A 243,793-nucleotide genomic window follows, 5' to 3' on the forward strand; every position below is an offset into this window, starting at 1 on the left:
AAGCATACAGGAGCGCTAGGAAGCGCATAGGTAGAAGAGAACTGCGTGAAGGTACCCAAAAGAGTGCATTTAGAGAACTGTGGCATCTACAGAGAACTGAACCTATACATTTGAATTGCAACAAAGAGAAAACTTGCCTATTTACAACCTTGCGGATAAGAAAAGCGTTACTTATGGTCTTGTGATAAATACTTGCCTGCATGTATATATTTTACATAAAGAAGACGTATTTTTATATAACCACAGCCTGGTCTCCATTTGTGGAGGGATTGGTATTTTTACTGTGTGTGTTACTACAAATGCTTAACTAACAACGCCTGGAGAATAGCCTTGACTGCTCACGCCACGCACCTAGAGGGTGAGCAAGGGTAATTCTAAGGGGTCATCCTTCGCCCTGACTTAGAGGAGAGGGCCCCTGCTTGTCACAAGTGAAAACTTGCGCCAACCAGAGACTCCCAATTCTAACATGGTGGATGTGGTGGTGGGGTGGTGGTGGTGGATGTGGTGCTGTATGTGGTGGTGGATGTGGTGGTGGTGGATGTGGTAGATGTGGTGGTGGTGGTGGCAGATGTGGTGGTGGTGGATGTGGTGGTGGTGGTGGTGGATGTGGTGGTGGTGGATGTGGTGGTGAATGTGGTGGTGGATGTGGTGGTGGTGGTGGTGGATATGGTGGTGAATGTGGTGGTGGATGTGGTGGTGGATGTGGTGGATGTGTTGGTGGTGGATGTGGTGGTGATGGTGGATGTGGTAGTGGTGGTGGATGTGGTGGTGATGGTGGATGTGGTGGTATATGTGGTGGTGGTGGATGAGGTGGTGGATGTGGTCGGTGATGGATGTGGTGGTGGTGGATGTGGATGTGGTGGTGGATGTGGTGGTGTTGGATCTGGTGGTGGATGAAGTGGTGGATGTGGTGGTGGTGGTGGATGTGGTGGTGATGGTGGATGTGGTAGTGTTGGTGGATGTGGTGGTGGTGGATGTGGTGGTGGTGGTGGTGGATGTGGTGGTGCTGGAGGATGTGGTGGTGGTGGTGGATGTGGTGGTGGAATTGGTGGTGGATGTGGTGGTGGAAGTAATGGTGGATGTGGTGGTAGTGGATGTGGTGGTGGTGGTGGTAGAGGATATGGTGGTGGATGTGGTGGTGATGGAAGATGTGGTGGTGGATGTGGTGGTGTTGGATGTGGTGGTGGATGAAGTGGTGGATGATGTGGTGCTGGTGGATGTGGTTGTGGATGTGGATGTGGTGGTGGTGGGTTTGGTGGATGTGGTGGTGGATATGGTGGTGGATATGGTGGTGATGGTGGATGTGGTGATGTTGGATGTGGTGGTGGATGAAGTGGTGGTGGATGTGGTGGTGGTGGTGACAGTGGATGTGGTGGTGGATGTGGTGGTGGGGTGGTGGATTGTGGTGGTGGTGGATGTGGTGGTGGTAGATGTGGTGGTGGATGTGGTGGTAGATGTGGTGGTGGTGGATGTGGTGTTGGATGAAATGGTTGTGGTGGATGTGGTGGTGGTGGATGTGGTGGTGGTGGATGTGGTAGTGGATATGGTGGTGATGGTGGATGTGGTGGTGGGGGTGGATGTGGTGGCGGTGGATGTGGAAGATGTGGTGATGGTGGGGGATGTGGTGGTGGTGGATGTGGTGGTGCATATGGTGGTGGATGTGGTGGTGGTGGTGGATATGGTGGTGAATGTGGTGGTGGATGTGGTGGTGGTGGTGGATGTGTTGGTGGTGGATGTGGTGGTGATAGTGGATGTGGTAGTGGTGGTGGATGTGATGGTGATGGTGGATGTGGTGGTGGACATGGTGGTGGTGGATGAGGTGGTGGATGTAGTGGTGGATGTGGTGGTGGTGGATGTGGATGTGGTGGTGGATGTGGTGGTGTTGGATCTGGTGGTGGCTAAAGTGGTGGATGTGGTGGTGGTGGAAATGGTGGTGGTGGATGTGGTGGTGGTGGTGCATGTGGTGGATGTGGTGGATGTGGTGGTGGATGTGGTGGTGGGGTGGTGGATTGTGGTGGTGGTGGATGTGGTGGTGGTAGATGTGGTGGTGGTGGTGGATGTGGTGGTAGATGTGGTGGTGGTGGATGTGGTGTTGGATGAAATGGTTGTGGTGGATGTGGTGGTGGTGGATGTGGTAGTGGATATGGTGGTGATGGTGGATGTGGTGGTGGGGGTTGTGGTGGTGGATGTGGTGGTGGTGGATGTGGTGGCGGTGGATGTGGAAGATATGGTGATGGTGGTGGATATGGTGGTGGTGGATGTGGTGGTGCATATGGTGGCGGATGTGGTGGTGGTGGTCGATATGGTGGTGAATGTGGTGGTGGATGTGGTGGTGGTGGTGGATGTGGTGGATGTGTTGGTGGTGGATGTGGTGGTGATAGTGGATGTGGTAGTGGTGGTGGATGTGGTGGTGATGGTGGATGTGGTGGTGGACGTGGTGGTGGTGGATGAGGTGATGGATGTAGTGGTGGATGTGGTGGCGGTGGTGGATGTGGATGTGGTGGTGGATGTGGTGGTGTTGGATCTGGTAGTGGATAAAGTGGTGGATGTGGTGGTAGTGGAAGTGGTGGTGGTGGATGTGGTGGTGGATGTGGTGGTGGTGGATGTGGTGGTGGATATGGTGGTGATGGTGGATGTGGTGATGTTGGATGTGGTGGTGGATGAAGTGGTGGTGGATGTGGTGGTGGTGGTGACAGTGGATGTGGTGGTGGATGTGATGGTGGGGTGGTGGATTGTGGTGGTGGTGGATGTGGTGGTGGTAGATGTGGTGGTGGATGTGGTGGTAGATGTGGTGGTGGTGGATGTGGTGTTGGATGAAATGGTTGTGGTGGATGTGGTGGTGGTGGATGTGGTGGTGGTGGATGTGGTAGTGGATATGGTGGTGATGGTGGATGTGGTGGTGGGGGTGGATGTGGTGGTGGTGGATGTGGAAGATGTGGTGATGGTGGGGGATGTGGTGGTGGTGGATGTGGTGGTGCATATGGTGGCGGATGTGGTGGTGGTGGTGGATATGGTGGTGAATGTGGTGGTGGATGTGGTGGTGGTGGTGGATGTGGTGGATGTGTTGGTGGTGGATGTGGTGGTGATAGTGGATGTGGTAGTGGTGGTGGATGTGATGGTGATGGTGGATGTGGTGGTGGACGTGGTGGTGGTGGATGAGGTGGTGGATGTAGTGGTGGATGTGGTGGTGGTGGATGTGGATGTGGTGGTGGATGTGGTGGTGTTGGATCTGGTGGTGGCTAAAGTGGTGGATGTGGTGGTGGTGGAAGTGGTGGTGGTGGATGTGGTGGTGGTGGTGGATGTGGTGGATGTGGTGGTGGATGTGGTGGTGGGGTGGTGGATTGTGGTGGTGGTGGATGTGGTGGTGGTAGATGTGGTGGTGGTGGTGGATGTGGTGGTAGATGTGGTGGTGGTGGATGTGGTGTTGGATGAAATGTTTGTGGTGCATGTGGTGGTGGTGGATGTGGTGGTGGTGGATGTGGTAGTGGATATGGTGGTGATGGTGGATGTGGTGGTGGGGGTTGTGGTGGTGGATGTGGTGGTGGTGGATGTGGTGGCGGTGGATGTGGAAGATGTGGTGATGGTGGTGGATATGGTGGTGGTGGATGTGGTGGTGCATATGGTGGCGGATGTGGTGGTGGTGGTGGATATGGTGGTGAATGTGGTGGTGGATGTGGTGGTGGTGGTGGATGTGGTGGATGTGTTGGTGGTGGATGTGGTGGTGATAGTGGATGTGGTAGTGGTGGTGGATGTGGTGGTGATGGTGGATGTGGTGGTGGTGGATGAGGTGGTGGATGTAGTGGTGGATGTGGTGGCGGTGGTGGATGTGGATGTGGTGGTGGATGTGGTGGTGTTGGATCTGGTAGTGGATAAAGTGGTGGATGTGGTGGTGGTGGAAGTGGTGGTGGTGGATGTGGTGGTGGATGTGGTGGTGGATGTGGTGGTGGTGGATGTGGTGGTGGTGGATGTGGTGGTGGTGGATGTGGTGGTGATGGAGGATGTGGTGGTGGTGGAGGATGTGGTGGTGGTGGATGTGGTGGAGGATGTGGATGTGGTGGTGGGTATGGATGTGGTGGTGATGGTAGATGTGGTGGTGGATGTGGTGGTGTTGGATGTGGTGGTGGTGGATGATGTGGTGGTGGTGGATGTGGTGGTGGTGGATGTGTTGGTGGAAGTGGATGTGGTGGTGGTGGGTGTGGTGGCTGTGGTGGTGGATGTGGTGGTTATGGTGGATGTGGTGATGTTGAATGTGGTGGTGGATGAAGTGGTGGTGGATATGGTGGTGGTGGAAGTGGTGGTGGATGTGGTGGTGGTGGATGTGGTGGTGATGGTGGATGTGGTGGTGGGGATGGTGGATTGTGGTGGTGGTGGATGTGGTGGTGGTAGATGTGGTGGTGGATGTGGAGGTGGATGTGGTGGTAGATGTGGTGGTGGTGGATGTGTTGGTGGTGGTGGAAGTGGTGGTGGATGTGGTGGTGGTGGATGTGGTGGTGGATGTGGTGGATGTGGTAGTGGTGATGGTGGATGGTGGATGTGGTGGTGGGGGTGGTGGTGGATGGATGTGGTGGTAGATGTGGTGGTGGTGGTGGATGTGGCGGTGGTGGATGTGGATGTGGTAGATGTGGTGGTGGTGGTGGATGTGTTGGTAGATGTGGTGGTGGTGGATGTGGTGGTGGTGGATGTAGTGGTGAATGTGGTGGTGGATGTGGTGGTGAATGTGGTGGTGATGGTGGATGTGGTGGTGGTGGATGTGGTGGTGATGGTGGATGTGACGGTGGTGGATGTGGTGGTGGTGGATGTGGTGGTGATGGTGGATGTGGTGGTGGTGGTGAATGTGATGGTGGTGGATGTGGATGTGGTGGTAATGGTGGATGTGGTAGTGGTGGTGCGTGTGGTGGTGGATGTGGTGGTGATGGTGGATGTGGTGGTAGTGGATGTGGTGGATGTGGTGGTGGATGTGGTGGTGGTGGATGTGGTGGTGATGGTGGATGTGGTGGTGTTGGAAGTGGTGGTGGATGTGGTGGTGGTAGAAGTGGTGGTGGTGGTGGATGTGGGCTTCCGGAAAGACGAACGCGGAAGAGAAACGCCTTGCGAACACGCGACATTTTCGCTATGGCGATGGAACTTATCATGGCTCCTAAAAGTCCTTATTAAAACGTGTACTATTGAGTAACAAATGGATTTGAAGCACAATAAGTATATGGACTAATCTTCGCATCTACAACTCTAGAGGCTTTAAGGACTAATGGTTAAAAGACCGACTTTTAATTATTGATTTATATGAATATACGCCACTCACCATACCAATTCTCTTTGCCTTGAAAAAGCCCGCGGAGGGGGAAACGCGCGTCGGCTGTGACGATGTGGCAAGAAAGAAATCAATAAATAAGAATACTGACTATGAATGGACTCTGTACTATTTGAACATTTTTGTGGACTTGAAGAATATTGAAATTATCAAGTGATCTGATTTGAAAGTCAATTGGATAAAAGCAACGAGTAGGGATGTGCACTGGTATAATTTCTTCTATATATATGGTTCATGAAATTCTACCACACTTCTAGTGGGTAGAACATCGTGGCTAAAATTGCTTAAGGGTGAATAAGCATGTTATCAGTTGAGCACTCCTAAAGTGGGGATCTAATTGTTACTGTATACACCAATAAGAAGGGAAACATTCAATATTGATGTGCTGATTGTAGTAGCAAATTCACCCTGTGTTCTTTTGTGGTGGATGTGGTGGTCGGATGTGGTGGTGGTGGATGTGGTGATGATGGTGGATGTGGTGGTGTTGGTGGATGTGGTGGATGAGGTGGTGGTGGTGGATGAGGTGGTGGGTGTGATGGATGTGGTGGTGGTGATGGAGGATATGGTGGTGATGGTGGATGTGGTGGTGGTAGTGGATGTGGTGGTGGTGGTGGTGGATGTGGTGGTGGAAGTGGTGGTTTATGTGGTGGAGGATTTGGTGGTGGATGTGGTGGATGTTAATGTGGTGGTGATGGTAGATGTAGTGCTGGATGTGGTGGTGTTGGATGAGGTGGTGATTGAAGTGGTGGTGGTGGATGTGGTGGTGGTGGATGTGGTGGTGGTGGGTGTGGTGGATGTGGTGGTGATGGTGGATGTGGTGGTGTTGGATGTGGTGGTGGGTGAAGTGGTGGTGGTGGATCTGGTGGTGGATGCGGTGGTGATGGTGGATGTGGTGGATGAAGTGATGATTGTGGTGGTGGTGGAAGTGGTGGTGGTGGTGCATGTGGTGGTGGATGTGGTGGTGGTGGATGTGGTGGTGGATGTGGTGGTGGTGGATGTGGTGTTGGATGAAGTGGTTGATGTGGTGGTGGTGGATGTGGTGGTGGTGGTGGTGGTGGATGTGGTGGTGGTGGATGTGGTAGTGGATATGGTGGTGATGGTGTGTTAGACCTGGCACCTTGGTGTGAGTTCCCTTCCACTTTTTGCTGATGTGCCTCAGATGTTTTTGCTGGTGTCCGCTGCTCAGGGCACTGCGCCACGGCCAATCCATGCCGCTGTGCAAGTGCTCCCTATGTAAAGTGTAACTGTGATTGATGTTCCTGATTGGTTCATTCGATTTACTGTCAGTCCCCAGTAAAGTGCACCAGGAGTGCCAGGGCTTGTAAATGCCAATGCTGCTAGTGGGCCTGCAGCGCTGGTTGCGCCACCCACAGAAGCAGCCTTTTAAAATGTGTCTAGGGTCTGCCATTGCATAACCTGCGTGCAGTCTGGTACTGTCATGCTGGCTGGGCAAGTGCACACACTTGCCAGCCCCTAAACCTTCCCTTTATTTCATATTAGTCACCCCTATGGTAGGCCCAAGGGCAGGGTGCATTGTAGGTATAAGGTAGGGCATGCCATTATGTGTGTGGCATGTCCTAATAGTGAATTACAGCCACATTCGTTTTTAACTATTGTAAGGCTACCTGTTCTCTTAGGCCAAGATGGGCTGCTGGAATTATTACACTCTATAATCCCAGCAGGCTCAGGGAACATGGTAGAAAGTCAAGTTTAGTATGCCTGAGAATAATAAAATACTTCTTTTAGTAAAGTTTATTTTAATATCCTGTGTTTGCAAATGCTACTTTTAGAAAGCTAGCATTTGCTTGCCTAACCATTTCAGCCCGCCTCTGCTAGAATGTGTATCTGACTGTCTGGGATATGTGAGTGACAGGGCTGGGGGATGACAGGTGGTGAATGCAAGGATTACACCTTGGTGGGAGGTGGGAGTGCCCCTGGACTCTGAATAGGGCTGTGCTCTGCCACCACAATGCTGGCTCCACCCCCCTGGAGAGCGACTGATGACTCAGCCGACACCTGGCCCAGGAAGGGCGAAGCACTGTCAACAATGTACTCCTGGCTGCCCCTGTCCACACAATGCTGGCTCCACCTCCTGTGGAGCGTCTGATGTGCCTGCCCCTCACACTGAAAGAAGAAACCAGAGTACACCCACAAAGTGCTCAGAGACTGAAAGAAGTTATGCAAGGGCCCCCCTGGCCTGCAAGAACAAAGAAAATGCTGTATAAAAGTAGGAGCCCTGCTCCTTGTAAATCAGAATCCTGTTTCCCACAAAGAACCTCTGCCCAACTAGAAGGAGAAGAAGACGCTGGAAGGACTGGCATGCTGCTTGCCTTGCTGAGGAAGGAGAAGAAAAGACTTGCTGAAAAGACTTTGCTGCTTTGTGCTAGAAACTTTCTCCAAGGGCTTGACTGAGCTTTTCCCCTGACCTGAGCCACAGGACCATCTGGCTCAACCTGCTCTCTGCTCGTCTGCCGGTAATTACGAGGACTTCTGCCCCACCGGAGCCGTGACCCTGGTGCCCCCATCCCCTCCTTGAGGCCGTGACCAACTGTGTTTCCCCGTCCCCGCCGAGGTAGAGCCCCGCTCCGTCGAGCCACTCTCCCCGCTGAGGGAAATCGCTGTGTCACCTCACCTTGGGAGGCTCACTGCCGTGACCTTTGGTGCCCCTCAGCCCCCCTTCGAGGCCGTGATCGAACTGTGCTTCCCCGTCCCTGCCGAGGGAGAGCCCCGCTCCGTCGAGCCGCTCTCCCCCCGCTGAGGGAGGTCGCTGCATCACCTCGCCATCGGAGGCTCGCTGGTGTGCCCCCCCACGCTCCCGCCTGACGTCCTCACCGGACCCTACAGACCCAGAGGACAGACCGCCGAGCCCGGACGCCTCGGGCGCCAGCCTCGCTCTGACCGAGAGCCGCTGGGCGCCTCGCATCTGCCTTCACGGAAGACCGACGCCGAGACATCTTCACCGGGCTCTGGGACCGCCACGTTCTTATTTCCCCGCACCCGCCTTCACAAAGAATCTCTGAGGTACTGTAACCCAACCGCGGTACGAGCCGCCCTTCCAGTAAGGCTCGCACCGCTCTGTGTCCTGCTGCAGCCCTCCGTGAGCCCCGCAGCGTGCGCCTCGAGCCGTGGTACAAGCCGCCCTTCCAACGAGGCTCGCACCGCTCCTTGTCACCTGGGTCTCTGGTAGCTCCATAGCCTGTGCTCCCTCCCATGCAAGTCGCACAAAGCGGTACGACTCGTACTCCCTGCCAGACCCGGCCGTGCCATAATGCGCCTCACGCGAGAAGCGTGAGCTTTGGCAGGTCGGGCCCGTATCTCAAGCCGGAAGCATACAGGAGCGCTAGGAAGCGCATAGGTAGAAGAGAACTGCGTGAAGGTACCCAAAAGAGTGCATTTAGAGAACTGTGGCATCTACAGAGAACTGAACCTATACATTTGAATTGCAACAAAGAGAAAACTTGCCTATTTACAACCTTGCGGATAAGAAAAGCGTTACTTATGGTCTTGTGATAAATACTTGCCTGCATGTATATATTTTATATAAAGAAGACGTATTTTTATATAACCACAGCCTGGTCTCCATTTGTGGGGGGATTGGTATTTTTACTGTGTGTGTTATTACAAATGCTTAACTAACAACGCCTGGAGAATAGCCTTGACTGCTCACGCCACGCACCTAGAGGGTGAGCAAGGGTAATTCTAAGGGGTCATCCTTCGCCCTGACTTAGAGGAGAGGGCCCCTGCTTGTCACAAGTGAAAACTTGCGCCAACCAGAGACTCCCAATTCTAACATGGTGGATGTGGTGGTGGGGTGGTGGTGGTGGATGTGGTGCTGTATGTGGTGGTGGATGTGGTGGTGGTGGATGTGGTAGATGTGGTGGTGGTGGTGGCAGATGTGGTGGTGGTGGATGTCGTGGTGGTGGTGGTGGATGTGGTGGTGGTGGATGTGGTGGTGAATGTGGTGGTGGATGTGGTGGTGGTGGTGGTGGATATGGTGGTGAATGTGGTGGTGGATGTGGTGGTGGTGGTGGATGTGGTGGATGTGTTGGTGGTGGATGTGGTGGTGATGGTGGATGTGGTAGTGGTGGTGGATGTGGTGGTGATGGTGGATGTGGTGGTATATGTGGTGGTGGTGGATGAGGTGGTGGATGTGGTGGTGATGGATGTGGTGGTGGTGGATGTGGATGTGGTAGTGGATGAGGTGGTGTTGGATCTGGTGGTGGATGAAGTGGTGGATGTGGTGGTGGTGGAAGTGGTAGTGGTGGATGTGGTGGTATTGGTGGATGTGGTGGTGATGGTGGATGTGGTAGTGTTGGTGGATGTGGTGGTGGTGGATGTGGTGGTGGTGGTGGATGTGGTGGTGCTGGAGGATGTGGTGGTGGTGGTGGATGTGGTGGTGGAATTGGTGGTGGATGTGGTGGTGGAAGTAATGGTGGATGTGGTGGTAGTGGATGTGGTGGTGGTGGTGGTAGAGGATGTGGTGGTGGATGTGGTGGTGATGGAAGATGTGGTGGTGGATGTGGTGGTGTTGGATGTGGTGGTGGATGAAGTGGTGGATGATGTGGTGCTGGTGGATGTGGTTGTGGATGTGGATGTGGTGGTGGTGGGTTTGGTGGATGTGGTGGTGGATATGGTGGTGGATATGGTGGTGATGGTGGATGTGGTGATGTTGGATGTGGTGGTGGATGAAGTGGTGGTGGATGTGGTGGTGGTGGTGACAGTGGATGTGGTGGTGGATGTGTTGGTGGGGTGGTGGATTGTGGTGGTGGTGGATGTGGTGGTGGTAGATGTGGTGGTGGATGTGGTGGTAGATGTGGTGGTGGTGGATGTGGTGTTGGATGAAATGGTTGTGGTGGATGTGGTGGTGGTGGATGTGGTGGTGGTGGATGTGGTAGTGGATATGGTGGTGATGGTGGATGTGGTGGTGGGGGTGGATGTGGTGGCGGTGGATGTGGAAGATGTGGTGATGGTGGGGGATGTGGTGGTGGTGGATGTGGTGGTGCATATGGTGGCGGATGTGGTGGTGGTGGTGGATATGGTGGTGAATGTGGTGGTGGATGTGGTGGTGGTGGTGGATGTGGTGGATGTGTTGGTGGTGGATGTGGTGGTGATAGTGGATGTGGTAGTGGTGGTGGATGTGATGGTGATGGTGGATGTGGTGGTGGACTTGGTGGTGGTGGATGAGGTGGTGGATGTAGTGGTGGATGTGGTGGTGGTGGATGTGGATGTGGTGGTGGATGTGGTGGTGTTGGATCTAGTGGTGGCTAAAGTGGTAGATGTGGTGGTGGTGGAAGTGGTGGTGGTGGATGTGGTGGTGGATGTGGTGGATGTGGTGGATGTGGTGGTGGATGTGGTGGTGGGGTGGTGGATTGTGGTGGTGGTGGATGTGGTGGTGGTAGATGTGGTGGTGGTGGTGGATGTGGTGGTAGATGTGGTGGTGGTGGATGTGGTGTTGGATGAAATGGTTGTGGTGGATGTGGTGGTGGTGGATGTGGTGGTGGTGGATGTGGTAGTGGATATGGTGGTGATGGTGGATGTGGTGGTGGGGGTTGTGGTGGTGGATGTGGTGGTGGTGGATGTGGTGGCGGTGGATGTGGAAGATGTGGTGATGGTGGTGGATATGGTGGTGGTGGATGTGGTGGTGCATATGGTGGCGGATGTGGTGGTAGTGGTGGATATGGTGGTGAATGTGGTGGTGGAGGTGGTGGTGGTGGTGGATGTGGTGGATGTGTTGGTGGTGGATGTGGTGGTGATAGTGGATGTGGTAGTGGTGGTGGATGTGGTGGTGATGGTGGATGTGGTGGTGGACGTGGTGGTGGTGGATGAGGTGGTGGATGTAGTGGTGGATGTGGTGGTGGTGGTGGATGTGGATGTAGTGGTGGATGTGGTGGTGTTGGATCTGGTAGTGGATAAAGTGGTGGATGTGGTGGTGGTGGAAGTGCTGGTGGTGGATGTGGTGGTGGATGTGGTGGTGGATGTGGTGGTGGTGGATGTGGTGGTGGTGGATGTGGTGGTGGTGGATGTGGTTGTGATGGAGGATGTGGTGGTGGTGGAGGATGTGGTGGTGGTGGATGTGGTGGAGGATGTGGATGTGGTGGTGGGTATGGATGTGGTGGTGATGGTAGATGTGGTGGTGGATGTGGTGGTGTTGGATGTGGTGGTGGTGGATGATGTGGTGGTGGTGGATGTGGTGGTGGTGGATGTGTTGGTGGAAGTGGATGTGGTTGTGGTGGGTGTGGTGGCTGTGGTGGTGGATGTGGTGGTTATGGTGGATGTGGTGATGTTGAATGTGGTGGTGGATGAAGTGGTGGTGGATGTGGTGGTGGTGGAAGTGGTGGTGGATGTGGTGGTGGTGGATGTGGTGGTGATGGTGGATGTGGTGGTGGGGATGGTGGATTGTGGTGGTGGTGGATGTGGTGGTGGTAGATGTGGTGGTGGATGTGGAGGTGGATGTGGTGGTAGATGTGGTGGTGGTGGATGTGTTGGTGGTGGTGGAAGTGGTGGTGGATGTGGTGGTGGTGGATGTGGTGGTGATGGTGGATGTGGTGGTGGGGATGGTGGATTGTGGTGGTGGTGGATGTGGTGGTGGATGTGGTGGGGGTGGATGTGGTGGTGGATGTGGTGGATGTGGTAGTGGTGATGGTGGATGGTGGATGGATGTGGTGGTAGATGTGGTGGTGGTGGTGGATGTGGCGGTGGTGGATGTGGATGTGGTAGATGTGGTGGTGGTGGTGGATGTGTTGGTAGATGTGGTGGTGGTGGATGTGGTCGTGGTGGATGTAGTGGTGAATGTGGTGGTGGATGTGGTGGTGAATGTGGTGGTGATGGTGGATGTGGTGGTGGTGGATGTGGTGGTGATGGTGGATGTGACGGTGGTGGATGTGGTGGTGGTGGATGTGGTGGTGATGGTGGATGTGGTGGTGGTGGTGAATGTGATGGTGGTGGATGTGGATGTGGTGGTAATGGTGGATGTGGTAGTGGTGGTGCGTGTGGTGGTGGATGTGGTGGTGATGGTGGATGTGGTGGTAGTGGATGTGGTGGATGTGGTGGTGGATGTGGATGTGGTGGTGGTGGATGTGGTGGTGATGGTGGATGTGGTGGTGTTGGAAGTGGTGGTGGATGTGGTGGTGGTAGAAGTGGTGGTGGTGGTGGATGTGGGCTTCCGGAAAGACGAACGCGGAAGAGAAACGCCTTGCGAACACGTGACATTTTCGCTATGGCGATGGAACTTATCATGGCTCCTAAAAGTCCTTATTAAAACGTGTACTATTGAGTAACAAATGGATTTGAAGCACAATAAGTATATGGACTAATCTTCACATCTACAACTCTAGAGGCTTTAAGGACTAATGGTTAAAAGACCGACTTTTAATTGTTGATTTATATGAATATACGCCACTCACCATACCAATTCTCTTTGCCTTGAAAAAGCCCGCGGAGGGGGAAACGCGCGTCGGCTGTGACGATGTGGCAAGAAAGAAATCAATAAATAAGAATACTGACTATGAATGGACTCTGTACTATTTGAACATTTTTGTGGACTTGAAGAATATTGAAATTATCAAGTGATCTGATTTGAAAGTCAATTGGATAAAAGCAACGAGTAGGGATGTGCACTGGTATAATTTCTTCTATATATATGGTTCATGAAATTCTACCACACTTCTAGTGGGTAGAACATCGTGGCTAAAATTGCTTAAGGGTGAATAAGCATGTTATCAGTTGAGCACTCCTAAAGTGGGGATCTAATTGTTACTGTATACACCAATAAGAAGGGAAACATTCAATATTGATGTGCTGATCGTAGTAGCAAATTCACCCTGTGTTCTTTTGTGGTGGATGTGTTGGTCGGATGTGGTGGTGGTGGATGTGGTGATGATGGTGGATGTGGTGGTGTTGGTGGATGTGGTGGATGAGGTGGTGGTGGTGGATGAGGTGGTGGGTGTGATGGATGTGGTGGTGGTGATGGAGGATATGGTGGTGATGGTGGATGTGGTGGTGGTAGTGGATGTGGTGGTGGTGGATGTGGTGGTGGAAGTGGTGGTTGATGTGGTGGAGGATTTGGTGGTGGATGTGGTGGATGTTAATGTGGTGGTGATGGTAGATGTAGTGGTGGATGTGGTGGTGTTGGATGAGGTGGTGATTGAAGTGGTGGTGGTGGATGTGGTGGTGGTGGATGTGGTGGTGGTGGGTGTGGTGGATGTGGTGGTGATGGTGGATGTGGTGGTGTTGGATGTGGTGGTGGATGAAGTGGTGGTGGTGGATCTGGTGGTGGATGCGGTGGTGATGGTGGATGTGGTGGATGAAGTGATGATTGTGGTGGTGGTGGTGGAAGTGGTGGTGGTGGTGCATGTGGTGGTGGATGTGGTGGTGGTGGATGTGGTGGTGGATGTGGTGGTGGTGGATGTGGTGTTGGATGAAGTGGTTGATGTGGTGGTGGTGGATGTGGTGGTGGTGGTGGTGGTGGATGTGGTGGTGGTGGATGTGGTAGTGGATATGGTGGTGATGGTGTGTTAGACCTGGCACCTTGGTGTGAGTTTCCCTTCCACTTTTTGCTGATGTGCCTCAGATGTTTTTGCTGGTGTCCGCTGCTCAGGGCACTGCGCCACGGCCAATCCATGCCGCTGTGCAAGTGCTCCCTATGTAAAGTGTAACTGTGATTGATGTTCCTGATTGGTTCATTGGATTTACTGTCAGTCCCCAGTAAAGTGCACCAGGAGTGCCAGGGCTTGTAAATGCCAATGCTGCTAGTGGGCCTGCAGCGCTGGTTGCGCCACCCACAGAAGCAGCCTTTTAAAATGTGTCTAGGGTCTGCCATTGCATAACCTGCGTGCAGTCTGGTACTGTCATGCTGGCTGGGCAAGTGCACACACTTGCCAGCCCCTAAACCTTCCCTTTATTTCATATTAGTCACCCCTATGGTAGGCCCAAGGGCAGGGTGCATTGTAAGTATAAGGTAGGGCATGCCCTGATGTGTGTGGCATGTCCTAATAGTGAATTACAGCCACATTCGTTTTTAACTATTGTAAGGCTACCTGTTCTCTTAGGCCAAGATGGGCTGCTGGAATTATTACACTCTATAATCCCAGCAGGCTCAGGGAACATGGTAGAAAGTCAAGTTTAGTATGCCTGAGAATAATAAAATACTTCTTTTAGTAAAGTTTATTTTAATATCCTGTGTTTGCAAATGCTACTTTTAGAAAGCTAGCATTTGCTTGCCTAACCATTTCAGCCCGCCTCTGCTAGTATGTGTATCTGACTGTCTGGGATATGTGAGTGACAGGGCTGGGGGATGACAGGTGGTGAATGCAAGGATTACACCTTGGTGGGAGGTGGGAGTGCCCCTGGACTCTGAATAGGGCTGTCCTCTGCCACCACAATGCTGGCTCCACCCCCCTGGGGAGCGACTGATGACTCAGTCGACACCTGGCCCAGGAAGGGCGAAGCACTGTCAACAATGTACTCCTGGCTGCCCCTGTCCACACAATGCTGGCTCCACCTCCTGTGGAGCGTCTGATGTGCCTGCCCCTCACACTGAAAGAAGAAACCAGAGTACACCCACAAAGTGCTCAGAGACTGAAAGAAGTTATGCAAGGGCCCCCCTGGCCTGCAAGAACAAAGAAAATGCTGTATAAAAGTAGGAGCCCTGCTCCTTGTAAATCAGAATCCTGTTTCCCACAAAGAACCTCTGCCCAACTAGAAGGAGAAGAAGACGCTGGAAGGACTGGCATGCTGCTTGCCTTGCTGAGGAAGGAGAAGAAAAGACTTGCTGAAAAGACTTTGCTGCTTTGTGCTAGAAACTTTCTCCAAGGGCTTGACTGAGCTTTCCCCCTGACCTGAGCCACAGGACCATCTGGCTCAACCTGCTCTCTGCTCGTCTGCCGGTAATTACGAGGACTTCTGCCCCACCGGAGCCGTGACCCTGGTGCCCCCATCCCCTCCTTGAGGCCGTGACCAACTGTGTTTCCCCGTCCCCGCCGAGGAAGAGCCCCGCTCCGTCGAGCCACTCTCCCCGCTGAGGGAAATCGCTGTGTCACCTCACCTTGGGAGGCTCGCTGCCGTGACCTTTGGTGCCCCTCAGCCCCTCCTCGAGGCCGTGATCGAACTGTGCTTCCCCGTCCCTGCCGAGGGAGAGCCCCGCTCCGTCGAGCCGCTCTCCCCCCGCTGAGGGAGGTCGCTGCATCACCTCGCCATCGGAGGCTCGCTGGTGTGCCCCCCCACGCTCCCGCCTGACGTCCTCACCGGACCCTACAGACCCAGAGGACAGACCGCCGAGCCCGGACGCCTCGGGCGCCAGCCTCGCTCTAACCGAGAGCCGCTGGGCGCCTCGCATCTGCCTTCGCGGAAAACCGACGCCGAGACATCTTCACCGGGCTCTGGGACCGCCACGTTCTTATTTCCCCGCACCCGCCTTCACAAAGAATCTCTGAGGTACTGTAACCCAACCGCGGTACGAGCCGCCCTTCCAGTAAGGCTCGCACCGCTCTGTGTCCTGCTGCAGCCCTCCGTGAGCCCCGCAGCGTGCGCCTCGAGCCGTGGTACAAGCCGCCCTTCCAACGAGGCTCGCACCGCTCCTTGTCACCTGGGTCTCTGGTAGCTCCATAGCCTGCGCTCCCTCCCATGCAAGTCGCACAAAGCGGTACGACTCGTACTCCCTGCCAGACCCGGCCGTGCCGTAATGCGCCTCACGCGAGAAGCGTGAGCTTTGGCAGGTCGGGCCCATTATCTCAAGCCAGAAGCATACAGGAGCGGTAGGAAGCGCATAGGTAGAAGAGAACTGCGTGAAGGTACCCAAAAGAGTGCATTTAGAGAACTGTGGCATCTACAGAGAACTGAACCTATACATTTGAATTGCAACAAAGAGAAAACTTGCCTATTTACAACCTTGCGGATAAGAAAAGCGTTACTTATGGTCTTGTGATAAATACTTGCCTGCATGTATATATTTTACATAAAGAAGACGTATTTTTATATAACCACAGCCTGGTCTCCATTTGTGGGGGGATTGGTATTTTTACTGTGTGTGTTATTACAAATGCTTAACTAACAACGCCTGGAGAATAGCCTTGACTGCTCACGCCACGCACCTAGAGGGTGAGCAAGGGTAATTCTAAGGGGTCATCCTTCGCCCTGACTTAGAGGAGAGGGCCCCTGCTTGTCACAAGTGAAAACTTGCGCCAACCAGAGACTCCCAATTCTAACATGGTGGATGTGGTGGTGGGGTGGTGGTGGTGGTGGATGTGGTGCTGTATGTGGTGGTGGATGTGGTGGTGGTGGATGTGGTAGATGTGGTGGTGGTGGTGGCAGATGTGGTGGTGGTGGATGTCGTGGTGGTGGATGTGGTGGTGGTGGATGTGGTGGTGAATGTGGTGGTGGATGTGGTGGTGGTGGTGGTGGATATGGTGGTGAATGTGGTGGTGGATGTGGTGGTGGATGTGGTGGATGTGTTGGTGGTGGATGTCGTGGTGATGGTGGATGTGGTAGTGGTGGTGGATGTGGTGGTGATGGTGGATGTGGTGGTATATGTGGTGGTGGTGGATGAGGTGGTGGATGTGGTGGTGATGGATGTGGTGGTGGTGGATGTGGATGTGGTGGTGGATGTGGTGGTGTTGGATCTGGTGGTGGATGAAGTGGTGGATGTGGTGGTGGTGGAAGTGGTGGTGGTGGATGTGGTGGTGATGGTGGATGTGGTAGTGATGGTGGATGTGGTGGTGGTGGATGTGGTGGTGGTGGTGGTGGATGTGGTGGTGCTGGAGGATGTGGTGGTGGTGGTGGATGTGGTGATGGAATTGGTGGTGGATGTGGTGGTGGAAGTAATGGTGGATGTGGTGGTAGTGGATGTGGTGGTGGTGGTGGTAGAGGATGTGGTGGTGGATGTGGTGGTGATGGAAGATGTGGTGGTGGATGTGGTGGTGTTGGATGTGGTGGTGGATGAAGTGGTGGATGATGTGGTGCTGGTGGATGTGGTTGTGGATGTGGATGTGGTGGTGGTGGGTTTGGTGGATGTGGTGGTGGATATGGTGGTGGATATGGTGGTGATGGTGGATGTGGTGATGTTGGATGTGGTGGTGGATGAAGTGGTGGTGGATGTGGTGGTGGTGGTGACAGTGGATGTGGTGGTGGATGTGGTGGTGGGGTGGTGGATTGTGGTGGTGGTGGATGTGGTGGTGGTAGATGTGGTGGTGGATGTGGTGGTAGATGTGGTGGTGGTGGATGTGGTGTTGGATGAAATGGTTGTGGTGGATGTGGTGGTGGTGGATGTGGTGGTGGTGGATGTGGTAGTGGATATGGTGGTGATGGTGGATGTGGTGGTGGGGGTGGATGTGGTGGTGGTGGATGTGGAAGATGTGGTGATGGTGGGGGATGTGGTGGTGGTGGATGTGGTGGTGCATATGGTGGCGGATGTGGTGGTGGATATGGTGGTGAATGTGGTGGTGGATGTGGTGGTGGTGGTGGATGTGGTGGATGTGTTGGTGGTGGATGTGGTGGTGATAGTGGATGTGGTAGTGGTGGTGGATGTGATGGTGATAGTGGATGTGGTGGTGGACGTGGTGGTGGTGGATGAGGTGGTGGATGTAGTGGTGGATGTGGTGGTGGTGGATGTGGATGTGGTGGTGGATGTGGTGGTGTTGGATCTGGTGGTGGCTAAAGTGGTGGATGTGGTGGTGGTGGAAGTGGTGGTGGTGGATGTGGTGGTGATGGTGGATGTGGTAGTGTTGCTGGATGTGGTGGTGGTGGATGTGGTGGTGGTGGTGGTGGATGTGGTGGTGCTGGAGGATGTGGTGGTGGTGGTGGATGTGGTGGTGGAATTGGTGGTGGATATGGTGGTGGAAGTAATGGTGGATGTGGTGGTAGTGGATGTGGTGGTGGTGGTGGTAGAGGATGTGGTGGTGGATGTGGTGGTGATGGAAGATGTGGTGGTGGATGTGGTGGTGTTGGATGTGGTGGTGGATGAAGTGGTGGATGATGTGGTGCTGGTGGATGTGGTTGTGGATGTGGATGTGGTGGTGGTGGGTTTGGTGGATGTGGTGTTGGATATGGTGGTGGATATGGTGGTGATGGTGGATGTGGTGATGTTGGATGTGGTGGTGGATGAAGTGGTGGTGGATGTGGTGGTGGTGGTGACAGTGGATGTGGTGGTGGATGTGGTGGTGGGGTGGTGGATTGTGGTGGTGGTGGATGTGGTGGTGGTAGATGTGGTGGTGGATGTGGTGGTAGATGTGGTGGTGGTGGATGTGGTGTTGGATGAAATGGTTGTGGTGGATGTGGTGGTGGTGGATGTGGTGGTGGTGGATGTGGTAGTGGATATGGTGGTGATGGTGGATGTGGTGGTGGGGGTGGATGTGGTGGCGGTGGATGTGGAAGATGTGGTGATGGTGGGGGATGTGGTGGTGGTGGATGTGGTGGTGCATATGGTGGCGGATGTGGTGGTGGTGGTGGATATGGTGGTGAATATGGTGGTGGATGTGGTGGTGGTGGTGGATGTGGTGGATGTGTTGGTGGTGGATGTGGTGGTGATAGTGGATGTGGTAGTGGTGGTGGATGTGATGGTGATGGTGGATGTGGTGGTGGACGTGGTGGTGGTGGATGAGGTGGTGGATGTAGTGGTGGATGTGGTGGTGGTGGATGTGGATGTGGTGGTGGATGTGGTGGTGTTGGATCTGGTGGTGGCTAAAGTGGTGGATGTGGTGGTGGTGGAAGTGGTGGTGGTGGATGTGGTGGTGGTGGTGCATGTGGTGGATGTGGTGGATGTGGTGGTGGATGTGGTGGTGGGGTGGTGGATTGTGGTGGTGGTGGATGTGGTGGTGGTAGATGTGGTGGTGGTGGTGGATGTGGTGGTAGATGTGGTGGTGGTGGATGTGGTGTTGGATGAAATGGTTGTGGTGGATGTGGTGGTGGTGGATGTGGTGGTGGTGGATGTGGTAGTGGATATGGTGGTGATGGTGGATGTGGTGGTGGGGGTTGTGGTGGTGGATGTGGTGGTGGTGGATGTGGTGGCGGTGGATGTGGAAGATGTGGTGATGGTGGTGGATATGGTGGTGGTGGATGTGGTGGTGCATATGGTGGCGGATGTGGTGGTGGTGGTGGATATGGTGGTGAATGTGGTGGTGGATGTGGTGGTGGTGGTGGATGTGGTGGATGTGTTGGTGGTGGATGTGGTGGTGATAGTGGATGTGGTAGTGGTGGTGGATGTGGTGGTGATGGTGGATGTGGTGGTGGACGTGGTGGTGGTGGATGAGGTGGTGGATGTAGTGGTGGATGTGGTGGCGGTGGTGGATGTGGATGTGGTGGTGGATGTGGTGGTGTTGGATCTGGTAGGGGATAAAGTGGTGGATGTGGTGGTGGTGGAAGTGGTGGTGGTGGATGTGGTGGTGGATGTGGTGGTGGTGGATGTGGTGGTGGTGGATGTGGTGGTGGTGGATGTGGTGGTGGTGGATGTGGTGGTGATGGAGGATGTGGTGGTGGTGGAGGATGTGGTGGTGGTGGATGTGGTGGAGGATGTGGATGTGGTGGTGGGTATGGATGTGGTGGTGATGGTAGATGTGGTGGTGGATGTGGTGGTGTTGGATGTGGTGGTGGTGGATGATGTGGTGGTGGTGGATGTGGTGGTGGTGGATGTGTTGGTGGAAGTGGATGTGGTGGTGGTGGGTGTGGTGGCTGTGGTGGAGGATGTGGTGGTTATGGTGGATGTGGTGATGTTGAATGTGGTGGTGGATGAAGTGGTGGTGGATGTGGTGGTGGAAGTGGTGGTGGATGTGGTGGTGGTGGATGTGGTGGTGGGGATGGTGGATTGTGGTGGTGGTGGATGTTGTGGTGGTAGATGTGGTGGTGGATGTGGAGGTGGATGTGGTGGTAGATGTGGTGGTGGTGGATGTGTTGGTGGTGGTGGAAGTGGTGGTGGATGTGGTGGTGGTGGATGTGGTGGTGATGGTGGATGTGGTGGTGGGGATGGTGGATTGTGGTGGTGGTGGATGTTGTGGTGGATGTGGTGGTGGTGGATGTGGTGGTGGATGTGGTGGATGTGGTAGTGGTGATGGTGGATGGTGGATGTGGTGGTGGGGGTGGTGGTGGATGGATGTGGTGGTAGATGTGGTGGTGGTGGTGGATGTGGCGGTGGTGGATGTGGATGTGGTAGATGTGGTGGTGGTGGTGGATGTGTTGGTAGATGTGGTGGTGGTGGATGTGGTGGTGGTGGATGTAGTGGTGAATGTGGTGGTGGATGTGGTGGTGAATGTGGTGGTGATGGTGGATGTGGTGGTGGTGGATGTGGTGGTGATGGTGGATGTGACGGTGGTGGATGTGGTGGTGGTGGATGTGGTGGTGATGGTGGATGTGGTGGTGGTGGTGAATGTGATGGTGGTGGATGTGGATGTGGTGGTAATGGTGGATGTGGTAGTGGTGGTGCGTGTGGTGGTGGATGTGGTGGTGATGGTGGATGTGGTGGTAGTGGATGTGGTGGATGTGGTGGTGGATGTGGATGTGGTGGTGGTGGATGTGGTGGTGATGGTGGATGTGGTGGTGTTGGAAGTGGTGGTGGATGTGGTGGTGGTAGAAGTGGTGGTGGTGGTGGGTGTGGGCTTCCGGAAAGACGAACGCGGAAGAGAAACGCCTTGCGAACACGCAACATTTTCGCTATGGCGATGGAACTTATCATGGCTCCTAAAAGTCCTTATTAAAACGTGTACTATTGAGTAACAAATGGATTTGAAGCACAATAAGTATATGGACTAATCTTCGCATCTACAACTCTAGAGGCTTTAAGGACTAATGGTTAAAAGACCGACTTTTAATTATTGATTTATATGAATATACGCCACTCACCATACCAATTCTCTTTGCCTTGAAAAAGCCCGCGGAGGGGGAAACGCGCGTCGGCTGTGACGATGTGGCAAGAAAGAAATCAATAAATAAGAATACTGACTATGAATGGACTCTGTACTATTTGTCTATTGGTGTTGGATGGATGCACAGCTCAAAAGTTATTTGATATTTGAACCAAATTTGGGGAGGGTTCTGGTGCACCAAAAGGGTGGCGTCGAGGGTCCCACGACGTCAATACAATGCTGAGATAGTGAGACTAGAACAATCTAGAATCATCCCCCGTGGGCACTCGTTAAATCGTCTTCTGAATGAGGAAGACTTCCAGTTTGAGGTTTTTCTCAAATGTTCATTTTATTTCATGATTGACATTTAAAGTCTTTTTTGATTATTTTTGCAAACAATTTGATAATATCAGGCAATGTCCATTTCAAAATCACCAATGCATTTCGGGCATTAGATTCATGCCCTTCATCAGGGAGACGACACTACAAAAGATATATGATGAGTGACTGTTAATATATGATTAAAAACGGGTAAACAAACAGTTAAAGCAACATGGTTAACTCATTAGCATTAGGCTAAAAATGTAATGTACTAGTCAGTTGTTAAATTGGTTGGACTTCGTTGTACCAAAGACAGGTTATTGCAACAGAAAACATTCAAATAAAGAACAGTGTGTCAGTGTCACTTACATGCCTTTCCAAATCAGAGGTTCGAAGTCTAGAAGGAAAGTAAAGGGACTGGTTTACTATTAGTGCGGTCTGCGCGGTCTAAAAGCGTTATTAGAGGGATGGTCAGTGAGAAAAACGTTGGGATAAGACTAACCTGAATAGTTAGATTCCGGGTGTAAATAATCCAGTGCTCACTTCGGTAAATGCGGCACGAAGAAGACGCGCTTCCCTATTCAAACAGAGAGTTATCTGGTCATGTGGGTAGTCACATGACAAAAAGGATAGAAAAAAGACTAAACGTAGTTGGGTGGTTCCACTCGCTAAAGCGAAGGTAGATATCCATCTGCAGCTAGATGCCCACTCCAAAAGGTAAAACAATTTAGCACGAACTCATGTTTACCAGTTGGCAATATAATCTGGAGTATGCTTGAATGAGAGAATTGAACTTGCATGTTACCTGTAATTAATTGCTCCTATGATCATTTATTGTGCCTATTGCGTTGGTATATTTCACACAGGACACTCATCACACTCATCCCTAACTAACATTAGGCTTAAGGTCTAACACTCGTTGATACCATCCACCACTACGGTGGCGCAACAGACTAATCTCTCAACCTCACACTCCCCACATGCAACACACAGTGGATCGAGTCCTTTGATTTTAATTTCATTTTTTTATTTTTTTATTTTTTTTGCGTAGCATACTCCAGATTATATTGCCAACTGGTAAACATGAGTTCGTGCTAAATTGTTTTACCTTTTGGAGTGGGCATCTAGCTGCAGATGGATATCTACCTTCGCTTTAGCGAGTGGAACCACCCAACTACGTTTAGTCTTTTTTCTATCCTTTTTGTCATGTGACTACCCACATGACCAGATAACTCTCTGTTTGAATAGGGAAGCGCGTCTTCTTCGTGCCGCATTTACCGAAGTGAGCACTGGATTATTTACACCCGGAATCTAACTATTCAGGTTAGTCTTATCCCAACGTTTTTCTCACTGACCATCCCTCTAATAACGCTTTTAGACCGCGCAGACCGCACTAATAGTAAACCAGTCCCTTTACTTTCCTTCTAGACTTCGAACCTCTGATTTGGAAAGGCATGTAAGTGACACTGACACACTGTTCTTTATTTGAATGTTTTCTGTTGCAATAACCTGTCTTTGGTACAACGAAGTCCAACCAATTTAACAACTGACTAGTACATTACATTTTTAGCCTAATGCTAATGAGTTAACCATGTTGCTTTAACTGTTTGTTTACCCGTTTTTAATCATATATTAACAGTCACTCATCATATATCTTTTGTAGTGTCGTCTCCCTGATGAAGGGCATGAATCTAATGCCCGAAATGCATTGGTGATTTTGAAATGGACATTGCCTGATATTATCAAATTGTTTGCAAAAATAATCAAAAAAGACTTTAAATGTCAATCATGAAATAAAATGAACATTTGAGAAAAACCTCAAACTGGAAGTCTTCCTCATTCAGAAGACGATTTAACGAGTGCCCACGGGGGATGATTCTAGATTGTTCTAGTCTCACTATCTCAGCTCTGTACTATTTGAACATTTTTGTGGACTTGAAGAATATTGAAATTATCAAGTGATCTGATTTGAAAGTCAATTGGATAAAAGCAACGAGTAGGGATGTGCACTGGTATAATTTCTTCTATATATATGGTTCATGAAATTCTACCACACTTCTAGTGGGTAGAACATCGTGGCTAAAATTGCTTAAGGGTGAATAAGCATGTTATCAGTTGAGCACTCCTAAAGTGGGGATCTAATTGTTACTGTATACACCAATAAGAAGGGAAACATTCAATATTGATGTGCTGATCGTAGTAGCAAATTCACCCTGTGTTCTTTTGTGGTGGATGTGGTGGTCGGATGTGGTGGTGGTGGATGTGGTGATGATGGTGGATGTGGTGGTGTTGGTGGATGTGGTGGATGAGGTGGTGGTGGTGGATGAGGTGGTGGGTGTGATGGATGTGGTGGTGGTGATGGAGGATATGGTGGTGATGGTGGATGTGGTGGTGGTAGTGGATGTGGTGGTGGTGGTGGTGGATGTGGTGGTGGAAGTGGTGGTTGATGTGGTGGAGGATTTGGTGGTGGATGTGGTGGATGTTAATGTGGTGGTGATGGTAGATGTAGTGGTGGATGTGGTGGTGTTGGATGAGGTGGTGATTGAAGTGGTGGTGGTGGATGTGGTGGTGGTGGATGTGGTGGTGGTGGGTGTGGTGGATGTGGTGGTGATGGTGGATGTGGTGGTGTTGGATGTGGTGGTGGATGAAGTGGTGGTGGTGGATCTGGTGGTGGATGCGGTGGTGATGGTGGATGTGGTGGATGAAGTGATGATTGTGGTGGTGGTGGAAGTGGTGGTGGTGGTGCATGTGGTGGTGGATGTGGTGGTGGTGGATGTGGTGGTGGATGTGGTGGTGGTGGATGTGGTGTTGGATGAAGTGGTTGATGTGGTGGTGGTGGATGTGGTGGTGGTGGTGGTGGTGGATGTGGTGGTGGTGGATGTGGTAGTGGATATGGTGGTGATGGTGTGTTAGACCTGGCACCTTGGTGTGAGTTTCCCTTCCACTTTTTGCTGATGTGCCTCAGATGTTTTTGCTGGTGTCCGCTGCTCAGGGCACTGCGCCACGGCCAATCCATGCCGCTGTGCAAGTGCTCCCTATGTAAAGTGTAACTGTGATTGATGTTCCTGATTGGTTCATTGGATTTACTGTCAGTCCCCAGTAAAGTGCACCAGGAGTGCCAGGGCTTGTAAATGCCAATGCTGCTAGTGGGCCTGCAGCGCTGGTTGCGCCACCCACAGAAGCAGCCTTTTAAAATGTGTCTAGGGTCTGCCATTGCATAACCTGTGTGCAGTCTGGTACTGTCATGCTGGCTGGGCAAGTGCCCACACTTGCCAGCCCCTAAACCTTCCCTTTATTTCATATTAGTCACCCCTATGGTAGGCCCAAGGGCAGGGTGCATTGTAAGTATAAGGTAGGGCATGCCCTGATGTGTGTGGCATGTCCTAATAGTGAATTACAGCCACATTCGTTTTTAACTATTGTAAGGCTACCTGTTCTCTTAGGCCAAGATGGGCTGCTGGAATTATTACACTCTATAATCCCAGCAGGCTCAGGGAACATGGTAGAAAGTCAAGTTTAGTATGCCTGAGAATAATAAAATACTTCTTTTAGTAAAGTTTATTTTAATATCCTGTGTTTGCAAATGCTACTTTTAGAAAGCTAGCATTTGCTTGCCTAACCATTTCAGCCCGCCTCTGCTAGTATGTGTATCTGACTGTCTGGGATATGTGAGTGACAGGGCTGGGGGATGACAGGTGGTGAATGCAAGGATTACACCTTGGTGGGAGGTGGGAGTGCCCCTGGACTCTGAATAGGGCTGTGCTCTGCCACCACAATGCTGGCTCCACCCCCCTGGGGAGCGACTGATGACTCAGCCGACACCTGGCCCAGGAAGGGCGAAGCACTGTCAACAAGGTACTCCTGGCTGCCCCTGTCCACACAATGCTGGCTCCACCTCCTGTGGAGCGTCTGATGTGCCTGCCCCTCACACTGAAAGAAGAAACCAGAGTACACCCACAAAGTGCTCAGAGACTGAAAGAAGTTATGCAAGGGCCCCCCTGGCCTGCAAGAACAAAGAAAATGCTGTATAAAAGTAGGAGCCCTGCTCCTTGTAAATCAGAATCCTGTTTCCCACAAAGAACCTCTGCCCAACTAGAAGGAGAAGAAGACGCTGGAAGGACTGGCATGCTGCTTGCCTTGCTGAGGAAGGAGAAGAAAAGACTTGCTGAAAAAAAATATAACCACAGCCTGGTCTCCATTTGTGGGGGGATTGGTATTTTTACTGTGTGTGTTATTACAAATGCTTAACTAACAACGCCTGGAGAATAGCCTTGACTGCTCACGCCACGCACCTAGAGGGTGAGCAAGGGTAATTCTAAGGGGTCATCCTTCGCCCTGACTTAGAGGAGAGGGCCCCTGCTAGTCACAAGTGAAAACTTGCGCCAACCAGAGACTCCCAATTCTAACATGGTGGATGTGGTGGTGGGGTGGTGGTGGTGGATGTGGTGCTGTATGTGGTGGTGGATGTGGTGGTGGTGGATGTGGTAGATGTGGTGGTGGTGGTGGCAGATGTGGTGGTGGTGGATGTCGTGGTGGTGGATGTGGTGGTGGTGGATGTGGTGGTGAATGTGGTGGTGGATGTGGTGGTGGTGGTGGTGGATATGGTGGTGAATGTGGTGGTGGATGTGGTGGTGGATGTGGTGGATGTGTTGGTGGTGGATGTGGTGGTGATGGTGGATGTGGTAGTGGTGGTGGATGTGGTGGTGATGGTGGATGTGGTGGTATATGTGGTGGTGGTGGATGAGGTGGTGGATGTGGTGGTGATGGATGTGGTGGTGGTGGATGTGGATGTGGTGGTGGATGTGGTGGTGTTGGATCTGGTGGTGGATGAAGTGGTGGATGTGGTGGTGGTGGAAGTGGTGGTGGTGGATGTGGTGGTGATGGTGGATGTGGTAGTGATGGTGGATGTGGTGGTGGTGGATGTGGTGGTGGTGGTGGTGGATGTGGTGGTGCTGGAGGATGTGGTGGTGGTGGTGGATGTGGTGGTGGAATTGGTGGTGGATGTGGTGGTGGAAGTAATGGTGGATGTGGTGGTAGTGGATGTGGTGGTGGTGGTGGTGGTAGAGGATGTGGTGGTGGATGTGGTGGTGATGGAAGATGTGGTGGTGGATGTGGTGGTGTTGGATGTGGTGGTGGATGAAGTGGTGGATGATGTGGTGCTGGTGGATGTGGTTGTGGATGTGGATGTGGTGGTGGTGGGTTTGGTGGATGTGGTGGTGGATATGGTGGTGGATATGGTGGTGATGGTGGATGTGGTGATGTTGGATGTGGTGGTGGATGAAGTGGTGGTGGATGTGGTGGTGGTGGTGACAGTGGATGTGGTGGTGGATGTGGTGGTGGGGTGGTGGATTGTGGTGGTGGTGGATGTGGTGGTGGTAGATGTGGTGGTGGATGTGGTGGTAGATGTGGTGGTGGTGGATGTGGTGTTGGATGAAATGGTTGTGGTGGATGTGGTGGTGGTGGATGTGGTGGTGGTGGATGTGGTAGTGGATATGGTGGTGATGGTGGATGTGGTGGTGGGGGTGGATGTGGTGGCGGTGGATGTGGATGTGGAAGATGTGGTGATGGTGGGGGATGTGGTGGTGGTGGATGTGGTGGTGCATATGGTGGCGGATGTGGTCGTGGTGGTGGATATGGTGGTGAATGTGGTGGTGGATGTGGTGGTGGTGGTGGATGTGGTGGATGTGTTGGTGGTGGATGTGGTGGTGATAGTGGATGTGGTAGTGGTGGTGGATGTGATGGTGATGGTGGATGTGGTGGTGGACGTGGTGGTGGTGGATGAGGTGGTGGATGTAGTGGTGGATGTGGTGGTGGTGGATGTGGATGTGGTGGTGGATGTGGTGGTGTTGGATCTGGTGGTGGCTAAAGTGGTGGATGTGGTGGTGGTGGAAGTGGTGGTGGTGGATGTGGTAGTGATGGTGGATGTGGTAGTGTTGGTGGATGTGGTGGTGGTGGATGTGGTGGTGGTGGTGGTGGATGTGGTGGTGCTGGAGGATGTGGTGGTGGTGGTGGATGTGGTGGTGGAATTGGTGGTGGATGTGGTGGTGGAAGTAATGGTGGATGTGGTGGTAGTGGATGTGGTGGTGGTGGTGGTAGAGGATGTGGTGGTGGATGTGGTGGTGATGGAAGATGTGGTGGTGGATGTGGTGGTGTTGGATGTGGTGGTGGATGAAGTGGTGGATGATGTGGTGCTGGTGGATATGGTTGTGGATGTGGATGTGGTGGTGGTGGGTTTGGTGGATGTGGTGGTGGATATGGTGGTGGATATGGTGGTGATGGTGGATGTGGTGATGTTGGATGTGGTGGTGGATGAAGTGGTGGTGGATGTGGTGGTGGTGGTGACAGTGGATGTGGTGGTGGATGTGGTGGTGGGGTGGTGGATTGTGGTGGTGGTGGATGTGGTGGTGGTAGATGTGGTGGTGGATGTGGTGGTAGATGTGGTGGTGGTGGATGTGGTGTTGGATGAAATGGTTGTGGTGGATGTGGTGGTGGTGGATGTGGTGGTGGTGGATGTGGTAGTGGATATGGTGGTGATGGTGGATGTGGTGGTGGGGGTGGATGTGGTGGCGGTGGATGTGGAAGATGTGGTGATGGTGGGGGATGTGGTGGTGGTGGATGTGGTGGTGCATATGGTGGCGGATGTGGTGGTGGTGGATATGGTGGTGAATGTGGTGGTGGATGTGGTGGTGGTGGTGGATGTGGTGGATGTGTTGGTGGTGGATGTGGTGGTGATAGTGGATGTGGTAGTGGTGGTGGATGTGATGGTGATGGTGGATGTGGTGGTGGACGTGGTGGTGGTGGATGAGGTGGTGGATGTAGTGGTGGATGTGGTGGTGGTGGATGTGGTGGTGGATGTGGTGGTGTTGGATCTGGTGGTGGCTAAAGTGGTGGATGTGGTGGTGGTGGAAGTGGTGGTGGTGGATGTGGTGGTGGTGGTGCATGTGGTGGATGTGGTGGATGTGGTGGTGGATGTGGTGGTGGGGTGGTGGATTGTGGTGGTGGTGGATGTGGTGGTGGTAGATGTGGTGGTGGTGGTGGATGTGGTGGTAGATGTGGTGGTGGTGGATGTGGTGTTGGATGAAATGGTTGTGGTGGATGTGGTGGTGGTGGATGTGGTGGTGGTGGATGTGGTAGTGGATATGGTGGTGATGGTGGATGTGGTGGTGGGGGTTGTGGTGGTGGATGTGGTGGTGGTGGATGTGGTGGCGGTGGATGTGGAAGATGTGGTGATGGTGGTGGATATGGTGGTGGTGGATGTGGTGGTGCATATGGTGGCGGATGTGGTGGTGGTGGTGGATATGGTGGTGAATGTGGTGGTGGATGTGGTGGTGGTGGTGGATGTGGTGGATGTGTTGGTGGTGGATGTGGTGGTGATAGTGGATGTGGTAGTGGTGGTGGATGTGGTGGTGATGGTGGATGTGGTGGTGGACGTGGTGGTGGTGGATGAGGTGGTGGATGTAGTGGTGGATGTGGTGGCGGTGGTGGATGTGGATGTGGTGGTGTTGGATCTGGTAGGGGATAAAGTGGTGGATGTGGTGGTGGTGGAAGTGGTGGTGGTGGATGTGGTGGTGGATGTGGTGGTGGTGGATGTGGTGGTGGTGGATGTGGTGGTGGTGGATGTGGTGGTGGTGGATGTGGTGGTGATGGAGGATGTGGTGGTGGTGGAGGATGTGGTGGTGGTGGATGTGGTGGAGGATGTGGATGTGGTGGTGGGTATGGATGTGGTGGTGATGGTAGATGGTAGATGTGGTGGTGGATGTGGTGGTGTTGGATGTGGTGGTGGTGGATGATGTGGTGGTGGTGGATGTGGTGGTGGTGGATGTGTTGGTGGAAGTGGATGTGGTGGTGGTGGGTGTGGTGGCTGTGGTGGTGGATGTGGTGGTTATGGTGGATGTGGTGATGTTGAATGTGGTGGTGGATGAAGTGGTGGTGGATGTGGTGGTGGTGGAAGTGGTGGTGGATGTGGTGGTGGTGGATGTGGTGGTGGGGATGGTGGATTGTGGTGGTGGTGGTGGTGGTAGATGTGGTGGTGGATGTGGAGGTGGATGTGGTGGTAGATGTGGTGGTGGTGGATGTGTTGGTGGTGGTGGAAGTGGTGGTGGATGTGGTGGTGGTGGATGTGGTGGTGATGGTGGATGTGGTGGTGGGGATGGTGGATTGTGGTGGTGGTGGATGTGGTGGTGGATGTGGTGGTGGTGGATGTGGTGGTGGATGTGGTGGATGTGGTAGTGGTGATGGTGGATGGTGGATGTGGTGGTGGGGGTGGTGGTGGATGGATGTGGTGGTAGATGTGGTGGTGGATGTGGCGGTGGTGGATGTGGATGTGGTAGATGTGGTGGTGGTGGTGGATGTGTTGGTAGATGTGGTGGTGGTGGATGTGGTGGTGGTGGATGTAGTGGTGAATGTGGTGGTGGATGTGGTGGTGAATGTGGTGGTGATGGTGGATGTGGTGGTGGTGGATGTGGTGGTGATGGTGGATGTGATGGTGGTGGATGTGGTGGTGGTGGATGTGGTGGTGATGGTGGATGTGGTGGTGGTGGTGAATGTGATGGTGGTGGATGTGGATGTGGTGGTAATGGTGGATGTGGTAGTGGTGGTGCGTGTGGTGGTGGATGTGGTGGTGATGGTGGATGTGGTGGTAGTGGATGTGGTGGATGTGGTGGTGGATGTGGATGTGGTGGTGGTGGATGTGGTGGTGATGGTGGATGTGGTGGTGTTGGAAGTGGTGGTGGATGTGGTGGTGGTAGAAGTGGTGGTGGTGGTGGATGTGGGCTTCCGGAAAGACGAACGCGGAAGAGAAACGCCTTGCGAACACGCGACATTTTCGCTATGGCGATGGAACTTATCATGGCTCCTAAAAGTCCTTATTAAAACGTGTACTATTGAGTAACAAATGGATTTGAAGCACAATAAGTATATGGACTAATCTTCGCATCTACAACTCTAGAGGCTTTAAGGACTAATGATTAAAAGACCGACTTTTAATTATTGATTTATATGAATATACGCCACTCACCATACCAATTCTCTTTGCCTTGAAAAAGCCCGCGGAGGGGGAAACGCGCGTCGGCTGTGACGATGTGGCAAGAAAGAAATCAATAAATAAGAATACTGACTATGAATGGACTCTGTACTATTTGAACATTTTTGTGGACTTGAAGAATATTGAAATTATCAAGTGATCTGATTTGAAAGTCAATTGGATAAAAGCAACGAGTAGGGATGTGCACTGGTATAATTTCTTCTATATATATGGTTCATGAAATTCTACCACACTTCTAGTGGGTAGAACATCGTGGCTAAAATTGCTTAAGGGTGAATAAGCATGTTATCAGTTGAGCACTCCTAAAGTGGGGATCTAATTGTTACTGTATACACCAATAAGAAGGGAAACATTCAATATTGATGTGCTGATCGTAGTAGCAAATTCACCCTGTGTTCTTTTGTGGTGGATGTGGTGGTCGGATGTGGTGGTGGTGGATGTGGTGATGATGGTGGATGTGGTGGTGTTGGTGGATGTGGTGGATGAGGTGGTGGTGGTGGATGAGGTGGTGGGTGTGATGGATGTGGTGGTGGTGATGGAGGATATGGTGGTGATGGTGGATGTGGTGGTGGTAGTGGATGTGGTGGTGGTGGTGGTGGATGTGGTGGTGGAAGTGGTGGTTGATGTGGTGGAGGATTTGGTGGTGGATGTGGTGGATGTTAATGTGGTGGTGATGGTAGATGTAGTGGTGGATGTGATGGTGTTGGATGAGGTGGTGATTGAAGTGGTGGTGGTGGATGTGGTGGTGGTGGATGTGGTGGTGGTGGGTGTGGTGGATGTGGTGGTGATGGTGGATGTGGTGGTGTTGGATGTGGTGGTGGATGAAGTGGTGGTGGTGGATCTGGTGGTGGATGCGGTGGTGATGGTGGATGTGGTGGATGAAGTGATGATTGTGGTGGTGGTGGAAGTGGTGGTGGTGGTGCATGTGGTGGTGGATGTGGTGGTGGTGGATGTGGTGGTGGATGTGGTGGTGGTGGATGTGGTGTTGGATGAAGTGGTTGATGTGCCGGTGGTGGATGTGGTGGTGGTGGTGGTGGTGGATGTGGTGGTGGTGGATGTGGTAGTGGATATGGTGGTGATGGTGTGTTAGACCTGGCACCTTGGTGTGAGTTTCCCTTCCACTTTTTGCTGATGTGCCTCAGATGTTTTTGCTGGTGTCCGCTGCTCAGGGCACTGCGCCACGGCCAATCCATGCCGCTGTGCAAGTGCTCCCTATGTAAAGTGTAACTGTGATTGATGTTCCTGATTGGTTCATTGGATTTACTGTCAGTCCCCAGTAAAGTGCACCAGGAGTGCCAGGGCTTGTAAATGCCAATGCTGCTAGTGGGCCTGCAGCGCTGGTTGCGCCACCCACAGAAGAAGCCTTTTAAAATGTGTCTAGGGTCTGCCATTGCATAACCTGCGTGCAGTCTGGTACTGTCATGCTGGCTGGGCAAGTGCACACACTTGCCAGCCCCTAAACCTTCCCTTTATTTCATATTAGTCACCCCTATGGTAGGCCCAAGGGCAGGGTGCATTGTAAGTATAAGGTAGGGCATGCCCTGATGTGTGTGGCATGTCCTAATAGTGAATTACAGCCACATTCGTTTTTAACTATTGTAAGGCTACCTGTTCTCTTAGGCCAAGATGGGCTGCTGGAATTATTACACTCTATAATCCCAGCAGGCTCAGGGAACATGGTAGAAAGTCAAGTTTAGTATGCCTGAGAATAATAAAATACTTCTTTTAGTAAAGTTTATTTTAATATCCTGTGTTTGCAAATGCTACTTTTAGAAAGCTAGCATTTGCTTGCCTAACCATTTCAGCCCGCCTCTGCTAGTATGTGTATCTGACTGTCTGGGATATGTGAGTGACAGGGCTGGGGGATGACAGGTGGTGAATGCAAGGATTACACCTTGGTGGGAGGTGGGAGTGCCCCTGGACTCTGAATAGGGCTGTGCTCTGCCACCACAATGCTGGCTCCACCCCCCTGGGGAGCGACTGATGACTCAGCCGACACCTGGCCCAGGAAGGGCGAAGCACTGTCAACAAGGTACTCCTGGCTGCCCCTGTCCACACAATGCTGGCTCCACCTCCTGTGGAGCGTCTGATGTGCCTGCCCCTCACACTGAAAGAAGAAACCAGAGTACACCCACAAAGTGCTCAGAGACTGAAAGAAGTTATGCAAGGGCCCCCCTGGCCTGCAAGAACAAAGAAAATGCTGTATAAAAGTAGGAGCCCTGCTCCTTGTAAATCAGAATCCTGTTTCCCACAAAGAACCTCTGCCCAACTAGAAGGAGAAGAAGACGCTGGAAGGACTGGCATGCTGCTTGCCTTGCTGAGGAAGGAGAAGAAAAGACTTGCTGAAAAGACTTTGCTGCTTTGTGCTAGAAACTTTCTCCAAGGGCTTGACTGAGCTTTCCCCCTGACCTGAGCCACAGGACCATCTGGCTCAACCTGCTCTCTGCTCGTCTGCCGGTAATTACGAGGACTTCTGCCCCACCGGAGCCGTGACCCTGGTGCCCCCATCCCCTCCTTGAGGCCGTGACCAACTGTGTTTCCCCGTCCCCGCCGAGGAAGAGCCCCGCTCCGTCGAGCCACTCTCCCCGCTGAGGGAAATCGCTGTGTCACCTCACCTTGGGAGGCTCGCTGCCGTGACCTTTGGTGCCCCTCAGCCCCTCCTCGAGGCCGTGATCGAACTGTGCTTCCCCGTCCCTGCCGAGGGAGAGCCCCGCTCCGTCGAGCCGCTCTCCCCCCGCTGAGGGAGGTCGCTGCATCACCTCGCCATCGGAGGCTCGCTGGTGTGCCCCCCCACGCTCCCGCCTGACGTCCTCACCGGACCCTACAGACCCAGAGGACAGACCGCCGAGCCCGGACGCCTCGGGCGCCAGCCTCGCTCTGACCGAGAGCCGCTGGGCGCCTCGCATCTGCCTTCGCGGAAGACCGACGCCGAGACATCTTCACCGGGGTCTGGGACCGCCACGTTCTTATTTCCCCGCACCCGCCTTCACAAAGAATCTCTGAGGTACTGTAACCCAACCGCGGTACGAGCCGCCCTTCCAGTAAGGCTCGCACCGCTCTGTGTCCTGCTGCAGCCCTCCGTGAGCCCCGCAGCGTGCACCTCGAGCTGTGGTACAAGCCGCCCTTCCAACGAGGCTCGCACCGCTCCTTGTCACCTGGGTCTCTGGTAGCTCCATAGCCTGCGCTCCCTCCCATGCAAGTCGCACAAAGCGGTACGACTCGTACTCCCTGCCAGACCCGGCCGTGCCGTAATGCGCCTCACGCGAGAAGCGTGAGCTTTGGCAGGTCGGGCCCGTATCTCAAGCCGGAAGCATACAGGAGCGCTAGGAAGCGCATAGGTAGAAGAGAACTGCGTGAAGGTACCCAAAAGAGTGCATTTAGAGAACTGTGGCATCTACAGAGAACTGAACCTATACATTTGAATTGCAACAAAGAGAAAACTTGCCTATTTACAACCTTGCGGATAAGAAAAGCGTTACTTATGGTCTTGTGATAAATACTTGCCTGCATGTATATATTTTACATAAAGAAGACGTATTTTTATATAACCTCAGCCTGGTCTCCATTTGTGGGGGGATTGGTATTTTTACTGTGTGTGTTACTACAAATGCTTAACTAACAACGCCTGGAGAATAGCCTTGACTGCTCACGCCACGCACCTAGAGGGTGAGCAAGGGTAATTCTAAGGGGTCATCCTTCGCCCTGACTTAGAGGAGAGGGCCCCTGCTTGTCACAAGTGAAAACTTGCGCCAACCAGAGACTCCCAATTCTAACATGGTGGATGTGGTGGTGGGGTGGTGGTGGTGGATGTGGTGCTGTATGTGGTGGTGGATGTGGTGGTGGTGGATGTGGTAGATGTGGTGGTGGTGGTGGCAGATGTGGTGGTGGTGGATGTCGTGGTGGTGGATGTGGTGGTGGTGGATGTGGTGGTGAATGTGGTGGTGGATGTGGTGGTGGTGGTGGTGGATATGGTGGTGAATGTGGTGGTGGATGTGGTGGTGGATGTGGTGGATGTGTTGGTGGTGGATGTGGTGGTGATGGTGGATGTGGTAGTGGTGGTGGATGTGGTGGTGATGGTGGATGTGGTGGTATATGTGGTGGTGGTGGATGAGGTGGTGGATGTGGTGGTGATGGATGTGGTGGTGGTGGATGTGGATGTGGTGGTGGATGTGGTGGTGTTGGATCTGGTGGTGGATGAAGTGGTGGATGTGGTGGTGGTGGAAGTGGTGGTGGTGGATGTGGTGGTGGTGGATGTGGTGGTGAATGTGGTGGTGGATGTGGTGGTGGTGGTGGTGGATATGGTGGTGAATGTGGTGGTGGATGTGGTGGTGGATGTGGTGGATGTGTTGGTGGTGGATGTGGTGGTGATGGTGGATGTGGTAGTGGTGGTGGATGTGGTGGTGATGGTGGATGTGGTGGTATATGTGGTGGTGGTGGATGAGGTGGTGGATGTGGTGGTGATGGATGTGGTGGTGGTGGATGTGGATGTGGTGGTGGATGTGGTGGTGTTGGATCTGGTGGTGGATGAAGTGGTGGATGTGGTGGTGGTGGTGGATGTGGTGGTGATGGTGGATGTGGTAGTGTTGGTGGATGTGGTGGTGGTGGATGTGGTGGTGGTGGTGGTGGATGTGGTGGTGCTGGAGGATGTGGTGGTGGTGGTGGATGTGGTGGTGGAATTGGTGGTGGATGTGGTGGTGGAAGTAATGGTGGATGTGGTGGTAGTGGATGTGGTGGTGGTGGTGGTGGTGGTAGAGGATGTGGTGGTGGATGTGGTGGTGATGGAAGATGTGGTGGTGGATGTGGTGGTGTTGGATGTGGTGGTGGATGAAGTGGTGGATGATGTGGTGCTGGTGGATGTGGTTGTGGATGTGGATGTGGTGGTGGTGGGTTTGGTGGATGTGGTGGTGGATGTGGTGGTGGATATGGTGGTGGATGTGGTGGTGATAGTGGATGTGGTAGTGGTGGTGGATGTGGTGGTGATGGTGGATGTGGTGGTGGACGTGGTGGTGGTGCATGAGGTGGTGGATGTAGTGGTGGATGTGGTGGCGGTGGTGGATGTGGATGTGGTGGTGGATGTGGTTGTGTTGGATCTGGTAGTGGATAAAGTGGTGGATGTGGTGGTAGTGGAAGTGGTGGTGGTGGATGTGGTGGTGGATGTGGTGGTGGTGGATGTGGTGGTGGATATGGTGGTGATGGTGGATGTGGTGATGTTGGATGCGGTGGTGGATGAAGTGGTGGTGGATGTGGTGGTGGTGGTGACAGTGGATGTGGTGGTGGATGTGGTGGTGGGGTGGTGGATTGTGGTGGTGGTGGATGTGGTGGTGGTAGATGTGGTGGTGGATGTGGTGGTAGATGTGGTGGTGGTGGATGTGGTGTTGGATGAAATGGTTGTGGTGGATGTGGTGGTGGTGGATGTGGTGGTGGTGGATGTGGTAGTGGATATGGTGGTGATGGTGGATGTGGTGGTGGGGGTGGATGTGGTGGTGGTGGATGTGGAAGATGTGGTGATGGTGGGGGATGTGGTGGTGGTGGATGTGGTGGTGCATATGGTGGCGGATGTGGTGGTGGTGGTGGAAATGGTGGTGAATGTGGTGGTGGATGTGGTGGTGGTGGTGGATGTGGTGGATGTGTTGGTGGTGGATGTGGTGGTGATAGTGGATGTGGTAGTGGTGGTGGATGTGATGGTGATGGTGGATGTGGTGGTGGACGTGGTGATGGTGGATGAGGTGGTGGATGTAGTGGTGGATGTGGTGGTGGTGGATGTGGATGTGGTGGTGGATGTGGTGGTGTTGGATCTGGTGGTGGCTAAAGTGGTGGATGTGGTGGTGGTGGAAGTGGTGGTGGTGGATGTGGTGGTGGTGGTACATGTGGTGGATGTGGTGGATGTGGTGGTGGATGTGGTGGTGGGGTGGTGGATTGTGGTGGTGGTGGATGTGGTGGTGGTAGATGTGGTGGTGGTGGTGGATGTGGTGGTAGATGTGGTGGTGGTGGATGTGGTGTTGGATGAAATGGTTGTGGTGGATGTGGTGGTGGTGGATGTGGTGGTGGTGGATGTGGTAGTGGATATGGTGGTGATGGTGGATGTGGTGGTGGGGGTTGTGGTGGTGGATGTGGTGGTGGTGGATGTGGTGGCGGTGGATGTGGAAGATGTGGTGATGGTGGTGGATGTGGTGGTGCATATGGTGGCGGATGTGGTGGTGGTGGTGGATATGGTGGTGAATGTGGTGGTGGTGGTGGATGTGGTGGATGTGTTGGTGGTGGATGTGGTGGTGATAATGGATGTGGTAGTGGTGGTGGATGTGGTGGTGATGGTGGATGTGGTGGTGGACGTGGTGGTGGTGGATGAGGTGGTGGATGTAGTGGTGGATGTGGTGGCGGTGGTGGATGTGGATGTGGTGGTGGATGTGGTGGTGTTGGATCTGGTAGTGGATAAAGTGGTGGATGTGGTGGTGGTGGAAGTGGTGGTGGTGGATGTGGTGGTGGATGTGGTGGTGGTGGATGTGGTGGTGGTGGATGTGGTGGTGGTGGATGTGGTGGTGATGGAGGATGTGGTGGTGGTGAAGGATGTGGTGGTGGTGGATGTGGTGGAGGATGTGGATGTGGTGGTGGGTATGGATGTGGTGGTGATGGTAGATGTGGTGGTGGATGTGGTGGTGTTGGATGTGGTGGTGGTGGATGATGTGGTGGTGGTGGATGTGGTGGTGGTGGATGTGTTGGTGGAAGTGGATGTGGTGGTGGTGGGTGTGGTGGCTGTGGTGGTGGATGTGGTGGTTATGGTGGATGTGGTGATGTTGAATGTGGTGGTGGATGAAGTGGTGGTGGATGTGGTGGTGGTGGAAGTGGTGGTGGATGTGGTGGTGGTGGATGTGGTGGTGATGGTGGATGTGGTGGTGGGGATGGTGGATTGTGGTGGTGGTGGATGTGGTGGTGGTAGATGTGGTGGTGGATGTGGAGGTGGATGTGGTGGTAGATGTGGTGGTGGTGGATGTGTTGGTGGTGGTGGAAGTGGTGGTGGATGTGGTGGTGGTGGATGTGGTGGTGATGGTGGATGTGGTGGTGGGGATGGTGGATTGTGGTGGTGGTGGATGTGGTGGTGGATGTGGTGGTGGTGGATGTGGTGGTGGATGTGGTGGATGTGGTAGTGGTGATGGTGGATGGTGGATGTGGTGGTGGGGGTGGTGGTGGATGGATGTGGTGTTAGATGTGGTGGTGGTGGTGGATGTGGCGGTGGTGGATGTGGATGTGGTAGATGTGATGGTGGTGGTGGATGTGTTGGTAGATGTGGTGGTAGTGGATGTGGTGGTGGTGGATGTAGTGGTGAATGTGGTGGTGGATATGGTGGTGAATGTGGTGGTGATGGTGGATGTGGTGGTGGTGGATGTGGTGGTGATGGTGGATGTGACGGTGGTGGATGTGGTGGTGGTGGATGTGGTGGTGATGGTGGATGTGGTGGTGGTGGTGAATGTGATGGTGGTGGATGTGGATGTGGTGGTAATGGTGGATGTGGTAGTGGTGGTGCGTGTGGTGGTGGATGTGGTGGTGATGGTGGATGTGGTGGTAGTGGATGTGGTGGATGTGGTGGTGGATGTGGATGTGGTGGTGGTGGATGTGGTGGTGATGGTGGATGTGGTGGTGTTGGAAGTGGTGGTGGATGTGGTGGTGGTAGAAGTGGTGGTGGTGGTGGATGTGGGCTTCCGGAAAGACGAGCGCGGAAGAGAAACGCCTTGCGAACACGCGACATTTTTGCTATGGCGATGGAACTTATCATGGCTCCTAAAAGTCCTTATTAAAACGTGTACTATTGAGTAACAAATGGATTTGAAGCACAATAAGTATATGGACTAATCTTCGCATCTACAACTCTAGAGGCTTTAAGGACTAATGGTTAAAAGACCGACTTTTAATTATTGATTTATATGAATATACGCCACTCACCATACCAATTCTCTTTGCCTTGAAAAAGCCCGCGGAGGGGGAAACGCGCGTCGGCTGTGACGATGTGGCAAGAAAGAAATCAATAAATAAGAATACTGACTATGAATGGACTCTGTACTATTTGAACATTTTTGTGGACTTGAAGAATATTGAAATTATCAAGTGATCTGATTTGAAAGTCAATTGGATAAAAGCAACGAGTAGGGATGTGCACTGGTATAATTTCTTCTATATATATGGTTCATGAAATTCTACCACACTTCTAGTGGGTAGAACATCGTGGCTAAAATTGCTTAAGGGTGAATACGCATGTTATCAGTTGAGCACTCCTAAAGTGGGGATCTAATTGTTACTGTATACACCAATAAGAAGGGAAACATTCAATATTGATGTGCTGATCGTAGTAGCAAATTCACCCTGTGTTCTTTTGTGGTGGATGTGGTGGTCGGATGTGGTGGTGGTGGATGTGGTGATGATGGTGGATGTGGTGGTGTTGGTGGATGTGGTGGATGAGGTGGTGGTGGTGGTGGATGAGGTGGTGGGTGTGATGGATGTGGTGGTGGTGAGGGAGGATATGGTGGTGATGGTGGATGTGGTGGTGGTAGTGGATGTGGTGGTGGTGGTGGTGGATGTGGTGGTGGAAGTGGTGGTTGATGTGGTGGAGGATTTGGTGGTGGATGTGGTGGATGTTAATGTGGTGGTGATGGTAGATGTAGTGGTGGATGTGGTGGTGTTGGATGAGGTGGTGATTGAAGTGGTGGTGGTGGATGTGGTGGTGGTGGATGTGGTGGTGGTGGGTGTGGTGGATGTGGTGGTGATGGTGGATGTGGTGGTGTTGGATGTGGTGGTGGATGAAGTGGTGGTGGTGGATCTGGTGGTGGATGCGGTGGTGATGGTGGATGTGGTGGATGAAGTGATGATTGTGGTGGTGGTGGAAGTGGTGGTGGTGGTGCATGTGGTGGTGGATGTGGTGGTGGTGGATGTGGTGGTGGATGTGGTGGTGGTGGATGTGGTGTTGGATGAAGTGGTTGATGTGGTGGTGGTGGATGTGGTGGTGGTGGTGGTGGTGGATGTGGTAGTGGATATGGTGGTGATGGTGTGTTAGACCTGGCACCTTGGTGTGAGTTTCCCTTCCACTTTTTGCTGATGTGCCTCAGATGTTTTTGCTGGTGTCCGCTGCTCAGGGCACTGCGCCACGGCCAATCCATGCCGCTGTGCAAGTGCTCCCTATGTAAAGTGTAACTGTGATTGATGTTCCTGATTGGTTCATTGGATTTACTGTCAGTCCCCAGTAAAGTGCACCAGGAGTGCCAGGGCTTGTAAATGCCAATGCTGCTAGTGGGCCTGCAGCGCTGGTTGCGCCACCCACAGAAGAAGCCTTTTAAAATGTGTCTAGGGTCTGCCATTGCATAACCTGCGTGCAGTCTGGTACTGTCATGCTGGCTGGGCAAGTGCACACACTTGCCAGCCCCTAAACCTTCCCTTTATTTCATATTAGTCACCCCTATGGTAGGCCCAAGGGCAGGGTGCATTGTAAGTATAAGGTAGGGCATGCCCTGATGTGTGTGGCATGTCCTAATAGTGAATTACAGCCACATTCGTTTTTAACTATTGTAAGGCTACCTGTTCTCTTAGGCCAAGATGGGCTGCTGGAATTATTACACTCTATAATCCCAGCAGGCTCAGGGAACATGGTAGAAAGTCAAGTTTAGTATGCCTGAGAATAATAAAATACTTCTTTTAGTAAAGTTTATTTTAATATCCTGTGTTTGCAAATGCTACTTTTAGAAAGCTAGCATTTGCTTGCCTAACCATTTCAGCCCGCCTCTGCTAGTATGTGTATCTGACTGTCTGGGATATGTGAGTGACAGGGCTGGGGGATGACAGGTGGTGAATGCAAGGATTACACCTTGGTGGGAGGTGGGAGTGCCCCTGGACTCTGAATAGGGCTGTGCTCTGCCACCACAGTGATGATGGTGGATGTGGTGGTGTTGGTGGATGTGGTGGATGAGGTGGTGGTGGTGGATGAGGTGGTGGGTGTGATGGATGTGGGGGTGGTGATGGAGGATATGGTGGTGATGGTGGATGTGGTGGTGGTAGTGGATGTGGTGGTGGTGGTGGTGGATGTGGTGGTGGAAGTGGTGGTTGATGTGGTGGAGGATTTGGTGGTGGATGTGGTGGATGTTAATGTGGTGGTGATGGTAGATGTAGTGGTGGATGTGGTGGTGTTGGATGAGGTGGTGATTGAAGTGGTGGAGGTGGATGTGGTGGTGGTGGATGTGGTGGTGGTGGGTGTGGTGGATGTGGTGGTGATGGTGGATGTGGTGGTGTTGGATGTGGTGGTGGATGAAGTGGTGGTGGTGGATCTGGTGGTGGATGCAGTGGTGATGGTGGATGTGGTGGATGAAGTGATGATTGTGGTGGTGGTGGAAGTGGTGGTGGTGGTGCATGTGGTGGTGGATGTGGTGGTGGTGGATGTGGTGGTGGATGTGGTGGTGATGGTGGATGTGGTGGTGTTGGTGGATGTGGTGGTGGGGGATGTGGTGGTGGGTGTGATGGATGTGGTGGTGGTGATGTGGTGGTGATGGAGGATGTGGTGGTGATGGTGGATGTGGTGGTGGATGTGGTGGTGGTGGTGGAAGTGGTAGTGGATGTGGTGGTGGAAGTGGTGGTTGATGTGGTGGTGGAGGATGTGGATGTGGTGGATGTGAATGTGTTGCTGATGGTAGATGGTAGATGTAGTGGTGGATGTAGTAGTGTTGTATGTGGTAGTATATGAAGTGGTGGTGGTGGAAGTGGTGGTGGTGGATGATGTGGTGGTGGTGGATGTGGTGGTGGATGTGGACGTGGTGGGTGTGGTGGATGTGGTGGATGAAGTGGATATGGTGGTAGATGTGGTGGTGGTGGATGTGGTGGTGGATGTGGTGATGATGGATGTGGTGGTGGATTGTGGTGGTGGTGGATGCGGTGATGGTAGATGTGGTGGACGTGGTGGTAGATGTAGTGGTGGTGGTGGATGTGGTGGTGTTGGATGTGGTGGTGCATGTGGTGGATTTGAATGTGATGTTGGATGTGGTGGTGGATGTGGTGGTGATGGTGGATGTGGTGGTGGTGGATGTGGTGGTGGATGTGGTGGTGGATGTGGTGGTGGTGGATGTGGTGGTGATGGTGGATGTGGTGGTGTTGGATGTGGTGGTGGATGAAGTGGTGGTGGTGGATCTGGTGGTGGATGCAGTGGTGATGGTGGATGTGGTGGATGAAGTGATGATTGTGGTGGTGGTGGAAGTGGTGGTGGTGGTGCATGTGGTGGTGGATGTGGTGGTGGTGGATGTGGTGGTGGATGTGGTGGTGATGGTGGATGTGGTGGTGTTGGTGGATGTGGTGGTGGGGGATGTGGTGGTGGGTGTGATGGATGTGGTGGTGGTGATGTGGTGGTGATGGAGGATGTGGTGGTGATGGTGGATGTGGTGGTGGATGTGGTGGTGGTGGTGGAAGTGGTAGTGGATGTGGTGGTGGAAGTGGTGGTTGATGTGGTGGTGGAGGATGTGGATGTGGTGGATGTGAATGTGTTGGTGATGGTAGATGGTAGATGTAGTGGTGGATGTAGTAGTGTTGTATGTGGTAGTATATGAAGTGGTGGTGGTGGAAGTGGTGGTGGTGGATGATGTGGTGGATGTGGACGTGGTGGGTGTGGTGGATGTGGTGGATAAGGTGGATATGGTGGTAGATGTGGTGGTGGTGGATGTGGTGGTGGATGTGGTGATGATGGATGTGGTGGTGGATTGTGGTGGTGGTGGATGTGGTGATGGTAGATGTGGTGGACGTGGTGGTAGATGTAGTGGTGGTGGTGGATGTGGTGGTGTTGGATGTGGTGGTGCATGTGGTGGATTTGAATGTGATGTTGGATGTGGTGGTGGATGTGGTGGTGATGGTGGATGTGGTGGTGGTGGATGTGGTGGTGGATGTGGTGGTGGCTGTGGTGGTGGTGGATATGGTGGTGATGGATGTGGTAGATGTGGTGGTGGTGAATGTGGTGGTGGTGGATGTGGTGGTGGTGGAAGTAGTGGTGAATGTAGTGGTGGATGTGGTGGTGGTGGTGGATGTGGTGGTGAATGTGGTGGTGGTGGTGGATGTGACGGTGGTGGATGTGGTGGTAGTGGAAGTGGTGGTGATGGTGGATATGGTGGTGGTGGTGAATGTGGTGGTGGTGGATGTGGATGTGGTGGTGATGGTGGATGTGGTAGTGGTGGTGCATGTGGTGGTGGATGTGGTGGTGATGGTGGATGTGGTGGTAGTGGATGTGGTGGATGTGGTGGATGTGGTGGTGGATGTGGTGGTGGTGGATGTGGTGGTGATGGTGGATGTGGTGGTGTTGGATGTGATGGTGGATGTGGTGATGATGGTGGATGTGGTGGTGTTGGTGGATGTGGTGGTGGTGGATGTGGTGGTCGGTGTGATGGATGTGGTGGTGGTGATGGAGGATATGGTGGTGATGGTGGATGTGGTGGTGGTGGTGGATGTGGTGGTGGTGGTGGATGTGGTGGTGGAAGTGGTGGTTGATGTGGTGGTGGAGGATTTTGTGGTGGATGTGGTGGATGTTAATGTGGTGGTGATGGTAGATGTAGTGGTGGATGTGGTGGTGTTGGATGTGGTGGTGATTGAAGTGGTGGTGGTGGATGTGGTGGTGGTGGATGTGGTGGTGTATGTGGTGGTGGTGGGTGTGGTGGATGTGTGGTGGTGTTGGATGTGGTGGTGTTGGATGTGGTGGTGGATTTGGTGGTGGATGTGGTGGTGGTGGATGTGGTGGTGATGGTGGATGTGGTGGATGAAGTGATGATTGTGGTGGTGGTGGAAGTGGTGGTGGTGGATGTGGTGGTGGTGGATGTGGTGGTGATGGTGGATGTGGTGGTGTTGGTGGATGTGGTGGTGGTGGATGTGGTGGTGGGTGTGATGGATGTGGTAGTGGTGATGGAGGATGTGGTGGTGATGGTGGATGTGGTGGTGGATGTGGTGGTGGTGGTGGAAGTGGTAGTGGATGTGGTGGTGGTGGATGTGGTGGATGTGGTGGTGGTGGATGATGTGGTGGTGGTGGATGTGGTGGTGGATGTGGTGGGTGTGGTGGATGTGGTGGTGATGGTGGATGTGGTGGTGGATTGTGGTGGTGGTGGATGTGGTGGTGGATATGGTGGTAGATGTGGTGGTGGTGGATGTGGTGGAGGATGTGGTGGTGATGGATGTGGTGGTGGATGTGGTGGTGGTGGATATAGTGGTGGTAGATGTGGTGGTGATGGTGGATGTGGTGGTGATGGTGGATGTGGTGGTGAATGTGGTGGTGGATGTGGTGGTGGTGGATGTGGTGGTGGATGTGGTGTTGGTGGATGTGGTGGTGAATGTGGTGGTGGATGTGGTGTTGGTGGATATGGTGGTGGAATGTGGTGGTGGTGGATGTGGTGATGGTAGATGTGGTGGTGGATGTGGTGGTAGATGTGGTGGTGGTGGATGTGGTGGTGGTGGATGTGGTGGTGAATGTGGTGGTGGATATGGTGGTGTTGGTGGATGTGGTGGTGGTAGATGTGGTGGTGGCTGTGGTGGTGGTGGATGTGGTGGTGATGGATGTGGTGGTGGATGTGGTGGTGGTGGATATAGTGGTGGTAGATGTGGTGGTGATGGTGGATGTGGTGGTGATGGTGGATGTGGTGGTGAATGTGGTGGTAGATGTGGTGGTGGTGGATGTGGTGGTGGATGTGGTGTTGGTGGATGTGGTGGTGGATGTGGTGGTGGATGTGGTGTTGGTGGATGTGGTGGTGATGGTGGATGTAGTTTTGGTGGTGGATGTGGTGGTGGTGGATGTGGTGGTGGATGTGGTGGTGGGTGTGGTGGATGTGGTGGTGGTGGTGGATGTGGTGGTGGTGGATGTGGTGGCGGTGGATGGTGGTGGTGGATGAAGTGGTGGTGGTTGATGTGGTGGTGGATGTGGTGGAAATGGTGGTGGTGGTGGTGGATGTGGTGGTGGATGTGGTGGTGGGTGTGATGGATTTGGTGGTGGTGGCGATGTTGTGGTGGATGTGGTGGTGATGGAGGATGTGGTGGTGATGGTGGATGTGGTGGTGTTGGTGGTGGATGTGGTGGTGGTGGATGTGGTGGTGGTGGATGTGGTGGTGGTGGATGTGGTGATAGATGTCATAGTGGATGTGGTGGTGGATGTGGTGGTGGTGGGTGTGGTGGATGTGGTGGTGTTGGATGTGGTGGTGGATGTGGTGGTGGTGGAAATGGTGGTGGTGGATGTGGTGGTGGATGATGTGGTGATGGTGATTGTGGTGGTGGATGTGGTCGTGGATGTGGTGGTGATGGAGGATGTAGTGGTGACGGTGGATGTGGTGGTGTTGGTGGTGGATGTGGTGGTGGTGGATGTGGTGGTGGTGGATGTGGTGGTGGTGGCTGTGGTGGTGGATGTGGTGGATGTGGTAGTGGTGATGGTGGATGTGGTGGTGGGGGTGGTGGTGGATGGATGTGGTGGTAGATGTGGTGGTGGTGGTGGATGTGGCGGTGGTGGATGTGGATGTGGTAGATGTGGTGGTGGATGTGTTGGTAGATGTGGTGGTGGTGGATGTGGTGGTGGTGGATATAGTGGTGAATGTGGTGGTGGATGAGGTGGTGAATGTGGTGGTGATGGTGGATGTGGTGGTGGTGGATGTGGTGGTGATGGTGGATGTGACGGTGGTGGATGTGGTGGTGATGGTGTATGTGGTGGTGGTGGTGAATGTGATGGTGGTGGATGTGGTGGTGATGGTGGATGTGGTAGTGGTGGTGCATGTGGTGGTGGATGTGGTGGTGATGGTGGATGTGGTGGTAGTGGATGTGGTGGATGTGGTGGTGGAGGTGGATGTGGTGGTGGTGGATGTGGTGGTGATGGTGGATGTGGTGGTGTTGGAAGTGGTGGTGGATGTGGTGGTGGTAGAAGTGGTGGTGGTGGTGGATGTGGTGGTCGGATGTGGTGGTGGTGGATGTGGTGATGATGGTGGATGTGGTGGTGGTGGATGAGGTGGTGGGTGTGATGGATGTGGTGGTGGTGATGGAGGATATGGTGGTGATGGTGGATGTGGTGGTGGTAGTGGATGTGGTGGTGGTGGATGTGGTGGTGGAAGTGGTGGTTGATGTGTTGGAGGATTTGGTGGTGGATGTGGTGGATGTTAATGTGGTGTTGATGGTAGATGTAGTGGTGGATGTGGTGGTGTTGGATGTGGTGGTGATTGAAGTGGTGGTGGTGGATGTGGTGGTGGTGGATGTGGTGGTGGTGGGTGTGGTGGATGTGGTGGTGATGGTGGATGTGGTGGTGTTGGATGTGGTGGTGGATGAAGTGGTGGTGGTGGATCTGGTGGTGGATGTGGTGGTGGTGGTGGATGTGGTGGTGATGGTGGATGTGGTGGATGAAGTGATGATTGTGGTGGTGGTGGTGGTGCATGTGGTGGTGGATGTGGTGGTGGTGGATGTGGTGGTGGATGTGGTGGTGATGGTGGATGTGGTGGTGTTGGTGGATGTGGTGGTGGGGGATGTGGTGGTGGGTGTGATGGATGTGGTGGTGATGATGTGGTGGTGATGGAGGATGTGGTGGTGACGGTGGATGTGGTGGTGGATGTGGTGGTGGTGATGGAAGTGTTAGTGGATGTGGTGGTGGAAGTGGTGGTTGATGTGGTGGTGGAGGATGTGGATGTGGTGGATGTGAATGTGTTGGTGATGGTAGATGGTAGATGTAGTGGTGGATGTAGTGGTGTTGTATGTGGTAGTATATGAAGTGGTGGTGGTGGAAGTGGTGGTGGATGATGTGGTGGTGGTGGATGTGGTGGTGGATGTGGATGTGGTGGGTGTGGTGGATGTGGTGGATGAAGTGGTGGTGGTGGATATGGTGGTAGATGTGGTGGTGGTGGATGTGGTGGTGGATGTGGTGATGATGGATGTGGTGGTGGATTGTGGTGGTGGTGGATGTGGTGATGGTAGATGTGGTGGACGTGGTGGTAGATGTGGTGGTGGTGGTGGATGTGGTGGTGTTGGATGTGGTGGTGGATGTGGTGGTGAATGTGGAGTTGGATGTGGTGGTGGATGTGGTGGTTTTGGTGGATGTGGTGGTGGTGGATGTGGTGGTGGTGGATGTGGTGGTGGATGTGGTGGTGGCTGTGGTGGTGGTGGATATGGCGGTGATGGATGTGGTGGTGGATGGGGTGGTGGTGGATGTGGTGGTGGTGGATGTGGTGGTGATGGTGGATGTGGTGGTAGATGTGGTGGTGGATGTGGTGGTGGCGGATGTGGTAGATGTGGTGGTGGTGAATGTGATGGTGAATGTGGTGGTGAATGTGGTGGTGGTGGATGTGGTGGTGGTGGAAGTAGTGGTGAATATAGTGGTGGATGTGGTGGTGGTGGTGGATGTGGTGGTGAATGTGGTGGTGGTGGTGGATGTGATGGTGGTGGATGTGGTGGTGGTGGATGTGGTGGTGATGGTGGATATGGTGGTGGTGGTGAATGTGGTGGTGGTGGATGTGGATGTAGTGGTGATGGTGGATATGGTAGTGGTGGTGCATGTGGTGGTGGATGTGGTGGTGATGGTGGATGTGGTGGTAGTGGATGTGGTGGTGGGTGTGATGGATGTGGTGGTGGTGATGGAGGATATTGTGGTGATGGTGGATGTGGTGGTGGTAGTGGATGTGGTGGTGGTGGATGTGGTGGTGGAAGTGGTGGTTGATGTGTTGGAGGATTTGGTGGTGGATGTGGTGGATGTTAATGTGGTGTTGATGGTAGATGTAGTGGTGGATGTGGTGGTGTTGGATGTGGTGGTGATTGAAGTGGTGGTGGTGGATGTGGTGGTGGTGGATGTGGTGGTGGTGGGTGTGGTGGATGTGGTGGTGATGGTGGATGTGGTGGTGTTGGATGTGGTGGTGGATGAAGTGGTGGTGGTGGATCTGGTGGTGGATGTGGTGGTGGTGGTGGATGTGGTGGTGATGGTGGATGTGGTGGATGAAGTGATGATTGTGGTGGTGGTGGAAGTGGTGGTGGTGGTGCATGTGGTGGTGGATGTGGTGGTGGTGGATGTGGTGGTGGATGTGGTGGTGATGGTGGATGTGGTGGTGTTGGTGGATGTGGTGGTGGGGGATGTGGTGGTGGGTGTGATGGATGTGGTGGTGGTGATGTGGTGGTGATGGAGGATGTGGTGGTGACGGTGGATGTGGTGGTGGATGTGGTGGTGGTGGTGGAAGTGTTAGTGGATGTGGTGGTGGAAGTGGTGGTTGATGTGGTGGTGGAGGATGTGGATGTGGTGGATGTGAATGTGTTGGTGATGGTAGATGGTAGATGTAGTGGTGGATGTAGTGGTGTTGTATGTGGTAGTATATGAAGTGGTGGTGGTGGAAGTGGTGGTGGATGATGTGGTGGTGGTGGATGTGGTGGTGGATGTGGACGTGGTGGGTGTGGTGGATGTGGTGGATGAAGTGGTGGTGGTGGATATGGTGGTAGATGTGGTGGTGGTGGATGTGGTGGTGGATGTGGTGATGATGGATGTGGTGGTGGATTGTGGTGGTGGTGGATGTGGTGATGGTAGATGTGGTGGACGTGGTGGTAGATGTGGTGGTGGTGGTGGATGTGGTGGTGTTGGATGTGGTGGTGGATGTGGTGGTGAATGTGGAGTTGGATGTGGTGGTGGATGTGGTGGTTTTGGTGGATGTGGTGGTGGTGGATGTGGTGGTGGTGGATGTGGTGGTGGATGTGGTGGTGGCTGTGGTGGTGGTGGATATGGCGGTGATGGATGTGGTGGTGGATGTGGTGGTGGTGGATGTGGTGGTGATGGTGGATGTGGTGGTAGATGTGGTGGTGGATGTGGTGGTGGCGGATGTGGTAGATGTGGTGGTGGTGAATGTGATGGTGAATGTGGTGGTGAATGTGGTGGTGGTGGATGTGGTGGTGGTGGAAGTAGTGGTGAATGTAGTGGTGGATGTGGTGGTGGTGGTGGATGTGGTGGTGAATGTGGTGGTGGTGGTGGATGTGATGGTGGTGGATGTGGTGGTGGTGGATGTGGTGGTGATGGTGGATATGGTGGTGGTGGTGAATGTGGTGGTGGTGGATGTGGATGTGGTGGTGATGGTGGATATGGTAGTGGTGGTGCATGTGGTGGTGGATGTGGTGGTGATGGTGGATGTGGTGGTAGTGGATGTGGTGGATGTGGTGGTGGATGTGGTGGTGGTGGATGTGGTGGTGATGGTGGATGTGGTGGTGTTGGATGTGATGGTGGATGTGGTGATGATGGTGGATGTGGTGGTGTTGGTGGATGTGGTGGTGGTGGATGAGGTGGTCGGTGTGATGGATGTGGTGGTGGTGATGGAGGATATGGTGGTGATGGTGGATGTGGTGGTGGTGGTGGATGTGGTGGTGGTGGTGGATGTGGTGGTGGAAGTGGTGGTTGATGTGGTGGTGGAGGATTTTGTGGTGGATGTGGTGGATGTTAATGTGGTGGTGATGGTAGATGTAGTGGTGGATGTGGTGGTGTTGGATGTGGTGGTGATTGAAGTGGTGGTGGTGGATGTGTTGGTGGTGGATGTGGTGGTGTATTTGGTGGTGGTGGGTGTGGTGGATGTGGTGGTGGATGTGGTGGTGGTGTTGGATGTGGAGGTGTTGGATGTGGTGGTGGATGTGGTGGTGGATGTGGTGGTGGTGGATGTGGTGGTGATGGTGGATGTGGTGTATGAAGTGATGATTGTGGTGGTGGTGGAAGTGGTAGTGGTGGATGTGGTGGTGGTGGATGTGGTGGTGATGGTGGATGTGGTGGTGTTGGTGGATGTGGTGGTGGGGGGTGTGGTGGTGGGTGTGATGGATGTGGTAGTGGTGATGGAGGATGTGGTGGTGATGGTGGATATGGTGGTGGATGTGGTGGTGGTGGTGGAAGTGGTAGTGGATGTGGTGGTGGTGGATGTGGTGGATGTGAATGTGTTGGTGATGGCAGATGTAGTGGTGGATGTAGTGGTGTTGGATGTGGTGGTATATGAAGTGGTGGTGGTGGATGTGGTAGAAGTGGTGGTGGTGGATGATGTGGTGGTGGTGGATGTGGTGGTGGATGTGGTGGTGGATGTGGTGGGTGTGGTGGATGTGGTGGTGATAGTGGATGTGGTGGATGAAGTGGTGGTGGTAGATGTGGTGGTGGTGGATGTGGTGGTGGATGTGGTGATGATGGTGGATCTGGTGGTGGATTGTGGTGGTGGTGGATGTGGTGATGGTAGATGTGGTGGTGGACGTGGTGGTAGATGTGGTGGTGGTGGATGTGGTGGTGGTGGATGTGGTGGTGAATGTGGTGGTGTTGGTGGATGTGGTGGTGGTAGATGTGGTGGTGGCTGTGGTGGTGGATGTGGTGGTGATGGATGTGGTGGTGGATGTGGTGGTGGTGGATATAGTGGTGGTGATGGTGGATGTGGTGGTGATGGTGGATGTGGTGGTGATGGTGGATGTGGTGGTGAATGTGGTGGTGGATGTGGTGGTGGTGGATGTGGTGGTGGATGTGGTGTTGGTGGATGTGGTGGTGGATGTGGTGTTGGTGGATGTGGTGGTGATGGTGGATGTAGTTTTGGTGGTGGATGTGGTGGTGGTGGATGTGGTGGTGGATGTGGTGGTGGGTGTGGTGGATGTGGTGGTGGTGGTGGATGTGGTGGTGGTGGATGTGGTGGTGATGGTGGATGTGGTGGTAGATGTGGTGGTGGATGTGGTGGTGGCGGATGTGGTAGATGTGGTGGTGGTGAATGTGGTGGTGGTGGATGTGGTGGTGGTGGAAGTAGTGGTGAATGTAGTGGTGGATGTGGTGATGGTGGTGGATGTGGTGGTGAATGTGGTGGTGGTGGTGGATGTGACGGTGGTGGATGTGGTGGTGGTGGATGTGGTGGTGATGGTGGATATGGTGGTGGTGGTGAATGTGGTGGTGGTGGATGTGGATGTGGTGGTGATGGTGGATGTGGTAGTGGTGGTGCATGTGGTGGTGGATGTGGTGGTGATGGTGGATGTGGTGGTAGTGGATGTGGTGGATGTGGTGGTGGATGTGGTGGTGGTGGATGTGGTGGTGATGGTGGATGTGGTGGTGTTGGATGTGATGGTGGATGTGGTGGTTGTGGATGAGGTGGTCGGGGTGATGGATGTGGTGGTGGTGATGGAGGATATGGTGGTGATGGTGGATGTGGTGGTGGATGTGGTGGTGGTGGTGGATGTGGTGGTGGAAGTGGTGGTTGATGTTGTGGTGGAGGATTTTGTGGTGGATGTGGTGGATGTTAATGTGGTGGTGATGGTAGATGTAGTGGTGGATGTGGTGGTGTTGGATGTGGTGGTGATTGAAGTGGTGGTGGTGGATGTGTTGGTGGTGGATGTGGTGGTGTATGTGGTGGTGGTGGGTGTGGTGGATGTGGTGGTGGATGTGGTGGTGGTGTTGGATGTGGTGGTGTTGGATGTGGTGGTGGATGTGGTGGTGGTGGATGTGGTGGTGATGGTGGATGTGGTGGATGAAGTGATGATTGTGGTGGTGGTGGAAGTGGTGGTGGTGGAAGTGGTGGTGGTGGATGTGGTGGTGATGGTGGATGTGGTGGTGTTGGTGGATGTGGTGGTGGTGGATATGGTGGTGGGTGTGATGGATGTGGTAGTGGTGATGGAGGATGTGGTGGTGATGGTGGATGTGGTGGTGGATGTGGTGGTGGTGGTGGAAGTGGTAGTGGATGTGGTGGTGGTGGATGTGGTGGATGTGAATGTGTTGGTGATGGCAGATGTAGTGGTGGATGTAGTGGTGTTGGATGTGGTGGTATATGAAGTGGTGGTGGTGGATGTGGTGGAAGTGGTGGTGGTGGATGATGTGGTGGTGGTGGATGTGGTGGTGGATGTGGTGGGTGTGGTGGATGTGGTGGTGATGGTGGATGTGGAGGATGAAGTGGTGGTGGTGGATATGGTGGTGGATGTGGTGGTAGATGTGGTGGTGGTGGATGTGGTGATGATGGTGGATGTGGTGGTGGATTGTGGTGGTGGTGGATGTGGTGGTGGTAGATGTGGTGGTGGACGTGGTGGTAGATGTGGTGGTGGTGGATGTGGTGGTGGTGGATGTGGTGGTGAATGTGGTGGTGGATGTGGTGGTGTTGGTGGATGTGGTGGTGGTAGATGTGGTGGTGGCTGTGGTGGTGGTGGATGTGGTGGTGATGGATGTGGTGGTGGATGTGGTGGTGGTGGATATAGTGGTGGTAGATGTGGTGGTGATGGTGGATGTGGTGGTGATGGTGGATGTGGTAGTGATGGTGGATGTGGTGGTGAATGTGGTGGTGGATGTGGTGGTGGTGGATGTGGTGGTGGATGTGGTGGTGGTGGATGTGGTGGTGGATGTGGTGGTGGATGTGGTGTTGGTGGATGTGGTGGTGATGGTGGATGTAGTTTTGGTGGTGGATGTGGTGGTGGTGGATGTGGTGGTGGATGTGGTGGTGGGTGTGGTGGATGTGGTGGATGTGGTGGCGGTGGATGGTGGTGGTGGATGAAATGGTGGTGGATGAAGTGGTGGTGGTTGATGTGGTGGTGGATTTGGTGAAAGTGGTGGTGGTGGATGTGGTGGTGGTGGTGGTAGATGTGGTTGTGGATGTGGTGGTGGGTGTGATGGATTTGGTGGTGGTGGCGATGTGGTGGTGGATGTGGTGGTGATGGAGGATGTGGTGGTGATGGTGGATGTGGTGGTGTGGGTGGTGGATGTGGTGGTGGTGGATGTGGTGGTGGTGGATGTGGTGATGGTGGGTGTGGTGATGGATGTCGTAGTGGATGTGGTGGTGGATGTGGTGGTGGTGGGTGTGGTGGATGTGATGGTGTTGGATGTGGTGGATGTGGTGGTGGATGTGGTGGTGGTGGAAATGGTGGTGGTGGATGTGGTGGTGGATGATGTGGTGGTGGTGATTATGGTGGTGGATGTGGTCGTGGATGTGGTGGTGATGGAGGATGTGGTGGTGATGGTGGATGTGGTGGTGTTGGTGGTGGATGTGGTGGTGGTGGATGTGGTGGTGGTGGATGTGGTGGTGGTGGATGTGGTGATGGATGTCTTAGTGGGTGTGATGGTGGATGTGGTGGGTGTGGTGGATGTGGTGGTGGATGTGGTGGTGTTGGATGTGGTGGATGTGGTGGTGGTGAAAATGGTGGTGGTGGATGTGGTGGTGGATGATGTGGTGGTGGTGATTGTGGTGGTGGATGTGGTGGTGGATGTGGTGGTGATGGAGGATGTGGTGATGGATGTGGTGGTGTTGGTGGATGTGGTGGATGTGGTGGGTGTGATGGATGTGGTGGTGGTGGTGATGTGGTGTTGGATGTGGTGGTGATGGAGGATGTGGTGGTAGAAGTAGTGGTGGAAGTGGTGGTAGATGTGGTGGACGTGGTGGTGCTGGTGGATATGGTGATGGCGGATGTGATGGATGTGGTGGTGGTGGTGATGATGGATGTGGTGGTGGTAGTGGATGTGGTGGTGATGGTGGATGTGGTGGTGTTGGTGGGCGTGGTGGATGTGGTGGTGGTGGATGTGGTGATGGTGGGTGTGATGGATGTGGTGGTAGTGGTGGTGATGTGGTGGTGGAAGTGGAAGTGGTGGATGTGGTGGTGGTGATGGATGTGGTGGTGGTGGTGGTAGTGGATGTGGTGGTGATGGTGGATGTGGTGGTGTTGGTGGATGTGGTGGTGGATGTGGTGGTGATGGTGGATGTGGTGGTGTTGGATGTGGTGGATGTGGTGGTGGTGGAAATGGTGGTGGTGGATGTGGTGGTGGATGATGTGGTGGTGGTGATTGTGGTGGTGGATGTGGTCGTGGATGTGGTGGTGATGGAGGATGTGGTGGTGGATGCAGTGGTGTTGGTGGATGTGGTGGATGTGGTGGTGGTGGGTGTGATGGATGTGGTGGTGGTGGTGATGTGGTGGTGGATGTGGTGGTGATGGAGGATGTGGTGGTGGAAGTGGTGGTGGAAGAGGTGCTAGATGTGGTGGTGGTGGGTGTGATGGATGTGGTGGTGGTGGTGGTGATGGATGTGGTGGTGGTAGTGGATGTGGTGGTGATGGTGGATGTGGTGGTGTTGGTGGATGTGGTGGTGGTGGATGTGGTGATGGATGTCGTAGTGGGTGTGATGGTGGATGTGGTGGGTGTGGTGGATGTGGTGGTGGATGTGGTGGTGTTGGATGTGGTGGATGTGGTGGTGGTGAAAATGGTGGTGGTGGATGTGGTGGTGGATGATGTGGTGGTGGTGATTGTGGTGGTGGATGTGGTGGTGGATGTGGTGGTGATGGAGGATGTGGTGATGGATGTGGTGGTGTTGGTGGATGTGGTGGATGTGGTGGGTGTGATGGATGTGGTGGTGGTGGTGATGTGGTGTTGGATGTGGTGGTGATGGAGGATGTGGTGGTAGAAGTAGTGGTGGAAGTGGTGGTAGATGTGGTGGACGTGGTGGTGCTGGTGGATATGGTGATGGCGGATGTGATGGATGTGGTGGTGGTGGTGATGATGGATGTGGTGGTGGTAGTGGATGTGGTGGTGATGGTGGATGTGGTGGTGTTGGTGGGTGTGGTGGATGTGGTGGTGGTGGATGTGGTAATGGTGGGTGTGATGGATGTGGTGGTAGTGGTGGTGATGTGGTGGTGGAAGTGGAAGTGGTGGATGTGGTGGTGGTGATGGATGTGGTGGTGGTGGTGGTAGTGGATGTGGTGGTGATGGTGGATGTGGTGGTGTTGGTGGATGTGGTGGTGGATGTGGTGGTGATAGTGGATGTGGTGGTGTTGGATGTGGTGGATGTGGTGGTGGTGGAAATGGTGGTGGTGGATGTGGTGGTGGATGATGTGGTGGTGGTGATTGTGGTGGTGGATGTGGTCGTGGATGTGGTGGTGATGGAGGATGTGGTGGTGGATGCAGTGGTGTTGGTGGATGTGGTGGATGTGGTGGTGGTGGGTGTGATGGATGTGGTGGTGGTGGTGATGTGGTGGTGGATGTGGTGGTGATGGAGGATGTGGTGGTGGAAGTGGTGGTGGAAGAGGTGGTAGATGTGGTGGTGGTGGGTGTGATGGATGTGGTGGTGGTGGTGGTGATGGATGTGGTGGTGGTAGTGGATGTGGTGGTGATGGTGGATGTGGTGGTGTTGGTGGATGTGGTGGTGGTGGGTGTGGTGGATGTGGTGGTGGTGGATGTGGTGATGGTGGGTGTGATGGATGTGGTGGTGGTAGTGGTGGTGATGTGGTGGTGGAAGTGGAAGTCGTGGATGTGGTGGTGGTGATGGATGTGGTGGTGGTGGATGTGGTGGTGGACACTTCCAGGGCTGCTGAGCAGGGGCCTCTGCCCCCTTCGAGGCATTTTCTCCGCATTCCTGTCAGGACCTCTGGGAAGCCCCGTCCCTTTCAGACTGGGGAGCAAATTTCCAACACTAGGAAAGTTAAACCAAAATCATATCTCATAGTTGGACTAATTATGCCTCGATCAAACCAGTTGGCTACCACAGACCGTAACAATTCATTGTTAATGGAGAGTCAGTTCTAGTAACTGTTCCCGAATTTCTGTTAGTGGGTGGCTCTCCGTGCTACCCCCTCGATCCAGCGTCGATCACATATCACCCTCATTTGCTTTGTTAAAGTTGGCGGGTAGGAGGGATCGCACTCCCACTGCGGCCCTCCTCTCCTCGAGCACCGCGTCATGGGCCCACTCTGCTCTCTCACCACAGCAAGCAGTGCCGCGTGAAAGCTGTAATTTACTCAGATTTAATCTGTCCTGGTGCATCAGAGAGCCAGCAGTGTCACCCGATAGCTGGAGACCTCACTGTGCTTCCTTTCTTGGGAGATATTGTTAATTAACATTTTTATGAGGGCGTTGAGGCTCGTGGCGCGTTGAGCTCCTTTCAAGCAGAAATGTAGCAGGCAGCTCCCAAAGAGACATCACTCGCTCTCCTCACTATGAAAATCAATTATTGTACGCACGTGCCATCGCTTTCCTCCCCTCCCCTTCCCTGAAATGGCCACCACGCAGGAGGGATATTTACATCTTTTAATAACAAAAGTCAGCGACGGCTCCTGTCTCGGTATTTCATTGTGGATTCGCTATTTTATTAATGAGTTGTCCGATTATTCCTATTGGATCGCGTGTACCAGCCACCCTTCTATTTGTGATATTCTAATTGCTATCAACCTTATTCAACAACTCCTAATATATATAACGCTGGCAAAAACACATAATGCGTATACATACCAAAACGCACCCGGTTTACATACAAATAAGTATTACAACAAGTGTGTTATGAGATTCTTTTCATAAGAATTCCTCTGTCTCGGATCATTTTCATGGACGTGATGTGGCCGAACAGCCAGAGCTACCTACTTTGGAAATGGGGAACCAGGGCCAAGTCCCAGCCTCGGTTCAACACCCTGTGATTCTGAGCAAATCACTTACTGTCTCCGTGCCAGTCTAAGCCCCGTCCTTTTCAGACTGGGGGGCGTGTTTTTTGTTGAGTGACTGAAGACGTCACGGAGAGAAAGGACAGCAAAAAACACGCCCCTCAATCCGAAACTAACGGGGCTTAGATTGACGGACAAAGCTCTTCTCCAATGGCTGGCCGCCGTTTAGGAAGCCAGCCAATGGAGAAGAGCTAGCTCGTTTACCTCCCTACTAGAAAACATAAAATCTCGGCTGCGAGACTGCGCAAGCGCAGCGTACGCTAGCCGAGACCTAAAAATGACTTTGTTACTCTCTTTTTATTAGAATGGCTTTTAGTTTGTGGTTTGGCTGGTGTTTTTCAGTGTTTATATGGTTTCACTGGTGAGGGCTATTTCTCTTTCAGTGGGGGTTTATCAGGTATTATAGGTTTAAACCTAAAAGCGGACAGCCTAGACATTGCCTAGTATTATTGTCAATTTTGAAATATTTTCCGCCAACAGAAAGCAATCGCTCTAAACCCATACTTGGTGCCGCTATTGTATGGCCAAAACCAATGCCTTGCACCTTCTACTCCCAGAAGAGGTGGAATGTTGATGATTAAGGTAAGGAGTATGATAGCCGTTAGCACAACCTTCAAATCATAACTTGCGTTTCTGAACTGGGTTCAAGCAACTCCACAAATACAGATACAAACCATACACAGTTCTGATAAAAGCACAAACTTAGCAGTGGTATGTACTCTCATTTTCTTTTATAAAGAAAGTCTTGCTTCTGACTTTCCCAATTGACCCCACAGATCTTTGATCTGCTAGATTTGAGTATTTGAAGTGCACAACAAACCCAAATACTTCTTTAGCCCAGATCCTGAATGCTCAAAGTGTGTGTCAACCCTACAACTTAGCCAAGGATGGGTTTTGTCGTTGTCCAAGATGGCGGCGAGATCTCAGAATCTCTTGTGAGATCTCATGAGACCTTGCATTCCCCTGCAAGATAGCACAAGACCATGCCCTGACTACACACATTCTTTTCATCAAAGGGCAAGATTTGAAAGCCCTCAAGCCCCAACAGAGGAAATGTGGGATGGCTCACAGAAACCTTCCACATTTCCTCCCTTATGCCACTGCCCAAATACAAGACACCACAAACCTGACGCTTGGCGGGGCAGCAGTTTAAGGGACATTGGGCGGTACAGAGGAAGAGGTAACGGTGATGTCCCTAAAGGCACTCTTTGGTAAAACAGCCTGAGGGTCATTGAATGGAGCTAGGGTGCAGATGATGGAAATCATCATGAGGGCTGAGCATTGACAATTATAGAGCCTATCACTTTATGCCTTATGGCTTATGATACTGCAGTTTAAGTGAGCAATGCTTTGTTATCCTTGTTAGCATTTGTGAATTTTCAGAAAGCATGTTTGTCACCCAAAGTCATTTCATTGATAATATGTGGGAAAACCAATTGAACGAAAATATAAATGTACAAAACAATGTAAAATATACCAATAACCACATGCCCTGTCCTTTAACAGGTCTGTACACAAGGTGACAGTATTGTATTTGCGAGAGCTGGTTTCTGTGGTCTCAGGGCAGTCACGGATTACAGGGCTCCAATTGTGTTGAAAGGGGGGTCATTTATAATAAGTGTTCTGGGACCCGGTACATTTGGAACCCACACTGGATTACTTGGTACCCCTTTTCAGCACTCGACTCTCAGTGAAGGGAAGCAGAGCAGTCCACGGCTTATAGCAGGATATGGTGTGGGTTTAGACCCTCGTAATACAGTATGACATGGTGTTACTGCTTAATAATTGAATGCATCCGTTCAGTGTTTTATTTTATAAGCAGGAAGGTACATGAATACATAAATGAAACACATGACATAAAGATTGTTAAAGAAAAACAAAACTCAAATATTGTATTTCTTACTCACCGTTGAAGCTCATAGTCAGTGCTAGCCTATAGGCATGTTGCTGATCACCATAATGATATTGAGAACACGGAACACATGAGTAGTTAATTTATCACAAAATAAGTACCAGGGCACACATTAAGAGGTCACTGCAGCTTGCACCATCTTTTACCCTTGCCGCCAGTGACAGTCCCAACACAACTACTAACCATCACACACCAATAAGTGTGACAGTTCAGACTATTCCAGGCCTCCAAAGTGATAACAATGGCTAGGGTGGCATATATTTGTCGTTTTTAAAACATTTTGAATTATTAAGCAAAAGTTTTTCTGCTGATCTCTAAAGCAGACAAACAGCTACTCCATGTGGCAGACTGTCATAAGTGTCGGTGTTGACAATTAAGTGCTGGCGCTGAGCACCCGGAAGCCACTGGCTCAAATTAATCACTGGAACACAAGCTCTCGGGCCAATTACCCATTCGCTCAATGTGAACAAAAGTGTGGGCACACAACCCAAAAAAGGCGAATTTTTACAATCTATTAGCGACACTTCCTAGGAGTCACGCTTCATCTTGATGCTCTTCTAAGTTCAGTTTAACTTTCTTTGGGCACACCCTTGAGTTTTGAGAGAATGTGCAAGGATTTTTCCGCAGTTTCATTACACCTGTGAGAGAACAACTCCAAACCAAAATAACTGCCTATGGGCCTCCAACAAGATAACTTGAGCCCTTTTTACAAGTTGCACGCTACTGTTGGGGTGCATACTCTTCATATGGAATTTACAGCACAGCAATTACACCACCCCAGTACTGTGGAATTACAAGTTTAGTCCCATGTTATAGGTGATTACCGTTGGGGACTGGATTTACAAATTGTAAAGCCTCACAGAATTCCCATTTCCATGGTGTTTAATGCATACATTTACCAATTTGTATGAGCAGGTGGTAAATATATGCTTCTGTCTCAGGGTGTGGAAGGGGGTGAGGGGAGTTGTATAGGAAAGGGGCAGCTCAGGCTTGGCGGGGGGATTAGTTGCTCACTTCTGCAAGGAAACAAAATCAGGATAAGAAGCTCGGTTGCTGTTGTGGCCAAAGCTAGACACAATTATTGCCCGGTAAACTCAGGTCTAGTGTTCCAGTACCCAGGAAAACAAGGTGCAGAAACACCAGCCCACTCTTAGGCATTGCGGAATTCCATATGACGCATAATCAGGGCCTAAATGATGACGCAGAGTCTGAGCAACGCAGTCACTTCTTAGGGGTAAAGAGAGCAGTGTTCACTCCCCAATGACCTGGGCGCGAGCTTGATGCAGTCTGCTAGCCTTTTTAGTACAATACAAGCCCATGGGTAAGTCATTAGAGGCCGAAAGATAACTCTGGCACCATGAGAAACCAAGCGAGAGGCGTAAGCTATTTTAAAGGACTTGAATCTTAAGGATCGCAGGTCACAGTCGAAATTGTGTGGTGCCAGTGGTGCTCCCAGGTCCAGGAGAAGGTCCGAGGTCTCGGCTTTCTCGATGCATTTTGGTTCAAATGTAAATAGCTCTAAACCTTTTAATGGATTTCAATGTGTTCACGGGCACTGAACAACTTAGTGATCTCCTGCAGCTAACTCTCTGACACCCCAGGTTAGAAGGTGAAGTTCATGTGGTTGCCAATGCTCCCGGAGTATCCCCTTGGCTCACACAGCAGTCCAGCAGCACCTCAACGAGGATGCAGTTCAACCTTGTACCCAGACTAATAGGAAGGTTGCTCTCAGGTAAGACTCTACCTCTGGTGTCAAAGTTTTCTCAATTGCACTGGGGTGTGGATCCTTCGTTGGTCGATGGGAGATTCTGGAAGAAGGTGGTGGTAGAAATGATGAGTATTGGTGATGAGAGCTTGGCACTTAGCTCTCCTGCAGCATCTAAACACTGAGGACCTCACCCAGCTGCAAATGGCAGGGACACTGAATGATCAGTTAATTTCAGGTCCTTGTAGAACGGAAACCCCTCCCCTCACCCCCCAACCCGACTCCACACCCGCCCTGCCTGGTTCCATCTGGCACAGGCAACATATTTACCCAAGACAGCAAGCCACATCTCATTGGGATGTAAATCAAAACAGAAAGAGCAGGGGATCTGGCAGTACACTAAAAGAAAGCAAAGGGAAGATGTCTGGCGCTTCCACCCACAAGAGCACTGTATCACTTTACAGGGTGCAAGAGAAAAAAAGAACAGAAGTGAAATATTAACATCTTTTTGTTACATTTGTAATAAAGCTTGAAACATTGAGAGAACATATTTGAACCAGGTGTTGTTGAATGGTTGCACAGATTGATGCTGTGGTGGCGCTGAGTGATGTTGTGATGGCGAACAAGTGATGTTGTGGTAGCGCATATGATGTTGTGGTGCCCCTGAGTGATGCTGTGGTGGTGCGGAGTGATGCTGTATGCTATGCTGTTTTGTTTTGATATCCTATGTTTTGTTTTGTTATGCTATGTTTTGCTATCCTATTCTTTGTTTTGTTATGCTATGCTATGTTTTGCTATCCTATGCTTTTTTTTGTTATGCTATGCTATGTTTTGTTATGCTATGCTGGTGAGGGTGTGTGAGGGTGAGTGAGGGTGAGGGGTGAGGGCTGTGAGGGGGTGTGAGAGTGAGGGTGTGTGAGTGAGGGTATGTGAGGGGTGTGAGGGTGAGGGTGTGAGGGTGAGGGACTGTGGGGGTGTGAGGGTGTGTAAGGGTGAGTGAGGGTGTGTGAGGGGGTGTGAGGGTGGGTGAGGGTGGGTGAGGGGGGCTAGGGGGGTGAGAGGGAAGGGGGTGTGAGGTTGAGGGGGTGTGAGGGTGAGTGAGGATGTGTGAGGGTGAGGGGGTGTGAGGGTGAGGGGGGTGTGAGGGTGAGGGGGTGTGAGGGTGAGGGTGTGTGAGGGTAAGGGGGTGTGAGGGTGAGGGGTGTGAGGGTGGGGGGGTGTGAGGGTGAGGGTGAGGGAGTGTGAGGGTGAGGGGGTGTGAGGGTGAAGGGGAGGGGGAGTGAGGGTGTGTGAGGATGAGGGGGTGTGTGAGGGTGAGGGGGTGTGTGGGTGAGGGGGTGCGAGGGTGAGGGTGTGTGGGGGGGTGAGGATGAGGGGTGTGAGGGTGAGGAGGTGGCAGGGTGAGGGGGTGTGAGGGTGTGTGAGGGTGTGAGGATGAGGGGGTGTGAGGGTAAGGGGGTGTGAGGGTGAGGGGTGTGAGGGTGGGGGGGTGTGAGGGTGAGGGTGAGGGAGTGTGAGGGTGAGGGGGTGTGAGGGTGAAGGGGAGGGGGAGTGAGGGTGTGTGAGGATGAGGGGGTGTGTGAGGGTGAGGGGGTGTGTGGGTGAGGGGGTGCGAGGGTGAGGGTGTGTGGGGGGGTGAGGATGAGGGGTGTGAGGGTGAGGAGGTGGCAGGGTGAGGGGGTGTGAGGGTGTGTGAGGGTGTGAGGATGAGGGGGTGTGAGGGTGAAGGTGACGGTGGTGAAGGTGATGGGGTGAGGGTGTGTGAGGGTGAGAGGGTGTGTGAGAGTGAGAGGGTGTGTGAGGGTGAGAGGGTGAGTGAGGGTGTGTGAGGGTGTGGTGGTGTGAGGGTGAGGGGGTGTGAGAGCGAGGGTGAGAGGGTGTTTGAGGGTGAGGGTGTGTGAGGGTCAGGGTGTGTACGGGTGAGGGGGTTTGAGGGTGAGGGGTGTGAGGGTGAGGGGTTGTGTGAGGGTGAGGGTGTGAGGGTGGGTGAGGGGGTGTGAGGATTAGGGGATGTGAGGGTAAGGGTGGGTGAGAGGGTGTGTGAGGGTGAAAGGGTGTGTGGGGGTGAGAGGGTGGGCGAGGGTGAGAGAGTGGGTGAGGGTGGGTGAGAGGGTGAGTGAGAGTGATGGGGTGGGTGAGGGGGCGTGAGGGGGTTGAGGATGTGAGGGTGAGGGGATGTGAGGGTGAGAGGGTGTGTGAGAGTGAGGGTGTTTGAGGGTATGTGAGGGTGAGGATGAGGGGGTGTGAGGGTGAGGAGGTGTGAGGGTGAGGGGGTGTGAGGGTGAGGAGGTGTGTGAGGGTGAAGAGGTTTGTGAGGGTGAGGGGGTGAGGGTGAGGGGGTGTGAGGGTGAAGGGGTGTGGGGTATGAGGGGGTGAGGGTGAGAGGGTTGTGACAGTGAGAGGGGTGAGGGTTAGTGAGGGTGGGTGAGGGTGAGTGAGGATGTGTGAGGGTAAGAGGGTGTGAGGGTGAGGAGGTGTGAGGGTGAGGGTCCGAGTAAAAGGTGGCAGGGCAGACATCATAAGACAGAGAGAAGAGACTGCGTGGTGACTGCGTTGGTCAATTTCAGAATCAGGAGGGGCAGAGTCAGCACAGTCTGCGAGCGGCAGCCTTTGAAGTCTGATGCTGAGGCCCAGACAAATGGTGGTGTGCGATGTGCATGCGGGGGGGGAGCGGCAGCCTTTGAAGTCTGATGCCAAGGCACAGACAAATGGTGGTGTGTGATTTGGCAGGCGATGTGCACGCGCATCAGTTCAAAGGAAGGGTGGGAGGGACATTGGCGAGCGAGGGGTGAGGGGGTGTGCAGCCTGGTGAGCTGGAGTGGCAGCAGAGGTGGAGCGCGCGCGCACGAGCTCGTGGTTGTGCTCACATGCACTGTGTCCGATCCACAGTTCTGTTAGACTTTTTAGGTCACCTACTATAATCTCGCCGACTAGCATTGCTAAAGCAATGCCTTAGGCTCGACCTAAAGGAATGGAAATGTAGGACTTCCAGGTCACCAGAGACCAGGGTAGCCCTACTGAAAGGCTTCCACCTCTTTAGGTTGCCACAAACACTTAGGGCCCAAATGCACTCCTCCATGAACTTACTCCAACATAGACTCGACTACGGAAATGCCCTCTACGCGGGAGCCCCGACTAAGCTCATCAAACGACCACAACGCATCCAAACCGCCTCGGCACGACTGATCCTCGACATACCATGCCACGGCCACATCACCCCCCACCTGAGAAACCTGCACTGGCTTCCTGGCAACAAGAGGATATCCTTCAAGCTCCTCACCCACGCACACAAGGCACTCCACAAGACTGGCCCAGCCTACCTCAACAGACGGCTCTCCTTCTACATCCCCAACCGCCAGCTACTCTCCGCGACCTCTCACTCGCCACCATCCCGCACATCCGAAGAACAACCACCGGTGGGAGATCCTTCCCTCCCCCCAACGCCTTGAGACCCTCACAGGTATGTAGTGCGCTTGACAAATGATTGATTGATTGATGTACACAGCCCTAAAAGCCTCTGTATAGAAGTTCAGTCTCATCTTTTTGAAAGTACCTTTGTTACCGTGGTCCATACCTTACGTAGCTAGGGAATTTATACTGAAACTCTGAAAGGCATGCTAGGTCAGACCATGTCTAAGAAACAACTCTACATACACTAGATATCCTTGGCTAACTAATGCCAGGTGGCATGTTTCTGTTTTCTTAATGAAACAATGTAAAAGATGGTGGCTGGAAGCCATCCTCAATCCTCTGTTGCCCAGTCCTCTACACATTCTGTGCTGGAGAAGTTTCCCCTGGTTTTGTCTTTCAAATACCAGTGCAGAGAACACTCTCTCATACTTGGAACCTGACCATGGTACCAAACAGAACTTTTATAACTGAGACAACAAGGCATCCTAGCCAAAGGCGCTTCTCTGTGTGCAGATGGCCCTCACTGGCCTATGGCAACATGTCAAGCAACCAGTTTTCACCTGGCGCCTGTTAACTTCTCCTGGCCAGCTTCCAACTGTGGGTGTTTTTCTCAGATAGGGTACACCACACCAAGGAATAGAAGGCTATCTAGGGACAACACTTTACACTGTTCCTCTCGCTGGTATGATGACCTACACATTAAAAACCCTTACCCCCAGAAACATGAACTAATTCTACAGTGAGTGGGGTTTAACTACTAAAGTAGTGTACAGAGTGATGGGATTTCAGAAAGGACGGCCCAATACGAGTCAACTGAATCTTTAGTGGTTGACATTTTATAATATAAAGAATTAAAAACTAGTCCTAATCAAGTCAAGTGTTAAGAGAGTGAAACTACCATGACATTACTTTGGGATTTGGGTGCGTACAGGTGGGCAGAGGGGTTAGAAATGTCACTTTTGTCTGACGCCAACAATTTTATGATATACAAATTGAATACAAACACATTAAAGCTAAAAACTAGTCTTCACATGTTATCTACCATGTGGTGTGGTTGGGGTCAACATGCTTCATCATAGCCTATGTCTGACAGACATCACAGGGCTTTTTCAGGCCATCTTCCACTGTCAAATTAACTATATTCACAAACCCTTAAGGACTACGTCCTTCCCGTCTGGGGAAAAAGCAATGTTATGTGCCGAACATTTTTTTTTCTCTATGTTGATTCCTGCCAGATAAAACAATAGTGGTGAAATCGTTCTCCTCACTAAAGTGTTGATATGGCTAAATTAAGTATACCACACCAAGTTGTAGTAATATGAGCCCTGATTATAAAAGTAATTTGTCGTTAGACAAACAAACCAATATATCGTCTCAATGGAAGATGGGGATGATGACCAGTGAGAACAACTCTGCCCTCTTTTGTATTAAAAAGCAGCACGAGAGTCCATAACTCAGGTGACCTTTTGTCGACCTACACAAGTGGGCCCTTTACCAGGGCAGTTCTTCCTGGTCTCCCACACTGCAGTGGTCCTGACTCGCTACATTTGCTTAGTTTGGACAACCGGTACTGTGATGCTCGCCTCTGCTAACACCAGGCCTTTCACCCAACAGCAGAAATCCTAGCAGCCGTAAGGAAATCCATAACCAAGTCCCAATAGACAAAGGTTTTTATGGCTAAGGGGTGTGGTTGCACAAGAGGTTACAGGTTTTTAGGGTTTAGTGATGTCTTTTTCTTATGTGGTATGAGTTTTTGGGGGTTAAACGGTGGGTTAAGACTAGGTGCGATAGGTATTTTTGGGAATTTGCAGTATTTGTGTATTGGACTTAGAGTTGTTTTAGGAGTGAGTTTTGTTTAGTTACGAGATTTTGAGAGGTTAGAGAAAACACTAAATGTTTAAAAATGTTGAATTCAAACTATGAAAATAATTTTTTAAAGGGAAAAAAGAAATAATGGCATCCTGAAACATATGGTTGCCGAAATTATGGCATTTCGAATTTAAAACTCCGAAATAATAGTTCCAAAATCATGGTAGAGGAAATAGTGACCTACTATCCCACTTTCCACCTTTCACATCCTCTCTCCAATCTCCCTTATTTCTGTCTCCTCTCACACTTATTACTCTTTTACTCTCTCCTCTCGCTATTCTGTTTTCTCTCTTGACTGTTACCTCTGCTTTTTATCCAAAATGTCTCTGATGGAGCAAGGTGTTGAATAAGGTTTTGTTCAAACTTGCAAAGTTAATCTCTCATAATTATAATAGAATTAACAAAGCATGTGGTGAAAATAATAATCAACATAGTATAAAAGTTTTGCATCACAACACGTGGGTTGACTAATGTGCCTTTATGTTGCAAACGCGAAGAAGAAATAATAAACTAACCTTGTTTATTGTCTTTGTCAAGTATTACATGCGGCTGTTTAACTAATGGCATGTGCTTATTTTGTGTGCTTATGTTATGTCCTTTCTGTGACAAAACGCATAAAAGAGTTCCTGCAATCCTAAGGATTGGTAGATATAATGCTGCTTATTTGTGCTACAGCTAGGTAACATCTTTAATGGGATTAATTAGTAAAGGGGGTGCGTAACAGAATGGGTTTCAATTCTTTTATTAATTGATGTCTTGTGTTTGTTCAATAATAGTTTCCGAGTGAGGCCTAGAGATGGTTCTGAGAAATGGTTGCAGACGCTAAGCTTGTCCAGAGTGGAGCCCTGCACATGCGCAGCTGTGAAGATTTTACTGCATCGGCATTAATTTTGAAAAAGCAGTTCTTCGGCTGTGATAAATGTGCACTCGAAGAAAGGCTCAAGGACAGGAGTTTGTTATTGTCTACCAAGGCTAGGAAGCGAAAGGTATAACTTTTGGAAAAAAGTAACTTTTCTGAGGAAGTCGGACGATGTCATAATGAAAGACAATGGGCTTATGTATAAGCCCGAGCCTGGTCAAGTAACGGACGTGAATAAACATTTTATCGTGGACTGACATGGCTCAACCAATGAGAGGATTGGATTTTTACGAAAGAATGAAGAAGTTGTTAGTTTAGCTAGAAAGAAAGGTATAAAACCTGACCTTTGGAGTGGAGCAAAAACTCTTGCTGCTTGCCATTCCTGATTGACGTGACATGCTGTTGGACTTTTGGCGCACGTAAGGACAGCAGACTTTAAATGATTTTTCCTTTCTAGGTGGAGTGTGAGAGAGTCAGACAGGGAAATAGATTTAGGTAATGGAAACTGTTATTTTGCTAATAAATCATGATCTTGAGCTTTGCTTAGAAATGTCAGTTTAATAATTCATTTTCCTCACTAAAATGCTGCTTTCTTGATTGTTTATAAAATAAAGATTTAAAACGTAAATGACTTTTCCTTTATGAATAATAAAGATAATAAAATTAGTTCTGAAATGACAAGCTGGTGTTGTTTATTCACGATCTAGTTATCATCAGTTGATTCAATCGCCTTTAGTGGCTTGATTATAAATAATAAATGTTTTAAACCATGGTGAAAACAGATAAACTGCAGTTGTATATAATTTTGTAGATAATATGTGAAAGGATTTAATTAATCAGGCCACTTGATTCAGTTGCTCAAAAGTTGTCTCATTGGTGTTATGGGCCGTTATTAGTGATTCATGATTAATGGTGAGTATTGAGGTGATAGGTAGTGTTATTGAGACAGTTTTTCAATAGGAGCGCTGGATCATTTCCTTGGTAGCAGAGTTACGGTTACTATGGTAACTGTCATGCTACATGGAACATAGGATCGATGTTTAACATATGTTGAGTCTGTTCAGTTGTTATATGTAGTCGTAAGGTTTTTTCCAGCAGTGTGAAAATTCCTAGTTGTGCCGGCAAGAGAAGTGTGACAGGTGAAGTTACACAGTGCATTTGTTCTGTTTCAAAATGGTAGTATTGCCATATATCACTAGTTGTTGGACTTGGGCCTCTGGCAGGTTGACCCCTGAACTTTTTGCCTTGAATTATAGTGATTTCTGGTCTTTGCGCACTTTGACACTGTGGCGCAGTGTAAAGTGCGTGCGCTCCCTGAGTGCGTGTGTGAGATAGGCCTGCCCTCCCATAGGAATGCATGGGGAATGTATGTGTCCCTGGTAGTTCCTGATGCGTGGGGTGTACAGGCTCGAGTCTGGTATGTGTGGACTCGTGTGATTGAATGCTGCCAGATGATGTATGTGGCATGATTGTGTCTTGTGTACAAATGCCACTTCTAGTAGTTGGCATATTAGTGTAAAATATGCCTGGCGTGTGATTGGCTGGAGCTGGCTGGTGAGCCTGGCTCCAGGAAGGCTGGATGGGTCTGCCCGGTGGTGAGAGGGAGATTAGCATGCTGATGGCTGGCGAGGAGTGTACCTGTGTCCTGAATGAGGCTGGGTTTTCCCCAGACAATGCTGGCTCTGCCCCCTGTGGTGCGACTGATGACCCTAGCCCTGCCAGTGAATAGAGTGAGGTGATGAGCACATCAAGGGTGCTCCAAAACCAGCTGCAACTGGTTTTACCCCACCCTGCACCCTGAGACAAAGGATTTACCTGTATAAGAAGGGGCTGTGTCCCCTGACAATTGGTTCTCTTCCAGGATCCTGATAGGAGGGGGCTGCTGCTGGTGGGGCCCAGGAGGGACCGCCATGGGGGCTGTCTCCTGCCCTGTGCGCTGGCCCCTGGGCCCTGCATGCCCCTCCTGATGCCCAGGACCTTCTGCTGTGCCTTTGTCCTTGCCCCAGGGCTGTGGCTGCCATTAGCGCCCCGTGAGCGCTTTATTTTGCATGCCTTGGCAGAGCGCTGTTGTTTTCCCTCTGAGGGAAGCGCTCCTGCCCTTTTTGTGCCCCAGAGTGCTTCGCTGCACTTTATTCTTAATTATGGGTGCCACCCCGTTTATTTGGTTGTTTGGCGAGTGTCCACCGCGCTGTTGTGGTTTTAATCAATCTCGAGGGTGCCCACCCCTCTTACATGCCCCCGAGATTCACCGCTGCGGCGCTCGCGCCGCAAAAAGGAAGCCAGGCACCGGCGTGCCTGATGTTGGGCGGGACTTCCTGTTTGCGAGGGAAGTCCCGCCCACTGCTGCGCCGTGATTGGCTGCCCGCCTATCTGGAAGGGGAAGCCGAGTCCTCCCGCGGCCCGGGGCTCCCGTGAGCTAGGGAGAGCCCCGGGGCCGCCTCACCCTGAGTCCCGGTCCCGAGATGGGGACCGGGTGAACATAGGCACTGTCGGGCGGGGCTCCCATGGGTTGGGAGAGCCCCGCTACCGCCGCCAAGAAGGAGAAGCAGCCGCCGCGGCAGGAAGAGCCGGTGAGTGCATTGAGGGGAGGGGGGGCGTCAGGGCACATTGCCGGTGCCTGCCCCTCCCCTCCAGAGCGAGTCTCCATGTGCAGAGAGGCCCGTGAGGCCTCAAGCGATGCCGAGTCCCCCGAGAGGGACTCCGCCTACCCCTACCTGGGAGTCACAAGCCCGAGAGGCTCCCCTGGGCCCCAGTTGTTTCAGAGTCCCCCGAGAGGGACTTCAACGGAGTGAGACACTTTGAGCGGCCCCGGTTGGCAGAGGGCCGCTCCGACGACCAGGGCATTTCCTTAGAGCCCCGAGAGGCTCACAGCGCCGCATTGGTTTCTAAGCCCCCGTGGGGCTCAAGGTGCTATTTGTTCACGGAGCCCCGTGGCTCCAAGAGGGCACCAGTGTGGGAGAGCCCACGAGAGGCTCAAGCTGCACCCTTGTTTGTTTTGCGAGCCAGGAGAGGCTCGTGGGGGCAAAATGTGATTCCTTAGAGCCCTGAGAGGCTCCCCCCTTGCCCCTGAGTGGTTCTTGAGCCTAGAGAGGCTCCCACGATGCCCCTCATCATCCTCTACAGCTGCCCAGCACTTTGTGGGCAGCTGCTACGTTTAGGTCTTGGCGCAGTGGCGCAACCTGGATCCTGGACTTTGATGTAAGTTCTGTGCTAATGTGAATTCTGCGAATTGTCATTTGCTGCACCTCTGAATGTGTTTTGATGCATCATGTGCCTTGTTCCTTACACCGCTGAATGTAGGTTCTGCATCATGTGTTTTCCTGCCCTGCACCTCTGAATGTGTTTTGATGCATCATGTGCCTTGTTCTTACACCTCTGAATGTATGTTATGCATCATGTGTTATGTGCTTATGCCCCTACTTGTATTGTGATACTTAGGTGGTTGTTCTTGCTAGCACAGGTGGTGCTAGTGAGGTCCTGGTTCCCTGCGTGACCTGTTCCTAAGGTGGTTAGGATTGCGTAGGTGGTACTTACCTGATTACCAGTAGTTACTGGTTGTGTGCTTTTTTGTGCTACAGTGATTTTCTGTTATGTTCTAAGTGATATTCAAAGGGCTTGATACTGAGCTCGCCCCCTGACCAGAGTCCCAGGACCAGTGGACTCTATTGTGCCTTCCCTGACAAATTGCTGGGACTTGTCTGATCTCCCTGGGCCACTGGGGCCTCGCTGAAGTGTGCCTCGCTCACTCCCCTAGGCAGCTCGTGCCTGGCCGCCCGTCCAAGCCTCGAGCCGCGCCTCTCTCCCCTGAGCCGCGCCGCTTCGCTGGGCCGCCCGCATCCTGCCACCCCCTCCTCCTCTGAGCCGCACACATTGGTCGCCCCAGAGAAACGCTTGTAGCTAGCTGGTCGCCCGCTAAAGCCTACTAAGGAGATCACTCGCATTATCCTGTGCAACCAGGACGGAAGGTACTGTCCGATAGGCTCTATGTTCTAAGTTCTAGGCCTACAAGTATTGTATTCTAAGTTCTAAAAGTGCTGATTCCTGACAGTGGTCCAGGTGGCCCTGTCTTGTACATATCCCCTGTAAATTCTGCCCGTGCCTGTTGGCACATTGTAAAGTGTGTGTTTTTATCTAATGTGTTTTGGTGTAATACAAAGGCTATTTTTATATAACCTTGTGTGGAGTTTCCTTTGTGGTGGGCCTTTGGGTGTTGTTGCTGGGGTGCGTGCGCAAATACTTAACTCATATCGCCTCCAAGTTTAGCCTTGCTGCTCGCGCCACGTTACCTAGAGGGTGAGCAGGGGTTATCTTGGCTTGTAACTCCCTTGCCCTGACTAAGGAGTGGTGGTCTCTGACTGACTTTGGCGAAAGCCCTGGCCAGCCAGGGATCCCATTTCTAACATTGGCGGCAAGCTGTGAGGATGAGGATTTGTGTTTGCGTTGTACCACAGTGGCAACTGGCCGCACTACAAAACTCTGCATGTTAGATAAATCACATTGTGGGGATTATTTTGTTAAGGTTGCTGAAAATGTCATTTCTGTGGAAATGTGTTTCTTGTGCACTTTGAGTTAGGTGTCCCTAGCTCGGGAGGGTAGATCATCCCTCTAAGTGCAGTGTGTTTTCTGGATTCACCAGAAGGGTGGGATCCAGTGGTGGCAGCATAAGTGTGTCCAGTGCATGTGTCCCCCGTCCCTGTCCTGGAGTAATGGTACCTGTGTCAAGTGTGGTCAGGTTGAGAAGTCAGGGGTGGTAGAAACTGCCTTACCAGTCTGGGGAGGGGTGTGTGTGGATGAATGGTGTGTGGCACTGGACGTGTTTGTGAGTTCTCTGGATGGGGAGCTTGCTGAATGATTGTGTACTCTTGTTTTGCTCAGATACCTAAGTTCCGTGTGTTAAACTTTTCCCAAGAACGTCTGCAGACAGTGGAGCCTGCTTTTGATTTCTGTGGTCTGTTTAGAGACAGATGTTTGGAGTTGGTAATGTTCTGGGAGGAGGGAGACATAGGGGATGAAGTGATTCCAAAAGGAGTGTCTGAGGTGTCTTCCAGCCCAGCATGGTGGAAGAGGTTCAGTGTAGCCCAGCTAGGTCTCGGTGTAGGGGCTCACGTCCTGTCTCAAGAGGAAAAGGAGTGGGTGGGACTGCATGTCTCCAGGTGCCTGAAACCCAGTGTCAGGGCCTGGAATGTTTCTGAAGGGAACATCAGGTCGGGGGCCTAGGCTGTACCAATAGGTCATTTGAGGAGGATATTCCAGAGTGTCTGGAGAACGTGGAACCTCTGTAACCAGGGTTCCAGTAGTTCTGGTGTCTGGCAGTATCGCTCCAGTTGGGAGGGTGCAGAAGTCCAGATGGAGGGGTGCGAGGGGGATAGGTTCCCCAGTGGAAGAACCAGTGGGTCAGGGGCCAGCCAGAAGGATTGTCTCGCCAGGGAGTGACCATGGTGATACCACTTCTGTCCTGAGTGTCAGGCAGACTTGTACACGACACATTAGTTGTGTCACCCTCAAGGAAGTCCTGGTGCGCCAGACATCTGACCAAAGGGGTACGCCCCTCGGTTGGGGAGCCAGTAGCCGGTGTTTCTGGATCTGGACGTAAGGGGAACTGTACGTAGTGTCCTGAAGTTACAAGAAGGGACTCCTGCCTGAAGAGAAGGAACCGGGTAAGCTGTATGGGGTATTGACCTGCAGTGGTTGCCTTGCTGCTGAAGGAGGAGAGAAAGTCTTAGATATTTGTTTTCAACTTGTAGAAGTCCTGGTGCGCCAGGCATCTAACCAAAGGGTAGCTTCCCTAGGTTAGGGAGCCAGGTTCAGGTGGTTGCCTGTCCTGGACGGCAGGGCGACTGTAGCCAGTGTCCTGGTTGGTTTGTCTTTAAGGGGTACCCCTGTGAACACAGGTGGGGCTCATCTTAAGTGAAGAGACCCTGTGTTTCCCAGAAGGGGTGGTACAGGCCTAGCCTGGATCTTTAGGGTACTTGGCTGAGTGTTGTGGTACTACCCTGAGAGCAGGTGGGGCCTACCTTAAGTGGAGGGACCCTGTTCTAAAGTGGGAGGGTGCAGAACTCTGGAAGGGGGTCAGAGGGAATCTGACCCCTGTGCATCCGGTGAATTTGAATCCCAGGTGGTAAACCAGTTAAGGTAGCTGTGACTCCGTCATGACTACCCTGGTGTCCTGTAGGCACCGCACTGAGCAACGTCCCCCTCCAGCAACGCCACCTCTGCGCTCACCGACATTGTCGCGACGCCGTCAACGAGCCATGGGCTGCACCGCAACTGGAGGGCACCGCAACGTGCAACGCCTCGCTACACCGTTCATGTGGTGGTCTGACCATGGTCACTGCTGCTGAGGAAGTAAGGTCCTAGACTGGTGGGAGAGTTGTGTTCTGGAGGGTGCTTCAGGAGTAGAGGTGGGGGGGGGGCATTCTTGCCCGTGACCTCTGGTCAGCCTGAGGGTGCAGACCCTAGGTTGAAGGATCAGTGGTAGTTTGGAACTACACTGAGAAAGGGAGTGGAGAATGGCTAGTGCAGGCCAGGGGTTACAACCCCCCACTCTGTGGATGGGCATGGACCAGTGGTATCTGGGTGGCCTAGGGCCTGGTCCTAGCCGTGGACAGCTAAGGAGTACCAGTGGGGTAGCCTAGTTGGGCCTGTTTTTTTTTAAGTATGTGCTTGGCTTATGGATCAACGTGGCGTAGAACCAGAGGGTGTCCCTGCAGTGCGGGCCCGCGTCCGTGTTCTATCGCCCCAAGCAGGGAAGTCCGTCACAGTGGCGATTGGCCTACCCTGCGTTTTGGCTGGAAGGGGGTTGTGCTGGACTTGGGCCTTCTGGCAGGTTCACCCCTGAACTTTTTGCCTTGAATTATAGTGATTTCTGGTCTTTGCGCACTTTGACACTGTGGCGCAGTGTAAAGTGCGTGCGCTCCCTGAGTGCGTGTGTGAGATAGGCCTGCCCTCCCATAGGAATGCATGGGAAATGTATGTGTCCCTGGTAGTTCCTGATGCGTGGGGTGTACAGGCTCGAGTCTGGTATGTGTGGACTCGTGTGATTGAATGCTGCCAGATGATGTATGTGGCATGATTGTGTCTTGTGTACAAATGCCACTTCTGGTAGTTGGCATATTAGTGTAAAATATGCCTGGCGTGTGATTGGCTGGAGCTGGCTGGTGAGCCTGGCTCCAGGAAGGCTGGATGGGTCTGCCCGGTGGTGAGTGGGAGATTAGCATGCTGATGGCTGGCGAGGAGTGTACCTGTGTCCTGAATGAGGCTGGGTTTTCCCCAGACAATGCTGGCTCTGCCCCCTGTGGTGCGACTGATGACCCTAGCCCTGCCAGTGAATAGAGTGAGGTGATGAGCACATCAAGGGTGCTCCAAAATCAGCTGCAACTGGTTTTCCCCCACCCTGCACCCTGAGACAAAGGATTTACCTGTATAAGAAGGGGCTGTGTCCCCTGACAATTGGTTCTCTTCCAGGATCCTGATAGGAGGGGGCTGCTGCTGGTGGGGCCCAGGAGGGACCGCCATGGGGGCTGTCTCCTGCCCTGTGCGCTAGCCCCTGGGCCCTGCATGCCCCTCCTGATGCCCAGGACCTTCTGCTGTGCCTTTGTCCTTGCCCCAGGGCTGTGGCTGCCCTTAGCGCCCAGTGAGCGCTTTATTTTGCATGCCTGGGCAGAGCGCTGTTGTTTTCCCTCTGAGGGAAGCGCTCCTGCCCTGTTTGTGCCCCAGAGTGCTTCGCTGCACTTTATTCTTAATTACGGGTGCCACCCCGTTTATTTGGTTGTTTGGCGAGTGCCCACCTCGCTGTTGTAGTTTTAATCAATCTCGAGGATGCCCACCCCTCTTACATGCCCCCGAGATTCACCGCCGCGGCCCTCGCGCCGCAAAAAGGAAGCCAGGCACCGGCATGCCTGATGTTGGGCGGGACTTCCTGTTTGCGAGGGAAGTCCCGCCCGCTGCTGCGCCGTGATTGGCTGCCCGCCTATCTGGAAGGGGAAGCCGAGTCCTCCCGCGGCCCGGGGCTCCCGTGAGCTAGGGAGAGCCCCGGGGCCGCCTCACCCTGAGTCGCGGTCCCGAGATGGGGGACCGGGTGAACATAGGCGCTGTCGGGCGGGGCGCCCAGGGGTTGGGAGAGCCCCGCTACCGCCGCCGAGAAGGAGAAGCAGCCGCCGCCGCAGGAAGAGCCGGTGAGTGCATTGAGGGGAGGGGGGGCGTCGGGGCACATTGCCGGTGCCCGCCCCTCCCCTCCAGAGCGAGTCTCCATGTGCAGAGAGGCCCGTGAGGCCTCAAGCGATGCCGAGTCCCCCGAGAGGGACTCCCCCTACCCCTACCTGGGAGTCACAAGCCCGAGAGGCTCCCCTGGGCCCCAGTTGTTTCAGAGTCCCCCGAGAGGGACTTCAACGGAGTGAGACACTTTGAGCGGCCCCGGTTGGCAGAGGGCCGCTCCGACGACCAGGGCATTTCCTTAGAGCCCCGAGAGGCTCACAGCGCCGCATTGGTTTCTAAGCCCCCGAGGGGCTCAAGGCGCTATTTGTTCACGGAGCCCCGTGACTCCAAGAGGGCACCAGTGTGGGAGAGCCCACGAGAGGCTCAAGCTGCACCCTTGTTTGTTTTGCGAGCCCAGAGAGGCTCGTGGGGGCAAAATGTGATTCCTTAGAGCCCTGAGAGGCTCCCCCCTTGCCCCCGAGTGGTTCTTGAGCCTAGAGAGGCTCCCACGATGCCCCTCATCATCCTCTAGAGCTGCCCAGCACTTTGTGGGCAGCTGCTACGTTTAGGTCTTGGCGCAGTGGCGCAACCTGGACCCTGACTTTGATGTAAGTTCTGTGCTAATGTGAATTCTGCGAATTGTCATTTGCTGCACCTCTGAATGTGTTTTGATGCATCATGTGCCTTGTTCTTACACCTCTGAATGTATTTTATGCATCATGTGTTATGTGCTTATGCCCCTACTTGTATTGTGATACTTAGGTGGTTGTTCTTGCTAGTACAGGTGGTGCTAGTGAGGTCCTGGTTCCCTGCGTGACCTGTTCCTAAGGTGGTTAGGATTGCGTAGGTGGTACTTACCTGATTACCAGTAGTTACTGGTTGTGCGCTATTTTGTGCTACAGTGATTTTCTGTTATGTTCTAAGTGATATTCCAAGGGCTTGATACTGAGCTCGCCCCCTGACCAGAGTCCCAGGACCAGTGGACTCTATTGTGCCTTCCCTGACAAATTGCTGGGACTTGTCCGATCTCCCTGGGCCACTGGGGCCTCGCTGAAGTGTGCCTCGTTCACTCCCCTCGGCAGCTCGTGCCTTGCCGCCCGTCCAAGCCTCGAGCCGCGCCGCTCTCCCCTGAGCCGCGCCCCTTCGCTGGCCCGCCCGCATCCTGCCACCCCCTCCTCCTCTGAGCCGCACACATTGGTCGCCCCAGAGAAACGCTTGTAGCTAGCCAGTCGCCCGCTAAAGCCTACTAAGGAGATCACTCGCATTATCCTGCGCAACCAGGACGGAAGGTACTGTCCGATAGGCTCTATGTTCTAAGTTCTATGCCTAGAAGTATTGTATTCTAAGTTCTAAAAGTGCTGATTCCTGACAGTGGTCCAGGTGGCCCTGTCTTGTACATATCCCCTGTAAATTCTGCCCGTGCCTGTTGGCACATTGTAAAGTGTGTGTTTTTATCTAATGTGTTTTGGTGTAATACAAAGGCTATTTTTATATAACCTTGTGTGGAGTTTCCTTTGTGGTGGGTCTTTGGGTGTTGTTGCTGGGGTGCGTGCGCAAATACTTAACTCATATCGCCTCCAAGTTTAGCCTTGCTGCTCGCGCCACGTTACCTAGAGGGTGAGCAGGGGTTATCTTGGCGTGTAATTCCCTTGCCCTGACTTAGGAGTGGTGGTCTCTGACTGACTTTGGCGAAAGCCCTGGCCAGCCAGGGATCCCATTTCTAACACTAGTGTTGTGGACGTACAGCACAAGTTTAGGGTTATAGGTGTATAAGGTACAATGTATAGTGAGGATTGTCTATGAAATTGTAGCTTTCGAGTATAGGGACTTGGAGCCTGTTTTAAAACTCACTGTGAAAAGAGTAGTAGAATTTATCCAAGCTTGTGTGAAGGGTAAGGAAGTGTTGTCTATCTTACTGACGAGTGAGGATTTCTTTGGTGGGTTAGAGTCCTACTAAAGAGTTTATGTATGCATGATTAGGGATTTTTCCGTATAGATGTGCGTAAATGTTTTGTAATTAAACTCCGAATTGTCTATGTGCATTCAGAGAGAGACGAGTTCGTTATTACCTGCTAGAAGGGTAGAGTAGCCTTACTTTATCGACGATTTTAAAATATTCTGTGAAAATAGCGTCGTCTATTTCACGCGAAAAGAATACTTGAATGACTGGAAAAGCTATCACTTTATTTAGTGAAACAGATAAATGGTTTGTTTATTTGTGGAGTTACTAATTGTATTCAGTTAAAGGATTTGTAAATATGGCGCTTTGAAAATATTTTGTAAAGGAGGTGTCAGTTTAAGGTGCGGAGCGAGAGACAGAGCAGCTGCAGCGGCAGCATACGTCACTAGTGCTGCGCTGTGATTGGCTAACATACGTCACAGTGTTCGCGCACCGATTGGTTCACGTGACTAAGGCAAGCTTACAGTTGATTGGCTCTTCTTGAAAGCAGTAATTCTATTGGTTGAGCAGTACACTGACGTAGCTTAACCTGATTGGCTTGTTGGTGAGTTTCGCGAACGGATTGGTTGGTGTTGCGGAATAACAACTTCCTTGTTACGATCTTTTCCGAAGTAAGGGAAATCATTTTAAAACATGCATTATTATTTCCGGAAAGAGAAAAAGAAGCTTTCATGGTTTCAGAAATTGAAGAATAAACTTAAACCTGACAAGAAAATTGCAACGGGAGGTGGAAGATTAATTCATAAGTACAAAACACCTGCAGCGAATATGTTAGGTGAATATGGTTATCATATTTGTCTTTGGATTGAGAATTGGATGAAATATACCTAAAATGATGGTGTGTTAGCATGGCCAGAAGATGGATCTTTTAATTTGGCAGTTTTGAAAAACTTAAGAGAAAAGATGATGAAGCTTGTACCCAAGCCTAGACCTACTCAATTTGAAGCTCTAGTTGAATGGGACGATGAGATGTTTGAAATACAACGAGAAAGTAGAGGAATATCAAGGAGTGGAGGAATAGATCTAAATAGAGAAACACATCAGGATAGAATGCGTTGATGGAGAAGTGCAGACATGTGTGATGGTTTGTACCCAGTGAGACTAGTTGATGAGGTAGCTGGACAAAAGTGTACCCAAAAGAAAAATCATATTATTGAAGAAAATGAGTTAGAAGATGCAGTACTAGAAGAAATTTATACCAGAAAACCGCCACCTTATCAACCAGTTTGTACATGGACTTCTGTTAGTGCCCCTCCAAGAGAAATTATTGATGAGTCGTCTCCTAAAACAAATTCGAATAATGGAAAACACCTGAAAGAGTAGAAACAAGATGTAGTTTAAATATATCAGGAGAAAATAGAAATTATGCTGAAACCCCAGTCCATAGAAATTAAACACTAGTACATGAAACTCCAGTTCAGAGAAATGTAACCCTAAATAGAAAAATAACAGAAAGGTATGAGGAATTACCGAGTACCTCAGAAAATATTCGTTCTACGAATGAATTAATACAGCAGTTAACTAAAAACATGGAAGCAGTAACAGTACCAGTAACGATTGGGCCTGTTCTTCCAGTATTTGATAAAAAAAAATTAGACATTCAGCTTTGACTGTTCCACTAAATTCAGAAATACAGAGGGTGACTGAAAATTTTTATTCAGATTTGTCTGAAATACATTGAGAAAAATTAATGATGTCTGACTTAACTTTTAATCAAAGTTTGATAAGTAAAACTCCATCTGGTGCAGAATCAGACTCTGGAACTCCGGAAAAGAGCCCGAATAAAATAGATTTAACACAAACCCCTGAATGTAAATTACATGATGTTGCAAAATTGAAGACAGATATTGAGGAATTAATAATTGGAACAATTGGAACTGACAGTTTGAAGCTATATCAGGATGGTGAATTATTGTTTATTTGCAAAAGCATAACTTGGAAAACGAAAAACAAATATGATCAATTAGAGGAAATGGCTGCTGAATTAAAAGTAGATTTGAGCAAGCAAAAGATTATGCAGAAACATTACAGAGTGGATTTTTCTGAAAAAGACATTGAGAATATGAATACCACAGGATGAATGATTCATATAAAAGACTTAATTGTGGTTTTGAGAAAATGGGGTGATTTAGCTAAATGGAGAGTAAATTGGACAAAGAAAAGAGATGAAGACAGAACAAGCTTAGCTTTTCCTGTCAGAGAAAAGAAAGAGAAAGTGGAAGTGGTAAATGAATTACCAATGATAAAAATACCAGGAGGTGGGTATGTGCATGTTCCATGGACAAGGCAGGACATTTTAATGTTCACAAATGATTTTCCCCGATTAAGAGAAAAACCTGTAGAATGGTATCGACAGGTAGACAGATTTGTGAAAGTTTCAAAAGTTTTATGGGTTGATCTTGATGGATTCTTTGACATAGTTGTCCCATCAGATCTTTGGGCAGAATGTAAAATTTCTATAGATTGGCCAAAAGAAGAACCTCCTCGACATATAGTGACAGGTGCTCCTTCATCAGATGTATTGAAAGGGTACGAAAAGGTAATTGTGTGGTTGAAAAATAAGATTCCCCCAAAAGAGATAGATTGGGTAAAAATAGATAGGACAACCCAAGAACCAAAAGAATCAGTACATTCATTCTATGAGAGACTACTGCTGGTATTCAAACAATACAGTGGTTATGAGAATTTAAGTGAAAAGGATATGAGCCATTTTATATACAGATTTGTATATGGCTTAAGATCTGAAATTGGTGAAATGATTAGATCAGGAATAGTTGGTTGGCAATCACTTACAGTAGATGATATTTTGAGAAAAGCAAAATACTGTAGTGGTGAATTAGATGCTAAACAAAAGAAGCTAAAAGAAAAAGCTATGTGGGCACAGGTAAAAGTGGCTGAACAACAAATGGCAAATTTGGGAAATAAAAATGTTGACCAAAATCAAGGAAAGTTTAAGGGTAATTATAATAAGCCAAAATTGATGGGAAATATAGAAGAGTTAAAACAGAAACTCCCATGTTTTAATTGTGGCGAAATTGGACACTGGAAGCGCGAATGTAAGAATCCGCCCAGAAATTTAAAAAATGCATCATTAAATCCACAGATGCAGATTGAGATAAATCTGCAGCAACAGCTACAGTGACAGGTAGTGAATCAGCAGAGTCAGATACCACAACCGCCACTTCCAAACTGTGTAAATGTGTAGAGATACAGTGCAGAAACAGGATTCAGCGGACATGAACAGGTAAACAGACCACCAAGAGTGAATGTGTTGAATGTGTCACAACAATATTGGTTGAAAGAAGATGGTGGGAATGAATCTGATGATTACTTCTGATGGTGCCTAAGAGAGGAGGAAGAGTGTGTGCTTGGAGCCACTCTTGAGGTAGACCAGTCCGGTCCATTTGTAAATGGTAAAGTAAATGATGTATAAATTACTTTCCTAGTGGATACAGGTGCTACCCGTTCTACTGTTAGATCAGTGGAAATAGAGAACCTCCCTCGCTCGGGTAAAAAGATCCAAGTAGTTGGTGTAGCTAATCAGCAAATTAAAACAGATCTAACTGAACCAGTTAAAGTTGAAATAGGCAAATTTAAAGACATGCATAAATTCATAGTTTGCAATAGCAGTCCTGTTAATCTTTTAGGTAGGGATATTCTCTGTAAGATGAACTGTAAAATATATTGCTCACCGGATGGTATTGAGCTACAAATTCCAGAAGAAGATGGGCTTTACAGATTAACAATGTCAATGGTTGAAGCAGAAGAGAGTAAATTATTTCCTGTGTTTGATAAAAATAATCTACCTGAAGAATTAAAAGACACAGTGAATTAAAATTTGGGATTTCACTGGAGATCCAGTAAAAATATCAGTAAAGCAAGGAGCAGATTATCCAAACATTCCACAGTATAAAATGAAAGCAGAAGTGATTGAAGGAGTAATTTTTGTAATTGACAAATCCATAAAACAAGGTGTTCTAACAGAAATTGAGAGCAGCCCATGTAATTCACCGATTATGGGAATTAAAAAGCCAAACGGTACTTTCAGGATTCTTCAAGACCTGAGAAAGGTTAACAAAATTGTTGTTCCATGTTGCCCAATTGTACCAAACCCAGCAGTAATTTTATATCAGATTCCGCATGATGCAGAATGGTACACAGTCATAGATTTATGTAATGCATTCTTTACTGTTCTATTGCATCCAGAAAGCCAACAAATTTTTGCGTTCAAGTTCAAAGATCGTGTCCTAGCATGGTGTCGTATCCCTCAAGGGTATACTGAGAGTCCATCTACTTTTAATCAGTTGCTAAAGAAATCCTTGGAGAATCTAGATTTACCTGGAAAATCTACGTTAGTGCAATATATTGATGATCTCCTTGTGGCTGCAAAAACAAGAGATAATTGTGTAACAGATACCATTACTCTTTTAAATCATTTGGCAAATGAGGGACATAAAGTGTCTCCTGCAAAATTACAGTTTTGCAAACAAGAAGTAAAATACCTTGGTCACAGAATTGCAAAGGGAATCAGACAAGTGACAACAGAAAGAATAAAAATGATTCAAGCAATGCAACCTCCAAAAACACAGAGACAGGTTAGAATGTTTCTAGGAATGGTTGGTTATTGTCGCCAATGGATTAGTGGATTTTCAGTAATTGCAAAGCCACTGCAGAGACTGACAAAAGCAGACATAAAAGATCCGATTAGCCTAACAGATACTGAGTTAGAAGCCTTTGAACAGTTAAAAAGAAGTTTGTGCGAAGCTCCAACATTGGGTATGCCTGACTATGAAAAAGAGTTTGAGCTGCATTGCAGTGAAAGAGAAGGATGTGCATTATCAGTTCTGATTCAGAGCCATGGAAGACTGAGAAAGCCAATAGCATATTTCTCAGCTGTTCTTGACCCAGTTGCAAAAGCATTACCAGGTTGCTTAAAGGCAGTAGCTGCAACCAGTGTGAGTCTGGAACAAAGTGAAGGAATAATAATGGGATTTCCTGTAAAAGTATATGTACCACATTCAGTTGATATTCTCCTCATAAGAAGCAGAACACAACATTTGACAAACAGCAGATTGACAAAATATGAAAAGGTTATCCTTGGTTCAGATAATGTGTCAATTGCGAGATGTGTGAATTTAAATCTTTCCACATTATTACCTAACACTTCTGAAACAGAAATCGGCTGTTGATCATGAATGCCCGGATGTATTAGAATATTGCACAAAACCCAGACAGGACATAAAAGATGTCCCATTAGCTGAATCAGATTAGGTTTATTCTGTTGATGGTTCATGCTTGAGAACAGAAGAAGGTGTTCTGAATGCAGCATATTCAGTGTGCACAGTTGCAGATGTGATTGAAGCCTCTTGTCTCAAAGGAATTCGTTCAGCTCAAGTAGCAGAATTGATTGCTTTGATTCGTGCATGTGAATTGGGTAAAGAGCAAAAAATAACTGTAGTGACTGATAGTCAGTATGGTTATGGCGTAGTCCATGACTATGGCCAGCTCTGGTCTCAAAGAGGTTATTTAACTTCTGCAGGATCACCAATTAGAAATGCACAGTTGATCAAAAGACTGATTGACGGAATTCAATTGCCAGAAAAGATTGGAGTTGTAAAGCGTACAGCACACAAAAAAGGAGAGGATTACATAACCAAAGGAAATTCATATGCTGATGAAGTGGCAAAATTCTGTGCGAAAAATAATGTGTCAATCAATCGGGAAAAAGCAAATGAACATGTTTTGAACTCACTTATGCTAACATCTGTAGTTGAGACTTGGCAGGGAGTAAAACAGGTACAAGATGAAGCAGATGAAGAAGAGAAAAAAACACATGGCTAAAAGCAGGATGCAGACAGAGAGAAGATGATGAGGTTTGGGTCTACAAAGATGACAGAGTAGTAATGCCAGACAGCATGATTTCTGACATGGCACGCATGTATCATGGTCCAGGACATATTGGCAGAGACTCTATGATCAGATTGTTTAGACAAACATGGTACAATCCAAAATTCAGGATAATTGCAGAATCCCTTTGTCAGAGGTGCCTTACCTGCCAACAGATTAACCCAAACAGATAAACTGTTGTGAGCATGGGAACCATAGGATGGGAGGGTGGTCCTTTTACCAGGTTACAGCTTGACTTCATTGACATGCCACCTCATAACAAGCTTAGATATGTTTTAGTGGTAGTCTGTTTGTTTTCAAGATGGGTGGAAGCTTTCCCAACACGCCGCAATGATTCAATTACTGTGGCAAAATTACTTTTGAGAGAAATCATACCAAGGTACGGATTTCCTGTGACGGTCGAGACAGATCATGGCACACATTTTGAAAACAGATTGTTACAATTGGTTTGTGAAGCTCTGGACATAAAGCAAAAGCTACACTGTGCTTACAGACCAGAAGCATTGTTTTGATGTCTTTGAGAAGCATTCCTGATAGAAAAACAGGTTTGAGCCCTCATGAAATCTTAATGGGCAGAGTCATGAGGCAAGCATTTGTTCCAGTTGATAAATTGTTGACCATTAATGATAGCATCATAATGGATTACTGTAAAAATCTATCTGATGTGGTGACTTCTGTGTTCCGTCAGGTGGGAACTGAAGGAATTACAAAAGAGAAGGAACAAGCTCATGATCTGTTACCTGGAGACTGGGTGAGGACAAAAGTTCACCGAAGAAGAAACTGCCTAGTACCAAGGTGGAAGAAGGCAAGAGAGGTGATATTAGTCACAACAAATGCAGTTAAGTGTAGGGGATTGAAGAGATGGATTCATGCTAGTCATACCATACGAGTCCCAACACCTGAGAATCCTGACAAAGGTGATACAACTGCTGATTTAGATTCAGAAGAAGAACCTGAAAGAAATCAAAATCCAGATCCTGAAGGTCGACATCTGGAAGATTCAAATGCGAATGAGTCTTTGAATGAATAGATTGTGATACAAGATTCTGAAGAAAATGAAAATGATGAAGATCTGCTAGATCAAGTAGCAGAAAAAGAGGCTGAAGAAGTAGTGATTCAAGATCAAGATCAGGAGAGTATTGAAAATCAGATTGGAAGCTCTGAAAGCAGGAACGGAAGTTCTGAAACTGGGAAGTTGGAAGTAATTGAAGAAGAAGAAGAAGAAGTTCCTAGTACCAGCTATAAGGATGATGTTCCTAACAGAGTGAAGCTGCCGAGTAAAGAAGTTCCTGATACTGAAAAAGAATCTGACAAAGTAAAACTGATTATCAATGAATCAGCTGACAACACAGAAAGTGAAACTGATGAAAGTGGAGATGAATCAAAGGTGAAAAGTTCAAGAAAAAGAGCTTGGAGAGTGGAACAAAATTCAGCGGAACCAAAAAAGAAGTTATCAAGAAAGGGAGATAATTGGCCAGATGAAAACAGAGGCCTAAAGTTTAAATTAGCAAAAGAACAGGTTAACGAGATTTCAAGTCAAAAAGAAGAAGTCTCAAATAAGGAAGTTCAAGCAGGCAAAAGGATAGAAGTGATAAACAGCAGAGCAAAAAGAGTAATAAAGCCAAATCAGAAGTACAAGTCCCCTGAATGGACTTATATCATCATTCCTCCAGTAGTTGAAGTAAATAGTCAAAGTAATTTTGATGATGCAAGTGATAATGATTGATTTCATTCATTAGGTGACACAAGGTTGAAGAAATTCTGTTAGGTGACACAAGGTCGAAGAAATTGTGTTAGCTGGAAAACACATTGATGTAAGACATAAGGTCGAAGAAAAGCTGTTAGAAAATAAAATCATTTGTTAAAAAAAAAGTGGGGTGTATATTAGTAATTTTTAATGTTTTCTTTTTATTTTTTAGGGCTCTTGTTTGTTTGTTGGTAAAGATGCCTTTATATAATAATAATTCGAGATGCTCTATTCTTAGAAGGTGTTGCAAATTGTCTTCAATTTGTGTAATCTTGTTAATTTTAGTTTGGTTAATTCTAGCTGTCATTTTTCCTTTTGGAATAGATAAAGAAACGTATAAAACTAATATGACTAGTAAAGTTGAGGTTGATCATGTTAAAACTGAAAAATCTGATAAAATCATTGTACACCGTCCAGAAATTCATCAAGATAGATCTGTAGGAGATTTTTCTAGTAATACCTTCTCTGGACTTTTATCTGAATATGTTCAGGTGATGGATGCAAAAGATTGCTACATCTGTTTAAAATTACCTACTTCTGTGTCAGAAGGTGTGACCTACAATATGCTTCCTCTTACTTATGGCATAACCTGTAGCGTAATAGCTAGCTTGTTTTATCAAACTGGTTGTTTAGAATATTATTACTCAGATTTTTATGACATTTTTGCAAATATAAAAGTTGTAGATAGCTTGTATAAAGTGAAACATGCTAAACAGATGAGGGAATTTTTCCTAGTAACTAATGAACTCACCTATGAGTATGCTTTTAGAAACAATTTAACATGTAAATTAAGAGCAGAAGAAAAGTCGTTCTTAAATTTGGTGGAAGAGAGAAGGGCAATTTACAAGCGAAATGAGATGTTGAAACATACTAAGTCAAAATTCTGGCAAATGGAAGATGAAAAACTCAATGGTAGAATTGAGAATGTTGCAATTAACATAGATACACCTGTTAGTGGAAAATTCTGTATTAGAAGAGATAATACATTGTTTGATAATTATTTTGTTGGTGCGAGTCAATGTGAAGACCCTTATTGTATAACAGGGGGTTGGGGATTCAAAGGGGGCAAAGATCCAATTTTTCCTGGAATATATTTTTTATGTGGGAACAAAGCTTACTACAATCTCCCAGACCACTGGTATGGGACTTGTTATGTTGGTTTAGTTTTTCCCCAAATTTTTCATGTAGATAGAAATGCAAAAGGTTCATTTGAAATTGGCAGACATCTGAATAGATTCAAAAGGAACATTTTTCAGAAATATTGGGAGATATATTTGGTGCAGTAATACCTATGGTGGGTATAACCCTGAATGCAGTTAAGATCAGGAAAATGTCTACAATTGTTGATAGATTCTCCACTGATACTGCAAATGGTTTTCAATTAGTGAATACAAAGCTTATTGCTACGATGACTATGGTAATGCAGAATCGTCTTGCTTTAGACATTTTGCTAGCTAAAGAAGGTGGAGTTTGTGGAATTTTGCATGTCCAGCATTGCTGTACATATATTCCAGACAAGAGTCAAAATTTAGAAATGTTTATTAGAAATATGACTGAATTACATGAAGAAATAGAACCTCTAGAAGAGGATAGTTTTTCAGAACGCTTAAGTAAAAGATTTTCAGCTATTAAACACTGGTTTCAAGAGATTGGTAGTTCAATTATAGGTAAAATCGTTTTCCCTTTAATAGTCATAATTATAGTGATACTTCTGTTAAAAATTAGTTGCATGATACACAAGAGAAGAAAACATGTTATGGAAAAGAAAAGAATTTACAAACTGAGAAAGGAGAAAGAAAAAGATATAGAATTAGAAGAGTTTCGGAGAACTCAATATGAAAGTTGTAGAAAATTAAATGAATCTAAACTCTAGAAATACTAATATTAAGAAAGTCCAAAACATGTTCAAGGGTTGAAAATTTATACATTTTTGGGTATAGTTTGGTGATTTTAAAATCACCAGATGAGGGAGTTGATGGAGCAAGGTGTTGAATAAGATTTTGTTCAAACTTGCAAAGTTAATCTCTCATAATTATAATAGAATTAACAAAGCATGTGGTGAAAATAATAATCAACATAGTATAAAAGTGAGGAGGAGCCACGCAACGATCCAAGATGGTCGCGTAAGCTCCCGGCTCCGTCGACCTCCGCCGGCGGCTCGTATATCCTGCTATTCATCTTGTACCACCACCGGGCGCCTGGGTGTATGAAGTCTGCCCGACACCGTTGGTGCAAACCCGGTCTTCCTAACTGCCTGGGTGACAGAATTCTGTCGTGTTTTGTTCTGGGCCTATTCCAGGGCTGCCGCCGGGACCTCGATTTCCTGCCCACCCGGGTTGCAGTCGATCAACGGCGGCTGTGAGTCCGGGGTCTAGTCCGGTCCTCTGACTTCGGATTTTGAGATTTTGCATCACAATCCAGTCTTTAATAGGTGACGACGATGTGTTATCGTGACGGACGGCGATCATCCTGAACCGCGGTCCAGGGACGCCGCCCAGAGACCTTGCTGGGGAGACGGGGTCGAAGGGCTGTCCCCCGTGGCCGAAGAGGGTGTGGTGTTTACCAGTGGTGAGAGCGCCCGCAGTTCACATCTGCTCTGTGTGTGCCTAGAGCCTCGGAAGTGAGTCCGGGGCTCGAGTCCCGCTTTGTCCCTGTGGCCCGGGGGATGGAGGGGACGGATGGCGCACCATTGTTGGGGTCCATCATGGCCGCCATAGGGGCGCTCCATACCCAGCTTGCCGTCACGTATGACCGACTCACGGAACAGCTGGAAAACATTTCCCTGGGACCGGACGACGACCCTGTGACATGTGACCAACATCCTTTGATACCGGTGGAGGACTTGACCCACCGTTTTGGGGTTCCCGAGCGGCGGCCTGCCTTGGTTCATTTGGATTCTTTTGGCCCGATTTATGCTGCGCCCGCAACTACCAATGGTTTTCCCTACGTGCTCCCTGCCCGGCGGACCTTCGCTGCCTGTGGTCCTGATCGCAGTAGAAAGACCTTCCGAGACTATTGGAGAAGTCGGCCTTTCCTTTCCATCTTGCCCTGCTGGTTCTGTGGACGCCGCCATTTTGTGCCTGGTCTTTGTTCGGATTTAGCTGCCCCGCACCTCCGCAGACATTTTGACTGTCTGCTGCCTATCGTGATTCGGAGGACATGGGGCTCTACGCGGAGTCGCACTGGCCAGGGCTGACTTCCTCTAGTATCCAGCTTTGACACGTCACCATTGCTTCGAACGGACTGCTGTATTTTTGCTCTCGCCATTGTTGTCACTCGGGCGACATGTGTCTTAATGCGGATTTGAACTCGCCTGGGCTCTCACCGGGAGGTGGGTGGTCTTGGTTGATGTCCTCCCCAGCTGGACGCTTGATTCTTGTTTCTAATGGTTGGTTGATTTGCTTTGGGGAGGTCGCCAATGGTGGAGGGTAAAGGTGTCCGGGAGTGTGTTTGTCGCTCTCCTCCTCCACTTTATATTTTTTCCTTCTGTGGGGCAGTTCCTGGGTGACAGGCACGCTGTTAGTGGGGTTGGCCATAGCCATTACAGGTGTGCAGGGTGGTGGGTGTGGGGGGGTTTCTTGTTTTAGTTTCTTTTGTTCTATGGTCCCTTTCTCTTTTCTGTCTGTTCTTGGGAGGGTACTCTGTCTCTCCAGTAGGGTTGGCGGTTTCTTTTAACTCCTCTCCTTTTTCTATCAGGCGTCTCCACTTTCCTATGCCTTTCTTCCTTAGAAGGTGGGTTTATGGGATGGTGCTTTGCTACATTGCTTGCTGCCGTATTGCCTGTTGCTCTGTGGCTGCCTCGGCGACCATATTGTTTGCGTAGCTGTGTGGGTTCTCACCTGATTTTGATTGCTTTGCGGGGTACGTCCCCCCTCATCTCTTTTTTCTTAACCTGAATGGTGTGACGCCTTTGAGATAGCCGCCGCTACTTCTTCATCATAATTAAAAAACGAAAACCTAATGTATCCTCTTGCCCTGGGGTGCCCATGACCACGTGTGGTAGTCGTACTGTTTATCCTTTTTAATTGATTTTTGTCCGACTCCTGGTTTCTTTGAAACGTTTGCGGCCGGCCCCTGTGGTTGTGGGCCTGCGCATGTCACAACTTGCATATCTCAATAAAGGTTTTCAAAAAAAAACAAAAAAAACATAGTATAAAAGTTTTGCATCACAACACGTGGGTTGACTAATGTGCCTTTATGTTGCAAACGCGAAGAAGAAATAATAAACTAACCTTGTCTATTGTCTTTGTCAAGTATTACATGCGGCTGTTTAACTAATGGCATGTGCTTATTTTGTGTGCTTATGTTATGTCCTTTCTGTGACAAAAACGCATAAAAGAGTTCCTGCAATCCTAAGGATTGGTAGATATAATGCTGCTTATTTGTGCTACAGCTAGGTAACATAATTAATGGGATTAATTAGTAAAGGGGGTGGGTAACAGAATGGGTTTCAATTTTTTTAATTAATTGATGTCTAGTGTTTGTTTAATAATAGTTTCCGAGTGAGGCCTAGAGATGGTTCTGAGAAATGGTTGCAGACGCTAAGCTTGTCCAGAGTGGAGCCCTGCACATGCGCAGCTGTGAAGATTTTACTGCATCGGCATTAATTTTGAAAAAGCAGTTCTCCGGTTGTGATAAACGTGCACTCGAAGAAAGGCTCAAGGACGGGAGTTTGTTATTGTCTGCCAAGGCTAGGAAGCTAAATTACTTTTGGAAAAAAGTAACTTTTCTGAGGAAGTCTGAAGATGTCATAATGAAGGACAATGGGCTTATGTATAAGCCCGAGCCTGGTCAAGTAACGGACGTGAATAAACATTTTATCGTGGACTGACATGGCTCAACCAATGAGAGGATTGGATTTTTACGAAAGAATGCAGAAGTTGTTAGTTTAGCTAGAAAGAAAGGTATAAAACCTGACCTTTGGAGTGGAGCAAAAACTCTTGCTGCTTGCCATTCCTGATTGACGTGACATGCTGTTGGACTTTTGGCGCACGTAAGGACAGCAGACTTTAAATGATTTTTCCTTTCTAGGTGGAGTGTGAGAGAGTCAGACAGGGAAATAGATTTAGGGAATGGAAACTGTAATTTTTGCTAATAAATCATGATCTTGAGCTTGCTTAGAAATGTCAGTTTAATAATTCATTTTCCTCACTAAAATGCTGCTTTCTTGATTGCTTATAAAATAAAGATTTAAAACGTAAATGACTTTTCCTTTATGAATAATAAAGATAATAAAATTAGTTCTGAAATGACAAGCTGGTCTTGTTTATTCATGATCTAGTTACCATCAATTGATTCAATCGCCTTTAGTGGCTTGATTATAAATAATAAATGTTTTAAACCATCAATCAATCAGGAGTTTGTTAAAGCGCGACTACTCACCCGTAAGGGTCTCAAGGCGCTAGGGGTGGGGGGGGATTTGGGGGGGGGTGCAGGTTCCATTCCATCAAGGAGGGGGTCTGTCGAAGAGCCAGGTTTTGAGGTTTCTTGCGAAGATGGGGAGCGATGTTGTCTGTCTGAGGTGGAGCGGAAGGGCGTTCCATGCCTTGGCCGCGAGGAAGGAGAAGGAGCGGCCTCCCGATCTGGTCTTTCTGGTGCGGGGGACCACAGCGTAGGAAAGCTGGGCTGATCGTAGGGTCCTTTGGGGTGCGTGGAATTTGAGTCGGCTGTTCAGGTATGCTGGTCCGGTGCCGTGGAGGGCCTTGTGTGCGTAGGTGAGCATCTTAAAGGTGATTCTCGCCTCGACGGGGAGCCAGTGGAGTGTGCGCAGGTGCTGGGAGATGTGGCAGTGTTTTGGCAGGTTGAGGACCAGTCTTGCGGCGGCGTTCTGGATGTTCTGTAGCTTGCGGAGGAGGTTTTTGTTTATTCCGGCGTAGAGTGCGTTGCCGTAGTCGAGTCTGCTGGTGACCAGGGCGTGAGTGACTGTCTTTCGGTGTTCGAGGGGGATCCATTTGAAGGTCTTACGAAGGAGGGGGAGGGTGTGGAAGCAGGAAGATGAGACAGAGTTGATCTGGCGGTCCATTTTGAGCTCGGAGTCCAGGATGATTCCCAGGTTGCGTGCGTGGTCTGTGGGGGTTGGCGGGTTTCCGAGGGCGGTGGGCCACCAGGTGTCACTCCAGGCGTCGGGGTTTGGGCCCATGATGAGTACTTCTGTTTTGTTGGTGTTTAGTTGTAGGCAGCTGTTTTTCATCCATTTGGCGACGGCTTCCATGCCTTCTCGAAAGTTGCGTCTGGCGGTGTTGGGCTCGTTGGATAGGGAGAGGATGAGCTGAGTGTCGTCTGCATATGACACGATGTTGAGTCCGTAGGTTCTGACGATGGGGGCAAGTGGAGCCATGTAGACGTTGAAGAGCGTCGGGCTGAGGGAGGAGCCCTGGGGGACTCCGCAGGTGATAGGTGTGGGGTCCGAGAGGAAAGGGGGGAGTCTGACCCGCTGCGTCCTGCTGGAGAGGAAGGAGCAGATCCAGTCGAGGGCCTTGTCCTGGATTCCTGCATCGTAGAAAACAGATAAACTGCAGTTGTATATAATTTTGTAGATAATATGTGAATGGATTTAATTAATCAGGCCACTTGATTCAGTTGCTCAAAAATTGTCTCATTGGTGTTATGGGCCGTTATTAGTGATTCATGATTAATGGTGAGTATTGAGGTGATAGGTAGTGTTATTGAGACAGTTTTTCAATAGGAGCGCTGGATCATCTCCAATCCAGACCCACTTTCTCTCTCCTTTCCATCTTTTTTCTGTATAATTCCATTCACTCTTCTATTACTCTACTCTCTACCCTCCTATTCCTCTCTGTTTGTTCTCCATTGTAGCTCTCCATTCTCCCCTTCATCTATTCTGTACTCTATCACTTCGTCTCCTGTATATCTCTGTCCCTTTCAATTTCTCTCCACTCCCCCTTGTATCTCTCCAATCTCCCTTGTAGCCCTCTATTCTGTCCTGCACTGGTGTATTATTCCCATTATTCCTTGTATCTCTACAGCCACTTCTTTCCCTTATTCCCTGGATCTTCTCTAACCCTGTACTCCCCAGTCTCTTTCCATTCACCCCGTTATCTTTTTTTAGGTTGAGCCTGAGTCAGCACGCATGCGCTGAATACAGTAACTTCTTTTCACTGCTCTGCGAGACTGCTGTAGTAGAGTATGGAAGAGAAGCCCTGCCCACTCTTCGCCCATATTTTTCATTCGCTTGTGTCTTTGTCCTTTGTAAATGTAGGCTTCTGATTCCTTAATAGGCTTGTTAGTCCCGCCTTAGTACCGTCTCGTCTTCATTTGTAACCTGCCATGTCTACTACCCCCTTTACTTCGATTGTTACACGGTATGTGTTATTTAGTCTTGTAAGCACTAATTTCTTTATTGAGTTTCTCCTACTTCAGGCATGACAATGTGCTTTGCTTACATTGCACTTTTCACTTTCCAAGCAGCCGGGACAATGACAGCCACTTTTTGCCATGCCACAGGTCTCACATTTAAATGCGAGACCTATAGCATTACAAATATTTTTTATTTTGAGCATACTACTTTTTCTTTTGGCTCATGGTTTTAGTTTGTACTCATGCTCCATGCTTCACGACCCCGAGCTACATCACACACCATGGCAGCCACGCGCCTTTAATTTTTTTGGCACAGCGCTTGCAGCGTCTTTCGCCTATGACACTCAAGGTCCCTCCCCACAGCCCAGGCTTTTGAAACACCGCTGCAAAACTCCCCAGCAGGCAGAATGCAACAAAGCAGGCTATCTAAAATGACTTCCTCCTACTAGCAGCAGCTGAACAAGCACTTTCACTTTCACAAGTGCTTTTAAATGTACAGCAGGTTGCCTGCAGCCTTTTACAGTGAAGGTCTCCCACCCCACAGCCCAAGCTTTAGAGTCACTGTTGTGAAAGGCAGGGTGAAAACAGAGCAGGCATTCTAAAGTGGCTTCCGCCTGCTGCAGCAACAAAACAAGCGCGTTCACTTTAGCAAGCGCTTTTATTTTAACTTTACAGAGCCTGGGAGAGGCAGAGCTGAGCACCAAGCACAAGAACCTGGAGCTCGGTTTCCTTTCTAAAGGTGACATATTTTGCTGCAGTGCTCTGTGCATTGGGTCACTTTTGCTGACGGTGAATAACGTTATTATGATGGCTGTGAAGTCCCTTTCCTCTCCCGCCTATCAGAGCAATGTGCTGGCTCTCCTCATGATCATACTGGCATCTCTTGGACTCTCGCTTTTTGCATGTGGAGGAGCCCTCCCACATACTCTGGACTGCCAGAGACCCTGGAACTGTGAGCTAGGCGGCAGAAATAGCAGCCCCTGCGCAGAAAAGGATTTGCCACTTTGGCCTCAGTACATGCATGCATCTGTTTGAAGTCCTATACCATCCAGCTTTTCTTTTGATGGCCATAAGTCTTGTTATGGGCGGGGTGTACATGGTGACTTTCGGCACCATATCAAATATAAGGTAACACAATCCCCACTTGTGAGGGGCTCCTAAAGTTGCGTTTTCTAATCTAGCCAGGGAAGAACATGCCTGAATGAATAATTGTAAATAACTCTGATTTAGGAGCCCTTCGGTCTAGACTAAACCACTGAAACACAAGCGTATCACCTATCTTACCGTGCCATTGTCGCCGTGTTTGGTGATCTTGTGGCCCTGCCTCAGCCCCAAATATTTCTCCAGCGCGAACAGTTCTTGCGCTGCCATATTCAGCCGCCACACAGTAATATATCAGCTACAGCAGATGGCATTGCATGTAGCTGAAAAGAAACTGGTACTAGAGCATTGAAACCTGTCAGAATGGCAAGACCGTCTCACCCCTTCAGCCTTCACCTGCCTAGCAACCATGTTCAAATGGCTAGTATATGTTGATATCTTAGATTCCTATATTTTGCAGTCGCTTTTTATCACATGCTGTGGGTGCCAACTTTACAAAAATTAAAACCACTAAACATTTTTTATATTAATAAATGTGTTTCATTATACTTAATCTCATCTTAATTATAGACAAGGTAACAAAAATGCTTATAATTCTTTTTTATTATAACGTTGCAAATTGCTGCACACCAGCCACACTACTCTACAACATAGCTTAATCACATTAGCAAAGCCAGTAGCCCTGGCTAAACACTCGTAAGGTCCCAAAGGCGAGACCTATTGGCTTTGCCAATGCTTGTTATTGTTTCTGTCCTTTTTCTCCCCTGTATCGCTCCATTTCCTCCTCTTTTCTTACCACTGTATCTCTTCCCCAATTCAGGAGTGCTCCACTTTCCGTTATGTTTCTCTCCCCTCCGTTGCATTACAGTCTTCCTATTCACCCCTACATATCTCCATTATTCCCTCCTACAAGTCCCAGAATGGAAAGAAATAACCTGGACTTGATGAGGTAGTCGTCCATGAATCTGGGAAATAAGAGAGCTCTGCAGTTTCATGTAGTTCTTATGAACTATATGGACACAACGTTCTCCCATTACTTAGATAAGAGACCACGATAATGGATAGAAGGAAATCAATCTCATGGTCTATCCTGGAGTGAATAACCTGTATTAAATAGTCCATTCTTCTGTTTTTTGTTTTCATATTTTCTACTCTACCTAGCTATTTAAAAGTTAAATAAATATGTTACCAACATGGATTGTGAAACCGTCAACCACACATCAGCATTAAACAATTATATATTTGAATAGAAAGATGGACGGCCTTATACTCCCCTATATTAGATGCGATATTAAAGCTACTTCAGCAGAACTCTTTTTCAGATTATTTTCGTTAGGAACCGATCAGCAACATCTAGATAATTCATTATTGCTTTTAATGCTGGGTGACATAAACATCCGTTAACAGTTTCAAAAATTGATAAGGGGTCAATTAAACATTTCCTATTATTAGATAATATGATGGATTTGAGCTACATATAAAACACACTGAACAATGTTTATATTCGATGTTTTAACATATTGACAAATTGTTTGTTTTCTGCATCTTCTTTCTGTGAGGAGTATACAATCTTTTCAAATAGGAGATATTTTTCTAGCATTGGCAGTGGGATACATTTTTAAAATCTGCTACAGATTTGCTGAATCGGAGTGCGTGCCAAAATGGGCTATACAAAACCGGACTGTCCATTTCACCAACCACCTGGTCTAAAATCTGCAAGTTCTCTTTTACCTTTCTCTGTGTTGTCTATCTGAGATGCATGAATGGTACTAAAACTGGATGCTGTATTACACAACTGTACATTTACACAAATTCAACTGTGTGATCTCTAACAGCTACTCTAAGAGCTGGAACAAAAACATAGGAAACAGGCCGCATATAATATGTATCTGTTCAAGTCTACTAAAGTATTTGGGGCTATCTTTATAGGTTTATGTCATCGACCATGTTAGTGTCCATCAAATACGATCCGGAGACTAGTATATTACATCTGTACGGTTTAGAAAACAGTGGTAGAAAATTGGTGTTCACTGTTGTGTTAATAGCCCGCTCTGTAATTTCGCGAATGAGGAAAGATCCATAACCCCCTGAATGTATGCTTTGGAAGCATAAGTAGAGCCATACCTTGAACGAGTTCAGTTGAAAGTGTGTTGCATTGCATGACATTCAGAAGCATAAATGGGCGAGCCGCAGCTTTTGTAGCCAACCGGATTAAGAAATACATTCCTTAATAGAACTTGAGATCTTACGCTGATCAGTTAGTAGTTTCTGGATTTTGAAAGAGCAGATCTGGGGAAAAGCTTCTCAGTAATGGCTCCTAACATGTGGAACTCACTACCAGCAATAGTTTGCCACGCAGCGGATTACAGTTCCTTCCGGAAATGCTTAAAGACTTGGTGGTTTTAGCAAGCTTACGGGAGTTAATTATGGCTCCATCAGACAGGATATTTCTTTCAGCGCCAAGAAGGTGCACTTTACAAGACTATCCTACATAACATAATATAACATAACATGCTTATCTCCTTTCTACCGCCCACACAAAATGCAAGTAAATCTCTCTCCGCCATTTGGACCAGGCCCACTCGCCCCCTTGGGTGGGTCACCGTGGGTTCGCCCTCCTTCTGCACACTGTCAACAGGGACTCTGCCCCTTGTCCATAGCGTCTGACTCTACATAACCAACCTGATTAGACACCATTCTCCACTATTAGCATTCTTGGACAGATCTCCTCCCCAACAGATAACTTATGGGGACTTCAGCAACCATGACTTTTCCTTGCACCCACATTGTGGGGAAATTACTCCTGGCCACCCTGGCAACCCCTAGCGGTGCCACTACTTCATGGTACTTCTCATCCCACCTTGCCAGTGGTTTTTGCCCTGCACAGTGGTGAGAAAATATCTGCAAAAGCAATTGGCTTGTAGACCCTATGACTGGACTCCATTTTGTCCTGGTTAGGACTCTATTTTGTCTTAGGCCTACTTGGGAAATCGTGGCCTTTTACTCTCTAGATTCTGAAACACGGTGGTATTTACCTTCCTTCTTCATGTCCTAATCAACAGAATTAGAATGTTGGAATAAACACTTTCAACCATAAAGTGTCTCTTATTTAGCATGATATTCTAAAGATTGAACTTGAGTTTGAATTACCACTGCGTCCGTGAAACCTTTTAAGGGATTGTTAGCAACCGAGAAAACACTGACACCACACCAACCAGAGAAATGCGTGAGGTTGTGTGGGGCTACAACAACCTGGACTTTCACATTCAAGCGTTGGTGCACTGAACTAAGTTCAGGCATGTGTGGGAGGGAAAGTCAGACCGTATAGAACTAAACTTATAGACTTAGTTTATGCAACATTGCACCCAACGTGGAGCAGGTGGATTTGTTTGGACTCTTGAGTAGTCTTTGAATATGCACACACATGAGAACCATCATTACAATCATACAGAGACGTTTGTGGTATTCCTGGTTATCACCTAAACGGAACAAGGGAGCTCTTATTTCTGTAGGTTTGCCAAGCTTCAATTCCAAAAGATTTATCCCTATCTATGGGTTTCCTGTGTGTTTTGATTCAAAGAGAGTTTTTCAAAGTGTTTTATTAAAAATATGTCTCCTGTTGTAATAAGAGTACATTAATGGGAGGCAGTTACACAAAATCTCAAACATCAAGGCGTCCCTGATACAGGAGGGCAGATACAATTATAGAGGCTGCACATGCAGCATTTGAATCATATTACTCATGGGTGAAGTTTGAGGCTATAGATGAAACCTCTGTACATTTTCAGTGTTACAAAGCTGCTGCATCACCTGTGCATTTTAGGGCATACCAATATTTATAAAATCCTTTTGACTTACCAAGGGCACCAGACCTGGTTTGCTGGTGAGTTACAATATACACACAGGAGCATCAGATTGGGTCTTCTGAGTAACGGAGGAGCTACATGGCCAGTATGTCCTGAGACAATGCCCCTTTCAGAAGTGGTAGGTGTTGGAAGTCGGAGTCCAGTCCCGCACCACTGTCACCAAATGCGAGACCCATGACTACTCACTCGACCTTAGGCCAAGTAAGGACACCGTTTGAGATAGCCCTACTCACCCCCTTAGTAGCTTGGCACGAGCAGCCAGGCCTATCTCCAAGGCACAAGTGTACAGTATGTTCAACCACACTCCCAGCAACCCACTGGTGGGACACCACAAATGGACTCCACGCAAGTTTGATAAAAACGAGTATAAACTTTATGTAAGAAGATATACGATCAGACCACACGATACAAAAGCCAACATATAATAAAGGGTACTATTAGGTCCGGCTGGCTGGTAGGTTCAAATCATAACCACCGCTTTCAAAATGCTATGCTGGTCACAATACTAGAATTACACACGTTGCAATGGACAAACAATTGTGCGCTGTGTAACGATACAATCCTGTGCTGAGCAAAGGAGAAATAATACAATGCGTAACAATACACCCCGGTACCTTGCAATGGGAGAAATAATGCAATGTGTTTCGCTTTAATCATGTTCTGTGCAATGAAGGAATAATGCAAGGCGTCACACCCCAATCACTTACCTTGCGATGAAGAACTACTGCAATGCGCACCGCTACAATCATGGACTTTGCAATTAAGGAATGATGCAATGCGTAGCAACAATCATATACTTTGCAAAGAAGAAAGAATGCAATGCGGGCCGCCACAATCCTATACTTTGCAATGGAGAAATAATGCAATGCATCGCGCTACAATCGTGTACTTCGTTATGCAGAAATAATTTCAGGCATCATAAGTCCGTCAGTTCATTAGCAGCAACATTGGCAATGTGTATTTCGACAGTCAGCCTCTTCGATAACAGTTGCCCCCCACACGTATCAACAAGGACATAAAGTACAGCTTCTCACTTTGGCCCCAGTACTGCCACTCCTTTGGCCCCAATTTGAGCCGAAGCAAAGGCTCATGTCTCCAGAGGACTGGGCGGCAGAGAGGGTGTCCCTCAGAGCCTGCACCCCGCCCAGGCAGTGATCCACATTACCTGGGGGCACAACCCTACTCTCCTCTCCTCCTTCAGCGAATTGGGCCTTCCTTGCAGCACTTTCTTAATGGGCCTCAGCGGCTCGGCCTGGCAGCTCAGCTCCTCCAGGGCTGCCGGTCCGTACCGCGACTGTTAGGAAAATTCTCAGGCAGTCGCAGGGCACACGTACCCCACGCCTCTGAGATTACGTTACTGCAGGTGCACGTTCACCACACCACCCTCCGGGTCTCCTCTGGCATGAAGCCACACACACAACACTGATGGGACTTCATATCGACTCCGAGTGCACGTTTACCAGGCACGCCTTCCTACGGTTTCAGTTGGCACCAAGACACGCACACCGTGCTGCAGAGACTCACTTTCTTCCGGTGCACACAATGATCAGTAGATCACCTCCACAGTCCCAGGTTGCACCAAAGCATGCACACTACTTCACTGAGACTTACTCCAACTCCGGTGCCCCGATATCCAGGCACTCTTTACCAACACCTTCGGCCGCAAACCGACACGCTCACCGTGTGCAAGCCTCACTTCTCTTCTGGTGCACTGGATGACCAGGAGCTCTTCACCCGTGCCTCCAGTGCACCATGACATGCACCGTGTGTGTCCCAGTCTCACTTCATCTCCGATGCACACGCTGACCAGGCGCTCTTCACCAACGCTTGTGGTGCACCCGACACGCATCCAGCACGTCCGTGTCTCACTTCACCGTTGATGCACACTTTGACCAAGCGCTCTTAACCAACGCCTCCTGTGCACCACGACACGCACCCAGCGCGTCCGTGTCTCACTTCTCCGTGTGTACCAGATCACAGGGCACACCTTCAAGGATCTCAAGCTGCCACAACATGCGCCCACCGCGTCGCTTGAAACTTCTCTGGAAACTTTTATGTTCCTGTGTTTCCAAACACGGAGCCGGCTCACCTCGGGTCCTTAGGGTGACAAGACACAGCACAAAGCACAGACTTCTTCAAGCAGGGGGACCCAGCGCACAAAGCACAGTCCCAACAGCCTCTCCCTTGGTTAAAACAGCAAACTGCAGACAAACACAATACCCAGCGTCCCCCATTCTGTCCTATGGGCAGGATGGCCTTTCACCAATGAAAAACGAAATGGAGTGTTTTTCACTGTCAGGACATAGCACACACCTCAATATATGTCCTGCCTTTTACTTACACTGCACCCTGCCCAGGGGTTACCCGGGACCTACCACAGGGGTGTCCACTGTCTACGCAAAAGGGAAAGTAAGGCCTGACAAAAGGTTGCACTTGTCAGAACAACATGCTAACTTAGCAAACCGCGTGCAGGCCTGAGTTTCCTTCTCCGTGCACCTTTGCATTACTAGCCCTGGCACACACAGTGCACATCACTAGTGATTTTACTAGTAAGGCAAACATACCAATCATGGCCAACCAATTACCATTACACTTTACACAGGGACCACTTGCACTTTGACACTGATCAGCAGTGGCAAAGTACCCAAAGCATCTAAATTGGCAACTCTATGTCAGGAAAACGGTTTAAGGGGAAAACAAAAATGTTTAGGGAACTTTAGCCTAAAAGGGCAAGTCCTACAGTAGGGATTCTGAACTATATGGTTTTTCTGTATAGGAAGCTGGTCCATTATGTCCTACGAACTATGAACACTAGACCAACTCTATCGGGCCAGCATTACAGGGACAATTTGCAGTACAGACAATCACCCCACAAACATTAAATGCTATTATCTCGAAAAATGTCCCCATAACATTACAAAATTGCCTTTTGGATTGCTCACAAGACCAACCTTTTGGAACTGATCTATCCTCAAACAACCCCTCAAGACAAGCACAGAATTTTGACTATGTGTCTCACACTAGGAATTGTGCCACCCGAAGAGGAGTGTAACGCCTGGGGAAGCGTCTATGCATGCATCTATACCAACACGCATTGTATACTTTTATTGACAATTCTCCCTGAAGTACAGAGACAGGTACAACATGAACATGGAGCTGCACCAGCTCTGGACTAAGGTATGAAGTAAATGGGTAATTTTCCTCCTGTTTCCTCGATCATTGTAAGCAACATTAAGGGAGAACCGTCAGCCTTGGTCATATACGCCAGAGGCTTGCCGTAATTCCAGTTCAAAATCGTGAGTGGGAACTACCAAAAATAATCTTGGAATTCTACACCTCTCTGGGTCATCACACATTGGGTTCACGAATCCTTAAAATTCATTTAAAACCTAAGGGTGATGCTGAGAGTTCCATTAAGGAAAAAACTGTAATGGAAAGTAAGTAGAGGCAGAGCAGTAGAAAGAAAAGTCAAGCTGGTTCTTCTATATCCCGGGACTCTAGTAGGGGTGGTTACAATTTGAGGGACTGCAACAAGATTATAAAGCTGGAATAGTATCAGCATTGTAATAGGCAGTCTTCCTGTTCTTTGCAGGAGTCTGACAATAAACGGACAGAGGGAAGAGCTTGAACTGAGCATTGGAGAAGAGTATAGCAAGCAGGATCAGAGGCTGGGATCAGCATAAAGAAGGAAGAGAAAGGCTGGACTCCAAACCACAACTCAAAAAGACTTTTTCTATGTTAACTATAAGCAGCCTGTTTGCTCATACCAGCTGCCAAGGAATCCAGAAAAGGGATAAAAGGGTACTCCTACAGTGAGAATCCAGTGTCACATAGATTGTGTATATCAATCGTTATATGTCCCGACGAGCGCGTTGTCTCGTTCAGGAACGACACTGGATTCTCACTGTAGGAGTACCCTTTTATCCCCTTTCTGGATTTCTTGGCAGCTGGTATGAGCAAACAGGCTGCTTATAGTTAACATAGAACAAGTGTCCAACGGTGGTGTGGCAGCGAACTGTGCGGCCCTGATGAATTTGCCAAAATTGATGTGGCGGTGAAACATGTTGGTAATAGGTAATGGTGTGCATGAATAGCTACCAGCCTTTTTAGTCTAACTGCAAACACCAATTTCTCTACGAATAAAATTATGAAGAGAAGTGGTTGCTGCTTTTAATGCACTTCTTGATTGTCACTAGCAGACTTTCTCTGCTTCCACTCTTTCACACGCTGTCTTGGTTTGTTGTTTTGGACACGTGTTTTCTATTTCTTTTATGAACCGGATGACAACCGATGATGAGACAGGGGTCCTGTCTGGAGATTGCATACCAGTTACCCCGTTGGTGGTGTTTCCGTGAGGTGTCATTCGTTTCTTCCACATTTTTTCTACACAGAATCTGTCCTAACTGATAAGGTGGACACTTGATATTGATTAATGGTGTCAGACATGTTGTTGTTGTGTTCTGTGTAACTATCAAAAAGGTGTTGGCATATTGGTTCTGTTTTTAAGGAACTCAGGACGTATTGCAGTGAAACGTCCCCTTATTAGAACGAAAGTATGTAGGGGATGATAGCCGTTATCAGGACTCACAGACTGTTCTGGTATTTAAGTAACTGACACAATCCACGTCATTTGGATAGGGCTTTTGTTGATGACTAGTTTTTGAGTGGAGGGCAGCCCGGTCCGTAATTTCCCTCTTTGCCCCTATTTCCGACAGTCCAAGCCAGATGTGTCATACACAATAGTTTTAGATTGAAGAAATCTGAAATCACACACAAGAACATACACTGTGCAAAATGCACATAGTATGGGCTTAATGACATAGCTAGTCAGAGTATAGCTCCTGAAAGCGAGTATCTGAAGTTCTTCACCTTCAATGGAGAGCAATTGTTGTTTAAATATTTGTTTATGGAATTTAAGAACTGCCATGGCATTTTTTCAGCACACATCATGGAGAGCTTACAACCAGATCCTGAGGCACTACCATACATTGATGATGTCTATGTTACAAACGATGACATCAATGTTATAGATGATTATTTAGACTCACACCCGATAAGGGTGGAAATGATAGAGATCATTCTAATGTCAACCCAAAATAGCCTACCTGACAGTGACATTTCTTGGATATGAATTTTCTGACAAGTGCAAAGATTGGCACCCGATTACCTTCACAAATGTGCAACGTTGCAACCTCCGGACACACTGATGGAGTTGCAATCCCTGCAGGGATTTCCTAATTTCAGGTGTACTTACCTCACTTTGCTGAGTGATTGAAGCCTTTGTACGACTTGTGTTGGAATCCACACTAATAACAATAAAATGTCTCCTATTTAGTGCAGTGCTTGTGAGTGATATTCTATAGATTGAAATTTGGTTTGAAATAACACTACGTCCCTGAATCCTTTAACATGCCTGTTCGTAACCTGTAAAACACCGACTCCACATCAACCAGCAAGATGAGTGGGGTTGTGTGAGGGTGACAACAACCTGATCTTTCACGTCCAAGCGTAGGTGCACGGAAATAAGTTCAAACATCCATAAGCGGGAACGTCAGACCTTGTAGAACTAAGCTTATACGTTTGGTTTACACAGCAGATTAACTCAATTTGGTCTCTCTTTAAAGAAATCTGTCCTGCTTATAACAAGCATGAGAATGTCATGAAGCTCCTTAATCATCTACTTCCATCCTAGAAGTGCAGCCGTCCCCTTTGTCTCAATCTATGGTGTGGGTACTTGTTGCAATCCTTTAATCTATAGTGAAGCACTCTTCTCATACAGGCCTAGTGTGTTTAGTGCTGGGGTTCTAAGGACACTGTGACCTGAATTCCCTCTAAACTGAAACACTCTGTGAAAGCCCACATCGCTAGGTGGCCCTTGTCAACTGCGGAGATCTGTGCCCTGAAACTTACCACGGAGTTCTACCCCTGCGGGGCTTCTTTGGCTCGAGAAGTTTTACCGTTGTGAAGTGCAATGCCTTTTTGTGTCTCCCCGGTCATAGGTGGCAGGAGAGTGGGTACGCTGCCAGAGGCCTCTATGTACTGAAGCAGGAGCCATCATAGGGACCTTTTGCTTACTGGTGCTGCGGTGTGTACAGTACTCTTGTTTTTCTGCACTGATGTCTGGGCATCTGGGCTTTAAAGAGGTTTATGAGAAAGGCATGAGAGCAGTAAGATTTTTATTCCTTCTTGCCAATGTAGGGTAGTCGGGGATCTTGGTTACCCTGTGACACGCACCGTGCATAAAGGATACTCACAAATAGGGGTAAAATGCAGACCGTGCCCCAAGAGGCAGGTTATCCATTTATTGAGGCCCTGCCCTGCCTCTGGATGCGTGTGACATCAGGGCGTTCATTCTGTATCTGCTGAGTGGCTCACTACACCTCCCATTGTCAAAGCACTTTACAAGGACAGCACAGGCTCAGCATTGTATCTTATGCCGACGACACCCAGCTCATCCTCTCACTCACGAAGAACCCCGAAGACACCAGACTCTGCTTCCAGAAAGGAATGAAAAACGTAACAGCGTGGATGAAAGACAGCTGCCTGAAGCTCAACTCAGAGAAGACCGAGGTCCTCATCCACGGACCCTGCACCTCCGCCTAGGACAACACCTGGTGGCTCCCCGCCCTCGGGAACCCACCCACCCCTACAAACTACGCACGAAACCGTGGCATCCTGGACTCCTACCTCTCCATGAACCACCAGTTCAACGTCCACTAATTTCAACTGCCTGCGCATCCTCTGTAAGACCTTCAAATGGATCTCCCCCCCCCCCGACTGCAGAAAGACCGTCACCCACGCGCTCATAACTAGCAGACTGGAATATGGCAACGCCCTATATGCCGGAATCAACAGAACTCTTCTACACAAACTCCAAGCCATCCAGAACGCCGCAGCCAGACTCGTCCTCTGGACACCACGTCACAAGCACATGACTCAACACCTACGAGGACTTCACTGGCTCCCCGTCGAGAAGAGGGTCACCTTCAAACTCCTCACCCACGCCTACCAATCCCTCAACAACATCGGACCCAAATACCTCAACGAGAGAGCGTCCTTCCACATACCCAGGAGGAACCTCCGCTCCGCTGACCTCGCCCTGGCGGAGGTCCCCCGCATCCGCAGAAACAGAACGTGCGGGAGAGCCTTCTCCTACATCGCAGCTAAGACCTGGAACGAGCTCCCTGTGAACATCAGATGCTCCCCAACCCTGCACGCGTTCAGGAAGGACCTCAAGACCTGGCTTTTTGACTGATCCGGAGCCCCACCTCAGCGCCTGGAGACCCTCATGGGTGATTAGCGTGCTTTACAAACCCCTGATTGATTGAAGGATTGAGTAGGATCTTGCATCTCAAAACAATTAAAAGGGCACCCAGTAGGTGAAACTAAATGGAAAGAAAGTTGTCCAATGTGCATCTGAAACAAAGATAGCTGAGTAAAGGCTAGTGCCCTCCAAATTGGCACCTGGTAGGTGCTCCTCAATAGGTGATTCAGGTGAGGCGTAGCATAAGCAGATGGTGGGTATAATATTTCTGCATGAAAAAGGGGGCAAAGACCAGAACTGCTTACAGTCCTCCAAACTTCTCTAACCCTATTCATCCACACTGTCCCTAAATCATACCCTCTTCCTGTACAACGCATAGCCCTGAAAGTATCTTTAGCCCTTTCATCCTCGCACTTGCCCGTTCATTCATCAACCCATGCACTCAGTAACTGACTTATTCATCTGTCCCAATGCTGGAAAGGAGGGGGATCGTGCCGGTTACCGCAGCTATTTCTGGCTGGATCGGGGATCTAGCCTACCCAGGGAAACATGCTGAATTTGCCCTGGTGTCCTTTTCCGACATATTTCAGCAGCACCCACATGTTGTCTGTATTCCATCTGTAGCAGCAACATGCAGGTATTGTGGGGACTTTCGTATTTACATTTCTACCTGGGCCCAAAACAAAGGCCTGATTTAAAGGGCCACCAGCCCTTCTTTTGTTCACTCAGCATCCTGGCTGGGAGCAATCTGGAGCCTAACACCTAGGTGCCAAGTCAATGGAAGAAAGCACAGGTGCACAGCTTGTAAACACTTCACAAGTACTTAAGAGAAACTATTGGGGCGGGTTCCTAACTTTGTTCATCTTCCTATGTAGGAGAGGTGCTTGCACTGTAAGAATACAAGTTGTATCTCTCTGTATGGGTTTTAATTTAATTCTTGTATAGCACTATTCATCCCAGTGCAGGGCATCTCAGAGAGCTTTACACATACACAGAGGCACGAAAAATCATACACATGTAAATTAATGTACAGAAAATGTTCCATAGGACAATGGAGGTTGTAACTTATAAGGTGTAGGATTCTCATATAATCTATACTTTTATACATTATATGTTAAGACTGAACAGTCGGGAGAAACACAACCTAAAAGCTAACACAGATTGTGGTTGTGTGTACTAATAAGCAGGGGCGGGTGGTGACATTTGAAATTGGTGTGGCGTAAAATGCTAATCATACTGCACCGTGGCGAGCGACCCCGAACCCCTTAAGGAGGGTTCAGGGGGATTTCTGAAAATTTTGAAAAAAGCGTGGACAAATGGTGCATTTTCAAGCAAATTTGAGAAAGCAGGAAGGTTAATAAAGCAATTGTGAAAGTACAGTTATTACATTAATAGATGTCATAACTTAGGTAGCTGCTTATTCAGTATAACCACAGAGCTTTATACTATTACACTGCGAACTCCATATATAGGCCAACACACATCCCTGGGACATAAAGCACACAGTGTTGCATAGGAAGGTCTGCAGAAACTTTTCTGAAGAATGTACCCACACCAAGGACTTATTTCAACAAATATTTCTTTAAACTACTAAACAGATTTACCATGCCAATGCGTGCCTGTTCTTCTTTGCTGTCTCAAGGTGACCATGCCTGCTGTGCCCCTTCTCCTGTGATGCCCATAGGTCAGCAGTAGTTGTCTAGTATCGAGCAGGGGTGTGGCTACCAATGTTGCAACAGGTGCAGTGGACTGGTCCCACTGCACAGAGGGGCCCATTGAATCGAATCCAGAAAATTGCTATATTTTACTAGCCCGTCCGTGGCGCAGCGTGCGCTTGCGGCGGCTTGCATTGCAATCTAAATAAAAGCAGCAGAGGTGAGGGCGAGGCTGAGGCTCAGGCTGCTGCTGCCATATTTGAAGTGTAGCCATCTGCTGAGAAGTGCAAGTCTTGTCTCATTTAAAAGAGATGCCATCGCTTTGTCAGCGTTGCTAAAAAGTACTGATCCTGTCCCATTCAAGGAAGACCACCCTTCTAGAAGTTCCCACATTGTCCGAATCTGATCGTGTCAACCTTTCTAAGGAGTGCCCAAGAAGTGCTGGTTCTGTCCCATCCAAAGTTTAGAAACGTCACAGTGAAGTGCACATTCGAGCCCTGCTTAGAAGTGCTGGCACTGTCTGATAAAAGAGACAGAAGCGATGCTGGAAAGTGATGGTCTTGTCCAAGTCATATCAGTGTGCACACAGTCACATCATGACGTGGTGGCCATCTTCAGAAGAGGAGGCAGCTTATCTCCCTTACCAGTGCCCACAATTTGTCTTCCCCTCGAATGAAACTACAAGTGCCAGTACCTCTTCACATACACAGACTTACAATACTTCACGTACACAGTCTTTCAATACTTGGGATACTCAGCTCATCAAAGACTTTTATTCAAAAACAGATCCGTTCCCCTAGTAGTGCTTCTCAAGGGGTGGGCCACCTGCTTGCATTATGATAATCTAAGAAATAGTGTGCACTGGAAAAAAACAAGAATACTGAACAATTTGTGCACAGTCCAAGACCAAGATGGAAACCAGCCCTGGCAAAAATGTTAAATCCAGACCCCCGTTAACCTGTGTGAGCGAGCATAATAATAGACTCCACCCCTCTCAATGAGGTTGATGCTGAGCTGACGGGTTCGAAATAGGGGGAAGGTTCTCCGCCGAAAGGAAATGTTTTTGTCTTAAATGGGCTCCATGTGCATTCTGTGGCCCTATTTTTCAAATATTTTGGTTAAAGAGCCTTTTGAAAGCATGGATGGCGCACTAATAAAACATTACATTGTGCCTGAATATTCAGGATCAATATTACTCCAAAGCAGAAAGTCATGTATGTGCATATATATTCTGTGCATTGCACAAAAACAATAGACGTGCAATGTCTATCTAATGAAGTGTGCACCCGTGAGTAAATATCCTATGCAGAAAGAAAGAACTTCAGGTTTAAATTCGATCTGAAGACTCCTGTGCCAGTTAACAGTCAAGCAGCACTTCTGGTGTGGTTGCCAGCCTGCCAGAGGTACCCCCGGGTATGCCACAGCACTTCTCAAAATACCAGCGGATCAAGGATGAGCAAGGATGCAACAAGGTCAGTATTGTTCCTTGTGAAAAAAGATAGCTCCCAGCGTCAGGCTAATGTTCAGATATCACCAGCGGCCCAGTGGGGTCCTGAGTGGCCTTTCTGGAGGCAGATGGGTATACATTATCTCCCTTTTATCAACAGGCAGAGGTGTCACTCCCTTCTCGCTGGGCTGACCAATGAATGTGTGCATACTAAGTGGGGACAGGGGGCCTGAGCAGAAGTGGCCTCGCTTGTTTTCAGGTGTTTATAAAACATCGTCGAAGCAGTGTTTTGTGGAAAGGCAATATGCAAATGTGGGCCACTTTTTATTAACGTGCCACGGCTGATTTCTAATCCCAATCCAACCCTGGCTGGGCCCTGAGGGGTTGGGCCACTCCTGCACCTGGTCTGGCTGCTTCAGGTCCTTGCACTGCTGGCTGCAAAGATGCAAATTCCCCCCCGTCTCACTACCCGGCCACTGGTGCAGTATCCCTTGTGGCAAACTACATCAACTACCAACAGGGGGTGCTGCATCACGTTTACCAGCCATACTGGGTATCAGAAGCCAGCAGGGAGGTTAGTGGGGGACAGTACGGCAGAGGAGTCAGTGGCAGCTGGAGGCTCCTGATGGTTAGAGTGGTGGAGGCAGGGAGAAGGGGATCCCGAGGAGGGCAGGGTGTGTTTAGAGTGTTGTGTATATCCTCAGGCCTGTGGTAAAGTTGGCGCAGCAAACCACGAGGCAGGCAAACCAATCGCTGGTATTGTAATAATTGTTGTGTGCTGGAACCCCAGCAGCTTAATGCGTAATACCCAGGACCAATCAAACGCTCCCCAGTCCAGAGGTGAGGAGACCCTTAACCCTGCCCATGCATAGCTACCAAGTTTTCCACCGGCCCATATGTGACATTTCCATATTTTTCGGTATGCTTATGTGTGACATTGGATGATGTTTGAGTGACAGTTTATCGCAAACTGAGCAAAGTATTTATGCCCTGAACCCTTCTCTTGCCCTCCATGTGTGTTGTGAGAGTTGTGAGAGGGCTTCAGTGCCAGGTGTCCATTCCAGGTGAGTGGAGCAAGCAGCCTTTCAAGGACATTGACGTGACCCAGCCTGCTGTGTGACTCAGTGCTGGTAAAATCGCCTCGTTGCACTTGCTATGCTATAAAATTAGCGTTTTAAGCTCATGAATGATCAGCTGCAGTGCCTGCCTGCCCTCTGTTACTGAGAACTGCAGTCACAAAGTCTACCTCCAGTTAGTGCCCTTCCATTTCTGGTGCTTTGCAGCAGTTTTAAGATCTTCTTAGAGTTTCTCATTACTCAAATGGGTGTAATTTCTGATATTTGTATGTTTCCCTCGTCTTCGTTGCTTGATTTTGCTTGTGAGAAAGTGTCACTCAAAGTCGTCGAAATGACACTCATAATCACACTGGAGTTATGAACATTTCACACTTAGCAATCTGAAACCTTGGCAGTTGTGCAACCTTTACCCAGAGACGCCTGAACCCTGAATATCCCACCCCTTCATCTGTGGTGGACTGGACTCAAGAAAACACAATGGAACTCAATTTCCCACCTCTTTAATGCTTGTTTGATAGTCTTGTGCTCTGAAGTGACCACAGGTGACATTTAGGGCACAACATAACACGAACAGTAAATAAATAAATTATGAAAATGCTGTGAATGTTTAAGCGAGAGCGATAGTATACTTATGGGGGGTTGGGTTTGAAGGGTAAGAACGTGCAAAAGTTATGATGGGAATATGTAAAAAGCCCTTCTGTGGCTGCAAACTTGCAATTCACACAATCATAGGGTTTACGGCTGCAATGTACAAGTGCCTTATTAAGTTGGCTTTTTTTCACAACTGAGGGCTTTTGCAACCCTATCTGATATGCAAATAGAATGAGTACGAAAGGTGGCTCACCCTCCTATTTGCGATTCAGCCAATTATGTATTGATGTCACCTCAACTGCGGCCGCAAATATTTATATTTATAAAGTGGTTAAAGCAATAGATATCTGGGCACCGAGTTTTCCTTCAGCAATCCTTGTTATAGCGTTTAACCTCAATTTCTTTAGAGCACTGTGCTACCTTTTACGATCATGTGGTACCCTACCTCACTGAGAGGCTGTGAGTGAGAGCCACGGATAGAATGTGCTAGGCAGGGAGCGACTGTAAAACCATGGAATGGAGTGCATTATCCAGGCCTGTCAACTTGAAAATGTACCTGCTCAGTTGAAAGAGAGGCTTGGAATTGTACGAGTACCATTCATAGTGTACCTTCTGCATAATGTCCGTGCTGACGTCACATTGCACTGACATAGCTCAAGGTAAATAAAGCTCCAATTTCCCTCTAAGCCGTCTGTACTAAATCAGTGTGCTTAATAAGGCGGGCGGGAAAACGGACTAACAACTGACTGAACCGAGCGTTTTATGCAGATATTCCATTGGGTGTTAGGAATGTGGATGAGTGTGCAAGTCAGGTGCAGTTTGCGTATTATAGAGGCGCAGGCATCAGACATAGACTTACCCACTGAATTCCTGGGGCCTTATTTATGAAGGCCTTGCGCCACCGGTGCGTCACTTTTAAAATGGGAAAAAGTGACACACCGGCGGCACAAGGCCTTCATAAATAAGGCCCCTGGTTCTACTATCATATCAGTGACTGCATTGCCCCTGAATGTAAATCCATACACTGCCATGGCAGTTCCTACATTACCTCAGTATCTAGAACACCACAGTAGCACCGGAATCCACAATAGGTAAGTATGAGCAGCAAAATTGTCTTTTCAGTAAACAGACTAAAACATTATGTAAAGACCCATCTCAATGTAAGTACCATTTCCAACATGCGACCCCCATATCATCATGTGCTTGATATAGTGAGGGTCTAGTGCAGCTGTAGCTTTGAAGATAAAACATAGGGCTTTAACTTGGATTTGTTTTTCAGTAATGAGCCAGTGTAGGTCACGTAGGACAGGCGAAGTCACCACAAATATCAAGAAAGAAATAGCTTCTTCTTTTTTTTCTGTCAGGGTGGGAATGTGTTTTTCAACTCTGGTCACGGCCGGAAACAGCATTCTTTGGAATATGACATTTTTACACCATGGCAGTCATTTCTACATGAATCATCTGAGGCTGATTGAAAGTCCGAGGCACGTCGAGAAAATGGAAGATGAATTTCGATCACCCCCGGCCCGCGCCCCCTAGTGACGCCACTGGGGCAGAGGCGCCATAGATCTCCCACATGATTGAATTGATTAAATAAAATTACACACTTGACTTGAACACAACAACGGCGCTGCGGCAGCCAGCACAAGCGCAGCATATGTTTAAAAATTCATACATTTTGCAATTTGCACACATCAGTCAACTTAGAGAAGAGCAGCACTGCACCTACTTTATTCTTAAATAATCTTCAAAGTTCTCAATCTCTGTGATTTCTGTCTAACTCAGTATCTCGACGACGACTCGAGTGAAGAAGTATGAGTATCGGAGGTCTGCTGTGCAGTGTGCACGTGGCGACTAGCGACGACTAGAGCCCCCGCCCCCCTACACTAGAAACTCAACTAACTAGTGAAAAAATCATCACGGCGCGCGCGTCTAGAATCATGGCCAATCACTGCATGGCTTCACATGCTGAAGTCACACAGTGATTGGCCATGATATGCAGTGCTCAGCCAGTGTGCCACCACCCACGCGCGGCATCCAATAATTGATTGCCTGCCCTTCTGCGCGGTGGGCCAGCCAATCCTGGCCCTGCATGCAGCGCTAGGATTGGCTAGGGGGGCACACAGACTACTCGCCCTGGCGCGCCTTTGAAACCCCGGGCCCGGCTACAGCAGCACCCCCCTGCCCTTCGGTCCGTCTCTAAAGGGGAACTTGACTGTCAGGTTAGTAACGCGCATGCTCGGCCAAGTTACAGGCCAAAAATCGTCATGCGCAGACAGTACTGCTGCTGGTGCTGGCCTGCTGCAGAAGACTGTCACTCAGACCAGCCAGCCCCACCCCCTGCGCACTCCTTATTCCATCGGGTGTGTCCCGAAGCGCTGCGCTGCGGTGGCAGCGGCGCTTTATTATTTGTTGTGATGTCTGATTTATTTCAATTTGAATTGCTGCTCTTGTCACGGCGGTGCGTCCAGAGGCAGTGGTGCTACGCCCCTATGGACGCACCGTGTCTGCTAATAAGTCTTTAAAACAGCCCAAATGAACCCTTATGTGCAGTCTTAGAATAACAACAGGTTGAGATAAAAAAAAACAACAACAAGGAATGAAACCCATGACTTACAATTTGCATACAGCTCATAGATGCTGGTAAATAGAGCACTGTGCTATATTTTTAGGCTTGCAACGTATAAACTGAAAGTAATAGAATTATCGTAGTGACAAAAGTAGCCCACTTACTAGGGTGACCAGAGTTTTAAAGCCAAAAACCGGGACATTTGTCAAAAATAGAGGAAGGACTACAATTTTACTTCAAGCGATGAGAGCGCTCCTCAGCAGAGAATTACAGAACAGGCAGTAAGAACATACATAAAATGTAAATTTTAAGCCCAATAGCTTGTCCGTTAATTAAATTGCTTTCTTGAAACAACTGCTAACTATCCCTGCTTTGTAAAACATAAAAAACACCTCCCACCGTTTTCAGTCGACCCTCTCCAAAAACGGGGACATGAGCTAAATTTCTTGAAATTTGCTGGGACAACTCGTTAAAAACAGGGACCGTCCTGGCAAAACGGGGAAGCCTGGTCACCCTACCACTTACCAATCTAAATAAAAAACAAATTTGTGATCAGCATGTTACACAATGTGCTTTGCTGCAGGGATATTAACCATCTATGTGACTTTTTCAGTCAAAACCTTGATTGGACAATATGCAGAACCCTCCCAGAACTGTGTTAACCACTAGAGTTATTATACTGCTATTATAATCCCGTCAAAATTACTGGTCACGCAATGATCTCTGCGACAGGTGTCTTAACCCGGCAAGATATTTTAAAATGCAGCCTCTTTGTTGGAACAGATTTACTGCCACTTATGTCCTAGTTGACAGTTTAAGTTGACTTGTCAGACTCTGTCCCTCGTGGCTCCATCCCCTTTTTTCTGCCTCACCTCGACCCCCAATTCTTGGGTTGGCAGTCATTTTTCCAAATCCAGGACGGATCTGTCCCCATACATTCTCGCACTTATTCAGCCTTTGCCTCATTCCGTTATTAATCCAAACACCTATCCTACAGACTAGACACGCACACAGACCTCCCAATCAGTGAAGAACGTTCACTCTTAGAAAGAACATAAGAAAAGCTAGACCTATTTGCTGGTTATTTCATACTGTCTGGGGGGCTATTTAAAAGTAGTCCATACACCGTGGCGGTGGCGGGCGGATGTAGGATGCAGTAGGGTTAAGAGGGCGATGAAGGGGGTTCATTGTAGGCTGCGCCGCCAAGCCACCCAGTCCAAGTTCTAAGACCCGCGTAGTACCATTCGACCACGAATTTGAATACAAGGCGAAATCAGACACCTCTCTAAGCATGAACAGGAGAGCAGTGTTCGTTGCGGATGCCTCTTTACAGCACACTGTACGCATGCGCTGGGGAAGAGCGTCTAGTGTTCGAGTGGTCTCAGCTGATCCAAAATGACAGGCTCAGGATTCCCAACCTGAAAACCCGAAGATGGAGGTTTATAAGAGATAAAGCAGGTTAGATCCTTCTCAGGGGTGCGCTCTGAGGGAAGGGGTGTGCCGTCTGTGTACCGTGCAGCTGGGCTTCTCTGGGGAACCGAGAGCCCTTGCTTCTTAATAGCTTTCTCCCTTCCTAGGAAGTGCTCTCTGGTGCTGCCTCCATCCCATATGCGCGTTCCTTTAATTTAGAAAGCATTCCCTGCCCCCCACCCTTGTACGTTACTCCACAGAGGGTCTGGGAAAACGTATTACTCATTATTATCATCAGCACACTGTAGAGTGACCCAAGATGGTTCTCTGATGAATTTGACAATATGCCTACAGTTCCACAACTGCCCATTGGATAATATTACTGCTCTTGCTTCATCACTCACATCCTCAACTTCATGTACAGGAGTAAATCTCTTTCCTCCATTCCTAACTTTGGACTTAAGCAACTTGATGCGCACAAAACCCCCTCTCTTAAACACAAGCCCCTTCAAACACATAAAATCTAGGTTAACTCTTCTGTTGGCTTAATGCAGCCTTGTCTTTCATAACTCTTAGCATCTCATCTCTTATTTCATCACCAATCACCCTCACACTGTTCAGGAATTTGTTCAACCACGCCGGACACAACAAATCACTGGCAATCCCCTCCTTGAGAGCTATGAAAGGTGTAACTCTGGTACACAGTGTGGAGTATTTCACTAAGCCCACAACATAAATGTAAGCAAATCCTCAACGTTCAGTCTCATAGCACCAGCCCCTCTTACAAACTCACAGATTAACCTTTCATTATTCTTATCAAACCGTTACCATGAGGATGATACAAACTACTCCTCTTGTGTGTTTATATAGTGGATGTACAGAGCACCAACAATTAAGATTGTAAATAGTCCCTCAATTACACAGGTCCATGCTTGTAAGACAGACAAGAGATCGAAGATTCGATTTGTTTTTATTCCATTTCTTTATATAATTCAGTTTGAACAACAGCCGACACGTGTTTTGTCGTTTTTTAACGACTTTTTCAAGGCTCCAACAAGTAGTCAATGGACAGACAGTTAAATCAGTGGAAGCGAGAAAATCAAATCTTAGTTCTTGGAACCCCAAGGACCACAAGTAAGAATAATCTGAGAAAATATTGCTTTCCACACAAAACCTCACAGTTTGTGTCCACGCAATGATATGCAATAAGAATCATGTAGCTTGTCAAACAAAAGAAGTCAATTGTGAAAATGTATGTATGTACGTCTGTTCCAACAAGAGCCCTAGTTAGCTAGTTTCTTCGTATTAATGAACAATCGGCCATCCGTATTCAAGTCTGAGTGTACGTACACGTGGACTCGAATACGGACGGACGATTGTTGGAACAGACGTACAAGCATATATTTTCGCTATTGACTTCTTTTGTTTGACAAACCACATGACTCTATCTATAGCCAAGCTCTCTGATATTATTCGCCCTGTGCGGACCCAGATGAGAGGCTGCGTATACAGTAGCCTGACCAGACTAAGGAAGGTAACTCCGAAACCATGCTGTTGGAGGACTGCAAACAGGTAGGGCCATTCAAGTGAGTCGAAGGCCTTCTCTAAATCTAGGACCAGGCCCCCCGAGCTAGGCCAGAAGGACTTGGCATATTCTTGAAGCCGAAAAAATCTCCCTATGTTGAGGGAGGTGCTTAGAATTGACACAAAGCCATTTTGGTTAGGGTGCACCAGTGACTGTACCAACGGTGACAGTCTGGCCGAGATTACAGAGGCTAAGATTTTATAATCGGTATTGAGTAGCGCTAGCTGTCTGTAGGAGCACAGCTGTGTTGGATCCCTATCTGGTTTGGGGAGCGATATTAACAACGCTTCAGGTTGCTTTTCCGTAAGCGTGTAGGCTGACAGTGCAGCGTCGTACAATGTTTTTAATTGGGGTACCAGCAGCATAGTATATGAATTGTAGAATTCAGGTGGAATGCCGACGGGGCCTGGGTACTTGTCTGTTGCCAGGACGCGTATGCTAGCTAGGATTTCTTCCGGGGTGACTGGTACGTCTAGCTCTAGTCTCTACTCAGGGGTTAGGCTTGGGAGGGTGATTTCCGCAGGAAATTGTTGGATCACCACAGGCAGTGCAGTGGTGGCAGATCTGTACAGTTCTGTGCAAATTCAGAGTGTGTTTCTTGTTGTGTGTATAGAAGTGTGCCCTGTGGGTATTAGATCGTTATTATGGACCTCTGGGCGTCCTCTTGTCTGATAAGCCAGGCAAGCAGGCGCCCTGCTTTGTCTGCAGTGCTGTGGGTACATGTTGAGTGCGATGTATAGTTAAGGCATCTTAATCTATCTAGCAACCAAAGGTGTTCTTCTCTGTTCTCCTTAAGTCGTGGTCTAATTAGTGGGTTTTCGACTACTTGTGTTTCAAGGTGGATTAGCCCTTCCTCCACCTTCTTAATGTCTGTCTCGATAACTTTACACAAGCCTGTTTGGGTATTTAGGCAGCGGCCCCGAATTACCACTTTGAAAGCATCCCACTTAATTAGGTGCGATGATGCAGTGCCTGTGTTGTCATTGATACAATCAATGATTTTTGTGCTGAGTGCCTCGCAAAATGGTTTATCCCCCAGCGTCTCAGGTTGTAGGCGCCACATGGGGATGGCTGCTGCAGCATTATTCCATGACATTTGCAGTATTTGCGGATTATGATCGGAATGGGTTCTCCCCAGGTATTTGGTTTTACTCACTGCTGTTATTATGTCTTTCATGCGGAGCAGCCTATCCAACCGAACATGCAGACCGTGGGAACCCGAATAGTAGGAGTACACCTTGTCTGTGGAGTTTCTTTGTCTCCAGACATCCACAAGATGCCAGTGTGCCATCCAGGCATTTAATGCTCTCATAACTATTGTTGTGGGTGTTCCAGGAAGGGGAGGAAAAGACCGGTCAAGATACACATCTAATACACAGTTAAAATCCCCACCTAGCAACTTGGGTATACCATGCCTATCAGAAAGTTTGAAGGACAGTGTTAAAACTTCTGCATTCCTACGAACGATTATTTGCACAGGGAGTATTTGCAGTAGCTTTCAACAATTAGGGTCGAGGTATGATCCTCTCACCCGAGCCAAAAGCCATGCAATGGCGAGATTACTTGACCTATAATACTTGATGGTACGTTGAAGACAAATCAAGTTTGGAAAAAACTTGTGTCCCTTCGAAAGTGGTTACCATTTCATCAGTTTTGCCAAAAGATGGCAATACACCCAAAGCCCGTTGTTCAGGCTCTTCAGCTCCAAATACATGCGTAATTCATTGTCCCAGTCAACGACAACTATAGACGAGTCTCCTTTGGTTCAGTCACCTCCACCTTAGACTCTTTATCTAACAGTCCACTCAATTGACTTCTCATGCTCACAGGCACACGCCTCAGCTTGTGCTTAACTGACACTGCACCCCCTTTGACTCCAATAGCATGTAAAAAATCCCTTGTGTTCCACCAGTTGATCCGTCAGTCAGTCAGTCAGTCAAATTATCTTTATTCGATTATTAAAAATCATAAAAGAACGAGCATGAGTACATAACAATTCATCAGCACAAATACAAGCCAAAATTTATATGATTAACATACTTAAAAGGTATATATTAAAAAACCAATTTAAAATCACAGTATAGACACAAAATACATAAAAAAGATTAAACATTAGAAAAAGTTTAAAAATTATTAAGAAAAGGGACCCTCAGGGAGGACAAAAAGTGATTTTGAATTAAAAATAGAGAACAATATTCAGTGATCATTAAAGTGACTAGCTCTAATGCGGTTCTTATTTATCCGCGCTGCAGCAACTAAAAAGTTAGCCACATGGAAAGCTACTTTAGCATTAGGAAGGAGTTGCAAAAATATCATGGCAGGTTTAACCTGAATAAAACCTTGATTACGCAGGATTGGGAACAAGTATTTTTTCCTAATATCATTATAATGTTCACAGAACATAATAAAGTGTGTTGTGTCCTGAATAGAAAAGTGGTCACAATCACATGGATCGGCATCACCAGGTCTACTCCAGATTTTACAGTTACCTAGAACAAGATGGATCAAATCCAAACGGAATCTCGTTAAAAGGAAACGATGGTATGAATTAGTTACCAGGAAGAGATATGGTTCTAATCCTGGTCCAGATTTCAACATACTATGTTTCCTTACCGTGGGTTTGCTTAACTCTATAGCTTCCCTCTCTAAGACATATAACTCGTTCAAGGTATTTTTTACAGTTTTAAGGTCATCTTGAGTTATTAAGTCTGGAGAAGAAAAAAGCTCCGGCCGGCCGGCAAGAGTCAGCTGTGTTTGTACAAATTTAATCCACGGAATGTGTAAAGCTCTGTCCAGGGCTAAAACATCTTTTAAGATAATATGATTTAGTGAAAGCTCCTGGTTGAGCCAGGTCTTCATCCATCCTGTAACAGGGACTAATTTTAAGGAGTCCGTTATGTAACCCAAACCTAGCTCTGCATGCAATATAAAGGTAGATGTCGATTGGGGGACTGAAAGCAGAGATCTCAGGAATTTATTTTCTGCTTTCTGAATTTTAACATGGCTCGTATACCCCCAAATAGCAGAGCCATACAGGGCTATGGACACACATTTTGCCTTGTAGACTTTAATGATGCTTTCCATGGGGCGGGCACCTAGTTTCTTAGCAAAACCAAGCAACCCTACGGCCGCTCTAGCGACAGCGTTGCTTTTAACGGAGTGCTGTGGGCCCCAAGTGCCCTTTTCATCAAAGGTCACGCCTAGGTATGGGAAAGATGAAACTCTCCTAACCTCTTTCCCTGTGCAATAAAAAGTTTTAGACTTTTTTTCCCTGCCTGCCGCTCCTGCAATCATCACGTGGGATTTCTCTGTGTTAGTTTTCATGTCCAGAGAGGTAATGAAATCTCCAAAGGATGACAGGAGTTTGTTTAAAGCCACTCCGGAGCGTGCTAATAAGACTGCATCGTCCGCGTAAAGGAGGACAGGTATCTTTGTCTCCCCTGCACGTGGAATGTCAATGTGGGATGCAGCCATAACTTTCTCGAGGTCATTTATGTAAAGGGTGAAGAGGAGGGGGGCAAGGATACATCCTTGCCTAACCCCCCTCTCTGAGTTGAAATGACAAGTGCATCTTCCTTCCATAGTCACTCTGACCGATGTCTTAAGCTCTCTATGTAATTCTGATAAATAGTTGACCAAGGGGGGGTCAATGCCCATAGCCAGGAGGATCCTCCACAGCTTACCCCTGTTGACCAGGTCAAAGGCTGAGGAGAGATCCATGAAAGCCATGTACAAAGAACCCCCCTTAGCAACCACATATTTATTTAAAATTAGTTCCAGGTTTAGACATTGATCTAAGGTACCCCTTTTAGCTCTGAAACCATATTGTACATTTGATAAAATGCCCTTCCCCTCTATCAGCTGGGTCAGTCTACCTAAAAGGACTCTACCTAAGATTTTAACGCTTGAATCTATAAGTGATATAGGCCTATAGCAAGCCGGGTCTGTCCTTTGTCCTTTTTTAAAAATAGGTACTATGGTAGACTTTGTCCAACTGACAGGAAAGATAAGGTCCCTAGTAACGTTAAAAATATTTGTCAGGATCTTGGAACTAAATACTGGGGCACTTTTATAAAAATCTGCTGGGACTCCATCGGGCCCCGGTGCCTTTCTGCAAAGTGTATCATCAATAGCCTTCCTAACCTCCTCAAAAGTGAAGGGAGAGATTGTAGCAGACGATGGTTGCAAAGATTGCGTATCGCAGTCTGAAGGAATATCTGGGTGACTATAAATTTTACTAAAATGTGTCACCCATTGATCATCTGGTATAATACAATCTGCTCTCTGGTTATCTTTACCGATAAAGTATGGGTGATTTATTATTGCCCAAAATTTAGCGCTATCTCGTTGTGTTTCAGGCAGTAATAATTCACTCCATGCATCGTTTTTTATCTCAGATTTCCTAAGCCTGATAGCCTGGTTATATTGCTTCCTCAGCAAAGCTATCTGAGCTTTATCTCTTGGGTTATTTTTTAAAGCCTTTAAGAGAATTGAATGAGCCTTAGAGCATCCAGAATTAAACCATCTGGGCCCCCTGGTCCTATCGGTCTTTATCTTTACAGTCAGGTCTAAATTAACTTGACGACAGATGGCGTCAAAGGCCGCAATCAAATTAGGGCCAGGGTTCTTAATATCCAAACAAATTGCGACCTCCCCTTCTACCTTTGCCAGGGTTTCCTGCAGAAAGGCAATAGGGGTCACTTGATCCCATTTTAATCTTCGATTCTGATCTTTTAGGACCAGATTCGTCGCACATAAAGTGTCAGCCTTTCTTTTTTCCAAGACTCCTTGTGATAAAATCTCTAAGATCACCGGATTGTGATCACTAAAAACGGTGGTCTCTACCCTATAATTAATAACTTCAGGTAAGAGACTTGATGATAAAAAGACATAATCTATAATTGTACCCGTGCTATTGCCTACAAATGTCGGTGCCCTCGGGCCTATAGGGCAACAAGACGACTCATACAAGTTAAAAGTAGCTAGAATCAATTCCAACGTCTGTCCACGTGATGTGTGTTCAAAGTGTGGAGGGGAGGAATGAAAAAAGAGATCCTCTTGTCCCAAATAACAAGGCTCTTGGCAGGGATGAATATTAAAGTCTCCCATAAGGATCATCTCATACCCATATGAACAAATCTCACTGTGATTAGACATGAATTCCTCTAAGATTAACAAATGCTCGTTAACAGTTTGACTGACAGGTGAATTATAAAAATTAACTAATACTATGGGAGAGGAATTTGGCAGAGTTAATTCTACCGCTAAACAGTTAGGTGAATTGAAAGTAATGTGTTTTGGCTTTCCTTTAAGGTCCAATGAAATATATGTAGCCAAACCCCCCTTTGCCCTTCCTGCCTTACTAGGATCCGCAGGGACAGAAAAATGGGAAAAACCATCCAAAACTAGGTTGTCTGATGTTTCCCATGTTTCTTGAAAAGCAAGAACATCATAAGAACTAATTATATCCAGCCAGTGCTTATTATTTAATTTTGCTCTAAGGCCAGCGATGTTCCAAGTCATAACTTTGCAAACTCTTGTTCCTGCGGGACTCTGTACTAATAAACTAGAGGCAGGATGAAGGGTGTCACCTCTATTTTCGTGTCTCGGGGAAAGTCAATCGTTATGATCCAAGGAGGATAGTGGAGCATAGCGATTGAACAGCTGGAGGGGTTGTACAATCGGATTAAACTGTGCTGGGTAACGGTGATAACCTGCTATATTTTGTCTTGATTCCTGATCCCATCTAAAATTCAAATCCCAATTGCTATCCCTCCCCGGGGCTGGGGTTCTTGGGTAAGTAACGTTCTGCTGTTCACCGTAGAAAAACTTTAAAGTCAGAGGAACAACAGTACCCCGTCTGCGTTGGGGAGGAAAAATATTATCAAGGATATTGGGAAGAACATCATTTGAGGAGAAACTCACTGCCACACAGTCCCCTTTAAATTTTTTTGGTCGGTTTCCCAGCCAGGGGACTCTAGTTACTGACTTAATAACACTAGCTAAGTGGCGCTTACCCCCTGGTGCAAAACGTGTATTACTGGTCAACCAGTGTAAAGCCTTACTGCTAAGAGAAGTAGGGTTTTCCACAGCTCCCTCTTCCAATAGGGGCACATTAGCTAAGACTAAAACCACGGGTGTCGCTTCTTCCAAAAATTGCAAAGAGTCTGATGAGTGGGTTTGTGCTGAAGTGATATTTTCCTTAGATGTTATGTCTATGGGAATGTTAGTTAACTGGGGACCCTCTCTATCAACAACGAGTGACGGTAGTTCTGATAATGATATGTCACTTGGTGGACGATTTGACACAATTTCAGTAACAACATCCCCAACAACATTTCCAACAACATTTCCCCCTGTATTTTCGCTTAGATGTGTAATATGCGTGGTGATGTTTTCTATTCCATCAGCAACCCCCTTATGAAAACCACCCAACTTCTTAACTTCTGTTTGCAACTTATCAATTTTGGACATTAGCGGTTTAATGAGGGTATTAATTTTTGTCTCGAGGAAATCTGTAATTTTTTCATAAAAAGCATCCTCAAGAGACAGTCTTGATATACCATCCTCATCGCTAATTACTTGTTTGGCCTTCGGGGTAGTAACCCTCTTCCGTTTGGCACCTGAACGAAGCCCTGCTCTCTTTGGTGGATTTTTGGTGCAAAGTCTTCGTGGCCTAGGGCCATAATTTGTAGGTGACTGCTCGTCCAAACGTGTAAAAGACTGTTTTTCTAAATCAAGTACTGAACCCGTGTCCATAGTGCCTTCGGCTTCCTCACACAATAATACATCCTCAGGTACTAAAGTAGCGTCAATAGATGTGTCAATCAAGCTTTGGGAGATAGGCCCGCTACAGTTCTCCCCAGATGGCTCTTCTTGCAAGATAATGTCATCAATCAAGGAGGATGTAGGGGGTGACAAGCATCTCATGTCAGGGGATTGACTCAACCCTAAAGATTCTCTTCTCTGCACGTTAATTTTCTTAACAGTTTGCACCAAATAGTTATTAATAGTGTTAGTTTGAACCTCTTCTGGTTTCTTAGGCATTATTAGCGCTCAATACGCAAGACCAGTATTTACACAAGAATAAAAGAAGTCTAAACGGTAGGTCTTACTTGCAAGTAGACTTCAGCTAGCGTTTAAACAGCGTTTCCGGCCCTGCCCCTGCCTCTTCCTGCCGATGAGGGCCGTAGAGGGCCCGCCCTTTGCCCGGGCTTCGCCCCGGGCGTCCCGCGACGCGGGTCTCCTCCTCCTTTATGTGTCCCTCTGCGCTCTTCCGGCGCGTCCCGCGTCACTCACGCGCCGCCGCGAGGCCTGCCGGGAGTTGAAGTCCTCCCGGAGCGGCGGCGCGGTTACCAATGCCCTTTGATGACTCTCGGCGGTGGCGGCTTGGGCGTCGTTGCAGGCGAGTGCTATGCGTGGCCAGGAATGACTCTCGGCGGTGGCGGCAGGTAAGTGGCTCTCCCCCCGCTCTGCCGGTCTCCTCCTCCTTTATGTGTCCCTCTGCGCTCTTCCGGCGCGTCCCGCGTCACTCACGCGCCGCCGCGAGGCCTGCCGGGAGTTGAAGTCCTCCCGGAGCGGCGGCGCGGTTACCAATGCCCTTTGATGACTCTCGGCGGTGGCGGCTTGGGCGTCGTTGCAGGCGAGTGCTATGCGTGGCCAGGAATGACTCTCGGCGGTGGCGGCAGGTAAGTGGCTCTCCCCCCGCTCTGCCGGTCTCCTCCTCCTTTATATGTCCCTCTGCGCTCTTCCGGCGCGTCCCGCGTCACTCACGCGCCGCCGCGAGGCCTGCCGGGAGTTGAAGTCCTCCCGGAGCGGTGGCGCGGTTACCAATGCCCTTTGATGACTGTCGGCGGTGGCGGCTTGGGCGTCGTTGCAGGCGAGTGCTATGCGTGGCCAGGAATGACTCTCGGCGGTGGCGGCAGGTAAGTGGCTCTCCCCCCGCTCTGCCGGTCTCCTCCTCCTTTATGTGTCCCTCTGCGCTCTTCCGGCGCGTCCCGCGTCACTCACGCGCCGCCGCGAGGCCTGCCGGGAGTTGAAGTCCTCCCGGAGCGGCGGCGCGGTTACCAATGCCCTTTGATGACTCTCGGCGGTGGCGGCTTGGGCGTCGTTGCAGGCGAGTGCTATGCGTGGCCAGGAATGACTCTCGGCGGTGGCGGCAGTTGATCCTTAAAAATGCCCAAATGGCTTTCCAATACTTTCTCCAGATCACCAGTTTTACTTTCCATAGTCACATTTTCCACCCACATCGCTTGTTCCCTACACTTTGGTTTCAAATTAATAAATAAACACTCCTGATGATACGATCCTAAAATATTGGGACCCTTCACAAATGCAAACACGTTGCCCTGAACTGCTCCCCCATAAACACCACAGTTGTTTCAAAATAACCCACAAAATCGATTTTTAGATCCATTATACACCCCAGGATTTATGTAAGGGGGAATGATGGCATGGTTAAGACAACTCTTATCTGTTTTACTCCGATAGACAATGGTGATTTTAGGCCCCAAATGTGTTAACATAAGAACAACCATGCCTCCCACAACTACATTTTTACATAGGATTCTTCTTCATTGGCAGATCTTGCTCATTCACTTTTAAACACAAAATTAAACTGCTCAGATTACTCACAAGCCTTGATCATTTAGCCCTTCAATGATGAGTTAACTTTGTCACTTATGTACAACATGCTGTAAATCCTGGCAAAATGGCAAATTCAACACATTTCATACACCCTCCCTGAGGCAGGGCACTTATCAGGTCTCGCGTAGGCAGCGCGCATGCGTTGCCTAGGTATGAGACCTTAAGCCATTGGTTCCCTTTTTCGCCCAAAAACGTGCACACGTTGCATTGCCTTCAATGGCAATGCGTACTCATTTGGCGATTCCCTTGCGTGAGTGAGCAGCTGGCGCCATATCCCGCCTTGCTGCTCGCTCCCGCAAGGGAATCGCACAGGCCCCCTCCTCTCTCCCCCCCTGCTGCCGCGCGCTTGTTTAGACTTGTGCCCATACGCAACCACCATTGCACCTTTAAAAAAACATTTTTTATTTAAAAGATGCTGCAAAGTGTGTCCCGACCTTGCACTGTACCGCCAAAAGTATGTGTTAAAGCAAAAGTCTTGCAAGGTGAAGCGTCTTGGCTTTGCAATGTGACCCTTACGCTGTCCTCAGAATGTATGTAAGGTAACTGAAAAATGCAGTGAATATACTTTTTTTCGTGTGAGCTTACATTTTTATCCATCACCTTTTGCTGACTTAGAATTAGGTGGTGTTGCATTATTGAAAAAAATGCAGCAAGACCTCGTCGTGCGCAGAAATACCCCAGAGGTTTAAAATCTGTTGCTGCCGGCGAACTGTGGAAACCCCTCCTTGTTACCCACACGTGTGGAAATGCTGCTGATCCTGAAGGCAGTCTGGTCATTACAGTATTGTGGCATTGCCCTCATTGAGTTAGCCTGGTGCTTGAACAGGGGGTCAGTCAACGGCCTGCCTTGCTTTTGCCCCATAGAACCCCCTCCTGCTTTGGAAAGCAGGCGTGTGAGGTGTAGTGTGTTGTGTTTTGGCACAGCTGTGAACAGGACGCGCCCCTCCTTGCACACAGCCTGGCTCTGCGGGTCAATAACTTTCTCCATTCTGCTCTTCATGAGTGACACGATCTTGGCTATGATGACACAGCGTAGTGTCGGTGTGCAGTGTGTGCTGTGTTGTAGGTGTTGTACGGGGGAGGGGGCACTGCAGGTAGGAGAGCCCTGGTGGGCCGAGCTCCTCCGGGGGCAGCGTGTGTGCTATTTGTGACTTGCGACGCCTCCTGTGTCGGATTGGGTTACCCTGGCACAGACGGAGCCTGCCCCCGGGCACCCTGACACAGCCCCTCGCCGCTCTTTGGGCGGCAAGCACACAGCGTGCAGAGAGCTGGGGACTGGAGGCATGTGTCCGGTGGGAGTTGTGACTACACGCTGCTCAGGGAAACAAGCTTCCGAGGACCGGTTTCTGGCATTTCAGCCGTCTTCAGCCCGGCTTGCTTGAATCCGGTCCAGGGAAGGCATGGCTTGGCAGTTCGGGCTGGACTGTTCCCATGAGGCACAGGGTCAGACTGATTTGCATATGGCCATGTCTGAACTGGGGTGGCAGAGTGGGCTAAAGAACGGTGATGGATTAAACCCAGATCTGTTGACTGGGTGTGAGTGTTTGATTGGTTCAGATGCTCCGTCCATCACCACCCCCTTTTGTACCAGTTCGGTGTGTGACGGCACAGCAAAGAGGTGAGTGCAGCATGTGAAGAAGGTTCAGGGGCTTGTGCTATTTCGTCTTTAGAGTGCACAGGACAGAGTCATGGAAAGAGAGGGCAACTAGGTAGTAGCAGCGAGATACAGTAACTGTTGTTTGCAGAGTGCCCAGATGAACGTGTCCTTGGCAGTGTGCGGAGATGTAGACAGGTGTCTTGTGCAATGATGCAAAATGCAGCTTGTGGTGTGCAGTACACAAAGAGACACCAGAGTGTGCTGTGCACGTTGCGCAGTACCATGGTCGCGTACCGTGCAGTATGGTAGGATCAGTGGTCGAAGTGGGCAGAATCCACAGGGCACATTGTGCCCCTACTTCTTCAATTATAATCCGTTCCCCCTACTTTTTTCTTTTAAAAATGCGCTCCAGGACGGCGTAGATAGTCAAGGCTTATAAATAAGGCTTCGCTGTTGGGAGACGGGTGGGGTGGGCATAGAAGGAAAAGGACTGTCTCTACTTTCTTGCCCAGAAAACACAAGGACCGTGTCCAATTCTCCTGCTCTGTAGCTGACCCCTTCTATTTCTTCCTCTTCTTCCACCTCTTTCTGTCTGTCTTGCTCCCCCTTACTTGCTGAATGAACAAGCATTGGCATAGCCAATAGGTCTCGCCTTTGGGACCTTATAAGTATTAAGTTATGCAGCACAATACCCTTGGTGCAACAACATCAACTGTTGCATGGCTAAACACTTATAAGGTCCCAGAGGCGAGACCTATTGGCTATGTCAATGCTTGTTATAAATAGCAACATGAAACTTTGAACCACATCGGAATCAAGTACCTTCTCTGCAATGTCCTTGCTTCCAAGGTTGTGATTCTTTGGTATCCCCCGCTATTTACTCTTAACAGCAAACACTGTCTAACCAACCACTTTATTAAACTCTTTAGCAGACTCTTTTGAATCTTCACTGTTGTTTGCAATCTCCACTCTCTCTTTCAAGGAAGGGTTTCTAGAAGTAATACGTCTTTCTGGATCCTCTTGTTAAAACATCTAGTGGCAGCAACTAAATTAGGCAGTTTGGAGAAATGTTTTTCATGTTGTTTAATGTCCTCATATTCATCTAACACTCCATCTTCATTTTCAGAAACAAAAACTGGTTGATGTTTGAAAATGTCCTGGCCTTCCAAACCCAAAGAATGCGTAAATAACCAATGTTTCCTATCTGCCTTCAACTTGAAACCATCAATTGCACTGAGGTACTCGTGGACAACTCTAAACTACTACCTCCATCTCATTAGAGTTTCACAAGATCAAGGTAAAAATGGTGGAGAAAGATTGATGGGCTGCATTTCGAAAATAAATGTATTGTTGTAGTGCAAGATGTCGCACACATTATTATTTAGAAAAAATATGTAGAACATAACCAGTATCCAGTATCTATGTATGTACTTAGAAAAACAGGATAATGAAGACGATTCTAAAGCAAATTCAAAAGTGCAGAATATTCATAAATCTATCAGAATCATGTGTTTATAAGTCTTTTAGTAAGACTATCTTGCAAGAAAAATCACTCAAATGTAGATTGAGGAGGCATAACAAAGTATTCGTATTGCCCCAAAAATATTCAGCAAGTCACAAAATACCACTCCATGGATCAGACTACAAGTATAGCTCCCACGCACAAATGATGATATCACCATTCCATTGTTTAATTAGCCTTTTTTTGCTTGCCATGCTCACTGCCTCATAGTGAAATATGGTGTAGCCTGTTCCAGGTCATAATATTCAGAACCAAAGATTCTCTCTTTTTTTTTTTTTTAAACATTTTATTGAATTTTATTAGATACCCGATACAGTTCATTAAATACAGTATACAATAAGCATAAAACCACTATACAAGTATCAAAGTGTTAAAAAAGAAGAAACATTACAGATGTAACAGCTGTGGCTAATATCATAATTAATTTCACAGTTTACAGCTAGAATAGCATAGCAGCAGGGCTATAGGCGAGAGTCTCTCCAGATTTTTAGCGGGGCTCAGAGTTTTAACTTCTCTAGTTTTCCTGCCTCTTCACCTATAGAGGGCAGACTCTATGTTATGGATCCCTGAAAGGCGAGAGAGCCACATCTGGAAGGACGGGCCTCACTATCCTTCCAGCCTGCTGCCAGAATAATCCGAAGGATAGCCACAGAGATAAAAACAAACGCTTCTTCATCCTTATTCAGTTTTAATTTGCTGTCATACCCAAGAATCATCAGTGTAGGGCAGTGGTTCCCAAACTTTTTTGACCTGTGGCTCCCTTGACCTAATCGGCAGTTGACCGTGGCTCTCCACTATTTTTGTACCGGTGGGTGGGTGGTATGTACCTCCTGTTATCTTCCTTAAAATAATTGGGACGCATTATTTCACTCATCCAACCATCCGTTTACTCATCCAGCCATCCGTTCTCTCATCCATCCACCCTTTCACTTCAATCATCTATCCATCCTTTTGTCCATCTACCCCCTTTCACTAACTCATCAATCCTTACATCCACCCTTTCACTCATCCATCCATTCACCATTTCACTTATCAATTTATCCATCCACCCATTCACTTGCCCATCATCTACCCTTTCATTCATCCATCCATCCATCCATCCTTTCACACACCCATCCACCAATTCACTCACCCATCAGCTGCCCTTTCACACTCATCCATCCTTTCACACACCTATCCACACTTTTACCCATCCATCTACCTTTCCACCCATACATCCATCTATTTACCTTTTCTCTCATCCATACTTCCACTCATTCACTCATCCATCCATCCTTTCTTTCATTATCTATCCATTCCCCCTCTCATTCATGCATTCATCCTTTCAGTAATCCATCCAGCCATTCAGACATTCCTTCACTTATTTACTCACCCACCTTTCTACATTATGAGCTGAGCCTTTGTCTGCAGAGTTGCAGGCAGAAGAGGCCTATCAAGAACGAACTACAGCAAGGGGTGGGGTGCGGTGGGGGAGAGTTCACTATGCCCCTGCACATAGGCAGACTGATAACGTAGAAGTCATGCATGATGCACAGTGCCAGGATGTGAGGTTACTGTAACATGGTGTTGTTTCCAGGGCTTTAAGCGGTGTAAAAAAACTGGGGGGGGTCTCTTCAAAGGTGTTGGATGTAATTAAGAGCGCAGTTTAAGACACCTAGGCTAAAAATCTGCGCTTAGCATAGTGTTCCGCCGACTGGTATTATGTTGTTTCTGTCATAAATATATAATACAGCAAGTATCATTGCACCAACAACAAGCCAGGACTATTGGCTTTGTCAATGGTTGCTAGTTCCTTAAATTAAAAAAGCAGCAACCATGGCTTTGTTGAATATAATATTGAAAATACTTCAGTTCAAAAATGATGAGACAGTGAAAGAACGATAACCTGTTCTTTTAAACTTATTTCACAGGCTTCTTTAAATGAGGTGTTCTCTAACATTGCAGCATGGGCGTTTTAATTTTTTTTCTAACAGAAGGCCCTTCTGTACACTGAGACAAGAGGCCGCCACCACATGCTTGAACACCCCTGACTGCCCCATTGTCATTCAGTAAGTGGCAATCAGCCCCATACTGAATTTCAATGGGCGGGAGGGGCTGCTCTTGTGCTCCTTGAGGAGTGCGAGGCGGCTCCAGCAGCGGGGGTGATGCCTCTCACAGGGGAGCAGCGCTGCTCCCTGTGATGGCCAAAATGACAGATAAAAGGCAGGGACGGCCCGTGGAATTTACGGACGGTTGGTCACCCTAGTGTGCGCGGCGCCCCTGGCACCTCATTACGGCGCACCGGGGTGCCGCGGCGCACTGTTTGGGAACCACAGGTGTAGGGGATAGGCTGATCTCAATACCTAGCAACCCCTCCCAACATGTCTGGATATTCATACGAATCTCTGAGAGCTTTACACAGTTAAAAAACATATGGGCTAAATCGGCTGCTTCCTCAGTACATCTAGGACATTTACTATCATCCCTCTTACCCCACCCAAATAACTTAGCTGGGGTAAAATATAGGTTGAATATTGTCATATAATGCTAGGCTCTCAGATTTGTAGAACGGAACCATTTCCCGTCCAAATCCAGCGCTTTTACTAGATCAACCGCCGGATCCCCTAGTTTGACCATCCAAACTGATTCAATCTTATCTATATCATTATGGAGAGTTAAGATTAGGACTTTATAGATAGGATTGATTTTGACCCCCCCACCTACAATATATTCCACCACGATGTTTTTACCCCCTGGGGAGATAGTTGGCCTTCTTCTAGATAGTGTTTGTTGCAACTGCAAAAATGTAAATCCTTGAGCAGCGGGAATTTGATATTTACCCTGGATTTCATTCAAACTTAGCATTCTCTCTCCAGTATACAAGTCTCCAACTCTTCTGATTCCTAGTCCCTCCCACAACCTCCAAAGATTATCGCTACTTAAAAATGGAAACAGGCTAGAATTCCAAAGTGCGGTATAATAATTAATTTGAGGGAATTCCCAGAAGTTTCTGGATACTCTTCCAAACCTGCCAGGCACTTTCCAATATCTTGTAACGTTTTTTGTTATAATAGCACTTATCCGTTTTGCGTAAGAGTACGCCGGTAGTCTCCTTGCCCAATAACAGCTCAAAGATGGAGGGTGGGTATTTAGCCCCTAATCGAAGGTCAGATGTATTTTGGGCACTATCTAATAGGCTAGCCATTAGGCTAAAGAGACAGCTCAACATATAAAATCTTATTTTAGGAGCCACTAGCCCCCCCTTATCCAACGGTAATGAGAGAAATTTCATAGACCGTCTGATTTTGCCATATTGCCAGATGAAATTCGCAAAGGCTGCTTCTAAGGACCTTAGCACATCCTCACCGACCACCAAGGGGATAGTGCGAAATAGGTACAGTAGCTTGGGGAACATGGTCATCTTAATGACGTTAACTCTACCTATTAGAGATGTACACAATTAATTCTTTTTAACTCTGCAGTAATGGTCTTATGTACTGGAAGGTAGTTATCCTTAACAATTGTATCTACCTTAGCGTTGATCCTAACACCCAGATAGACTGCTGATTCCATATATCTGCCATCCTTCTTTTTTATATTGTTCGAGCAGATTATCTGGGTTTTGGATTCATCGAGGTGGTAGCCTGAATATTGGCCAAAGTCCGAGGTGATTTCTATAAGGGCAGGCATAGCCTGCTCCGGATCTGGCGGTGTTACTGCCAGATCATCTGCATACGCCATAAGCTTGGTTTCAAAACCGTTGCACACCACAGGATTGATATGCACACAGCCTAGGATCTTCCTAACCAATGGGTCTATGTATAAAGCAAATAAGATTGGGGAGCCGGGGCAGCCCTGTTGAGTCCCCCGAGATATGAAAATCTCCTCAGAACTGTCTCCCATCAATTGGACTCTTGCTACAGGATTAACATACATTGCCCTTATAGCTCTCAAGATATTAGGTCCAAAGTCCCTCTGCTCCAATATCCCCCACAGATAGCTCCATGTGACCCAATCGAAGGCCTTTTCCGCGTCGAGGAGGATCATGGCGATCCGACCCCCCATGGCAGCCTGGACATCGAATAATGCGATCGCCAGCCTGATGTGATCAGCAGTGTCGTGACCCGGTACAAACCCGTGCTGCCATGGCGAGACTAGACCGCCAATGATCCCCCCCAGCCTCTTGGCCAAGACCTTCCAATAGATTTTAGTGTCTTCGTTTATGAGGGATATTGGGCGATAGGAGCCCGGATCTTCCTTGACCTTTCCCTTTTTATGAAAAACTACAATATTTGTACTTCTCCAGGAGCCCGGCACATCTCCAGAGCAGAATACGCCAATGAAGAGATTCAACATAAATGGTATTAAAACATCCTGAAGGCACTTGTATACCTCGATAGGGATATTATCTGGCCCTGTAGCCTTCCCTGCTGCCAAATCTTGCAAAGCTTCTTCGACTTCGCTCATAGTCATATCAGACTCTAGCATTAGTTTATCTTGTTTTTCTAGTTTATGGGCAAATTTATCACCCCCACGTCCTGTCGGGCCATCCCCTCCACGCAGTGCAGTCCTATCCTCCTCAGTATACAAGTGCTGGTAGAAGTTTTTAAACACTCTGCAGATATCCGCTGGTTCTACAAACTCACAATCATCTTCCCGTATTTTTAAGATAACATTTCAACTGTTTCCCTGTTTAATTTTCAGAGCCAGAAGCTTCCCAGCCTGCTCCCCTGTTTCATACATTGCTCCCCTATGCACCTGATATTCCTCTGCAAGTTTCTGAGCAATCCATTTGTTCAGGTCGGCCTTAATAGTCACAATTTTATCAACACTTTGAACGGTCTCATTTCCACATATAATATTGCTAAGATGTTGTTCCTCTGCCTTTATTAACTGCCCAACCAATTCCTTGTGTTCTTCCCGGTCGGCTTTTCTCTGCCTAGCAGAAAAGCTAAATGTCTCCCCCCTGAGACCTGATTTAAAGGCGTCCCAGACGTAATTAGATGAGGCACTAAACCTATTTGCATCAAAGAACTCTACAGCCCATTTTTTCAAGTGCTCTATAAATTGGGGATTGGCCAAGAGTCTTCTCTCGAATGTCCATCTCGATCTAATTTTTGGGGTTTTCTCAAAGTCATAGATTAAGACCAGGGGATTATGGTCCGAGATAAGTTTCGGAAGTTTTTTCTTAAAAAACTTCAGAACCAAAGATTCTCAATGGCTGCCACAGATGCGATGCAGCAGCAGGCCCTCCACCGTCCTGTTTTCTCCCTCTACGTGCCGAAAATAAAGTTGGTGGAACACAGCAACAAAGAAGGTTTAGCCTTATCAGGTACTATTATAGCACCAGCTCCAGCTCCAACACCAACACATGCAGGTAGATGTAGGTTGTTTCCACTGTTAATGAAGTCGGTTCGCTTGCAGTTGTTACACATGCCAAGGCCCACCAAAACCTCTGTAATACAGGAAGACACATCCAGTGCAGACTCTAAGCTCTGGCCTTTCTGATCTTTGCCTTCATTGAATGTATCACTTCACACCGGATAGCATTCCAGAACAGCAGGCAGGGGTGAGTGAGAGAAAGGAAAGCCAGACTTAGAGGACAGAGGGCATAACCCAATTATTCCCGTAAGTAACCGGGGTAACCTAATCCAGCCTGTCACTTGATCCTCCAGCCTAGCCACGGTGCTGCCGTAGTTTTCTAGTATAGTGGTCCCAATATCTCCGTTGATCATGATACAGAGGTATTTTACTGTTGAGGTCGACCATCTCAGAGGGCTTTAGAAAGGGCATTCATTTGTGGTAGAAGTGAGTGAGAATATGATTGACTTGGACCAGTTTATAGATATGTCAGAGAGATATTTAAAGCAGACAAATTCCTGAATCTTTAGGGCTATGTTTATAGTATGGTGTCTGATGAAAAGACTATTGTCATCAGCATGCAACAAGGTGACCTTATTTATGGCTGTGAAGCTGAGAGCTCTGGCTGCGTGATGTTGACTGACTCTAGCAGCCCTGGGCTCGATGGAAATTGCAAAAAAGTGTAGGAGAGAGGGTAAAGCCCTGTCTAGTCCAACTGTATGTAGCAAATGGGACAGAGGGAAGACCCTTATAGCAGTTTAATCTAGCTTATGAAACTGCTGCTGAATCCATTCTGTTCTAAAATATGAAAACGGTATTTCCATTCTGATGAATCAGATGCCTTGGTGGTGTCTAGAAATGCAACTGCTGCACTAATGTGAGGGTCTAGGTGAGGTAAAAAGGTTAAGATAATAAGGAGATTATGGGAAGTGGATCACCAAGGTATAAACCCTGATTTGTCTGATCAAACCAGATCAGAGAGCAGCAGGCAAATTTTGTGAGGAACGATTTTGGTCAGTAGTTTGGTGTATGGTGACAAGAGTCACCCCAGGTAGATGGTTTATTAGGTTCCAATGTTGTGATCATAACGTTCACTGGAGTGAAGATGGGAGGGTGCCAGATTTCCTTTATATAGCCAGCAAGTTAGGAAACAGGATAAGGGTATATTCTTTGTGTGACTGGGCCGGTAGGCCATCAGCTCCGGGGGCATGCTCACTAAGTATTCCCTTTTATAGTCTGAATGCTCTCCTCAATAAAGATTAGCACATTCATGAACTGGCCATGGCCATCCTCGAGCCAAGCCAGTCCCATCATCTCCAAGAATAATGTCATCTGAGGCGGGGGATTTGGGGGAATTTTTGGGGATTTCTTTGGGTCATAACACTTGGTAGGCACCAGCAAACTCTTGTAGGATTTCATTTCTATAATGTCTGACCCGGCCCAGGGATATTTAGGGAGAGCTGCAGGCATGCACCCAGGCCTGCCCTTTCACCATAAATTCTGGTTTTGGCCTCCGTGCTAAGATAGTTTAATTTCTTTTCTGCCTCTGTCTTGTAGTGATCTCACTATACGTGTGTTGCAGCAAGGCACAGTGCTTTCAATCTACCATATATCATTCGCTATCCAGTCTTCTGAGATCATCTCTGAAGGCCTGTAGACCCCATTTGAGATACAAGATATCCAAATTTCTATTTTAAATTTCTCCCAAAGGACAGTGGCACTTTTTTCGACTGTTCGTTAAGAGCAAATTAGTCTGATATTGCAGTGTGTATCTCTGCTTTCAATACTGTGTTTTGCAGTGCTTAGGGTGTACGTTTCCAAGTAAACACATTGTTGTGTGACCCTGGAATAGATATTTCAGACAATACACTGGCATGATCAGATAGTTCTTAGGTTTCTGTACGATGTGGGTAATCCACGGCACAACATCTCTAGTAAGCAACCAGTAGTCAATAGTAAGCCAGGAGTTAGGTGCAGGAGTGATGCATGCCCCTTCTAGTCGTTCAGAGTGTCGAATTCACTAGATATCACCTATATCATATTGATCATGACTCTGTGTAGCTGTTTTCACTCATATCTGTGGAAAAAGTCTGGGCTATTGATGTTTGGCCCACAAGTGCATACCATAATAATACCTGTGCCTATTAAGGTAGTCTGAAGAATGGCATACCTTCCTTCCATGTCTCGATGGTCAGTTAATTCTCAGGGGGCACACCATCAAGAATCACATTTGCTACTCTTTGCACATATGAAGGAAATGGCTCCTCAATTACCTTATCAACCCATCCGTCTCTGAGTTTGGACACATTGTGGCCAGAGTGGTGTGTCTCTGTAGCATGCCACTATCAATACCAGATCTATGAACGTATGCCAGTACCTGTTGTGGTTTACGTGACTCATTCACGCCCCTCACATTCTACTGTTGCGTTTTAATGGGACTCATGTTAAATTAACAGTAGTGAGTGATGTAGAAAGATCTTGAGGCTAGTTTGGACAATGTTCTAGACATTTTTCTTGTTAATCTAGATGAGGACAGGTGCCTAGTTGAAGAAAGGCAGGTAATATATGGTGCCTTGGTGGCTGCAAACTCTGTGATCCCCATCCCTCCTCCTATTCTAACAGAAGAAATCCATTGGAGGAAATAAATGATCCCTTCACACACTAACAAACATACCCAAATGTATCCCCAGGCAAAAGAAACTGTGATCTCATCACCATGCTATCATAACCAATCAGCATATTGTAAAAAGAAATATAACATACTAGAAAAGATAAGAAAACAACAAAAAAAAGTCATTACCCATGAGGTTTGTCACGGTTGGCCAGACAATCGATTCAAACTGCTTGATAAGTAAACAGGTGGCTGGGTGTTGCAGGAGCACAACAAAAAAACACAGGGACTGTAATTGTACTTGTTATTAATTTTCTCTAGTAGCATGGAACAGTGGCTCGTTCTAGGCTCGGACTGGCAGTCTTTTGAAAGGGGTCATTAGTAGTGAAGAATTGGCAGAATTCTGTGTATCTGACCGTTGGCGAATGAAATGCCAGGTTAGTGAAATCATATGGATTAGAATCGTACTCTTTTACGGACAACACACCGCTTTTGATACCCTTTGACTGTGAGTCTAGCATAGGAAAAGAACATTTTTCAGTGGGTCTGAGAACCTTAGTGGTCTGGATGACCTCAGAACCGTCTTCAGCTTAATGTGGGTAAAACCGAAATTATGCTATTCGGAAAGACCCATAACATATGGTCTTCTGATTGGTGGCCAGAGGAACTTGCCATAGCTTCAATTCCTAAAATGGTTGTTGAGAATCTTGGAGTGTTACTGGACCAATCTCTTTCCATGAAAGATCAGGTTCGCAACTTCGCGGGGCTCCGTTTCCATCTGTTACCCCTGTTAAGTCGGGCTTTTCCGCTGTTTCCACCGTCAACAAGGAAAATATTAGTCCAAGCCTTAGTCCCCACTTGGATTACGACATTGCTCTATTTGACTCCATAAACGAGTCCTTGTTAACAAGACTACAGGTGGTGTAAATACGGCAGCACGTCTTATTTGCAATGCTCCTTCGAGGTCTCCATGAGCTCCTTTTCTATACTCCTTATCACTGGCTACCAGTTTGTAAGAGGATCGTCTTTAAAATGTGCTGCATGACCTTCAAAGACCTTATGGGGAAAGGTCCTTAGTATTTAGCTCGGATTAAAAAGTCTTGTTCAGGGGGTAGAGCTTCCTCCTGTCTGGACCCCCTTTTACTGGAATACCATGCCAGTTCACATACATGCCGGACTGGATCATCTTAAATGTCAGAAGTTACTCAAAACTGATTTGTTTTGGGGAATTTTACTTTGACTGCTGCATGTTGTTGGAAGGCTTCTGTGCCATGATACCCTTTGGGGGTGAGTTGTGCGCAATATAAATAACCATAACAAAAGGAGGCATACACAGTAATGCACTGGCAGAGAAGACAGCCTACAAGGCCAGAGGTTGTTCATTGTAATACCAAAGAATTTGGCCCATGTGGTTGCAGCACTAGGAGGCCTGATGTCCTCACCTAGGGTTGAGGGGGTTCAGAGGATTGTCTTGCTGGGGTTCATCTGGGCCCTGTGGAAGGGGAGGGATGTTAGCGGCCCATAGTACAGTGCATAAATAATGTTAAGCGTGGCTATAGAAGCATACAGGCACTATTACTTGCTGTATAATTAGGTGATATTCTGTTTAATACATTTTGAAATGCTAATAAAATGTTTTATCCAAAAAAGGAAGTGGTCTTTGGTGTTGCTCATTTACCAAAGGTTTTCATCAGTTCTTAAGGTGTTGGGAGTGGCATAGATCACCATTTCAATAGGTAGCTGCATGGGACAGTAGGATAGTTTAGAAGCTTCCGTCAGTAGAGCCTGTCAGGTAGCATATCAAACTATCAATTATTATCTCTCAGGGAAGCAAAGCTCCGCCCAGTGCCCCCTAAATCTCGTATCGGCTCATTCACACGGTTCTTTTGATAGAATCGAGTTGCCTGCTCATAGTTTTTAAACGTGTGCTGCCTTCCTTTAATCGTGATTTGAAGCTTCATGGTATAGAGGAAGGTGTATTGAATTCTTGCCTTTTGTAGATTTCTTCTAATCACCAGGAATTCCCGCCTCGAAGACTGGATTGCAGCTGCAAAGTCAGGGTATATAGCGATGCTATTGCTGGTGTGTGTAAGGTTCTGTTGTCTCCTGTCAACATGGAGAATCACATCCCTGTCATTGAAGTTCATTAGCCTGGCTATTATTGGGTGTGCTGGCACTCCAGTAGGCGGACAATGCTCTAGCAATCTGTACGTATGTTCTACCAAAATGATGGGAGTGAAGATATTGTATATGAATAGACTTTTAAGTAGCTCCTCCACTCAGTCCTTGATTCTGTTACTTGCCTGTGACTCTGGGATGTCCAGCATGCCTAAGTTATTGCAGATTGAATGGGCCTCTAGGTCTTTGTTCTTGGCCGCAGTTTTCACTTAATCCATAGGCTTCATCCTCAAGGTCCTATTTTATCTGCTGAACATGATCAATGTGATCTTTGTGTTTGCCAAGATTCTCTTTCATTGGGTCAAGCCTGGCCGTAATGCTGTTGATCTTGGAACTGATTGTTGTCAGGCTGTAATTCTTATAAAAAAAGTGGTATTTGTAGGTCAGGTTCTTCATTCTGGTCTTGTTTGGGTTAGGAGTATGCCCCCTCCATCAGGGCACTGTACCTCATAGGCATGGTAGAGCCCCTGTTTTCAAAGGCCAGCCTAGGCTGTCTACTCATGAAGTACATCAGTTATCCATGAGGAGCTTCTGGCGTTGGTAGGTGTGAGATTGGTGGATCAGACACAGTTTCACTCTGTGAGTTGCGCCAAATCTGCTTAGTAGTATCTACTGCTGCCTCATGGTCTGATGTTTGATGGCTGGAAAATTGCCTGTTTTTTATTTTTATTTTTTATTTTATAGAGTTTTATATAGCGCGAACTAGACCCGAAACATTGGGTATCAGAGCGCTTTACAAGAGCAAAAGTTTTGTTACAGAAGGACATATTCATTTTTTTTATGTTTTATTAGGCACGGGGAGATTAAGTGATTTGCCCAGAATCACAGGATGTTGAGCGTCGTTGCCGAGACTCGACCCCGGTTCCCCTGCTTCGATGTCGACCGCACAGGGTGCACAAAGCAATTGTCTCCCTGCAACACAATGCAAGGTGCCTGTGTTTGGATGAGGTGAGCCCAGGTATCTCATGTGTTAAGGGTATGACTGGTGCAGATCCTTCCTGCCCCATCAGCAGCCCAACTAAGAACAGAGAGGGGGAGGCACAAGCAGAACTACATTAGCTGTGCCCTGCAGCGCAGTCTCCAAGCAGATATGTCAGACCCCTCTCAATTTGCCCATTGGGAAGCCCAGTTCCACATTGGCGAGAAAGTGGGGCACTCCTCCACCCAAGCTACGCATTGATGCCCGGCACCAGGCTGCCATGTTCCGCTCTCCAGCACAGCCTAGTTAGCTTAACCAGGTTGCTACTTGCGTATCTAAGTTAATTGGATGGCGATCTGTTACTTTCTGGGACCACAGCTGGCCCACTTCCTCCTTCCTACACATCTGCCTCTACAGGCAGTCCCCTGGGTCCTCTTCATCAGGCTCATCTGGCTGCTCAGTTGTCTCATGACACGGTCCTCCAAGGTCTGGTGCACTTGTAGGATTGCACAAGTTCAGGTGCCATGGTTGTCTCCAAGCAGCCCACATGTGTTTCTTCACCAGTTCTCGCCTAAGCGGAACCCCCTTCACATTGGTGCAAGGCAGTATTTGCTTTGCAGGATTATTGCTCTATTGTGTGAATTATTAAAGAATTGTCTTCATGGCCTGCAAAATCTTAGCAGCGTGTACCCATCTTGCTGCCCTGCGCCTTGACCTCCCTGCATATGCTTCTACTGATATCCAATAGGTGGTAGATTTTTTGTTCTTTGCATTTAACAAGAAGACGATTAATCACATCTTCTGTTTTATTACAGGCCTTAACAGGGGAAGCACTGCATTTCCACCTTCCTTTCAACATCACATGATCAAGAGCCAGCACCCACAAAGTCAACCTGCAGGCTGGAACTAAGACCACTGTTAAAAAAAAATTAAGCATGTGTGAAGAAATTCGAATTCGAGTAAGATATATTTTGCACCTTATAATCTTTTGATTTATCAGAAAGTATTTGCACCCGTTCTGGGTTACAGAAGTGAATGCATTGAATATTGAATGCTCATCTTTGCCATCATATTTCACGTAGTTTGTTTTCTTCATCTTAATAATGGTATTTTAACGCACAAAGGGTGGAATCTTTGTATGTTTTGAATTGAGATCAAACGGTTGACGCTGAACAGTTAGTTCTATACACATTAGAAAAAATGCATTTGCTCCTAAACAGAATTTCAGTGTTATTTCAAGTAAAGACAAGTTGGAAATGACGTCACCACAATGGGACACACACAATGAACACATACACCCACCCCTTTAACACATCATTTTCTTCATGTACTATTTTTAGGGGAACGTTTTACTAAGTATAACCTCCAGTACTGACTGTGCTAATAAAACTTATGAGCAAAAAATGATATCCATGAGACAAGTAACGTTGAGATACATACCTGTACATGAACGCAGTTAGATTTCTTTTATAAAGCACAAAGAACCTGGATACAAATTTAGAAATAAGAGAAGTTAAAAACAAAAGGGAAGGAAGGAATGCAGAACATCTTACTTATCAGTGATCCTTTTGTCCATGCTCAAACCTTTCTAATAAAAGATCAGAAAGCTTCCAAAGTAGCAATAGTCTTGTGGGAAAAGCAGATGGCAAACAAGCATTCACTCAAAACAAGGAGCTAATTTTGAAACCAAACTTTTCAAATGAATGCTGAAACTACTGAGGACAAAAAAAACCTGATCATCTCCATACCATCCTCAGTGGTATGCACAAGTTGAATGTTGAATGTTTCAGCAAAATATTACTCTGCATGCTTGAACTTGGAACCCGAGCAAAAGCATAGATGGATTTTATATATTTTTACTTAGATAGCCCATGTGTACACATTATCTGCTGTTCAGGGGAGATGCCACACTTTTGGTGATCCGGTTTAAGTGAAGATTGTCCAGAAATTCACCTCAGCAACTGTATCAAGTCTATGGAGCTTGCAAATGTTGGTGAAGAATGGCTGTTTGAATAAAGCAAGGTGATTTTTTCCTAAATGTTTACATTTAACATGCGTTAAATGCTCAGATCTTTATACATTTCCAGGGATACTATTTAAATCCATTGAAGTTAAGTTTTCATTTTCAAATTATTCACAATGAAATGTTTTTTGATTCTCAGCATTGAAGATGCTCACTTTAGCACACCAGTGTACTGACATAAGAATAGGACCTTTCAGGCAAAGTCCTGAGTGTGTTATTGTGCATTTATCTGAAAAGCCAATATCTATTTAGCCTCTTAACTAGTTTGACATTATGGAAGCCTATGTTGAAAAACAGTCTGCAGTGTTAGTTGAGAAAGAGATTGGATCAGGTCAGAGCAGAGTAGGACCAGAGCAAGAGATGGCTGGTGAAGGAAAGAATCAACACACATGCACAGGGTAGACAGCCTGAAGACTTCTGCTTGAAGTGGCTGTCAAATTCCTCAGAGCTTCAAAGAGCAGCGAAACAAATATAACCTGGTGTACCACATTGTAGCCTCGTGTGTTATGTTATGTTATGTTACTTTAATTCTTTTATAGCGCACGGCAACTCCAGAGGAGCATCCCGGCGCTTTAGCAAAGAAAGGAACAGCAAAAAGCAACCACACAAACAAAAGGAAGAGGGAAAGGAACTGTTACCTAAAAAGCCATGTCTTCAGGTCCTTTCTGAAAGCAAGGAGACAAGGGGCCGATCTCAAGGACAATGGTAATTCGTTCCATGCCTTGGATGTCAGATAGCGGAAGGATCGACCACCCTGACGAGCACGGCGAATTACAGGGACAGTCAACAAGGACAGACCCGATGACCTAAGAGTCCTGCTTGGCACATACCTGGAAAAACGTTTCCCAAGGTATTTGGGGCCAATACCATGAAGGGCCTTAAAGGCCACCGTCAGGCATTTAAAAAGGACTCTCTTGGAGATAGGTAGCCAATGAAGGGTGTTCAGTAAGGCAGTGGCACCAGCTCTCCTCGGGAGTCCAAAGATGGCACGGGCTGCCGAATTTTGGACCACTTGCAAACGGGTCATAAGATATTTCGGTAGACCCACAAAGAGAGCGTTTGCGTAGTCCAATCGCGACCCGATTAGTGCCTGAACGACTGTCTTCCTGTGGTTGAGTGATAGTAGAGGAAGAAATTTCCTCAACATCCGTAAGATGCCGAAGCATTTCCCAACAGTGGACGAGATGTGAGGTCCAAAGGATAAGTCACAGTCTACTATCACCCCCAGATTTTTGGCCTTAACAGCGACTTTGTCAGGAGGAGACATATCCAATGGCCACCAAGATTTCCAGTCAAGTTCCGGTGCGCAACCGAAAAAAAGCAACTCTGACTTGTCAGAGTTGCATTTCAAGCCATGACCTCTGAACCACTCAAACACCGCACCAAGGCAATCCCTGATCTTTGTGCCGTCGAATGACCCAGCCCTGTCACAAGTGAACAGGAGTTGGGTGTCATCGGCATAAGACACGATCTGGGCGCCGAAGGATTCCGCGACTTCCGCCAGAGGGGCCATAAAGATGTTAAACAGCATAGGGCTAAGAATGGAGCCCTGCGGAACTCCCACCTCTAGCGGAGCCATATCAGCGGAAAAAGGAGGCGCCCAGACCGTTTGTCGGCGGTCGGCCAGAAATGATTTTAGCCAGTTCCACACCGTTCCACGAAGGCCACACTCCCAGAGTCTTACAAGGAGGGCATCATGGGGAACGGTGTTGAAAGCCGCCGACAAGTCAAGCATGACTAACACGGCCTTTCCCCCCAGATCGAGTACTTCCCTGATGGCGTCCGTGACCTCCAGCAGAGCCGACTCCGTGCTAAAATTAGTACGGAAGCCGGACTGCGAGGTGTGCAACAGGTCGTTTCCTTCGATGAAGCTGGAAATTATCCTGTGCACATAACGCTCGGCCACTTTTGCCATAGCAGGGAGCAGGGAGATTGGCCGATAGTTAGCATGAATCAGGGGGTCCAAGGTGGGTTTTTTGAGCAGCGGAAGAATCATGGCTCGCTTCCAGGCCTGAGGCACCTTCCCTGTCGACAAAGATGTATTCAGCAGGGGGTTCACCAAGATGTTAATGGCGGAAGCCACTTTCCCTAAGCATTTAGCCGGACATGGATCTAATGGAGAGCCGGATTTCAGGCTAGACAAAAGCTCCAAAGATGTACTAGGATCCATAGAGGGGAATACAGAGAGGAAAGGGCCATGGTCTTCCACAGGACATGGTAGCGTTAGGTGGCATGGATCAGATTGCACACTGGAGAGAGAGGCCTGGATAGCTGTGATCTTATTGACAAAGAAGGTGGCAAGTTGTTGTATCCACGCATCAGTATGCGTGTAGTTAGGGGTGCAAACCACAGGAGAAATAAAATCCTGGACCACTTTAAAAATTTCTTTGCAGACATTTTCAGCCTCATCAATACGGTGTTCAAAATAGGCCTTCTTTTCGTCCCAGATAGAATGATGGTAGGCTTTAATGGCTGCCCGAAATTTCAATTTCTCTATTGAATCATAAGCCCGCCTCCAGGCCCTCTCAGCCCTTTTACACTCCTGACGTTGTAACCTCAGCCGAGGGGAGAACCAAGGGGCTGACTCCCTACGCCCTCCAGATTTGGAGTTTTTCTTGGGGATTAAGGACTCAAATCTTGCTAAAAGCCAATTGTGTAGGTGGACAAGATTCTCCTCCAAACTTCCCAAGAGAGGGCAAGGAAAGGAGATGAGAGCCTCGGATAACATGTCTGCAGAAAGTAAATGGAACGGACGTGAAGTTCGCGTAGCTGCATTTTTTCTCACCCGAGATAGGGCAGTGATAGGGAGAGAAAAAGAAATTAAAAAATGGTCCGACCAAAGAACAGGCTGGATGGAGCCGACCGAAATAGGTTTCGTTGAAAATACCTGATCTAAGGTATGTCCTTTATTATGAGTAGGGCCTATCAAAAAGGGGGATAACCCTAACGAAGTCGTGGTATCAGTAAATTTTATAGTGTCTGGGTCACAACTATTGTCCATATGGACATTAAAGTCTCCAAGAAGAATACAGTGATCCGATCTGATACAAGGGACTGCGAGTGCTTCCTGTAGTTCGTCAAAAAAAGGTCCTAATGAACCAGGGGTTCTATATACAAGTATCCCAGTACAGGCCTGGAGGGGGGAGAGATGTAAGGTGAAACCAAGTGCTTCACATCCCTGCAAATTCTCCACCGGGAACGTAGAGCAAGAAATACTCTCTTCCACGATAAGAGCAACTCCACCACCTCTGCCCGATGTTCTATCCCTCCTATGAATGTTGTAATTCGGGGGGATGGCATTAGCCAGATCTGGAGCAGAAAAGTCTCCCAACCAAGTCTCGGTCAAAAACAAACACGTAATGTTTGACTTATACAATAAATTCCAAATGTCAGTAGAATGGCGATTTACTGACCTGGTATTGAGGAGGAGACATTGGAAGGGGGCAGATGTAGTGTCAGGCCCGTTTGCAACTGCAGCTGGGAAACGCCAAGCACATAACGGACAGCCTTTCCTTAGTTTCCTACCACCAGGGAAAATATAGGAACAGTTTCCTCGAGGGAGGCGTAAAGCAATAAGCTCAGCTGAAGAATACGTCAGCATACTTAAAAGATTAAAAACCGCAAGGCCGTAATAATACAAACCACAAACCACAACCTGCAACACCGTCCAGCCCCGTCCGCCTCCGGAACGCTGACGGGCGCAGACGGGCTGGACTCTGGCGTGACTCCGGCGCTGTGGAGGCGCCCCCGCTGCGCGATCCCGCTGCGCTCGCAAGGGAGCTTTATGTAGGCTGACTTCAACTACCCACAGAGCGCTAGTCCGCTCGAAATCCCCGCCCCTCTACTGGCCAAACACCACTCAAAGATGGCGGCCGAAGATTAAGCCACCCCGGGACACCGGACCCGCTCCAGCAGCGGTGGTTACACTATTATTGTGCAGGTAAGAGGGAGAGGGCACCCGAGTTAAAAACAGGGGATACAAATAATGCTACAACAAAAATAGAAAACAGGTCAATTAAAAACACAGCGCGATAAAAGCGCGAGGTGCGAGCGCTATGCTGGGCAATCCTTTACCTGAGTGAGGGAGAGCCAAGGACCGGTCGCCTTATGTAGGCTGACTTCAACTACCCACAGAGCGCTAGTCCGCTCGAAATCCCCGCCCCTCTACTGGCCAAACACCACTCAAAGATGGCGGCCCAAGATTAAGCCACCCCGGGACACCGGACCCGCTCCAGCAGCGGTGGTTACACTATTATTGTGCAGGTAAGAGGGAGAGGGCACCCGAGTTAAAAACAGGGGATACAAATAATGCTACAACAAAAATAGAAAACAGGTCAATTAAAAACACAGCGCGATAAAAGCGCGAGGTGCGAGCGCTATGCTGGGCAATCCTTTACCTGAGTGAGGGAGAGCCAAGGACCGGTCGCCTTATGTAGGCTGACTTCAACTACCCACAGAGCGCTAGTCCGCTCGAAATCCCCGCCCCTCTACTGGCCAAACACCACTCAAAGATGGCGGCCGAAGATTAAGCCACCCCGGGACACCGGACCCGCTCCAGCAGCGGTGGTTACACTATTATTGTGCAGGTAAGAGGGAGAGGGCACCCGAGTTAAAAACAGGGGATACAAATAATGCTACAACAAAAATAGAAAACAGGTCAATTAAAAACACAGCGCGATAAAAGCGCGAGGTGCGAGCGCTATGCTGGGCAATCCTTTACCTGAGTGAGGGAGAGCCAAGGACCGGTCGCCTTATGTAGGCTGACTTCAACTACCCACAGAGCGCTAGTCCGCTCGAAATCCCCGCCCCTCTACTGGCCAAACACCACTCAAAGATGGCGGCCGAAGATTAAGCCACCCCGGGACACCGGACCCGCTCCAGCAGCGGTGGTTACACTATTATTGTGCAGGTAAGAGGGAGAGGGCACCCGAGTTAAAAACAGGGGATACAAATAATGCTACAACAAAAATAGAAAACAGGTCAATTAAAAACACAGCGCGATAAAAGCGCGAGGTGCGAGCGCTATGCTGGGCAATCCTTTACCTGAGTGAGGGAGAGCCAAGGACCGGTCGCCTTATGTAGGCTGACTTCAACTACCCACAGAGCGCTAGTCCGCTCGAAATCCCCGCCCCTCTACTGGCCAAACACCACTCAAAGATGGCGGCCGAAGATTAAGCCACCCCGGGACACCGGACCCGCTCCAGCAGCGGTGGTTACACTATTATTGTGCAGGTAAGAGGGAGAGGGCACCCGAGTTAAAAACAGGGGATACAAATAATGCTACAACAAAAATAGAAAACAGGTCAATTAAAAACACAGCGCGATAAAAGCGCGAGGTGCGAGCGCTATGCTGGGCAATCCTTTACCTGAGTGAGCTCAGGTGAAACTTCATGCCATGACAACAATCATCATGTGCCTTGGTGTAACCTAACAGACATTCAATGTTCTCCAAATCTTTATAAACTGGCCACAAAATAAAGACATCAAATCCTTGCAGAGTGTGCACATGGAGACCATAGCATATGTAAAATACCCTTGGATACAGTATGGTGTGCCACTTTTTATCAACAAATATTAGTTGAAAGACTTAACATACACACAAAGGGACATCTTGAAATGATCCTTTGGGACACCAATTGTGACAAAATAGCATGATTAAATAGTCTGTAAATTCATGCATTTGCTGGCTATAGGCAGTAAAAGCATTGAACCGAGCCAGAAAAGCAGGAGAGGAATCAATTAATAAACAGGTATAGGGTTCTACAGTTTGGGCGTTAAGGTGACATTTCAATCACATTTAAGAAAACAGATCACTGGGTCTTTTCCCTCCCAGTTCACATATTCCTTACTGTCTTCAAGCAGTTGGTTTTAAGATGCAGTCGTTTTTTCTTTCTCTTAGGCTTGCATTAGCATCATAGAGAAGACATTCAGTGCCTAGATCAATGAACATAATGTTTGATGAAATGCAGCCTGTTTCTAGTTGAAAGCAAACAGTTTTGTTTATTACTTGAACATTCCCACCGCCCTCCCATGCCACCATTCAATCCTGCCCACGGTGTTTGGTGCCTATCATATCTTAAAGGTGCCTATATTACCTGTGTTATGTGTAAATGCTTTGGTTAATCAATTAGTTTGTAAAGATCTCTATGTTTCAGTTTGCTGTACCAATAACAAAAATTAAAAAAGGAGCATAGACCTCTCCACTGATATACACTATGTGCTCTAATGAAATTTACAGACTGAGACAGTCTTGTTGATTTGGGTAGGACAAAGGACCCTAATTTGAGCCTTTCCTCTAATTTGAGAAGCACACATGCTAATCCTCCACCCCTTTTTTAGGTAGTGCATGTACTTACCTGGCCAGAGATCTTATCAGAAATTGAACCAGGGTAGCAGGAATATTACTTTCGTACTACAGTGGGAGAGGTGCCATGAGTCCTTACAGTGTCGTACTTCCTGTACAGACTGGAGCTCCACTCTTCCTCCTACATCTTTTATAGCAATGAGATGGACCACAATTGTGAGAGATGTAGCTAGGACTCCAATACAAACGTTTAAAGTATGATACTCCCACTAATATTTTACTAATCAACAGCATTAAAAGAAAACAAGGGAGTTAGTTGGAATCAACTATATCCTTAAGTTGTAACATCACTGGCAAACCCATTATACAAATATTCATTCAGTATTTCATATAGGTACAAAATATACAAAATGTACAGATTTCTGAATCACACAAAACATTTCACCGAATCGTCATCTTGTGAAGCAATCTAATTTATTCAGTGCTTTCGTTGCACTATGGTTAACAATAGCATTGTAAATCATTGCAATAAAGAAATAAAGAAATGAAATCTATTAAAATAGTGGTATTATTAACTTCAACGCAATACATACATTGAATATATTATAATAGTATTGTTAATCATAGTGCAGTAAATGCATTAAATAAATGATAATAATGAAAATATTAAACATAGTGATATAAATACAATTAATATATTGTACTAATGGAATAATTAACCATAGAGAAATGCTTCTCCCCAGCTTCAAAAAACGTACATGTCCCCGTATATTCTTCAGGCTCTTAGTGAATGTACCAATGTAGTGAATTGTAGCATTCAGAAGCTCAACTTATCCAGTGAGGTACTTGCTAAGCCTGGTGAGAGGTAGGCTCACATTAGAGTGATCTGTTTTCCATCCCTTGAACAAGTGGGTGCCCATGCTTCTGTAAATCTCTCAGCAATGTAGCCACCAACCTGAAGCATGAGGCAAATACTGTGTACACAAGCAGGCAATTTCTACCTCTGCCGAGGATCTTGCCAGCCCCTCTAGTTAGATCTGTCTCTTCTATGAAGTCAGCATCAGCCTAACATCAATCAAGCCTGGTTGATTCAGACCCAATTTAAATTTTGTTTCCCATTCCATTTCTATCCCATAACACACTTTTAAAAGTGTCCCTCCTCCCGTTCGGCTCTCATATCAGTTTGAATAGATGCTTAGAACCCAGAGGCTCTCCTTTATCATATTTCTGGAAGGATCTACTATTAGGGATGACCGTATGCCAACTGGGTGCCTACACATTCATCTTCTCTTGCCCAACCCCCTTCCCGCTACACCATGCTGTGGGCTTAGAAAAACCCCAATCCTCAATTTGCATCAAGCTTGCCACCTAAAATTTAAATTAAATAACCGAGATGCATTTCTAAAGGTATCTGAAGTAAGTCAGTAGGTCTAACTTCATCCCAGTTCCAGCAAAAACATTCACTGAACCTATATCAGGTGTAGCCTACTCCCACTGTCTGAAGTAGCTTCGATACTCCCATTGTAGCGTCCCAAGAGAATCACGAGAACATACAGAATATTCAACAAATATTATCTTGGGCCCACGCCCCACCCAAAGCTGCCAAGTCTTTCAGGAGGCACCCAAATGTTTGTTTTGCATCCCTTCGGCTTCTATAGCATTTAGTGCTGTACAGTGCTCTTTTCTCTCTATCTCCTTTGTCACTGTTGTCAGTCTCTTGTGGTCCTTTTTAATTTTTCCAGGTTTTACTCTTTCCAATGCATTGCTAGATCCTCCACTACCATTTAGCTGCCAGCCCTCCAGCTTGTCGCAGGGACAACCTACACGACAATGTGCCAGGGCTACCCAACTGCCAGCACTTGTGGCCTGGCTGTAAATAGCTCCAAGTACTTCAGGCCCCCTTAAACAGAGCTCTTTTGTCACAGCATTTAAGATTCCCCTTTGATTTAATGCCATATGGGGGAAGTCTGGAAAGAGGAGGATTGAGGACCCTTTGTACAGCAAGGGTTATGTTAGTCAGGACACAGGTGAGAGTTCCTCTAGGTTAGACTCCAAGGCAGCTGGTGCCGAACTCTGTGGTCTCTGTGGTTTGTCTCTACTGTAAAGTATTTGGAGGGAACCTTCGGCTGGAGCACACCCATTATTAGAGATTCCACAAAAAGATCATCAGCACCTCCATCAGCCCTTTTGGGCACCCCAGCTATAGGGGCGTAGCTAGAGCTTGTGGCGCCCGGGGCTACCCCTCAGATTGCCGCTGGTGAGCACTTGAAAGATGTCCGAGTCTCCGAGGAGAGACACATAGTATTGCTGCTAACAGTTACCTCGATCATGAAAGTTACATTTAGTCATTTATAAAGTTTTATATAGCGCGAACTTGAACCCGAAGGATATCAGAGCGCTTTACAATTTGAGGTAAAGGTAACAAATCAGAACATTAGTCTAACATGGGGAATCTAATGGGCATTGAGATGTTTACTCCTCTCAAAATCGGAATGGTTGTTTGTTAGAAAGGGGGGTCTCTAGTTGGCAATGGCTGGCCACTGTCCAAGTGGGGATCCTTCTTCCTAAGTCAGAGTAAGGGGGCTACACCCTTTGATAACCCCTGCTCAACCCTGTGGTAACGTAGCACGAGCAGCTAGGCTTATCTCAGAGGCAGTGTGTAAAGCATTTATGATCATACACATACACGTGAGAATCTTGTCTGTTCTAAAACCGACGGCAAAGCATACATGCAGTGTCTTTGTTTAAAATGACAAATTGTTTATATCTGCTAAATAGTGCATGCAGTTCTCGTAGTTTATGAACTCGTCCAAGTAAGTTAACTGTGTGGGGGCGGTGCGCCGGACCCGGGGCCTCTCACCATACTGCTGTGGCATTTGGAAATACTACAGCCAGCTGGGTGTCTCACAGCCTCTCCTGAAGCCTGCCCAGCAATCATTGCTGTAACACATGTGCGGATTGCGGCGGCTGGAGTCGTGAGTCAGCTGACTCTGATTAATTTATGGTACAGGCCTGAGGCAGCTTAGCTCTGTGTTAGGACCATCACATCCAGTTTAGGGTCCTATGGTTCTGCAGTCTAAACGCTAGTCCTTGCTCTTCTTGGTATTCATTCTTAGAAGAGCCACGTGACCTGTTTTAGAGATCTCCGCTTTTTATTGTTTTGTAGTGGTGGCATCTGAGGCTGATATTAGTAGTTACTTGAAACGTCTTACATTCCAGATTACAACATTTGCTTATGAATAAGGTGGCCCCTGCAGTGCAGCTTTACCGACTACGTTCACAACAGTCCATGAGATAAACCTTTTCCCATCACATTCATTTTTTGCATGATCCCGACCTGGACAACAGCCACCACATGGTTAAAGTGATTTGTTTTATTCTCCTTGTTTTAACATGCTCCTTCTTTTATTTTTGCATAATTAGCATTATTTTCGCCTTTTTCCTTATTAGTCAATACATTATTCTATCCAAAATTCACGAGTTTATTATACAAGCAGCATTGTACAAGGGCAGCAATTAAATAGCAATAGAATAAAACACATACTTCCTATTGACACTTTTATGAAATATGTAAGTATGGGCATGGTCTTCAAAGGTTTGTCATGTGAAGTGATGCCCATCCTCTTTCATTGCTGCCAAGGTTTCAGATTGCTAGGTGTAACATGATTTTGATAATTTAGTTCGTAATAGTGAGTCAGCCATCTCGGGCATTTGCAGCAGTTTTAAGATCTTCTCAGAGTTTCTCTATGCTCAAGTGAGTCTAATTTCAAATATTTATAAGTTTCCCTCGTCTTCATTGTATGATATTCTGCTTGCAAGACAGTGCCACTCATAGTAGTTGAAATGTCACTCATTAAAGAGTGACTACGTTGTGATTTAGATTACAGCTATGCCTTTATCTACAAAGGGCACACCTGAACTTCAGGGAGTGGAACAAGCCCCCTCCCTTGACCCAGTGACCCAGCAGCGGTGTCATTCTGCAGGGAAAATCGGTTTTACGAGAACGATTATGCACTAGGAGCCCCGGCATCCATGCACTCTCTATACACTGCATTTTAACATCGGCTTTCATTGTTGTCTCTTAATTTTTGTATTTTGTTTGGACTTAATTTCATTGCCTCTGAGAAAGAATTAATGCAGCAATAGCGGGGCCCAGCCGACGCCTTTTGCAAGGACTTTCCATGCGTTCTTACGTTCATACATGGGCTCCAAATGGCAAAGTCATGGCAATAATGCGCAAAGAACCGAAAGCCTGGCCTCCCACTCTTCTAGTTTAGTACTGTTTCTTTCAAGCCCACTCTAAATCCTGGATATATTCGCTATGTCCTTTCCTGGTAGCTCTGGCTTACCCACAATTACACTGAAATTATGAAGATGTCACAGTCACACATAGCGATTTGAATTTGAAACCTTGGCAGCTATGCATCATAGCCCTACCACCCTGGTATGTCTGCCCTCTGGACTCGACTCCGACCAACTCTCTCACCTCAATTATTTTATGGTGTGTGTCGCGCAGAGTGCCGCCCGCCCGCAGCCACAGCCCACAGCACAGAGAGACAGTACTGTAAAGCAACAGGGCAGGGCAGCTGCAGCAGGGCCAGGCCAGGCAAGAAGAGTGGTGGTGGTGGTCTCCACACTCCTCGACACGATGGGAGGGGCAGTGAGCGCGCAGCGCGTAACGCGTCACACTGGCTGGCTGGCTACGGTGCGGCGGCAAGAGGGCTGACCCAAAATGTTACAGGGCCGTCATTGGTTGTGGCTGTGCGCAACGCGCTCGCTACCACTGATTGACGGCCCTGTGAGCGAGGGTGGGAGGTGGTGGCCCCCCAACAACGGTCTGAGTTGATGACGTGATTGATTCGTATCGGAACCAACCGACATTTATTAAATCCTGATTGCATGCATGCCTTGTGTGCTTAACCTTAGTGCTATTAACTTCAGAAATCAGACTGGGAGATGTCTGTCCGACGGGTGTCACGGGTCAGTGTGGTACCGTGGTTATGACTGTGTGTGTAAAGCAGCGCCACTGGCCGCGGGCCACCGCCCTACAGTCACAGGCCTTCGCGGCCGCAACGGGCCTCGGCCGGGCCTCCTCCAGTCAGTCAGTGAGTGCCGGCCGCGGCCGCCTCAGCTGCCTCAAAAAAGGTGCCACCTGGGGCGGATGTTCCTCCCACCCCCCCCCATAGCTACGCGGCTGTGTTTGTGCGGCATCGCAACCCTGCATCCACAGCCTTTGCTTCCAGTCAGTGTTTATGACTCCTTAGCACTGTTATTTCCCTTTTCATGTTTTTAATATCATTGGAGTAGTTGTTCAATACTACCCGTACATTATCAGAAATTATCTGCAGATCTGTCCTCAAGTACATTAATAAGATTAAAATCTAGAGCCACCATATCTGTTTTCTGATCAATGGTAGTCCTAGAGTCTTACACTAATGCCATGGACAGATTTGATTGTCCCCTCTCTTGTATCTCCTCTGCAGCTTCATCAAGTGGTTGTTCACATTTCTCCTTTAGTGCTTCCTTTAGAAGTGTATATTTATATTTTCTATTAAGCTGTGGCCCCTCAATTGCCATCTCGCGATCCATATTTTCTATAAGTTGGTTGCTCTCTAGTCTCTCTTTGCCACGGAATTCAGATGTTTTCCCATTCCTGCTGTCAAGCAAGCAACACTGCCACTGTGGCTGTATCTTAGTTTCTTCGAGCCAGAAAGGAAGGGGACAGGGAATGTGGCCAACCATGCATCTTCACAGCGGCCTCACTAATTGGGAGAAGTTGTTGAGTATGTGTCTAGGGTACTCCAGGCCAATCATCATCCTACCCGTTCAAGCTGCCCATCTCATGGTGACGCTACAGCAGGCTTTCCCAACGAGTTACTGGTGAGCACTCCAGCTACCTGTAAGTAGCTCACCTGTGTGCAGCTGAGCCTACTAAATTAGAATCGTATGCTTAGTTCAATAGCCAAAAATTGAAAAGTGGGTAATTGAGATGAAAATGTGCATATTTTCAAAACTCCTAAACTTTACTGATATTTGAAGTTAAATGGATTGATCTCCAAAATGCATTTAAAGCTGATATTTTAGTAACAAATCATACAGTATTGTGGAAACCTATCACTAAAATGATTGGCTTCCTACCAGGGGCATTGCATCTATGGCTGTAAAACTTATGAAGCCTTTTTCTCATTAATGCTGGTAACCTTCCCTGGCATAGTGAGGTAATCATTGCTAATAATCTTGCATGGGGTGGATGGTATTGTAATCTTGTCTGACATGGTCACTATTACCATACTCATAATATTAGTTGCTCAGTATGTTTTTCATTGAACATTAGCATCTCTCATCAGAGGAAAGTTTGGAGACCTCTTCACTACATGAATTCCTTTCTGGGATCCCCCACTGGATCAGTGGTGTAACAATAGCCCCCGCATCCCCCGTGTTTCAGGGAGCCCGAGATCCAGGGGGCCACCTCCAGCACTGTGCATGGGTGGGCCTGAGAGCTCCTGACTTGTTCTGGAGCGTGGGGGGATCCCCTTCATGTACTTAGCAGGAGACCCCCTCAGGTTTTGTTACGCCACTGCCTTGGATTGGATGATCTCTAGTGGTCCGGCCCATTCACCATGATCAGTCTATACATCTCTCCTTCTCCCCAAGGGGCTTTACACAATGCCCATGTGTGAAGCAGCAGGTACACCGCTTGCCCTGCCTCCTGCCACCTAACTTTGAGGCACCTCATTACTTGACTCCCCCTATCACCTCCACTCCGGTTTATCTGCTGTCTGCTGGTTTTACTCTCACAGTTGTCCCAGGCTGATGTATAGTGTGGCATCGACCCTGCTGACTCTGGGCCCACTCCCCCTTGTTATCACTTGATGAATCCCAGATTTCTGCCCCCTGTTGGGCCACTAGTATTGAGGCGTCATAGTAAGAAGCATGCTGCTCCAGGCCAGCTCTCCTAGTACAGGTCCCTAATCAGGGGAGTTTGGTCCACCATCAACACCTTCTTTGTTGCTGTAGAGAATTCCAGCCACCCACGTCCCCATGCCCTTCATTCACATTTTCTATGCCTATCATTTCATTTTGCTCTTTCTTTATCCCATAAAGCCCGCTCTCAGCTCCTTAAGGTTTTTCCCTTGTGTTGATATTGATGATCTTCTGTTTTGAGGTCTGTACCTCTGATCAAGGTTGCAGAACTGCAACACCCTGCCTAGTGGTTAGTCCCTTTGTGGCTGCTGTGGTGGATGCTTTATTAGGCTTTGTCCCTGTGTTTTGCTATTCTCTGTGTCTAATAAAAGATTGTACTTCTGCATCGTGTAATGTTTGTTCTGTGTAAGATTAAAGGTAACATTGCTAGCACTATTTGGGGTATTCCTTCAGTTCCTGTAGCCGATGGGATCTGTGGGTGCTTCCCAGGAGGAGCTGATGTTGGTTGTAGAGATAAAAGGAAAACTGGTGTAGGTCAATGTTAGTAATGTCCATGTGTGTTCAGAGGATGTTGATAGGGGATTGTTAATGCCTGAGAGATATGGGGACACATGCAAGGTTTATGTTGTGTGATGAGAAGGATGCCATTTATGATTCGGCTACTTGCTGGTTCAGTGATGCAGTGTGGTCTGAAACCAGATCTGCAGTGTTGTAGGACGGAATTGGTATTAACTTGGTCTTTTGTTAGTCAGTGCCTGCTAACATATGTTTTTGAGGAGTCCAGTGTTTGCAATGAGAAAGAAGTTGGCAGGGACTTCAGTACTGAGAGTGGCTTTTTTCAGTAGCAGTGGAGGTGATGTATTTCCAGGTGATTGCATCAGAAAAGATGTTTTGTGCAAGAGAAACATTGACTGTATTTTGGGGTTTAAATGCTTCACTGCTGATTAGCTTTTTTGTGCTATTAAGAAGTGCTGAATCTAGTTTCGTTTTGGTTACTGGTTGATGGCATTGGAAAGGCCGGTGGAGTGCTGTATAGTGGAGAACTGGATCAAACCGAAGCAGTATTTGATGGTTTTGGAGATGTGATTTTTGTGTGAGTAGAGTAGAGATTTCTGTCTCAGAATTTAGTTTTTTTTGTTTCTTTTCTTGCTCATAGGTCATTTGATGGGAGTTTTTTCTTGGGTTCACCATGATGCCAAAGCTGTGGTTTTATAGAGCAGCGGTGTGTGAGTTTGAATAGGTGTGTTTTTATGTGAACGTCCGTGAAGGAGCAGGCCTTCTGTTTGGAGAGTGTTGACAATGGGGATAAATTCCGATAAATGTTTGTCCAGGGATCATAATTCTAAGTTTTGTTATAATTATTTTCACTTCCCACCCTAGCAGCTTTCCTCTGATAGATTTCAGCTGGTCTAACCTACTGAAATGTATTTAAGGAAAAGGCCCTGAAGAAAGGCACAGAATACATATGATGTGTTAAATACTGCATTTTGACGCAACGTGGCCCCTTTGATAGCTGATCTTTAACCTTTTATACAATTATGTGTCCATTTAACCTGTTTTTAGCCGTCCTTTCTGAAACCCAGATCCCCAGCAAACCATTTTGTGTTTTTAGTACTGTATCTTATATATGACGCAGGTAATATTAATAATAACTTAATAGCGCATCCTGATGCACTTTTGCTAAGCTTTGTAAATAAATTGTTCCTTTTAACCAATTGTAATGGTGCTCAGTTTGCCAACCTTATAAGCATAGAAGGGTAATTCAGCTATGCACGAATACAAGCTCATTTTTGTATATCCCTGTTTGTTTCAGCAAAAGCTTACAGCTCAGAGACAACCTGATGCCTTAGAAAATTAAAAAAATACATGTTTAATGTTGAGTGGCTTTCACTGCGCAGCCTGTTGGGATCATGAGGCCCCTCATATTGAAGTTCCTGCACATCTTAATGAGATGAAGATGTTTTAGTGAAATGAAAGGGGATATATTTGACAGAAGTTTGATGAAAAATGTCTGGGCTGTAGATTTGCTATACAGTTTCCTGTTCCTGTTTGGCGTACTTGATACTGTACCGACAAACTTACATGAGACGTATGCCTCAAAAATGAGAGGTTGAGGAACAGACATGCGTGGTGCTGAGGGTCTTTACTTGTTCTTGCAGGCATCTGTCACTTTCCATAATGTCGCTGTCTACTTTTCCGAGAAGGAGTGGAAGCTTCTGAAAGAGTGGCAGAAGGAGCTGTACAAGGATGTGATGAAGGAAATCCATGAAGCCCTGCTCTCCATGGGTAAAGAACACATTTTGTTATCATTGTCAATCTTCCCAAATTCCCCATCACCTGGTCCTCTCATTCACATTCTCGGACAAACATCTTCAGGTTCACAGCATCACACTGAGAGTGCGGTTCTCCCAGCTACCTCCCAAACATTACTTTATTGCTTTGTTCCTAATGTATGGTTCATGTATCTAAGCAGATTTTCCATACTGTGGGCTTTTTAAGCATTTCACTACTAATAAAGGTGGTGGATATTTCCATAGAAAAAAACTTCAAGACAGAAGGTTGGTTTGATGTAGTCTAACCACTGGGAATATTAATATATCTGAACTTTAGGATGTGGCAGCATTGATATAGTCATTTTCGCAGGCAACAGATTTTGTACTTATCCCCGGAATTAGTACAGAAACATAAGAGTTATATCTAAGGTTTTATATTACGCATCTTCCCTGTTCCTCTGCCTCTGCTGCTCAGCCAGTGTGAATGTGTTGGGTAGAATGTTGGTGTGGATGGGGATGTCATTGGAATGTGAGGATTGCTGTGTGAGACCCTGCTTCTCCTGGTAGGGCTTTTTCTACATATTTACTAGAAAACCTACTTAACATCTAGGAACAATAACGTATTCATCTGTAACCTAACCTCGTCTACTGGAACTCCTTCCTCCGATACAACAATAAGTCTGAGGATTCCTTGCACTCGACAGCCACTCTCTCCCTGAAGCAATTTTGCATAGCTACCTCCATTGATCTGACTTCTTTGTCACATGAACTTCCTGTTTTTAACATAGAGGGCTCTGCCAGTCATGAAGCAAAGGGCTGCGGGACCTCTCTCTCACAGTTCTTATTTTAAGAATAATAGCTTTTCTTGTGGCGAGGCCTGCCAAGATGACTGAGTGGACGTGATCCACCAAGGCTCCACTGCATCCAGTGGTAAAGTTAAGGAAAGGCAAAGCAGAACATCCAGTTTCCCGACCTCAGCGCTGGCGACTGTCCTGGGGAACAAGTTTGTCACACAATGGGGCTACTTCTATGACTTCATGCCCCACACTAGCTAGGGAGCTTTATCTCTTCCAATTCTAAAACTAGGCTCCAAGCTACCATTCACCAACGTTCCCGTCTCCCTTGATGACCTTCACTGGTACTATGAGCCTCCACTAGTAAAGACCTCATGACTTAATTAGACTGTGCCACATCAATGTAGCCATGTTTCGCTTTGTGGTTGATTAATTCCGCCCCCCCCCCCTTCCCCTTGCTTGTGTGATGGAGGGAGTTTGAAAGGGATACAGGTTTCTCATACAATGGGAGACAATTAGCTAAGATCTGTTAATGTTTAGTATGTTTGGACTAAAGCACTTCCATAGCATACCTGTACTATTTGAAAGCGGATCGATCCCTCAACATGACAGATACTGTAGTCTACAATGGCATGTAAATCATATAAGGGAGACCGCTTTGATATACCTTGCTGTTATTTGTTATCGCTATAAAACTCAGTAAAAACAATTTTTACAATAAAAGAGATTTTCTAGTGCTCTGCTGATCTCCTTTTCAATCCCTCAACAGCGTTACAAAATGTTCTGCCTGTGAATGAACAAAGCGACACAAAAGGGGATGATGGACGGAGCGTTTGAGCAAATCAAACACTCACCCCCAGTCAACTGATCTGGGTTTAATCCGAAACCGGTCCCAGGATGCTTGTTTCCGGTCCATGGAAGACATGGCTTGGCAGTTCGGGCTGGACTGTTCCCATAAGGCACAGGGTCAGACTGATTTGCATATAGCCATGTCTGAAATGGGGTGGCTGAGTGGGCTAAAGAATGGTGATGGATTAAACCCAGATCAGTTGACTGGGGGTGAGTGTTTGATTTGCTCAAACGCTCCGTCCATCATCCCCCTTTTGTATCGCTGTGAATGAACAAAAGCAGAGATTTGCTATTATTGAAAGAGACATACACAGCGGCATGAATCTACGTACAAAAGCCATCATTGAGAATTATTACCTTGTACATCTCTACAGATCCACTAAAGGAGAAGCAAGGTTCACAATGATCTACAAGGTCTATCTAAATTGAAAATTGATTGTTCTCTGGTGCAATTTTTGGCACAAAACTTTAATGTGTTACTGTTGAACATCACAGGCGTGTGTTTTCTCTTTTGTAAGGCTTTTTTCGTTTCGGGTCTGCCTAGGAATTCTTAAGCAATTTCATGAATACTAGCCTGGTAACTGCGCACAGGTAGCCTTGAACCCATTACTTGTGCAGACCACACAACTAATGGCCTGTTTGCTTATATGCACAGTATTTTGAGGCACTGACAAAGACATAAACTCTATACTGGCCACCAGGAACTCAGTTATTGCAAATCATGCTCGCACATAGAAAAATATTTTTTAAAAAGGCTTTTTTCACTACTGAAGCAGAACATGTATGGCCACCCACTTGTTTCGGTTCTTAAATCCATCCTTAACCAATGTAGTCTTGTCACTGGTGGCTCTTATTCTCAAGCCTTGATTCATGAACTGAATTTGTTTATCATCCAAAAGATCTGTAATATGTATTCGGGGATCAGAACCCCAAAAAGTCCCCTTGAAGCACTTCTCTATCCTTCTGGCTTTCTACTTGCAGGTCAGAAATTAGGTTCTCCTGATGACCTACACCCACCCGAATGCGATTTAAGAACTTTAAGTCTAGCCATTACTCATTAGGTTACTTTCATTAACGCATCCTTGTCATCTGGAAAAATTTCATCCAAGTAGAATGCAGTAATAACTGGTATTAAAGCATAGCTCTGTTAGGAGGTACAGGCGCTCTGGATCCTTTGCCAGTTGATTATCCATCACGCAAAGGAGCAGAAACAACTATGTCAAAAGCCATTTAAAAACGAAATACTTGGATTCTAGGATATTTTTCCAAAGTTCTTTTCACCTCTATTTTTGTGGCTTAACTCTGTTTATTAGAACCTACAAAGTCAAAGAGCTCAGCCACGAATTACTAATTTACACAGGACAGTTCTGGTAATTAATACGGCATCAATCAGTCATACCAAATCACTATGGATTTTGATGTTCCCCCCTCCCTGGGCCAACCGTCGCAGAGCCCCATGAAAATTAGTTTAGACACAAAATATAAAATAGGAGAGAAAAACGACAACATTCACTCTTGCAACTACTAATCTGTGAACCGAACCCATGAAATATTTTTAATTTATGTATATCTAAAGGATAAGTCAGAAATACAGTTTCCTAGTCATCTAGAAGGAATCTGTTTCAGGAAGAAAGGAGAAAGCAAATCCTGTTTTAAATCCTATGGTATGTTATTTATAACATGACATAACATAACGTGTATTTGTAAAGCGCACGTCACCCAGAAGGGTATCTTGGCGCTGAATAACAGATGTTTATTGTAACCCAACTTAATGGTACTCATTTATTGGTGTCTGTGTAAAATGCCTCTCAGCGTTGTAAGGCCATGTAATACACACGGGTGCTTCTAGACACAGCCTTAAACATATTCATGTCTGACCATTGTAGGGTCTGGCAATAGTTTGCTGTTTTGGGGTTATTGTATGCTATATTTGTTTCATGCCTTCCTTTTATCAATTAACTCATAATTTAGGGTAATAATGGTATAAGTTATCAACAATCAATCAGTGGTGTAATAAGACAAGCTGAAGTTAACCATACTTCATTTACTTTTTCCATCCGCTAAAATTACTTTGGTTATTTGTCCCACCCATCAGTCCATCTGATATTGTTTTATATAACGTTTTATACATTTTTGCTTTATTGAGGTGTGCAATAACCACAACTTTGAACAACGTTTCTACTGCAAACTTTGGGAAATCATTTATGCTACACTCCATGGTTGCTAAAGTACATCTTGTGAAGGGTTTCTGTAAATTATTCTGTTGATTAATAAACAGATGGACGAACAGGTAGGGGGAAGCCAACAGGATCTCATTATGGAATGAGTTTATCGTAATGAGCCTACCAGGGCCCCATGATTCTTTTTTAACACAACCCCTCTCTGTGTAGAACATTTCTTCGACCTGCAAACAGCGGGTCATTCCACCTGCACCACGCACGGAGCCTCTGTCCCTCCACCTCCAGGCAATATCTTTCTTGACTACCAGTAGCCCAATTCCGATTAACGTATGGGTCTCTGCAGGTGCCTCCCAACTGTCCTTAATCCTATACAGGCCCTCACATGGATCTGGGATGTCCTATTATAGTTCAAGATTCTAATTAATAGTTTGTTTCTCATTATCGAGCAATGACTGGGTAGCCCCATATTGGGTGCATGAAAGAGTTGTTTGTGAAATTACATCGGAAGCAGCCGGGGTGAGCAGCTGTTCCCATTTGTAGTGATCCAGAATCACGGTCAGCAGTCTAGTGCTTTGTAAGCCAGCACACTGAACACCCACCCACCACTGATGTCACTGGTCAGGTGACACAGCTTTAATAAAAGGGGCCGAGCGCACGTGCTCTGGGCCAGTTGTACCCAGTAGCTGACTGTGTCTGCGTCAGTCATTCCCAGCAATGAGGGCCCAGGGCCCCCAACATTACATTGGCGACGAGGCGGTAACGCAATACCATGCGTGCCGCAGCTGAAAATCCCCGGAAAGAAGAAGGGAAGTGCCCATGTGCAGGGCACCCCTCTGGGGAAGCGGCGCCAGCCGCCGAGAGGCCTGCAGGGCGTAAGCCGAGCCCCGGGCCTGCCTGCAGACAAGAAGGTGACTGGGAGCTAACCCCACACCTTATGAGCCCAGCCTGCAAGGCCCCCTGCGTGGGGTGATGAAGAGCGGACCGACCGGAGCCCACCCGCGTCGGCCGCGAATGCGCCCCTGCCTGGGGTGAAGAGAGAGAGCCGTGTAGAGCCCACCTGCATCGGCCGCCCCACCGCTCGGTGAAACCTCCGCAGAGCCCACCCGCGTGGAGGAGGAAGGCCCGTCGGCCAGAGGTGAGCCCAAACGCTGAAGCAACCCCCTCATGATTGAACAGTTGCGGAGCCCACCCGCATGACCAGCGCGCCTCGCCGGGCGTAATTGCAGCCACTTAATTTTCAAATAAAGCAGCACAGGCGGAGCCCACCCGCGGCCTGCCTGCAGCGTCCCCGCCGCGTGTGTTAAGTGTGGCGGCGAGGGAATAAACTCTATGTGAAAGCAGGACCAGCGGAGCCCACCCGCGGCCTGCCTGTGATGCCTCCTGTCCCCCGCTGCGAGGGTGAATGAACATTAATTAAGCAGGACTCGCGGAGCCCACCTGCGGCCTGCCCGCAGCGTTTCCCCCGCCGCGTGTGTGAAGTGCGGCGGAGGGGTGAAAGATTGTACTGAAGAGCGCCCGCAGCGTGAGGGGAGCTGCCAGGCGCCTAATAGCGGGGGGAAAGCGGAGCATAGAAGCGCCGTGATCGTCAACGTCCTTAAAGCAGGGGCCACCCCGCACGGCTACAGCGCCGCGGGAGGAAAAGGAACTGCCGCCTAAACCGCCTCGCGGTACTACGCATCCTCCAAATAATTTGCTGAAGCGGAGCCCACCCGCTCAGCACCGGACATGCTCTGCCCCCCGTGCAACCGGAACTGCGGATAGCCGGCACCCCGCACAGTACAAGTTGATCTGATGTGGCTTTAATGAGACGCTTAGTTTCGACGGTTGATTACAGTTCTTTAGAAGGCACATTCATGTGTAGCTGGAGTCTGTTGACACTTAGGAGGATTTAATTATTTGTGCCCGAACAGGGTTTAAGGAGTTGTCATATGAGACTCATATATCAGAGGAGGCAGTGTTCTCTATAACATTTTCTATGTTCTTTTTTGGTATTTGTAGTACCTCAGAAAGGGACACGTGCCGTAACTTGGTTTGAAACGTTAGTCTCGTCCAGTCCTAACACCCCTACGTTGCACACCGTGCTACAACCATGCCTCTAATTGTTCAGTTCAGTTACCAGTGCAAACAAGAGAGAGAATAGAGGCAGTGCTGGGTGGTAAGATGGCATATAGAATGTTACAATACGCATGTTAGAATTTAGAATTTAGAATGTGTAGAACGAAGAATGTGATGGGGAGATAGGAATGTTCCTACAGTTCTAGCAGTAACCAGTATGTCAGTTGCTGCCAGGATGTTTGGAGAAGAGGACATATAGGGCTATGCTGTGTAGTGGGCGCTGAAGGTTACAATAAACCTTTGCATTCTACAATTTATATAGAGTCCGGCTTCTTTCTTCATACTGGTGATGATTTGATGTTATAGTCGTTGCGCCCGACGACGTGGCACACATTTTGCGGCGTTGTGAGGGGCAGCGGTTTTTCGAGCTGACTCGAGGTTTGGCCATACTGATCTTGGTATTTGCCTGTGTACATCGAGCTGGAAGCGGCACTGGTGCCTGAAACGTTTGTCAATATTTGAATGACAAAGTGTGAAATTATTCATTTTTATTTTGCTCATTTGTAAAGCGCATGAATCGCCCCACATGGGGTATCTCAGCGCTGAAGACTAGTAAGGTAATGACGGTTGGCTCAGAACAAAAATGTTTTCAACTGCTTCCTGAAGCTAAGATAATTATGAGTTAGTCGCAGCGTCTCAGGGAGCTGGTTCCATAACTTGGGCGCAAGATGAGAGAAAGCTCTACCTCCCCATTTTGTTTTCTTGAAACGGGGAATAACTGAGGCCTTTGCCTTCCGATCGAAACTTGCGTTGAGGCGTGTAGACTGTCAATTTGTTTGATAAATATGACGGGCCAAGTTGATGAAGACTCTTAAAGACTAGACAGCATATTTTTAAAATGAATTCGTTTGCGGACCGGGAGCCAATGTAATTTGTGAAGGAGGGGTAGGGAGGGGGTGCGGCAAGGGGCATTGGTGACCAGTCGGGCTGCTGTGTTCTGGATCACCTGCAAGGAACGCAGGGCAGAGTCTGTAGCCGAAATGAGAAGTGCATTACTAAAGTCCAGCCGGCTTAAAACCAGAGCAAGTGAAAGACTTTCCGTAGGAGGCTGAGGGCATGGAAACAAGATCGTCTCGTAGATGCTATGTGCTCCTCCATGTTTAACTTGTTATCAACAAGAACCCCTAAGTTTTTTACAACTGATTTGGGGGTTGGAGCCGCACCTAGTTCTTCCGGCCACCAGCTCGGGGACCAGCTGGTGATTGCCTCCGTAAACAGCATGATTTCCGTTTTGGTTGTATTAAGCTGGAGGAAATTTCGGTTCATCCATGCCTTGATTTTAAGCATGCCTTCAGAAAAAAATTCACGGATATTGGGAGCATTAGTATCATAGGCCAGGAGCAGCTGTGTATCATCTGCGTAGGAGACTGGGATAAACCCAATCTCTCTAAGCAGAGCAGCTAGTGGAGCGATATAAATATTAAAAAGGGTGGGGCTGAGACAGGAGCCCTGAGGGACTCCCTTAGTGACCAAGGTGGTTTTTGCTTTAAATGGGCCCAAGTTGACTGTTTGGGTCCGATCCCTGAGAAAGCCAGTCAGCCATTCCAAGGCTTTATCCTGAATGCCTATTTTGCTCAATCTATCCAGAAGAATCGAATGCGAGATGGTATCAAATGCGGCGGATAGGTCGAGTAGTACCAAAATGACTGCTCGACCTCTGTCCGCTTGCAATCTAATATCATCCAATACCTTGACCAGGGCAGTCTCGGTACTATACCTAGGTCGAAATCCTGACTGGGAATAGTCCAAGCAGTTGGAAATCTCAACAAAGGAGGAGAGGTGCTTGTTAATATGTTTCTCCAGTAGTTTGCTATAGAGTGGGAGCAAGGAGATGGGACGGTAGTTAGTGATCACGTCCGGTGGAAGTTTTTGATTCTTCCTTATTGGCATAACTTGTGCATCTTTCCATTCCCTTGGAAGTTTACCAGCATTAATAGAGCTGTTAAAGACTACTCCCAATGGTCCGGCCAGAGTGGACGCAAGAGTTTTGGCAATTTTTGCCGGGATAAGATCTTTGGGGGACCCTGACTTGGCAGATATGAGCAGGGTTTCTGTTTCACCTAAAGTAAGAAGGGGAAACGATTTTAGGGAGGACTTGGCATATGCCAAAGAATTTGGTAAGAAAGTGTCTATTTCTAAATCCCGAGAACTGCACGGGGGAAATTTAGCATAGATATTATCAACTTTGTTTGTTAAAATGTTGGCAATGTTATCGCAAAGTAATTGCGACGGCTCGTCTTCGGGGTTATTCGGGGAAATTATAATATTACTCCCCACAGCAGAACAGATGAAGGACCTTTCACTTTATTGAAAGGTCACAAGGTTCACATGAGCCTATTTCCGAGTTGGTTGAAAAGCAAAGCAAGCACTGAACAAAGATTACAGGCTAGTGAAAGCATTTCACGTTCAGTTGCATTGAAACAAGCTGAGATGAAAGAGTATTTTGACCAGAAACACCGTTCCTATGACAAATATTTCAATATTGGAGTTTGGGTTTTAGTTAAAAATACTAGAAAAAAGTAAAAGGGTGATTCCAAATTTTCTGTACCAGCCCACAGTGTAAAAGTCACAGAGGGGTCCATTTTATTAGAGGGGAAATGTTGGTGGATTAGAACACAACTGTTCAAAATTTCTTCCACACAGGCCGTTATTATCAAAACTAGGAGAAGACAGAGAACAAATCTGTCTGGCAAACGTAGTTACAACCACAAGAAATAATGGAGAGTTGTGGTGTTGATGTTCAACTGCTGGTAACAACTGCCAATAAGGTCTCCAGCAATGTGATTTTCTTGTTCACAGGAGATAAGAGTACCAAGCAAATTTAAAGATTATGTATTATACTAAAATGTTAATTAGTGGTGTTGTAAGGGGGAAGGTGTGGTAAGATGACATATAGAATGTTGCGATAGGAATGTTAGAATGTAGAATGTGTAGAATGTAGAATGTAAGGAGAGATAGGAATGTTCCTACGATTCTAGCAGTAACCGGTATGTCAGTTGCTGCCTGGACATTAGGAGAAGAGGACGTATTTGGTTGTGCTGTGGGCACTGAACGTTACAATAAGCCTTTACATTCTACAATTTATATGCAGTCCGGCTACTTAGTTCTCTCTGTCTTGTGCTGCACACAATAGTGTAAGGCGCAGGCAGTACTCAATTCACCCTGATGCGGACCCAAGGGACTGTGTACAGTGACCTCAAATATCCATGAAGAGAATTCACCCAAGGCCATCTTTTGCAGCACCTGATCTAAAAGGGACAGTTTACAGGATTGAAAGCTTTTTCAAAGCCATTTGCTAACAATGTTGCCTCTCCCCGAAGTTCCGGACCAGCGCAAACTGCAGGCTTTGGAGACGGTGGTGGATGCCGCCACCCAACATTATGCCTTTTTGATCACTATGGATGAAAATCAGAATTACTCTGACCAGTCTATTCACTAATAATTTTGCTGTTCGCTTCACTTCTATGTTAATAGGCAATATTGGCCAAGGGAAGCCACACTTGTCCTGAGGTCTAATTGCCTTCAGATTAACCAAAGTGTTTTCTCCCCTCAGGTCACAGGTGAAGGAACCAGCCTCTTGTGCCTCCCCAAACACTGCCAGCAAATGCTGTATTAGTAGTGAAGCACACTTTTTAAGGCGCTCCAGAGGGAGTCTGTTAGGGCTAGGGGTTTTGCGTGAGGGCATGTTTGATATCACCTTTTGCATTTCTTTAGCTGTGACGGGGCGATCCAGTTCGAACCTACCTTCTGCTGAGAGAGTGAGAAGGGGAGAGTGTTGATTATTGGATGATCCAGTTTAGACTGCAAGGGGGTGGGAGGTTATGAGTCAGGTTTTTATAGTAATCAGCAAACTTTTCTGCAATACCTACACATTCCTTGATCACCGAGCTGTGTCCAGCACTGTTGACCCTAGAGTAGATCTAAACATAGCTAATTGTTTAGATTTGTCTTCTGAAACCACAGCAACTGCCAGAATCTAAAGTGTATATTCTAAGGTTGAAACCTCCCAGTCCCTATTGGCAGTGTTACCCTTGAAGTTGGACATAACCTTCCCTCGTAGTTTTAAAAATCTCCCAGATGGCCACTTCTGAGGGTAAGAAGTGCATGTTTAGATCAAAGTAATCTGTTATTTATTCCTTAAGGAAGTCCTGAGGAAGTCTACTGGATGCTTCTCCTTAAGCCAAGAAGTGTTCAAATGGCACACTTTCTTCTTTCTACCCCCTGCGCTTCCTCCGTGCTACCCCCCTCCCTCGCCCCTGCCCCCCCCCCCCCCCCCCCCCCCCGCCCAGAATGTAACCTCAACTGGCGAATGATCGGAAAGCCGCCTGGGAAGAATTTGCTGATGCTTTATCTCGTTCATATCAGTTCCTGGGACAAATGTATAATCCATATGCTAGGCAGAATGGTGCTGAGCCATAGAAGAAAGTCTTACTGCCTCACCCCACATTTCATCAGACTAGAGGCCCGATGTAGGTAATTCATATTTACCACTTCTTAAATACCGAATTTTACCGATTCGGTATTGAAAAAGTGGTAAATATGAAGGGGGGAGATGTAGGTATTTCAGAATCTGTAAATACCGAATCTGTAAATTTCGGTATTTACCGATTCTGTAAATACCGAATCGGTATTGCCCATTGATTCCTATGGGCTTTGAAGCCCATAGGAATCAATGGGAAATACCGATTCTGTAATGACAGAATCGGTAAAATTACTGAATTTGCAAGGGGGACAGGGTGTCACTTTGACACCCTGTTGCACCCCTGTTCCTGCCTTGTGTGCCATGTGACACACAGACATGCCATTAGGGCATGTCTGTGTGCCACATGGCACAGGTGTACATGCACAGATGTGCATGTACACTGGAATTCGTTATTTACCATGGAATAGTATTCCATGGTAAATAACGAATTCTAAAGGCCCTGTAGCACTGTTTAAAGTGCTACCTACATTAGAAAATACAGATTCGGTCATTTTAAAATTACCGAATCTGTATGTTTTTCAAAGCCCTACATACCAATGTCCAAATACCGGTCGGAAACGGCCGAAAATCGGTATTTTCGGCCGTTTCCGACCGGTATTTAGACACCTACATCTGGCCCTAGACATCTACAAGACACAGCGAGGGAGCCCATATAGGGAGGACTTTGATTCTAGTCATAGCGGTTTAGGAGCACACGTTGAGGGCCAGATTCATAACTAAATTGAAGTCACCGACCCCCACCACCTCCATCGGTACTAAGGGGAGTCCAGCAGACAACAAAGACTAGGGTATCTTCCGCCAGACAAGGGAAATGTAGACACAAATAAAAGTCCATACATGTCCTTCTAGCACCCCAGTGTCTCTGCCTGTAGTTTATGTCACTGTGAGCAGGAAAGTTCTGTGTGATATTTCAGAGTGTACTTGTAGCAGCCTAAGAAGTCTCATTTAGTGCCAGATAGGTGGGTCTCTTGAAGAAGGAGGATGTCTGGGCCATATTTATTAATGTACTGCATTACTGTCCCTCACTTAATCCTATGATTTAGCCCATTTTCATTCCAGAAGAGTAATTGTGTTACCTTGGGATTACAATGTGTGTTGCAGTGTCGTGGGGGGTTCGGAGGGGCATGTTTATGCATGATTGTCTTGTTGGGGGGACAAAGGCGGAGTGTATGCCACAGTGCCTGGTCATGGATGAATGGCCTTTATACCTGTGCTGGAGAATCTTACAACCCCTCTACCCGCTCCAGTTTGAGATGTTTAAGTGAGCTTTTCCAGGCATGCCTGCAGAACCAACCAGGCCACAAAATTAAAGCGAAACTTTGAATAATTCCCCAAATCCCCCATCTTATACTTCCTCCCCTGAAACATCTTTTGCCCACAGAAAAAATAAACAATTATGTCTAAACCAATGTTGCCTGTGGTGGTGTGGTAAAACAGCCCACTACTGTGACTCTTATCATATGGTTAGATCAGGCATCCACCACAGTTGAACCTGCGGCCTCTTCACCCGCAGCTGCCTGGTACGGCGGCAAGCAAGGGCAGGCCATATGTGACAAACAGAGTAGTAGGCATTTTTATGGATAACCGCTGCACTGTTAACAATGTCTGCAGGGACAAGCTGGCCAGCCCACACCACAATTGCCGAGGTTTGAAGTTCCACCGCCGCAACCTCCTCTCCCGGTTCTTGTTCAGCTGATTCGCCCGGCTTCTCTCAAATGCTAAGCCAGAATGTAAGTTTCCCTCTACCAGCACCAGTTTCCCTGAGGTGCTGTTGGGTTCTTTTTAGGTTTCGCCTAAGTGAAAGCTGCGCACTGCGCAGCTTTTCACGCAGGTGAAAACCTAATGAGAACAGTAGAGTGGCTTGGGAATCCGCCCTCTGTTCCATTGGCTAGCTCCATAAATGGAGGCTAGCCATTGGAACAGAGATCTGTCCGTCATGGCCGGACCAGATTCGTGGGCGTTCCCGCGATTTCTTCCCTCCGCAACGTCATGCGGCCTTGGGCGTTTTTTTTTTTTGTCTTTCAGGGTTTGTTTTGGCCATTCCGCAGCCGACCGCCGCCGGAGGAAGCCCAGGTGAGTGCTTGTTTATGTTTCCTTGCCTTCCTGCCCCCCTCCCGCTGTCCGTGTGCCTGTTCCCGCCCCCCTCCCGCTGTCCGTGTGCCCGCCCGCCCCCCTCCCACTGTCCGTGATCCCTATAGTACAAGATTAAATACATACATAACAAGCCCGTCCCCCCTCCCGCTGTCCGTGTCTTCATTGTGAATATCAGGCCAGGCTACAATGTGAGTATCAGTTCACGCTTGGAGAATATTTTGCAGTGTGAGCATTGGACCTTCTAGGATAATGTTCAGAAATGTGTAAGGGCCTTCTGTGCACGGGCGTGCTAGGATAATGTTCCACACTATTAGAATGGCAGCGGATATGCTTCACAAGGTCAATGGCATAATTGAATCCCCCTTCTTCTTCCTCCCACTTCTCACCAATGGGATCTACCAATGACAGAAAGCTCAAGAAGATTACCCATCACATCACGCCACTTAACTGCAGCCTCTAGTCTATACACAGCTTCAGAGAAACACCCACTTTAAAAATCAATTGGATAAGTAAGAAACAAGTCTTTTCAATTCTTACACTATTTCAGTTCAGGTGCTTCCTAGGAGACAGAACAATACACACACCTATCACAGCCCTGCTGCGTAGACAGGTTTCACTAAGCACATCTAGTGCCCTCCGGCATACGTCTTGACAGAGCAACCTTGTAAGTCACCTGGAACAGCATCTATATCATCCATTCAACTTTCAGTTCCTTAAGGCTGACATATTCCCCTAATAAGATTTATTAGTATTGGCCCGCTGATCAAATATCTGCATAAACTAAACAACGCTCTGGATTGTGTTGGAAAGCTCCGAACCGCCTGGAAAGTCGGCTCAAAATACTTTGAATTTACTGGTGTAAGACTGATGTGGAGGGGGCATAGAAATACTCAGACCTCTGACCGAATTCCTATCGGCAAATCACTCTAGCTTCTGATGAGAGACTCCAACCATGGCGAAAATAGAGATTCATTGCTGTGGTGGTAGAGTCTAGCCACAGATTAAGAAACTTCCCAAAAATGTGGTACTGTTACTACAGTATAAACATTTAAATCGGGGGACATACACCCTGGAGACGACATTCCGTCAGTGTTACCTTTGCTAATACATGAGAAGACCGACCACCTTGTGTATCGCCTCCAAAAAAAGCCATTTGTATTTTTTCTCGAAATTTGTACGCTTGGCCGGCTCTAGGGCGATGCGATCGGCGCCAATCGCACCGGACGTGGACTTGGGGCGGGGGCATCCGTTTTGCAAGTAGTTTCTCATTTCAAAAGCACCTGCTGCCCCTTTCCTGGCCTTAAGCAATTATCAGGCATCAATTAAAATGTCAAGCTAAGTCTGGTGATTAACCGTCTTTCTGGAAAGAGACCGGAGGTTTGTCTTCATATGAAGGTAGCAAGGTAGCGCAGAGGGTTAAAATGCTTGCTGCTAAGAACGTATATTATGCAGATAAAGCGCATATAATGTAAATAGATCAGTGTGTTACTGCTTCTGTAAGGGAGTTCCTTTTGTAACTTGTCATTTATAAGTCAAAATCCTAATATAAAACATTGAGTTATTAACTGACAGCAAAGAGCTCCGTGTAAACTGCAAGGTATATATTAGAGCTACATGTATCTTTGCCCAGTCTTTTATCTTCCTAATCTTGTGAAAAGGGTGAAATTTGGGTTGAAAACAATTCTTACCATGAACGGGAACCCCTAACAATTATGTTACATTTCAAATTCAGAATATGTGCTTTTCCAGAATAAGGACTCTTAAACTATATTGCCTACCGGTATCGATGACATGTCACTCCTACACTATACCTTGTAGTCCTGTCTGATGTAACATTTATTAGACACTGACTTACACACATTGTCTCTATGCAATGTGTGTGTGATGTAACGTTCTGCGACACCTTACGCTGGTATGAGTGGTGCTATAAAACTAAATGAATCTGTGAGACAGTGGTTATGAAGACTTGAGGGGCACTGTTAAAGGGTACTAGTGAGAGTATTCATGGCAGAGGTGGTCATTGGGGGGGGGGCTAACAGACATTGTCGCACAGGGCGCCACCAGCGCTAAAGCTGGCCCAGTTCGTACGCCTCCAAAGAAAGCCATTTGAATTTTTTCTCTAAATTTGTACATAGTAGCAATGAAAAAAATAGTTTTGTTTTTCCACTGCTCTAACTTCAGAGACGTTAGTGATTGCAAAGCACTGCTCTAAATTCCTGTTGGTATAGTTTATACGTTTCTTTGTCCCTTCACTGAAGTAGTAAGGGGGTGCATGACCACACAGACGCCTCAGATTGCCAAGCGGAAATGTGGAACGGGTATGTCAGCGGTTGTGGTTCAGCGTGAAATCTTACTATTCACGTGGCTGATTCTTCATTCTCCTTTCCTTGATACCTACTTTCCTCTCCTTGCTAGTAGTTTGTAACAGTCTCAGGGCTACATTGGATGTTATACAACTAACACAAAGTACCATGACTCCGAGAGCATGATGGGGGGGTCGGGGGGCATCATAAAAAAGCCACCTCTGAATATGTCTAATGGAATATGCACAAAAGGTTAATTCTGGCAATGCGGACCAAGCTGCCTGCATGAACCCTATCCACAGAGCTGAAAAGAACACACTGTACTGTGTGTATCACTTTATGCATAAACTTAAACAGAGAGCTCCAATGGCCTATGCTTATAGATCACCGGTGTTAAAAATGCCCCAACCACAGCCATTTTAAGCTCAGAACCAAAAATTAAAAAAACAAAGCTACATATTGGGGTTGATTCGCAAGTCTCTCCGTGAATAGGTGTGATTAATATTCAGAAAATCTGAGGTCACAGACAACTAAACAGAAAGTCAAACCTATGAAAAGATATTTGTGAATCTAGTCATAAGAGCGTATTGTCTATCACCAGACCGCAAAAGGTCACAAGCAAGGAGACTGCAACTTTACCAGCTTTGTATTTACTGCTCATTTTCACACACGATCATGGGGGTGAGAATTAATGGAATCCCTTAAAGTTTATTTCCTGACTTTGTGGTTTGAATTACAGGCACTAAGTATGTTCCAGTGAATTTAGCACAACTGCCTAAAAAATGTATTGCTTACGCAACTCTATTTCCGTTCTCCTCCTGTATTTTTTTTAATTCATGCCACCATGTATTAGAGATTTGCTTATCAGTGTAGGAGTTTAAAAGGCATAACGCTGCATGCCATTCCTTCTCTTAAGGAGAGTGCTGATCATTTTATCCCAGCATGATGGTGAATGTAATCATGCTTCCTTAAATGCTGGTGCAAATCCTTTTCTACTAAATCTAATGATGTTCATTTCCACCTGCGGTGCAGGTAATTTCTTACCTTGTAGAGGTGCTGATTATTCCTACATAAGGAATTCTTGCATGCATGTCATTCCTATCCTGTGTGCTCATTCAGTTAGATTTTCTGTAATGCGCAGGTAAAGGATATTTTTCCTTCGTTCGTGTAGGTAATTTTTAGTTTGAGCCTAGAGTGTAGAGTGTGGGAGAGAAGCAGCGCCCACTCTCTTCCCATATGCGGCCGTGGGCGGGGTTTATTTTTTGTTGTCGTCCAGGTTTGTTTACTTTGCCTCCCCACTTACCCCCACCCAGAAGCACTGCCATTGTTTCTCCTTTCTTGCTGTATTATTCATCAGCTCTTGTGTGGTGTGTGTGTGGGCCTTGTGTGTGTGGGGGGCTCTTGTGTGGGTGTGTGCGTGTGCAAATGCAATACGTCTCGCATTTGCGACAGAGTAAGCTATTGGCATTGTAAATGACAATGCCATTTATTTATCTGTTTTCAAAACCAACACATAAATAAAAAGTTTGTCATTTACAATGCCAATAGCTCTAACTTTTCCGAAGGCGAAACCATTGCATTGTAAATGCTTGTTCTCTATTGGTGTGGATGTCCCACGGCCGCCTAGATTAAGTGTTCCAGTTGATCCATTTAGTCCCTCAGTAATTTCCTGTCTTATACCTAGTCTCAGGTGGCCTCTAGCATTTCGAGAAAGATCGTCTGGCCCTGGAAGCTAACTCAGAGCTTGGCTAGGAACATGCATCTACAGTCTATCTGTAGGGCTCTGAGTTTTTGTTTGATGGGCAAGAATGAACCCCGATATTGCTGCACCAAGCAAGTGTAATCCGGAAACGACACATTTTTCCAGTTGCCGCATAAGACAATCCCTGAAACATGCTTTTTTCTTGATAATTTACATAAATGAGGAGGCGAGCCATGATGGACCTCAGTGGGGCTCTAGTGGGGCGGGCCTTATCGGGTTTTCTGTGCTCCATCTATAATGAAGCATTAAGAGAGTTTGTCCACAGGGATTCAAGCTTTAAATTGGGTAGAATTGTTCCATAGCTAAGCCCTCTGCTCTCCAGCATGCCCACATTGTGGACATTGTCTCTCCAAGCTTTTCCCTCAGCCTCCACAACCCTGTCTTCCTGGTGCCTTGTGGCCTCAGTTGGGCAAGACAGTGAAGCGTGTATTATTTGTGTGCAGTCTTACAGTGATGATATCTGATTTCAGTGACCCTTCATTGGTCTTCCATTTCATCTAATTCTGACCTAGTGTCCTTTATTGCGAGAACCTGATGGCCCCGTGCTCTACAAGCCAGCCTTTAAGTACTCTGCCCATATGTGGAGTCTGCAGGAAGGCCAAGGGGTTGGACATGCCACTCAGCAGTGCCCCAGGCAAGGCTTCCACACGTACCAAGCACCGACCTTCAGCTTGCCTGCTGTTTTTCCTCCCAGGTAAAGTGCTCTCCGGCACTGCTCCTCCTTTGCCTAGTGTCACTCTTGGCAGTTTCCCTTTGCAATAGCGTTGGATCAGGGCATCTGGTGGATCAAAATTCCTATGGATGGTGGGGAATGCGGCAGTATTGCTGGATTATGCGTCTGCCATCTTTGCCAGTAGGCCATAACACCAGTCCATCTCATGCATTTTAAGCAACTGAGGGTGTAATAGAGTAATCATAATGTGTATCTCTTGGCAGGGCACACAATCCTCAACCGTGAACTTGTGCTGCAGGTGAAGGGGAAAGATGACATATGCTGCAGGGTTCACCAGCACTCAAGAGACCAAGATAAGAGCAAAAACATCACTCCAGGTGAGTGCCAAATATTCCCTGAGTGGGTAGTACTGGAGAACTGTGTCATTCCTTCTAATTGATGAATGCCTTCTATAGAGTGAACTATGCTTGTCCAGCTTTGAGAAAAATAGGGGGCATTGTCTTTCATTCCCCTTGCCTTTTTAGTTAAGAATGATCGTTTTACACCTGAGCAAATAACCTTTTCTATGTGTGACAGAGGGATGTATGCAGTTACACAAGTGTCTTCCATGCAACATAAACATTTTCTACTCTTATCTCATGTCAACCGTCTACTGTAGGGAGTAAAAAACACACAATTGATTAACGGAATGCAGACCAAATCAAAACATTCACCCCCAGTCAAGAGATCTGGGTTAAATCCATATTCTTTAGCTCACCATGCCAACCCAGTTTAGACCTGGCCATATGCAAATCAGTTTTGACCCTGTGCCTCATGGGAACAGCCAGGTCCTCCCTGGTCCGGAAAACAGCATCCTAGGACCGGTTTCGGCGTTTCTCACCTCTTCAACCAGGATAGCTTGATTCCAGTGGCACAGTGAGCCTAGGACCCACGTCTGGGCATACCTGGTGCACTTGGGGCGAGAAAGCTATAGACACACAATTGATGGACGGAATGCAGAACAAATCAAAACATTCACCCCCAGTCAAGAGATCTGGGTTAAATTCATCATTCGTTTGCTGTTAGGTTATGTTAAAGATATATGTTAAGCACATTTTCACCGGACGGTTTCTTGGTGCTGGAGTGGAAGTTAGGCAGCAACAGAGGGGAGTGCCTAGTTGTCATATGCCTGGGAAAACAACCAGGTCTTCAGCTGTTTTCCGAATAGTGCACAGAGGTGACCAACCTCAGCTCCACAGGGAGCGAATTCCAGAACTGAGGGGCTAAGACTGCAAATCGGGAGCCACCATGTTTCTTGCTTTTAAAAGTGGAAGTGACTAACAGATTCAGATAGGAGGATCGTAGGTTACGAGTGGGGACATTGCGTAGAATCTTGGAAGAGATGGAGGTTGGACTGTTGCCATGAAGAGCTTTGAAAATAGTGCATCCCAACTTAAAAACACAATGCATAGCCACTGGGTGCCAATGGAGGCTTTTCATCAGTGGTCTGATGTGATGCCATTTAGCTTGGTAAAAGATCAGTCTAGCAGCCTGATTCTTGACTAGTTTGAGGCATCCGCGATGCCTACATAGAGTGAATTGGCATAGTCCTGTCGGGAGACGACCAAGGCCAAGATCACTAAGGCCAGGGCTTCTCGAGACAGAAATCTGCTGATCTTCTTAATTCTACGCAGTTGAAAAAACCCAGCAGAAACCACTGAGCTGATCTGAGCCTTCAAAGACAGGTCATTGCTTATCACTATACTTAAACCTTTGACTGAGCTAACTGGAAAGGGGAGGGTTGCCCAGGATAGAAGGCCAAAAGTTGGAGTTCCATGGATTAGCAAGCCCGCCAGTGAGGATCAGCTCAGTTTTATCAGGGTTGAGCTTCAACTGATTTTCGTTCATCCATTCACTTACCAGTTGAAGATCATCAGCGTAATTATATGTCCCAACTTTTCTTTCTTGCAAGGAAGAGATTAGAGGAAGGAGGTACAAATTGAAAAGAAGCGGGGAAAGGGGAAAGGGAGGAGCCCTGGGGAACCCCACAGGTCAATTCCATTTTCTTAGAGGAGAAGTTGGCAAGTGGTACCGATTTAAACCGGTAACTGAGGAAGGAGGAGAGATACTTCAGAGCCAGACCCTGGACCCCGACATTACTGGCACGGTCAATCAGAAGGTTATGATCGACCGTGTTAAAGGCTGCTTACAAAACCAGGAGAACCAGGGCCTGGGTAAGGCCCATATCCACCCCGCTAAGATCATCCATAACTGTCAAGATGACTGACTCTGTAGAATGGGCGGGTCGAAACCCAGCCTGGTGAGAGTCCAAAACATGGGACTATTCGACAAAAGAACTGAGTTGAGTCGAAGCGTGTACCTCTAGGACTTTACCAAGGTAAGGTAATAAGGAGATCGGGCGGTAGTTACTAAGAATAGATGGATCCACGCCTGGCTTCTTTAAAATGGGGATAATTTCCGTACTTTTAAAAAGGTCAGGAACAATGCCAGACTTAAGTGAATTGTTAAGACGAGAGAGTGGGGGATCCAGGCATTTAGTAAAAACTTCCTGAAGGACGTGAGGAAGACAGCGGTCAGTTGGGGAACCAGAGCCAACTTTTTTAAGTAAACCTAGGAATGCTCACCATGCTACCCCAGTTTAGACCTGGCCATATGCAAATCAGTCTTGACCATGTGCCTCATGGGAACAGTCCAGCCCGAACTGCCAAGCCAGGTCCTCCCTGGATTGGAAACAAGCAACCTAGGACTGGTTTCGGGGTTTCACCCCTCTTCAGCCAGGATCGCTTGAATCCAGTGGCACAGTGAGCCCAGGACCTACGTCTGGGCATACCTGGCTCACTTAGGGTGTGAAAGCAAAAGACACACAATTGATGGACGGAATCCAGAACAAATCAAAACATTCACCCGCAGTCAAGAGATCTGGGTTAAATCCATCCTTCTTTTGCTCACAATGCTACCCCAGTTTAGACCTGGTCATATGCAAATCAGTCTTGACTCTGTGTCTCATGTGAACAGTCCAGCACGAACTGCCAAGCCAGGTCCTCCCTGGACCGAAAATAAGCAGCTAGGACTGGTTTCGGGGTTTCACCCCTCTTCAGTCAGGATAGCTTGATTCCAGTGGCACAGTGAGCCCAGGACCCACATCCAGGCATACACTTATATATGTATGTATTTTTAAAGAAAAAATAAATCTCAGTTCTTGTAGTCACAACTACACTACTGGCAACCATAAAGTTTGCAAACTTTAAAAACACTTGAAAGAGTTGTGTTTGGCTACTCCAGTCCCACAAGGGTGACCATATCAAGCAAGGAGAAGGTCAGGGTGGCCCTTTAGGAGTATTTGGACAGTCACCTTGTCATCAAAGCGTTCTCTAGTCCGCTTCTGAACTTTGCACCACGACCGCCATAGACTTTAATGGAGTGGTGCTGATGCTAGGGATGCAGGAGATGGAGGATGCTCATGATGCTTTAGATTCTGCACGGTCAATGAGGGTGTCCTTGTGGCTACTGCAAGGCCCACTGGTCTGGTGGGGCGACTGTGGCCGCAGAGGTCGGGGTCCATTGAAGTCCTCTTTGAGCCAGTAGAAAGCCAGCTGATGCTGTCCTACTGGTCTCTGGTTTCAGAGGCCCCAGCGGTATCTTTTGGTGGAGGCTAGTGTCCCTCTTGAATGAATGAATTGAAACTTGTAACGCGCGACTTAGCCCAAGGGCATCAAGGCGCCTAAAAAGATGGTACAGCTGCTTATAGTGTGAGGTAATGCCGAACTACAAGTAAGCCTCTGCGAAGAGCCAAGTTTTTAATGCCTTATGGAAGAGCATAATGGATGTTTTCACTTTTAGATCAGCAGGAGGTGTGTTCCACAGTCTAGGTGCAAGAGAAGAAAAAGCCCTCCCTTCCCATCTGGCTTTGTTAACTCGGGGGACAGACAAAAGGTTTTTATTGGAGGAACGTAGGGTTCTACTAGGAGCATGGGGGATAAAAGGGACCTAATATCTTCCGCACCTATTCCATGGAGGGTGCCATAGGTGAAACAGAGGATCTTAAAATTGATCCTGGACTGAATAGGAAGCCAATGCAGGTTTTTTCTGGCTATGGAGGCTGAGGAAAGTCTAGGGGCATCGAGAACAAACCTAGCTGCCACGTTTTGTACTATCTGCAAGCGCTGGACCAGCTTTTTATTTATGCCTGAGTATAGCGCATTGCAGTAGTCCAGTCTTGAGGAGACGAGAGCCACCGTAACCTGCTTCCGGGCTTCGGGGGAGAGATAGTGTGAAATCTTTCTCAAAATTCTAATAACCCCACAGCAAGTTGATACTGTCCTACCAACCTGCCTGTCAAATGAGAGCGTGGTGTCTAATAGTACACCCAGATTACGGGCAGATTGAGAGGGCAGAGGGCACACTCCAAGGGCAGGGAGCCACCAGTCACTCGACCAGATATCCTGTTTGCCCCCAAAAATCAGGACCTCTGTTTTCTCACCGTTTAGTTTCAGGAAGTTCTGAATCATCCAACAAGAGACTGCTTCCATACAGTTCCTGAAATTAAGGGCGGTGATGCTCACCGATTGAGAGAGGGAGACCATAATCTGAGTGTCCTCAGCATATGACAACACTTCCAGCCCGAAAGATCTTACTAACCTGGCAAGTGGGGCCACATAGATATTAAAGAGTGTAGGGCTCAAGGACGAGCCTTGAGGGACCCCACACTGCACAGGTTTGACGGAGGAAAGGAACTCACCCAGCTTGACCCTCTGTTCTCTATGGTTAAGAAAGGAGGCTAGGAGGCTCAATTCTGGACCGTCCACTCCCATCTCCCTAAGGCGTGTAACCAGAATAGAGGGGAACAGGGTATCAAAAGCAGCTGTTAGGTCTAGCAAGAACAGAACGGTAGTCTGGCACCTGTCCACCTTAGCACGGATGTTATTGATAGCCACTGTAAGGCCAGACTCAGTGCTATGCGCCCTCGGAAAACCATGCTGAGAGGAGTCCAGCAGGCTAGAGTCATCTAAGAAGGCGCTCAAATGATGATTGAAATGTGCCTCAAGCATCTTAGCAGGGGCAGGAAGCAGGGATATAGGGCGATAGTGCTTCAGAACCCCAGGATCTAATGTGGCCTTTTTCAGAAGGGGCTTAACCACCGCCATTTTCCAAGGGGTGGGGAAAATACCCTCTGTAATTGCTAAATGTATCACCTCCAAAAGGGGAAGCAACACTACCTCCCTACATTCCTTAAGAATCTTAAGAGGACAGGGATCCAAAGGAGATCCAGACTTTATTTTATCCAGGAGCAGATTTAACTGTTCGGAGGTGAGAAGGGGAAAATTAAGAAGGCTGTTACGCGGTCCATTAACCTGGTCTTCAACTAAGGGAGACACAGGAGGAGAAGGGGACCTCCAAGTCGTGATTGAGAGATTCCAGGGTGGTATAAATATCCACTATCTTTGTGTGAAAGAAAGTGGAGATTTGATCACACAGCTCCTGAGATCCCGTTATGGGATCAGGTGACTGAAGGGTAGACAGGGAGTCTACGATCTTAAACAGTTCCCTAGGAGAGCTGAGGGAGGCCGTCAGCTTAGCAAAGTGGGCCTTCTTTTCCTCAATTTCCGCCACTTTATACTCCTTAAGGAGACCTTTATGTTTTTCCTTCTCCTTGGGATCAAGGTGAGATCGCCAACGCCTCTCTTGCTTCCTACAACCCTGCCTTAGCAGTCTGAGTGAGTCGAAAAACCAAGGCGCTGATGGTCTATTTCTGGCGGAATAGTGCTGTTTAGCAGGAGCCAAGGTATCCACTGCGTTCCCAATAGAATTGAAGAGACCGAGGGCAGAAGAATTAGTGTCCCTCCGAGTGGGGGACCTGAGACTAGGCATGAATGGGGCAAGTGTCTCGTTTTTTTTTTTTTTTTTTAAACAATTTTATTGGCTTTTTCAGTGTAACAGTACACATAGAATTCGTTTTCATACATGCAGGCATTGGGCTGTGGGATCTCCATTATACAACATTAATAGTACATTTAGTAATCCGCGAACCTGTACAATCAGCACATCAACTTTTGTGTCCACAGTAGCAAGGCGATCCTTGGGTGTATAACCCTCTGGGCCGAACCCACCTGATGTGTATGTGAAGGAACAGTATATCTTGGCATCTGCACTATACAACCATAATATTACATTTGGCAAGCCTTGAACATTTACAATCAGCACATCATCTTCATATCGGCAGCATTGAGGCGATCCTCGGGTACATTACTCCCTGGGCGTAGCCCACCTGTTGTGTGTGTGTGGAGGACCTTCAATAGCCAGCTTTCCTGTCAGAAACGAGTTATGCTGGTTGACAGTGCTTACCAGTTATTGACCTCGGGAGGGTATCTGTGTTCGCTACCCTGTGCCACCCCCATTGCCCCTTCTTATGGGCTCGCTGTCAGTTCAGACATCTCCTGTGGCGGTTCGCATATATCCCCTCAGTATGTATTCCATTTGCCCCATATCGTGGACCATTTTCTTGGGCACCCCCTGTGTATGAATACCGCCTTTTCCGCCACCATTGCGGTGTCCATGTCATTCCCCCATTGCGATCTTGTGGGAACGGTTGTGGATCCCCATTTTCTAGCTATGTTTCGCTTCGCTAATGTCATTCCCAGTGTTGCCCAGGTCTGTAGCCCCCGATTGAGATCTGTGGGCGGCCATATATTTAATAGACAGCATCGTGGGTCAAGTTGTATTTCCACCCCACTTGCAGTCGAAAGTTCCGATATTACTCCTGTCCAGTATGTTTGTATCCTGGGGCAGTCCCAAAGAGTATGGAAGTAAGTTCCCGGGATGCCGCACCCCCTCATGCAGTCAGGCCCCGGGACGTGACCTAATTCATGTAGTAGGGTGCGGTAATAATAGACTCGGTGTAGAATTTTTAATTGTATGAGTTTGAGTCGGGACGGTATGGAGGCGTCTCTGGCTGAGGCAAGGGCATAAAGCCAGTCTTCGTCTTCTATATCCCCTAATTCCACTTCCCACTTGCTACGGAGGACCACTGTGGGGTCTGGAAGATTGTTGATCAGCTTGCGGTAAGTTAATGAAATTGCTTTTGTTTCAAGATGGTCAGTGAGGAGCCGATCATCCAGTGGAGAAGATTCAACCAGGGTCGTTCCCGTTGGGATGGCTCCCCTTAGGTCATGTCTAATTTGCGTGTAACGATACCGTTCTGTGTTTGCCATTCCATATTTTTCTTGCAGAGCTTCGAATGTGATGATGTCGCCTCTGTTCCACAGGTCTCCTATTTTTGAAATACCTATAAGGTCCCATTGTCGGAAACCCTTGGTGTTAGCCAGGGTTCCCAGGCGACGTGTGTCCCATAGCGGGGTGGCCAATATGAGCACCCCCTCCCAGCCCAAGGTTCTCTGAGCTGTGTGCCAGATTTTGACTGTGTGGGCCGTAGGGCCAGTAAGTGTGTGACGCCGTTTATTGGTGTATAGGGCCTTCATCAGTTGGTCTGCGGGGAGTAGTGTTCGATCTAAACTGTATGCGGGATCATTGTGAGGGGCGTGTAGCCATTGATTGACTACTGTCAACTTTGCCGCCCAATAGTAGAGTTTGACACTTGGTAGCGCTATCCCCCCGTCATACCAGCTACGGATCAATTTGGAGTTCGCTATACGGGCCGGTTTCCCGTCCCAAAGCAGGGAAGATATTTCTGCGTCTATAGCCTTGAAGTAGGTAAGTGGGACCGGGAATGGGGTGTTTTGTAGTGCGTAGAGGAACCGTGGGAGTGAGAGCATCTTAAAGAGCGCCGCTCTTCCCAACAGCGTTAGTGGGAGGGAGCGCCAGTGTGTCACATCCGATCTGAGCCTCTGCAAGGGTTTCTACAGGTTCTCTTCCGTAAAGACGGTGGCTTGTGGGGTGACATAAATGCCTAGGTATTTTAATCCCCTGGTCACTGTTTGTAGTGGGAAGGCGGGGGGGAGCGCGGGCGTTGGGCCGTGCAATACATACAAGAGTGATTTAGTCCAATTTATTGTGTATCCGGAGGCTTCCCCATAGGTCTTGAGTATGTTTAATAGGGTAGCTATGGATGATGTCGGGGACATAAGGTAGATTAATACGTCGTCGGCATATAAGGATATGCGATCTTCCCAACCCGTTTCCCATGTGATCCCGCGGATCATCTGGTCTGTTCTAATTAGTACCGCCAGCGGTTCCAAAATAAGGGCAAACAAGAGAGGGGACAGGGGCACCCCTGTCGCGTGCCACGTCCCAAGGCAATCGTGCGGGAGGTATGGCCATTGGCCACCACCTGTGCTAGAGGAGCCGTATAGAGTAGTTTTATCCAACTACAAAATTTGGGGCCGAAGCCCATCTTTTTGAGTACTGCAAAAAGGAATGGCCACTCAATAAGGTCGAACGCCATAGTTGCGTCCAGGGAGAGGACGGCCGCCTCTTCGCGAAGGGTAGGGATGCGGTGGAGTACCCCATTCAACCGTCTCAGGTTAAGCGATGTGTTTCGCCCGGGCATGAAGCCCGATTGGTCCGGGTGGATTAGTGTGGTGAGGTGGGGTTGTAAACGTAGCGCCAGCAGTTTCGCCAATATTTTCGCGTCCGCATTTATTAGCGAGATCGGACGATAAGAGGACGTCTGGTCGGGCGGTTTATTGGGTTTATGTATTGCTACAATGGTGGCCGACCGTTGATCCGCCGTTAGTGTACCCTGCGCTAGGCAATCAGTGTACATGGTAAGCATGTTAGGGATGAGCTGTCGGGCCAGAGCTTTATATAATTCCACCGGTAGGCCGTTGGGTCCCATTGCCTTGCCTGTGTGTACCGCTGCCAGTGCCTTCCCCAATTCTTCCGCACTAAGGTCCCGTTCAAGCTCTTGTGCGTCATCTTGTGAGAGGGTGGTGAGTGGTATGTCGTGCAAGAAAGCTATGCAATCTTCTTCTGTCATGTTACCCCGAGGAGTGTATATTTGTTCATAGTAGGAGGCCAGTTCTTCCACTATTTGTTGGGGGGACGAGGTGTGCGTGCCATCTGGTAAGGTTAGCCGTGCTATCCATCTGTCCGTTCTTTCTTTCCTTTCAAGCCACGCTAACATTTTCCCTGTCTTGTCGCCCAGTTCATAGATCCTGTGTAGTGTATCTGTGTGTCTGTTTTTGGCCATTTCCTCTGCATAGGTTTTGTATTCGCTCGATGCCATAGTGAGCGTGTGTGCCGTATCATCTGTGGGGTTGGTTGCATGGGCTATTTCTGCTGCCAGGACTGTTGATTCTAGCGCTTCTATCGTTTGCCTTTGGTCTTTTTTATGGCTAGTTACGGCGGAGAAGGCCTGCCCCCTAATGACTGTCTTGAACGCCTCCCATAGGATCGAAGGAGAGTCTACTGATGCATGGTTTTCTTCAAAGTAGTGTGTGGTCGCAGTGTCCAATGCTTTCGAGATTTTGTGGTTTTTTAAATAGCCCGGGTAGATGGGGTATATTCTTTGTCGCCTCGTGGGGTGTGTGGTGTAGGTGAGTGACACTGGTGAGTGGTCCGATATTCCTCTCGGTAGGTGTTCTATCGCCGTCACTCATTCAGGAGGTACTGCTAATGTGAATATGTAGTCTATTCGGGAGAGGCTATTATGGGCTCCCGACTGGAATGTGTAGTGACGGTCATTTGGGTGTTGCAGTCTCCATATGTCTACCAGCCCCTTTGCGTCCTGAAAGTCTCTAAATAGTTGGTTGGGTCTCGCTGAGGGTCGCGGAGGTTGGGGATCTATCGACGTGTTGAGTACTGCGTTGAAGTCCCCTCCCACTATCATGTCCCCTTCTGGGAGCTCGAATAGGAATTTTCCTAGGTCCTGGAGGGCCCCTTGGTGGAGTGTTGGGGGAATATATACTGATATTACATTATAGGTCTGTCCCTCCCATTGGCACGTAACTGCAGCAAACCGCCCCTGGTCGTCTGTCCGTGTGTTCCTGACTATCAGCGGGGCGCTTTTGTTGACCAGTATGCCTACTCCGCGGGAGCCCGAGGAGAAGTCCGAATGTGCGACCATTTTGAAGCCCCACCTGTTTAGTGCCTTAGACGCAGTGCCTGTCAAATGTGTTTCTTGTAGCAGGGCCATCGTTGGTGCCTTACGTTTTAAGTATTGTAGTACCAGACCCCTTTTAATTTTATGGCCCAATCCATTCACATTCCAGGAAATGATCGTCAGTGGTGGGGAAAGCAGTCTGTTTCCTGGGGGATCAGTTCCCGGTGGTGCATTGTCCGTCATGGTGTGTGTCGTAGTGTTGTAGTCGCGGTGCTGACTGCTGCGCACGAGTCGGGATTGTCAACCAGACATTAGCTGACAAGTGCTGTGAGTCGCTAGGGGGTCTGTCTATGAGGTGGATGTGGTGTATAGTCGTAGCGGCCGGCCTCTCCCTAGAGCGTGCCATGTTCCAGGTGATGTGTCGGGGTGCACAGAGAAGAGTATGAGCCCGTGATGCATGTATGCATGCGTGAGTTATCAAAGCCAGTAACAAAGAACATGAACAAGTCAAACATAAAATGCGTAAATCCCTTGCCCCCCTCCCTGCCTCCCTGCCCGGTGGAAAAAGAACCCTCCACCTCCCCAAACTGAGCAGAGTGCTTAAAGTCCCAACTTATAGTTATAGTTATAGTTCGTGGGGGTGAGACTTCTGCGTCTGCTGCCGAGTCTCTTCTCCGACAATACCATGCAGTGCCTGTCCAGATCAGAATGTCTTACCTGCACGGGCCCTTAGTCCTATGGTCAGTTTCTTACCATGGCTGGCCCCCTTCTTCCGAGGATAAATGTTTTCTCATCAGGTCGCCATTGTAGCGTCTCTGTCATCTTAAGCAGGGGTGATCTCAGGTGTTCCAGTCAGATATGCAGTGCTGCCCGGTTAGCGCCTGGAAGAGTCCTCCGGTACTGTTGCGTGTGCTTCTCGGTTATTCCGTCTCGTCGGCGATCCGCGGGCTTCCGTTGCCGCTGCCGCGCTGTGGGCCACGATTCCTGGGTCCTTTGGCAGGTCTCCATCCCTCCAGCCATTCATGGGCGTCTTGTGGCGACTCAAAGAACCATGTCTTCCCTTCTGATTCGACGCGCAGTTTTGCTGGGAAAAGCATAGAATATTTGAGTTCACGTGCTCTTAGTTCCTTTTTTACGTCCGTGAAGCCCCGTCGTTGTTGAGCCACCGCGGCCGTGTAATCTGGGTAGAAGTTAATTTCTGCGTTGTCGATTCGTATCGGCGGGCGTGCGCGGGCTGTTTGTAAAATGGCGTCCCGGTCTCTGAAGTTGAATACTCTCATGAGGATGGGGCGGGGTGGTGCCACTGGTTTTGCTTTTCCTCCGGGTACTCTGTGGGCGCGCTCAATGGAGAAAAAGTTCGATAGTCCCTTGGGTTGGAGCCGATTTTTGATTAAATCCTCAACGTAGAGGTCCAGGGCATGGCCACCTTCCGTCTCCGGTACACCCACCAGGCGTATGCTATTGCGTCTTGAGCGGCCCTCCTGGTCGTCCAGTTTGGATTTCAGCGTGGCGTTGTCGTCTTCCAACTGTAAGACTCTTCGCTGAAGCTCTGACGTGTCCTTTACTAGTCCGGTGGTTGTCTTTTCTACTTCCACGAGTCGGTCCGACATCTTTGCGAGGTCCGCCCTTATTAAGGAGACGTCTGTCGATATCGTGCCCATCGATGATTGCATCGCCTTCAGCATGGACATTACGTCCAGTAGGGTGACCTTGTCTGTGTCATTTTGCGTTCCCCCGTTTTGGGGCAGCGAGCGCTGTGGGTCCCCTTTTGTTGTGGTGTTGTCTGGCGGATCTTTTTGGTAGGCAAACTTGTCCAGCTTTGAAGTCTGCTGGCCTCTGGTCCCTCTCCCAGCCATAGCGGATGTCCCAGGATATAGGCAGCTGAGAGGGAAGTAGTTTGTGTAGTAGGTATGCCGATTGCCCACCAGTTGAAGTGGTGTTGAGTTGGGCGTGAGAATGGGGATTTGCAGATTGTGCGCCCCTGTGCCGCTCACTTTGTCTGTAATGGCGGCCTCGCCAAAGTCCCTGCAGCGTTAGCGGCGGCGGAGTGTACCTTCCTTTATTTAATTATTTATTTACGGCGTCCTGTTTGTTGCATTGCAGATAACGCCCAAGCGTCTTGAGGGCAGTGCAAGTGAGCCTCAAGGTGTGCCCCCTCGTGAGTTGTGGAGCGTAGTACCGTTCTCCTCCTTTCTTCTTCACCCGCAATGCCGCTCGCTGCCGAGTCCCGTCCGCCCCCTCACTTCGCGCCCGTACTGGTTGGGCATCTCTCTTCCAATATCTACCACAACGCTGTAAACCCGCCGCCGGCACCGGTGAATCTGCTTGGCGGTGGTGAGGGAAATCTGTGTCAGTTCAGCTCCGACAGCGGTTTGAGAAGCGGCGCTGTCGGACGTACCTTTTCGCGGTCGGCGCCAGTCTCTGCCTCTGGTCTCGGGTCCCGCCGGTTCTACTGGAGCCCCCGGCTCTCGGCGCCAAACCAGGCCTCTATATTGATCACGGTGCCGCTCCACGGGTGTCAGCCGCCCAGGGAATCTAGGCAGTTCCCTGTGCACTGGAGGTGTAGGAGGTTCCGATGGTGCAGTAATGACACTGCGATGAGTCGGATTAGTGGACGGATTTCACTGGAGACGGCTCTTTAGCTACAGAGCTCCGCTATTCTGCTGCCATCTTGGCCGGTAGCTAGCCACGCTCCCCCCCCAAGTGTCTCGTTTTTAATCCTCCTGTAGTTCCTTTTCAATTCCCACTTCCTAAGATTGAAGGGGGAAGAAAAGGAGTGATGATATTTAAGTTCAAGAGAAACAGCCATATGATCTGACCATGAGAGGGGAAGGGGGGAGCCTATATTTAGCCTAGGATCATTAGAGAAAACCCCATCCAATGTATGCCCGGCTATATGGGTGGGGTTGTCCACACATTGCAATAGTCCACAGGACGCCAAGGAGTCTACCAGAGAAGAGGTATCGCTGGAATTTAGGTTTTCGAGATGAAAATTAAAATCACCTAATATAGTCAGGTTGGGTCTGTCAATAAAGGGTTCTAAAATTTTCAACAAATCATGGCTGAAAGCAGACCTAGGGCCCGGAGGCCTATAAATCAGAAGGCCCGAGAAGGAGACAGTGGGAGAAGAATTAATGGAGAAATGCATGGCCTGAAAAGGGTCCGAGGAGGAAGAGAGGGGCTCCGTGCGGCATTTTAAAGAGCTCTTATACTGTATGCCCAGTCCACCTCCCCTACGTCTAACTCTATCCATTTGAGCTAAGGCATAACCCTCAGGCATTGCATTCACGAGCTCAGGACCCGTGGATTCCGAAGCCCAAGTTTCCGTAACGAAGGCCCAACAAGGCTTCCTATCGGAAACAAAGTCCCTAAAGGCAATGTTATTTTTAACTAGGGACCTAGCATTAATTAGAAAGCCAGTTTCCAGTTTTGGGCAACCAATCTAGACTCATATGACACTCCCGGGACTGGCAGACTCAGGTACAACTTTTGGCCGTCGAGGATGGGTCTTTTGAGGCGGTCCGTGGCAGTCAGCAGCGATTATCCAGACGTGACCACTGACTTGCTGAGTAGGGCTTTGATGGCCCTGTTGCTGGTTCAGCCGACTGACCCTTGGAGTCATTCTTTTATCTGTGGTTTGGTAGTGCCTTTTCCTCAAGCTGGGAACCACGAGCAAAGTAATTTATTTGCTAGCCCAAGATGCATCAGGTGCAGTCCAGCAGACAGTACACAATCTCTTTGCCAGGTCCAGAGGTCAGCAGGGTAGTCCTTATTTGGTCCTTTCTCCAGTTCATGGTACCAACAGTGCCATATTTATGCCCAGAAATCGCCATGGGGGATAATGCGATCCCTCCTGCCCTTTGATGGCATCCAGCTATATGTGGCATCTAGCAATCCCAGGGTACATTCTTCTGCTCACTCCCAAGATGTCTGAACCCTTTGTTGGATGTTAGGAGCTTGGTAGTCCACCTAGAGAGTTGGCTAACCTGTAGACTACACACCCCTGGGAAAACTGGTTTGGGCACTGGTCTCCCCTCTCCTTTACTATGGCCAGCCTGTCTACCTGAACAAAGGGGCAACCCCTCAGGAGTGTGCTCGCCATTTGCCCAACAAAAGTGGCAAAACCATTGTTCCTAAGCCTGGGAGTCTGTCACACTACTTCCCAGGAAGGTAGAAACCCCTCTAGTGGCGAGCAACCTTGTGAGGCCACTGGACAAACTGGGCTACAGTGTGGAAATTTATAAAGTTGCTTTTCCTTCAAAAGTGATATTAAATTCAACGTGGGCATCAGGTTGGGTTTCATGCCATAATTAATTTGATACCTTGAATTACACATTCTAATTGTCCCATTTATAAGTGAGCCGGGCTGTGGGGTCAGCCGGTAACTCTGTGTTTGCCAATGGGGCTACTAACTTCCACAGCAAAAAGTCAGTTTAGAAGTGTTGCTGTCTAGACAGGTTAAAAGTATATGTCCTACTTAATAATATATAGCTTCCTGACTCAGGGCTCCATAGACCTTACTTAGGGGAGACTTACATGTATTCTTAAGGGGAATGGGGGCTTTGTTGTTGGTTTGAATAGCAAAGCCGACCGAGCAGTTTAAAACTGCTCGTCCAGATTGCAGTAGCAGGCTGGGAGCCATTTTATACCTTGTCTCACACAGGGTGGCACAACCGGTACTACAGCTCTGGGGTAGCCCTCTGTCTTACATGCCCTGGATACCCTTGGCAACATATACTTGGGACTTATAAGTAAAGCGACTAATGCCAACTGAGGGTAGCCAATTCAACATATACTTTGTAAGGGGTTAGAACACTGGCACTGAGGTCTGGTTAGCAGTCCTCAGTGCACACTCGGATTCGAAAAACCAGCTACATCAGTCCAAAACTTTGGGGTTGATCATGCAAAAAGAGGCATATCCTTACACATTCCTCCTGCAAAACGTCATATGGTACAACCTGACTCAACATTACATCGACTTATAGGAATGACAGGTTTAAACATATTCATTTTTATGTGCTACATAGGGCGTACTTTACGCCTGGAAGAATTGCAAGACATCGAACAGTGAAGGGAGTGAAATGCTCGAGGAGTGAAATGCTCGAGGAGTGAAATGCCTGAGGTGTGGTGAGGTGAGGGCTGAGTTTTATCATAGGTTTTGGACATGCCCGGAGACGTTGGGCCAGGTGTATCAATATTGGATTTCGCGATTCCAAAATAGCTACTTTTACCGAATCGCTATTATGGAATCTCAAAATGCAATGTATGTAGGTTTCGCAAAAATAGTTGTGATTCCTACATATTCCTTAATTTCGAATCACAAATTGCAATTTGCTATTAAGGAATACCTTCCCATACATTCCTATGGGCCCAGAGGCCCATAGGAATGAATAGGAAGACATTCGCAATTTGCAAGTACCAAATAAGTACTCGCAAATTGCGAATACAATTTCAAGGGTGATAGGATGGCCAAAAGGCCACCTTGTTGCACCCCGTAAAAGGTAAGCGTGCACATGTGGAGCACATACATGCCCTAAGGGCATGTATGTATGCCACATGGTACCTTGAAAAATTCAAAAAAGTGAATTTTTCATGGAAATCGCATATAACCACCAATTCGAAGTTGGTGGTAATTTGCGATTCCTTAAAGGCAGGTTGCAATTTGTTTTGGCTTCCTGCACTTTATTTAAGGAATCACAAATTGCGATTCCTTAAATGCATTGGCAAAATAGGGAATCGTAATTTTTGTGGTTCCCAATTTTGCGAGTGCCTTTTCGGACGATACATCTCAAAAAGGCTTTTTCCCATTAGTGAACTGGAAAAAAGCTTCATACATTTATTTATTCATTTGTTTGTTTATTTTATAGTTTTATAGAGCGCGAACCAGACCCGTGAGGGTATCAGAGCGCTTTACAGGATTAAGGGGGAAGAATACAAAGCGTAAGGGTGGGAGGGATCACATTGGGAGAGCTAGGGATACATTGTACGGGAGGAGCACGCAGTCTAAAGTCCAAGCTACATGTGGGAATAAAATTAAAGCAGGTAGATAAAAAATACAAGGAGGCTGCATTATACAGGAGGTGCACGTCGTCAAAGGTCCAAGGTACATGTGGGATAAAAATTAAAACAGTTAACAATTAAAGCAGGTAGGTATAATATACACGCAGTCTCAGCTCTTTGGAGGATGCCCACGAGTGCAGAAAAATGTATCATCCGTGGAGGCCGTGGATAATGCAGAGGTGGAGGGTGGAACAAGTCGATGAGGTGATTGGAAAGTATTCATTCGAAGAGGTATTTTTCCATTATGAAAGTTTTGGTCTCCTTCTTAAAGTGTGCCAAGGACGGAAGCCTTCTGATAGAGGGTGGGAGAGAGTGCGGCCCCAGAGAAGGCCCTATTGTAGTTTTTTTTCTTCCGGAAGCATGCTGGTTGCAGCAGCAGGTCTTTGGCAGATCAGGAGTTTCTGGCTCCTCCGGGTAAACTGGTGTTTTGGGGCAAGAAATGTAGGAGAATTCGGGTACAGAGCTTTGTGAGTAATGCAGGCCAGTTTAAATTGTAAAAACAACAGTTGATGGACAGAATGCAGAACAATGTCAGACATTCACCCTAGTACAGAGATCTGGGCCTAAATCCATCGTTTTTTTGCACTCCACTCCACCCCAGTTGAGACATGGCCATATGCAAATCAGCCTTGACCCTGTGCCTCATGGGAACAGTCCAGCCCGAACTGCCAAGCCATGTCTTTCCTAGACCGGAATCAAGCATCCTAGGACCGGTTTCTGGCTATCAGCCGTCTTTAGCCAGTTTAGCTTGACTCCAGTGGTGTGGAAAGCATGGGACTCACGTCTGAGCATACCCATCCCACTCGGGGTGACAAATGCAAGAACAACAGTTGATGGACAGAATGCAGAACAATGTCATACATCATGGGTACTCTCAAACTTTCTCTCGGGGGCCAAATTTACAGTTTGGTTTGTGTCCGAGGGCCGCATCGGTGGGGGGCGGGGTCAGTGGGGGTGGGGGAGGGGCTAGAGCAACAACATAAAACTGACCATGAGGTTGATCATAGGTCCCTGCAGCGGACGCCTTCATCCACTGAGCCGTCCTGGTATACACACATCTCTCTCTCTTTCTCTCTCGGTCTCTCTCCCTCTCTCTAGCTCTCTCTCCCTCTCACCCTCCCTCTCTCCTGTCTTCCTCTGTCTCACTCTGACTGTCTCAATCCCTCTCTCTCACTCCCTCTCTCTCACTCCCTCTCTCTCCCTCTCCGTCTCCCTCCCTTTCCCTCCCTCTCTGTATCACCCCCTTTCACTCCCTTTCCCTCCCTCTCCCTCCATTTCCCTTCCTTTCCTTCCCTCTCCCTCCCTATCCGTCTCCTTCCCTTTCCCTCCCTCTCACTCCCTCTCCGCCTCACTCCCTTTCACTCCCTCTCCGTCTCCCTCCCTTTCACTCCCTCACTCCCTCTTCGTCTCCCTCCCTTTCCCTCCCTCTCACTCCATTTCCCTCCCTTTCCCTCCCTCTCCCTCCCTTTCCCTCCATCTCACGCCCCATCAGTCTCCCTCCCTTTCCCTCCATCTCACTCCCCACCAGACTCCCTCCCTTTCCCTCCATCTCACTCCCCATCAGTCTCCCTCCCTTTCCCTCCATGTCATTCCCCATCAGTATCCCTCCCTTTCCCTCCCTTTCCCTCCATGTCATTCCCCATCAGTATCCCTCCCTTTCCCTCCATGTCATTCCCCATCAGTATCCCTCCCTTTCGCTCCATCTCACTCCATATCAGTCTCCCTCCCTTTCCCTCCCTCTCACTCCCTCTCCGACTCCCTCCCTTTCTGTCTCCCTCCCTTTTCCTCACTCTCCTTCCCTTTCCTCCCTCTCCGTCTCCCTCCGTCTCCCTCCCTTTCCCTCCCTCTCTGTCTCCGTCTCACTCCCTCTCCCTCCCTGTCCGTCTCACTCCCTCTCCGTCTCACTCAATCCCTCGCCCTCCCTCTCCCACTCACTCCCACTCCCGCTCCCACTCATTCATTCACTCTCACTCTCTCCCTTTCTCTCACTCACTCACTCCCTCTCACTCCCTCACTCACTCCCTCTCACTCACTCCATCTCACTCACTCCCTCTCACTCACTCCCTCTCACTCACTCCCTCTCACTCACTCCCTCTCACTCCCTCCCTCCCACTCACTCACTCACTCTCACTCACTCCCTCTCATTCACTCCCTCTCATTCACTCTCACTCACTCTCACTCACTCCCACTCCCACTCACTCCCTCCCTCTCACTCCCTCCCTCCCTCCCACTCACTCCCTCCCTCCCACTCACTCCCTCCCTCTCACTCACTCCCTCCTTCCCACTCACTCCCTCCCTCCCACTCACTCCATCCCTCTCACTCAATCCATCCCTCTCACTCACTCCCTCCCTCCCACTCACTCACTCCCTCCCACTCATTTACTCACTCCCTCTCACTCACTCCCTCTCACTCTCACTCACTCCCTCTCACTCCCTCCCTCCCTCTCACTCACTCCCACTCATTTACTCATTCTCTCTCACTCACTCCCTCTCACTCACTCCCACTCACTCCCTCTCACTCACTCCCTCTACCTCACTCACTCCCTCTCACTCTCACTCACTCCCTCTCACTCATTCTCACTCACTCCCACTCAGTCACTCTCTCTCACTCACTCCCTCTCCCTCCCTCCCTCCCACTCACTCCCTCCCTCTCACTCCCTCCCTCTCACTCCCTCCCTCCCACTCCCTCCCTCCCACTCACTCCCTCCCTCTCACTCCCACTCACTCACTCCCTCTCACTCACTCCCTCCCTCTCACTCACTCCCTCCCTCTCACTCACTCACTCCCTCTCATTCACTCCCTCCCTCTCACTCTCACTCACTCCCTCTCTCACTCACTCCCTCTCACTCTCACTCACTCCCACTCACCCCTCCCTCTCACTCACTCCCTCCTACTCCCTCCCTCCCACTCACTCCCTCCTTCCCTCCCACTCACTCCCTCCCACTCACTCACTCCATCCCTCTCACTCACTCCATCCCTCTCACTCCCTCTCACTCCCTCCCTCTCACTCACTAACTCCCTCCCTCTCACTCCTTCCCTCCCTCCCTCTCACTCACTCACTCCCTCCCTCTCACTCCTTCCCTCCCTCCCTCTCACTCCTTCCCTCCCTCCCTCTCACTCACTCACTCCCTCTCACTCACTCACTCCCTCTCACTCACTCACTCCCTCTCACTCTCTCTCACTCCCTCTCCGTCACCCTCCCCCTCCCACTCCCTCTGTCACCTCACCCTGCCTGTGCGCCAGCCGGGGCACACACACATTCACAGCCGCACCCGAGCACTTCACAGGTCATTAAAAGACCATTTGCATGTTAATGATGCCTTTGTATTTCACCTCTTCTTAGGCCCCTGCAGCTTTACTCTGGCCATTCCTAGGATCGCCCGCCGGCAGCCCCCACAGAGCAGCAGAGTCTCTCTCGCTGCTGCAGACACTTAAAAAAAAAACTCGGGAAACACAGGTATGATGTCTCGGGGGTCCGCGGGCCGCCAGGGAAGGCTTGCCGGGCCGCCACTGCCCGCGGGCCGTACTATGAGTACCCCTGTCATACATTCACCCCAGTACAGAGATCTGGGCCTAAATCCATCGTTTTTTTGCACTCCACACCACCCCAGTTCAGACATGGCCATATGCAAATCAGCCTTGACCCTGTGCCTCATGGGAACTGGGGTGGTGTGGAGGTTGGAATTTTAGCTAGGTTTCTATTGACCACCCCTCTGATGCGGAGGGTAGCAGTTCTGTTAGGGTTGGTTGCAACCGTGCAGATAGGGTGTTCTCCCGTCAGGTCTAAGCGGCATGGGGTTGTCAGGGCCGAGTTGTAGCTACAGAGGAAGTCAGCCACTTCTTCCTCCGTGAGTTCTGAGGGATTAAACGTGCCAGGGGTGGGTTTGTAGGTGTGGAGGGGAGCAAGAATGTCCTCCTCAGAGAGGTGCCAGGGTTGCTTACGAGGGAGCAAGTGTCTCGGGGATAGTGGTAGAGGGTGGAGGCGGGCATCGTGAGGGCGATGTGGGTCACACTCTGTGAGAGCCATAGATTAGAGAAGGAGAGTTCAGTGATGTGAAGGAGGTGCTTTAGGTCCAGAATCGATTTGTGGATGCTCAGTGTTAACTCGGAGGATCTGCGGTGGAGAATATCAATATCTCTAAGAGAGGTATGTTCTGGTAGGCCGGGGTCCAGTTGCCAGGGAGCGGTTCTGATGGCATGTGCAGGTAGCCTAGAGGTGGGTTCAGGCAGGCTGAGGGCTGGTAGGAGGCGAGCTATTGGGATGGAGTGAGTGGGGCTAGGTCAATCCGCATCCCTATGGGAGGGGCTTGCTCGACCAGAGTTCTAGGCCAAATTGGGCATTTCCAGAACAGTGTTGTGAACCCTAGCGGGTGTCACAGTAGGCCGGTAGCAGGAGGTTAAGGGTTTAGGGACATCTGGCCCATAGTCTTTTACATTAATATCCACACAGTGCTAATAATAAGGCGATGAGTGTGTTGCAAGATTTAGCCTTCATGTTAGCAAAAAAAGAGATTACACACAACTAGAAGACTGCAAGGGGCCCCAGAGTAGAGGTTTGGAAAAGGAAACTAGAAAGATGGGCGAGTTAAGAGTGTTTGGTGCTATTGTGGGAGCCTCACCGGGGACGTGGATCAATGGATATGGCAAATGCCTGGGAGTTATTAGTGTAGTCCCTGTAAAATCCTGATCCTCCTTGCTTGAAAGACCATCAGGAACTCTTTAGGTGATAGAGGCTTAGCATCCTCACTAGATGTGGGTCTTGCCTAGCTAGAGGGACTGGAATTTTACACTGAGCCAATCTGTCCACCTTAGTTAGAATGATATGCTGCCTGAGATTGGATTGGGAGTCGTTGTCCCCTGTCGATTGTGAGTTATTAGAGGGCATGGCCATACGGCGAGTTGGGGTTGAGGGAGGGAGCTGCCTGTTGTGGGGGTTGAGCAGCGGTTGCTAGCAAATGTATTCCTGAGGTCTTGCTGGTGCTTGCCCTTTGCATTGTTCTTGCAGGAAATTCTATCTAGCACTATTGTATTTTCCTAACTGGCGAATTGATGCATTATATATGACTGTTAATGTATAGTACTGACCCTGACGTAAGCTGCTTGTATTGTCACAAAATGCTAATAAAATGTTTTTTTTAAAAAAATTTAATCGGCTTAACAGAACATCGTCTCCACTAGATCACCCATCATGACATTGTGCAGCTCAGATTCATATGTATTTTATCGAGACTTTATTCTATACCATATCAACCTGCTTTTTACACCAAATTTTTGTATTAATAGTTATTTTTCTTAATTCTCTCCCCTTTCTCTTTCATGCTTTTCGTTTTGTATAAAGCCCTGTACATAACCTAACAAAAGCATTTAAGTAATTCCAATTTCTTTACATTTAAATATGCAATTAATTGACATTTAAATTTTATTTAGTAACCTAACATCAATCATTCACATTTACTTATCTGTTATAATATATTCTTTTGTAATAACGTATCCCTAAACTTTTAATCTATTAATTTAAATTCATTTTTAGTAATAACCAAGACCCAAACATATACAATTTAACTTACCCAATGTAATGATCAGGGGATGTAGTCGTCAGGCGATATGGTGGTCAGGCTACGTACTGGAGGTGATATAGTTTGTGAGCACCCTATCAAATCCATCTAGATAATCACAAATTTTCCCCCAAGTGATTTACAGAATCATTTTGTTATACTTATGAGTTGTACAACTTGTATACTTCTTAGGTGTAGAGAATGTAGAGCACAGCATGTTCCACATTCCACTTTGCATCTGCACATTCAATGTTCACGCATATATTGCTTGATTTAGAAGCACAGGGTGAACTTGCACTCATAAATCAATTTGACAATGCAATATATTGTCCCAAGCTGGTGTACTATTATGCATCAGTAAGTCCTTCGCTTGGAGGTAGGTGGAGTGGGTGTCTCAGAACCAGGAATGACTAGAAAGTTTAGCAACGCTCACAACCTTTTGAGTTTGTGAGTATTTACAAATTTGATTCGAACCATTTCCACCATGGAAATGATTCGAGATTTACTCTTGACAGCAGTAAGAGTAAATCTCTTTCCAAGAGATAAATGGGTTTGAAACACCTTCGGAATTGGTGGGGGTGTTGGGGAAAAGGTTATCTACTGGGAAAACAAAATTCCCTTTGGAGAAAATAAACAAGGCACAGCTGAACAAATATGAAAGCATTTTTGCATGCATAGTTGTTTGGTACGTTCAGTTGGTCATGCGGAAAGCCCTTCGCGTTGGCAGCAACTGTATTCAAATATGTTTACAGGAGCTCTGTGTGATACTTGTGACTGCCTCAGGAAAAGTTTTTGAAACTCTTGTGAATTCCTTACATTTAGAAATCTGTAGTCATGCAAATTCATAAACTCACAAATGCAAATGTCCTTATTTTTATGACTCAGACACCTCCTGCAGGTTTTTCACACAGCTACAAGCGATACGAGTGCTCGCAGACTTCAGTTACAATCTTCCTGTTGCTGAGAACATTTCAGAAAACCCCTTGCAGATCCTTGCCCTTTAGCTTCGAAATACTTTATTTGTGGAGGTGCTCCTCCATTGCACACCATTATAAACGCTTCCAGGAGGAGCCATGTTAAGTAGAGCTTGTGACTACTTACGGACTTCGCGAGAGATCGACGTCCAAGGATCTCCTACACTTTGCTGTCACCCTGTGTCGTTTATGAGTCTTTTGCCTCCAGTTCCAATCTCTGATCGTTTTGTTACTTTTACAACTTGGATCAGATCAGTGCAGGAAGTATTCATACTCATGTATCCAGAAACACACATTCGTGTAGAGAGAACCAGGGGGGTCAAGCTTCAGTATGTCCAGCACCTCCCCTTGAGCCTGTGCATCGGGCATATTCATTGGTGGGACTGCCGGTCACATTCCCCAAGAGGGAATAAGAGTGGTAAGACCACCAAGCATTAAAAAAAAAAAAAAAAAACACATGTTCCTACTGTAAAAAGCAGGAGAACAATCTGAGTCGAAATCGGCATGGACTAGGGAACATCTTGCAGAATGCGACCCAGTAATTCAGTAAGCCAGAACGTCGTTCCTCATTCCGGACCTCAACCGAGACGCCCAACATTAATGTAGCAATGTGCCTGCCCAATGCCTCTTCTATGTGAGTGAACAAAGGAGTCTGCAGGAGTCTCAACCTGGCAATCCCCCTGTCTGCCAGTCCTTCCTTTGCCTACTCACTCTACTGCAGCAGGCTCGATTACCAAAAGGCATGGAGTACAAAATCATATCTCAGTAAACTGATGATACCTTTCACTAAAGCCTTTGAAAATCTTGTTTTTTAAACTTTTTAAAATATTTTTTTTCAGTATTATTTTTCACATTTGTATTTGATTTGATGACGACTCCACAGCTGGTAATGTCTTTCAAACGCAATGTTGCCATGTTTCCAAGCCCTATTTCTAAAATACTCCATCTGACATAATGTGTTTAAACAATAAAAACTAGGCAAAGTGTGCATTTATTTGACAGGAAGCAACGGGATAAGAAAAGTGACTTAACTCTGAATACATGTTTTTCGGGCATGGTTAGCCCTTAAGGCTCTGTTGATAGATGTGGGGAGGAAACAACATGGTTTTAATGTTGATAATGTCTCCTAACATTGTTTCTTTTTTCTAATTCCCTGGCATGCTTCTCAGTGGCTAGCCCAGACGTTTTATTCCAGATTACGCATGAGGAGGATTTTAATTTCAGTGATCATCCTTGCTCAGAAGAAGAAGACCATTTACATTCCGCCACTGCAGGTGAGTAAAGAAACATCAACTCTGTTGGGTCATGTTGCAAAGCATTCCCTGCACCTCTTGATAATTGCTTGTAAACTATTATTTTAACACTGTAAATGTCAGGCTGTATTTGATGATCAGAGGACAGTGACTGCTGGGAAGTTGACATGGTGCCTCTGGAAGAGGTAGATTGGGCACGACTCTCATGAATCCTGGGGAAATGACCATAAAAGAAATCTCACACTCTTACAACCTAATCTGGTGGATAACCCCAACTGTTTGAGATGTAAGATAAAGGAAGGATGCACATGATCGGAGAGTGTTAGTAAACCCAGCAGTTAAAGTGGAAGAGAGATTTATTATTTGCTTTTTTTTTGTAAATCTGTTTTTATTGGTTTTTACAGTACATACATTTCATGGAGCAACACATTCTTCCATAGCAATTCAAATGGAATATCGAGTATAGTACATTGAAATGTGTACAGGCAGGCTGAATGAGAACTCGGCCAAACGTGAATAAGACAAGCAGCATTCTGCGTGGAAGAAAACTGCGGTGTAGAGCAGGGTAAACTCAGAAGATGCCGACTCCCACCTTTTTTCAGAGAAAGGAAATATATTGAGCACTCAGGTACATTGTTTGGGAGTTAGATAAACTAAGAGTATAATTTAAAAAACGTTCCCCTTACATTGGTAGCATGGTGAATCATGTGTGATAAATAATCGCACAGTCCTGGTGCTATGGTTCAAAAACCTGGTGCAAGGAGGGAGGATGTACTGAAGCAATAGGGGTGGCTCCCTTTAGAGGAGGTTTGTCGGATGGTGGGGTGGGAAGGGGTGGTACATAGAGCAACGCAAGGTGTCGCGTTGTTCACCATCTAAAAGGCTGGAGAAGAGCTGATAAGTACGGAGGGGTTGCCATATGTCCTTTGGTCTAGAAGACAGTGTTTAACTGAGGCATATAGCTTACTGGTGGGGTCGTAATAAGCTAAGCTGGATAGCCAGTACTTGACAGGGGGTGGGTGCCGCCTCCCTCAATGTAGTGCAACTTCCCGCCTGGCAAGCTGGAGGGCCATTGCTATGTATCGGCAGATACTCCTGGGCAGATCTTGCACATATCCTTGTAACACCTAGAGGGGAACAAGGGAGAGTTCCATTTCCACAATTGGGGCCAAGCAGGAGAAGACCTCAGTTCAAAAGTGTCATATGCAGGAAGTCTGCCCCTGTGATGTAGCATTTGGGGCAGTCAGGGGATCTAGTGCAGTGAAATCTATGTTGATTGGCAGGAGTGACTTAGGCTCGATGCAAGAATTTGAAATGGAGGAGCTTGTGGTGATGACTGGGAGATGTGGAACGTGTTTGTGTACAGCAGGCAGTCCATATTTTATCTCACAACCAGCAACCCAGATCGTGCTCCCAATAACTCCTAAGTTTCAGGTGAAGGGTGAGCAGCATATCCAAACAGGTATGGTACAATTTAGACACTAGCCGAGTGCCTCCATCGTCATTGATCACAAGTGTCAGGGGTGTGAACTCATCTGGTGCTAATGGATGTGTCGGGTTCTGCGCCCTGAGTGCACTATAAATGCAGTGCATCACAAAGTGGTCCATGATGGGACCAGTGACAAAGCGGACAACTTTGTAATGCAAGAGAACATGCCCATCGGGGAAAAGGTCTCCAAATGTGCAGAGGTCTTTGTGAGCGCTTAGCCAAAGTCTCTCAAGTGATGGGGAAGCACAGGTTATCTGCTATTACCAAGGAAGGTGAGTAGGCTGTTGAGGCCCCCTCAAGCACTAGTTTGCACCAGATCAAACATGTAGTGAAGAAGGTTTGCACATCGTGGGGGTCCAGAGGGATACCCTTTGGTAGAATGGAGGCCTTGGGGTGGTCTGGTCAAGGTCAGGTTAGGTGTATGGGAGCCTGGCATCCGATTGGAACCAGTGGTGTGCATGTTCACACTGCACTGCCAAGTTGTACAGGTAAAAGTGGGGCACCCCAAACCCATCCTCCTATGTCCCAACTAATGCGGGGGCATTCATTGGCCATATGAGCTTCAATAATAGCCCACGTAATGTGGTAAAGAAGGAGCTGATCAAGGGGATCTGGATACTTTGAAAAAGATACAAGAAGTGGAGGAGGACCACCATTTTGATAATTGCAATGCGTCCAGCCATTGACAGCGGTAGGCGAATCTAGCACTCCACCTAGGTGACCAAAGTGTCTACAGCAGGGTGGTAATTCAGGTGGTTCCGTTGTTTCTTGTCCCGGTGTAGGTGATCACCCAAGTATTTAACAAGGCCATCACACCAGCCCAATTGAAATTCATACTGAAAGAGAGCAGCAGGCTCAGTTAGGGGAAGATGTTCAGATTTAGACCAGTTGATCATAAGCTGAGTGGCCTCCGAAGCACAACACCTTTTGCAGGGTAGGGGCCAGGTTGTCTTCTGGGTGTCGGATAAATAGAAGCACATCATCTGCATAGAGAGACATAACTAAGGGCCAGGGTGGAATTGCAGGCCACGATGCATGTGGACCTTCTGTAGGTTGCGGACCTGCAGGTTCATTGCTATGATAAAAGGCAATGGGGATAGGAGGCATCCCTGTTTCGTGCCTTGGGTAACTGGGAAAGGTGGAGTGAGACAGGAGTTGGCCCTAATGCACCCCACAGATTCATTGTACAATAGAGTGAACACTGACTAGATACTGCCGAAAAAGCCCAGCTTGCGCAGGACCACATGGAGAAATGGCCACTCGGGGGAGTTGAAGCCTTTTCTGCATATAGAAGAGCTATCGCTGCTGGTATATCCAGAGTACTTTTGAGAGTATTTTGTCAAAATTTAAGAGTGATAGGATTCGCATTGTCGGAGCTCCTTGTCTGGTGTGACGAGTAAGGGTATGAGTACCTCCCAAAGGGAGGTGAAAGTACACCTGTCTCAACAGATTCTGTATACATAACCAGTAGTTGAGGTGCAAGTTTAAGTTTAAAATGCTTATAGACCTTCTGTGAAACTGTCCAGGCCAAGAGCTTTGGAACCATCCACCTAGTCTATGGCCTGCACAATCTCCACAGAAGTGGTGGGTTCATTGAGGAATTTCTGCTGAGCCATGGCAAGCCTCACCATGGGAATCTCTTCTAGATATGCTGTTCGGGCCGAGAAAACGTCAGAGAGTCTAGTGGTATATAGGTGGGCATAGTACCGGAGTAAAGTGTCTAGGACGTCTGCTTTGGAGGCTACTGTGGATCCTCCATTGTTGTGTAGTTCAGGGATAAAGAAAGTGTTCCTGGTTGGAGAAGAAGTCTGGCCAAAGTGCGACCCGGGCATTAGCCCTCTGCATATCTACGAGCCCTATCGTACTTTTCGAGGAACAACACCTCGCAGGTCACAGTACTCTGTGAGGAGTGCGCTTAAGGGAATACTCTGTACCATGGTGATGAGGAGTAGCCGAGTCTCGCTCAGTCCGGTCTTCGTCAATGCGTGCCAGTCCCCTTCGGAGATCCCAGAAAACCCTGAGTGTTTGGAGATACATATGCCTCTAATATAGACTTTAAATGCCTCACACATGGAGGCTAGTGTGTCTACCGAGCATTCATTCAGCCAAATGTACTCCAGTATCGCAGCTTGTAAGTCAGAGTGGAAAAGTGTATCTTGCAATGCCAATGTGGGGAACCAACATGGTCTCTCGCGCTCACCTCCAAAAGGGAAGTAAAAAGTGGTGCACGCTAGGGCATGATAGGAGAGCATGCATGGTAAATGGTGGACTCTTTCCAGCCAAGGACCTAACATCGCAAGTATGAGGCAGTATTAAATCCAGGTCCAGGTGTTGTGAGGGACTAAGTAATGTCTGTACGCTAGCGGGGAGGACCCCTTCATGCACCAGGCATCCTGAAGTGCAAAGGAGCTGCAAATGTGATTAAGGGCGTGGGGTGATTAGGTTTTTTTAACAGACAAGGCGTTCACTGTTGTATCGCGGGTCACACACATAAGTAGATTAAGGTCCCTCTCTAGGATAGCGTGGTTAAAATCAAGTCCTGCAATCTGGGTCTGAAAAATGCAGGGGAGTCTTGATTTGTAGCATAGACCTTTCTCTACAGGACCAGGTGGCCACCAGTATAACAGTCACCAGGGCATAACAGCCATGCTCATCAAGATTAGTAGTTAGAGGGCTGAACAGCACGCTTCTATGAATTAAGATGCAGACCCCCCCGAGTATGTGCTGTAGCTAGAAGAATTGCGGTGGGAGCCACAGTGGGATGCAAAGGTGTGTGGTCTACCAGGTTGGAGGTGAGTCTCCTGCAGGAAGGCGATTTGAGCGCTTTGGCACATGAGATATCGCAAAACTTTCTTACCCTAGCTGGGATTATGGAGGCCCAGTATGTTGCAGGACAGTAGGCTGCCCCCTATAGAGTTTGAGTAACTGGGTTGTGAAGGTATCTTCACTGAATGTGTAAAAGACAATAGGATCGCGCATATGGTGGGCATAGTTGAAGATCTGCTTGTGTGAAAAAACATCAAAAAACAAACATAAACAACGTCATAAACCCTCCCACACCTCCCACCACCCACGCTAGGCAATAAATAGCCCAGCAAAGCCCCAGGTAAACCGTTCCATAAATATGAAAAAAGATAATTGTGAGCATTACTGTGTGTACCACTGGGGGATGGCAACACTAAGGCAATAGCTCGGAATACCGTTGGATCCATGCTGACAAGCTAAGGAAGGATTCCATACTCTGCAACACATAGTATGGCTGAGGTAGGCATGAAAGGTCCCTGTGGTCAATGGAGGGGTCTTGCAGGCCTCCCCATTATTGAGGGCATGCCTGTGGTTGTTGCGGAGCTGGAATAATGACCCAGAGGGAAACCGGCCAATGCTGGCATTAGAATGAACATCCATCTGGGATCTTTCAGGAGTGGAGCATCACAAATGATTACAGTCTTTGGAATATTGTTTACTCTGGTTCTGTGCAGCTACCGGGGTGTAAAAAAAAAAGTGGGGGCATGCAGAGTACATCATGCCATACTGAGGCCCAGCTTTCGCCGTTCCACCTTAACATGGTTGAATTTGTGACACACAACCTGCACTGCTATATTAAAGTAAGGGATTAACAAGATCTCAGATCCTTGCCAGTGTAGTAGGCCATTCTCACATGCCAGTCTGAGGGCCACATCATGGTCCCAGAAATTATCAACAATTAATCAAATAAAGGTTTGGAATGGACACTAGTATCTACAGAACCATTGGTTCGAAATTGACAACCCTCATAGGCAGCCTGATTTTGCGATGCGGTATATCTGTTTTTCCGCCCCATCAGGTGTCATGGCATATTCATAGGGTAGTCAAAAAGTGTGGTATGCCTGCCTCACCCGAGGCCACCTCTGGTCCAAATAGAAGTATCCAGAAATAATGGGGAGGGTGTAGAAAGTATAAAAGCAGTGATTCTCCAAAAATATTTTAATGGAAAGGGAGATAACACTGTTGATTAAAAATAGGGCGATATAATTGTAATCGGGTAACTAGATTACCATATCGCATAGATATATGGTAATCTAGTTACCCGATTACAATTATATCGCCCTATTTTTAATCAACAGTGTTATCTCCCTTTCCATTAAAATATTTTTGGAGAATCACTGCTTTTATACTTTCTACACCCTCCCCATTATTTCTGGATACTTCTATTTGGACCAGAGGTGGCCTCGGGTGAGGCAGGCATACCACACTTTTTGACTACCCTATGAATATGCCATGACACCTGATGGGGCGGAAAAACAGATATACCGCATCGCAAAATCAGGCTGCCTATGAGGGTTGTCAATTTCGAACCAATGGTTCTGTAGATACTAGTGTCCATTCCAAACCTTTATTTGATTAATTGTGGATCTGATCAGGGGAACTGAATGGACCGACTATCCTCCTCCCTCGTTTTTGATTGAAACCCAGAAATTATCAGCCAGGCGATGATCGGCCTGGGAGGGCATTTGGGGGTTGGGTGCCGGCCCAAGAACCGATGCGCATTCTCCACCACAAATGTGAATGTGAAGTGCTGATGGTCCATTAGGTCTGCTAGTATTTCATCAACAAAGAGATCCATGCATCCTGTATTTCACTCAGTGTCTCTCAGGATGCGCTGGTTACTATGCCATCCCCTGGCCTCGAGATGATCTTTTTTCATAGCAACGGTCTTCAACAATATCTCCAGTCTCTCCAGGCGTTTTGTAGTTTGTGCTGCTCCATCCTCAAGACTCGAAACCCTCTCCTCCGCAGTGTCAAACCTGGAGGCATGCCGATCGAGGCGTTTAGTCATAGTTATTGTGGCATCCAGTGAGGGTATCAAATCTGGCATCAATGGCACGAAAGCCGGCTCTTAATTCTTCAATAATGGCATCTGCTCCAGACATTTGTCCTGGCTCAGGGCCCCCTGCGGAACCCCCGTCCACCATGGGTGTGGGTTTTGTGGCGTCAGACTACTTAGGTTTGTCCAAGGCAAGCTTCCATTGTTTAAGATCACCTGAACCATTACTGGAGTGTAGGGCAGAGTGGTAACTCTACAACGTGAGGTGGAACCAGGGTGCACACAAGATGCTTTCAAGTTGATCTCTAGTGGCAGGAGGAAGGGCAAGGGACCTCAACCAGTGAAGCAAAGAGGGTGAGCAACTGAATTGAGCAGGCTCTGACTGAGTAGACGGGTTGTGTCAAAAGAAGCCCTCAACAGTGCCACTAAGGTACGTACCTGAAGTTGTATAGGGGGGGTCCGACCTGGTATGACCAATAAGGGGGATGGCACCTCGCGCAACAGTACGGCGTCAGGCCTTGCGATAAGGAGAGGCAGCCAAGCAAGCAGAGGTGTGTTTCCAGGAATGGTAGTCATCCAGGCCATGCCGTGCTGCGTGAACTTCGGTGGCTGAAGTGTGGAGGGGTGTATGGATTGGAGAAGGGGGCCCTTGTGTGGCGATGCTCCGCCCGGCGTTGAACTGCGTGTTTCTGTAAAGGCCGGGGGAGAAAACATGGCTGAGGCTTTCGACCTCCACACTCATCCGGGGTGTGCAGGATCGGCAAGATAGACGTCGGCCCCCAAGGAGGGAGGGCAAAGTGTCCCAACAGGTGTCAAAAGACCACAACATGCAAGCCAGAACCTCCATAGTGATGTCTCTATGAGGGTGAGGGCCCCACCTCCGACAGCACCCCTGGATGTGGGTGAGTTAAGGCCGCAAAGGGGGTGAAGGCCTCATCCTACCTCAGAGAAAATATTAGCTGGCCAAGTCATCGGGAAAGTTGGGTAGATGCAGGCTATTGAGAGGATCATGGTCAGGCTGCCGGGCTCCTACAGCGCAGTATTCCACACTGCAGCAGAAGATGTATTCCGATATCACAGCTGTGCCGCCTGGCCACCCAGGGGGCCAGACGCCCTGCACCCATTCAGCTGCAATGCTCCACGGCTGTATGGGGAGGAGAGATCAATCGGCATCAGCCGGTTCCACAAGGTGGTGTTCTCTCGGGACAGCCATCAGGAGGAAGTGGGTAGGTGCAAGTCAGCAATCAGAGGCAGCAGAATGCAGTAGGACCACACGAGCCAATGGGGCAGTGGCCAACCCATGGTCTGGGAGGCCCACGTGTCGGGCGCGGCAACCCTGGGGTGGAACGCAGCTCAGTACCTATGAGTCTTGGAAGCAAATGGCAAGGACCCAGGGGTCATAGACAGCAGATCAGGCTCCAGACGGAAATGGAGAGAGGCGGATAACCCAGCTCGGTGTCTGACTTACCCGCAGTCCCTGTTACTGAAGGTTATCATAGTATCCCTAGACGTAAAAAACAACTTGCACCCTTAGCCTGAGCATAGGCACTTTCTTAAAATGCAATGGAAAACTTGGCTCCAAGTTTTAGTGTGAAAGCGTTGCAACGGTTGCCTATGGAACAACACTCGAAATTCCAACTGCTTCCTAAGATCCCCTTTTCAACAGACCCCAAGCACATCTTTAACCTCAGTAAGACTTGAACTGGACCTGAATTGCATATCAGATAAGATCTCATTATGCCCTGTTTTATTCTGGCTCAGGTTGCACAAGAACACTTATCCAAGGGTATATGTGAGATCATTGCATTTAGTCATGCATATGAACAACGTTTAGATATTCCGATGGCAAGGGCATGTGGAGAAAACATTAAAAAGGATTAGGTGAAGTGAGTTCTGGGATAACTCTAAATGAATAAATTAATCAGCAATTGAACATTTAAGGTGTATATGGTCAATATAAACAAGAAAAACCTTGCCTAGTGACTGGGGAGGAGGGTGAAAGGGAGGCCCTACTATGTGGATACGTATCAAACAAGGGGCAGTAGCGTTTTGAACATACGGCCTGAGATGTGCTGTGTTTGGTTTTTAAGTTTAAACTTGGGAAACTCCATGTCTAATCCTACACCACACAGTTGTACCAAAAACCAAACAAGGATGCCCTCTGTGACTGCACAATGAGTGGAACTCTAGCTGTCGCACTTTTCAGGCTGTTTTGCACAAAAACATCTAAAACATATAGGAAAAGGCTTCTAGTCGAGTTTAGAATTTATAGCATCTAAGCCTTCAAGGAAGCCAGAACTCTGTGCTATAGAATAGATTTGCCAATGATTTACCCCACAGTAGCATATTATACCTCGCCCGCGTAAAATACACGCAGAAATCAAAGTAATAGCCCCAAAGTGATTTGTTTTACCCACTTTATTTATAGTTTTTACGTAAAGTAAAGTACTGATGTTCATTAAACTTTGTCACTCAGTGTTACAATCAACTTGCTTGTTGAATTGTGCATCCTACATTACAGAAAAGGGTTGCCTGGGTTAGGGCATATGGTGGAAATCGGGTGGGATTGTCCAGCTCAGAGACATTAATGGAGATGGAGTCCATGACATGGAGACCCGCTTTACAGATCAGCTCCAGAACTTGACCAGGGTCTATTGCAAATAGTCTATCACGCTTCATAAAACTGCAGTGGGCAATCAGCTCAGACAGCTGGTCAGTGAATGTGGTGGTGTTGCTTGGGGGGTGGTAAATAAGGTGGATGATAAGTGTTTTGTTGTTGCCTGTGTTGATGTTGGCGGTTAGGCATTCAAAGGTGTTGTAGTTGAAGGAGTCTATTTCTGTCACGGAAATATTGTTTTTGTGGATGATTGCTATACCTCCACCTCTTTGATCTTTTCTATCTTTGTTGGTGATAACAAAGCCAGGGGGGACAAGAGTATCCATGAGTGGAAATGAGAAGTCCTTTAGCCATGTCTTGGTGATGAATGCTATGTCTATGTCGTGGGTGAGAATGGATTCCGCAAGCTCTGTGGCAAGCTTGGTTGCTGATCTGCAGTTTATGAGCATGCAGTTTGTGGGGGACTTCTCTGTTGTGGTTTTGTTTGTTTGGGTGCCGTGGGGATGAAAGTGTGTGTGGTCGGGGGTCTAGGAGCTTTCGGAGGGGCCTGTTCTCTTGCCAGTCCGGTGATCACCTGTATTTTGGATAGGAGGGTGGAAGTAATAGGATTGTCGTACGAGGAAGCAAGAGCTGCCGCTTCACTCGGATGTTTCATCCCTAGTTCTTTTTGGTCTCTGTGTCTGATTAGAAAGGGGGGTAGAGATCCCTTTCGGGTGGCAGGTCTTGGAGAACCTCTGTTGAGAGAGAGGGGAAGGAACAGAAACGGTGAGGCTTTGGGGGTGCGTCGAGGTTGGAAAGGATTTCACTAAGACCCTGGATTATGGTTGTTATCTGGTTTTCAAGCGGGGTAAGCCGCTGCCCAGTCTCCATGTCGGTGTGGGTGCTCTGGGCGGGTAAGTTAAACCTGGGCGGGGGGAGCCTAATGTTGTTGAGTTGAGTTGTAGGCCTCAAATCTGTCCATCCAGTCTTGTAGCAGCACGGTCAGACCATTTCTTTACTGCCACACAGTCAGAGGTGGAAGCCACAATGTGATTTTAAATGTTTTAGTCACTCTTGTATTTATGTTCAACATGATGGGAGAATGTTGAGTGTTTTTAATGGTCGTTGTGTTACTTTTTATGATTAGTACTTATATGACTTTTTATTGAAGCGATAATGATGGTGTTAATAGCAATTTACTTATTCCACTTTAACCGGATTATTCCAACTTGGAAATTTGAGGTTCTGGTAGCAGGGAACAAGACCTGGAGGCAAATTTGAAAAATTATCAAGATACAGAAGGAGAACAATGGAGCACATCAAAAGCCAAGGCACAAGTGGGTAAGGGTTTAGCAGCTAATGAATAAATGGAGGTGTGTGTATGCTGTAGATTCGTTTTCCATGAAGTACTGTGAAGTTAGTACCTGTGCAACCCAATTTTTGTCAGAAAGCCCCTTGCATCATAGATCACTTTTCCTGCATACTCTAATACACGTTTTCACCCATTCAGTTAATGTGGGAGGTTTTGGACCTGCCTATCGCTGCGATGCTATGTTTCAAAATAGGCTTGTGTATCTCCGTATGGTAGAGTCACTAGATATCTTCAGTAGTACCAAATTTGCCACCATTTCCACTTCCATATGAATGGTCCTGTTGATCTTGTCCCTCAGCCCTTTCCATAATGTCTGTATTGAGGGACATTCCCACCTGGTGTGCAGGGAGGTGCTTTTTGCTTGCACCCTCTGAGGCATTTACTTTTTGTTATCATGCTGAATTTTATCATTTGCTCCTGTGTGCCGTATGTGTGGTGAAGGATATTTAATTGTATCCATCTAAAGCATGGCTGTATTGCTGCCTCCCATATGTACATACATGCTTCCACCCAGTCACTGTCTTCCAACATACCGAGATCCTTCATCTCTTTTGTTCTAAGTGTAGTGAGTGGTGCCTGTATTTTATTAATAAGTGTTCTATACGATAGGTATATGACATGTCTATGTATTCGTGCCACCTGTACCCTATTGATCTATGGTGTTTCTTCTTGGATATCTTGTAGTAATGTTGATTATTTCAAAAGTGCTTGTTAAATTTTGAAGTATTTGTAGTGCTGTGAATTAGAGAATCTGTTTTCTTTATGCAGATCTGCAAGTGGTTTAATGCCATCATCATCAAATGTCCCCAAGGTTTGAGATTCCAGTAGTATCCACGTACACAGTCTCTCTAGGATCTGCCAGTCGTCCAGTAATTGGAATTCTCCCTGTTACCCAATAAGAGGGTTTTGCTGTTGACCAGGCTCTTTTTCTGTTGCCACCGAAACAGCTGGTGCACTTTAAACATATAGTTGTGGACACACTTTGGCAATGCTTTTGCACCCTAGCTAATATTAATAGCCTCATTATGATCCCCTCTTATCTCTGCGGGGAGATACCGGGGCCAAAATTAACAATATCCTGTAGTATCTCCAGGGAGACAATAGGGATTACAAGTTTCTCCCAGAATGGGGAATAAGATCTGCCCCGTGTTCAATAATAATGGGCCCTAAATATTTACCACTTGTGTGGAGCAAGTGGAAAATTCTATAAGTGCTTTGTCCTTTGCCATGGTGGGATTTAATGGGGGCAGTGGGATGGAGGGAACATGATTTTTCTTCAGCTGGGGGAGCTGCTTTTGCTCCCCCTTGCTGCAGGAGACAGGTTGGTGGGGCTTGACACAACAGCTTCACAGTTGGCTACTGGTCCAATGTCTCCGGGCCTTTTATAATTGGGTCTAGAGTTTGAAGTCCTGATAATTCCCCAGAAAACGTATTATTGCCTGAAGTGGTGCCCACCAAGAATACCTTCTGGCCAACTCAGAATGAGGCCTTGCGAAACTTAATAGCACCTCCAACCATTATTCCACCTTCTGCCGTTTTATGCTGCAAATTCTATGTTTGACACAGGAATGGGTCCATGATCACAAATAAACAATGGTTCACACACTTCATTTCCATCATAATAAAATAAACATATTTTACATTGAATAAGTCAAGCTGCAGAAAAAAATAAGTATGAAATGTAAATTGATTCATAGCAAACAGAGAATCTGTTATTTCTCTGTGGCATGTGATGTAATATAGAACACCCTAAATAAATAAAGACATATTCCTAAAGTTGTCAGATCATTAGAGAAAATGGGCACTCTATTGCTTGTTTAGTCTGGCCAAATTACAAAGGGCATGGAGATTACTTGCCTTCTTTTCTGTAGATATTTTACTTATTTCAATTCACATAAGTACTAAAATAGCCAAGGTTTTGCCACATTGATAATGAGGGCTTATTTACATCAAAGTTTACAGAAGTCAAATATCCAGAGTTACAAGAGAAGGAGTGTATGACGGTAAGGAAGACATGGCAAAATAACAATCAGTGATGGGTAGAATCCTGCCAAAGCCTCAGCCAGATGATCAGATGCTTTGTGACTTGCAGCATGTGCTGGACTGTTCTGTTGGAGCAGGAAAGAGTCTGATGTGCTCCCTTTTTGCGTAGAACATTGAGCCAACAAATGGTGGACTAGAACAAAGTCCAAGCAATTGTCTATGTGTTAGGAAATGCCTCTTCTTGGTTTTGGGCTGATACTCCTGGTTTTTCGACTCTGAAAATGCACCGAGGCCTGCTAACCAGACCTCAGTGCCAGTGGTCCTACCGTCAAAAGTATATTTTTGATTGGCTTATATTCAATTGGTCTAAGTTAACTTTCTTATAAGCTTTAGCATGTGGTACCAGGGGTACCCAGGGCCTGTAGCTGAAGTGTTCGTCATGAGCTGCAGCTCCTATTGTGCCACCCTGAGTGTGACAAAGTAAAATATGTCTCCCAGCCTACCACTGCAGGGTGATAGATCAATTTTAAAATTCTAACTTGATTTGCCATTTAAACTAATGAGAATGTACAGACCTCCCTTTTTAATATATATAAATCACCCGTAAGGTAGGCCTATCAAGTCATAAGGAAGGGTGCTATCTGTTAAAAATAGGACATATATTTTTGTTTGTCATAACAGTAAAAACCCTAAATTGTAATTTTTGCTGTAAAAAGGCTAATCACCTCATTGCCAAGTACAAGGTTACACACTGACGACTCAGCTGTGCTACTCCTGAATGGGACTACTAAAGTTGGTACTTCAAGGTATCAAAATAATAGTTTAAACCCGGACTTGAGGCCCAAGTCGAATATAATGTAACTTTTGAGTAAAAGGCAACTTTGGAAAGTTGCCAGTCTGTTGCCCAAATTTGGCAGTGGCCAGTCACAGATGCTGGACACAAGTCCGCTTTCTGCCCTCCTGGGGACATGTTTGACAAACTCCCAGGAAAGGGGAGTCATGGTACCTCACTGATGGCAGAAAGCCACACGGGGTTGAGATCAAAAGGTGAGTTACAGAAGGGAAGCAGCCAGGCAAATGGTGGGCACAAAAGAGAGGGGCTGTTCTCATGTTTTCGTAGATAGGTTGGTGTTGGGACAGAAAGGGTAAATCAGTTGCCAAACTGGTTATCCTGTGGGCTTGTAGCCCACGGGTAGTCACATGTTTTGAGTGGGCTACCAAGCTCCACACACTGAGAGAGGGGTCATGCGATCTTGGGAGTGGGCAGAATATCGCACTCTGGGATAGCTAGATGCCACACTTTGCCGGACGTCATCATCAGACTGGAGGGGCACTGGTAGCCCTGGTAGTCACTGCATCCCTGGGGTCAAGTTGTTAGCCTAAAAGTGGCACCTAGACCTCTGATCACGCCTGGAGTGGATGGAGGACTGAAGAAAGACTGCCCTTCTGTTTCCTGGTGCCAGCAAAAAGAGGCTGAACCGAAGACTGGACTGCACCTGCTGCTCCTGGGCTAGCAAAGAGAGGACTGTGCCTGTGGTGCCCTTCTCGGAGAAACGACAGCCCCAGACAGAGGAGGTAAACTCCAAGAGTCAGTTGGCTGATTTCCTGTCACAGCCCCAAGGCCATAAAAGCTGAAGAATCTGCCATGGTAAAGTTGCTAGCCACAATCGCTGGATTATCGCCTCCTGCCAAAGCGCAGCCTGGGAATTCAAACCTCACCACTCAAAAGATGCACCTGAGTCTGCTGTACCTGGGAGATCGTCAAAGTGCAGTTTAGTCGCCAAAAATGGAAACTTGCCATAGTTGAAGGGAACCGCCGGTTTCGCTGAGATCAGATACCAGTGGACCGTCACAACTGGTTTTGACAGGACTTAACCTGGACTTCGACATGCATCAACCTCTGTGGCCATAGTCACCCCACAATGCTCGTGGAACGAGGGGTGACCCCAGGAAGACCCTTATTGAATGGCTCAGCATCCTCCGCTTCCTATATCATTTGCATCAGGACCACTCCATGGAAGTCTGTGGGAGTTTGCCCATAGAATTACAAACTGGACTGGAGACTACTTTGACTGCAGGGTAATTGTCCTGCTCAACCTTACTGAACCTCTTAATTTACTCCCTGCCAGAGCTGGTTGCTGAAAGTTTGTCGGTGTAGTTGAACACAACTTCACAAAAGTTTACAAAGTAACCCCCAACAGCCGTGATTGCAAATGTTTATTTGAATTTTGAGTGAACAGCAACGATTGGCGTAAAAATGTATATCTCCAGAACTCTCATGTGGATTTTGTTCATTTCGGTGTCTGCACATTCATTGAAATACGATCTATTTTGATAAATTAGTGTTGGATTTCCTTTGTGTCGCATTGATTTCATATTCGGTTGTTTTAGTACTTCTAAATGGTTTGCACTTGTTTCTTTGTTAAAGCGTGACTGCTTGAAGCCACAGCTACCCAGGGTTGAGCAAAATGTTTATAAACAAATCTGAGTGGACTTAAGATAGGTTTGTGAGTTTGTTACACAGTGAGGTCACACAACGATACCATATAATTAACTGTATTTCGTCACACAATGGCTAAGGCTTTTAGAAGTATTCCACCCCTCACCTTAATTATGTTAATGTGACTTCCTAAGTGCTATGAGTATGTCCAATCCTGTGCTCAATGTTCCATAGGGGCCTAGTTGCACCGCACTGATGATGCTCTTTAGAGGTATAAAATGGCCTAGGGTTTCCTATATTACAGTTTAGAAGGTGCATGGCCTAGGAGATTGGGACAGACTGTTAGAATGGAAGCAAGAGTGATTTGAATATGGTTGTCTGGAATAGTGCAGCAGGCACAAAAAACAACAAGAACATGGCTCCGATGATTTTCTGTCTCTGAGGCTTTCACAAACATTCCACCTATCACTTTATGGTTATGAGGAAAGTATGCTTGCTCCCATTGATTTGTTGTGTAAGCTAGAGTCTAATAGGCATTGCAAGTAGGAGTGCGGATGTGCTTCACCACCCCCAAAATAACCATGTTGGAGTTCAGAAGGTGAATGAGTAATAACGATGCCTGTGCCTCATGGTTTGGCGCTGAGCCCCGTATTGTTTAATCTGTATGTTCAACCTCTTGCAATGGTGGCTAGGAATATGGGCCTCACCATGGTTTTGTATGCAGGTGATACGCAATTGGTGGTGGCACTCTCTGATGATTCCACGCAGGATGAGGCTAGGTTTAGGAGCAGCCTGGCTACCGTTGCAGGGTTGATGACCACAAACTGCCTCCTGTTGAATGCTAACAAAACTGAGGTAATGCTGGTGGGGAAGGACAGGAGTCTTTGGAGTGAGCAATGGTGGCCAACTGCTCTTGGTAGTGATCCCACCCCTAAGCTGGTGGTCAAGAACCTTGGGGTATGGATGGATTCTTCCCTCAGTTTCCAAAATCATACTAAAAAAGTTGCTGGCACCTGTTTTGGGCTCCTTCGGGGACTTAGGCCGATACTGAGGTTCTTTGATCCTCCTACGCGCCAGCTGATTGTTCAATCTGCTATTCTATCTAGACTAGATAGAATATAGACTATGCTATTTCTCTCCTTTTGGGGGCTAATCAGGCTGAGGTGATGCGTTTGCAGCGTGTCCAAAACGCTGCCGCTAGAACCCTGTTGGGGCTCCCGCGTAAGTGCCCCTCTACAGATGCCATCCGGAGACTACATTGGCTACCCATGGCCAAACTGATCCAATTTAAGGCTCTTTGCTTGTCTTTTAAGATCTTGAAGCTTGCAACGCCTGTCCTCTTAGTCAACTTGTTAGCCCTGTATGTCCCGACTCGCCAGCTGCGCTCCTTGGGACAGCACTTGGTTAGAGTCCCACGAGTGAAGCGTCTTCGGGTCGGGGGTCGCTCTTTCTGCTACGTAGCAGCTGAGCTAGGGAACTCCTTGCCTCCTCAGATTCGTAGCTTGGACCGCTTGTTGGATTTCAGGAAAGCGATCAAAACTCAAATCTTCCCCTCTGTTTAGCCTTTCATCGCTTTGCTGAATGCTGTCTGTGCCTTCTGGTTTGGTTCCCTAGCCTCTTGGTTCTTTCTGACGCTGGCAGCGCCGGGACGCCTCTTTGCTGAGGCAGCTGTGCGCTATATAAACTCAGATAACAATAACAATTTTTATCTTGCCGTAGATATCAAATGTCATGGTCTGTCTCTGACAAATTGCTGCTTATTCTTTTTATGTAGCGATTGGTGTTGACTTATTCACTATAACTGCAAAGTGAGAGGATTTTGTAATGTTAACTATGTGACAGTCATGCTGAATGTGAAAAGAAAGGATGTTATTTTTTTTCTGACAGACATAAAAACCAGATCTTTGCATACATTTCAAAACAGATCTTCAGTTAGGAAAGCACAAGTAAAGCACTTTTGTAATTCTGAAGTGTGATGGAAAAAAATATTTTAACAGGATCAAAAATTGATCAAGACACTTTACTTGGTGATGCACAAATGATAAGTACTCACTGAAACCTGATTTCCACACATTCTCGTTTGTGCGCTGTATAGTGTTATCAATAAAACTACTTGTCTTTGCAAAAAGTAGTGGCCATTTCTATCGAAAATGTGCTGTATGTTAATGACTTTGCACTCCTGTGCCATGCTCTAGTAGTATATTTGTAACAGTGTGCTCCAAAATGCACCATGGGCTACACACCATTACTACTCTCCTGCTGGATGGCTCATTTGCTCCACTTCTTTGTATGATGCTTGGATGTTTAACAATCCCTATAACTTGGGTGATGTAACACTGATGGCAACACCCATACTCTGAAAATTGGTTCCGCCTATTAGACCTGTTGGCGTGGGTCTCCCTTCCATTTTTGTGCTGTTGCCTCATGTGTTTTTGCTGGTTATAGATGTTTTGGGCACTGTGCCACTGCTATTCAGTGCCACAGTGCAAGTGCTTGCTATGGTAAATTGATGTATGGATTAATGATTCCATGATTGGTTGGTTTGGTTTGGTTGTCAGACCCTAGTACAGTGCACTGAGTGTGCCCAGGGCTTGTAAACTAAATGCTGCTAGTGGGCTTGCAGCACTGGTTGTGCCACCCACAGAAGCAGCCTGTACAAGTGTGTCTTAGGTCTGCCATTGCAGAGCCTGTGTGCAATCTGGTACTGCCATGCTGACTGGGCAAGTGCACTCACTTACCAGTCCCCAAACCTTCCCTTTTCTGCATATTAGTCACCCCTATGGTAGGCCCAAGGGCAGGGTGCATTGTAGGTAAAAGGTAGGACATGTCCTGAGGTGTGTGGCATGTCTTAGTAGTGAATTACAGCCATTTTCGTTTTTCACTATTGCAAGGCCAGCTGTTCCCCATAGGCCAGAATGGGCAGTTTGATTATAACATCTTATAATCCTAAACTGACCAAGGGAACAAGGTAGAAATTCGAGTTAAGTATGACTGAACTCAGAATGTTAAAATACATCTTTTAGTGAAGTTGGTTTTAACATTCTGTGTTTGAAAATACCACTTTTAGAAAGTAGGTATTTTCTTGCCTAACTATCCAAGCCTGCCTCTGCTAGGTTGTGTATTCTTTGTCTGGAGTTTGTGTGACAGGGGCTGGGGGATTCCAAGAGACTGGGTGAGTCAGCACCGGGCTGAATAGAGAGATCTGCATGTGGATGGGTGGGAAGAGTTTCACCTGGGACCTGAATACGGCTATGGCTTCCTTCCACAATGCTGGCTCCACTCCTGTGATGCATTTGATGTCCCTGGCCTGCACTGCGAAAGGAAAGAGGAGTCTTGTCAACAAAGTGCTCCAGGAATGACCAGAACTAGTTTGGACTAGGCAAAGGCCTCTCTGCCTTCAGAGAACAAAGGGAAAATGAGTATAAAAGAGGGGACCCAAACAGCAGAACTTTAGGTCACTTTTGGGAAACAAGAGGAACCTTTGCTGAGGAGAGGAACCAGAGAAACTGAGGAGGAGACCATCTCTAAGCTGAGTGCTGTTTGTGGGATTGGCCTGCAATGGTTGCCTGACTGCCAAAGAAAGGAGAAAGGACTTTGTACTACTTTCAAATCAGCTTGTAAAGAATCTCCAAGGGCTTGAGATGGAGCTTGCCTCCTGCGGAAGTCTCAGGAACAACAGACTTCACCAACCAGCTCCCCTGCCTTCTCTGTCTGGGAATTGAAGTGCCTGCTGTTGACCTGGGCCTTCTGAGAGACTGTGTGTCGCTGGGAGCGCAACTCAAGACAAAGAAGCGTGTCGCCGCTGTTGTCGTTGCATCGCCGGATAAGAGTGTCGCTGTCGCAGCAGGCGCCATTGCATCACCGGAGAAGTCTGCCGCTGCTGTCGCCATCGCATCACCTGAAGTGCCTCGCATCACGGGAGAAGAGTGTCGCCGTCGCAGCAGACGCCGTCACATTACCGGAGAAGTGTGTCGCAGGGTCTGTCGCGGCTCAGAAAAATCGTTGAGTTGCCGCACGGCCGTTGGGCGTGCACGCATCGTTGTCGCATCAAGAAGAAGACGTCATTTTGTTTCATTGCACCGGATCTTCATCGCATCACAGCGCTGCTGGTCGCATTGCCATGGAAGTGCAGTAAGAAACAGACTCATCACCTCCCCACGCGGAGAAGAACCGACGCATCCACTGCGCAGCAGTAGGGACCCACCGCATCACCGTTCTTGCATGTAAGGAACCGACGCATCACCTTCCTTGCAACACTTTCCTTGTATAGCATTACGCATCCAAGGGTACATTGCACTCAAAGTGTCGCAGTTTACATCTAAAGAGAACTAAGCTAATTCTACCATTTTTAAAGTACAGTATTGTGGATTTTTGTCGTTTGTGGTCTTGTGTTATCTATATAAAAATACTTATTTTTATACTACAACTTGTGTGGTGTCCATCTGTGGTGTCGTCACTGGGTTACTGAATGTGTTCACAAATGCTTTACTCACTACCTCTGAGATAAGGCTGCCTGCTCGTGCCAAGCTACCAAGGGGATGAGCAGGAGTTGTTTTGGAGTGTACCCCCTTACCCTGACTAGATACATGGGTCCCTATTTGGTCAAAGGTACCTACCTCTACCAACTAGAGACCCCCAAATCTAACACCGCCCCACTCAGGGTTGCTTGCTTCTGTCACTCTGCTATAGGGGGTGACCCTTATTGGCCATCCCATTGTATACCTCTGATTCAGCAGGGTTCCTAATAGAAATAAACAACCCAGATTTAGCTTCCAAGTTATCAATTTGTCTGATATAGTTCCAAAAGGAATCTTCATTTTGATAACCAATTTTATTATTAGTTTCCAAGTTACACATTTCTAACCACAACATCTGTAAGCACAGTTTCTTTTACCACCTAAAGTTGCACATTCAAATTTCGAGTTCCAAAGCCAAAGGAATCTTAAGTAAGAAGCTACAGATAGAGCTAATGGCTAACTGTTAGCAGTTAAGTCTGAAATTATAAACGTATGTTTGGTTTGGTCTTGATGTAAAAAGGCACCACTATCCTCCACGATTCTTAGGTTATTGGTCTTCATCATGGGTGAAAACATACAGCAGTGTTGCAATAACAGCTACACCTGTTGTGGGAGTTGACCTCAAATGTGTTTGGCCAAAATACAAAATGGTGGCCTTTTAAAGCATTTTACTCCTTTTTCATTGATGATAAAGACAGCACTGTTTAAGCAGTAGAGATCATAGGTATGGGCTTAAGACATAATAATGACCTTAGACAGGTTTTGGAAAAACTCTTTGCCCTTCTATGGCTGAGCTGCAGCACTAGAACATTATATAGACATGCACTTGGCAAATACAATATGTCTGGCTTATTACTGAAAGTGCAATTTCATTTATTGGTAACGTTCTGTGGTATTGTCGATGGGTGAGTGGTTGAATGTAAGAATGAGCTAATGTGTAAAAGAATGGATGCCTGAGTGCACAGGTGACTGAATGATCGCCTGGAGAATGACTGAGGGCTTGATTCATAAAGGGTCTCCACATTCATGGCGGAGGCCCCACAGTCATGGGGGAGTCTCCACACTCGGCCAGAATCTCCACAACAAGATTTTTATCCAGTGAGCGAGGGACAATTCATCAAACACAGTTGTTAATACTAATAAACTCTTTGATGTACTAGAATGACAGGGGCCTTACGCTGAATCGATTGCACTCAACTTTGCTCACCAATCAACATCATTCAAGAATCCTCACACTATTTTACCTGTTACATCGATAATAGGTGGTCAGCTCTGGAAGCAATCCTCGTGGCACCATGATTTTACTTCTGTTAATCTTGCTCAACAACCTAGGGATTCCACCAACCACAAAACCAAACCCTGCTCTAACGTAAGTATTATTTCCTGAAATTTATAGTGGAAATTAAATCTAAGTTGGTTGACCCTAACTGGGGTGAATTTATTGAGAACTTTGATATCTGTGTATTTCAAGAATGCTGGTTTAAACCCCCTATTTACAGGCCAGGTTATAAATGCTTCAGCATTGAAGCAACTCATAATGAGCAGGAATACCATAAGGGGGGGCTTCTAATCTAGCTCAGAACGTACCTCAAGCGTAAAATTAAACAAGTAATCATCGACACTAGGGATGAGTACAGGCCGTACGCATCTGAGGCCCCTACACAGAGAGTCACAATATCAAAAAGAAAAAGAAGAAAAGCAATAAAGAGAGTGGAAAATGTATAAATAAAAAGTGAACAAATCTGAATATCTGACTTTGCAAAATCTATAGGGGACCCTCAGCAGTTTTTTGTTGTATGTATATTTATTTATGTCTCATATGTTAGTTTAAGTTTGTTAAGAGGTTGGGTAGAGAGTGAAGTTGTATGCATGGTGGAATGAATGGGATGTATTTATAGTGACGTTATGGGGTTCTTCTCATCACTAAGAGTCTTTTTATAAAACATATGTCACATTGATTAGTTCATATGAAATGTTGATAAAATCTTTTTATATAAAGAAATGAATGTGTACCAAATATGATTAAAAAAAAGAAAAAATGGAAAAGTAAAAAATAACATGTTTAAATAAAATAAAAGTCTATATATTGCATCCTCTGTGAAATATTTTGTGATTCAATCACTTGATGAAATCATACAGGTCAGACTAGAGGTATTTGTGTAGTATTGTTGTTTCTTTCTTTCTCCTTCCTCTAGACCTTAAATTGTATTTGGGAGAATTCTTTAGCATTATAACTATGGTAAGGAAACCAAAGGTTGTCTGCTGTTTTTTACCCTTGTTATGTGCATATACGTAGGAAATGGATACTTATCATATGCCGTTCAATGGGAATGTATAGGCACAAATCTACGCTGTAGATTTTAAAATCAGATGCCAGCAATGTGATTGTGTTCTGCGTCGCAAGGTACTTGTTTGCAACTTGGTGCCTGAGAGGAAAAAATGTGGCACTTTATAATGAGTTGCACTAATATTTTTTTTTATGTTACATTGTTTTGATGTAGTAATAATTGAATGTTACTATATTATAATTTTAACTTTACTATTTTCAAGACACTAAATGCAAATGAATTGTATGTTTTGGATGAGTAAATTCCTTGAAAGAAACAGTAATAAAAATATAGGTCAGTTTGCACAATTTCTTTCCATTCAGAAGAATTTGGAGTGCAATTTGCGACCACTTTTGCAAATGGAAAATTCGTGAATCAGGCCCGTAGTTCCTAAAGCTGCTTTCCTGCCTGGTTGCAGAACCCTAGAACAGAAAGTAATGTAGAATGGCTCTCCATTACAAATGAGGAGCTGGGTGGATATTTCTTTCAGTATGCCGAAGAGAAATGACGTCTTACATTTGTTTCTTTTGTAGAAAAAGAGCCAGTAAGTCACGATGTTGCATTCATTGTTAAGAAAGAAGAATCCTTGGCCTACCTGATGGACTGTGAAATCACCGACAAGTTGGAACATGCACCTTGCCTTATTGGAAGTGAGTAAGAACTGCAAAGAATGGTTCTCGAGCAAGTATCCGAAACTGTAACTTCTTATCTGAAGTGATGTAATAGCAAGACACTCTACCAGTGTTCCTCTTTCATAGCCACGTGCTTGCCATTACTAAATTCAGGGACTGTGGAAGGAAACGTTGCCAATTATTTGGAGTGTAGAAACTTTTTGGATATTCCCAGGGCAGGAAGGTGGTTACTGAGCTCAACTTGTAACAATAATAGCCATTTAAAACTCGTGGTCTAGGCTTTTACTGTTGGACCGAAAACTGAGCACAAGTACACTCCTTTAGCACTTAACTCTCGGCAAATTGAGCAGCAGTCCAAGGCTTACTTGGTGTAGTGGTGTTGAGTAAAAACTCAGAACTCAATGAAACATGTAATAGTAGAAAATAAATCCATGTTCAGCCAGTGCTGCAGCATATGAGAAAACACACTTTACTTCTAACAAACAATACTGTACTTAAAAAATTCAGATGGCAGATATAAGGTATTCACTGATCAAGGTAACAATCACTATGTAAGGGAGCTTGCCAATATCAGTTTGTGCTGCTCACCAATGCTCAGGTATTTTGGTGAAACATAATCAATGCAAGATGGGTGCCAGTTGCCCTCCTGCTAGTTATATGGCTCACATAAGCCCTTCTGGTTTCCTGGGCACTCCTTGCCAAAGTCTGTTTTAGAGTTTGTTAGGCGCACGAAGAACTATTCGCAAAAGCTCCCAGTCCTTTTCATAGTGTCATACACTTGCACTGTATATTGTTGTGTTAAACTGTACCTCTTCCGCCCCATCCCACTGGCTGGGAGTGGGGCTGTGCAGTTCTAGATGATGTGTCCCCTGCACTGCCCCCTGGAGCGATGCTCTGACTGCACAGGGCTGGTCGATTTTACTGAAGTCTCTGGCCTTGCATCAGGTGAACAGGTGTATGCTCCAGCAAAGGAGGTGATGCCGCACCGCATTGAGGCGGTGTTTCAGTGCCACTGTCCTGCAACAAGTAGGGGCTAACTGGTGGTTGGTCCTATGGCCCAACCACATCCCCAGCATCCAAACAAAATGAAAAACGCACCCAGTAATAGAGCACCAAGCTGTCACAAGCGCTAAGCTTCTGGACACGCTGTAGGGTCGCAGTCTCCAGTCCTTACCACATGGTCTGGCAGCGCAGATCCTTCCCTGAGATGCAGATGGCTTTGTTCTACTCCTCCTAGCTCAGCTCTTCACCGTCCTCCACTTCTAGGCAGTATCACCTTTCAGCAATGGCACCTCCAGGCCCCCTCCTAAGAAGTCAGGCAGCTCCTTCCTGCAACACAGGTGAAGGCAGCATATCCTCGCGGTGTGCAGAATGTGCATAGTTCTGTTTCCTGGCAAAGGAAGGTTGGCGACCCTAACCCTGGAGCCTAGAGGAGTTTCTCAGTGACTACTGGTGTAGGACTCTGGATTCTAGTAAATAAATCTTGGCACGCTACCACTTCTGACCCATGCTAAAAAGCCATGACCTGCTATTAGAATCTGTTGCCGCCACCACTTTCAAATATTTCCATCCAGACCAATGAGGTGATGATATTCATGTCCTTAACGACCACAGAGCTCAGCTCTTTGTCGCATTCCATGTCACACAATACTGAATGCATGACTGTAATGTCTGATAAGGCAAACAAATCTAAATTAAAGAGCAACAGGAACTTTCTATGGGGAGAACTTTTCTGCCCTAATAGGGAGTATGGTTTTAGTGTGGACATGTAAAGTGTTAGTGTTATCTGAGAGTGAAGTATTAGAACTTCTGGACATTTGTATCGTGTGGCCCATTGTTCACTCTAAATATTTTATGGTTCATAACATGGTTTAAGAAATGAAAGCCCAATACCATTTAGACGAGTGTTTGTCCCCAGACAGGCTTTACATTTCAGTATGATTGATAGTGATATGTGTGGATAAGAAATGTGGGTGATGCTGACAATTTTTGTAAAACATTGACCCTTGCATCATGTGCAGTCTTAGCCTCTTTATTGTGGAGGTGTTAATTCAGTCCTTTCCACTCCATTCACAGTGTGAAAAATTTAAACATCTCATCCTTCCACAAAAGGCAAGTAATCATTCTGGTGCATGCACTAGAGAGTTTAATTTAGAAACTCCCAACTTGGGTTGCCTGGGAAGAGTTTCCCCAGCAGCATGTGGCGTTGTTTTGGAAATGACTATCTGTGCCTGTGGCACGCTGATATCTACAATATTGAAAATGAATGTAGGAGCTGTTCAGCTCCTACTTTTATTGAGTTCTTTGCTTGGGAGCACAGTTAAGCTGCAAGCACCATTCACAACAGGAGAGGCACCATTAGAAAGGGAAAATGCTCCCATTTCCAATGATACATCTCCCTAGTGAATCTTTGTTCGGACATCCCCAAGCAGAGATCCACCCACTAGATGACAGGGAATTTAAAAGGTAGAGGGTTGACCAAATAGACCTCGCCATTTGCTTCCCTCATGACCCCCCACCCACGAAGCATATACCACTCTTCTGCCCACCCCAAGAGGGCAGAAATCCTGCTAGACTCCAATGTTTATATATTTAGAAACAAAAAAAGATAAACAAACTAAGTGGGGAATAACTTGTCCTGCCATTGGACTTGAATCATGAGCCCTTATGGCTAAACCATCTTTCTGCCCTCCCTGGGGTGCAGGTGTATGTAGTTAAGTTAACTCTCCCCTTTCTAGGAGGAAGAAAGCACACTAGACACCAGGTGAAAAGAATGGGGTGGAGACCTACCTGTCCAGGCTTCAGGCATTCATTCCGGCTCTTAAATCTCACAAGTCTTTCTGGCTCCCAGAGAGGGCAGATTGCGAGATTTAGGCATTAACTTTCCTTATGCAGTGAGGCTAAAAGCTCACTAGACATCTGGATAGATTAAAAAAACAATTGGGTTGGGACTAGCCTGTCTTGAGACTTTTTGTCTCCCACAAGGGGCTGGTTTGGATATTTGACTCCCAGTCTGACATCCACCATTTGTAGACGGAAATGCCACACACTTTCTTCCACAGGACATTTGTTCTTGTATTTCAGAAAAACGCAAAAAACGCTGCTACATTTTTACAATTTTCGTGGTTCACTCCAACGGAATCTACAAGCATGTGTACCTTTAGATTTCCCTACAAAGTTTTGCCTTAAGGATCAAATTGCCGTGATATATCAAAAGAATGGCTCAGCAGTGGTTGGTGGGTGTGGGGGAAGCCTCATTACTTAAGGGGTTAAAGTTGCTTGTTACAAATATGGCATCTGCTCTGTTATAAAAGAACATCTTCTATGCTTCCTCCTCCCCTGCCGCACTGTGCTCATGCCCACAGTGATTGAGCGTCAGATGCAGTGGTTGCAATGAGTGCCATAGATGTGGGACATGGGAGGCGGGTTCTCAGATGCCAAGCGCCAAGGTTTGGTTCTCCCAATTTATTTGAAAATGTTCTGCAACGTCTGCATCTCCCGCTGCTGAATCATTCAGTCCAGCTTAGCGGACCTCTGCTCGAAAGGTATCCCTAGCACTTTCAAATTCTCTACACGAGTTCAGAGTGCCTAAAATAAAATAAAAACATTAAAAATATATATTTTGTGTATTCAGGCAGGCTTGTTGTAGTACCTAGCCCAGCTTGGCCCTTGAAGCCAAAGCCAACCATCACCATCACTGGGTTTGCCTCCTGGGTACCCAGGCGGGATGAACGTCCAGGAGATCACTGGTTGGCGGGGCTCAGTAGTAGTAAGTAGTAGCGATGGCCTTGTATAGTGCAAACAATTGTTTGGTGATTGGCTTAGCTGGGCTCAGTGGCCCATGTATTAAACCTCTCCTCTGTCTTGCTCTCAGCCTGCTCCCACTGACATGGATAAACCTGTGTACAGATACTGGACCGAGTTTGGTCTGGGTGACAATCTATTATGCTCAGTTAAGTCCACTCTGCCTGCACTGACTAGAGAAAATGGACATAGCTTATGTCAAAGTATTAGTGTTGCAGCTGTGGTTTGAGGCGTCAGCCGCTGAACTGTGTTAAAAATACTCAACTGGTACTATGAAGTAGATGTCTTAAATGTATGTATTATAAGAGGTGGGGTGATTGAATGTTGGCATTTATCAGGAATGTATACAAGCTTCCCTGTGCGGATTGGCAATGTGGGTGTTTAGTATGTGCCTTTTAGTAAGCCAATAATGTGTTATAAAAAAAAAAGAAATATCTGCTGGGAGGCTAAAAGGACAAGACTGGCTCCTCGTTAAAAAAAACTGCCCCAAGAAGCCGGACTGCATTAAAAGGGCAAGTGCTACATACTGTTAGTGATTGCTCTATCACCATCCATTTAAATTCTCACAAGGCTTTGGTCCGTATTTTCAATACAAAAAATAAGGAATCACTTTTGGATGTAACTTGCCCTGAGCTTTCAACAATATTTACTCAGATAAATACGGCCACTGATGGGGCCACAACTTTGTGAACCCCCAACAAGCTTACTCTAATAGACAAGGGCCAGCAAGACGTTCTTAGCCACAGCAGTATAACCATTCAGGCCGAAATTCACTTGTCAGAGGTCGATCTGCCATCCTCTTTTATGCCCCAAATAACAAATCAAAGCCCAAACTGCAACATACGTCCTCATATTCCATTGCCAGCTACTCAAGTCCACCAAATTGTAGACAAAGGGGCAAGCCTCTTAACAAAGTCCACTTATTCTAGGATTAAAGAATGCTCTTCTCGAGACAAAGATATTAATATTAGCTTTTCTGCCTTGCACCTTTACAACTCAGTCTCCATTGATAACCTAACCTTCTCATCGAACAAATCTCATATCGCTCGGACTACTCCGAAAGCCACAAGTTTAACAGACACAAATAGAACTCGCTCTGCACTCGGTCATGCTTTAGAAGCAACTATCTCAGCGTGGACCTGGCAGTCGGACAAAATGAAGATCCAAGTCGATCTCCTTCAGACATTAGTCTCCTGGGTTATATCAGTAGAAACAAGTCTTAACAACTTAGGATTTATATTCACTTCAATAAGAAAAGAAACAAATGATCTAGGCAACTTGCAACTGTTGCTGAATAATAGATAAATTGGCAAGCCTCAATGGGATAATATCTTCACTACCAAACTCTCCTAAAGATCTGCAGTCTGCCTATTCAAGCCCCCATTGGTAATACCAATCAAAATCTAGAGAATAACTTGACTACTTTTTCTGACTGTAATAAACACGCGAAGCCGGTACAGGAGGCAAGCTGTCAACCAAGTAGTCAAAAAACGAACATCCGGAACACCACAGAAATGACCACTTAAAATCAAATATTGTTTGCCGCTGATATTTGTACCATTCCTTCTCTAGAGTCAACTAGAGCACTAACTCAAAAACAAAAAAAAGCCTTAAGAATCAATCAGTATTTTAAACTGCAAGTCTGTTAGCAGCAACTTTCCTGCAAATATGTACCCCCTATTTTACAGGCAGGTGAAGGTTAACACACCTGTAAAAATCTATGCAGAACTGGAGGAGAAGAATATGTTAGTGGATCTAACTGTGGCAAGCAAACCATGCGAATTACATAGAAACATACATTCCACTATTGCCAACCATCAGCAGGAAAATTCAGCTTTATGCCACACTTAGTCGCAAAACAAATATATGATCATAGATGGGACACCTGTGGTCATAATGGCTCCACCAAAAGACCGTAGGGCATTATCACATCAAACAGAGCCAGGGAACAGGCCCCCACAACATTCATCTAGTACATCATAGCACACAATAGCAGAACCCACTGAAATGATGAAGCCAGAAACAGAAAGCAATCCCATTCACTGTTCAAACATCACAGAATGTATTTCAGATAACTCACACAACTATCTCAATATTACACGTGCATCCATTCTCCAATATGGAACACACTCTGCATTTATCTTCTCTTCAATAACATCCGCAGGATGTCTGACAAGACTGTGGCTATCACAAAAGCCCCATGTGTGAACCTCAGTCTGACAGATGGGACAGTAAAGCTGATATTTAATCACACTCCCTTTTTAGACACCCAAATACAACTCAAGGGGTCAGCATGACATACTAAACAGAGGAAACACATTGAAGGTTCTGCAATTACAGAATGAGAATTTCCACAGCATGGAGGGAATTGATTTTGTGGAGGGAGATATACTTGCTGGTAAAGAATCAACAAAAGTAATTTGGGCAAATCCAGAAATAGCCAATCTGGTCTGGAGACATAAAGATCAATTTACAACATGGGTATTTTTAATTGCTAAACCAGTTATGGCGGGCTATCCAGAAAAACTAATCTGTACACCAACTACAGTTACACACTCTGCCACTATCCCAAAATCAATTATTAAGGCTAATCAGGGCTACACATGTTCTAATCCAACCATTGATTATTTGATAATTAGTTGGAACCCTCAAACTGGGAGACAGGGATGCGTAAAGAGCTGTTCTGTTTAGCAAACCGATGGTTGCAGAGCGAGATGTCCTCTCTGCATACCTAACAGTATTCAACCATGCACAGAGCAAGCCGATTTTAGCAGGCGGTCCCTAACAATGCTTTCGTGGAATGTAGCAGGGGTAGGCAGAATCTTAAAAAAGAGTTACTCCTTTCTGTTCTCCAAATAAATAGTCTGCATTCAGGAATCATGGTGCTACGATCTCAACCCTGTCTTGGGCTTTTGAAGTTTTTAAATAAAAGATAATAAACCCCAAAGCAAGGGTAGAGCCAGCTTGGGCTTATACATCTACCTACTTCCTCCTGAAAATCGAAGCCCTCTATGACAACTTCAGAAAGCAGACTCCAGGAACAACCTTCCCACCAGCAGCGACAGCCGGCCCACCATCACCGCCTGGACCCCAGTCACCACAGAAGATACCACCACTACCAGCAAGAGCACCCACCCAGGAGCCCACCCAGGAGTCCCCACGGACCCCTGCTCTCCGCACAGAGCCGCCGCCGCCGTTGAGTCCCAGCTACGATGCACCATCAACGCCACATTCGAATTCAGCTAAAGTCACAGAGAAGATTGTCAATGCCCAGCTGACAAACATCATCGAAGATAATTCCATCCTCCTCCCAATCCGGATTCCGCAGCAACCACAGCACTGAGCCGCCCTTCTCGTTGCCACTGACGGCATCCACATGCTCCTCGACCAAGGCCACACCACAGCCCTCATCTTACTCGACCTCTCCGCAGCCTTCGACACCGTCGCCCACCGCACCCTGACAGCCAAATTGCACAACGCCGGAATACAGGGAACTGTCCTCGACTGGCTCCGCTCCTTCCTTGCTGGCAGAACCCAAAGGACCAGACTCCCGCATTTCCTCTCCGAACCCACAGGGATCAACTGCGGATTACCACAAGGATCATCACTCAGTTCCACGCTCTTCAACATCTACACGGCCTCCCTCGCAGCCATTGTCTGACAGCAAGGACTCAGCATTGTATATTACACCGAAGATATCCAGCTCATCCTCTCCCTCACGAAGGACCCCAAGACCACCAGACTCAGCTTCCAAGAAGGAATAAAAGACATTGCAGCTTGGATGAGCAGCAGCTGTCTGAAACTCAACTTGGAGAAGACAGAAGTCCTAGTCCTTGGACCCTCCCCCTCCGCGTGTGACAACTCCTGCTAGGCCTCTGCCCTCGGCAACCCCCACCCCCACGGGCCACGCCAAAAACTGCAGCATCATGCTTGACTCCTTCCTCACCATGACCCGACTGATTAACGCTGTCGCCTCCACCTGCTTCAACACCCTCTGCATCCTCGGCAAGACCTTCAAGTGGATCCCCCGAAGCCAGAAAGATCGTCACCCACACACTCATAACAAGCAGACTGGACTACGGTAATACCCTCTACGCTGGAATCAACAAATCCCTCCTACGCAAACTCCAGACCATCCAGAACACCACGGCCACTTGTCCTCGGCATCCCATGGCATGAGCACATCACCCAACACCTGCGAGATCCCTCCTGGCTCCGAGCCGAGAAAAGAGTAACCTTCAAGCTACTCACCCATGCTTACAAATCCCTCCAGAACAGTGGACCCAAATACCTCAACAAAAGAGTCTCCTTCCACATCCCCAAAAGGAACCCCAGCTCCGCCAACCTCGCCCTGGCAGAAACCCCGCACACCGACAGAGCGGGATGAAGAGCCTTCTTCTACACTGCAGCCAAAGCCTGGAACGAGCTCCCAGTCAGTATCAGACGCTCCCCCACTCTGCACACCTTCAGGAAGAGCTTCAAGACCTCGCTCTTCTGCTGATCCAGAGATGCATCCTGCATCCCCCCCGCGCCTTGAGATCCTCACCGGTGAGTTGTGCGCTTTAAACCCCCTGATTGATTTATTGATTATACATCTATACATCGAATAGCTTCAGCTGTATAGCAAACCCTATCGATCTCCCATGCAACAACTTGGCAGCAGGGACAAGGTGAGTAAAATACAGACCTTGAGACTACACTTAACCCGCTCCTCAAAGGAAAGAGAGATGTCTGCTCAATTTATGCGATTTTAATCTCAATTTGGCATACAATTTGACAAAGGATCCCTTTTACACATACAGTGTCCTCTTTTGGGGAATTCCCACAGCAATTATTGTTCATCAACAGCACAAAGCCAGGGGCCTCAAACTTGTTAAGTCATTACAGTTATTTAATTTATGTTTTCTGAATGACAGCTTTTCTACCGCCCAATGAGATAAGCATTTCTCTACATTCCGGAATGCTTTTTTAGATTATACTTTTGTCTATAAACAGAGGAGCTCATTGATGAGCAAGTGATGCACTGCAGCACAGCAAGTTTCCTTGCTGTGCTGCACTGTGTGACAGGAAAGGGCAGGGATTCACTGTATTTAAGTCAATACGGCACATTGCAGTCCTTTCCCTTACGCTGGTGCCCTTTTGGCACCCTAGTGCGAATGCAGGTACCCTTGCACCATGGTGCAGTGGGGTGCCTGTGTTCCATGCAGGATTGTTTTTGTGCAGTAAAGGGCACCTTCCTGCATAAAAACAATCCTGGAACCCCTTTCTGCACAAAAACAATCCTGGAAGGCATATTCATCTTTGTATGTTTCTTGCAGAATGTAGCATGCATAGAAAGAGGAAGAAATTAGCAGAAATCGAGATATTTCTCCTTGCTATGCCTTCCCTGGGAACAAATTCAATCCCAATAACAAACTGGGTTTAGGGGGTACACAAATACCAATGGATAGCATCCTGACCCTCTCAATGCTAATACACAAATCTATGAAATATGAGAAAAGTAACTTATTTGTCTGCTTCATCGATGGCGAAGATCACAATAGACTTTGGCTAAAATTCGCTGTTTGGGGTATTCCAGCACCATTAGTTCGGGCTTTCCAATCCTTGTATTGGAACATGTGGGTAAAGGTTAAATTGACTCATAATAATCATGTCACAAACACAATAATGACAAACAGAGGTCTAAAACAGGGATACGTACTGACATATCAGGTTTTAAACTTTTATATTGCCAATTTACCAGACGCCATTAGGGTTGAGGGTACTCATTATACTTGACCACACTGCTACATATTTACACGATTCTTTATCAGCCCTTGACATATGTAACAAAGTCAATAAACTAACAATCAATGCCTGTGAATCAGCTGTGTTAGTATTCAGCAATAAACATTGTAAAGTGAAAAGCTGGCAAATAGGTAGGTTATTCTTCAATTTTGAAGCAATCGATATATTGTTACTTAGGCATGTGGATCGCTGCATACGGCTTTGCCCATGAATACTGTGCCTATTTGAAAGCAAAGTTTGCCTCACTTACATTTGCTCTGTGGTACCTACATAACAACCTTGAGGCACCAACAATTAAACTACTACTCTTGTTGTTCAATGCTAAAATATTTCCGCCTCTGACACACGGGCTGGTGGCGTTACAGAGGAAGTTGAGAAACTGGTTAAACATCATCCAATGCACGCGTCTCAGACATCTTCTTATTCTAGCTGCAGAGCAAAAATAAGGTTGGCATTCATTCTTTAGCAGTCATCATTGAAATGTCTGTCCTGATTCCTGATCTCTTGCCATGCGATACACCACACTAAATATCACACCATAAGAAAATGTGTCTGGCATGGTCTTACAGCTTCTAAATCACACTACCAGCCCTGGCACTTTTGTCTAAAAAGTGCCTTTATTGCCCTGCAACTAGAAGAGTTATGGAATGGAGGAATTTCTGAGCTACAATTTAAATAAGTAGCCAGGAAACAGGTAAAAGCGCTTTATACAGAACATGGAGGTATTGCAATATAGAAAATATTCAGGTTACATAGCGGATATTGTATGTATTTGACCAGCGCTTTTACGCAAGCGACGAAAATGGCTAAAATTATTCCGGCAATGGACACGCTGAAATATGCATTGAGTGGAGAGTTCCTCTGAATGGCAGCAAGTTTCGAAAAACTTATGGAGAATGTTCTGTCTCCCTTGAAGATTAAAGAGCCCCAGTGTACTTTAGGAAAAGTTTAATGAATTGTTTATTCTATCTAGAGAAAGTTTGTTTTTTAATCATTTTCATAAAATCTCTCCCTAACATTGCAGAAATGATAGAATTGTTTATGTTAATAGAAGAGATTGTTTTCATTAATAACTTTTGTATGCTTTTATACTTTTAGCTGTCAGTGTTTGAGTTTCTTTTATGCAGGGTTTCTCTTTTTACCTCAGTTTGCACTTTTTTGAATTTGCATGGTACATCTCACGTTTAAAGAATCATATATGTAAAATTATAATTACTTTTACAATAAAAATGTATTGATTGATTGTTATAAAATGGCTTTTGGTTTTTTTCCGAGGAAGGGTAAATGAGAGGCTGTAACTCGGGTATCTTTCTTTTGTGCATGTGTTAATTAACTTGGAAGCTGCAGCGTTATGCCTTTTACTAGATTTGCTTGTCACCATTCCTGTTGATTTCTTATCCAGCCACTTTTCAGTGGGGGTCTTGATGTTGTTTAATTGTGGAAGGAGTCCTTTTCCCGCTTTATAAGTTAAGATCATTGTGGGTATGTTTGATTTTCCTCACAACTCTTTGCTTCATGTGGATATTTCACTAATAAAGACCTTTAATGACACTATGGAGTCATATTGCAAAATGACCCCTTTTGGGTGGTCACCCCCAGTTTTTAATTTTTCATGCAACTGACCTGATGGTAATCTTGAACTCTGACAATTGGATAGTGCTATCCAGTGCCCAGTATATGTGCTCTGACCCCTGCAAGATGTTGAAATCGTCTTAAAACACGATTGACACATTTTAAGTTTCCTATACGCACCAGAGTATATTGTGCGAAAATACACCCCTGGCAAGGTAGGTAAATGTCACAAAGAGTTTGCACACCATAACACCTCAGTTTGACCAAACTGAGGTGGCATGGTGTGCAAAATAATGATTGACTGAGATGTGGGCCGTATAATTACCAGTAGCTCCAAGTTTGGCAGTTATGCCCAGATGTAGGTCCTGTGCTCACTGTGCCACTTGAACCAAGCTGCAACTGACTGACGAGCCCATTCAAGGTGAAACCAATCTTGGATTGCTTAGGTTCCGGTTTGGGAAGGGCCTGGCAGTTCAGGCTGGACTATTACTTTTGGAGCAGGGTCAATACTGATTTGCCCATGGCTGGGTTCATACTGCAGTGGCATGGTGTACAAAATAACGATGGACTGGGATTCGGCCCCAAGTAATTACCAGTGGCTGAGATTAATTCAAGGATTCCATCGATCACTTTTTTTGTATACTTCAAAAATATTTCTTTGGGCTGAAGTATTTTTATGTATTCCAGGTGCACTCTTCACTTCAACCATGGCTACTTTGAGGTGATTCAGTTTGCAGTTCAACGATATACTGGTGTATTCAATCATTCAAGATCAACCCTTAAAGTTAGGAAATCAGTCCCGGTTTTATTACATGTTGTTTACATCTATAAAGAGCACAATTCTCAAACTTAGTTCTAACAGTGGAAGAATGACTGATAGTAGCTGATAATGACTCTATTTTGGAAAGAGGTAGATTTTCTTAGGACTAGCAAATGGCTCTGCTGTTGCAGGTTTATATTAGCTTCCTTCCAGAGCATGCGTGCCAATTATCAAAGGAGCAGGTGTCAAAAATAGCTTCAACCCAAAAGAAACAACATATATTTGTTAACATTTATACACAGAAAACAACAGCAGGTGAGTACTTCCCAGGGCTTTATAATCTCCATAATTCCCAATCCTCTTTTAACATTACAGATTCTATTGAGTGGTAGCCTTAATCTTGCTTACATTTGTACACATTCAAAGGTGTTTTTTTAAATTTGTAAGGCATTGCTAAATATTGTGCCATGAAATAAGCTGTCTATGGGGAACATAATAAAAAGATAATTATGAAATGTTTTAACTTATTACAGATACAAGGTGAATAATTAATAACTGCAACTCTCAATTTAATTCCCAGGTAATGGGCCAGTGAGCCAAGAGATGAGGACACAGCTACCTTCCAAAGGCCCTGTGAGAGGAAATCTTCCTGAGACCTTATCAGGAGAGGTCAGTGAAATTGACTCTCAAAGAGCCGCAGAAAAGTTTCAGCATGAAAGCCTTCACAATTCCAATATGAACAAGAAGAGCACTTCAGACCTTCGAGAGCATACATTCAGTGAATGCAAGACAAGTTTCAAAAAGATTATGGGTCCAGTTGCTCAATTAAATAACAACAAGGCCCAAATACCAGACAGCTATACAAACAGTGAGGAAAGTTGCCTGAGCAGATTGCTTCCGGACGAAAGAATTTATTTGGAAGAGAGCTTTGTCCAGTGTCCTGAATGTGGGCAAAGCTTTCAGAACCCCAAACATCTCATTGATCACCAGAAAACCCATACCGTGACCACGCCATGTATATGTACTCAGTGTGGTAAGCAGTTCATGAAAAATTCACTTCTAATTATACACCAGCGAACTCACTCTGGAGAACGTCCATTTCAGTGCACAGAATGTGAGAAGACCTTTGGTAACCAATCTAACCTTATTAAACATCAGATAACTCACTCCTGGGTACGTCCTTACAAATGTACTGAATGTTCAAAGAGCTTTCGCTATAACTCTCACCTCAAGCTGCACATCAGAACACACACAGGAGAAAGACCATACCAGTGCAAGGAATGCTTCAAAAGCTTCAGCGACAACTCAAATCTGGTTCGACACCGTCGAACCCACACAGGGGAGAAACCATACATGTGTGCTGAATGTGGAAAAAGCTTCCGTCAAAGCTCAGATCTGAACCAGCACAAGAGAACCCATACAGGGGAGAGGCCATACCAGTGTATGAGGTGTGATAAAACTTTCCCTCACCGCTCCAATCTCAGTCTACATGAAAAAACCCACACAGAAGGCAGCTCCATTATGAAAGTGATCATTGATTGAAAGCACAAATTTTATATTCTCATCAAACTAGTAATTGTAACCAGTGATTGTAAAAACATTGTGTCGGAAGGGCATGTTGAGTGGATTTTCGGCTGGAAACAACTTTGCACTTAAAACATCTTTCTAATTTGTTACTTCCTGTGGAAGTAATTTCTTTTCCAACAAACATTTTAGTAAAGTCAAAGCATCCAAGTCCCATCAAAACGAATTTCAGTCCTGGGATGATTTACAAAGGTATCTTTTCATTACAACGGATTTGTTTCTGATCTTCAACCTCTCTTTCATAAAGAAAAAACAAACGTTAATCCTATTTGTAGCAAGCTCTCCTCCTCTTACAGTTATAAGTTTATTTGATTTTTCATATGTCTATTCTGACCTTTAAACTTACCACAAGCACAAGTATAAAACAATAACCATTTTTTGACAGCTACTTTTTATTTGCTTTTTTTTTTCTCTGAGAAATGTGCTCATTATCTGAAAAAAATATATATATGTTGAGAAAATCTCACGCACAATATAGATGTGATAAAAGGTATTCCCTTTTATTTTTCTTGAGTCTTGAAGATGTTTACAGTGTCCTGAAGAAAGACTTTGCAGGAGAGGAAAATTCTCAAAAGCCACAAAGTGAACCGATGAGTTTTCCCTCACAATTAGAGACAAAGCTGCTCTTTCCAGACTGATCGGTTATCACATTCAACATACCTTTCTTTACAGAGATACACGAATATTAATATGCATACCATTAGACTATCGCATAAACGTTCAGGTATGGAGATCCATTAGAGGCAGAGTTCTGAAAAAACACTATTCCAATTTGATTGCATTATACTTTGAAAAATGCAGTACAATGAGCCTTATAAGTGTGTTGTTTTTATCTTAAAGGGGTTAGTGCCCCAATTGGAAATAAAACCCTGTTCTATGAATATTGACTAGCTTAGATTATTGAGCCTCATTTAATACTTTTGTTTTGTCAAACCTACCTGAAAGCCATCCCAAATAAATAATTTATTTAGTAAATACACATAACATCTTTATTTTATCAAGTCTAAATATTTTGTATAGTGGCTGAAAAAAATAGAAAACATGCACATTTCATACATTATACAGGTTAAGATAAAATCATATAAAGTAAAAAACATTTAAATACAACATTGTTTTATGTTATGAAAACTGTCTTCTTCATCTGGTTACTACCTTTACCTCATTGTAAAAATGTATACATCTTTTTTAGAGATGTTATTTTGCAATACACAATTAAAAAGAGTGTTTTAGTCCTTGCCCTGGGCCTCAGGTGATGCACGCAGGTGATCTTTTAGTTCTCTCCTTAAGCAGCTGGACGAGGGAGCTCTGTCTTGGAGTGTAGAGACATTCTGGACAAACGTACTGGTCAAAGGGAACAGCATTAATGAACATAGCTGACCAAACAGCTCTCCTGCATTGTTCAAGTTCTGGAAAGTACACTGGCCACTGCATGCTCAGCCCGGGAAGCAGCCTTTACAATACTGCCTTTAACACGCAAAGCCTTTACCACAATGCATGGTATGCATGTATGTATGTATATATATATATATATATATATATATATATATATATATATATATATATATATACTAGCAACCCGCCCCAGCGTTGCCCTGGGCAGAAGGGGGCTGGGGGCAGCATTTCAGGCTTGCGTGCACTCCCGCACGGCCCCCGCCTGCCACGACATTTCCACTCCTCCCCGCAGCCCGCCCCAGCGTTGCCCGGGGCAGAAGGGGTTTGGGGCCGCATTTCAGGCTTGCGTGTACTCCCGCCTGGCCCCCGCCCGCCACGACATTTCCACTCCTTCCCGCGCTTCACTCAGCCGCACATGTTCCGCCTCCTCCCAACTCTCCCGTGCTTCACCTACCTCAGCCCGACTTCACCGCTACTCGTTCCGCCTCCTCACATCAGCCCGACTTCACCGCTCCTTGTTCCCGACTTCACCGCTCCTCGTTCCGCCTCCTCCCATCAGCCCGACTTCACCGCTCCTCGTTCCGCCTCCTCCCATCGCTTCTCTGAGCCGCACACGTTCCGCTCCTCCCCGCGCTTCATGTATCTCAGCCCGACTTCACCGCTGCTGTCCGCCGCTCCTCCCCACGCTAGATGATGTCAGCATGCACGTCCACGTTGTTAGCGCACACGGCCGGCGCTACTTCTTAGGGACTACTTTTTTTTATTGTTTATTTTTTAAATAACGTTTATTTTTATTTTTTATATAGCCTATGTCCATCTACAGGACCCCCCCCTTTCCAACGCTGTATTGGGTGTTGTGATTGGTGGTGTACTTTTCGAGTTTACCTGGCTCAAAGGACACAGTTCTCTCTTTATAATAGTAGTATAGATTCACTGAAAAATCCATAGGTTTCACACCAGTTATAGTTAGCTGAACATTTTACTCATACAAAACCATTGAAATTCCCACGTTATAGTTAGTTGGACTCACTATAACTCGCGCGCCCGCAATCCACTGCTGATGATGTCACATATTACATCATTCATGACATGGTCAGTGACATCACTGATGACATCACTGATGACATCACTGATGACATCATCCATGTGATAATACGATGCACCTCCTCACACTCTAATCAAACCTTTGATACACCCAGTATTAAGTACAAACTACCATTCCTGAAACCATTGACACACCAATACCAGTAACTACATACGCACTCACTGATTTCTAGGTCTACACACACATCCACTCATTCACCCATACAATCACTCATACATACAGTCACTCATCAATAGAACACTATCATATCCACTCATACACCTATACAGACACTCACACACTGACACTCATCCACAGAGTTACTCACACACCTAGTCAGTTATGCAAAGAATCAATCACACTCCCATTTCCTCAACTACACAGTTTTACACACTAGACGTTACTTATTCAAACATATACTAACACATACTTACTCTCTTTTACAATCACTGATACAAGTACACATTGATCCATACAGTCACTTACGCAATCACAGGCTCTCATGTATAGTCATTTATATATGTCAACTCTCACATGCACTGTGTTTTACATATGTACTTACTTGGACATGGAGCACTGAGATAGCCATTCACTCACCAACACACCCATGCACACAGTCAACCACCCATACAGCTCTTTTCAAATGCACTCTTGAACCCATATACCAAGTGAATCAACTGCTCACACATATATGCACAGAGTCACACACCTCCCAGCCACCCACACACACTCGCCCTCACATACAAATATTTGGGCAACCAATCAATAACCCATATAACTACTCATATAGCTACTGATCAACACATGCAGCAGCTTACACAACAACAGACATACTGATGCACACATTCAGACAGTTTAGTTACTAACCAATGCATTCAGTAAGACACATTTAATCACTCACTCATACAGTCAGTCACGCACCTACTAAATCCTTCAACCAGACACTCATACATACACTCATTCTTCAATATATAAAACATATTTTTACTTTTCAGAAACACACATTCACTGGATGATGTCATCAGTGATGTCATTTGAGATATCATCAGTGATGTCATTTGAGATGTCATCAGTGATGTCACTGACCATGTCATGAATGATGTAATATGTGACATCATCAGCAGTGGATTGCGGGCGCGCGAGTTATAGTGAGTCCAACTAACTATAACGTGGGAATTTCAATGGTTTTGTATGAGTAAAATGTTCATCTAACTATAACTGGTGTGAAACCTATGGTTTTTTCAGTGAATTTGAAAGGTTTTTTAAATGCTAATTCCTAACTATAACGATTCTGAAACCTATGGTTTTTTTAGTGAATTTCAAAGGTTTTTTAAAAACTAATTCCTAACTATAACATTTGTGAAACCTATGGTTTTTTCAGTGAATTCCATAGTTTTTTTAAAAGCTAATTCCTTTGTATATCGACTTTGTAACCTACGATTTTTTTTCATTAGCTGTTTTTTACAACAATTAATTATATGTATATATGTTTTTTAATTATTTGTTTGTATACTTTTTTCTTACATTTTTTCCTGGTGCACTCAGGGTGCGCGCACCGGTAAGCTTACCGGTACCATTTTGTCTTGGAGCGCTCAGGGTGCGCCCACCGGTAAGCTCTCCCGAGAGCGCTATTTCTGCGTTAGTAAAAAAAAATATGTATGAAAAGTAAATAATAATGCAAGACATTTAGTACCATACTTATAAAAGCAGTATTTTTGATTTACGAAATCAAAATGATTTTGCGTTTCCATAAAGCTATCAAAACGTCACTCAGGCGTGCCGCGTAAGCGCCCCCGGAAGCGCCTACGTTCGCGCCGCGTAAGCGCCGCCGGAAGCGCTCCGGTGCGTGCAGCGTAAGCGCGTCAAGTCATGTGACCTTAAAATAACTCTTTTCTTTGGTTGCTAACAGTTTTTTTTACAAAGAATGAAATCCCCATCCATTTCCTTCACTTCTTCTTTCACTTTTGTGACTGCAAGACCTGTCTTTTTGCTGCTTACTCTTTGTTGGATTATCATGGCTGCCAGAGCATCCAGCAGCAGTGATGACGCAGAAGGATTTATAGATGAAGAGGTTCCTCAGCCTAGAGTTAAGGAGCATTTTATCTGGAAATTTTTTGATATACCTGAGGGACGTAAGAAAGTAAATGCTCCAAAGGTGGAATGTAAGATCTGCCACACCGTACTTTCCAGAGGAGACCCCACAAGGAAGTACAGTTTTGGTAATTCTACCATGATTCACCACGTGCAGAGAAGGCATCCCCAGAACTATGCCCGGGAGAGTGTCAGGGCTCTGGCACGAGAGGCTCCCAGGGATGGTGCCTCTACTTCAACCGGAGGACCAACTACATCGGTGAGGGGGCGACCAGAAGAGCTGATCCCTAATATTCAGCCTGCTTTTAATGAAGCCATAATTAAATGCAGAAAATGTGATCAGCTACTTTGTTATGGGGAACAAAGTGCTATGCTCATGGTTCGAGCATTAGAGAACCACCGCTGCCGTCCCCAGCCCTAATGTTGATTATTTTATTTGCTCCTGTTGAGCAGTTTCCCATTCCCTGTTTTTGTTTTTGTTAAAAAAAAAGAAAAAAAGAAGAAAAAAAAGTTCTTTTCAGAACTACCTCCAATTATCATCAAAGAGCTGTATTCTTAAAAAAATGAAAAAGAGTAACTGAAGTGGAGTGCAGTGAGAGAGGAGAGGAAAATGAGTGAGAAAGCAAAGAAAGGGATGAGAGGGGAAGGGAAGTGAAGTAGGGGGACTGAAAGAAGGTGAGTGTGGGGAAGGAGAGTGAGGAGAAGGAGAGTGAACATGGGGAATGCGGATAAGTGAAGAAAATGTAGTAAAAGAACGCTGGTGTGGAAGGGTAAGAAAAGAGCAGTGATGTTTAGGAAAGAGTGGAGATACAGACTGGATAAAGACAATTGAGTGTGAGACAAGGTGAGTAAGGCAGTGAAGAAACAGAGAAAGTGAAAGAAAAAGTAAGAGTAGAAGACTGAAGGCCTCATTTATGAGGCCATGCGTCACTTTTACGCCACCGGTGCGTCACTTTTTGTGACGCACCAGTGCTGTAAAAAATGCACCATGTTGAGTCATATTTACAAAGTGACGCATCTAGGTAGATGCGTCACTTTGTAAACCCCTGCGCCACATTATACCTGCGTCAGGTGTAATGTATGCAAAGGGGGCATATTGACGCAAGAAAGGGTCGTAGAAGTGACGCAGTGAAATCTAGGACACCGTTGCGTCAAAATCTTGCGCCTGCCTCACAGCAAGCGTAAGAGTGACGCAGGCCCTTTCACATGGGGCTGGCCCCATGTGAAAGGATGCATTGCTGGAGTTGCGTCACCTTTGTGACACACTCCAGCAATGCATCACTTTTGCGCTTACAGATACGTCAGAAATACTAATGTATCTGTAACTCCTTGCGACATAATGCGTCATACATTAAATATGACGCATGAGTAGAAGACTGAAGGCCTCATTTATGAGGCCATGCGTCACTATTACGCCGCCGGTGCGTCACTTTTTGTGACGCACCAGTGCTGTAAAAAATGAATCCAAGCATAAAAAACAATTTATAAAGTAGTCTACCTTTAAACACACAGCTATGTCAAAGATTGCACACGCAGCTTGTAAATATGCCTCTCTTTTTTGTATATTCTATCTCAATTTATGCCATTAAAAAAAAGCTTTAACATCTCTCACAGCCTTTCATATTCTTCTCTGGGTGCCAATTTTATTATTCTGCATGCATTTTCTGCTTGCACCCATTTCAAACATTGCGCAAGAGTCTTGTAAATATGCTCCTCTTTATCTTATATTCCATCTCAATTGATACCATTACTGAAATACTTTATGCATCTCGCATACCATTTCATATGGTTTTCTATCTGCTATTCATATCCCTCACCATACATTCACTGCTTCCACCCATGCTAAAGGTTGCACAAGGCACTTCAAAAAAAGGAGCATATTTACAAGTCCAATGAAACCATTACACAATTTCTAAACCAGCATTGAATCCAAGCATAAAAACAATTTATAAATAAGACTACCTTATAAACACACAGCTAACATTATGGAAAAAGGTAAAAATTAAGGGCCCGATGTAGGTCGGTCGGTAATGGCCGAAAATACCGATTTTCGGCCGTTACCGAGCGGAATCGAACTATCGGGATGTAGGAGTCCGAAATCCGTCATATTCGGTAAATTACCGAATCGGTAATTAAACCGAATCGATAAAATACCGATTCGGAAAAAAACACAGAAGCGGTAATTTTACCGATTCGCTAACATACAGAATCGGTATATTTACCGATTCTGTATGTTAGCGATTCGGTAAAATACCGATTCGGAAAAAACACTGAATCAGTAATTTTACGGAAATCGCTAACATAAAATCGGTAAATATACCGAATCGGTAATTCTACCGATTCGGTAAAATGCCGATTCTGTAAATAAGAAGTGTGAAAATTGAAGAGTGAGATGTAGGTAAGCTCAGAAATACCGATTTTGCCTAAAAATCGGTATTTAAGAGTCTGTATTTACCATGGATTGGAATCAGGTGGTAACCAGGTGCAACCTATAAAAACGGACCCAAAATGCAATTCTTCTTGCACCATGGCGGCATTTTATGTCATTGCAAGACGGCTACAGGAGGAAGGAGAGAGGGAATGGCTGAGACAGGAGCAGGTCTACAGGCAGAGGGTGACCCTGTGCATGCTCACAGAAGCAGAGATCCTACAGAGGTACAGGTTGGCCCCAGACACCATCACTGACCTCATCAGGGACCTCCAACCACTGTTGGCCCACCCCACCCCAAGGGCACACGCAATCCCAACACAAGTGCAGGTGCTATGCAGCCTACACCTGCTTGCGTCTGGCAGCTATCAAAGTGTAGTTGCTGTGGCATGAGGGGTGGCCCAGAGCAGCCTGTCAAGGTTTTTCCACAGATTCCTTGACGCCATGATACAGAGGATGGACCAATACATTTCCTTCCCTGCAACCCATGCGGAACTGGTACAAACTAAAGCAGACTTTTACCAGATGGCAAGATTCCCCCACATCATTGGCTGCATTGATGGCACGCACATTCCGATTTGCCCCCCTGCTGACACAGAATACATATACCGTAACCGGAAGTCAACGCACACCATTAATGTGCAGGTGATTTGTAATGCTAAGTGCGTCATCACAGACCTGGTTGCAAAATTCCCAGGGAGTACCCACGACTCCTACGTCTTTCAAAGCAGCGGCATCCATGCACGGCTGACGGCAGGGGAATTTGGTGAAGGATACCTCCTAGGTGAGACACATTGTCAGACCCCCATAACAAAAATAGCAGTGTGAAGTACATGTATGCATGTGAGTAACGTTACCCCTTTTTCTTCTAGGCGACAGTGCATATGCCCTCCGCTCATTCATACTCACCCCCTACCTCAACCCCTCAACACCCAGCCAAAGGAGGTATAACTGGGCCCACAAAAGCACAAGGAATGTTGTAGAACGGACCTTTGGCATCTGGAAAAGCAGGTTCAGATGCTTGCACAAGAGTGGAGGTGCAAGGCAGTATACCCCCATCACCTGCTGCAAGATGATTGCTGTCTGTGCAATGTTGCACAACCTTGCGGTCAAGAAGGGCACTGAGGTAGAGTTATCAGACTACGAGGACCATGACGACGACATTGCTGTGCCACAAACCCAACCTGCTGGAGTGTCAACACCAAGTGATGGCAGATACAGACGGGAGGAAATAACAGACAACTATTTCTGAGTGAGTACAGATGAACACACAGGTTATGGATGTGAAAAAAAATGTTTTTTAATGTAGGAAGAACGTTCAAGCACTGATGTGCAACAAGTGAAAATAGGAAATTGTATGTGGGGACTGGAAATGCCCCGGGTTGCCTCACCCACACTGGCAGAGTCATTTTCTGAGGCGCTTCACAGTGCCACTGGGATGCTGATCACCCCCTTCAGCATGGCCTGCTGCCTCTGCGGAGCGCCTGCTGCTCCTGCGCGGCTCTGACACAGCGCTAGCCGGGCTGCTGCGGCTGCTGCTGTCCCCAGCCTCGGCCACGTCCAGGGCAGGATTGACCACTGTATTGGAAATGATGAGGGCCTCCATGGCACTGGTGATCTTGGCCATGCCCCTGGTCGCCTCCGCAGTTTGTTGTGTCAGGCTCTCTTCCAAATTTACCCTTCGGCGACATAGCTGGGACGTTGCGGCGGCAAGCCGGTTAATTGCCCTGTTTTGTACTCGGGCATCCCTGCGCCTTGTGTGTTCATTATGTTCCATCTTGGCACAAAGCTGTGTGATGGCAGTAGTCATGCGTCCCATTCCTGTGGCAATGTCTCTGTTTGTTTGTGCCACCTCCTTGTTGCTTGCCACCAACTCACCAAAGCCCTTTGCCATTTCTATCATCTGCAGGTTGTGTGCACGCAATTGGCGGTGGCATGCCAGGATGGATTTTGCCTGCAGGCGCTGGATTCGCACCATGCTCCCCTCAAGGCCTTGGAACACTGTGCCCTCTCTTGATGGACATGCACTGCTGGGAGTGCGTGGTCGGCGATTGGTGCTGGCCTGCTGGGTGGGCTGCTGTGCTACAGGTGTCGCTGGTGTGGGTGCTGGTGCCTGACCCGCAGCTCCCTCCATGATTGTCAATGGGGCCACAATACTCCTCCTGGCTGGTGATGTGGCAGGTGCTGGCTGGGACAGTGAGGGGGAGTTCTCAGCTGAGAACACCAATGGGGGGGATTGTGATAGTTGGGGGGAGTGGGGAAAAACGAGGGCATGTACAGGGTCGTCCTCATTGAACATGGCACTGCTGTCCTCCTCCTCCTGCGAGGCATCCATGGTGCTTGGCCCTGCCACCACACTCTGCGCCGTCGCTGGAGCTGTCGCTTGTGCAGCTGATGCTCCACTGCCTGCACTGCCTGATGTTGCCCCTAGGTATAAAGAAGCATTTGTGAACTGAGTGCAAATGTCTTACAGTCACTAAAATAAAAGCATTGCACATGTCACTTTCATTACTCTGATTCTTTTTTCAAGTGCCTTGCAGATTAATGTGCACTGACAAATGTTCCTACATTAGCTGACTACATTTCACATTATGCATTGCTCATGTATGGTGCTAGCAGTACTGGACTGGGGTTTGACTGTACATTGAGGCTATAGGGGAGGTGTCTGGTTGGGTGTGTCATGCTGCGCATGCTTCTTACCTTTTGCTGTAGCTCTGGCTGAGCTGTCCATGTCCCCTACTCCCACCACACTCTCCGTCTCGATGGTCGTGGCCACCAGTTCCTCCAGGTCAGTCAGGGGGGGCGCGGGGTTCCTGCCTCCACCAGTCAGACCTGCCTGCTTGTGGAGCTCTGATAATTTCCTCTTGGTGAGGCTCCGGATGTCATAAAACCTCTTCTTGAGGTCCTCCAGGCTCCTGGGGGTCACACTAACTGCATTGACCCTCTCACTTATGGCACTCCACAGTTTCCTCTTGGTAGACTCTGGGACTGTGAGGGACAGCCTCCCATAGAGCTGCCTGTGGACCCTCGCCACCTCCTCCACCAGTACTTGCAGCTCCATGCTGCTAACCTTCACTTTGCGCATCCTATCAGCCTTCTGGCTCTCTGAGCTGCTTGCCATTTTCACTGTCTGCAAAATCAGCTCCAACTCTCTCTGCTGCTCCCTCTCACTGCTCAGCTCTGGCTGCCTCTCCAGAAAGCTCTGATGAGTTGCACCTGCCTGGGTAACCACTCCCTGGTAGGGTGGGGGAGGGTGGTTCCACCTCATTGGCTGTTTGAATTGGTTTCACTTTTACTTGCCGGCCGATTCGGTATTTACCGATTCGGTAATTGCCGATTCGGTAATTGCCGATTCAGTAATTGCCGATTCGGTTTTTCCAATGCATTCCTATGGCCCTTTTGGCCCATAGGCTTGTATTGTCATTACCGATTCGGTATCTACCGAATCGGTAATTACAGATTCGGTAAATATCGAAACACGCTACCGATTTTTACCGATTCGGTATTTTACCGATTTCTTTTCTCTACATCTCATTTTCCGATTTCAGAATACCGATTCGGTAAAAATCGGTATTTTAAAATAGGTAAATGCCTTTTACCTACATCGGGCCCTAGATTCCTTAATTCACACAGACACTCACTATGATAATTGTCAAAAATCTTTAAGCTCTCTATCTTTTTTAAAACAATCATTACTCGCCTTTAAAAATGCTTTTGTAAAACAGTGTCAGTCACAGTCAATAGATATTCTTAAGCAGAATCTCTGAATAATGCTACCTTCACTGGAGCCTTTCAATAATGGCATAGATTCTTTATCATTTCAGACCCATATTCTTGTACATAGCCAATAAAAATTGTTCCCACACAAATTCAAAACCAAACTGCACATTTTAATTGGTTGTACATTTCAAGCCTTTGAAACTCACATAACATTCACCCATCCCCCCAGTGCTCATTTACCCTGTAACCATGGTAACTCCCTCTTAAACCAGCACACAGTTCACAAGTTCATCATACTATGTTGCAAAACAATCCTTCAAGGCTGTTTGACCCCTCAATCTACTAGCTAATGAAATGCAATGTTTCTTTAAATGACTTTTTCTCAACCATTGAAATGACTTCTTACAAAAAAAAACATGCACCCTAATTTTCAGTGGAGATTTTTAACAAAGCTCCAATCATTTATGGTTATTCAACTGCACTGATTCACAACCACTGTTTTTCATAATCAAACTGCCATTTCATTTCCACAACTCATCTGACTTGAAGCACATCTACCTTCACAATGACAAAAGTCTGGTTTGTGGGTCATAGCTATGTCCACTGGAGTCAAAAATACGCAGCTAACGGAGGTATTTACAATCTTGATTTACCAAATGTGGACATTGTATGGATTGGACAGAGAGGATTGAGGACTCACCAATTGATACCTTGGTAAAATCCTTTATGCATTTACCACACCCTGACCTTTTAATAGTGCACTGTGGTAGAAATGACTTAGGCACTTTGACTGGTGTAGGTCTGGAAATGCTTTTAAAGGACATCTTTGGGCAATTGATGTCACTTTTTCCAAAAACTGCCTTGGTATTTTCTAATATATGCCAAAGGCAAAAATGGAACTGGTCCAACCAATTTTGTCCACAGATTGAGAAAGCAAGGAAACGTGTGAATAAATCTGTTTCTGCTTACCTCAGAGACTATGGTATGGGTTCCATTTACCACAACAACTTGCGTTACAACATGCAAGACATCTATAGGAGAGATGGTGTGCATTTTACAGATGAGGGGAATAGAGTTTTCCTCTTGAATATAAGACTCTGCATTGGTACCTACTTGTAGGTACAAAAAACACCCACTTAACACAACAGCTCTTTTCAGAGCTAACTTACCTCTAAACACTCTACATAATTTTTTTACTCTATTTTATCACACTGTTTTTCCCCGTGGTGCGCTCAGGGTGCGCGTACCGGAGAGCGTACCCAGCGCTTACCCCGCGATTTTTAAAAAAAAATTTAAAAAAAGTTTTTTTTCCCTTCAGGGTCCTTCTAGACCCCCCTCAGAAAACCTAGGGGGTCAAGGGGTGTCTACTCTGCCCCCTTTTAATTATTTCCCCCTTTCTTTTTCACCTCTTGCGTCTCGATTCTACCGAGACACAAGATGGCGGACTCTCCGGACTGTTTAGAATGTTGACAGACACCCGACAGCCAATCAGCTTTCCGCTCGCGCACTCCCGTAGCGCGCCGGGTGCGCTCCCCGGTACGCGCACCTGTGAGCGCTCGGAGAGCGCTTATAGATATATATGTGTTTTTGAAGTTAATTTAAAAAAAAAAACACTGGAGCAATTTTCAGCAAATATAGCAAAGGCACATCTGCGTACCAGTCCCTACAAGTTTGGGGTAATTCCGTCCAGCGGGTCTGGCTTTAGACTTGTCAGACCGTCCTATGGAAATTAACATGGGGAAAACACGTTTTGGGACCCCCCTTTTTTCTCAGCCCCCACTTCACGAATCCCCCCGAAACTTTCAGGGAAGGAGCGCAGCGGAGCTGGCCAAAATTTTGGAAAATTACACACAAATTCCTCAAGCGGCGCCAGAGTTATTCCCAATAGAATGTTGCGTATTTCCTATGGTAGCCAATCCTAACTATAACTACCTACTGGCGACCGCCAGTAGGTGTTATATATATATATATATATATATCCCTATGCAATTTTCATCATAGGAGTGACATATTGGTTACACACATTATTTGAACCCTTTAACCGCATGCGTGCGGCGGCTTTTTTCGCGCTGTGCGGCGTTTTTAAAAAAAACGCGTTACATGACGAGCTGAGCTCGTCATGAGCATGCGAGCGGCGCAACTCATGACGAGGAAGGGGTTAAGTAAGAAACTCCTAATACAGCTTAGATAAACAGATACCTGACCATAAAGACAACCCTTGGTTGTGGTGTGAATACTATTGATAATTATTTCCACAGCTTGACACTTCTACTGCCACCAGTCTGAAAGGACCCCCAGCAGCTGATTTATAAAGAACTGAGTTACCCTGCTCATGGTTTGAAGACGAACTCTGCTAGAGGTTATGAAACATAAGCCTTCATTACCTGCTATAGCTGGTATCTTTTTTTTTTAATAAATATTTTTATTCCGATTTTTATTCCGATTCCCCCCCCCCCTTTTTATTGTACAGGGCACTGAGAAGCATTCATCAAGTTTTAGCATACATATTTACAAAAAGGAAGAAACAATCATGTTATCTAAACATACAGGGTTACCACATTAGAGGTTATTGCTGAAAAAAACAAAGACAAAGCAAGAGAACAGAAAAATCATTAAACATTTTCCGAACACCCTACCCCGGTTCTCTCTCCTTCCAGTTTTT

At 47.3% G+C, this 243,793-nt stretch overlaps 1 protein-coding gene across 4 annotated transcripts; it reads left to right on the plus strand.

The window, feature by feature from the left end:
* Positions 1 to 111,694: 111,694 nt before the first annotated feature.
* LOC144829329 (uncharacterized) lies at positions 111,695 to 231,650 on the plus strand. 4 transcript variants are annotated; one of them, XM_078688372.1, is made up of 10 exons: positions 111,695 to 111,783; positions 124,690 to 124,860; positions 136,007 to 136,162; positions 136,949 to 137,092; positions 153,544 to 153,670; positions 171,174 to 171,287; positions 194,666 to 194,770; positions 204,881 to 204,979; positions 216,811 to 216,927; positions 229,413 to 231,650. In XM_078688372.1, exons 4-10 carry the CDS (start codon positions 137,069 to 137,071, stop codon positions 230,372 to 230,374), a joined length of 1,548 nt encoding a protein of 515 aa, XP_078544498.1. In that variant the 5' UTR covers positions 111,695 to 111,783; positions 124,690 to 124,860; positions 136,007 to 136,162; positions 136,949 to 137,068; the 3' UTR covers positions 230,375 to 231,650. The 4 variants fall into 4 exon arrangements, with proteins under 4 accessions (XP_078544498.1, XP_078544497.1, XP_078544499.1 ...); XM_078688371.1 differs by lacking the exon at positions 136,007 to 136,162; XM_078688373.1 differs by lacking the exons at positions 136,007 to 136,162; positions 204,881 to 204,979.
* The last annotated feature ends 12,143 nt before the right edge of the window (positions 231,651 to 243,793 follow it).

This window comes from Lissotriton helveticus, chromosome 4_1, assembly GCF_964261635.1.
Source record: "Lissotriton helveticus chromosome 4_1, aLisHel1.1, whole genome shotgun sequence".
In the NCBI taxonomy this organism is placed as follows: domain Eukaryota; kingdom Metazoa; phylum Chordata; class Amphibia; order Caudata; family Salamandridae; genus Lissotriton; species Lissotriton helveticus.

Excerpts from the sequence above, each read along its gene's own strand:
- LOC144829329 (XM_078688372.1), top strand. The coding sequence starts at position 137,069 with ATGTGTGAAGAAATTCGAATTCGA. Across the intron at positions 153,671-171,173 it reads TGAAGCCCTGCTCTCCATGG|GGCACACAATCCTCAACCGT; the intron begins GTAAAGAACACA and ends ATCTCTTGGCAG. Across the intron at positions 216,928-229,412 it reads TGCACCTTGCCTTATTGGAA|GTAATGGGCCAGTGAGCCAA; the intron begins GTGAGTAAGAAC and ends TTTAATTCCCAG.